The 288,358-nt window shown below is 36.5% G+C and overlaps 1 protein-coding gene across 1 annotated transcript; it reads left to right on the forward strand.

Annotated features, from left to right (window-relative positions):
• Window positions 1-281,368: 281,368 nt before the first annotated feature.
• On the forward strand, window positions 281,369-281,809 carry LOC131063067 (brassinosteroid-responsive RING protein 1). Its single transcript, XM_057996841.2, has one exon. It carries the CDS (start codon window positions 281,369-281,371, stop codon window positions 281,807-281,809), a length of 441 nt encoding a protein of 146 aa, XP_057852824.2.
• Window positions 281,810-288,358: the final 6,549 nt, after the last annotated feature.

Consider the following 288,358-nt stretch of genomic DNA (forward strand, 5'->3'; position numbering starts at 1 on the left):
GGTGTCCTAAGGGGTCATATAGTGTTCTAACACATGTGCGGCCCCTTAGGACCCCATATCATCCCTAGCGACACCATATGAACCCTTAAGACACCATATGATCCCTCACAACAACATATGACCCCTCAAAACACCATATGACCCCTTTTAACATCCTAGTATAGGACATGACCCCTTATGACACCATATGACCTCTTAAGACAATATGATGTCCTAATGGGTCTTATGGTGTCCTAAGGGATCATATGGTGTCCTAAGGGGTCATAGGGTCTCCTAACAAATGTGTGCCCCCTTAGGAACCCATATGACCCATAACGACACCATATGATCCCTTAGGACACCATATGATCTTTCACGACACAATATGACCCTTTAGGACCATATAGAGTCCTAAGGGGTCATATGGTGTTCTAACACATGCATGGCCCCATATAACCCCTTAGGACACCATGATGTCCTAATGCGTCATATGGTGTCCTAAGGGGTCATATGGTGCTCTAACACATGTGTGGCCCCTTAGGACTCCATATGACCCCTTATGACACCATATGACCCCTTAGGACACCATATGACCCCTTTTAACATTCGAGAACACGATTTGACCCCTTATGACACCATATGACCCCTTAGGACAATATGATGTCCTAATGGGTCATATGGTGTCCTAAGAGGTCATATGGTCTTCTAACAAATGTGTGGCCTCTTAGGACCCCATGTGACCCCTAATGATACCATATGACCCCTTAGGACACCATATGACCCCTCACGATACCATATGACCCTTTAGGACCATATGATGTTCATATGGTGTCCTAAGTGGTCATATGGTGTTCTAACAAATGCGTGGTCCCTTAGGACCCCATATGACCCCTAACGACACCATATGACACCTTAGGACACCATATGACCCTTAGGACACCATCATAACATATGTGTGGTCATTTAGGACCCGAATGACCCCTAATGAAACCATATGACATCCTAGGACACCATATGACCCCTTAGGACACCATATGACTCCCCAAGACACCGTATGACCCCTTTTAATATCCTAGTATATGACATGATCCTTGATGACATCGTATGACCCCTTAGGACAATATGATGTCCTAATGGGTGATATGGTGTCCTAATGGGTGATATGGTTTCCTAAGGGGTAATATGGTCTTCTAACACATGTGTGGCCCCTTAGAACTACATATGACCCCTTAGGACACCATATGACTGCTCACGACACTATATGACTCCTAACGACACCATATGACTGCTCATGACACCATATGATCGATCACAACACCTTAGGACCACATGATACTCATATGGTGTCCTAAGGGGTCATATGGTGTTCTAACACATGCATGGCCCCTTAGGACCCCATATGACCCCTAACGACACCATATGACTCCTTAGGGTACCATATGACTGCTCATGACAATAAGATGTCTTAATGGGACATAAGATGTCCTAATGGGTCATATGGTGTTCTAACACGTGTGGCCCCTTAGGACATAATATGACCCCTCAGAACACCATATGACCCCTTTTAACATCCTAGTACACAACATGACCCCTTATGACACCATATGGCCCTTTAGGACAAAATGATGTCCTAATTGGTCATATGGTGTCATAAGGGGTCATATGATCTTCTAACACATGTGGCCCCTTAGGACCCCATATGACCCCTAACGAGACCATATGACCCCTTAGGACACCATATGACTCCTCAAAAGAATATGACCCCTTAGGACACCATATGACTCAAAAGAATATGACCCCTTAGGACCATATGATGTCCATATGGTGTCCTAAGGGGTCATATGGTTTTCTAACACATGTGTGGCCCCTTAGGACCCCGTATGACCCATTATAACACCATATGACCCCTTAGGACAATATGATGTCCTAATGGATCATATTGTGTCTTTGTTGGATATTGTTGGATGTGTGTTGCAAATATGTGCTTATGAGATATCTTTGAGTATTTGAGAAATGTGTTGTCAATGATGTCAACATATTTTCTCTGTCTAGTGCAATGATGTAGTGAAGTTCAGTTAGTTGGTTTGTGCTCAATGTTTGTGGATTAAAGGGTTTGTAGAGTGATATCTCTAGTTGATTCAATACAAGTGTCAGAGGTTCACATGAAGATTTGAGTGAGTTATGAGTATCTGTGTTGCAACCAATTTTTCTATTGTTTAGTATTGCCAGTGTTCAGTATATTGATCTGCATTGCTTCAGATTGTAATATTTTAATTTGTGGATTTGGAATTATGTTTGGGATGTTTATGTGTGTCCTCAATTCAAGTGTTTCAGGGTTTGGAGCTCCGCAAGTGATTTTTCTAGGTTGACAGTTAGTTAAGTTAATGTTCTTAAGGTTCGATATGATGATATCGATGATTTTAGTAATTTGAGTTGATGCAGATGCTGCTGTGGTAATTCATGATGCTTGTAGATGTTTCTAGATCATGTGTTATTCCTGTTGGTGGTCTGGATTGATTGATGAACGCTTTATTGATGATTTTCTTTGGTTCGATGGTGTTCTTCACGTCCTTGGCTGACATGATGCTTATAGCATGTTGCAGATGTTTGAGATATAATTATTGGAGGTGTTTCATATTCGAGGTGGTGATTTAGGCCCATTCTATGTCTTAGCCGACATTGTTTTGGTCCAGCTAGAGACAAGGGAAAGGTAATTGTCTCTTAGTAATACTATGGCTCATCCAAGGATATGAGAACACTATGAGTCTGTTGTGAACTAGGGCATTACTTGTTTGTGACTGTCTGATCTCCATGCAAATGGGTACAATGACTTTCTAGGTTGAACCTATACCTGGATAGTCATAACCTATTTTCCATAATAAAGCTCAATGATGATAAAAGCACAAGAAACTCTTTTCACCTCCATATCTTCTACCTTCTATCCCCCTTTTCTTTCATTTGTCCTTTGTCGTCCCTTCCCAAGTCCATGTAGCTCGTTATCACATGACTGAGTATAATGACATGCCAAAAATATATCAGCATCTCATGTAATGTTCACCTGCATCACCACATGTCAATAAATTTCGCCATATGTATATACAAATCATAATAGTATCACATCTTGCACAGAGGCACTTATTAGTATCTCATTTAATAATTTGCATCCTCATATAAATCATAAAAATAACATAAAAAATAATGCATCTCATCATGTATATAGTGCATCATATAAGTTGTTTCCATGCTTGAAAATCATAAAATTAAATCTGATTAGGGGGTAAAGATGATCACAAATCTTTAACTAATCAAATATAATCAAACATAACACAATAGAATATCAAATATGAAAGAAATGAAAGCTTTAAATGAATTCAAACTCCCTATTTATGATTTGTGCTTCCATTGTTCTTCTCCAAAATTGCGTGGGTGGCTCTTAGGTATTGCACTGAAATTTTGGCATAGATTGGCAATTGCTTTGAAGAGTGTGATCTTGATTAGATTGATTCTTGATTCTAGATTGTTTTGAGAAAGTGATCTTGTTTATATATATTTTAAAGAGAGATGTGGAGGGATTTTGAACTGGAGTGTTGATTGATAGTTCAATTGATTTAGATTGATTAGTAACAGAGTTGATTGATTTGTTAACTAAGATTGATTGACTTGTTAACTCATTTTATTGAGTAGTCAACTAGATTGATTGGATAGTGAATTGAATAGATTAGCTAGTTGATTAGATTGATTGATTAGATGACTAAATGGATTGGAGAGATAAGTGAATTGATTGATTAGAAGACTAATTAGATTGATTAGTCAGAAAAGGTGATTTTGAGTTAAAAGGGGTGATTGAGGAGTTAACTGAGTTAACTAATTAGTCAACTGATTTGATCAATCAGTTAAGATTTTCAACATGTGTTGTAGGAGATTGAGATTGAGGTTCAATTTCATTTTAATTTTAATTTTAATTTTGATTTTCGAACGATGCAATGTAGATGAGATTAATTGAAATTTATTGAAATTCAGATTTGGTGAAATGAAAGTAATTGGAATTAGTTGAAATTTGAATTTGGGGAAATGAAGGAATGAGTTAATTAATTAAATAATTTAAATAAAATTATTTAATCTTTAGACATAGAATTAATTAAATAATAAAGATTATTTAATTAAGGGAATTAATCATAATTAATTAAATAATTAATATTTAATTAATTTTTGAGAAAGGGGTTTGATGATGAATTGATTAATAGATAGAAATTAGATAATTAGTAAGAATAATGAATAATGATGATTAGGCCAGTTGAGAAGAATTAATTAGCTTAATTAAATAATTAAGTAATTATTTAATTAATAAGATGAATAATTAGCAATGATTAGTGAGACATTTTTAGGTGCCTACATTTGCCCCTCTTTGACACAATGTTGAAACGACGTTGTTTCAAAGAAAATAAAAAATGAAAAAAAATTGCCCCAGTATTGCCTCGATGATATTAGGGTATAATGCCCCCTTGAGAGATTGTTTGTGCATTGAAGGCATGAATGATCTCTTGAAAGAAGAAGAATGTTAGATGAAAGATGGAAGAATGGTTAACTTGATGACATGAATGAGTTTGATTGGATAGAATAAATGGTTAGAATGATTTGTAGATTGATTGATTGATCGATTGGATTGATAAGATTGATAAGATTGATAGGATAAATCTATAAAGTTTGGTTTCAGGAAGGACATATCATTTATAAGGCGAAAATGATCAAAACGTCTGGTTTCAGGAAGGATACATCTTGTGTAAGACGAAGATAGATGATCATGTCTGGTTTCAGGAAGGACTAATCCTGTATAAGACAAATGATAGATCAAAATATGATGAAAGTGAAGAATAAATAATTGATAGATAGGATAGTTGATATGAGGAAATGATTTGAGATGGAATTAGAAAGATGTGAGTAGAAATTGAAATTAACTCATTGAGAGTAGATAGAATCAACATGATGAGATGAGAAAATGAAATGATATGATTGGTGATGATACACGAGTCAATCTTGATGGAATTAACTGATATGATTGATGATGATAGTGAATGATGGTGATGAATAATCTTCTTTGCCTTTATTTATAGTGCACCATATTATCATCATTGAACCTTATTATTTAACAATGAAGCTTAGTAGACCAGGTTATAAGGAAACAAGATGTATATATATCTCATTGCAAAGAACAAACATGTAGCAGACAAGGAATGAACCCTCCATTCTAGGAATAACGCTAGTGGTCGAGGTGTGTGCGGTAGTCACAAGCATAGATATCCCTGACTTTTATTTTTGCATAGGATAATTGCCGAACTAGAACTATTGCCCCAAAAATTCATTGGTTCTCACCACAAACAACAATCAAAGAAAATGATCATGCCCATCATGGGTCCTCTAGTCACTTGTGGACATCCTTGAGTAGCACATTAACATGATTGATCACCAATTGATAAAAAAATAAAGACTGACTAGGACAAAAATCCAGTAGCCATACTGATTTGTGCCTTCGTGTGATTTCTTGATGTGATGGTTGATAATGTATGGTTTCAAAAGTTTTGGACCCCGTTTAAGACTAATCTGTCTGGTTTTGAGTGTATACAATTCTATCTAAGAGATGATAAAGATCACGTAGATGTGGATATCAATGATTGATAAGACACTTTGATCAACTTGGTTGCAAATTTTGATTAGATAATTTTATCCTTTGCAAACTTCGTGCGAAATGTTTGTTGGATATTTGCTATGGTATTTGAGTTTTGCGAGACATGTTATTGCAAGTTTTTGATTGTTTGATTTGTTTGATATTTTTGGATTTTGTGGAACATTTTTGAATGTTTTGTTTGATTTTGTTATTTTTTGATATTTTTTTGCTTTTTTCAAGATCATTTTTCAAAGATTTTTGTTTGATTTTATTGGATCTTTTGATGTTTTGGATTTTTGATGTTTTTGATATTTTGTTGGATTTTTTATGTTTTTGGTATTTTTGATGAAACATGACTTGCCATCAATTGATAAAGATAAGACTAACTTGGGCAAAATCTAGCAGCCATACTAATCTATGTCATTGTTTTGATCGCTTGATGATTGATAGGAATGTCTGGCTTCAAAGAGTGAATACCCCATGTAAGACCGATCCGTTTGGTTTTGAGTGTACCCTTCCCTAAATAAGACATGTTAATGTTTGATAGAGCTTGATCGATAGATTGATTAACAAGAGATGTGATCAGTTTGATTGTAGACTTTAAGAGTTTGTCTGTTGTTGATTTGATTTGATGGATGGTCTATGCTTTCTTGCTTTGACTTTCAGTTTTGTTTTTTATTTTTAGGGATTTTTTCAAGACTTTATCTGATTTTTTAAGAATTTTTTCAGGCTCATTTTCTGATTTTTGAGGATTTTTTCATGACTTTTTATGATTTTAGGATTGTTTCATAACATTTTTTAAGGATTTTTAGGATTTTTTCACGACTTTATCTATTTTTTAGGATTTTTTTAGTTGTTTCTCTAGTATGTAGACCTATTATGACATGATAATCTAGGTGATGCATATGGAGACAATGTGTTTTTGACATGAGTTTTGTTAATGCAAGATGCATGATGAAGATGCAATTCCTATTCGAACAAGGATGATTGTGTGTGTCTTGCATTCTGAAATGCACTAATTGAATTAAAGATGGAAAACATTTTAGAGATAGGAGTTCAATCCATTTTCAGAAAACCTTAGACCATCCAACCTAACACATTGTGTGACCAAGATTTATGAATGGAGGCATGAAAAAATTCTCCATCAATTCTTGAAACTTTGATCTTCTTTTGACCACGTGTGTGTACTTGAATTTATTCTGACTCTTATAATCATCAAAGACCCTTGGAATCCCTTGTGACTAGCTATGTGAGTTATTATGACTTCAAAAGAAACCTGGATAGCGCCTCGCTACCAACAAGCTTTAAGGGCTCCAACGAGGTTATACAATGTAATCTCTTGAATATTGCTCCATTGCTAGAAGACGTCCATAACCTTGATGGAATTATTTGCATGTTACCTTAGTCAAGCTTTTATTGCACATTTTTGCATGATATTTTAGTTATATTTCTTTGCTCATTTTTGCCTTGAGATGGATATTGGCATAGCATTTTTCTTTCCTTGACTTGTAAGTAATGAAGCCCACTTGGGTATGACAATTACAACGATGTTGAAGTAGAATTTTGGATTTTTCACTAGCCACATGACCAACTAGGTATCTGTAATGACTTAGAGTATTTGATTAATGTGTGAGATATAGCAATTGACATATTTTGGGTAACAAGGCTCAATAGTGAAACCTCTACACAACCATGGATAAAGCTTAATCACAAGGTGATGTTGAAGATAAATGACTAAAGACCTCCTAAAGACTTCATGAACAAGTATCTAAGAAATGAGACCACATTCTCTCCCTTCAGTGCAGATAGGTGAATGAATTAGAGAATCACCTTGTTTTATTGATGCAACTATATATTGCACAATGGTGATATGCCAACAACTATGATGTACTATGAAATGGAGATATGTGATGCAATGTAGTAAAGAAATATGCAAATACAATATTGAAAATTTAAATGAGCCCAACCCTTTAGATGTAATATCTCTTTAGGTGCATGTTGTTCATAGGGTTGATATAAATTTTATGTAGACAATTCATTGGTATTTGTTTGAAGAGTCTGATAAACCTGTCTTTTCCAATAGGATATTCAGCTAGGTGTATTTCATGTATAGTTTTTGATATGACCTCATTATTTTCAAACCAATCCGATTGTGATAGATCTTCTTGCCCCTAGTCTTTCAAGTGCGGATGTATGAGGCAAAGAGATTCTAGTTCCGAAGTTGTGACATGAGCATGTGTCATATTTTCTTTTATTGATGCACTTGAAGAGGATGATGAAACCAACTAGGTGCTGGTCTCATTAGCTGGTGTTATGCTTGTGCTTGAAGGAGATGATGAAACAATTTGGGTGTTGATTTCATTAGCTGGTGCTATGCTTGATTCCATCACCACATTGGCATGTGAAAATGGCTCACATACAATCATTGATAATTTGTTCTCTGCAGTATGATCTAGATTGGCGATTTCATTGATAAGGGGTTCATGAACAACTTCTGTAGAGGGATTGGGATTATGAGGGGGACTACGAGAAATGGTAAGTTCATTTGAGAGGGAATCTTGTGAGGAACATGGAGGATTATAACATGGAGATGAAGGGATGGAGGGATCTTGATTAGGATCTAGAGAAATAATGGGATCTTTCTTAGGACATGAAGGTGAAGGAATACTTTGATCTTGACTTAGAAAGGGATTATTAGGAAGGATGGAAGGGATGTCTTTATCTTTCTTAGGAGGTGGATGTTGGATGGGATTTGAAAGAACATCTTTATCCTGAGATAAAAGGGTATTATAAAGAATGGAATAAAAAAGAATAAGGGGTCATCATAAGATTCTTGGTCGGTGGGATCTTGGTCAAAAATTGGGTAGGATGGAAGTGTTTGTTCTTGATCCTAATTTGTTTCATGACTGATTTCTTCTGATTTTGGATTATCCTCTTGACACGAGGAAGGATTTTGGATATGAATGGGGTATTTTTGGAAGGTTTCAACACTTTGGCCTAATGAGAAATGACTTTGAATGAGACTGTCTGAATCATGACTTAGATTAGATTGGATTTGTATTATGGATAGCCCTTGGGAGATTATGTTATTGGATAGAGATGGTGTGGAATACTCTTGTGCATCTTCAAGGGATGATGAAATGGTGGGTAGATATGGTTGATTTGGACTTTGGTTGGATGGGATTTGATTTTGGTAGAAAGAGGTTTGAATGCTAGGTTGATGTGATTGATATGTTTGATATGTTGGGTTGAGAGAAAAAGAAGGTTGATCCGACTCTAATGTTGGTTGAAGTGAAGTAGGAATGATTTTGTTGGAGAATGAAGGTTGGCATGTTTGAATGGTCTGACAAGAGAAGGAATGTTGGTGATTCCCTCATGGTTATCACTTCCCTCATCATTTTTTCTAACGTACCAATCCCTATGGTTGTTAGGACTACTCATGTCTCTCATTTGTTGTTGCAAAGTCTTAATTTGTTGAACTAAAATCTCTATGGATGATGATGGGATAGGAATGGAAGAAATGAATTATTCACCTTCCCTACAAAATGCATAACGCTAGTCCGTGATGTTTTCTTGATTGGTTTGGACCTAAGATCACAACATGTAAGATGTTTTCTCCATTTATCTGAAAGTGAAAATTTTGTTTGATTTTGATTTTGATGTTGATGTTGAAACTTGATCTTGTTGTAGGTGTTTGATCCTTTTGAAAATGTTGGAAAGAAATAGTAGCAAAGTAATGAAAAACAACTTGGCATGATCAAAGAGAGAATTGTTTAAAGGATTTTTTCAAACCCTTGTGGATGTTGAGATCTTTTTCTAAACCTCAATTGTTTTCGATAAAATTTTGTTCATTCAATAACACATCAAGAAGAATCTCCTAAGGTCAAAAGGTCATGAATATTACCACAACCCACATCTTGATACTCTGTTAGCTCAAAGAACCCTATCACACCCTAAGGTGCACCCAATTTTTTGCCTTTGTCTGGAAATTAAACTAAAGAGGATTGCTTCTCAATTGGATCGTTATCTTGGGAGATATATGGTGAGTGTCTTGGGGGTGGATTCTTCCCCACCCTTGCATTGTGATAGTATAAGTGTTTGGTTACTGACTCGGTTTGGCTTCTAATTCCTAAAATTCTTAGATAGGGTTTTGTTCGAGTGGTCACAATCAAAAGCATTTTACACTCCGTTAAGGGAGGTCTCCTAGTTTGTAGAGGTTACGGTCTATAGATTTTTACATGCCAAAGACATTGAGGGAGGCATAACGTCATTGTGACAAAATGTAACACTCATCGTATATGATTTTCATCACATACACATTTATTTATAGTGGCTTGGATTACTTGGCTTTAGCCATTGCCACTTAGGTCGTTCCCCTCTCACCGACCTTAATGGTGCCCTAAGGGAAACTTGAGAGGGCAAGCCTTCTAAAGGTTTTAATGCATGAAATTAAAAGAAAACATAAAAGAGGTGGGTCTGGCATTTTGATCACCCAGAAAAGGGGAGAGCATATGCCTATCATCTCACAAACACAAAGAACAACAATTTTTTTAAACCTTCATCGCATAATTTTCTAACTATTGGAGATGTTGCTCCAATATTGCAATGGTGAGATTTGTTTTGTTTTTTTAAAGAGCACCAAAAAGAAATATTTGACTAATCTAAGTCCAATTTCCTGCAAGAAAACATGAAAATGGTTAGCACATGGTGGGATTTCTAGCCTAATCATTTCTCCGATTACAATTTTGATTTCTCTGTCCTGTGAATATAAAACATATTTATGACAGAGAATTACGAAAAACTAGAATAGTTGATACAGGAGCGTCCCCGGTTCATAGCAATATTGCATCAACCAAAAATATTTCCTTTCTGTTTTTCTTTCTATTTGCAGTTTCAACATTTCTTTCTGTGTGTCTTGGATTTGGCTCATTGGAACTTGTGGGGTTGGATTTTTCTTGAAGACTTGATCATCTTCCTTATTCCCAAACCGTGGAGTATTTAGATTGTTTTCTGGCAAGTTATTGCTATTGATTTCCGTGACAATTTCTTGTTACCAGTTGCCTGGACCTATTTGCATTGGTGATCTACTAGATCCCTTATGTAGCTTGCAGAGCCCTAAGAATTGATTCCAATGTTCCTTGGCGTGTGGTCCACCTTTTCCCATCATCTACTCTTCATCCTTTGTATTTTCTGGAGGAATTTCTTTGGCGGAGTCCGACCTTGTTGGTTTTGCATGTTAGGTCTGGTTCTTTGGGTTTTGATCCCTTTTTGGGCCAATCGGATCCTCTTGGATCGTATAAATAATTTTAATTGAGCATTAGAATGTAACCAAGAAGTTAGACTAAGCATGAAAGATATATCTTAAGATTTGAGGTCTTGATTGTGACATGTTCTATATTTTTTAGCATGTTTTAGCAGGCCTGTGAGCTAGTATCTATAACCCGGTTGTTATCGGTTGGTTGTAATCAGTTTTCATGTTATAATACAATCTGTTCTACATTGCCTCCATCATGTCTTTGTGTTTTCATTGTGTTTACTCTTGCTGACCGGTCTGGACTGATCTCTTTGAGGTCCCTCCTTTCATTCTGGAGATTGTATTGTCTTGAGAATTTCGTTGTAGGGTGGCAGACTGTGGATCTGACTTGCAGCTATAGAGGAATGGCGTAAAGATGGCATGAAGAGGAACTAGGAATGATGGAGCACATGGGAATGTAGAGCCTACTGTGATGGAAATGTTGCAAGGAATAGCAACCCAGTTGGAAGCCATGGAAATAGAACAAAGAAGAGGCTGTCACATTGAAGATGTAAGTGAAGATGAAGGAGAAGATGACCCGACAAAACAAGTAAACCCACCAACAGTTGATCCAGATGAGGAAAGGTTTTTAAGGGTTTTGAGTAGGGTGAATACTAAACATCATTTTACCCCATCAAAATATGATGGAAAGTTGGATTCAGATGAATTGATGGATTAGATCTTGAAGATGGAGAAATATTTTGATTTTAAAAACACTGCGGAAGAAAGGAAGGTGAAATATGCATGTACCTGATTGAAATGTCATGCATCTCTTTGGTGGGAGAATTTGTAGGTTGATAGACAAAGAAGAGGTAAAGAGAAGATCAAGACATGGGATCGGATGGGTGCTAAGTTGAAATCAAAATTTATGCCAGCTGATTATCAAGTGAATCTATTCTAGAAGTTGCAGAATTTGAGACAGAAGGAATTTAGTGTGAAGGAATACACCAAAGCATTTTACAAGTTGAATATCAGATTTGGACATGTTGATGATGAAGTTGAACAAGTTGCAAGATATTTGAATGGATTGCATGTGTCTATACAAGATGAACTTAGTTTGATCAAATTACAGAGTGTTGAAGAGGCTTACCAGTATGCCCTCAAGGCAGAAGAAAATCTAAACAAAAGACATGAGCAAAGGAAGAGAGGAAGAGGTGGAAGGTTTTCTGGAGGAAGATTTCAAGGAGGAAGAGGATATACCAGAGGTAGAAGAACCTATACAGATCAGAACAAGGAAAAAGAAGTAAATAATGAAGGTAATTCATATCGGAAAGAGGATAGAAATTTCTACTGAAGGAGAGAACCAGATGGCTACTAGAATGGAAATTTTGGAAGACAATACAAGAGAACATTTAGAGGAACTTGCTTTAAGTGTGGAGGAGAAGGACATCATGCTTTTGAGTGTAAGAAGACAAAGAATACCGGAAGAGAAATAGTGGTGGAAGAAAACCCCACCAGATCAGATAATAAACCAAAAGATGGAGAACTGTTGATGACAAGGAGAGCTTTGTGTCATATTGGGAGAGATGAAGAGCCCTTGTAGAGAAAGAATTTGTTCAAGACCAGATGTAAGGTATCTGACAAGTGCTGCAAAGTTGTTATTGATAGTGATAGTTCAGATAATCTTGTTTCAGAAGAGATGGTGAATAAGTTGAATTTGGAAAGATTGAAATACCCTAAGCCTTATCACATCACATGGATTCAGGATGAACATAAGTTGTTAGTAAGTGAGCATCTTTTGTTGGCTAGACCTTGGCAGTTTGATAGACAAATAATACATGATGGTCAGAAAAATACATACACTATTGTGGCCAATGGGATGAAGCAAACCTTGTAACATGGAGGAACCTTTGAAGAGTGAAGTCTATACAAATGCTAGAGTCTATTTGGTGGATGGAAGGAAATTCCTAGATGGATTGAGACATGAGAATGTGTGTTTTGCCTTAATTCCTAAGAAGACTGAGAATCCATAGCATGAAGAGGAACAACCAGAAGAGATAAAAGATTTGCTGACAGAATATGAAGACATCATTTTAGATAATGTACTAGATGGATTGCCACCTATGAGAAGTATCAGTCATTGTATGGACCTGGTTCCCGGAGCTAGTTTGCCTAACAAAGATGCACACCAGATGACACTAGCGAATAATGAAGAACTAAATAGAGAATGCAGGAGCTGTTGAAGAAAGGTTTGATCAGAGAAAGTTTGAGCCCTTGTGCAATACCAACAGTATTATCACCTAAGAAGAATCAAGAATGGAGAATATGCATAGATTCTAGAGCAATAAACAAGATCACAGTGAAATACCGGTTTCCTTTGCCTAGGATGGGTGAAATAATGGACTGTTTGAGCATAGACAAATACTTTACAAAGATAGATTTAAAGAGTGGATATCATCAGATCAAGATCAGAGAAGGAGATGAGTGGAAGACAACATTCAAAATAAATGGACTGTATGAATGGTTGGTGATGCCTTTTGGGTTTACTAATGCAGCGAGTACTTTCATGAGGTTGATGAATGAGGTATTGAAGAAATTATTGGGTAAGTTTGTTATTGTATATTTGGATGACATTCTAATTTTTAGTAAGACAAAAGAGGAGCATTTGTTTCATTTGAGAAAAGTTTTGTAGAGCTTGAGAGAAGAAAAGTTGCTGATAAATCTTAAGTGTACTTTCATGAAAGATAAGTTAGTCTATTTGGGATTTGTGATATCTAAGGATGGTTTGAAGATGGACCTTGAGAAAGTAAAAGCAATTTTTGAGTGGCCTACACCAGAAAGCATTGGAGAGGTAAGATAATTTCATGGATTGGCCAAATTCTACCAAAAGTTCATCAGAAATTTCAGTTTAGATTGTAACCCTATGACTGAGACCATGAGGGCAGATCAGAAGGAATTCAAGTGGACCACCGGAGAAAACAAAAGTTTTGAACTGTTGAAAAGGAAAGTGACTGAGTAGCCTGTGTTAGCTTTATTAGATTTCAATAAATTATTTCAAGTGGATTGTGATGCAAGTGGAACAACAATAGGAGTAGTCTTGAGTCAGGAAGGGAGAGCAGTAGCTTATTTCGGTGAGAAATTGAATGATGCTCGAAGGAGATATTCAGTGTATGATTAGAAGTTTTATGCCATAGTTGAAGCCTTGAAGAAGTGGAGACATTACCTATTTCCTAAGGAGTTTGTGTTTTATATAGATCATCAAGCTTTGCAGTATTTGAATAGTCAAAGTAAGTTGAATCAGAGACATATGAGGTGAGTAGAATTTTTGCCAAGTTACACCTTTGTGTTGAAGTATAGAAGTGGGAAATCTAACAATGTTGGTGATGCACTAAGTAGGAGAAGGAATTTGCTAACAGAGATGAGAGTGATAGTATTAGGATTTGAGGAATTGAAGACCTTGTATGATGATGACCTGAATTTTGTAGAACCTTAGATAGTATGTAGAGAATTGGTTATGGTAGATAGAAGCAAGTGGTTGGATTACTTCATTTAGGATGGGATGTTATTAAGAGGAGTTTAGTTGTGCATACCTAAGAGTTCTATGAGGGAGAATTTGATAAAGGAGAAACATAGTGGAGGATTAGCCAGACGTTTTGGTATTGACAAAATAGTAGCATTGGTGAGTGAGCATTACTTTTGGCCCCAGATTCAAAAGGATGTTAGGAAATATGTGCAAAGTTGTAGAGTTTGTCAAGTTGCAAAGGGTAGTCATCAGAATGTGGGATTGTACAAACCTTTGACAGTACCGGTAAGACCTTGGGAGGATATAAGCATGGATTTCATATTTGGATTGCCTAAAACACTGAGAGGGAATGATTCTATATTTGTGGTAGTAGATAGATTCTTGAAGATGACTCATTTCATACCTTGTAAGAAGACATCAGATGCATTACATGTAGCATATCTATTTTTCAAGGAAGTAGTGAGATTGCATGGATTACCTAAGAGTATAGTTTCAGACAGAGACACTAAGTTTGTTGGCTATTTTCGGAGAACACTTTGGAAGAAGATGAAGATAGATTTGAAGTTCAGTTCTACTTTTCATCCACACACTGATGGATAGACAAAATTAGTTAATCGGAGCTTGGGAAATTTGTTGAGATGTTTAGTTGGAGATAAAACTGGAAGTTGGGATTTGATTCTTGCACAAGAAGAGTTTGCCTACAATAATTCAGTAAACAGGAGTACCAAAAGAACACCTTTTGAGATTGTTACCGGAACACATCCTAGAGGTATATCAGAATTAAGGGATATTAGCAGTGAAGACTGAAGAAGTTTAGAAGCAGAAGAATTTGCAGATCACATGAAGGATTTACATATTCAAGTTCAGCAACATTTGGAGGAAATGAATAGAAATTATAAGGAGAAGGCAGATGAGAAGAGGAGACATAAGGAGCTTGAAGTTGGTGATGAAGTGATGGTGTATCCGAGAAAATAAATATTCCTGATTGGAACTTATAACAAATTGCAGATGAGAAAACTTGGACCTTGCAAGATTTTGAGGAAGTTCAGTTATGGGAATGCATATGAAGTGGAGTTACCAGATAGTTTGAGTATTTCACCCGTGTTTAACATTGCAGATCTTCATGAGTATCATGCACCAAAATTTAGTGAGGACAATATTGCAGACTTGGAGAACAATTGCCCCGGAAGGAACCAGATCAGATTGAAGACATTTTGGACAGTAGGATTGGACGTAGCACCTAGAGCAGTCAATATAAGGAGTATCTTGTGAAGTGGAAGGACAAGCCAGTTGAAGATTGATCTTGGATTTCTCAGGTAGAGGTAGACCACCTTGGTTTTCCTCTAACCCTGGAAAAGTGAGAGACTCACTTTTTCAACAACCCCAGATGTCTGATGCATGAGCATCCCTGATTCATAGAAATCTTGCATCAACCAAAAATAATTTCTTTCTATTTTTCTTTCTATTTGTAGTTTCAACATTTCTTTCTGTGTGTCCTAAATTTGGCTCACTAGAACTTGTGGAGTTGGATTTTGCTTGAAGACTTGATCATCTTCCTTATTCCCAATTCGTGGAGCATTTGGATCATTTTCTGGCAAGTTATCGCTACTGGTTTCTGTGATAGTTTCTTGTTATCGGTTACCTGGACCTATTTGCATTGGTGATCTACCAGATCCCTTTTGTATCTTGTGGAGCCTTGAGTGTTGATTCCGATGTTCCTTGGCATGTGGCCAACCTTTTTCCATCATCTACTCTTCATCCATTGGATTTTTTGGAGGAATTTCTTTGGTGGAGACTGACCTTGTTGGTTTTGCACATTAGGTCTTGTTCTTTAGGGTTTGATCCCATTTTGGGCCAACTGGATCCTCTTGGATCGTATAAATCATTGTAATAGAGCATTAAAATGTAACCAAGAAGTTAGATTGAGCATGGAAGATAGATCTTAAGATTTGAGGTCTCGGTTGTGACCTGTTCTGTATTTTTGAGCATGTTTTAGTAGGCTTGTGAGCTGGTATCTATAACCCAGTTGCTACTGGTTGGTTGTAATTAGTTTTCATGTTATAATACAATTTGTTCTGCATTGCCTCCATCATGTCTTTGTGTTTTCATTTTGTTTACTCTTGCTGACCAGTCTAAACTGATCTCTTTGAGGTCCCTCCTAACCAATGACTGCTTCAATAGTAATGCTTTGTTGACTCCTAACAATTGCACATCAACCACTGCACAATTGCGAACTAATTCAACTACGATTGCAAACTGATATGGTAACAATTACAAATTTCTATCAACACAATTGTAAATTTTTGACTGAATAATTGTGCATTACTTAAACCTACCAACTTTTAGAAATTATTTAGAAATAGAGGAAAAAGATGAAAGAAAGAAGTCAATCAATTCTGACATGGATCAAATTCATTATCAGGTTTTCCATGATCTCAATGTCATCAGATATGTTAAATTTTTCAAGATACTTATGCACAACGTGATAATACTGGGATAAGGCAGTTATTTCTTCGAGATTTTGAAGTCATTTTTCTACTTCTATCCACTACTGGTGTGCTCTTCTTTGTCTCATGTGTTCCTTCCTTTTTGTGGAACCTAAACTCTTGAAAGTTACCCTTCTTGCCATGGGGTTAGGAACATTTTATGCATAGAAATCAAATTTTCTAAAATTGATAGATTTTTCTTGGTTAGCAACACAAATGTCAGAAACATAGAAACGATATTTTTTTTTTGAAATTTTAACCTGCCCCTATAATTGCGAATTAGAATTAACAATTGTGCATTAAAATAACTACAATTGCACATCAAAATGAACAATTGCGAGTTTATGTCAACATAACTATGCATCATATTTTCCTATTCCGTACAGGACCTACAAATTACGAGAAAAATAGATTAGAAGGTCAGTTCACGTTGGGTTCACCAATATTTCCATGCTTGAAAATCATAAAATTAAATCTGATTAGGGGGTAAGGACGATCACAATTCTTTAACTAATCAATTATAATCAAACATAACGCAATAGAATATCAAATATGAAAGAAATGAAATCTTTAAATGGATTCAAACTCCCTATTTCTGATTTGTGCTTCCATTGTTCTTCTCTAAAATTTCGTGGGTGGCTCTCAAGTATTGCATTGAAATTCCTGTATAGATTGGCAATTTCTTTGAAGAGTGTGATCTTGATTCTTGATTCTAGATTGATTTGAGAAAGTGATCTTGTTTATATAAATTTTCAAGAGAGATGGGGATGGATTTTGAACTAGAGTGTTGATTGATAGTTCAACTGATTTAGATTTATCAAGTAACATAGTTGATTGATTTGTTAACTAAGATTGATTGACTTGTTAACTCATTTGATTGAGTAGTCAACTAGATTGATTGGATAGTGAACTAAATAGATTAGCTAGTTGACTAGATTGATTGATCAGATGACTAAATGGATTGGAGAGATAAGTGAATTGATTTATTAGAAGATTGATTAGATTGATTAGTCAGAAAAGGTGATTTGGAGTAAAAAGGGGTGATTGAGGAGTTAACCGAGTTAACTAATTAGTCAACTGATTTGCTCAATCGGTTAAGATTTTCAACATGTGTTGTAGGAGATTGAGAAATTCAATTTCATTTTAATTTTGATTTTCAAATGATGCAATGCACATGAGATTAACTAAAATTTATTTAAATTCAGATTTGGTGAAATGTGAATTTGATGAAATGAAATTAATTGGAATTAGTTGAAATTTGAATTTGGAGAAATGGAGGAATTAGTTAATTAATTAAATAATTTAAATGAAATTATTTAATCTTTGGACATAGAATTAATTAAATAATAAAAATTATTTAATTAAGGGAATTAATCGTAATTAATTAAATAATTAATATTTAATTACTTTTTGAGAAAGGGGTTTGATGATGAATTGTTTAATAAATAGAAATTAGATAACTAGTAAGAAAAATGAATAATGATGATTAGCTCAGTTGAGAAGAATTAATTAGCTTAATTAATAATTAAAAAATTATTTAATTAGTAAGATGAATAATTAGCAATGATCAGTGAGACAATTTTAGGTGCCTACATAAGTAATCATAGAACATCATTTTCCTTTGCATCATGCATACATAAAAATATAAATGCACAAAAACTAATGTATTACATCATATACATATCTCATGGCATTATATAAGCATCATAGAATCATAATAAAACACACATCACACATAGTCTGCATAATCATATAGAGTCATCACAAAAACACATACATATAATCTTCGCAAGGATGGGTCATCTCATATATATATATATATATATAAAATATTAGTGTCATGATACAATGATGTCAAAATCTCATATAGCTACAAAATCATCCTAAGGTGTCTATGTCATCATACAAAAACTGATATAAAATGGGATCCTAGAGAGCTATGATGAACTCCCTCACTCGGAGCCGACAGGTCTCAAAGGAATCTGAGATCTCAAAGTCCCAAGCCTAGGATCATCTCGTCTATCCCCCTATTGTTGGTGGTGCGGGTGGACCCATCACTACTCCACTAGATGCTCCCCCTCTGTCCCTACCTATAGTAGTAGAGTGGGAAGCTCTCCTATAGTTGCCTGCCCTCAGGTGTGGAGGAACTGCTACATAGTATAAGTTCCTCTAGTATGCTATCTCCTCTGCTACCTAGAGAAAAAATGTAAACCCTGCTCCGAAGTCACCTGATGCTACAACCCATCCTACCTTCAATGCCTCCTTTGCGGTTGTATACCACTATATGGTCTCATCTCTAATTCTATACATCTCGGCCAATTGTCACCTCAATTGAGTAACATCTCTCTCAAGATCATGGATCTCATCAGCCTATCCCTGAGTAAAATCTCAAAGAATGAGAATCTCATACTCCTCCTCATCTCCTCCTTGGGATCCCTCTGCTCGTCTACCCTACTTTGGTGCACCTTGTCCCTCTACCTGTCTTAGTCCAACTTGTACCTATCCATGTGCCTGACCTGGAACCTGTAATGGCTGTCCTCCTCTCCCTCTAGGTGGCCTCTGTAGTCTGCCTCCCTCTCCACCTCTATGTGCTCCCTCTACCCTCCCTCCATCCCTCTGTCTGCCTCTCCCTTAGAAAATCCTCCTCATCCCTCCTCTCCTCAGCCTCCTCTGTTAGCCACCTCCATCCTCATCATCATCGTCATCCTCTGCAGGTATGGGCTCTCCAGGATTTGCCAGTCATAGAAATGGATGTGCCTCAAAATATGCTCTGTACTCATCATCCATCCCTACATCAACTTGTAGCGTCCTAAAATTGCGACACTTGCAATTTCAACTGCATTTTGGTCTTCACGATGGCGACGCAACACAGAACCTGAATGGAGACCCCAAAACTTGTCCACGACACCAAAAACTGTATTTTCAAGCACCCTGGCCTGAACCTCCTTTGCACCCTACTGTCCCGGGAGGTGGGACCAGAGCGCCCAGCGCCCTAGTCCTTTAGGACCAGGGCGCCCAGTGCCCTGGTCCCCCAGGACCATGGCGCCCAGTGCCCTGGTCCCTGGCCCTATTTTGGTCCCGGTCTCCTATGGGACTTCGGGTCTTTTTGTTTGCAAATTGGAAATAATATTTCCTGGTCGGCCTAAGGTCAGAAAAATCAGTCTTTTAACCCTAATTGGCAAGTATATAAACTACATTTTCCTCTCCCATTTAGGTAAGAAGGTCATATGTGTACAAGCGTGGAAACTATACTCAAGCATTCAAGCATTCAAGCATTCCTTCAAGCAATTGATCATTTCAAGTCTCCATTCAAGGCTAAGTGTTGCATTCAAGACAAGGATTCAACCATTGAAGAGGAGATCACTTACAACATACTACTACAACATACAACATCTATACCTTCGCACATAAGGATACAAACATCCTTACAACAAGGTATTAGTACTTGTTTTACATTATAGACATTTACATTTACAGCATTGCTCATTTCTTGGTTAATTCCAAAACTGGGGTTTGACCTAAAGGCAAACCCCTAATCCCTAACCCCCCAATCGTCTTCGCTTTTCTGTGTGTAGGTTGTAGGTACGTGGCTGAAATTGAAGATCTAGAATCCTTGTGCAGAGACGAATAGATCCCCCTTCGTTTCGCGGATTTTTTGGAGGACTGTGGCGCTCGGGCGCCATCGTCCTAGCAACTTTTGCTCAAATTTGCAGGACAGTGCCGTATCGACATTTTACTGCTAATTCCAGGTCCGCAGCTTCATACTGTATTCCTATCTCAGTTTATAAGCGAATCTTTCTCACTTTCTATGCATTCCTAGCTTAATTCTTCTATGCACATTCTTTACAAAAGAGGGTAGCCTTGCTGTCATAACCCTTGAAACTCATTTAGCATCCAATCTTGCATTGCGTGGGATTGGATCTTGTGGGTTTCAACCCTTCTTTTGAATGTAAAGTCTCCCAAGTGAAAACCATCAACCCTAGAGTGAATCTCCCTTCTCTCTCCTTGGAGTTGGAAGAGGGGAGAGCAACTAGGGTTCGATTGCGATTTTCCGCTTTACACAACTATATTTGGCAAAATGTCCCATGGCATAGGTACCATCTCTTGAAACTAGGTAACTACCGCATCATATGAAAAAATAGGTCCCCAGTGAGCCTTATCTTTGATTGTTCAAGCAAAGTCTCTTGATCCCCGTGGCATCTATTGTCTCCTACCAAACTGTCTAGTGACCTTGTCTATCAAATGCCTATCCAAAATATAAGGAGTCCTCCCAATGAGATACCTGTTACATAAACAAAATGGTAGCTCTGTGGCATCCTCCTCTTAGGCCTTGCAATCAATATATGACCACTATATCACACTGTCTATATCATCAATGATGTGCCACCAATATTCTACCTTCCCAATCCATGGCCGAGATGTAATCATACTGTACAAATGGACATATGCCTACCCATGCCCTCTAAATTTGAAATGGATCAGCCTCATCACTGCTATATGCTCATAGGACCATACCTACAACAATGTCACCCCACACCCTAACCCACAACCAGTAAGGCAAACAAACTGATGAAGCTCATGGTATAGGTGTGCTAGTACATAGGGCCCCCATGCAAAACTCCTCCTCTTAGTGAGTAGGATCTCCAGTGTCCTCCCCCATACGATAGCCAATCCTCATGTTTCTCTCTCAAGACAAAGATACCCACTAATCAGCCCTCCTAACGCTACTGCCAATGTCGGTCCACTGGAACACATGACATCCCAACTCAAATGTCCTAGTTTGAGCTCTATATCTGGGTCTCCAAAGACTCGTTGAAGTGCATCCTTGTCTCCCTCCTGGTCATATACTAGTAAATATTCATGGATTGGTATCAGTAGTATCTTGTAAACATCCTCTAATGTGACTGACATCTCGCCAGTCGAAAAATGAAATGTACATGTCTCAGAGTGCCACCTCTCTCCAAGTTCAATCAACAGTCCTGTGTTCATTTGAATCTCTGGCATAAACATCACATGCCTTAATCCCATAACATCAATGACAACATGATCATTGTTGGTCAACTCTGGTGATAATCACTGAGTCAATCATCGAGTCAATGGGAATCTCTCTCACAACTTTAGCTAGGGCAAGTCCTCTTGCATTTAATCAAACCAATCGTGTCAATCCTTGTGGTACTCATGTTAATCACATAGTACTATGTAGCTTATCCTGTTTATCCTAGTGTGTATGTTTATCACATTGCACTATATCCTATTTTTTCTAGAGCACTCATCTGATTTTATAAATTCAATGACTTATCCTATACTAATCTTAGCAAACCTATCTATTTTAGGGCACCTATTGAGTGAATCCTCTCAATAGCTTATGCAATTGGCAACGTATGTCTATCACATAATTGTTAATTCTAGCCTTGTTTTTAGTTTGTCTTCCCTAGGAAACCTGTTTGAGTGAGTTCTCTCAATAGTTTATCCAATTGACAACATATGTTCATCACAAAACTGTCAAATTTTGCCTTTTCTTGATAAATATGCTTTTTTGCCATGCAGAAGCGCCTGTACCAAACACATACATGTTTTTGCATCATAGACGTGCTTTAACAACACAAACGCGACATTGTTATACAAAAATGTAAATTTTCTACATAGATGGGTTTGTTTATCACAATGCAAACATACCTAACATAGACATGATCATATTCGTAAATGCATGCAAAATCAACCTAAACGTGCTTGTTTGTCATAGACATGGTTAAACCTAACCTAGACGTGATTTTGACCTAAATATCGATTCCATGTTTTTGTCAAACTACTACTAGAATGCATTAAATGCACCATAAATGCAAAACATACAAAGCAAGGTTAGGGTACATACTAGCTCACCCATGTCATTTGACTGCTGGAACTGTCAGACGCAATCGAATATGTGGACCCTCTTTGCCATCTCTCTTGTACTGTTGACTTCTCTCTAGGTGCTCTACTCTGTTCTGATCTCTTGAGAGCTATGGATGCCAATGAGGATGTTTTCTATTGAGCCTACATTTATAGGCTGCCTAACCCTAGTCTGCCATTTCAGTTTCTTCCTTCCCAAGTTAGACTTTTTTTCTCATCTGACTTTGTCACCCTTATCCTATCAGTATCGAGAGATTGTTTGGAATTTTCATCCAATATCTCGAGGGGACATATCATTCTCATCTTAGGGAAACTTTGTATTAGTTTATCTTATCTTCTTTGAGCCAACGTGATAGGATACATTGTCTCAAAGAGGGGCAAAATGTAGACATCTAAAATTGTCCTAGCTTAATTAAATAAATAATTTATTTATTTAATTATTTAATCGTAAGTCTTCCATTAATTAATAGTTAATTAATTCATTTAACCTTTTCTAGCCTTTCCTCATTTAAATAATTTATTTAAATTATCTTTCTCTTAAATTAAATAAATATATATTTTATTTAATTGGTCCCACTTCCTCTATTAATTAAATAAATATTTATTTCTTTAATTAATTCATTAGCTTTTTCCTTCATGACACATGTCATTTATCTCTTAATTTTCCTCTACCTACCCCTTTCATTATTTTATTATTTCTTCTACCTATCCTTTAATCGTAGCCGATCATTTATTTCTTTCACCTCTTAATCTTATCCCTCTATTTTTTAAAGTATCTTCAATATAAGAGGATACTCTCATCATTATCAACTCTAAACAGTATTGTATGCAATCAAATCTTCTTGCAATCAAGTGACTTCACAACCACAATCCATTCTTTGTTGAGCTCTTGTGCACATACAAAATCTGAGAGCAAATATATCAAACAAGATCAATGGAGATAGGAGACAATGGAGATTGAAGCCCTACTTAGCATGTGAATGGTATTATTACTTAATTTGTGGATTTGTATGTTATTAGGTATCTTCATTGGTGTATGGTGAATGTTTTATTATATGACCAGGGTTTATTGTGGTTGGATCTTTGTGGTTTTACAATATTTTATCATCATCATTTTTCACCGTATACAGTTAGGTTTGGTGATGACAGAGCTGGTATAATGCATGGTAGAGGTTCTATTTCTCTTGATGGTAAGCACAATACATGATGTCTTGTATGTAGAAGGACTAAAGCATAATCTTCTAAGTATTGGACAGATGGTTGACAAGCAATATGATCTTCGATTCAAGAATGGGATGTGTATAATATTGAGTAGTTTCAAAAATGAGATTGCATCAGGTAGAAAGACAAAAGGTAACATCTTTCACTTGAATGCTGCTGGTAAAAGTTGTTTGATTGTGCAGATTGATGAAAGTTGGTTATGGCATTTAAGGACTTGTTTTGATAGCTTGATTAAGATAAGTTCTACTCAGGTAGTAAGAGATCTTCCTAGATTGATGAAGCCTACTAACTCTATATGCAAAGAATGTGAATTGGGGAAGCAAACCATAGTTTCTTTCAAAAGTAAAATAATGTTTTTCTAATGGATTGTTGGATCTTGTGCATACTGATTTATGTGGTCCCTCTAGAGTCAGAAGTTTGCAAGGAGATAAATATTTCATGTTGCTGATTGATGATTATTCAAGGATGATGTGGGTTACTTTCTTAAGGGAAAAGTCCGAAGCATTATAGAAAATCAAGATTTTCAAAGCTATGGTCGAGATAGGGACAAGATTGAAGCTAAGTATCTAAGTTCTGATAGAGGAGGTGAATTCACTTTTGGTGAATTCAATACATTCTGTGAAGAGCATGGGATAAGAAGATGATTATCTGCTCCAAGAACCCCTCAGCAAAATGGAGTAGTGGAAAGGAAGAACAAAGCCATTCAGGAAACTGCTAGAATAATGATGATTGAAGGAAATGTTCCAAATGTCTATTGGAGAGAAGCTCTGAGTACTATTGTTTACACTCTTAACTGGGTGCATATCAAAGGTGATATTGAGGTTAGATTCCTTATGAATTATGGTTTGGTCATGCTCCCATTGTTAGATATTTCAGGATTTTTGGAGGAAAATCTTATATTAGAAGAGATGAAGATTTAGGGAATTTTTATGCTAGATGTGATGAACGAATATTTCTTGGTTATTCTATTAAAAGCAAGGCCTACTGGTGCTATAATAAGAGATTGAGGAAGACAGTTGAGAGTTCTAATGTAAGAGTTGATGAAGGCATGGAGAGACAACCCAGATCCTCCAGATATGATTCAGATGATTAGAATGATAGCTCTGATAAAGGTAAGCAAGTTCTGACCCAAAACCAAGTTTAGATTGCTTCGGTGAATCCAATGACTCAAGGAGAAGGAAATAGTGCAAGTGCAGAAGGAAGAACACAAGAGTCTAAAAATAAAAAAATCCTAAGACTCCCAGGTATGTGAGATTAAATCATTTAAAAAATCAGATTATAGGAGATAAAAATAAAGGTGTTCAGACTAGGAGAAGAATTGCAGAAGATCAAGTTGAGTAGTATTGTTTGATTTCTAAGATTGAACCTAAGGATGTGGGTGAAGCATGTAAATATGAACATTGGGTGAAAGTTATGGAAGAAGAATTGCATCAAATGTAAAAGAATAATACATAGATTGTTGTTCCCAGACCAAAAGACAAAAATGTAATTAGAACTAAATGGGTTTTCTGGAATAAATTTAATGAGGAAGGTGAAGTTGTTAGGAACAAAGAAAGACTTGTTTGAAAAGGATATTCTTGGATGAAAGGAATTGATTTTGAGGAGACTTTTTCTCCGGTGGCAAGAATTGAAGTTGTAAGATTATTTCTTTCTTATGCTGCTTATAGGGATTTCAAAGTCTATCAGATGGATGTCAAGTCAACATTTCTAAATGGTGAGTTGGAAGAAGAGGTGTACATAGAGAAACTAGATGGATTTCAATTGATAGATCAAGGTGACAAGGTTTGCCTGTTGAGAACAACATTGTATGGATTGAAGCAAGTGCCAAGAGCATGGTATGCCAGATTGGATGAGTATCTGTTGACACTTGGATTGAATAAAGGTACTAATGATAATAATCTATATTCCAAGATTGATCATGATAACATTCTGATTGTTGAAGTTTTTGTTGATGATATCATTTTTGGAGGAAATGATAATTTGTGCAAAGAGTTTGCTAATGAATTGCAGAATAAATTTGAGATGTCTATGATTGGTGAGATAAAATTCTTTTTGGGATTGCAAATTACTCAGTTAGATAAAGGTATCTTCATTTCTTAGTCAAAGTATGTGAAGGAATTGTTGAAGAAGTTTGGATTAGAAGATTCAAAGCCAGTTGGAACCCCTATGGTGACTGGATGTAAATTGACTAAGGATGATGATTCCTCTAAAGAAAATTAGATGAGTTCTAGATCTATGATTGGTGGACTGTTATATTTGACTCAGACTAGACTGGATATCATTAATGTTGTTTGTTTTGCTACTAGATTTCAAGCCGATCTTAAGGAATCTCATGTTGTTGCAGTTAAAAGAATATTTAGATATCTAAAAGGAACTGTTGATTTTGGTTTATGGTACCCTAAAGATGATGATTTTACTTTGAGTACCTTTACTGATGCTGATTGGGCAGTTGATGTTGATGACCAGAAGAGTACTAGTGATGGTATATTTTTTCTTGGGTAAGAGATTGGTTTCATGGTTGATTAAGAAACATAATTCCATTTCTTTATCTACTGTAGAGGCATAATACATTGTTGTTGCTAACAATTATACTCAGGTGGTTTGGATGAAGACGATGTTGAAAGATATTGGAATTGTGTATGATGATCCTATTGCTATTTACTGTGATAATTTAAGTGCTATTAATATTTCCAATAATTTGGTGTTGCATTCAAAGACTATGCATATATCTATCAAGTTTCATTTTTTGAGAGAGAAGGTAAATGAGAAAGAAATCAGATTGGAATATGTATCGACAAAGGAACAGATTGCATATATTTTCACAAAGCCTTTTCCTAAGGATACTTTTGAGTATCTCAAAGAGAAGTTAGGGGTGATTGCCCCTCTTGATTAGAACTAAGGTGCATTGGTATGCATCCATTCGATACATTTCACAACTATATCTTGTGATTCGTATTGATGAGGTGGTTGCTCAATGGGAATAGTTAGATGTTCAGATTTGTGAGATTCTGTGTTTGCAAATTTGTACCTTTGCCATTGATGTCAAAGGGGGAGAGAATTATTTGTATTCTTTGACATTGATTGTTTTTCACATCATATGTTGCCATCAATGCCAAAGCGGGAGATTGTTGGATATTGTTGGATGTGTGCTACAAATATGTGCTTATGAGATATCTTTGAGTATTCAAGAAATGTGTTGTCATTGATGTCAACATTTTCTCTATCTAGTGCAGTGATGTAGTGAGGTTCAGTTAGTTGGTTTGTGCTCAGTGTTTGCAGATTAAAGTGTTTGTGATGTGATACCTCTAGTTTATTCAGCGCAAGTGTCAGAGGTCCACATGAAGATTTGAGTGAGTTATGAGTATTTGTGTTTTGGCCAATTTTTCTGTTATTCAGTATGGCCAATGTTTAATATTTTGATCTGCATTGCTTCACATTGTAATATTTTGATTTGCAGATTTGGAATTATGTTTGGGACATTGATGTGTGTCCTTAATTCAATTGGTTTGTGGTTTGGAGCTCCATAAGTGATTTTCCCAAGTTGACAGTTAGTTCAGTTAATGTTCTTAAGGTCCAGTCTGATGATATCAATGATTCTAGTAATTTGAGTTGATGCAGATTTTGCTATGATAATTCATGATGCTTGTGGATGTTTCTAGATCATGTGTTATTTGTTTTGGTGGTCCACATTGATCGGTGATTGCGTTATTGATGATTTTCTTTGGTTCGATGGTGTTATTCATGTCCTTGGACAACATGATGCTTATAGCATGCTGCGGATGTTTGAGATATAATTCTTGGAGGTGTTTCATATTCGAGGTGGTGATTTAGGTCCATGCTCATATGTCTTAGCCAACATTGTTTTGGTCCGCATTTGATATTGTAGCATGTATGGTTATATTTTTATAATTAGGTGATATGTGTTGAGCTGAACTTGATGATATTGATCCAAGGTTGATGTCATGTATAAATAAATACATAACATATTTGTAATTAAGTGTGTTGTGTCGTGGATGAGTGTATGTGTGAATAATGTATTGATCTTTCAGAGGCAGGGCAAAAGTGTGAGAAGAGGAAGTTATATGTGCTTAACAAGAACTATAACCGGACATGAGGAGATGCTATTCTATTAGTTCGTGATCTTTTAGATCTAATCTAAATGTGTTTGTAAGATAGTGAGTCTTCCCAAGGTTGTTGCCCTTTGTTGTTTTTGAGCAGTGAGCTCTAGGAAGTGTACTTGAATGCATGTGCATTCCCCATTGTAATATTTTATATACTTCTAACAGGGTATCATCATATTGTAGGTAGGTTCCCACCATGGTTTTTCCCTTAACTTGGCTTCCAACAACAAAACTCTTGGTGTTATGTGTGTTCTTGTTATGTTGTTGATTTATGCTTTCACTGTTAATAATTAGATTTGAGATTAAAGTAAGTTGCTCTAAGGTTTGGTGACAATTGATTCACCCCCCTCAGTTGTCTGCCCTATTTTCATCAATCCTAAGGGATCATATGGTGTTTTAATATGTGTGGCCCCTTAGGACCCCATATGACCCCTAACGACACCATATGACCCCTCAAGACACCATATGACCCCTTTTAACATCCTAGTACATGACATGACCCCTTATGACACCATATGACCCCTTAGGACAATATTATGTCCTAATAGGTCATATGGTGTCCTTAGGGGTCATATGGTGTCCCAAGGAGTCATATGATCTTCTAACACATGTGTGGCCCCTTAGGATCCCATATGATCCCTAACGACACCATATGATGCCTAATGACACCATATGATCCCTTAAAACACCATATGACCCCTCACGATATTATATGACCCCTTAGGACCATATGATGTTCATATGGTGTTCTAAGGGGTCATATGGTGTTCTAACACATGTGTGGACCCTTAAGAACCCAAATGACTCCTAATGACACCATATGACCCCTTGGGACACCATATGACCCCTTAGGACAATATGATGTCCGAATGGGTGATATGGTGTCCTAAGGGCTCATATGGTCTTCTAACACATGTGTGGCCCCTTAGGACCCCATATGACCCCTTAGGATACCACATGACCCCTTCTAACATCTTAGTACATGACATGACACAATATAACCCCTTAGGACAATACAATGTCCTAATAGGTCATATGGTGTCCTAACGGGCCATATGGTGTTTTAACATATATGTGGCCCCTTAGGACCCCATATGACCCCTAATGACACCATATGAACTCTTAGGACACCATATGACTCCTTAGGTCACCATTTGACCCCTCAGATCACCATATGATCTCTAAGGACCATATTATGTTCATATGGTGTGCTAAGAGGTCATGTGGTGTTCTAGCACATGCATAGCCCCTTAGGACACCATATGACCCCTTAAGACAATATGATGTCCTAATTGGTGACATGGTGTCCTAAGGGGTCATATGGTGTTCTAACACACGTGTGGTCTCTTAGGACCCATGTGACCACTAATGACACCATATGACCACTTAGGACATAATATGACCCTTAAGGACAACGTCAAACCCCTTAGGACACTGTGATGTCCATATGGTGTCTTAAGGGGTCATACATGGTATTCTAACACATGCATGGCCGCTTAGGAAAATATGGTGTCCTAGTCATATGGTGTCCTAAAGGGTCATATGGTGGAAGAGAGGTTAGAAAAAGAGAGGGTTACTGGGTGGGAGAGAGAGAGAGAGAGAGAGAGAGAGAGAGAGAGAGAGAGAGAGAGAGAGAGAGAGAGAGAGAGAGAGAGAGAGAGAGAGAGAGAGAGAGAGAGAGTTGGGGATGTAAGGTCCCGGAGACAACTGAGAGGGGCAGGGTGAATCAGTTGTCAAATAATTTAAACCAAAAACAATTTAACCAACTTAACGCTTAATACCAGTAAACCAGTTATATATGCCAGTAGACAGTTTTAACAGTTATTTGCTATATATTGGGCTCATATACAAATTTCCATTCTATATGGACCCCTGTTTGTAATCATGCTGGTCTAGTTCATTGGTCGAAAACTTGTTTAAATTTTACTCTTGTTTTTCGGTCCTTGTTAGTTTTCATTGCATTGAACTTGAACTTGAACTTGAACCTTTTTGGTTCAAGCTTCAAAGTTCAACAAGCGTTGTTTTGAGCGTCCTTTCTTCCTGTGCAATTTTAAGCTTTGCTAGTCTTACCGACATTTTGCATTCTTTGAACCTTGAACTTGAACCTTTTTGGTTCAAGGTTCAAGTTCAACATTCGTTGGGTTAATTTTTATTTATTTTTGTGGTGTTCACGCAAGGTTCTGAGTTATATGTTCGAGTTCTTTGGAAGGCGTGTGACTTGCCATGTGGTGATGGTGCGGGTTTTTAGATCTCGATTGACGATCGCTGAAGGAAAGAATATTCTTTTTCCAGTGATTTGAAATCTGCCATTTATGGCAAGTATGTGTAAAAATCAGCAATGTCAGAAGAGAAGTGACTTAACGGTTAAGGCGAACCACAGCGAAATCATTTCAAAGTAACTTCACATGAACAAGGAGTAATAAGGGCAGTTTTAGTAATGATAGGTAAGATTTTCTCTGCTTTAAAACTAAGTAGTTGTCTCATCACAAGTATTTATTTTTCGTGAGAAGATTTTGGGGAAGGAGTTTTCGGAGTGGCAAAATTAGGCAGCGATAAAGGTGTACAAGCAGAGGAAGGTATGTTCAACAATTTTCTAAATTGCTGCAGTTTGTTTTAAAAGATCCAGGTGTTCTTTAGCTGCTTGTTTTGTGTTCAATTTCCTTCTTCACCAGGGGTTAATTTGGGAAAAAACCACAAACCAGAAGATGAGGCCTGTTTTACCCAAATTGGTGAGCTTGTCTTCCCTTGTAAGCTCTTTACCGGAATTGGGAGACACAGCCCTGGTTCAACTAGATTTGGAGGTCTTTCTGGGGAGAATTAAAAATTCAACCACAGACATGATGAAAGATGTGGCTCAGAGCAGTTTATTGGAAGCTGCTGCTTTCCCCACTACTGCTCCTTATCCAGAATTAGTCTTAGAGTGTATGAATCATTATGACAAGGGCAACATGTGCATAAGGAGAAACAATGGTGAAGTTTTGTTGTCTATTGATAGACAGACGGTAATGGTAGCTATGGGTATCCCACACTGGGAACCCTATGAAGACTGCACCATTGGTAAATCATATGGGATCTTATCTAAGAAGAAGCAGTATTATAGAACAGTGATTGCCCAAAATTGGCTAATAAAATTCCAAAAAGGAGGCTCAAGGTTACCGAGACCCTTAACTCGTGAACACTTAATCCCAGTAATCTGAGATGTGGTCATACTACTGAGTAGGGTAAAAGGTAATTCTCATTGTTTGTACTGGGAGGACTAGATGTATTTCTTCATCCAGGTTACTCTGGATAAAAATTGGTTTATTGATTGGGGAACTATTATTGTAGAAAGATTACATGAGGGTCTGAGTAACTATCTTGGAATGTCCAATTTTTATATGTCATCCTATCTGCTATACATGCTTGCCTATGTTAGAGAGTGGTTCGGGTTGTCACATGTAAAATGGGTTCAAGGTATGAGAATTTATGAGTATCATCCTAATTTAACCTTGAAAGGGCATGTTGATGATTACCTCCGTTGGAATGATGTTTTCGCTGGAAGGCTAACCTTTGAGTTAAAAGGAAATTTGCATAGAAGAATGTCCGCGGAAGTGGTTGAACTCGTCAATGTATATGGTAGTTTCTTCATACAGTTCAGCCATTTCACTTATTTAAGAGTCAAAGGATTTAAGGGTGAGCCCTTTAGGCTTCCTAGGTACGTCTCAGACTCTTGCATATTAATTGAGGTATCTAGACAGCTCACTTACATGGCCAAAGATTATGGTGAGGACTCTAACACAAGCGAGATTTTTCCCATTGATTTAGGACATTATAGCTGCAGATCAGTTTCTGATGCATTGAACCTTGAGCTTGACTTTAAAAAGTTTCATTTGAAGTCCTTTGTAAAGAGGGATAACTTTGAGAGTAGGGGTTTCATTCCTCAGTATGTAAAAAAAGTGGTATCTGATCAACATGTCTCTCAGTTGGAAGATTATTGGGAAGGCTGTCGAGATGAATTTGAAGTACGGAGAAGGAGTTGGTCAAGACTAACTTTGAAGCAAATTCATGATATGAAGTTACCCATGGATACTTCAAGTGTCACTAGTGATGATGAGGATACACTTGACTCTAAGTTTATGAGACGGGTTCATAATGAACCTCTTCTGGAAGTAGATTGGAACAATAAGATGAGTGATAGTGTTCAGACGCGCACTTTTGGTGTAATCCGGAGGACAGAAAATTGGTTGAGGGCTCGTCATTCTCACCCAGCGTGAACCACAAGCCCAAGAAGCAAAAGTGGGAAGAGGAATACTGTGAATAAAATTTCTGTTGTGACTAACATTCCGGTTTCTGATGCAGGGAAAGTACAGGGAAGGATTAAGGAGGAGAAACCTAGCATCAAGGTCGAATTGCCTGTTGCTGGTCGGGTAACCAGATCAAGATCCAAGAAGGGTTTCAAACCGTTGACTTCTCACCTCATTCCTCTTTTGGATCTAGAAGAAACACTGAGCAAAATGACATCCCCGGTTTCAGAAGCAGACAAGCTTTCGATTGACATTGACACTATTTTTCAGGATTTAGGAACACTTGAGATCCAGTTTCATGTAGGTCATACCACTCCCCCATCCTCAGTAGGGTTTTCATCCATGTCTTCAAAGGAGCTAACCCTAGCACCAAAATGGCTAAATGACTCCATCTCCAGAAAAAGGAATGTAGTTCCGATTTCAGTATCAATGGAGGATGTTGTAAGCAAATGCCTGGGAAGGTCTGTGAAGCCTAAAAAGTTAAAAACAGAGTCAATGATTGACTTTGATGAAAATACGAAGCACTGGACTACGGATATCGCTAGACCTGGGCTTAACAAAGATGCTTCTATGGCGTCAGAAGTGGATTATGCTGTGGAGTGGATAGATTTGGGAGTCGGAACTAGAGCTGTGGATGTTAAACACCTGGAGACTTCAACCAAATGAATCATCTCCCATACCTAGAAGGATGAAAGGGACAAGGCTGAGTTGAAATAGAGTTTGACACAAATGGCTCAATATATCCATGCATGCCTTGCAGAATAGCCCGTTGCCATTATCATAACATTCAGGACCTTTTAGTCCAAAGTCACCTAGCAATCAGAAATTCTTGGATGAAGTTCATTGAAACAGGATGATCGCCGAGGTTTTCTCAGAATAGCTCACCACAATCATGTGCAAGGCAACCAATTAAATAACCAACTTGGTTCAGATTTTTAAGGATGTGAATGAGGTCACCAAAATCTTAGATACCGACTTGGTCTCATGGCAGAAGGAGAAGTCTAAATGGACTGTGATTTCAAAGCAGATGCGGGATATCCAACATTATGGGCTAGTGAATTTTCTTGCTGAAAACCAAGTGTCAGGCCTGAATGAAGATGTCATGTTCATTTCCAAAGAGAGTATTGAATGGCGCAATCAGATTATTGAGCAGGGTTATAATGAGTCAGCTAGCCTGTGCGGTGAATTAACAGCCTTGAGGACAACCATGCAGAAGGACTTGTGGTGTGTGGATGTTCAATTACTTAAGGAAGACAGTGAAACTATGGAGGACACCATGAAAATGATTAACCAATTCGGCAGTCACATCAGGCAGATTAAGACAGAGAAAACCTTGTCGGTGGAAGATTTCACATGGATATCTAAGGTGGAATCAATGCTCACCGTGTGCCTCAATCATCTGGATTGCCACAGGGATAAAGTACAAATGGTAAAGAGGAAGAAGGAGCTTTGGAAGCAGAGGGTTATTCATATCAGTTTGCCACACGTAATGGTAATCTAGGAGTTTTCAACGATACATCAAGAGTGGAGCATGGCCAAGGCAGTGATGGTGTTTGTCCAAGACTCTAATCTGAGTGATAACGTCGAAACAAAGCAATCTGCATGACTAGCACTACTAGCAGTTGTTTTCCAGCAAGCCTAGTTATTTTCTTTAAAATTCAGTTATTGTAGCTAGGGTTGATTTCCATGAACTCTTATGAGTTAATTTTACTTTGGTTAAAAAAACTATTGGGTCTGGTGAGCTATAAGTATCTAGTGTAATGACTTTGTCGAGGTTCGCAAAGTTTTTGAAAAGACGGGCTTTAAGACTAGTTAAATACATTTTGTGTATGAAGAAAGTGGAGGAACATCTGTGCATGTGAATCTTTTTAACAACTATTTTCAATTTCAAATCTGTGTGTTTGATTTCAGAGTTGATTTCTGTGCAAGTCTATTTTGAGGAAAGTGTTGTTATACTTTTTATATAAGCAGAAGGTTATTGGCTAGATTCATTTTGGAAGCCTTTTCATTTTGTTTTAGTGATCATATGAAGTCTGTCGGCTTTATATATAAAGTTATATATGGATTAGTGCCTGCATTCATTTTGTATTGACTGGTGTATGCAATTGCCTTTATGTTCTTTCTAGTGAAAAGCATTCCATTGATTGTATGTAATTTGGAGCCGAATGAACATTAACTAGAGGGAGCTGTACCTAAATTCAAAGGTTAATCAATTAAATGGTTTTCCAACTATTTGGTATGAGAAATTGTCCATTTTTTTGTGTTTCACACTGATGTTATTTAATTACATAATGAAAGACAAATCTATATACCAACAGATTTTTGGCGACTCTGCTGGGGAAGCGAAGAGAAAAATTGAATTGCAAAACCAAATCGTCTTTATAGTATACTTTGTTTTCTATAAATGGTTTTGCCTCTTGATGGGTTCTTGCCTTTTTTGCAACCAAATTTAAACTGGGTACACGAGGAACAAAGTAAAATTACCTCAAAGTTGGATACTCTAGGCTAGAGGCATAGAGGAAGTCGGGCATAATATGATAGAATCAGTGCTCTTCTTAGTGAAATTGAAAGACAATCGGATCAACCTGAGTTAGTCATTGAAAGAATAGTGGTTCCTAGGGTCTTCTTTATTCATGTCCCTGATAATCAATTCCAAATTCCCAGACGTTTGTTGCTTTGATTGTTCCACATTGGACTCCAGACCATATACCAGATTCCAGAGGAGAGGGGGGGTTTCTGATCCTATCTTTGAAGAGTTACAAAATCTAGGTTTCCAATCCAATTTCTCGCCCCAACGAAGGGCAAGAAGTAGACCTTCATCTCCTTTGCCATCAGCACCCGCTTCCCCCATTTGTCAAGCTTTGGTCTTGCACGACATTCCCATCCCCATTTCATTCAACCCTACTCCTCTTAATATTATACTTCCAATGGCGACCAATAACCCTTGGGGGGTGACTGTAGGCCCGTTGAACCTAGGCTTGAACCTTAATCCTTTGCCCAAGGCTGCTAGAGATCATCTGCCTAAGTTTAGCGGGGATGGGATGGTCACTGTAGATGAACATTTGAACGCTTTCAGTGTAGCCTATGGAGTAATAGTGGTTCAACATGAGGATGTGGCTATTAGGCTGTTTATCCAAACATTGACTGGAGTGGCAGCGAACTAGTTTTATCATTTGCCAAATAGTGTGATAACTACCTGTCAGGATTTGAAGACAAGATTCAAAGCTAGATTCAAGGTAGCTGAAGATGAACACTCACTTCTAGCTCAATTATCTCAGTTGAAAAAGGAACTTCCCGAATCCATGAGAGATTTCGTGGCCAGATTTGATAAGATTCTACACAAGATTCTAGCTAACCAAAAACCCTCAGATGATAATCTCAAATGTTTCTTTATTAACTCAATGCCCTCTGAAATAAGTTTTTTGATTCATAGGCAAAGGGTTGCAGATTTGAGTGCTGCTAAAGCCCTTGCAGTTGAACTAGAAGATGATTTCATCACTACAGGCAAATGGAAACATGAAGTGCAAACATCCAATGCACAATCTACTTCTTCTTCAGATCCTGTCATTCAATGGTTAATGAATGATGTAATCGCCCTGAAGAGACAGACTCCTAAAGTAAGTACTTCCTATTCCTAGCCATTTCAAGACCTTCCCAGGAGATATCCTAACCAATAGGCAGGGGGTGGAGGAAGACAATTACAATTACCCCCTGTCCAGCAAAGACTTGCTATTGAGGCACCACCGCTCAAAACAAATTCTTGTGTGTTCCATTTAACTGATGAACATGATGGATCTTCATGCCCGGAGATGGTTCATTATTCTCAAATGATCAGTAAAGGAGAAACAGTCTTAGAAGCGGATGAAGTAAGCTCTCAAACTATGCCTGGCGACTCTGAAATTCATTATATGGAATATGTCTCTGACTCAGAGAGGGGAGGAAACATGTTGGTATCTTTGGAGGATTCTTCATACGTAATTCTTACAAGAACTCAACAGAATTTGAAATCTCAAGATGTTGCAACACCTGTACACAGTTCGGAGAAGGGGAAAGAAATCTTAACTCATCATGGAGGTATGTAAAAAGTGGTTCCAGATGTTGCTCCTTTAAGTTCTCATTCCTTTACTAACCCTTTTGATATCATTGAGTTCTGTAAAACATCTCGTGTTTAGATTTCTCCAGCTGAGTATTTGAAGTTGAACCCGTGGGAACTTGATAGATTAGTTGAATTTGTTAAAGGGGATGATGCCTATGCCTTAGCTAGCGAAGCCCAGACACCTGTGAATACTGTTCCACCAGCACATGCTGATGTCAGTCTTGCTTAAGTAACCCCTAAGAGCTCATCAAGGTCTTCCCCTTTGCAAGATGACCTCCTTGAACCTAGCCTTGAAAGTAAACCAGAACCTTTCTATGTGTCCTTGTATATTAATGGGCACAAGTTGAGTAATTGCATAATTGACTCGGGAGCGTCTGATAATGTCATGCCTTTGGCTATAGCAAAATCTTTAGGTTTGACCCTAACAAAGACCTTTGGCAAGTGTTATTCCATGGATTCCAAGCAGCTTCCTTTATTAGGACAAATTAAAGATGCGCAGGTCCCCTTAGTTGCACATCCTGCCAAGAGAATTAAGTTGACAATCCTAGTGGTTGACATTCCTACTAGCTATGGTATGTTGTTGAGTCACATGTTTTGTAAAGACATGGGAGGGGAGATTAAGATGGACTAGTCTCAAGTGACCATCTCAGTTGGAAAACAAAGAGTCCTTTTGCACCCTGAAATGAAGGCTAAATACACAGTCTTTCCCTCTGATGATCTGAAAGCTCAAATTTTGTATCAAGATTGTGGCTTTGGAAATTACATGATAACGACTGACCCTCAATATGAAAATATTTTACTAGGTGTAGGTAGGTCAAATGAACTCTGGTCCATGGAATTTGATGGGAGTTGTTCATCTTCAAGACCAGGTGCTAGGGTCATTTTGGTGTCCCCTCGCGGAGAGATTATTCCTTATTCCTTTAAGCTGGAGTTCCAAAACACAAATAATACAACCAAGTATGAGGCCTTGCTATTAGATCTGGATGAAGCAAAGAGGTTACAAATTAAGATGTTGAGGGTGAAAGGTGATGCATAACTTATTGTGAAGCAGGTGAGGGGCTTATTTGCTATCAAAAATGAGAGATTAAGACACTGTAGAAATCGTGTTTGGGATGAGATTGAGGCCTTTGATGATTTTTCAATTAAAGCCATTCCTAGGGAATTTAATTCGAAGGTAGATTCTTTGGCGGTATCTGCAGCCCTGCTGGTTCCACACCCATATTTCACAACAGATACTTACAGGGTTGAACTAGTTTATAGACCTAGTGTGCCAGATAATTCTGAATCCTGGCAGGTGTTTGAAAGCGATAAGTAGATTCAGAGCTTTCTGCAATGTGCTGACATTTTCACATCCATGTTTTATGAAGGGTCGGCGGAGAGTTGTAAGGAGTTTTCTCTTGATATGCAAGAGGAAGTGTATGACAAGCTGTTGTAGTTGAAGGGAAATAAAATTCCAAAAGGTTTAGTTTCTCTTGAACGTCTCTTCGATAGGAAAGATGGGTATGTCAAGCGAAGAGATAAAGAAGCCCCTATGACTCAGAGCTCTGGGGAGTATGAGCAAATTAACATTGGTACTGATGAGGATCCTAAATTGGTTAATTTAGGAAAATGCTATTCAGAAGTGGAAAGAAAGAAGTTCATTGATTTCCCGATAGAGTTTAAAGATGTATTTGCATGGAGCTATGATGATTTGAAGAACTTTAGGGATGGTAAGTTTCAACATCAAATTCCTTTAAAACCATGTGTTAGTCCATTCTGACAGAAGTTAAGAAACTTTAATCCCAAGGTAGCAAAAACAATTTTTCATGAGGTTGACAAAATGTTGAAGGTTCGAATTATCTATCCTATACATCATTCTACCTGGGTTGCGAACATAGTTCCTTTCTAGAAGAAGAATGGCGAGATACGAATTTGTGTTGATTTTAGAAATTTAAATCAAGAAAGTTTGAAAGATAATTATCCCCTACCTGCAATGGATCATATTTTACAAACTATTTTCGGGTCAGAAATGATGTCTATGTTGGACGGTTTTTCTGGATATAATCAGATTAGTGTTGCTAAGTAGGATCAACACAAAATAGCCTTTATAACTCCTTGGGGCACCTTCGCTTATAACAGGATGCGTTTTGGGCTGATTAATGTGGAAGCTACTTTTCAAAGAGCGATGGACCTTTCCTTTGGAAATTTGAAGGACAAGATTATTGTGGTGTATTTGGATGATTTAACTGTATTCTCCAGAAAAAGGAAACATCATGTGCGGGACTTGAGGAAAGTTTTAATGAGATGCAGAGAGCATGAGGTATCCTTAAATCCTAAAAAGTCTATTTTTGGTGTCATGGAGGGAAAACATTTGGGGCACATTGTCTCATAGGAAGGAGTGAAAGTTGATCCTCAGAGAGTAAAGGTGATACAATAGCTTGGCCTTCCCTCTAATAGAAATGGAGTAAGGTCATTCTTTGGATAGGTGAACTTCTTGAGACACTTTATTCCTGACTTTGCTGAGACTACCAAGTACATTGTGAATATGATGAGTGAGAAGGTAGCTTTTAAGTGGAATGAAGCTGGCAGAAAAGCTTTCGAAGAGATTAAACATGCAATTGCACATGCACCCACCCTGGTAAATCCAGACTTTAATAAAGATTTTATTATTTATTGTTATGCATTAGACCATACTATGTCCAAGATTTTGGTACAAAAGGGCGAAGATAATGAGGAAGTGCCGATCTCATTTATGAGTGTTCCCCTAAAGAAGCATGAGCTGAAGTACTCATAGATAGAGAAGCATGCTTATGCAGTGGTTAAGGTTGTTAAGCAGTTTAGGTATTATATACTTCACTCACATGCAATTGCCTTTATTCCTAATACTTTAGTGAAGGCTGTTTTAACTCAACAAGATGTTGGCATCAACAATAGAGCATCTTGGGTTTCCAAGATACAAGAATTCAATTTAGATATCAAGCCCACTAAACTGGTCAGAGGACAAGGCCTCTATAGATTGATGTCTGAAAATGAGTTCAAAGAGGATAGTAATTTACCTTTAACTCTGTTCATCGATCACCAAGATTCGTGGTTCACTAATGTGGCGTATTATCTTACATATGGGGACTATCCAAATTATCTTTCTCCTAGAGAGAAAAGGAATTTGAGGTTGAAAGCAACGAAGTATGTTCTCTTGAATAACATATTGTATAAAAAGGGCTTGGATGGCACTTTTCTCTGATGCATGGATAAGTCGCATCAAGAAGCTTTATTAAAAGCTTTCCATAATGAAGCATGAGGTGGTCATTTTTCTTCTATGATTATTGCATACAAAATCCTGCGAAATTGTTACTATTGGCCAGGGATGTTTTGGGATGCATACTCTTGGGTGGCGAGGTGTGAGAAATGCAAGCTTTTTACTGGTAAACCCCAATTGGCCACCTTGCCTTTAAGGCCTGTGGTGATTGAAGAACCATTTAAGCAATGGGGGCTCAATTTTATTGGTCCTTTGAATCCTAGTTCTAGTGCGGGGCACACCCACATATTAACAATGATGGATTATTTCACCAAATGGGTGGAGGCTATCCCTGTAAGAAAAACTACCTCAGAAATTGTGTGTACATTTCTTAAGGAGAATATTCTTGTCAGGTTTGGAGTTCCTCAGAAAATAGTCACAGATAATGCATCAAATTTCTCTTTGTCAGAGTTGAGCTTGTTTTGCTATGACCATGGAATTCCCTTGGCACACGCTTCTGATTATTATCTATAGGGTAACGGTCAAGCGGAATCAAGTAACAAGAACTTGATTAATATTATGAAAAAGTTGGTCAGTGAAAATTTCAAGGATTGGCATAAGAAGCTACATGAAGCACTATGGGTGGATTGAACTTCACCAAAGTGGGCCATAGGGATGTCACCATTTGAGTTGGTTTATGGAATTGGCACACAAGTCTCTCTTCCTTTAGAATTAGCTGCTTCTAAACTGCAGACGGTGATAGAAGATGCATTTTTTCAGAGTTCTCTCGAAAAGCGGATCATGTATTTAACCAAAATTGAAGAAGAGAGAGAAAAGATAGTTGACAGGATCACATAGCATCAGATGAAGGTTAAAAAGATTTTTGACTAGAAGACAAGGCCCAGGAAGTTCATGAAAGGAGACCTAGTGTTATTATGGGATAAAGGAAGAGAACCGAAAGGTGCTCATGGCAAATTTGAGTCACTGTGGAAAGGACCTTATGTGATCTATGAGGAAGAGGGGCCCAATTCTTTTAAACTTGCATATCAAGATGGTTTTGAGCTTCCCCTATCCTATAATGGGCAAGATTTAAAATTGTATCAATTATAAATAGGCATCCCCTGTTGACTTGTACATATTTATTTTGTTGTGCTAGTTTAGGTATGTTCATTTTGTTATAGGTAGATCCTTAGTCAGTTATGCTGTGAACCAGAGATCCTGTGATTCATTGCTTGGTATCTTATGACACCCAGTCCCCATGCAGAGTCACTGTTGGGCCCATATACAAATTTCCATTCTATATGCACCCCTGTTTGTAATCATGCTAGTCTAGTTCATTGGTCGAAAGGTTGTTTAAATTTTGCTCTTGTTTTTCGGTCCTTGTTAGTTTTCATTGCATTGAACTTGAACTTGAACCTTTTTGGTTCAAGGTTCAAAGTTCAACGAGCGTTTTTTTGAGCATCCTTTCTTCTCGTGTAACTTTAAGCTTTGCTAGTCTTACCAGTGTTTTGCATTCTTTGAACCTTGAACTTGAACCTTTTTGGTTCAAGGTTCAAGTTCAACATTTGTTGGGTTAATTTTTTTTTTTTTGTGGTGCTCGTGCAAGGTTCTGAGTTATATGTTCGGGTTCTTTGGAAGGCGTGTGACTTGCCATGTGGTGATGGTGTGGGTTTTCAGAACTTGATTGACAGCCGCCGAAGGAAAGAATATTCTTTTTCCAGTGATTTGAAATCTGCCATTTATGGCAAGTATGTGTGAAAATCGGCAATGTCAGAAGAGAAGTGACTTAACGGTTAAGGCAAACCACAGCGAAATCATTTCAAAGTAACTTCACACGAACAAGGAGTAATAAGGGCAGTTTTAGTAATGATAGGTAAGATTTTCTCTGCTTTAAAACTGAGTAGTTGTCTCATCACAAGTATTATTTTTTCGTGAGAAGATTTTGGGGAACGAGTTTTAGGAGCGGGAAAATTAGGTAGCGATAAAGGTGTATAAGCAGAGGAAGGTATGTTCAACAATTTTCTAAATTGCTGCAGTTTGTTTTAAAAGATCTAGGTGTTCTTTAGCTGCTTGTTTTGTGTTCAATTTCCTTCTTCACCTGGGGTTAATTTGGGAAAAAAACCACGAACCAAAAGATGAGGCCCATTTAACCCAAATTGGTGAGCCCGTCTTCCCTTGTAAGCTCTTTACCAGAATTGGGAGACATAGCCCTGGTTCAACTAGATTTGGAGGTCTTTCTGGGGAGAATTAAAAATTCAACCATAGACATGATGAAAGATGTGGCTCAGAGAGGTTTATTGGAAGCCACTGCTTTCCCCACTACTACTCCTTGTCTATAATTAGTCTTAGAGTGTATGAATCATGATGACAAGGGCAACAGGTGCATAAGGAGAAACGACGATGAAGTTTTGTTGTCTATTGATAGATAGACGGTAATGGCAGCTATGGGTATCCCACATCAGGAACCCTATGAAGACTGGACAATTGGTAAATCATACAGGATCTTCTCTGAGAAGAAGCAGTATTATAGAACAGTGATTGCCCAAAATTGGCTAATAAAATTCCAAAAGGGAGGCTCGAGGTTACTGAGACCCTTAACACGTGAACACTTAATCCCAGTAATCTGAGATGTGGTCATACTGCTAAGCAAGGTAAAAGTTAATTCTCATTGTTTTTACTGGGAGGACTGGATGTATTTCTTCATCTAGGTTACTCTGGATAAAAATTGGTTTATTGATTGGGGAACTATTATCGCAGAAAGATAACATGAGGGTCTGAGTAGCTATCTTGGAATGTCCAATTTTTATATGTCATCCTATTTGCTATACATGCTTGCCTGTGTCAGAGAGTGGTTCAGGTTGTCACATGTAAAATGGGTTCAAGGTATGAGAATTTATGAGTATCATCCTAATTTAACCTTGAAAGGGCATGTTGATGATTACCTCCGTTGGAATGATGTTTTTGCTAGAAGGCTAACCTTTGAGTTACAGGCAAATTTGCACAGAAGAATGTCCATGGAAGCGGTTGAACTCGTCAATGTATATGGCAGTTTCTTCATACAGTTCAGCCATTTCACTTATTTAAGAGTCGAAGGATTTAAGGGTGAGCCCTTTAGGGTTCCTAGGTACATCTCATACTCTTTCATATTGATTGAGGTATCTCGACAACTCGCTTACGTGGCCAAAGATTATGGTGAGGACTCCGACACAAGCAAAATTTTTCCCATTGATTTAGGACATTATAGTTGCAGATCAGTTTCTGATGCATTGAACCTTGAGCTCAAATTTAAAAAGTTTCATTTGAAGTCCTTTGTAAAGAGTGATAACTTTGATAGTACGGGTTTCATTCCTCAGTATGTAAAAAAAGTGGTGTCTGATCAACATGTCTCTCAGTTGGAAGATTATTGGGAAGGCTGTCGAGATGAATTTGAAGTATGGAGAAGGAGTTGGTCAAGAATAACTTTGAATCAAATTCATGATATGAAGTTACCCATGGATACTTCAGGTGTCACCAATGATGATGAGGATACACTTGACTCTGAGTTTATGAGATGGGTTCATAATGAACCTCTTCCAGAAGTAGATTGGAACAAGAAGATGAGCGACAATGTTCAGATGCGCACTTTTGGTGTAATCTGGAGGACAGAAAATTGGTTGAGGGCTCATCCTTCTCACCCAGCATGAACCACTAGCCCAAGAAGCAAAAGTGGGAAGAGGAATACTGTGAATAAAATTTTTGCTATGACTAACATTCTGGTTTCTGATGCAGGGAAAGTATAGGGACGGATTAAGGAAGAGAAACCTAGCATCGGGGTCGAATTTCCTGTTGCTGGTTGGGTAATCAGATCAAGATCCAAGAAGGGTTTCAAACTGACGACTTCTCACCTCATTCTGGATTTGGATCTAGAAGAAACACCAAGCAAAATGACATCCCTGGTTTCAGAAGCAGACAAGCTTTCGATTGATATTGATACTATTTTTTAGGATTCAGGAACACTTGAGATTCAGTCTCATGTAGATCATACCACTCCCCTGTCCTCAGCAGGGTTTTCATCCATGTCTTCAAAGGAGCTAACCCTAGCACCAAAATGGCTAAATGACTCCATCTCTAGAAAAAAGGAATGTAGTTCTGATTTCAGTATCAATGGAGGACGCTATAAGCAAATGTCTTGGAAGGTCTGTGAAGCCTAAAAAGTTAAAAACAGAGTCAATGATTGACTTTGATGAAAATACGAAGCACTGGACTACAGATATCGCTAGACCTGGGCCTAAGAAAGATGCTTCTACAGCCTCAGAAGTAGATTATGCTATGGAATGGATAGATTTGGGAGTCAGAACCAGAGTTGTGGATGTTAAACACCTGGAGACTTCAACCAAACTAATCATCTCCCATACCTGGAAGGATGAAAGGGACAGGGCTAAGTTGAAATAGAGTTTGACACAAATGGCTCAATATATCCATGCCTTGCAGAATAGCCCATTGGCATTATCACAACATTCAGGACCTTTTAGTCCAAAGTCATCTAGCAATCAGAAATTCCTGGATGAAGTTCAACGGAACAGGATGATCACCGAGGTTTTCTCAGAATGGCTCACCACAATCATGTGCCAGGCAACCAATTACATAACCAACTTGGTTTAGATTTTCAAGGATGCCAATGAGGTCACCAAAACCTTAGATACTGACTTGGTCTCATGGCAGAAGGAGAAGTCTAAATGGACTTTGATTTCAAAGCAGATGTAGGATATCCAACGTTATGGGCTAATGAATTTTCTCGCTGAAAACCAAGTGTCAGGCCTGAATGAAGATGTTATGTTCATTTTTAAAGAGAGTATCGAATGGCACAATCAGATTATTGAGCAGGGTTATAATGAGTCAACCAGCCTGTGCGGTGAATTAACAGCCCTCAGGACAACCATGCAGAAGGACTTGTGGTGTGTGGATGTTCAATTACTTAAGGAAGACAGTGAAACTCTGGAGGACACCATGAAAATGATTAACCAATTCGGCAGTCACATCAGGCAGATTAAGATGGAGAAAACCTTGTTGGTGGAAGATTTCACATAGATATCTAAGGTGGAATCAATGCTCACCGTGTGCCTCGATCATCTGGATTCACACAGGGATAAAGTACAAATGGTAAAGAGGAAGAAGGAGCTTTGGAAGCAGAGGGTTATTCATATCAGTTTTCCACACGTAACGGTAATCCAGGAGTTTTCAAAGGTGCATCGAGAGTGGAGCGCAGCCAAGGCGGTGATGGTGTCTGTCCAAGACACTAATCCGAATGATAACGCCGAAATAGAGTAGTCTGCATGACTAGCACTGCTGGCAGTTGTTTGCCAGCAAGCCTAGTTATTTTCTTTAAAATTTAGTTATTGTAGCTAGGGTTGATTTCCATTAACTCTTATGAGTTAATTTTACTTTGATTAAAAGAACTATTGGGTCTGGTGACCTATAAGTATCTGGTGTAATGACTTTGTCAAGGTTCGCTAAGTTTTTGAAAAGATTGGCTTTAAGACTAGTTAAATACATTTTTTGTATGAAGAAAGTGGAGGAACATCTGTGAATGTGAATCTTTTTAACAGCTATTTTCAATTTCAAATCTGTGTGTTTGATTTCAAAGTTGATTTCAGTGCAAGTCTATTTTGAGGAAAGGGCTGTTATACTTTTTATATATGCAGAAGGTTATTGGCTAGATTCATTTTGGAAGCCTTTTCATTTTGTTTTAGTGATCATATGAAGTCTGTCGGCTTTATATATAAAGTTATATATGGATCAGTGCCTACATTCATTTTGTATTGACTGGTGTATGCAACTTCCTTTAAGTGCTTTCTAGTGAAAAGCATTCCATTGATTGTATGTAATTTGGAGCTGAATGAACATTAACTAGAGGGAGCTATACCTAAATTCAGAGGTTAATCAATTAAATGGTTTTCCAACTGTTTGGTAGGAGAAATTGTTTGTTTTTCTATGTTTCACACTGATGTTATTTAATTACATAACGAAAGACAAATCTGTATACCAACACTATAACGGTAAGGATTAGTGCATGTAACATAAACACAAAGTCATCGACAACAAATAACACCAATATTTGTACGTGGAAACCCTGTAAGGGGAAAAACCACGGTGGGAAACCTTACCCACAATTAGATGATACTACTACAGATAGTAAGTGTACATAAATGGGGTCTGCACATGTAGAAAGGCCAACCACCTAGAGCTCACTGCTCAATCATAAAATGGGAGTCACACTGACTATAGTTGGATGGTTAAATCCAATAAGAGTGTACTGCACAAAATAGCATCTTCATATGTTGGATTCAGTACCGGTGTAATGCTGATATGCTTTTACAAAAACCTAGCTTCACCTTCAAATGATGTCTGCATGTATAGCTCTACTTAATCTTGCATATACCTTCACACAATCCTTTTTTGCATTCCACATTTGATCTTACAAATAAGATCTTACATTTATACCATAACCTAAGACCAATTTTAGTAGGTCGGCTCTACAAGATATTACAAAAAACCTTTTACAAACAATATAATATCCGATGTAATAACCAATTGAACATGTCGACTTAATGCATTTACAACAATAATTAATCATCTCCATAGCATGCCTTGTTGATCTGGAAAAGATAAACTTGCCGGTGTAGCCCTAGACCTATTTGCCGGTAACAACAAATATGCAACTATGAATATACAAATGAACAAAACTCCAGGACAAGATGTCCAAATGATGTCTTTGACATAACCATGTGTTTTCCATATCATTCCAAGTGCCAGTGATCATTATATCCTGCCGGTGTACCAGATACCGGTAACTATGCAATAGTTGCTTGCCGGTGAATGTTGCTGATTCTCTAAAGTGCCAGAGTTGATAAGAGTTTAGTAGGTGTTGACATCAATGACAAAACCATACCAAAATACCAACAATCTTCCCCTTTGGCATTGATGGCAACACAAGATGGAAAAACCATCAAAGTGCCAAAATAGAAATGCCAAATACCAAAAACCAACAATCTCCAAAAAGATCATAACCAGAAATCAGAGAGTAATAATCTCTCCTAAACAACAATCTCCCCCCCTGGGAGCAACATGTGTTTTCCTTGTGTTTTTCAAAGTTTTTCCATACCAATCTCTCCCCCTTTGACATCAAATACCAAAGTTTCAATAAAACCAAGTTCATATACAAAATACTAATCAATTCAATATACCAACTACTCCCCCTGAGAAGTAGCTTCCCATCAAAGATCAGAATAAAAGATTTCTCTGTTAATTCTGCCGGTTGATGTCAATCATCAACTCTCTAAGTCTCTACTAGTAGTGGTATGACTCCAAGCTGATCTTTGAGATATTCAAAAGTATCCTTAGGCAAAGGTTTAGTGAAAATATTTGCAATCTGCTCTTTAGTATTCACATAAACCAGTTTTATCTCCTTTGCTTCAACATTTTCCCTTAGAAAATTTAGTTTGATAGAAACATGTTTGGTTTTAGAATGTAGTATCGCATTCTTGGATATATCAATTGCTGCAATGTTATCACAATAGATAGTAATAGGTTCCTTGCATTTTACCTTTAGGTCTTTCAACATTTTCTTAATCCATAGTACCTGTGTATAGTTAGTTGTTGCTGCAACATATTCTGATTCTGCTGTTGATAAAGATGTACAACTTTGTTTCTTTCTCAACCAAGAAACTAGTCTGTTTCCAAGAAAGAATGCTCCGCTGGTGGTGCTTTTTCTATCATCCACATCTACTGCCCAATTTGCATTTGTGTATGCACATAATTCAAAGTTTTCATCTCTAGGATACCATAATCCAAGATTTATAGTGCCTTGTAAGTACCGGAAAATCCTTTTTACTGCTGATTCATGATTTTCTCTAGGATTACTTTGAAATCTTGAAACAATACATACTGCATTCATAATATCAGGTCTGGTTTGTGTCAAATATAGTAAACCTCCTATCATAGATTTGTATATAGTTGGATTAACAGGTGTAGATTCATCCCTTTGTGATAATTTGTCATTTGTTGTCATAGGTGTGCTTATCGGTTTAGAGTTCTCCATCCCAAATTTCTTTAGTAACTCTTTTAAGTATTTGGATTGACTCAAGAATATACCTTTATCAGTCTATGAAATCTGCAATCCTAAAAAGAATTTTATTTCTCCAATCATAGACATTTCAAATTCTTGCGGCATTTTAATAGAAAATTCCTTACATAATCCATCCTCTCCTCCAAAGATTATATCATCAACAAATACTTCTATAATCAAGATGTCATCATTAGTTACTTTATAATATAAATTGTTGACTGCATTTCCTTTTGTAAAACCAATCTTTAAAAGATACTTATCCAATCTTGCATACCAAGCTCTTGGAGATTGTTTTAGTCCATATAGAGCTTTCCTTAACCTGCAAACCATATCATTGTCATCTGTCAAAGAAAATCCATCAGGTTGTTCAATGAATACTTCCTCTTCAAAATCTCCATTCAAAAATGCACATTTAATATCCATTTGATAAACTTTGTAGTTCTTGTGTGCTGCAAAAGCCAAAAATAATCTGACTGCCTCAATTCTAGCGACCGGTGCAAAAGTTTCATTGTAATCAACTCCTTCTTTCTGGGAATATCCCTTACAAACTAGTCTTGCTTTATTTCTGACAACCTTACCATCTTCATTAAGTTTGTTTCTTAATACCCATTTGGTTCCAATTACATTTTTATCTTTAGGCTGGGGAACTAATGTCCAAGTGTTGTTTTTCTCAATTTGTTCTAATTCTTCTTCCATAGGTTTAATCCAAAATTTATCTTCGCATGCCTCATTAACAGATGATGGTTCAATTTGAGAAATAAGACATACCTCTTAATTTGCCAATCTTCCTCTTGTCATAACTCCTTTAAACTTGTTTCCAATTATCTGATCTTTAGAATGATTCAGTCTTATATACCGGGGTGTTTTGGTTTGCCATTGTTCCTCAATTACTATGGAATCCTCAGATGATACCGGGGTAACTAGATCTTCATTCTATACCGATGGATTCAGTGTAGGTTCATTTGTCAAAATTTCTGTTGCCGGTTCAGAGTCTATATACCTTGAAGTTCCTTTGAATTGTTCATCAATTTTTACATTTGTACTCTCAACAATTTTCTGCAATCTTTTGTTAAAACATCTATATGCCTTGCTCTTAGATGAATAACCAAGAAATATTCCTTCATCACTTCTAGGATCAAATTTGCCAATATACTCATCTCTTCTAATATAACATTTACTTCCAAAAATTCTGAAATACTTAAGAGTAGGAGTATTACCAAACCATAGTTCATGAGGGGTCTTACCGGTTTCACCTTTGATGCAAACTTTGTTGAACGTATAGACCACTGTACTGACTGTTTCTCTCCAATATACATGTGGTAGGTTTTCTTTTGATAACATACTTCTTGCTGCATCCAAGATAATTATGTTTTTCCATTCAACAACTCCATTCTGTTGTGGTGTCCGAGGTGCTGATAGTTGTCTTCTAATTCCATTTACTTCACATAATGTATTAAATTCCTTAGATGTAAATTCACCTCCTTGATCTGATCTTAAACATTTGATTTTCTTACCAGTTTCATTTTCCACCATTGCTTTGAATAGTTTGAACGTTCCAAGTGCTTTTGATTTTTCTTTGAGAAAAGTAACCCAACACATTCTAGAATAGTCATCAATATTTAGCATGAAATATCTATCACCTTGTAAGCTTTTAGTTCTAGTTGGATCACATAAATCAGTGTGAATCAAACCAAGAGCATTATTGGATTTTTCTGGAATACTTTTGAAACTAGATCTAACTTGTTTTCCAAATTGACATTCCTTACATACTGTATTCTGAGGTTTGACAATTCTAGGTAAATCTCTAATTGCCTTAGTAGTACTGATCTTTACCATGCAATCAAAGTTTACATGATAGAGTCTCTTATGCCATAACCAACTTTCATCTATACGTGCAATTAAACATGTCTTTTCATTGTTATTCAAATGAAAGATATTACCTCTAGTCTGATTACCGGTTGCAATTTCCAAACCAGTTCTATTCATGATTTTGCATTTTCCATTTTTGTATTGTAACTAAAATCCTTTCTCAACTAATTGACCAACACTCAAAAGATTATGCTTTAATCCTTCAACATAGTAGACATTGTCAGTGTTATGCTTACCATCAAGAGATATTGTACCCTTACCTTTGATTGAACAAGCTTTGTCATCTCCAAATCTCACTAAGCCTCCATTGTATTCTTGAAAGTTCAAGAATTTACCTTTGTCTCCTGTCATATGATGTGAGCATCCTGAATCAGTGATCCATTCATCCTTTAATTCAACTTTAGCTACCAGGGCATGTACTACCGGTTGAGCAGTAGGTGTCGGTTGATCTTCTGTTATAGCAACAAAAACCCATCCATTGTCTGCCGGATCTTCATCAGAATCATCAGTCACACCTTCATCAACAATGTAACAAGATTTGTCTATATTCTTCTTAAATCTGTATCTCTGATATTCAGGGTTAGGCTTGTATGTTCTTCTAGCTTCTTCTCTTAGTCTAGCATGTCTATCAGGGCATCTTGAAGCCATATGACCAATCTTATTGTATTTAAAAAATTTAAAGGGTGCTTTACCTTCATACTTACTTCCAACTAGACCTTTAGGCATTTTCCTTGCAAATAGTGCTTCAAGTTCTTCAAGTTCTTCATTTTCTTTCCTAATTTCTTCAAATTCTCTTGCATAAAAGGCTTTCCAATCAGATTTGACAAATGATGGAGCAGATGATGTTGATTCTTTAAAGACCAAATCTATCTTTATAGTAGCAACAAGATCAAATTCTTCAATTTCAAAAGCTGAAAGTTTTCCAATCAATGTATCCCTAGTAACTGATGTATTAGGCATTATTCTTAACTCATTTATAGCAGTGACTTTCATTTTATATGTCAGTGGAAATCCTCTTAAAACTTTTGAAACAATTTCATCCTCACTTAAGGTTCCTCCACAATATTTAATACCCAAAACAATTTCATTTACTCTTTCCATAAAAGCAGAAATCCTTTCATCTTCTTCCATTTTCAGATGTTCATACCTGACTTGGAAGCTTTCAAGTTTTGCAATTTTGACTGTGGAATCTCCTTCATTCAATGTTTCCAAATGATCCCAAATAGCTTTAGCAGTAGACCTATCTGATATTCCCATAATTTGTTGATCTGATAATGTGCTCAAAAGTGCTTCTCCTACTTTGCAATAATTTTCCTCATCTTTTGTCAAGTTAGCTGGACTAGGCTGACCTTGTACAGCAGTAGTATAACCATTCTTTGTAACTTTCTAGATGTCTTTTCCAATGCAATTCAGATGTGTCTCCATTCTGATCTTCCATATGCCATAGTTGGTTCCATCAAGTTTAGGACTGTCCTTCTTGAAATAATTAGTAGACATTGGATCTCCTCAAGCTATTAAACTTCTGCAAAAGAGGACTAAGCTCTGATACCAATTGTTAGGTCCCAGAGACTACTGAGAGGGGGGGGGGGGGGTGAATCAGTTGTCAAATAATTTAAACCAAAAACAATTTAACCAACTTAATGCTTAATAGCGGTAAACCAGTTAAATATGCCGGTAGATAGTTTTAATAGTTAATTGCTATACCGGTAAGGATTAGTGCATGTAACATAAACACAAAGTCATCCACAACACATAAAACCAATATTTGTACGTGAAAACCCTGTAAGGGGAAAAACCACAGTGGGAAACCTTACCCACAATTAGATAATACTATTGCAGATAGTAAGTGTACATAAATGGGGTCTGCACATGCAGAAAGGCCAACCGCCTAGAGCTTACTGCTCAATCACAAAATGGGAGTCATATTGAATATAGTTGGATGGTTAAATCCAATAAGAGTGTACTACACAAAATAGCATCTTCATATGCTAGATTCAGTACCGGTGTAATGCTGATATGCTTTCACAAAAACCTAGCTTCACCTTCAAATGATGTCTACATGTATAGCTCTGCTTAATCTTGCATATACCTTCACACAATCCTTGTTCGCATTCCACATTTGATCTTACATTTATACCATAACCTAAGACCAATTTTAGTAGGTCGGCTTTACAAGATATTACAAAAAACATTTTACAAACAATATAATATCCGATGTAATAACCGATTGAACATGTTGGCTTAATGCATTTACAATAATAATTAATCATCTCCATAGCCTGCCTTGTTGATCTGGAAAAGATAAACTTGCTTGTGTAACCCTAGACCTATTTTCCGGTAACAACAAATATGCAACTATGAATATACCAATGAACAAAACTCCAGGACAAGATGTCCAAACAATGTCTTCAACATAACCATGTGTTTTCCATATTAGTCCAAGTGCTGGTGATCATTATATCCTGCCGGTGTACCAGATACCGGTAACTATGCAATAGTTACTTTCTTGCTAGTGAATGTTGCTGATTCTCCAAAGTGCTAGAGTTGATAAGAGTTTAGTAGGTGTTGACATCAATGACAAAACCATACCAAAATACCAATAGGGGATAGTTAGGGGTAGGAAGAGAGGGGAGAGGGGAAAGTATCAACAAAGGGAGTGGCAAAGAGATGTTAGAGAGAGAGAGAGAGAGAGAGAGAGAGAGAGAGAGAGAGAGAGAGAGAGTTGGGGATAACTAGGGGGTAGGAGGAGAGGGGAGAGGGGTAAGTATCAACAAAGGGAGAGAAGGAGAGATGGAGAGAGAGGTCAAGAGAGACAAAGAATAATTAGGGGGAGGGGAGAGGGGAAAGAGGTTTAAGAGAGAGGGTAATTATGGAGAAATAAAATGAGAGAGAGAGTAATTAGGGGGAGTGGTAGAGAGGGGTGAGGAAAATATTGATAAAGGGAGATGGAGAGAGATGTTAAAGAGAGAAAGGGTAATTGGGGGAGGAGAGAGAGAGAGAGAGAGAGAGAGAGAGAGTTGGGGAAATAAAGGGGTAGGAGAGGGGCAAGTATCAATAGAGGGAGAGAAGGAGAGATGAGGATAGAAGTGAAGAGAGAGATAGAGAGGGTAATTATGGGGAGAGAGAGAGGGGGAGAGGGAAGTATCAAGAGAGAGAGAGAGGGGGAGAGGGAAGTATCAAGAGAGAGAGAGATGCATGATAATTAAGGGGTAGGGTGAGAAGGGGAGAATGGGAGAGGGAAGTATCGACAAAGGTCTCAAGGGGGAGAGAGTTGTGAAAGAGAGGGTAATTGGGGGGAAGAGAGAATGAGAGAGAGTTGGGGTAAGTTTAGAGTGGGAGATAGGCGAGAGAGAGAGACGGTAATTGGGGAAGAGAGAATTAGAGAGATATTTGGGGGTAATTAGGGGGTAGGAGGAGAGGGGGAGATGGGAAAGTGTCAACAAAGGAAGAGAGGGACAGATGGGGAGAGCGGTTCAAAGAGAGAGGTCCAGAGATAAGGTAATTAGGGGTAGGGGAGAGGGGGGAGAGGGAAGTATCAACAAAGGGGGAGAGAGAGAGGGGGGGGAGTATCAACAAAGGAAGAGGGTGGAGAGATGGGGAAAGAGCCCCCTAATTATCCTCTCTCTATCTCTTTGCTAATACTTCCCTCTCCCCTCTCCTCCTCCCCCTAATTATCCTCTCTCTATCGCTCTCTTCACCTCTCTCCACATCTCTCCCTCTCTCATTTTTTTCATACTTACCCCTCTTCCTCTCTTTTTATCCACTAATTACACCCAACTCTCTCTCTCTCTCTCTTTCTCATTATTTCTTCCCCTCAATTACCCTCTCTCTCTCTCTCATTCTATTCCTTTATAGATACTTCCCTCTCCCCACCCCCTAATTACTCTCTCTATATATCTCTTAACCTCTCTCCTCATATATCTTCTCTCTTTCTTGATAATTTCCCCTCTCCCCCTCTCCAACTACCTCCTAATAATCCCAAAATCTCCCTCTCACCATCTCTTTACCCCAATCACACCCCCCCCTCTCTCTCTCTCTCTATATTTATATATCCCCTAATTGACCTCTCCTTACCACCTCCCTCCCCCTTTCCTTTTGTTGATACTTTCCTCTATGCCTCTCCTCATCCCCTCTGAATTTTGTTGCTAGAGATGGAAAGGAAATGCAGAGAGACTAGTCTAGATCTTAGGGAAGAGAGAGTGAGATGGAGGAGGAAGTGATTAAGAGGAAGAAATATAAGTGAAGAGCTTGAGAGAAGGAATGAGGGATTTAATGAGAGTTAGAGAGATAGGTCTAGAGAGATGTATAAATATGGACAAAAGAGAGGGAGGAAGAAACAAATAGGTGGAGTGATAGGATTACATCTTAGTAGAGAGAGGTAGATAAAGGGACAAAGAGAGATAATATGGTTTATCAAAATTTATTAAACTCAATAAAATTCCTAAATTTTCTATTATTAATTACTTATTTAGTGTTTCAAGTATTTTGAGATGATTGTTACAAAAAATTCATGAAAGAGAGAATTCATATGAAAAAGTCGTGAGCTTTTGATGTTTTAAAAATCAAGGATAAATTTAAATTAATTATAATTATTTTTTAAAATAAAATATAGAAACAATACCTATTCAATGTCGTATAGCTTTGAATCACCTTTCCAATGCCTACAAAAAATCAAAATTTTGATATGAAACGCAAAAGTTATGCTCAATTTACTAAAATATGTTTTAATTTTTTTTTTCAAAATGGATATCCGATTTGAACGGATATTTGATTTTAAAAAACATAATTTTTCCCTCCATTTTCACTCGGGATTTCTTTGGGATTTGGCTAGGACATGCCAAGCATGGAAAGTCAACACAAAAAATGTGTTTTGAGTTTTCCTTGTTTTTCCAGACTTCGCCTTGGTAGCTAACGACTTTTTTTTAAGCCAAAATTGATAAAATGAAAAGGGTTTTTCAAGGGCATTCTCAGATTTCCAACAATATAATAATTTTCTTATTTTGACTTTAATAAATAATTATTATTCATTTTCTAGTTGAATTCTGACTAAAGTCTTGATTGATAGGTTGATTCATAGGCTGATTGAAAAACATCTATAACTTTCAAATGGTATCACAATTTTTGAATCCAAAAGATGCATCACATTCTATGCTTCGTATACTATAAGATTAAAAAACAAAAAATTTCATAAATTTTTGACTAAGTTAAGGTGGTCAGACACACGATTTTTTTATATTTCCAAAAAGTTGTAGTAAAAAAATTATAATTAATTATTTACTTAAAAAAATTACAAAAAAACATGTATCACATCCAGACATGAGTCTACTACTTATATTTAAAATCTTATAAAAAAATATTATGATTTGATTATGGTTAGGGTGGTTAGACATAGACCTACTTCTTATCTTTTTCCTAAAATTTTAGTACTACTGCATTGAAATTTCAAATTTTCATCAAATAGTTTTTTTTAAAAAAAAATTTCTAGAAAAAAACTAGTAGCTTAGAAATCACATTCAATTTGCTGCAAATTATGTTGTTACATATTTTCAAAATAATGTTCATAAGATATTCAAATTTTCACGTCAAGTTGCATAGGTCTGTTTTTCTGAAATTTCATTGACACTTAAGGGCATGTTTTGGCCCACCATGATCTTGCACATACCCCTAACTTGTAGCCATACCATCCTAAAATTCTGGACACAAAGAAAATCTGCATGCCCATAGGACCTTTGAGTGCTTTGGAAATATCATGCAGGGAAGTGGAAAAACATACTTCACTTAGCACACACTCGCAAGACTTGTGTAGAAATTACAATTTTCATGCGGGGACGCGGGCAATACATGGAAATAGAATCTCACCCTGCATGCCCACAAAATATTTGGGGGTACAATGAAAAATCTACAAAGATGTGGGTATAGTCATAAGTGCTAAAATTGAGCACATACATTAATCCAAAGGGTTTAAAGTCGTTAAGAGGGGCCATCGATGCTAGAAAAAAAAATACAAAAAGAAACCTACGGAAAGACATTTGTACTTGGAAAATAAGAGAAGTCAACCAACTACCCAAAGGCTTTCAAACATGGGTTCGGTTAACATGATGACACATGACATTGGAAAGAACGCAACTTAAATGGCCAACTAACTAAGCAAGTCACTGGGAAGAAATACATAGGCACCCAAAACAAAATTCAAAAATGCTAACAGTGCAGAAATTTGAAAAACTAACCCAACTAGGAAAGGATTTCGCATAGTCCTAACACCTTGGACTATAAAGTTTATGTGGGTTGCACATGGAAAAATATTTAATGTTTGGGAAAACTAGTACCAAAAAGTATGTGGGTTCATTTGTTTTGTGAACTCATGGCTTTGAGTCACATGGCTTTACCTTACTACTTTGTTGTATTTGTGTGAGCTTGATTCTATAAAAGCAAGCATATGGTTAGTGGTTTAAGGTTGGCTTGTTGGGGTTTAGGAATGGTTGTCATTGTATCGAGTCTTCTTCTAAGGAGTGCATAGGTGGAGAGCATGCCACATGATGTGTGGATACATGCTTTGATACATGGAGGATGAATATGAGAAATTTGGTGTTTCAAAAGTGTTCATGAAGGCTCTATAAGCATATTGTAATATTTCATTTCTAAATTATACATTGAGAATGGATGCTTTTAGAGGTTGGATTTTTCCCTCTTGAGGAATTTCCTAGGGTGTATCTTGTGTTTCATTTGATTGTATTTCAAGTCTATTCTTTTGCATATGAATTATGAATACTTGTTAACATAGATTTGTCTATTTAGAATTTGTGAAAATTAGCATAGATGACAATAAATTTCCTAACAATATGGTTGATATTTTGTATATGACCAAGAATATATGAAACTTTGGTCAAATCATTAATAAATTTTTATTAATCATGGTCAAAGGTAATAGGTAAACATGTAAGGGATGCCCTAGATGTTGATGGAAGAAAGAGTGTAGTAAAGGTCAGTCTTTGGATTTGTAGTTGACTAGTCCATTTTAGTCCATTGATTTACAAGCCAATTCACTTGTTGAAGAAAAAAATTATAAATCTTAAATGTCAACATGGGGTTTCCTTCTCAAGGGTGTCCATCATTATTCTTGGGGGTTTAAGTTTTCTAGGTTTTAGAATGTAAAGTTTTAAAGGTAAATAAAGTGTGCTTATTGATTATTGATTTCAACTAGAAATTTAAGTCTATGTTCACTAAGATATTTTTATCATGTAGCTTTTAAAATATAATAATTTTCAATACATTAAACACTAAATTTAAATTAACCCTAAAATGCTAATTTGTACATTAAAAGCCAAATTTACATGTTGAACACTAAATTTGCATCAAATCAAAAATAGTATCAATAAACCATCAATCCACATTTAAAATAGATACATTTAGATAAAAAAATTAGTAAAAATAGTTTTATTTATCTTAAACCCTAAAAACATAAAATAAAATTTGAAAACCTACTTGGACATCTTCAAGAATTAAGAGTATGACTGAAGGAGGTGGTAGGAGGTTAGCGGGCTAGTACCTATTCTTGTTTTCCATCTAAATGCTACTTTCACTATTGTTATAGGAAAAAAATGTGTTTCGTAGTGCATTTCTTAAAAAATAAATACTTAAATTGTGAACTAGGTACCCATTCTAAAATAGGTATGTATTCATAATGGGTACCAATTTAGATCAGGACTTTGAACCATAATGGGTACCCATTTTGATTGTGTGCATGTTTAAGATCAAGTCATATTTGCTAAATAGGTACCCACCTTTTTTTGAAATAGGTACCCATTCTTGTTGGAATTTTTTGCCCAATGCTTTTCCAATATGTAGACCCAACTTCTTGCAAATACCCATATGATACTAATATAGTATACTATCATGCCTTATCATTAATGAATAATTTTCTTCTCTCTGTTGGCAAATGCACACTCCAATGAGAAATTGTAGGTTATTGAAGGTATTGTCATTGATGGAAACCTTGCAATCATGTGATACTGGCAGGCAGGCACCGACAACAGTAGACTCTACACCGGCACACAGAACACTAGTAGCAAAAGGAAGAATACTGGCACCTTGGCCGATAGGAATTTTATGTATTTATACTTTGTAATTAATTGTAAAATCTTTTGTAAGCCGATTGTAAAATGACTCATATATGTATGAGATCATTGTAGATCATTTTGTAGACATGAAATAGAATGCAAACTATACAGACCTAATATGCGAATTATTGGTTAAGGATTTATGTAGTAGCAAAGCTTAAACCAGTACTGAATCTGGCATAGTAGATGCTGATCTGAAGTAGTACAAGACATTGGATTAGTATAATCCATTTTTGTAAGTCAGTGTGACTTCTTTTGTAATTGAGCAGTGAGTGCTAGGCACTTGGCCTTCCTGCATGTGCAGGCCCCTATTGTAAGAGTAATATTCCATTATTGGCCAGTAAGAAAATATTTTGGGTCACAAATCCCATCGAGGTTTTTCCCACACCAAGTTTCCTCGTTAAAATACTGTGTTATGGTGTGCTTATCATGTTGTTTTTATTGTTCTTATTTACTGCATTATTTCTGGTTTACTGGTATTCAGTTTTAATATGCTTTTCATGTTGTAAATCAAGTAATTTGATATACTGGTTAGATACTGATTCACCCCCCCCCTCTTAGTATCTTTGGGAATCCTAACAATTGGTATCAGAGCCTGGTCCTCTATTTTCAAAAGCCTAACAACTTGAGGAAGATCTTGTCACCGGTAGAGATGGAAAACTTGAGAAAGCAATTGGAAACAACTCTTACAGACTATGATGCAGAAAAAGTGAAGAATATCAAACTTGAGGATGATCTGAAGGCTGCTCAGGATATTATTCAAGCACTTCAAGAAAATTTTACTATTGCAAGGAACAAGAGGAGAGAACTTTGTGAAAAGATGCAGAATGAAGAAAATGAAAAGAAAACTCTTAATGATTTGGTAAACAAGCTAAGACAAGAAATCAATACAACAAAAAATGAGATGCAGGATATGACTATGAGATTCTGTAAAGAAATTGAAGACAAAAAGAAGAATGAAGAAGACTTGGTTAGAAGACTAAATGATGCTGGAAATGAAAACACAAGACTCAGTCATGAAAATGATATGTTGAAGACAAATCTGATGCACACACAAAATGACAAAACTGAACTCATGAGACAAAAAGGAATCTCGGAGAATGAACTGAATGCTGCAAATCAACACAAGGAGAAATTCAAGAAAAGTTCAAAAGAACTTGGTGACATACTGAAGAATCAGAAACCTAATGGTGATACAAATGGCCTTGGCTTTGAAGTTGGTGAAAGCTCTGGTGCTGCAAGCAATCATGATCATAGCAAACCGATAAGACAACCTACTGCTTACAAATTTAATGGCAAATGCTTTAACTGTAACAAGTATGGTCATAGAGAAAATCAATGTAGATCTAGAAATTATCAGAATACTAATACACCCACCAGTCAATGTTCTAAATGCAACAAAGTTGGTCATAATTCAAAAAATTGCAGAATGAATGTAAGATGTTATATTTGTGGAAGATTTGGACACTTATCTAATCAATACAGAACATATACTGGTATAGGATATGGGAAATCTATTCAGAAGAACAATGTGACTTGTTATGCCTGTAACAAGATTGGACATATTGCAAAGTTTTGTAGAAGTAAGGTATCACTGGCAAATACCAAAGGTCCTAATTTGAAAGGTAAAGAAAAGGTTGAAGAGGTAAAGCAAGAATTCTCAAAACAATGGATCAGAAAGTCAGATCAGAATGTTGATGGGAATACTCCTCCACTGGTAGAACAGAGTATCACTCCACCAGTAGGACACTCTTCATCTAATTGAAGGAAAATCTTTTGGGGGTTTAGCAACAAAATGAAAAACATGCTATTATTCCCTCGATTGATGGTGAGAAGTTGAAATTACTTCTATACCAGCAGATGAGTTAAGTTAAGACTTAACCGATGAGCATTAAATGTGGTAGTTGGAGAAAATAACATTATAAAGCAAGTGTTTTTGGCTCCTTTTCATTCACCAAGCATTCAAATCTTTGAGAGCACGAAAATTCTTGAGCCAAGGTAGTCTAAGCAAAGAAGTGAAGAAATCCACCAAAGTATTCATCCCTAAGGCAGATTGAGGTATTTATAGCTATGGCATCTTCATCCACTCCTGAATTTATTGCAAACCCTACTGTTGTTGAGGTTATTAAGCGCCCTAGACCCGTTTTCAAACTAGTTCCTGAAATTGCAAAGAAAGATGATAGCACAGGTGCATTTTCTCAAATTCCTAAGGGAGTAGTATATGCTAAAGACCCTAGGATGTATATACATTGTCATATTGAGGAATTAGGTGATGATGAGGTCAAGAATATGTATAAGTCTATGATTTGTTATGAGTCTAGAAATGTCAAGCTAGAACATAAAATAGTGGAAACCCTAGGTTGTATTGAAATCCTTAGTATCTTGGATTTTCCCAAGGATATCATAAGGATTGTGTTAAGCAGAGTACATGGTGAATTTTTCTGGTTAGATTCAATTCATAAAATCACAAAAGAAGCGGTAAAAGTTGTAATAGGGTTACCTTCCACTGGTAACAGACCTGACGAAATGAAGAAGGTCTCAAATGACACAATGATAAACCTAACTGGTGCAACATTTGACAAAAGGTCTCTAAGGGTAAATGATGTAAAAGACATAAATGTCAGATTTATCAGTATGATCTTAGGTTATAAAGCTACACATGCAAATAGGTTGAACTCAATTTCTAGCCTATGTATCAAAAGTGCTTATGATATGGTCAATGATAATGCAAGGATAGATATATGTGAATGGCTCAAAGATGAATTGATAGACAATCTGGGAAAGATTAAAGGAGATAAGAAAGGAACATTCAAATTTGGAAATTTGCTTGTTTGTCTGATGCTGTACATAACAAAACAAGTACCCAGTATTGGTCCAAGAGATTTTGGTTTTGACATTCCGGTAGGAAAACAACTGTTGGATCTATTGAACAATATGGGAGAAAACCGAGAGAAAAACATAAATGAACATTTTCAAGCATTGAAGACTCAAATGAAAACTAGAGTAAGAATGTCACAAGCTAATGTGGATAAATATCAAAAGGAAATTTGTTTTGTGATCAAGAAAGATGAAATCTGGATGGAGGCAGTTGTCCCTAGAACTATCTGGGTAACTAAAATGGGCTATGAAATAGATGACAATATCATTGAAACTTATGCAAAAGCCCTCCTTGAAGCATCCAATGAACCTACTGAGGAAATTTTTGGAAATGTTGAAACAATAGAAAGTGGAATTCAATCAAGGAAAAGGGTTAAGAAAGTTGAACCAACCATAAGGAAAGGAACCTGACAGGCTAAAGCAATCAAGGAAGATGTTCTGAGACAAACTGGTATAAGTGAAAGTGTGTTGGAAGCACCTCAACCGTAAACTCATCTTTCACCAGTTGGAACTTCTTCTGAGAGTGGTATATTGACAGTATTTAAAAGGGTAGAAAGGAAAAGAAAAACCACACCGGTACCCTCTCCTACACCAAAAAGAACCAGACAAAAATAATAGGCAGTAAGGCCTCCAGCAAAGAAAATGACTCCTAAGAAGAAGAAGGTAAAACAAGATATCGCTCCAATAGACAAACTTCTTAGTGAAATTACAGAGGATGGTAAGCTGAAGAACATCAACAAAATATACAATACACTATCAGTTGATGATAAGGAAAGCATACAGAACAATGTAATTTTACACTTAGATATATACAAGAAATTCTTGATGGAAGTTGATGAAATTCCAAATGATCTATATAGGAGATTAGAAGCTAGAAGGCTAGCAATCGTTGAGTTGGACAAGAAAATTAAGACTGAAAAACTACTTGCAGTACATCCAGTGAACTCAAATGATGAAATTGATAAACTTATTAGTGAAGCAAATCGGATAGTATTCTCTACTGCTCACCGACATGTAGCACTGATGGCAAGTAGAGTAAAGGAAGTCTCTGAGGAAAAAGAAAAACAAGAAGAATTACTCTGACCAAAAACTATTAAAGTATATCAAAAGGACAGAGAAAAGGGGAAAGGTAAGGTAGGTGGACCTCCAAGCCTTAAAATAACTAACAATATGCCCCCACCTCTTTCAGATACTCCACCGGTAGATACTACTAACAGTCAACCAACCACAGAGAGTATGAAGACTCCACTAGAGGATACAAATCCTGAGTCTAAAATTTTGTATACTGTGAATGTAGACATCCAGGAAGTAAATGTTGTGGTTGATAGAGAAACCACTGAAGATAAGGAGAAAGATGTGACTACTGAGTCACCAACTACAAAATTTGAGATAAGCATAGAAAAACCTACACAAGCAGAGCAACCGACTGAGGATACCACTGAGAAACCGGTAGAAAAAAATTAAAAACCATCAGAAGAATCGGCAAAAGAGAGTGCAGAGTACAAAATGAGACTACATCTGAGAAACCGGCAGTTGAAAGCTCAGAGAAACCCTCTGAGATATAGATAGAGAAACCAAAATAGGTACATGTTGAAGCACAAGTTCAGACAGAGACAGTACCACCAGCCCAAACTGAAAAGCAAAAGCCCTTGTTTGTATAAATGCAAACACAAACTAACCTACCTGAGGTCAAATCAAGTAAGATGATTACCACAACTAGTAGCTGTTAGGGTTCCCACAGATACTGAGAGGGGGGGGTGAATCAGTATCTGACCGGTAATGAGATTTTCTTAAAACTGAACATGCAGAACATAAAGTAATAGTATACCGATATACAAGAATTAATGTAAATAACAGAATCAAAAACATCCACATCAAAAGAACACCATAACACAAGATGTTTAACGAGGAAACCCGGTGTGGGAAAAACCTCAGTGGGATTTGTGACCCACAATATTCACTTACTGGCCAATAAGAGAATATTACTTACAATAGGGGCCTGCACATGCAGGAAGACCAACTGCCTAGAGCACACTACTCAATAAGAAGTCACACTGACTTACAATGAGGATTATGCAAATCCAATGATCTGTACTACTTTACAATAACATCTTTAATGCCAGATTCAGTACTGGTTCTTGCTCTGTTCTTTACATATACCCTTGACCTACAATTCGCACATTAGGTCTGCCTTATAATTTTTCTTTATGCTTCCTATCCATATCCTACAAATGTCTACAATGATCTCTTTTATATACAAGAGTCATTTTACAATTTGCCAAGTCGGCTTACAATAATAAACAAAATATTACATATCAAAAATCCTGTTGGCCTCTGTGCCGGTATACATATTTTCTTCTGTGCCGGTGCCGGTGTAGAGTGATCTTGCTGATGCCGGTATAATGTCTTGCTTGAATAATGCTTTACCAGTATAATGTCTTGCCGGTGCCATAGGATTGCAAGGTTGCCTGTGTAATGCTTTGCCGGTGCCATAGGATTGCAAGGTTGCCATCAATGACAAAACATTCAATCACATACAATGTCTCATTGGAGTGTCCATATGCCAACAATCTCCCCCTTTGGCATTGATGGCAACACTCATGAGAAATTTCAAAAAGATATCCAAAAATGTGTAGACCAAAAATGTTACCAAAAATGTGAGAACTCCCCCTGAGCATATGATCCCTATGTTGTTTTTGAATTTTCTCATCTTACTACTCCCCCTTTGGCATCAATGACAAAGGTTAGTAGATTTTGTAGTTGTACCAATCCATAACCTCAACCTTGTAGTTGGGTAGTTATTATCTGAAGAAGATCTCCCAAAATTAAGTTTATACCATCCATAAACTTCTTACTGTCTTTTATTGTTGTCTCAATTATGTTTACTGTACCGGTGAGATACTGTAAGTGTTCTGCCGGTGTTTTTCTTCCCCGTGTTAGTGCCTCTGAGATTTCCTTCCACAGAGATACTACATAGTCCAATCTTGGACTTAGTTTAGATCTCAAGAGTTTTGCCTTGTTTATTATTTTCTCTTTTTCTCTTTCCAATTTGAGTACTTCTTCCTCAAAATTTGTTATCTTTTCCTCAAAAACTGATAATGTATCAGGTTAGTTAACAAAATTATCTGCAAGTTTATTGATCTCTTCCTGTACCTTGCTCATCTTTTTGTCTACATCTATGGTCAAAAAGTTTGTCTTATAGGTGTCTTTGTACAGAGTTTTGTATTCTTTCAATAAATTACACAGTTCCGGTAGAAGTGTGTCAAATTCCTTGTTACAGTTCTTTATTCCTTCCTCAAAGAATTTTTGTTTCTCTTTTTCTACAATTTCCTTTACAGATTCTACCTTTGTTTTCTCAAAATTTTCAGAAATATATTTACAAAGTGTATCCAACTGGCCTAAAGAATCTTTATTGTTTATATTACAATTAGGAGCTATTGATTTCAAAAATGGAATTGAATCATCTATTGCTTTATAAGCTAGTGAGCTATAATCAATTATTTTCTTGATAGATTCAAGTAATACCTCAGTCACATTTGATGGTGACCCAACAAACTGAGTACCGGTGGAAGTGACCAAGCTTGTATTGACCTCTGGTAGGTCTGTTTGTGTCTGCATTTCTTTAAGCATTGGTTTTCCTGCTTCATTTCTTACTGGTGGCATCTATTCTGGAGCCTTTAGCTCTATTGGTTCCTCTGCTTGTGTTTCAGATTCCATCTTTTTCTCTGTATTTGCTGCCGATTGCTCTGTGTTTTCTGTTATCAGAGGCTCTTTGGCTATACCTGATTTATCTATTGTATCCTTATCTACCACTATGTTGATCTTCTGAGTATCAACATTCACAATGTATAGGACTTCAGGATTAGGATTATTATCCTCTGTATCCATACTCTCAGCTGCCGGTTGATCTTCAGTAGTTGTTGTTTTTACCGATGGAATTTTTAGAGGAGGTGGGGGTAAGTTGTCTCTAATCTTGATACTTGGTGGTCCACCAACTTTACCTTTCCCTTTGTCCTTCTGATATACCAGAATGGGCTTGGGATTCCTATATTCTTCTTGTTTTTCTTTTTCAACCAAGAATATATCCCAACCATTTTTTGTTTCCTCTGAAACCTCTGTAACTCTACCTGCCATCAGTGAAATTTGCCGGTGTGCAGTGGAAAAAACTGTCCGGTTGGCCTGAGCTATCAGATCATCAATTTCTTTAGGTGAGTTGACCGGGTATACTGCAAGTAGTTTTTCTATTTTAATTTTCTTATCCAATTCAATTATTCCTTGCCTTCTGGCCTCAAGTCTTTTGTATAGTTCATTAGGAATTTCATTTAAGACTTGCATCAAAAACTTTTTATACATGTCCATGTGTAATATAACACTCTCCTCAACTTGTCCTTTCTCATCATCTGATAGGGTGTCATAAATTTTCCCTATGTTCTTTAGTTTACCTTCCTCTATGATCTCATTCAGTAATATGTCAAGAGGGGCCAAGTCTGTGTTTGTCTTTTTCTTCTTTCTGGGTGTCAGCTTCTTTTTAGGTGTGACTTTCTTGACCGGAGATCTCACAACTTGTTGCTTCTACCTTGTCCTTCTAGGTGAAGGAGTGGTTGCCGGTGAGGGGTCTCTTTTCCTAACAACTCTTTTGAAAGTTGCTGGCATATCTCCTTCTGAGGAAGTACCTACCGGTGATAGATGAGCTTCAGGTTGTTGGGCTGCCAACTCATCTTTAGTTATGCCGGTTTTCTTTAATACATCTTCCTTTATGACTTTTTCTTGTCTGGATCCTTTTCTCACAAATGCCTCAATCTTTTGCACTCTCTTCTTAGATTAAATTTGACTTTCTATGGCCTCAGCACTACCAAATACTTCTTCCTTTGGTTCCCTGGGTGCTTCCAGAAGTGCTTTAGCATAAGTTTCAATGATATGATCATCGGTCTCATAACCCATCTCTGTTACCCAAATTGTCCTTGGGATGGCTGCTTCCATCCAGATCTCATCCTTTTTTATTACAAAACATATATCATCCTTGTATTTGTTGACAATTTCCTATGATAGTCTGATTCTTTTGTTCATTCTGACCTTTAATGTTTGAAAATACTCATTGATATTCTTTTCTTTGTTTTCACCCATGTTGTTGAATAAGTCTGATAATTGTTTTCCTACTGGTATGTCAAATCCAAAATCTTTGTTGCCTATACCGGGAACTTGTTTGGTTATGTGTAGCATCAGACATACTAACAGATTTCCAAATCTAAAAGTTCCTTTCTTATCCTTCTTGATTTTGCCTAAGTTATCAATCAACTCATCTTTTAACCATTCATAGATATCAATTTTCACATTTTCTTTTACCATATCATGAGCACTCTTAATGCATAAACTAGAAACTGAGTTAAGCCTATTAGCATGAGTTGCTTTGTACCCTTAAATCATGCTAACAAATCTAACATTTGTATCCGTCACATCATTAACCCTCAGAGACCTTCTATCTGATGTTGCACCAGTTAACTTCATTACTAGGTCATTGGAGACCTTCTTAGTCTTGTCAGGTCTGTTACTGATGGAAGGTAACCCTGTTACTGCTTTCACAACTTCCTTAGTAATTTTGTGAACTGAATCAAGCCAAAAGAATGATCCATGTACCCTACTTAGAACTATCCTAACCACTTCCTTGGGAAATTCAGGAATGCAGAGGATTTCAGTGAATCCTAGGGTTTCAACAACTTTATGTTCAGGTTTCACATTTCTAGAATTGTCACATATAACAGACTTATACATGTTTTTAATTTCTTCATTACCTAATTCCTCTATGTTGCAATGAATATACATTCTAGGGTCTTCTGCATAAACAATACCTTTTGGAATTTGGGAAAAAGCACTTGTATTGTCATCTTTCTTAGCTACCTCGGGAACTAGCTCAAACACGGGCCTAGGGTGTTTTATAACCTCGACTACTATAGGGTTTGCTATGAATTCAGGTGCAGAGGAGGATGCCATGATGATAAATACCTTTTTCTACCTTTGGATGGATTCATTGCTGAAGTGCTTTGCCTCTTTGCTCGAAATGCCTTATCTCGGAAATCTTCGCGCTTTCTAAAAGTTTGAATGCTCGGTGAAGTGAAATGGAGCCAAAACCTTATTTTATAAAGTCTTTTCTACTACCTACCACATTAATTGCTTGCCGGTAATGTATTAGCTTAACTTTATTTGCCGGTAATGAGTGATTTTTCAACTTCTTTTCTCTAACCGAGGGAATAATAGCACATGTGTCATTAGATTGCCAAACCCTGAAGATAATTTTCTTCAATTAGATGAAGAACATCCTACCGGTGGAGCATTGCTCTGTCCTGCTGGTGGAGCATCATATTGTCCTGTCGGTGGAGCATTTGTTGGTTCTACCGGTGGAGGAGTATCCCTAATATTTAGATCACCTTTTTTAATCCATTACTTTGAGAATTCTTGCTTAACCTCTTCAACCTTTTCTTTACCTTTCTTTACCGGGGTACCTTTACTTCTACAAAATTTAGCAATATGACCAATCTTGTTACATGCATAACAAGTTACATTATTTTTCTGAATAGCTTTCCCATAACCTATGCCAGTTTGTGTTCTGCATTGATTTGATAAATGACCAAATCTTCCACAAACATAACATCTTACATTCATTCTACAATTTTTAGAGTTATGACCAATTTTGTTGCATTTGGAGCATTGACCGGTGGGAGGATTGATATTATGATAATTCCTAGATCTACATTCATTTGCCCTATGACCATATTTGTTGCAGTTAAAGCATTTTCCATTGAATTTGTAAGCATTAGAGGGTCTTACCAGTTTGCTGTGATCCTGGGTATTTGCAGTATCGGAGCTTTCTCCAACTTCAAATCCAATTCCAGAAGTGTCACCTTTGGGTTTTTGATTCTTCAATAAGGTACCAAGTTCTTCTGAGCTTTTCTTGAATTTTTCTTTGTGTTGATTTGTAGTTTCCAATTCCCTTTCCAAGATTTCTTTTTGTCTCATTAGTTCATTTGAGTCATTCTGAGTATGCATCATATCTATTTTCAACATGTCATTTTCATACCTAAGTCTTGTGTTCTCATTTGCTGCATCACTTAGTCTCCTGGTCAATTCTTCTTCATTCTTCTTTCTGTCCTCAATCTCTTTGCAAAATCTCATAGTCATATCTTGCATTTCATTTTTTGTTGTCATGATCTCTTGTTTCAATTTGCTTATCATATCATTTAGTGATTCCTTTTCATCATTCTCATTTTGCAATTTTTCACAAAGTTCTCTTCTCTTATTTCTTGTAACAGTAAGATTTTCTTGAAGTGCCTGAATAATATCCTGAGCTACTTTTAAATCATCTTCTAATTTGATATTTTTCAACTTCTCTGCATCATAGTCAGTAAGAGCTCCTTCAAGTTGCTTCATCAAATTTTCCATCTTTATCGGTGTCAAGATCTTCCTCAAGCTGTTAGGCTTCTGAAAATAGAGGACCAGGCTCTGATACCAATTGTTAGGGTTCCCACAGATATTGAGAGGGGGGGGGGTGAATCAGTATCTGACCGGTAATGAGATTTTCTTAAAACTGAACATGCAGAACATAAAGTAACAGTATACCGATATACAAGAATTAATGTAAATAACAGAATCAAAAACATCCACATCAAAAGAACACCATAACACAAGATGTTTAACGAGGAAACCCGATGTGGGAAAAACCTCGGTGGGATTTGTGACCCACAATATTCACTTACTGGCCAATAAGAGAATATTACTTACAATAGGGGCCTGCACATGCAGGAAGGCCAACTGCCTAGAGCACACTGCTCAATAAGAAGTCACACTAACTTACAATGAGGATTATGCAAATCCAATGATCTGTACTACTTTACAATAGCATCTTTAATGCCAGATTCAGTACTGGTTCTTGCTCTGTTCTTTACATATACCCTTGACCTACAATTCGCACATTAGGTCTGCCTTATAATTTTTCTTAATGCTTCCTATCCATATCCTACAAATGTCTAAAATGATCTCTTTTATATACAAGAGTCATTTTACAATTTGCCAAGTCGGCTTACAATAATAAACAAAATATTACAAATCAAAAATCCTGTCAACCTCTGTGCTAGTATAAATCTTTTCTTCTGTGCCAGTGCTGGTGTAGAGTGATCTTGCTGATGTCGGTATAATGTCTTGCTTGAATAATGCTTTACTGGTATAATGTCTTTCTTGAATAATGCTTTACCGGTATAATGTCTTGCCAGTGCCATAGGATTGCAAGGTTGCCTGTGTAATGCTTTGCCGGTGCCATAGGATTGCAAGGTTGCCATCAATGACAAAACCTTCAATCACATACAATGTCTCATTGGAGTGTCCATATGCCAACAGTAGCATGGCTATTGTAAAGACTATTGGACAAACATCTGGTACATCTATGGCAGAATTCAGACCTACAAATGTAACATAGGTCTTATTAGATTCAATAAAGAAGATCACAGAATGTAATGTACAAGCCTATAAGGCTATTGATGATACAATTCCAATTCTTAAATTTATAGCACCAAAGTGCATTGTTGATAACAAAGATTCTTTAGGTCAACTAGACACATTGTCTAAGTTCATCATCGGTAACATATTGACTATTGATCAAATAAATGAGGATACATTTAAGGAAAGAATGATTAAAGAAAAAGAGAAATTCTTTGAAAAAATTGTGAAGAAGAACAAGGAGAAAATGGATACCCTATTACCGAAACTTGAAGAAATAGTTCTTGACTCCAAGAAACTGTACAGGGACACTTGTAAAACAAATGTCTTAACAGAAGACCTTGACAAAGAAATCAGCAAAGCTCAAGATAATATAAACAATATTGCTGACAATCTGATAGGATCATTGGATTCATTTTTGGAGATAGAAAAGAAGATAATAGAGAAAGAAGAGAAAATCAAGAAGTTAGAGAATGATAAATAGAGAATAAAGGGTAAAGCAAACGACTTGAAATGCAGACTTGGTCCAAGACTAGAATACCTCATTTCTTTGAGAAAGGAAATATCTGAGGCTCTAGTTCACGGACTGAAGACACCGAAAGAGAAAATGCACATACTCACTGGTACAGTGTAGAGAACACAAGATGCAATAAAAGATAGCAAAACATTCAGTAATGATATAAATTTGATTTTGACAGATATCTTTCAGATTGTAACCCACCGGTTACAAGAATCTAGCCAAGACTCCATTGACAGCAAATGACAACCTTTGTCATTGATGTCAAAGGGGGAGTAGTATAATGAGAAAAATGGTCAGAAGGAAGTAGAGATTATCTACTCTGGGGGAGCATATATTTTTGACATACATTTTTGGCAAAGTTTTTTGGACTTCAAATTTTTGGATACATTCTTGGATTTTTCTCATGAGTGTTGCTATCAATGCCAAAGGGGGAGATTGTTGGAAATGCACACTCCAATGAGAAATTGTAAGTGATTGAAGGTATTGTCATTGATGACAACCTTGCAATCATGTGATACCGGTAGGCAGGCACCGGCACCGATAGACTCTACACCGGCACACAGAACACCGACAATGAAAGGAACAATACCAACACCCTGGACGATAGGAATTTTATTTATTTATACTTTGTAATTAATTGTAAAATATTTTGTAAGTTGACATGATGGATTGTAAAATGACTCATATATGTATGAGATCATTGTAGATCATTTTGTAGACATGAAATAGAATGCAAAATATATAGACCTAATATGAAAATTATTGGTTAAGGATTTATGTAGTAGTAGAGCTTAAATCGGTATTGAATCTGGCATAACAGATGCTGATCTGAAGCAGTACAAGACATTGGATTAGTATAATCCATTTTTGAAAGTCAGTGTGACTTCTTTTGTAATTGAGCAGTGAGCTCTAGGCACTTGGCCTTCCTGCATGTGTAGGCCCCTATTGTAAGAGTAATATTCCCTTATTGGCCAGTAAGCGAATATTGTGGGTCACAAATCCCACCGAAGTTTTTCCCACACCAGGTTTCCTCATTAAAATACTATGTTATGGTGTTCTTATCATGTTGTTGTTATTGTTCTCATTTACTGCATTATTTCTGGTTTATCGGTACTCAGTTTGAATATGCTTTTCATGTTTTAAATCAAGTAATTTGATATACCAATTAGATACTGATTCACCCCCACCTCTCAGTATCTTTGGGAATCCTAACACTCTCATCTAATTATTTGTATTCTTTATATGCAACCAATTAAACAAGAGAAATATATGTCACTAACATTATTTTTGGTGAGTTATACTTTTTAGTAAGAGATTTATACTAAGTTGCATATCCAAGGGAACTTTAACTTTATTCTTCACTTAGAGTCATTTCACATTTTCCTTAGTCAAATATTTATAACTTCTTTTCATACTGAGTAATATCTCTCACAATTATTTTCAGCCAAGTAGCAGTTAGTGGCTATTTTAAATACATGTCAAATGCTACCCATTGTAGCCTTTTTTCTATTTTGTAGGTTTATGATGGGGCATTCATTATAAGGAGAAATCAAGATTGAATTTTATCTTATAAATATTTAAAAAATTAATTTTCATTGTGTCTTATTTTTTTAACATTCATCTATCTAGTAGTTCACATGAACATCAACATGGAAGAAAAAGTAATACTATAAATTGTATGTACTCATTCCTTCTTTCTTTATATTTTGGGCCCACTTTCATTAGAGTTCCATTATTGTAGTCATTATGTTACAAGTGGCATATTCATGCATGAATGTGTGTCGTTATATCACCCATCCCCAAAGATTGATCTTAGTCCCTATATCCTCCATCAAATCCACTAGATTAGATCTCTAGGTGAAAAAAACACACAAGTCATTTCTACATTTGTAGATTGGAAACTTTAAATTTTTATAGTTCAAATTTAAAATAAATCTCATCAAATTTCACTCTCACTTGTTATTGGATAGTCACCTAATGCATAGTTTTGTTGATTTATCTACTAAATTGTTGTATTATAAGAAGTTCATTTGTTTATTCATTTTCACATTATCTAGGATGCATAGATTATCATAATTGTTAAGAAAATATTTATCATTGAAACATAATAAAGCATTAGATCAAGATAAATCATCCTAGGTCTATTGCATTGTAACTTGTTGTCCTTGATTCTTCCTCTAAAGTAGTTGAATGTATCTAACCAAGAGTCTCATTGAGTAGAAACTAATCCTCATAATTCAACAAAATCTTTAGAGGTGTTTGTATGATTGCAAATTCTCACCAAAATTCAAATATTAGAAGATAAAGGCAGGTAAATTAAAGTAATTAATTTTCAACTTGTTCACTCTCATGAATAGAGGTTATGGTGCAAACCAATTTTGATCATCTTTTACATTAATTTTCTTCTTTTGAAATTAAATTACATATAACATTTAAACTCATTTATTTTTTTACCTTTAATTCAAAATCTATTATTTATAATCTCATTAATTTCATTTGAATTAATTATATTCAATGAAATACATTATTTATTTAACCTAAATATTTAACTTATATTTATTCATAATAGATAAGAACTAATCACCAACCATTTCTACAATACATAACAATTAGTGGTGTAGGAGCACCTCATCAAACCCTTCAAGATGACATGAAAGAATCTGATAAGGGAGGATAAGGCATTAACAATGTCTTTAGTATGTTTTATATAGGTTTTTAATCATGCATTATATGTTTGTAATAATGAATCCCATCTTGTGAACCGAACTCCTATTTTGGCATTTCTATGAGCTAATTAGGACTTTTGGACAATAGGGATCCAATGTGTTGTTTTTGGGTGTTTTAAGATGTTTTAGGAGGGGTTTAACTTGACCCAAGGCATTAGGAGGCAAAAGATGACATTTTGACAACTTTTACAAAAGTTTTCAAAAGTTGTCATGAGCAACTTTTATGGACTTTTGCATTTTGTAATTTGAAACTTCTCCAATGGCTCTAACCTCTTGATTTTTGGTTGAGAGCAGTTTAGGAATGGTTTAAACACCTCAAGGATCCAATTTCTAGAGTGTGTGATTGTATGGGAAAGAGTATTGATGCAAACAAACCAATAAAATTATGAGTTTTCCTGGAATTCTAGAGTTTTGGTCTGTGCTACTGTTCCATACGAATTGGGATCCATTACCAATGATGTGAATTGATTTGAGAGGAGATTTGAATCTGCTTTGATTTTGAGTTGGAGACTTGATTGTGTGTGTTGCTCCTGATATTTAAGTTTTTTTGTAGGTACTCGGAAAACTAGGGTTTACCTTGGGTTTTTCCTCATTCATGGCCATATCTTGCACTTTACCAATCTGAGGCTCATTGGATTTGATGAAAGGAAATTATGGTCAATGTATTTTAGAGTTACAAGATTGTTTTTCAGGAGGAGAAAGGGAGAGAAGTGTTTGAAATGACCCTAGGTAGACATCTTTATGTAGCTACCTAGACCTTGAACAAACAAAATCACCTTGTGTGCAAATGGCGATGCTTCTAGGTGTGTAACCTTGGAATCCCTATTGATTTATGTTTCCCAACATGCCCATGGAATTTTAATCCATTGGCTCATTCATCTGAACATAGCTACTTCATAAAAGAGACCTAATTAGCCCTTCTAGGACAACCAAATTCTTACCAGCAAAGACCTTTATTTTCCAAACCTTGATCCTTTCATTTGGGGACTTGTAAAACTTTCAAAAGGGTGTCTGAATCCATAATTGTTTTACCAAGGTTTTTAGGAAAATCTGAACTTATGGTCCCTTTACTCGCTAAATAGGGCTACAAGCAACTAGGCCTAATTGAGGAAGTTTCTTAAGGAATGGGTATGAACTCTTGTTACCGGTGCTTTGTTTGAATTTGGGGAGTTTTATATGACCCAAAATCGGTGTGAAACTAATTTGTAGCCCTTGGAGGTACCATGGAGTGTGTTGTAGCAAGATAACCCTAATTGAGTAAGAGAGAGTCTTGAAGATGTTGAGCAGATTGTAGTAACGTTGTAGAGCCTTGCCTTAATAGGATCCCATCCATGTGTTGGGGGGTCAATGTCATACATTTGGAGGTGTTTGGGTATGTAACAAGGAGGGCTCTGCATCAAGTGGTATCAGAGCTAGTGACGGTTTTGGTAAGGAGATAGAAAATTGAGAGATGTCAAAGGGACAAGAAGAAGAGGTCCCTAGAGGACCAATCACCAACATGGAATTGGCAAAGATTGTAAGAGAGCAGGCCACTGCTTGTAAGAGAGTAGATGGAAAGGAATATGGAGGCACTGGTAGTTGTGATGAAGGGGATGAGGATGGGATCCCTATGTTGGAGGAAGAGGTGCTTCCTCCTAACCAGAGGAACTTCCTTAATGCCCTCAAATCCATGGAGAGGAGAACCATGGAGCAGAATATTGATTTCCCAACTTTCACTAGGAAGATGGAACCAGATGTTGTGATGGATTGGATAGACTCCCTGTCTAGTTTCTTTGAGTGTGAAGACATTCCAGGACACCAAAAGGTGAAGATTTCTAAGTCCAAGTTGAAGGGAGCAGCCCTAACTTGGTGGAACTTTGTCCAAGAGGAAAGAGAGAAGGACAATAATCCCAAGATTGATTCTTGGAAGAGGATGGTTGCCTTGATCAAAGAGGCCTATGTACCCAAAGACTATGAAATACAACTCCATAAGAGGAGACAAAATCTCAAGCAGAAAGAGATGGATGTCAACTCATATACTGAGGAGTTCCAAAGTATATGCATGTAGTCTAAAACAAAAGAGGAAGAGAGTGAGAAAGTTGCCCAATACCTGAATGGATTAAGTTACAACTGTCAAGAAGAATTGAACCTTCTTAGCCTGGATACCATTGGTAGATGCCATCAAGTTGATATCAAGGTGGAAGAGAAGATCAAAAGGAGACAAGAGAAGAATGATTTTATAAGAGGAAGTCAAAAAAGGGGTGGAAGAAATTTTTTTAGAAGCAAAGGAAATGGCTTTGGAAATCAATGTGAAATCAGTCAAGAAGGTAATAAAGTAGAGAGTAGTTCCAATAACAATGGAGGATACAATCAAAGAGGTAATTTTAGAGGAAGAAGACCACCATTCAGAGGGACATCTCAAGGTAGAGGTCCAATCAGATGTTATAACTGCAATCAAGAAGGACACATGGCTAATAGATGCCCGGAGAAGCCTACTAGTTCCATAGGAGAAAGAAGAAGTAACTTGATTTTAGAGGCTGACTGGAAAAGTGTGGCAAGTGTCAACACATACCTTATTATCAATACCCCTAATAGTTATGGATACCCTTTTTAAGATTCTGACAAATACTAAGAGGGGGGTGAATCAGTATCTAACCAGTTAATAGATTTTCTTAACTTAAAACATGCAGAACATATTAATACGGTGTACCCGTAAGCAGAAAGTAATGCAATAAATAGAGATAACAATAACCACATGAAAAACACACCATAACATAAGGATTTAATGAGGAAAACCGGTGTGGGAAAAACCTCGGTGGGATTTGTGACCCACAATATTCACTTACTGGCCAATAGGAGAATATTACTGCTACAAGAGGGGCCTGCACATGCAGGAAGGCCAACAGCCTAGAGCTCACTGCTCAATGCGAAGTCTCACTGAGTTACAATGATGGATTATACAAATCTAGTATCTTGTACTACTTCAGAATAGCATCTATAATGCCAGATCCAGTACCGATTTCTGCTCTGCTTCTTACATAAACCCTTAACCTATAATTCACATAATAGGTCTGCCTTATTTCGCCTAAATATCATCTTCTTACTTACAAATTTTATACAATGATCTCTCTTATATAAGAGTCATTTTACAATGATGCCAAGTTGGCTTACAAAGATTTTACAATAATAAACAAAATACAATATAACAAAAATCTTGTCAGCCTCTGTGCTGGTATGCTTCCTTTCTCTATCGGTGCCGGTGGTCTGAGTGTTGGTGTAGAGTCTGATCTTGCTAGTGCCTATGTAATGCCTTGCCGGTGACATAATATTGTAAGGTTTCCATCAATGACAAAACCTTCAATCACCTACAATGTCTCATTAGAGTGTGCATATGCCAACAATGTCCCCCTTTGGCATTGATGGCAACACTCATGAGAAAATTCAAAAGTGTATCCAAAACTATAATCCAAAAATGTTTCCCAAAATATGTTACCAAAAATATAAGAGCTCCCCCTGAGCAGATAAGTCTTTTGCCGGTTATTTTCTCATACTACTACTCCCCCTTTGGCATCAATGACAAAGGTTGCCAAGATGTTAGTAGAGTTTTAGTCTCACTCAACCTTGTAACTGGGTAGTTACAATTTGAAAAAGATCTACCAAAATCAATTTTATACTTTCCATAAACTTCTTGCTATCCTTTATTGCTATCTCTATTCTTTTAACTGTACTGGTGAGGTGCTACATATGCTCTTCCGGTGTTCTCTGTCCCTGTACTAGTGCCTCAGATATTTCCTTCCGTAATGATGCTAGATAGTCCAATCTTGGACTTAGTCTTAGTCTCAAATGCTTTGCCTTATTTACTATTCTCTCCTTTTCTCTTTCCAACTTAAGTAATTCTTCCTCAAAACTTGTTATCCTTTGCTCAAAAACTGATAATGTATCAGGTGAGTTAACAAAATTGTCTGCAAGTTTATTGATTTCATCCTGTACCTTGCTCATTTTCTTATCTTTGTCTAATGTCAAAAAGTTTGTCTTGCAAGTATCTTTATACAAAGTTTTAAATTCCTTTAATAAGTTGCATAGTTCCGGTAGAAGTGTGTCAAATTCCCTAGTACACTTCTTTATCTGATCTTCAAAGAATTTTTGCTTTTCAATTTCTAGCTTTTTCTTCAATGTCTCTTCCTTTATTTCCTCAATAGTCACTATGTTCTTAGTGATGTATTTACACAAAGTATCAAGTTGTTTTAAAGAATCTTTATTGTCTATGTTACAGTTAGGAGCTATTACCTTCAAGATTGGGATTGTGTCATCTATAGCTTTATAAGCCTGTGAACTACAATCTGTTATCTTTTTGATGGAGGCCAAAAGTACTTCAGTTACATTTGTTGATTTGTAGCCTGCTGAGGAGGAACCAACATTCTGAATTTTGCCAGTGGAGGAAGTAACCAAGCTTGCAGTGACCTCTGGTAGGTCAGTCTATGTTTCCATTTCTTTAAGCAATGGGTTTTGATCTTCTCTTGTTGCCGGTGGCACTGTTTCCATGTGTACCTGTTCCTGTTCTAGAGCCTGTTGCTCTACTTGTCTCTCTATTTGTTGCTTTGTTTTAGTCTTAGTCTGAGTCTCTACCTGTTGCTCTGTTGTATTGTTAATGTTGTCAGTTTTCGGTGGCTCACTAGCAATATTTGTCTCGCCGGTTGTTTCTTTGTCTATCACAATGTTGACCTTTTGTGTATCAACATCAACTGTGTATAGTACCTCAGGATTAGGATTTGTATCCTCTGTGTCCATACTCTCATCTGCCGGTTGATCTTCAGTAGTTTTTACCGGTGATGCAATTTGAGGTGGTGGGGATAAGTTATCTTTAACTTTGATACTCGGAGGTCCACCAACCTTTCCTTTTCCTTTGTCTCTCTCCTTCTGGTATACCTTTATTGGTTTGGGGTTCCTTTATTCTTCCTGTTTTTCTTTCTCAACAAGAAATATGTCCCATACATTTTCTATTTCCTCTGTTACTTCATTCACTCTTCCAACCATTAATGCAATATGTCAATGTGCAGTAGAGAATACTGACCGATTGGCTTCAGTAATTAAGTCATCTATCTCCTTAGGTGATTTTATTGGATAAACAACAAGTAACTTTTCAATTTTGATTTTCTTATCAAGCTCTACAACAACTTGTCTTCTTGCTTCCAGTCTTTTGAATAATTCATCTAGTAGATCATCTATTACTTCCATTAAGAACTTCTTATAGATGTCCATGTGTAAAATAACACTGTTTTCAACTTGTTCTTTGTCATCTGCTAACAGTGTATCATAGACCTTTCCTATGTTTTTGAGTTTCCTTTCCTCTGTGATTTCATACAACAATTTGTCAAGAGGGGCCAAGTTTTGTTTAGTCTTCTTCTTCTTTGGTGTCAACTTTTTCTTTGGTGTTGTCTTTCTAACCGGTGACCTTACTGCCTATTTTTTTTGTCTAGTCCTTCTAGGCGAAGGCATGGATGCCGGTGAAGGATCCCTTTTCCTTACAACTCTTTCGAAAGCTGCAGGCATGTCACTTTCCAAAGAAGTAGCTACCAGTGATAGGTGAGTCTCAGGCTGTAGAGTTCCTAACTCATCCTGAGTGATACCGGTTTGTTTCAATACATCTTCTTTAACAGCCTTAGCTTGTCTAAAGCCTCTTCTCACAACTGCCTCAACCTTTTTCACTCTCTTCTTAGATTGAATTTGTTTTTCTGTGGTTTCAGCACTACCAAATACTTCTTCCTTTGGTTCATTTGGTGCTTCCAAAAGTGCTTTAGCATAAGTCTCAATTATATGATCATTTGTCTCATAACCCATCTCTGTGTAGCGTCCTAAAATTGCGACACTTGCGATTTCGACTGCATTTGGGTCTTCATGATGGTGGCGCAACGTTGAACCTGAATGGAGACCCTGAAACCTGTTTACGACATCAAAAATTGCATATTTCTGCACCTTGGCCTGATCCTTCCTTGCACCCTGCTGTCCCGGGAGGTGGGACCATGGCGCCTAGTGCCCTGGTCCCCCAGGACCATGGCGCCCAGCGCCTTGGTCCCTGGCCCTATTTTGGGCCCGGTCTCTTGTTGGGCATCGGGTCTTTAAGTTTGCAATTCAGAAAACAATGCTTCTAGGTCGGCCTAAGGTCAGGAAAATCAGTCTCCTAACCCTAATTGACAAGTATATAAACTACTTTTCCTCTCCTAGAAAGGGAGGAAGGAAGTAAGCAAGAACAAGACGCGGAAGCGATATTCAAACATTCAAACATTCAAGCATTCAAGCATTCCTTCAAGCAATTGAGTATTCTAAGTCTCCATTCAAGGCTAGGTGTTGCATTCAAAGACAAGGATTCAACCATTGAAGAGGAGATCATTTACAACATACAACATACAACATCATTACACCTTCGCATGTAAGAATACAAACATTCTTACAACAAGGTATCAGTACTTGTTTACATTACAAACATTTACATTTACAACATTCTCATTTCTTGGTTAATTCCAAAACCAAGGTTTGACCTGAAGGCAAACCCCTAATCCCTAACCCCCCAATCATCCTCTCTTTTCTATGTGTAGGTTGTAGGTACGCGGATGTAATTGAAGATCTGGAATCCTTGTGCAGAGACGAACAGATCCACCTTCATTTTGCGGATTTTTCGGAGGACCGTGTGCACTCTGGGCGCCATCGTCCCATCAAATTTCGCTCAAATTTGTAGAACAGTATCGTCTCAACATTTTACTGCTAATTTCAGGTCCGTAGCTTCATCCTGTGTCCCAATCTCCATCTACAAGCGAATCTTTCTTACTTTTACATACATTCCTAATTCAATCCTAATTCAATCCTTCTATCTACATTCTTTACAAAAGAGGGTATCCTTGCTGTCTCAACCCTTGAAACTCATTTAGAATCTAGTCTTGCATTGTGAGGGATTGGATCTTGTGGGTTTCAACCCCTCTTTTGAATGTAAAGTCTCTCCTAGGCGAAAACCGTCAATCCTAGTGACCTCCTTTCTCTCTCCATGGAGTGGGGGAACACCTAGGGTTCGATTTTCCACTTTACACTCTGTTACCCAGATTGTTCTTGAGATGTCTGCTATCATCCAGATCTCATCCTTTTTGATTACAAAACATATATCATCCTTGTATTTGTTGACAATTTTCTTTGATAGTCTGATTCTTTTGTTCATCCTAACCTTTAGTGCTTGAAAATAGTCATGAATGTTCTTTTCTTTGTTCCCATCCATGTTATTGAATAGGTCTGTTAACTGTTTTCCTATCGGTATATCAAATCCAAGATTCTTATGGCCAATACCAGGAACTTGCTTAGTTATGTGCAGCATCAAGCATACAAGTAGATTTCCAAATCTAAATGTTCCTTTCTTATCCTTCTTGATTTTTCCTAAGTTATCAATCAACTCATCTTTTAACCATTCACATACATCAATTTTCACATTATCTTTAACCATGTCATAAGCACTTTTAATGAATAAACTATAAATTGAGTTAAGTCTGTTTGCATGAGTTGCTTTGTACCCTAAAATCATGCTAACAAATCTCACATTTATATCAGTCACATCATTAACACTCAGAGACCTTCTGTCTGATGTTGCACCAGTTAAGTTCATTACTAGGTCATTGGAGACCTTCTTGGTTTTGTCTGGTCTATTACCGATGGAAGGTAACCCTGTTACTACTTTCATAGCCTCCTTTGTTATTTTGTGTACTGAATCAAGCCAAAAGAATGAACCATGTACGCTGCTTAAAACTATCCTAATCACCTCCTTGGGAAATTCAGGAATGCAGAGGATTTCAGTGAATCCTAGGGTTTCAACAATTTTATGTTCTGGTTTTACATTACTAGAATCATCACAGACAATAGATTTGTACATGTTTTTGATTTCTTCATCTCCTAATTCCTCTATGTTGCAGTGAATATATATTTGGAGATCTTCTGCGAAAACAACTCCCTTTAGAATTTGGGAAAAAGCACCTACATTGTCATCTTTCTTGGCTACCTGAGGAACTGGTTGAAATACGGGCCTAGGGCATTTTATAACCTCGACTAATGTAGGGTTTGCTATGAATTCAGGTGCAAAGGAGGATGCCATGATAAATACCTTTTTCTGCCTTTTGATGGATTGATTTCTAAAGTGCTTTGCCTTTTTTCTTGAAATCCCTTAGCTCTACAAATTTTGCGCTCTTTGAATGTTTGAAATCTCAGTGAAGTGAAATGGAGCCAAAACCACAAATTTATAATGCTTATTTTGCAATCTACCACATTTAATGCATGCTGGTTAAGTAGCCACTTAACATTGTCTACCGGTATAGAAGTAATTTCCAACTTCTCACCATTAACCGAGGGAATTAATATGTCTCATGATTTCCAAACCCTCAAGAAAATTTTCTTCAATTTGATGAAGAGCTTCCTGCCGGTGGAGTATTACTCTGTCTTGCCAGTGAAGCATCACTCTATCTTGTCAGTGAAGCATTGATTGGTTCTACCAGTGGAGGAGTATTCCCAATAGTATTTAGGTCTGACTTTCTAATCCATTGTTTTGAGAATTCTTGCTTAACCTCTTCAACCTTTTCTTTACCTTTCAAGCTAGAACTTTTGTTGTCTGTCGATAATCCTTTACTTCTACAGAATTTTGCAATATGCCCAACCTTGTTACATGCATAACAAGTCACATTATTCTTCTGAATAGCTTTCCCATAACCTATGCCAGTTTGTGTTCTGCATTGATTAGATAGGTGCCCAAATCTTCCACAAACATAACATCTCACATTCATTCTGCAATTTTCAGAGTTGTGACCAACTTTGTTGCATTTTGAACATTGACCGGTGGGTGTGTTGATATTCTGATAATTTCTAGATCTACATTCATTTGCTCTATGACCATACTTATTACAGTTAAAGCATTTTCCATTGAATTTATAAGCATTAGGTTGCCTTACCGGTTTGCTATGATCCTATGTATTTGCAGTACCAGAGCTTTCACCAACTTCAAAGCCAATTCCAGAAGTGTCACCTTTAGGTTTTTGATTCTTTAGCAAGTTACCAAGTTCCTCTGAGCTTTTCTTAAATTTTTCTTTATGTTGATTTGTAGTATCTAGTTCTCTTTCTAAGACTTCTTTCTGCCTCGTTAGTTCATTGGAGTCATTCCGAGTGTGTATCAGATCTGTCTTCAATAAATCATTTTCATAGCTAAGTCTTGTGTTTTCATTTGCAACATCACTTAGTCTTCTAGTCAAATCTTCTTCATTCTTCTTTTTATCTTCAACTTCTTTACAAAATCTCATAGTCATATCCTGCATCTCATTCTTTGTTGTCATGTTCTCTTGTTTCAGCTTGTTTATCATATCATTAAGTGATTCCTTTTCATCATTCTCATTTTGCATCTTTTCACAAAGTTCTCTTCTCTTGTTTCTTGAAATGGTAAGATTTTCTTGAAGTGCCTGAATGATATCCTGGGCTTCTTTTAGATCATCTTCTAGTTTGATATTTTTCAACTTCTTTGCATCATAGTCTGAAAGAGCTGCTTCTAGTTACTTCATTAGATTTTCCATATCTACCAGTGTTAAGATCTTCGTCAGGCTGTTAGGCTTCTAAAAATAGAGGACCAAGCTCTGATACCAATTGTTAGGATTCCCATAGATACTAAGAGGGGGGGGGGGGGGTGAATCAGTATCTAACCGGTTAATAGATTTTCTTAACTTAAAACATGCAGAACATATTAATACTGTGTACTGGTAAGTAGAAAGTAATGCAATAAATAGAGATAAAAATAACCACATGAAAAACACACCATAACACAAGGATTTAACGAGGAAACCTAGTGTGGGAAAAACCTTGGTGGGATTTGTGACCCACAATATTGACTTGCTGGCCAATAAGAGAATATTACTATTACAAGAGGGGCCTGCACATGCAGGAAGGCCAACTGCCTAGAGCTCACTGCTCAATGGGAAGTCTCATTGACTTACAATGATGGATTATACAAATCCAGTATCCTGTATTGCTTTAGAATAGCATCTATAATGCCAGATCTAGTACCGGTTTCTGCTCTGCTTCTTACATAAATCCTTAACCTATAATTCGGATAATAGGTCTACCTTATTTTACCTAAATATCATCTTCTTACTTACTTACAAATGTTCTACAATGATCTCTCTTATATAAGATTCATTTTACAATGATGCCAAGTTGGCTTACAAATCTTTTACAATAATAAACAAAATACAATATAGCAAAAATCTTGTCAGCCTCTGTGCTGGTATGCTTACTTTCTATGTCAGTGCCCGTGTAGAGTCTAATCTTGCTAGTACCGGTGTAATGCCTTCCCGGTGCCATAGGATTGTAAGGTTGCCATCAATGAAAAAACCTTCAATCACCTACAATGTCTCATTGGAGTGTGCATATGCCAACAACCCTAAAAAAGGTGAAGCCTTGATGATCAAAAGAGCAGTAACCACTATGAAGATGTCTGATAGAGAACCCCCACTGAGGAAATCTCTATTAAAGACCACTTGCAAACAAGGTGAAAAAGTCTGCAACATCCTAATAGATTCTGGTTCAACTAAGAACTTTGTGTCTCTAGAGATGGTGGAGAAATTGAAATTAAGGAGACTGCCTCACCCTTGCCCATACAAGGTCTAATGGCTCACACAAGGACAACAAGCTGTTGTGGAAGAGGAGGCTTGGGTAGAATTCTAGATTGGAACCAATAGAGATAAGTTGATGTTTGACATTGCAAAGATGGATTCTTGCCATCCCCTATTTGGGAGACCATGGTAGTTTGATTTGAAGGCACAACATGATGGTGCTAGAAATACATATTCCATTACCAATGATGGTAAGGTAATTGAGTTGCTACTTTTAATGGAGAGTGAGGAGGAAACCAAACAAAAGGAAGCCAAGGTGTTGATATTAGGAGGGAAACAGTTCATGAAGAACATGGCAAATGAAGACATGGTCTATTATGCCCTTATCCCTATTCCACTAGTAACAAAGGTGGAGAGGTTTGAGGATAAGAAAGAAGATAGGTTGAGGTTGATTGACCCTGTAGTGCAACAACTACTAGATAAATACAAGTGTGTCATTTCTGATGGCATGCCAAGGTCACTACCTCCCATGAGGGACATAAGACATTGTATAGACCTTATACTTGGATCCACATTTCCTAATAAAGCAGCATACAAGCTCACACTGGATCAAAATGTTGAGATGGCAAAACAGGTTGAAGAATTGTTGGAATCCAGATTGATTGGAAAAAGTTTGAGCCCATGTGAAGCCCCTGCAGTCTTGGCACCCAAAAAGGAAGGCACTTGGAGGCTTTGCATTGATTCAAGAGCTATCAACAAGATTACTATTAGGTATAGGTTTCCCATGCCTAGGATTGAGGATTTGTTAGATTGTTTGGGGAGTGCTAGATATTTTACAAAAAATGATTTAAAAAGTGGCTATTATCAGAAAAGGATTAGGCCAAGAGATGAATGGAAAACTACCTTTAAAAAAAATGAGGGGTTATATGAGTGGAAAGTCATGCCCTTTGGCTTATCCAATGCACTTAGTACCTTTATGAGGTTAATGAATGAAGTCTTGAGGGATTTCAAAGGGAAATTTTTTATAGTCTATATAGATGACATTCTAGTTTTCAGTCAATCCAAAGGAGAACATGTAAAGCATGTAGACTTGGTCCTAAGGAGATTGTATGAAGAACAATTAAAGATCAAATTGGAAAAGTGTTTCTTTATGCAGGAAGAGATCATTTACTTGGGATTTGTAATCTCATATGGAGAATTAAAAATGGATAAAGAAAAGGTGAGTGCCATATTGTCTTGGCCTACACCTAGGACAATGAATGATGTTAGGAGTTTCCATGGCTTAGCTACCTTCTATAGGAATTTTATAAAAGGCTTTAGTCATATTTGTGCCCCTATGCTTGATACAATAAAGGGAGGACAAAACTGTAGGTTTAGTTGGACAGAAGAAGCAGACAACTCTTTTGAAATGCTGAAGAGAAAAGTTGTAGAGCAGCTGGTCCTTGCCCTACCTGATTTCAATAAGATCTTTTGAGTAGAGTGTGATGCTAGTCACATGGCCATTGAAGCAACACTCAATCAAAAAGGAAGACCAAATTCTTTCTTTAGTGAGAAGTTGAATGAGGTGTATGCTCTAGTCCAATCCTTGAAAAAGTGGAGACACTACTTGCTACTAAAAGAATTCATATTTTTCACAAACAATCAGGCCCTTAGCTTGATAAACAGTCAAGAAAAGTTGAATCACCGACACATGAAATGGGTAGAGACCCTACAAGCTTTCACTTTCATTCTTAAGCATAAGAAAGGAGTCAAAATAAGGTGGCAGATGCTTTGAGTAGATGAGTCCTAACTGCAAATCAAATTCAATTGGAGAGTGTTGGAATAAACTCTTTGAAAACCATGTATGAAGATGATGAAGATTTTAGAGAGGCCTACAAGGTATGTACTTCATTTGATGAATGATTTCATGTTGAGTATTCTGAATTTTTGATTCAAAATGGATTGTTGTTTAAGGGTGCACAACTATGCATACCCAAATGCTCTATTTCACTGAATATCATTAAGGAAAAACATTGTGGAGCAATGGCAGGACATGTTAGGAGATTTGTGGAGACATGTGTGATCTGCCAAAAGGCAAAAGGAAAGTCCACCAATGTAGGTTTATACCAGCATTTACCCATACCTTCAAGACCATGGGAAAGCATAAGTATGGATTTTGTTTTAGGATTAATTCCTAGGACAAAGAAAGGATGTGATAGTGTTTTTGTAGTGGTGGATAGGTTCAGTAAGATGGTACATTTCTGCCATGCAAAACAACTTGTGATGCTTCTTATGTAGCAGATTTGTTCTTTAAGGATATTGTTCGGATACATGGTTTACCTTCGACCATAGTCTCTGATAGGTACATAAAATTTGTTGGTCACTTTTGGAGGACCCTTTGGAAGAAACGGTACAAAGTTATCCTTCTCCTCAGCCTACCATCCCCAAACAAATGGTCAAACTGAAGTTGTAAACAAATCACAGGGAATCTCTTAAGGTGTTTGACTAGACAACACGGAGAAAGGTGGGATAGTATATTGTCTCACGTAGAATTCTCCTATAATGACATAGTGAATAGAGTACTGGTAAGTCACCTTTTCAGATTGTCTATGGCATCCACCCAAGGGGTGTGCTGGAGTTGAGAGAAATACCTCAAGGAGAACCCATTAGTGCAGATGCAGAAACCTTTGCTACTGCTATATAAGAGATCAATGACCAAGTGAAGACTCATCTTCACCAATCTACAGAAAGATATAAAGCCCATGCTGACAAAAAGAAAAGGGATGTTCAGTTTGATGTAGGAGACTTGGTGTGGGTTCACTTGAAGAAGGAAAGACTTCCAAAAGGAAGATACACAAAGTTGATGCAAAGAAAGATTGGCCCCTACCAAATCTTGAAGAAATGTGGTTCAAATGCCTATGAACTTCAACTACCATTTGATCTTGTTTTGTCACCTATTTTTAATGTTTGTGACTTCACTCTTTATAAGTATAGTGTTGATGTAGGCGAAGACACAATGCAGGATATTGCTGATTGTGACATTCCTAAACATGAACCACCAAAGTTGTATAAGGTTATAGATACTAAGGTTGCCAAGAAAACCTGGAATAAATTTTACATGGAGTATTTAGTGGCTTGGAAAGGACAACCTGATTCTGAAGCAGTCTGGATGGCAGAGTAATAGATCAAAGATCATGGTGCAGCCCTGCAAACTCTCATCTCAAGTGGACTTGAGATTTCTTCTTCCAAGGAGTATGGTGCAAGAGCACCTCATCAAACCCTTCAAGATGACATGATAGACTCTAATAAGGGAGGATAAGGAATTAACAATGTCTTTAGGATGTTTTATATAGTTTTTTAATCATGCATTATATGTTTGTAATAATGAGTCCCATCTTGTGAGCCGTACTCCTATTTTGGCATTTCTATGAGCCAATTAGGACTTTTGGATAATAGGGATATAATGTGTTGGTTTTGGGTGTTTTAAGATGTTTTAGGAGGGGTTTAACTTGACCCAAGGCATTAGGAGGCGAAAGATGACATTTTGACAACTTTTGAAAAAGTTGTCAAAAGTTGTCATGAGCAACTTTTATGCACTTTTTGCATTTTGTAATTTGAAACTTCTCCAACAGCTCTAACCTCTTTATTTTTGGTTGAGAGTAGTTGAGGAATGGTTTATACACCTTGAGGATCCAATTTGTAGATTGTGTGATTTTACGGGGAAGAGTATTGATGCAAACAAACCAATAAAATTATGAGTTTTCCTGCAATTCTAGAGTTTTGGTCTGTGCTACGGTTCTGTACGAATTGGGATCCATTCCCAATGATGTGAATTTATTTGAGAGGAGAGTTGAATCTATTTTGATTTTGAGTTGGAGACTTGATTGTGTGTGTTGTTCTTGATATTTAAGTTTTGCTGTAGGTACCCGAAAAACCAGGGTTTACCTTGGGTTTTTCCTCATTCATGGCCATATCTTGGACTTTACCAATCTAAGGCTCATGGGATTTGGTGAAAGGAAATTATGCTAGATTTATTTTAGATTTCCAAGAGTGTTTTGTAGGACTAGCAAGGGAGAGAAGTGTTTGAAGCGACCCTAGGTAGACATCTCTATGTGGCTACCTAGACCTTGAACAAACAAAATCACCTTGTGTGCAAATGGCGATGCTTCTAGGCATGTAACCCTGGACTCCCTGTTGATTTATGTTTCCCAACATTCCCATGGAATTTTAATCCACCAGTTCATTCATCTGAACATAGCTGCTTCATAAAAGAGACCTAATTAGCCCTCCTAGGATAGTCAAATTCCTACTGGAAAAGACCTTTATTTTCTAGACCTTGACCCTTTCTTTTGGGGACTTGTATAACTTCCAAAAGGGTGTCTGAATCCATAATTTTTTTACCAAGGTGTTTGGGAAAATCTGAACTTAAGGGTGTCTGAATCCATAATTTAATTCTTCCAATTTCTTCTAGTTTCAAATACATGTGCATGATTTCAAAAATCAAATTGAATTCCAAAGTCAAGTTCTAAATATATTCAGATAACAAATTGAATTTAAAATAAATTCAATATTTTTATTTTTTTTGATAAAAGTGGTAAACCAATAAATGTAATTAATTTTATAATTTTTTTACAACTTGGTTCAAGGAGCACTGGTAGGAAAGAACCAGGTAAAGAAAACCTCCGGTCTAGCTCATACATAAAAACCAGATAAGAGGCCCACCCAAGATTACATAATTGCCAAAATGGGCAGCAAAAACCTAACCCCCTATAATGAGTACAAAATTTCTCTGACTGAGATAATTACATTATGAATTCAGAAACCATGAGCTAGTGCTTTCCAATGGAGAAGAAGAAGGGGGGATAATATCATGAATGAGAGCTAGAAGAGGCACCATCTGAATAGGCAAAACTGAAGTTGGCGAAGACATTACTGCTTCCATCGAATCTAGGAGAAAGTGAATACCTGAAAATATATTGACAACTATCGCCAAACAATCTGGTGAAACATGATCTAATAGAGCTACCAAGGCAAACAAAGTATCATCATAAAGGTTAGAAATCAAGCCATTTCTTATAATTGAAAGAAGTTCCCCATGCCATCTAGAAGATAGTAATTGAGAACGAGGTAGGAAACCACCATAATCAAAATTGCCAAATTCAAAATGATAGAGAGACAATGCACTATCCAAATCAGCAACATTATAGAAATAGGGATGGAAGTATGCATCAAAATATGCCCTGACCATAGAAGAATCCAGGAGCAAGTCCATACAGATAGTGAAAAAATGAGATGCAACCTCAGCAAGAAAGCAACTTGCATTTTCCACCAGCCATCATTTGCCCAAAACCTTGTGAAAAGCCAGAGAGAAATCCAAAGAATAAATTTGAAATAGACGGCCAAGCTTTTCATCATCAAAATCATGAGAGTCATGCAAAGATTAAATTGAAAATCAAAGTCAAAGTGTATGTACATGCTAAATTAATTGATTCAATTAATTAATTAATTAAATCATTATCCTTTCAATCTCTATTACTATCTTCCACTTGACTTTTTCCAAAAAGCTTTCAACCATTTAACTATTCCATTTATTTTAATTAATTATTTCAATTAATTGATTGATTCCATCATTTCTTTAATTCTCTCCAATCATTCTTTTTACGGGAAGTCATTTTGTTCATAAGGCATAAGTCTAGAAATTGGAACAAAGTTACTAGTAGAGCATAAGATCATGGTGCATATCTTGACTTTGGTGATGTATTTTGGGTTGCGGTGATCAAGGTAGTTGATTCAAGGTTTGAGATAGATTAATTAGTGATCCTGATATCTTCTAGTTATCTTTTTCTAAATAAAGCTTTCTTTGTCATCCTCTTAATTATCTTCCAATCATTCTTTTCATCTTTCAATCAACTTTTTTCTTAATCAGTTAGCTCATTTATCTATTCAATTGATTCTGTTTCACCTCCAAATCAGTAATTCAACTATCAATTAGCATGTGAGCTCACCTAAATTCCACCTCTTGATCAATCTATTCCACCTTTCAATCAATCCTCTCCAATAATCTATAAACCGAGCATTCAATCTCCATTTTCAATCCTCCTCAATCCTAGACAATTACTCTGAATCACAAAGTTTGAATCTTTGTGTCACTTGCAGGTTGCCAGCACAATATCTGAGAGCCATCACACCACAAAGAAGAGAAGAACAGTGGAAGCTATATGCGATCATGGAATAGGGAGTCTTTAATTGAATATTTTACATTTCTATTGATTGTTTGTATTATTTCATTGGTTTATTTAGGATTCTTTAATTAGATAGGGATTCGTGATTTCCCTCTGTTTCTAATTGATTTTGATAGATGAATTTTACATATGACATTTTGGTGAACCTGAAGTGAACAACAACTAATTAACCTCTCTTTTTTCTTGTGTGATTTTTGCAGGTCGTACAATTTTTTTCATTTTTGCAGGTTTTGTATGGATTCCAAAGTGGATCTCATCATCACACAATCATGTTTACAGAATCATGCAATCACATAGACAGATTTATGCATTCATGTAGACACCAATACACATTCATAGTTTTTCAGTTTCTGGTTTGAGTCACGCATTCGCCAATATTTTTACTCAATCACCATAAGTGTCATGCATTCACCTTAAGTGTTACGCATTCGCCAATATCTTCACGTATTCGCCAAAATTTTCACGCATTCATCATAAGTGTCATGCATTCACCAAAAGTGTCACACATTCGTCGTAGGTGTCATGTACTGGTCCTGATAGTATCACATAATTGTCCTATCAATGTCACGCATTTATGCTGACATATTTACACAATCATTTTGTTAGGATCATGTAATTGCTCTGATAGGATCACGCAATCACTCTGACTTAATTACGCAATCGGCCATACAGGATCATGCAATCGCTTAGGTATCATCATGCATTCATACTTACAATAGTTTATTTCTATTTTCTATGGGTTTTATTGGGTTACTGATTATTTTTCTACAACCCATGGTGAATTTACTGAGAGGATCAGATTATAATTAAATCATAAACACTCATGCTCTCACACTTCATTTTTTGGGCTTAAAATAAACAATGGTTAAAATTGGCATGCATGCATTCACATTTCAATTTGGTGTTTTAAAATTGACATGCACATGCGTATCTAACACCTAAATTTGGGTTTTTAAAACAAATGTGAATCAGGCTGCTCAATAGATTAACTCACATTTGATTTTCTTAAGGGGAAGAATCTTTTATCGTGTTTGGGGTGGACCTACTATTGCATTAACTACCTTTCCACCCGCCTTCAAGGCCTTGGGAGAAAGGGAGAAGGTGACAACAATGCCCAATTTTATTTTATTTCAAGTAGTGAGGGACATCTTTGATTGGGGATTTCAACACCCCATAGAGGTACTTCTAATTGGGATGCATTGGGGATATCATCTCTCCCAGCGTACTCTCGAGCAGTGTTTTTGAGCCGCTATATAAATATACTGGTAAGGCAGCTAGAGTGTTGAGTGAATTCGACGTATGTGGGGGCCTTTCCTGCACTGATAAGTTCAACTAAAGTCTTAAGTGGATTTCTCTGAGAATCCGTCGTTGGATCGGGAACCCTCAAAATTTTACAATAAGAACCAACTTAGTAGCCCAAATCCTACATTTAGTGATTCCGGGAGTGCAGATTGTACCCCATAGATTCCCTTCATGTACCTTGCATTGTGAGATAGAAATCCCTTGGTGATAAGATCTTTGGATCTTCAGGGTAAGAGAGACTGGCATGCTCGAGAAGTGTGTGCCGTGGAGTGGAGCCAGTGCTACCACAATCTCTAGTTGTTCATCTTGTTTCGGTATTTTGTAAGGGTCTCATTTGAATGGTTTCCAATTTCCAGCCTAAGATTGTCTTATGTACCTTTATATGTATCGTTGTGTTAGACCAGTATTGAGTTAGTATTGGGCTATTTCATGCCCTACCTTGTGTATCTCTAAATTCTTAGAGTTTATTTGAAAAGAGTCCAATCAGCTATACTTACCTTCAAACAACTATTCTCAGACTTGGAAAACAACAAACTTGTCCCACAGACAGAAATATTGGAAAGAAAGTCCATCTTGAAATGTTAGAAAATCCTGCAAACTCAAAATTTTTACATACTTGTGACCATAGGCAGTCCTTATCATCATCCTCATATAAATCCTTAGAATTTTTATAATTCCTTGCATAGTCCTCATTTACATCTTTATTATCATCCTTAGAACTTGCATAAGTCCTTGCATAGTCCATATTTACATCCTTATCATCATCCTCATATACATCCTTAGAACTTGCATAAGTCCTTGCATAGTCCTCATTTACATCTTTATTATCATCCTTAGAACTTGCATAAGTCCTTGCATAGTCCTCATTTACATCCTCATATATGTCCTTAGAACTTACATAAGTCCTTGCATATTCCTCATTTATGTCCTTATTATCATTCTTAGAAGTTGCATAAGTCCTTGCATAGTCCTCATTTGCGTCGTTATTATCGTCCTCATTTACGTCATTATTATCATCCTCATTTATAGTCCTTGTCTAGACTTCATATATGTATGTCTTAGTCCATCATCATTTGCATAATCATACTAGAAAGTCATACCCCAAATGTCCAAATCACAATCAGAGGATCAATCAAACTCAACCTCAACTCAAACAAGTTTGTCAAGTTCAACAAATCAAACATTGTCACATTAAGAGAAATGGAGAAGACATCTTACATGTTGTGATCCTAGGTCCAAACCAATCAAGCAAACATCATGGATTGGCATTATACATTTTGTAGGGAAGGTGGAGAATTCATCCCTTCCATTCCTATTCCATCATCCTCCATAGAAATTGTAGCTCAACAGATCAAGACTTTGCAACAACAAATGATAGACATGACTATTCCTAACAACCATAGGGGCTGGTTAGAAAAAATAATGGGAGAAGTGATGACCATAGGGGAATCAATATTAGGCCAACCTCCTTCTTCTTGTGAGACCATCCAAACATGCCAACCTTCATTCTTCAACAAAATCGTTCCTACCTCAGCTCAACCAACATTAGAGTCACACAAACCTTCTTTTTCTTTCAACCCACTATATCAATCATACCAATCATATAAACCCAACAATCAAACCCCTTTCAACCAAATTCAAAATCAAAATTCATTCAACCAAAATCAAACCCCATTCAACCAAGGTCCAAATCAAAATTCACACCAACCCAACATTCAAACCTCTTTCAACCAAAACCAAACCTCTTTCACCCAAAATCATACTCCTTTCAATCGAAATCAAATCCCTTTCAACCAAATCCCAAATCAACCATATCTATCCACCATTTCATCATCCCCTGAAGTCACACAATACCAATCCATTCCATCTCTATCCAATAACACAACCTCCCAAGGGCTATCCATCGTACAAATCCAATATAATTCAAGTCATGATTTAGAGGATCTCATTCTCCTCACCAAGCCAATGTGTTGAAACATTCCAAGAATCTCCCATGCATATCCAAACTCCTTCCCTATGTCAAGAGAATGATCCTAAATCAAAAGAAATGAGTCATGAAACAAATAAAGACCAAGAACAAACACTTCTATCCTACCCAATTTTTGATCAATATCCCACCGAACAAGAATCTTATGATGATCCACTCGTTCTTTTCTATTCCATTCATAATGATACCCTTTTGTCTCAATAACAAAGTGTCCTTTCAAGTCCCATCCAACATCCACCTCCTAAGCAAGATCAGGATAGCTCTTCTATCCTTCATAATAATCCCTTTCCAAGCCAAGATCAAAGCATACCTTTTCCTTCATGTCCTAAACAAGATCCCATTATTTCTCCAAATCCTAATCAAGATCCCTCCATCCCTTTGTCTCCATGTCATAATCCTGCATGTTCCTCACAAGATTCCCTCTCAAATGAATTTACCATTTCTCCTAGTGATCCTAATCCCTCTACACAAGTTGTTCACGAACCCTTTATCAATGAAATCACCAATCCAGATCATACTACATAGAGAAACTTGTCAACAATTGTATGTGCGCCATCATCAAATGCCAATGTGGTGACAAAAAAAGCATAGCACCAGCTATTCAAATCAACACCCAAATTATTACATCATCTTCTTCAAGCACAAGCATAACACCAGCTAATGAAATCAACACCCAAATTATTTCATCATGCTCTTCAAGTGCATCAATCAAAACAAGCATAGCGCCCACTCATGTCACAAATTCGCCTCATACACCCACACTTGATAGACTGGGGACAAGAGAATCTACCACAATTGGATTTCTTTGAAAATGGTAAGGCTATAGCTGAATTCATGGGTTCTAGAGCTAGATTTCTCTCTAATGATCCACAAAATCCAAAAACTATGAAAATAAACATTGGAGATGATGAACATGTACACTTAGCTAAGTCCTTATATCCTATTGAAAAAGACATCTTTATACGACTCTTCAAACAAAGACCAATGAACTATCCACACAAAACTCCCTGACCCTATGAACAACATGCACCTTAAACGATATTATATATAAGGGCTGGGTTAGTTTAGGTTTTTTCTTTTTGCATTGCATCTCATTTTCTTCAAAGCATTACATCACATATAATTTCTTTTTAAATTGCATCGCATTTGCAAAAGTTCTACATTTACATATAGCAGCATCAATAAAACAATGCAACTGTCCAAGTTTATCATCTGTTTGCATTTAAGAGAAACAAGGGTCATCTCCTTTCTTAGATATTCAGACATGAAGTCTTTGAGGTCCTAAGGTCATTCATTTTCAACATTATTCGGTGACGACGCTTTACTTATGGTTGGGTAGTGATTTCACTATTTGAGACTTGTCAACCCAAAATCTATCAATTTCTATATCTCAAACACATTAACAAAATCTCTAATTCATTCTAGACACCTAGTTGATCATATGATTAGTGAAAAATCTAAAATTATACTTTAGCGCCACTGTATTTGTCACACCCAAGTAGGTTTCATTACTTGCAAGTCAAGGCAAGAAAAAAGAAAAGAAAAAGTGTTATGCCAAATATTCATCTCAAGGCAAAAGAGAAATGATATATAACTGAAATATCACACACACAAAGTGTGACAAAAATCTTGACTATGGGAACATGCAAGTAACTCCATCAGGGCTATGGACACCTGCTAGCAATGGAGCAATATTTGAGAAATTACAGTCTATAACCTCGTTGGAGCTTAAAAGCTTGCTGGCAGCGAGTCTCTTTTCGGGATGCTTTTGAAGTTAGAATAATCCATGTAGCTAGTCATATAGGATGCTAAGGATCTTTAGTGAACACAAGAGCAAGAATTAACTCATTTGCACACACATGGGAAAATGAAGATCAAATTTTCAAGAACCAATATGAAAGTTTTCTGCGTCTCCATTTGTAAATCCTAGTCACTAAGTGTGTTAATTTGGATGTTCCAAGGGACCTTAAGGATCGATTGACCACTTATCTACTATATGTTTTGTACCTCCAATTCAATTGGTGTATTACAAAATGCTAAACAAACACAATCATCCTTGTTCGAATAGGAAATACATTTTCATCATGCATATTGCATTAACATAGGTCATATCAAAAATTCATTATCTTCGCATGCATTCTACAGATCATTATATCATACAGGTCTGCACACTCGGGGCATAATTGAGAAAAACCCTAGAAATTGAATAAAAATCCTTCAAAAATCAATAAAAAAACATTTGGAAAAATTCCTCCAAAAATTTAAAAAACACTGGGAAAATCTTTCAAAAATTCAAAAATAGTGGAAAACATAAAATCCAAAAACATTCGGAAAAAAAACTAAAAACCCTAAAAAAAAAAAAATCAATCCAAAAACATTCGGAATGAGTTGTGAAAAAATCCAAAAACATTGGGAAAATCTTTCAAAAATTAAAAAACAATGGAAAACATAAAATCCAAAAACATTGAAAAAGCTCTTGGAAAAGAAATACAAATTGGAAGTCAATCAATCAAAAAATTGCAATAAAATGTCTCGCAAGAAACAAATACCCTAGCAGATATCCAGAAAACACTTCGCACAAAGTTAACAAAGGATATGACTATCTAGTCAAACATTTGCAATCAACTGATCAAACTGTCTTATCAATCGTATCATATTCATATCAAGTGATCATAATCTTGTCTTAAACAGAAGAGGATACACTCGAAATCAGATAGGTCAGCCTCAAACGGTGTCCGTAACTCTGAGATCAGACATTATAAACCATCACATCAAGCAATTGAGAATGAAGGTACAAGGTTAGTATAGCTGCTGAATTTTGTCCGGGTCAGTCTTTATCTTTTATCATTTGGCAACAAATCATGTTCCTATGCTACTCAAGGATGTCCACAAGTGACTAGAGGAGCCATGATGTGCATTATCTTTTTCTTTGTTTGTTGTTTGTGGTGTGAACCAAGGAATTTCTAGGGAAATTGCTCTAGTGGGTGTTTGTGATAGGAGCATTTAGCTTGTGAATGCCACACATACCTTGACACCTAGTGTATTTCCCAGAATGGAGGGTTTCACTCCTTGTCTGCTACGTGTTTGTTTCTTCAATGAGATATCTTTACATCTTGGTTCCTTATACCCTGATGTGCTAAGCTCCATTGTTACATAACAAGGCTTAGTGATGAATATATATTGCGCAATAAATAATGACATAGGTTCGTGAATCAATCATTCTCATTTCATCTCATTTGGTTATTGCTAGTTTGTTGATTCTTTTCTCATCATCTCTTTCTAAATCATTTTCTATCATCTAACATTATTCTATTTCATTCTCTCATATTCTATCTCAATATCATCTTCACATCACTTATCTATATCTCTAATTACCTAACTATTCTTCTATCTCACATTTTTCTTCATTTGAGAGATCATTCATACCTTTAATGCACAATCTCGAGGGGGCATTAAACCCTAAGTATTACTGGGGCATACTAGGGCAGAAATTTTTTGTTTTCTTTGAAACAATATCATTCCGACATTGTCTCAAAGAGGGGCAAATGTAGACACCTAAAAATGTCTCATTGATCATGTACTAATTATTCCTCTAATTGATTAAATAATTCTTTAATTCTTTAATTAAGTTAATTAACCTTATTCTTCTATTTCATATTTCCTCATCATCTTATTAATTAATTAATTTTCCAATTCTGTCATCATTTAATCATCAACCCTTTTCTAAAATATTAATTAAATATTTATTATTTAATTAATTATGATTTTAATCCTTCAATTTAAATAATCTTTATTATTTAAATAAATTTCATTTTCAATTTCTATCTTCTAATCATTTAATCATTCAACCTTTTTCTAAGTATTAATTAAATATTTATTATTTAATTAATTGTGATATTAATTCTTTAATTTAAATAATCTTTATTATTTAATTAAATTCAATTTCTAAAAAATTAAATAATTTTTTAAATTGTTTAATTAACTAATTTATTCTTCTAATTCAAATTCAAATTCCAAACCTCCAAATTCTAATTTCGTTTAATTATTTCTTCTAATTCCTTCTAATAATTTTTAATTCTTCCAATTTCTTCTAGTTTCAAATACATGTGCATGACTTCAAAAATCAACTTGAATTCAAAAGTCAAGTTCTAAATATATTCAGATAACAAATTGAATTTAAAATAAATTCAATATTTGAATTAAATCTCATGCAAAGATTAAATTGAAAATCAAAGTCAAAGTGCAAGCACATGCTAAATTAATTAATTCAATTAATTAATTAATTAAATCGTTATCTTTTCAATCTCTATTTCTATCTTCCACTTGGCTTTTTTCCAAAAAGCTTTCAACCAGTTAACTATTCCATCTATTTCAATTGATTATTTTAATTAATTGATTAATTCTATCATTTCTTTAATTCTCTCCAATCATTCTTTTTCTATCTTCTAGTTAGCTTTTTCTAAATAAAGATTTCTTTGTCATCCTCTTAATTATTCTCCAATCATTCTTTTTCATCTTTCCATCAACTTTTTTCTCAATTAGTTAACTCATTTATCTATTCAATCTATTCTATTTCACCTCCAAATCAGTAGTTCAACTATTAATTAGCACGTGAGCTCACCTAAGTTCCACCTCTTGATTAATCTGTTCCACCTTTCAATCAATCCTCTCCAATAATCTATAAACTGAGCATTCAATCTCCATTTTCAATCCTCCTCAATCCTGGATAATTACTCTGAATCACGAAGTTTGAATCTTTGTGTCACTTGCTAGTTGCCAGTGCAATATCTAAGTGCCATCATACCACAAAGAATAGAAGAACAATGGAAGCTATATGCGATCATGGAATAGGGAGTCTTTAATTGATTATTTTACATTCCTATTGATTGTTTGCATTATTTCATTGGTTTATTTAGGATTCTTTAATTAGATAGGGATTTGTGATTTCCCTCTATTTCTAATTGATTTTGATAGATGAATTTTACATAGAACAAACTTTGTACCAAACCCTAACCAATTAAGTCAAGACACTCCACAACTGCCATTCTACTGAGATCCACCATTATAGAGCCATCCTCACGCCTGATGGTCATGGAAGCAAAGTCATAGTTTTTAGATAAGAATCTTAACAAGTCAACCTCCATGAATACATTAGGCACAATCAACTTGGCTTGATTCAAGGTCCAAGGATTGGAGAGAGAGAAACATGGTACATATTCTCATAGAAATAAGAAAATAATTTCCAACTTCTAATGAGGATGAGAACATCACTGCATTGATAAAAAAATTCATTGAATTCACCCCTTTCTCTTGCACTTCCACTCGAATCAAGAAGCACATCTATTATATCCTTTGTCAGTGGCCTCTTTTTTGCTTTGACATCACCTTCTTCCTTTGCCACTACCTTTTCTTCTTCTTGAGCATTAACCACAGGGAAATTCTTTGCGGGGGCTAAAGCTTTCTCCCTTTTTGGTTCATTTGGTTTCCATGGAGAGGGTTTCTTAGGGTCATTTGTTGGTTCTTTCCTCTTCTGAGGAAACCTAGGTCTCACTAGCTTTGTTTGTGCAAACACCTCTTGCTGAGGTGGCAGGACTTGGCCCTCCAATGACAATGACATCTTCTATCTAGAGGAGGGCTCTCCTTTTCTTGGCATGAATCCTCCTAAACCTTAAAACTTAGACCTTTTGCTCACTAACTTATCTCACTTAAGTAATTCTTTGCTCAATTTTCACAGTTTCGTTCAACAAATTGGAAAGCTTTGGAGAAAGAAAAAATAGACTTGAAGGACACATTATTGAATTTTTCAAAACAACTTCTTCTCGCATTGCAATATTCCTTCTCCAATCCGAGCTTCAGGATGCATTTATGATATAATCGGCTAAACTTTTTTTTTTTAAAACTATGCCTGGTAAAATTTTTAACGCTTTTGACTTGGAGCTATGAACCAGTGAGGCCACAAATAGGGGACCTCATCCCCACACTTAACTTTTTCAAATCCACAAGCACAACGACCCATCAAAGGCACAAGGCCTTGCGAGCATAGTGGCCCAACAAGGATTTGAACCTAGGTGGCCACTTCACTAATGAAGTGTTTTAACTATGACACTACATGTCAGAAGACAATCAACTGAACCTGAAAATTGAAATCTTTTCTGCATTAAATTGGCACCAATTGGGTTTCATTCAACACCTAGCCGCATTGCATTTTTCTTTTAAACCTAGGCCATTGATTTCACTTTTAATTTCAATGGATGCTTCAAATGTCCTATAAAATCCATTCTATAATTCCCTCTTAATCCACACATGTGTCGAATCACCATGTAGGGTCTACCCTGCATCAACCTTCCTTATCCTTGCACATGGTTTGCATTCCAAATTGGGTTCCACTAATGATCTTGTGGGGACGCAGGTATAGCAGTCTCCAACACTTGCTTCCTGCATACCCATGGGAATCTTGCTCATTTACTTAACTTTGTGTTGGGGCATGAGTGAAAGCAGGTTTTCTATAAAGAAACCCTGCATGCCCATAGGACCTTTGAGCACTTTGGAAATATCATGCAGGGAAGCGGAAAAACATACTTCACTTAGCATACACTCACAAGAATTGTGTAGAAATTAAAATTTTCATGCGGGGATACGGGCAATACATGGAAATAGAATCCCACCCTGCATGCCCGCAAAATATTTGGGGGTACAATGAAAAATATACAAAGATGCGGGTATAGTCATAAGTGCTAAAATTGAGCACATACATTAATCCGAAGGGTTTAAAGTCATTAAGAGGGGCCATCGATCCTAGAAAAAAATTACAAAAATAAACCTAAGGAAAGACATTTGCACTTGGAAAATAAGGGAAGTCAACCAGCTAATCAAAGGTTTTCAAACATAGGTTCGGTTAACATGATGCCACATGACAATGGAAAGAACACAACTTAAATGGCCAACTGACTAAACAAGTCACCGGGAAGAAATAAATAGGCACCCAAAACAAAATTCAAAAATGCTAACAGTGCAAAAATTTGAAAAACTAACCCAACTAGGAAAGGATTTCGCATAGTCCTAACACCTTGGACTATAAAGTTCATGTGGGTTGTACATGGAAAAATATTCAATTTTTGGGAAAACTAGTACCAAAAAGTATGTGGGTTCATTTGTTTTGTGAACTCATGGCTTTGAGTCACATGGCTTTACCTTACTACTTTGTTGTATTTATGTGAGCTTGATTCTATAAAAGCAAGCATATGGTTAGTGGTTTAAGGTTGGCTTGTTGGGGTTTAGGAATGATTGTCATTGTATCAAGTCTTCTTCTAAGGAGTGTATATGTGGAGAGCATGCCACATGATATGTGGATACATGCTTTGACACATGGAGGATGAATATGAGAAATTTGGTGTTTCAAAAGTGTTCATGAAGGCTCTATAAGTGTATTGTAATATTTCATTTCTAAATTATACATTGAGAATGGATTCTTTTAGAGGTTGGATTTTTCCCTCTTGAGGGTTTTCCTAGGGTGTATCTTGTGTTTCACTTGATTGTATTTCAAGTCTATTCTTTTGCATATGAATTATGAATACTTGTTAGCATAGATTTGTCTATTTAGAATTTGTGAAAATTAGCATAGATGACAACAAATTTCCTAACAATATGGTTGATATTTTGTATATGACCAAGAATATATGAAACTTTGGTCAAACTATTAATAAAGCTTTATTAATCATGGTCAAAGGCAATAGGTAAACATGTAAGGGATGCCCTAGATGTTGATGGAAGAAAGAGTGTAGTAAAGGTTAGTCTTTGGATTTGTAGTTGACTAGTCCATTTTAGTCCATTGATTTACAAGCTAATTCACTTGTTGAAGAAAAAAAATATAAATCTTAAATGTCAACATGGGGTTTCCTTGTCAAGGGTGTCTATCATTATTCTTGGGGGTTTAAGCTTTCTAAGTTTTAGAATGTAAAGTTTTAAAGGTAAATTAAGTGTGTTTATTGATTATTGATTTAAACTAGAAATTTAAGTCTATGTTCACTAAGATATTTTTATCATGTAGCTTTTAAAATATAATATTTTTCAATACATTAAACACTAAATTTAAATTAACCCTAAAATGCTAATTCGTACATTAAAAACCAAATTTACATGTTGAACACTAAATTTGCATCAAACCCAAAATACTATCAATAAACCATCAATCCACATTTGAAATAGATACATTTACATAAAAAAATTAGTAAAAATGGTTTTATTTATCTTAAACCCTAAAAACATAAAATAAATTTTGAAAACCTACTTGGACGTCTTCAAGAATTAAGGGTATGACTGAAGGAGGTGGTAGGAGGTTAGTGGGCTAGTACCTATTCTTGTTTTCCATCTAAATTCTACTTTCACTATTGTTATAGGAAAAAAATGTCTTCGTAGTCCATTTCTTAAAAAATAAATACTTAAATTGTGAACTAGGTACCTATTCTAAAATAGGTATGTATTCATAATGGGTACCAATTTAGATCAGGACTTTGAACCATAATGGGTACCCATTTTGATTGCGTGCATGTTTAAGATCAAGTCATATTTGCTAAATAGGTACCCACCTTTTTTTGAAATAGGTACCCATTCTTGTTGGAATTTTTTGCCCAATGCTTTTCCAATATGTAGACCCAACTTCTTGCAAATACCCATATGATACTAATATAGTATACTATCATGCCTTATCATTAATAAGTAATTTTATTCTCTCATTTAATTATTTGTATTCTTTATATGCAACCAATTAAACAATGGAAATATATTTCACTAACAATATTTTTGGTGAGTTATACTTTTTAGTAAGAGATTTATACTAAGTTGCATATCCAAGGGAACTTTACCTGTTTTCTTCACTTAGAGTCATTTCATATTTTCCTTAGTCAAATATTTATAACTTCTTTTCATACCGATTAATATCTCTCACAATTATTTTCAACCAAGTAGCAGTTAGTGGCTATTTTAAATACATGTCAAATGCTACCCATTGTAGTCTTTTTTCTATTTTGTAGGTTTATGATGGGGCATTCATTATGAGGAGAATTCAAGATTGACTTTTATCTTTTAAGTATTTAAAAAATTAATTTTCATTGTGTCTATTTTTTTTTAACATTCATCTATCTAGTAGTTCACATGAACATCAACATGGAAGAAAAAGTAATAATAGAAATTGTATGTACTCATTCCTTCTTTCTTTATATTTTGGGCCCACTTTCATTAGAGTTCCATTATTGTAGTCATTATGTTACAAGTGGCATATTCATACATGAATGTGTGTCATGATATCACTCTATTCCAATCCCATTATCACCCATCCCCAAAGATTTATCTTAGTCCCTATATCCTCCATCAAATCCACTAGATTAGATCTCTAGGTGAAAAAAACACACAAGTCATTTCTACATTTGTAGATTGGAAACTTTAAATTTTTATAGTTCAAATTTAAAATAAATCTCATCAAATTTCACTCTCACTTGTTATTGGATAGTCACCTAATGCATAGTTTTGTTGATTTATCTACTAAATTGTTGTATTATAAGAAGTTCATTTGTTTATTCATTTTCACATTATCTAGGATGCATAGATTATCATAATTGTTAAGAAAATATTTATCATTGAAACATAATAAAGCATTAGATCAAGATAAATCATCCTAGGTCTATTGCATTGTAACTTGTTGTCCTTGATTCTTCCTCTAAAGTAGTTGAATGTATCTAACCAAGAGTCTCATTGAGTAGAAACTAATCCTCACAATTCAACAAAATCTTTAGAGGTGTTTGCATGAATTGCAACTTCTCACCAAAATTCAAATATTAGAAGATAAATGGAGGTGAATTGAAGTAATTAATTTTCAACTTGTTCACTCTTATGAATAGAGGTTATGGTACAAACCAATTTTGATCATCTTTTACATTAATTTTTTTCTTTTGAAATTAAATTACATATCACATTTAAACTCATTTATTTTTTACCTTTAATTCAACATCTATTATTTATAATCTCATTTTTTTTGATTTGAATTAATTATATTCAATGAAATATATTATTTATTTAACCTAAATATTTAAGACTTATATTCATTCACAATAGATAAGAACTAATAATCAACCATTTCTACAATACATAAAAATTAGTGGTGCAGGAGCACCTCATCAAGCCCTTCAAGATGACACGACAGACTCTGATAAGGGAGGATAAGGAATTAACAATGTCTTTAGGATGTTTTATATAGGTTTTTAATCATGCATTATATGTTTGTAATAATGAATCCCATCTTGTGAGCCAAACTCCTGTTTTGGCATTTCTATGAGCCAATTAGGACATTTGGACAATAGGGATCCAATGTGTTGGTTTTGGGTGCTTTAAGATGTTTTAGGAGGGGTTGAACTTGACCCAAGGCATTAGGAGGCAAAAGATGACATTTTGACAACTTTTGCAAAAGTTATTAATGTTGGTATTTTTTATGTTTATGTTGTGATTGTCATTGATGGACACACACTTGCATTAAGATCCTCTTTATATGTATGAGTTAGAGCACAACCGGTATTTGTTCCAACCAGTATGTTGTAGGTATGTTGTATTATAGTCTTTAGACTATTGATATTTTGCAGAATGTGTTTCCCGGTCTAAAGCAACATGTTGACCCCAAGCAGTTCGTGGATACCAAGCGATACGAGGGAGCAAAGTGGCATAACACATTTTTACCACTCTTCATTTTTGATAAACCGGCAACTGGTATTTTGTATGAACTGGTAATACTCTGTGATGAGTTACCAATCGACATTTTGTGATGAGTTACCAATCCACCGATTGTTTGACGGTGCTGACACACTGGCGATGCTTCTTGTGTTGTGTTATTGAGTATGTCTAGATTCATTGAACCTAGGAAATTGAAATGTAATCCTATTGGACCGACATGAAATAAGATTCCTTTAAAAGGACATCATGTCTAGGGTTTTAGGTTGTTGCTAAAAGGGTTTATGTTGTTGCTAGGGTTTAAGGTGTTTGAGGAGTTGAAAAGAATATGAATGTGTAGAAGACTGAAAATGCATGAGTGCATTAAGAATGAGCTATCAAGGATCTAACCGAGCAGTCTGTGCTATTAGATAGATCAAACACTTTTTGATTACTCATAGCTTTGACAAGTCTCTAGCCCTTAATCGGATAGGCCCAAAAGCCTTTTGTAAAATCCTCTAAATAGGTGGTTCACCTTTGTGAATCTAAAATCCACTAGCAAGGTAGTCCTTGATCGGACTTATCTCCTAACAGAGATTGAGATTCCTAACAGGATCTATTCTGGTGAAGAACATTGTAAGACCTTAACCAGTCTAACCTCAACCGATCTGGTTTCTATTCTGCAGATAGTGACTTCTGAGTTCCAACTCACCGTGGTTTTTCCCATTTGGGTTTCCACGTCAAATATCTTGTGTTATGGTTGTATTGCTTTTGTGGGTGAATGCTTTATTTGCATTTTGGTTTGCATGTGTGATAATCGGTCTGTCTATTAAACTATTTTACCAGTTTATCTTTAGACTGTTTAAGTGTTTAAGTGCAGTGTTTTTTGGTATACTAATTCACCCCCCCTCTTAGTATTCATCAACTGGTATCAGAGCTAACCTTTCTATAAGTTTAACCACTTGGAAATAGATATGGGGGAATACACCTTGAGGGAACTTACTCTATGAATCACTCAGTCTGAGCAAGCCTATGATGAACTTATGGTCAAATACAAGGCATCTCAAGCAAAAAGGAGAGAACATGAAGAAAAGTTGATGGAGCTATTTGAAAATAGTTCTGCAAATGAAGCAGACATGGAAGCCCTAATTGCAGAAGTAAATAAGTTGAATGAATCAAACTCCAACCTGAGAAAGTAGTTGGAAGGACTGACTATCTAGATGTGTCAAAAGCTTGAGAACCAGAGAAAAACTAAAGACCTAGTGAAAGAAAGAGATTGTGAGATCTCCTAGTTGAAACAAGAGATGAGAGCCCTAAATGCTCAACTCCATGCAAGCAAGGTGGAAAAGGAAGACATGCAAGGAGAATTGAACACTACCATCTCTGAGAATGAAAATCTATTGGAAACAAATGCTGCTATTTCCAAAGAACTCTCTGAGTCAAAGAAAATACTTGCTAAGTTCAGCAAAAGTACTGTCAAGCTAGAGCAAAAGCTTGAGTCGGCTAGACCAGTAAAGAATACCAATGGACTTGGTTTCTCTAGACACAAGGAAGGAGAATCCTCAGGAACAAATGCTGAAGCATCAAAGAAGCAACCGACATTCAAAGGAAAAGGTAAGCAAAAATTCAAACCTGTTTGCTTTAACTGTCTTAAAGAAGGACACACTGCTAATGTATGTAGGAGCAAAGCCTACAATAATTTTCCTTTACTAACAATTTACCTAGATCCGATAAGTTCAATGGTCATTGTTATGCATGCAACAAGTATGGGCATAGAGCATTTGAATGCAGGTCTATCATGAATGACACTGGAAGATATCCTCAGAGGACCCAAGGAGTTGGTCCTGAACCTTTTGTGAACCAGAATCACAACCGGTTTAATGTCTTCAATCATCAGCCAAGAAGTGGTGGCTATCAAGCGGAAATCAGATGGAGAGAAATACAGGGGAAGTACCAGCCCTAAGGACTGTTAGCAAAATTGAAATGTCCAAGCTCATCAGTTCAGTGAGTGACTCACGTGGCATGATAGTCAATTCAATCAAGGATGATCTGGTGAAGTATACGTGTATGGTGATTGTATACTGGACATTCTTAGCCAACAGGATTAACTCTGTATCTGCTACAACGGTAAATGCCGCTTACCGGATGATAAAGGAGGATGCATCATTTGACCTATGCACTGGTATGTAGAGGCAACTCCTATTGAACCTAAAATCAATCAAACAAGATAATGCACTAAGGTTCAAGTTTGGACAACTATTGGTTGGGTTGTTCTTTTACTTTCAAGGATACTTCCCAGGAGTGGGAGACATTCAGTGGTCTGCGGACCAACCGGTTACCAAACAGATAAAGGAAAGTTTGCAAGCAGTGGGAACCGATTATCCTGAAGTTTTGAACAAGTATTTTGATGAGTTCAGATGAAAAATGAGCCAAAGGATGAGGATCTTAGGTGATATTGTCAAGAAATATGAAGATGACATCTGTTTCACCATCCAGGTGGACAAATGCATAATGGAGGCTGTTGAGCCTAGAATGGAAGAAGTGGAGCCAATGGGCTATGAGGTGATGTACGACATGCTGGAAGGGTATGCCTCTACCCTTATTGCCTAACCACTTGATCCTAAGGTGAAGAGAATCGACACCTACCTAGAGGGGATAACACTAGCTGAGGAACCACCAGCAGCGAAAGAGAAAGAACTGGCAGTGAAGAAGGCAAAGGCAGAGCCTACAGCATCAGCATCGGTTACTACTGCAACTCCAAGAGTGACCAAGCAGTCACCAGCCAAAAAGAAACCGTAAGTAGCACTGGATAAAGTCTTCGAGAGGAAAAGGAAGACAAAAAGCAACTCTCCAGACTCGGAAGAAACTATGTCTGAGGAGTAGCCCAAGAAGGTGAGACAGACAAGAAAGAAGACAAAGAATGAACCGACATCTTCAACATTGGTAAATATAGATATCTCCTCCTACAAACCTTTGACACATTGTCAAAGAACTATCAAAAACATTAGGAGAAAAGTATTGAATCGTTTAATTGATTATTTTGATGACTTTAATGATGACGAAAAGGAGGCGGTGGAAAAAGAAATAATTCAATATTTATGTGTTAATAACCGGTCCCCTTCAGAAATTAGATCTGAAACACCAGATTTGTTGGTGTAAATAAATATTCATTTTGGATATTATTACACTTTACTTAAGTTAACTTAGGATAATGCATCTCTTCGTAGTTTGGATTTGAGACACTTAGGGAAATGTGCACATAGGGATAGAGCTTGTGGGAGAAATTCCACCTTTTGTGGTCTTATTTTGCTGTTACACTCCACATTTGGTGGGTCATCCACCTCTTGTGGAATATTATATTATTTCTCCTACCTACCCCTAGTATTTCTTACCTACCCTTGTTTCTCATTAAGCCACATGTCATAATTGTCTGCTCGTACATCCATATGGCCTTGCCTATATAAGCAGGCCTATATTCATTGTATTGGTTAATCCAGTTGATCATTTGCATATTGATGAGAATACAATTTTGTTCTTGTCATTCTATTGTCTCTCTTTTTATGCTTTTCATTGTGCCCTTGATCTTGGCAAAATCCTACATGGTATCAGAGCCTATAGGGCTTCACTGATTAGTTTTTTGGAGATTTTTTGGAGGCTTCAATTTTCAGATTTGGGGATCTTCAATTTTTGGGGTTGTCGTACAACGATTTGGACATCACGATTGAATCCGGGAGGTCGTTTCCATGAATTTCGACTATAAAGTCGACCTATTTTGGTGATAAATTGTTTTTGCCCATTTTGGCTATTATTGTACGGATTTCAATTTTTTTTTTAAATTATTTTTTCGAAAAAAAAAAAGAGAAAAGAAATTTTTTTTGAAAAAGGCGATCAAAAATTAAAAAAAATATTGTTTTTTGGGGTCTGCAGACCCCCCCGTGATCTCCACGACTCGCAGGGTTTGCAGGTTCGTGCATCGTACCCTGCAGTTGGGGCACCCACCGCCCGCACCCTCCTAAGCGCTCCAACAACCCCTGCAACCTCGACTTCCTTCTAGCGCTGGTTCCGTGCTCCGGCCGTCCATCTCCCGTGCCTTGGTGACCTCCCCGGTGGCGATTTCCATGGTGACCTCCATGGCTTCTGGCACTCCTCAGCCTCACTGCCAACAAACCGTCCGCCGGCCTGACCCCGCCGCCTGCAAAGCTCCCGCTGACACCCCCTTCCATCGGCACCTCCTATAGCTGCCGGACTTTGGACAGCCGGGCCCCTCCACTTTCGGTATCCATTTCTCTTGCATGGCCCCCACCCCAACTGCCATGTCACCTACCTCATCAACACAGTGCTACATCACCAGACACCTCTACCATGTCAGCGTACAACCAATCAACATATTTGCCACATGTCATCAGTCCGTACAGTACGGACATCGAATGGAAAGGAGGCAATTTTTTTTTTTGACAGGCAGATGGGCATCAAATTTAAGCCTGTGATTTGCTGATGTTAGTGTCACATCAGCAAAATTTTGAAATTTTTTGACCCCCTCTTCATTGAGCTTTTTAGTTTTGCAGTTCAACTTTGAAAGGCCATATCTTGCTCATTTTTGCTCCTTTTTTGGTGCAATTTTTTTTGAAATGGGCTAAAATTTCATGATCTTCATAGTGGTGTGGTTATTTTCTAATTTTGGTGCACAGGGTTTTCAGAATTTTCAGATTCTCTCAGCTATACCTGTCCAATCCTCAATTCTGCAACTTCAAAGGCCTTGTTTGAACTCATATGACCTCCTTTTCAGGTACCTTTTTTTTGAAAGTGCATGTTTTTTTTATCTACTTTCATAATCTATGATAAGATTTCAGAGATTTTGAGTGGAAGTTGTACTTTCAGATATTGGTCTTATTTGGCGTATTAGGTACTTGTAAAGTGCTTGGATCTTAGTTTAGATCTCTTGCATTATTAGTTTGAGTCTTTTTTGGCCTTATTGAGGTAGTTGTAAAATTGTAATCAGAAGCCCACTTTGCCATTTTTTTGCAAGTGGCCCATTGTATACACACTAAGTATAAAGTGCCAAATCATCACTTTTGGGGGGGTTCTTTGATTGAGTGAATTTGGGGGGGTGTCTTGTGTGATTGTGCCTCTCTTTTGTGCTCTTTCATTTTTGTTGCAATGAGTCCTCATAAATTTCCACCTTTAACTCCACATAATTATGCATCATGGAAAATTAAAGTATGGAGTAAATTAATGGAAAAGGGTCTCACACATTACATAGATGGAACAATAGTAGCACCACCTAATCCTAAGGCTGATCCTAATGCTCAATTAGAATGGCTCACTAAGAATTGCATGGCTCTTGGAACTTTGTGCAATTATGTATCAGATGATCTCATCTTTCATATTTAGAAGTGTACAACAATCAAAGATGCTTGGGATATGTTTCAGAAATTGTATGGTCAAGTTGATGAAATTAGAGGTTGCAAAATTGACAATGAGCTCACCAACTTGGATCCCAAGAGTTTTGATACAATCCAAGATTATGTCACCAAAGAAAATGAGCTAAGAGCAAAGCTTAAGGATTGTGGAATTGACAAAAACGATGCTCAGTTGATATTCAACTTGTTGGACAAGCTTGCACCAGAATATGCAGCATTTGTGTCTAGCTTCCAAACTCATCATTTGACAATGGGGAGTTCCTATGTTATGCCTTCATTTGATGCTTTCATAGAAATGTTGATATTGGAACAATCTAAGTTGTTGAACATGGGCCTTCTCAAGTCTTCAAAGTCCAAGGCTTTGGTGGCTAATCAAGGGAATCAAGGAAGTCAAGGCAAAGATTCCAACAAAAAGAAGAAGCACTCTAATTCTAACTGACAACAGGAAAAAGGGCAATCATCCTCTCCATCACAAGGTGATTTTTCATCCTCTTCCAAGAAGGGGACACCACTTAAGAAGGATAAACCAACTTGTGGATATTGCAAGAAGTATGGTCATGATGAGCATCGATGCCACGCAAAGCAAGTTGATGAGTTAACTAATCTTCTTAAGAAAAACAACATCAACTTGCCATCTGCCTACACAAAGAAGGATTCATCTCCTTCCTCTTCCTCACAGTCTAAGGGAAAAGGGCAAGCATTTGTGGCTACAACAGGTTCTTCACAACAATGGATACTTGACTCAGGTGCCTCATATCACATGGGTTATACAAAGGAGCAGTTTTCTTCATTGGAGCCATCTAAGGTACCTCACATTTACATAGGTGATGATACACAAGTAGAGGTTGAAGGGAAAGGTTCAGTTGACATGGATGATGGAACATTTGAGAATGTTCTCTATGTTCCTAACTTGTCTACTAACCTTCTCTCTATCTACCAAATCACTCACTATGGGAATGGGAAAAAGGTTGAGTTTACACCAAATTCAGTTGTGGTAAAGGAACTTGATGATGATGCCTTGGTAGTAGTGGGACAAGTCAATGACAACTCAAGGCTTTATTCATTCTCCCACTTTGTACCAAGTTCACCTTCTAGGGCCTTGCTTACTCATTCAAATTTAGAAAGTAAGCTATGGCATGAGCAGTTTGGTCACCTCAACTACCGCTATCTTCAGCAGCTCAGCACTAAAGACATGGTCATAGGTCTACCTCGAATCAATTTTTCAGAGGGTGTATGTTCAGGTTGTTCCATGGGCAAGCATCCCAAGGAGAAGTTTGATAAGGGGAAAGCTTGGAGAGCTTTGGAAGTTCTTCAACTTGTTCACAGTGATGTAGTAGGTCCATTTCCAACACCTTCATTTAGCAAGGCCCGCTATGTCCTCACCTTCATTGATGACTACTCCTACTTCACTTGGGTCTACTTTCTTATTCATAAGAGTGAAGTATTTGACAGATTTTAGGACTTTAAGACTCATGTGGAGAAGCAATCCGGGAAAGTGGTCAAGATTCTTCGTACAGATAATGGAAGGGAATATGTGAACAAGAGGCTTGAGGATTTTTGTACACTTGAAGGAATTGATCTTCAACATTCTGTTGCATACACTCCACAGTAGAATGGAGTTGTAGAAGGCAAGAATAGAACTCTCAAAGGAATGGCTAGTTGTATGATACATGCACATTCTCTTGATCCCACCTTTTGGGCAGAGGCTATCAGTTGTGCCACACACATCCAGAATCAGGTTCCTCACAAAGCTTTGCAAGGTATTACTCCTTTTGAGGCTTGGGCTGGTAGGAAACCGATTGTGAGACATTTCAGAGTCTTTGGGTGTCCAGCATGGGCTCGCATACATCCACAGAAATGCAAGGCATTGGAACCTCAGAGTCGGCCTTGCATATTTGTTGGATATCCTGAGGGTGTTAAGGCATATAAATTGATGGATCCTGAGACACATGAGGTGTTCATTGAGAGGAGTGTTCACTTTGAGGAAAGCTCTCCTAGCTTAGCCTCTCTAACTCCTCCACCTTACTCCATTGTGGATAGTGATGTTAGTGATTCAGATGATGAGACTCCTTCAACTCTAACTCGTAGGGTTACACCTTTGTAGGGTCCACTTGCAGTTGAGGAGCCTCATTCTCCACCTCCACCTAGACCTCATTGGGCTCTACAGACACTTGAGTCCGTGGGTTCTCTTGTTGGGGATCCTTCAGATACATGGAGTACTTGATCACAACATGAGGATCTACCACTTGCATTCATTGCTATGGCTTCCAATCCATAGACATTTAGGGAAGCATCAGGGGTTCCTGAGTGGGACCAAGCTATGGAGGAAGAATATAGTTCCTTGATGAGGAACAACACATGGGATTTAGTCCATCTCCCTAAGGGGAGAAATATGGTTTGATGTAAGTGGATCTATCGGACCAAGTTTGCAATGGATGGTAGTGTGGATAAGTATAAGGCTCGGCTTGTTGTGAAAGGTTTCTCTCAAGTTGCAAGTGTTGACTATACTAAGACCTTTGCACCCATAGCCAAGATGAACTCCATTCATTTGTTACTTGCTATTGCTGCAGCTCATGGTTGGGCTGTACATTAGATGGATATGAAGAGTGGTTTTCTTCATGGTGATCTTGATGAGGAGATTTATATGGAGCAGCCACAGAGTTTCATCCAGGATACTTCCTTGGTTTGCAGACTAAGGAAATCTCTCTATGGCCTTAAGCAGGCCCCCAAGGCTTGGTACGCCAAGATGGATTCCTTTCTTCTCTCCATAGGGTTCACTAGGTGTCATTCCGATCCAAATGTCTATATTTTGTGATAGGATGACTCTCACTTGATACTTGTGCTCTATGTTGATGACTTGATCATTACAGGGAGTACTACATCCATCATTAGCAGGGTCAAATCTACTTTGCATGACAGATTTGCTATGACTAGCTTGGGTCTTTTGCACTACTTTCTTGGGATAGAGATTTCATAGTCACCTTCTGGGATTACACTATCGCAGCCCAAGTATGCTCTTGATCTACTTGCATGCTTTCATATGGCTGATTGTAAGCCTGCCCCGACTCCCTTTCTTTCAGGAGTCAAGCTTGAGGCTCAGTGTTCTTCTCCACCAGTTGATGCCACTTTGTATCGTCAACTTATGGGTAGTCTCATCTACTTGACCCATACATGCCCTGATATTTCATTTGCAGTTGGCATGGTTTCTTGCTTCATGCAAGAACCAGATGAGCTTCATTGGAAAGGCACCAAATGCATCCTTCATTACATCCAGGGTACACATCACTATGGGATTCACTATGCAGCAGGCACAAGACTTCACTTGGTTGGTTACATAGACTCCGATTGGGCTGGCGATCTTGATGATCGTAAGTCTACTTCTGATTACAGTTTTGACCTTGGTTTTGCCCCCATTTGTTGGTAGAGCAAGAAGCAACATGCTATTGCTCTCTCTTCGACTGAGGCTGAGTATCGAAGCATTGTTAACACAGTGACTGAGACCATTTGGCTCTAGCAGATTCTCACAGAGTTTGGATTCACCACTCCACGGCCGATAGTTCTACATTGCGACAATCAGAGTGGTATTGTGATCTTGAAGAACTCAGTCCAGCACCAACGGACCAAACACATCGAGATTCATATGCACTATATCTGAGAGCTCATTCAGGAGTAGGTCATTGATTTGCAATATTGTCCTACAACAGAGTAGGTTGCTGACATATTCACCAAACCTTTCACCGAGAGCAAGTTCTAGCTGTTGTGAGCTCTCTTGAGGGTGCGGGATGTGTCATTAGGGGGGGTCAGCTAACTTCTCCTTCCTCTCTTATGGGGGGGACTTTTTCCTCTTTGAGGTTTTTTCCTTCTTCTTTGAGAGTCTTTTGTACTTTCATCTCTCTTTTTGGGGGGGAGTTTTTTCCTATTGGGTTTTCTCCCTTTCTCCGTTTGTGAGAGATTGCATTGCATGGTTTTTCTTGCATTTGCATATTGTACATGGGTACCTATCATGGCCTAGTAGTCGGGACTCATCTTGCATTGTTGACTTGAGTCTTCATTCCCCTAAGTTGCACTTAAGGGGGGGTGTTGGTGTAAATAAATATTCATTTTGGATATTATTACACTTTACTTAAGTTAACTTAGGATAATGCATCTCTTTGTAGTTTGTATTTGAGACACTTAGGGAAGTGTGCACATAGGGATAGAGCTTGTAGGAGAAATTCCACCTTTTGTGGTCTTATTTTGTTGTTACACTCCACATTTGGTGGGTCATCCACCTCTTGTGGAATATTATATTATTTCTCCTACCTACCCCTAGTATTTCTTACCTACCCTTGTTTCTCATTGAGCCACATGTCATAATTGTGTGCTCGTACGTCCATATGGCCTTGCCTATATAAGGCCTATATTCATTGTATTGGTTAATCCAGTTGATCATTTGCATATTGATGAGAATACGGTTTTGTTCTTGTCATTCTATTCTCTCTCTTTTTATGCTTTTCATTGTGCCCTTGATCTTGGCAAAATCCTACAGGATTCTTTGCATAAGTCCTTAGACAATAAATGGTGCATTGCCATAGAACAGGAACAAGAAATGAGAGAAAAAGTTTTTGCTGAACACTTTCCTGATGTATCAAATTTAGAACTATTCGATGTAATGAACAAATACAATGGTCTTTTCTTCATGAGAAGAAGAAGACTCCTATTACTAGAAGGAAAAGGTAAGGAAGTGCTCAAGGATACACACACTCATGCTCTAGATGCTCTGAAGATGCATCGACTGGCTGAAGCCAACTCGCAAGTTGAGAAAGAACCAGTTATATCCAAACTAGATGAAGCATTTGATGATGAAGGAAATTTGGTTGATGAACCGGTCGACAATATTGATGTCGATGCCCTAGATGAAGAAAATGTTACTCAGGAAATACCATATGAGGCAACAGGACAAGAGCAACTAGATGAACAAGAGACAAAAGCTGAGGACAGATAGGAAGCGGCAAAGGAAGAGGCAGAGCAGAGGAAAAAGGATGAAGAAGAGAAGCAAAAGAAGCAAGAAGAAGAGAAAAAGAAGAAAGATGAAGAGGAAAAGAAGAAGAAAGATGAAGAGGAGAAAAAGAAAAAAGATGAAGAGGAGAAAAAGAAGAAGGAAGAGGAGAAGAAGAAGAAGAATGAAGAGGAGAAGTACAAGAAGGATGAAGAGGAGAAAAAGAAGCAAGAAGATGAAAAGAAAAAGAAAGAAGAGGAGGATAAGGAATAGGAGAAAAAGAAAGAAGCATAAAAGAAAAAGGCTGAGGAGGACAAGGAAGTAGAGAAGAGGAGAGAAGCGGAGAAGAAGAAAGTGGAAGAAGACAAGGCAGGAGAAGCGGCGAAGAGCACTCAGATGGAGACTCCAAAGGCAACCGGGAGTCAAGCCAAATCGGCTGACCTCTCCAGTCCGATAGATCTCCAGTCTGCAAGTGAATTAGAGATAATGCAAAGCATCAAGGTTTCTCAAGAGCACCTTGAAATCATTTGAAGGAAGAAGGAGCAGGATATAATTCAAGTGCCTGTGGACACACTTACCAGTTTGATACCCGGTACAAATCTTCCAAACACCGATTCATCATTAGCTAGACTAAAGCTCCTATGTATAGTAGTGGATGATCAAGTGCATAGTTTGGAAGAAGCAGCTGAGGCAAATGTCAAGAAAGAGCATCAAAAAGCTCTTAACATTGCTCTGGTAAAGAAGTTGAATGAGCTCCGGTTTGAATTGCAGAAAGACCAAAAGGATATAAGGGACGCTTTGGATGAGGGAAATCTGCTACTTAGCAAAATCTACCAACCTCATCTATTCTATGATGATGTGCTAGCTCAAAAGCAAAAGCTTCAAATAGACTTACAGTCTTACTTGAGCACATTTAAGCCACCTTATGATTCCTTCACAACTTATGGGTGAACCGTTCACCAGTTTCATATCCAGTCAGCCAAAATGGAGCAAGAGATCAGCACACGGTCTAGAGATTTGCAGGAGCTTTAACTGGTTTTACTTCCATGTCTGCAAATTCTTCAGAAGTGTTATCTAAACCTGGATGCCTTGATAGTTACACAAGAGATGAGCACAGTTGATGCCATGGAAGAACAGGTCTCTCAGATGCAAACAGAGAAATAAGTGGCCACCTCCCTACTTGAGTCCTGGTCTCTATCAATGAAGCAATTCTTACAGGACTATAATTCTGTTTTTGATAAGTACTATTCCTTATTGTCATAAACTTTTATTATTTTTATATATCAACTAGAAATAGGGTTGTTTAGCGGTACTTTGTCATTGTTGGCAAAGGGGGAGAAGTATTCTATTTTGGAGAAGTATAGGGGAGAAGTATCTGGTACTTAAAATTTTGCTATATGCTACAATATATGCTATATGCTTTGATATCTCAATGTTTATGCTCTATATGCAAAATTGCTATACATTGTATTAATTAAGGGATAGTGTATATGCTTAGGGGGAGAAATTTTGCTAATGGCATGATTTTGTTGTAAAACACTTAGATGTCAAAATTTTATTTTCCTAAGTGTTGCCATCAATGCCAAAGGGGGAGATTGTTGGCATTTTTGATGTTTATGTTGTGATTGTCATTGATGGACACACACTTGCATTAAGATCCTCTTTATATGTATGAGTTTGAGCACAACCAGTATTTGTTCCAACTGGTATGTTGTAGGTATGTTGTATTATAGTCTTTAGACTATTGATGTTTTGCTGAATGTGTTTCCCGGTCTAAAGTGGCAGGTTGACCCCAAGCGGTTTGTGGATACCAAGTGGTATGAGGGAGCAATGTGGCATAACACATTTTTACTAGTCTTCATTTTTGATAAATTGGCAACCGGTATTTTGTATGAACCAGTAATACTCTATGATAAGTTACCAACCAACATTTTGTGATGAGTTACCAATCCACCGATTGTTTGACTGTGCCGACACACTGGCAGTGCTTCTTGTGTCGTGTTACTGAGTATGTCTAGATTCATTGAACCTAGGAAATTGAAATGTAATCCTATTGGACTGACATGAAATCAGATTCCTTTAAAAGGACATCATGTCTAGGGTTTTAGGTTGTTGCTGAAAGGGTTTATGTTGTTGCTAGGGTTTAAGGTGGTTGAGGAGTTGAAAAGAATATGAATGTGTAGAAGACTGAAGTAATGCAAGAGTGCATTAAGAACGAGCTATCAAGGATCTAACCGAGTAGTCTGTGCTATTAGATAAATCAAACACTTGTTGATTAATCACATCTTTGACAAGTCTGTAGCACTTAACCGGGTAGGCCCAAAATCCTTTTGTAAAATCCTCTAACAAGGTGGTTCACCTCTGTGAATCTAAAATCCTCTAGCAAGGTGGTCCTTGATCGGACTTATCTCCTAATAGAGATTGAGATTCCTAACAGGATCTGTTCTGGTGAAGAACATTGTAAGACCTTAACCAGTCTGACCTCAACCGGTCTGGTTTCTATTCTGCAGATAGTGAATTGTGAGTTCCAACTTACCGTGGTTTTTCCCATTTGGGTTTCCACATCAAATATCTTGTGTTATGATTGTATTGCTTTTGTGGGTGAATGCTTTATTTGCATTTTGGTTTGCATGTGTGATAACAGGTCTGTCTGTTAAACCGTTTTATTGGTTTATCTTTAGACTATTTAAGTGTTTAAGTGTAGTGTTTTTCGGTATACTAATTCACCCCCTCCTCTTAGTATTCATCAGTTAAAAGTTGTCATGAGCAACTTTTATTCACTTTTTACATTTTGTAATTTGAAACTTCTCCAATGGCTCTAACCTCTTGATTTTTAGTTGAGAGAAGTTTAGGAATGGTTTATACACCTTGAAGATCCAATTTCCAGAGTGTTTTATTGTACAGGGAAGAGTATTGATGCAAATAAACCAATAAAATTATGAGTTTTCCTGCAATTCTGGAGTTTTGGTCTGTGGTACAGTTCTGTACAAATTGGGATCCATTCGCAATGATGTGAATTGATTTAAGAGGAGAGTTGAATATGTTTTTATTTTGAGTTGGAGACTTGATTGTGTGTGTTCCTCCTGATATTAAAGTTTTGTTGTAGGTACCCAGAAAACCATGGTTTATCTTGGGGTTTTCCTCATTCATGGCCATATCTTGCACTTTACCAATTTGAGGCTCATGGGATTTGGTGTTAGGAAAGTATGGTCAATGTATTTTAGAGTTACAAGAGTGTTTTGTAGGAGGAGCAAGGGAGAGAAGTGTTTGAAGCGACCCTAGGAAGACATCTCTATGTGGCTACCTAGACCTTGAATAAACAAAATCACCTTGTGTGCAAATGGTGATGCTTCCAGGCATGTAACCCTGGAATCCCTGTTGATTTATGTTTCCCAACATTCCCATGGAATTGTAATCCACTGGTTCATTTATCTAAACATAGCTACTTCATAAAAGAGACCTAATTAGCCCTTCTAGGACAGTCAAATTCCTACTAGAAAAGACCTTAATTTTCCAAACCTTGACCCTTTCTTTTGGGGACTTGTATAACTTCCAATATTATTTGTTGGTATTACAATAAGTTTGTTGGTATGATGATATTGAGAAGGTTTTTGAAGATTAATGGTATAATTGATAAAGGATGATTACTGTCTTAATAATATTATTTTGTCATTGATGTCAAGCAATTAATTTTCTGAATCAGTATGATGTTGCCATGTCTTAAAGAGTATGTTTTGATGAGTATAAAGATGTTGGTAAGTGACACAAAAAGAATGTGAAAATGAAGGGGAGTAATAATTTATTCAATGGGCAACTATTAACGAGTTAGACAGTGATGAGATTATGATATTTTGATTGTTTTGATATCCTATATATGTGTATTCGAAGACTGAATAAGAAGGAGAAAAGATTTCATGCAATAGAATGAGTAAAGGTTTGAAACTATTCTATTTTACCGAGCAGGGAGCCTGTCTGTATACTCCAAGGTTATCGGTGTCAGTTAAAGAAGAAAGAAGTCACCAAGGGTCATCAGCAAGCAAAGCTACCGAGACAGTAACCGAGACAAATATAGAATGTCTACCAAGTAAAGTTCAGAATTAACCAAGTATCAACCGAGCAGTAACAGAATGCATTGGATGAATAAATACATTATTAAATGAAGGATGCCAATGAGCTGGAGATTTATAGAAGATTGGAATGTCATGCAAGAAGTTTGTTTAGGATCAACGGCAATGAAAATTCAAGAGCTAGATCTACAACATAGATTGAATGGTCATAACCGAGCACAAGTACCAAGGAAGGAATACAAGTTTCAAGGCAAGATAAAACATTTTTCAGTTCGAAGGATTCAATGAACCTAGTCAAGTTTAAACATCTGATGGCTAAGATTAATCATGGGAAATGTGATTAAGGAGATTAAGCAGTTAGGAATTGCTTATAAATAAAGAAAATTTGATGAACAAAGATGCAGGCAAATAGAAGAGCAATGGTGCACCAGAGGTGATTACCGAGTATAGAAGATTGAAGAACAGAGTGAGAAGCCCAGCAAGGAGGAAGATAAGTCTTATGAAAAGATTATTTTGAGCACATAGAGTCTGCTATAACATTTCAGATGTGAAGTTGCAGATATATTTTATTACTGTTATTTATTTTTGTAAGTGACAAGAAATCTCTTAACCGAGTGGACCTAATAGTCTTATTTGTAAATCCTCTAGCAAGGTAGCATTCTAATTGAGTGTTTGAAATCCTTTGACAAGGTCACTTCTAACAAAGTGCAAGATTCTGATAGATCTGAGGGAAATCTCTTGACCGAGTCACATCTAGCAATGTGTTTATGTAATCTTTAACAGGATTGGCTTTTAACCGAGCATACTCTAGAAGAGTATATTTTCTTTGTGGGTCCAAAATCCCACAGTGGTTTTTCCCTATTAGGGTTTCCATGTTAAATCTGGTGTTAAATGTGTTTTGATGTTTCAAGTTTATCAGTTTATGAGTTTGAATGATTTACAGTCATAGTTGCATATCAAGTAAGTTCTACTGAGGTTGAATCTGATTAGAACATTGGATTGTGAGTTTATCTGATTCACCCCCCCTCTCATTTAACTAACAATTGGTATCAGAGCTAGAACTCCGAAAGAAAAGTTTAAAGGAACTTGAGGCAAGATCCAAAGATGTATAAAAGGGATGCACCAAAGTTGAACAAGTCAAGTTTCACCACATGGCAGAAAAGAATGAAGCTGCACTTATCAGGAATTGGAGAATATGCAACATATTATCTGGAGAATGATTACACTGCACCTAGCACCTACCCTATGACAATGGAAGAAATAAAGGCAAAACAAGAACATATTCAAGCAATGATTGAAATAACATCAGCATTCACCGACTCAGAGTTTAATGATCTAGAAGGTTGTAATGATGCCAAAGCTAGGTGGAATAAGCTTACATCTGTTTATGGTGGTGATGAACATGTTCAAAGAGAAAAAGTAGACAGTCTAAGAGGACAACTTGAATCCATGAGAATGAATGAAGGTGAGAACATAATCCAATACAGTACAAGGTTAAAGGAAACTGTCAATCAAATCAAAGGAGTAGGAGGAACTATTGAAGAAAAGGATGTAACAAGTAAGTTGCTGAGAACACTTCTACTTGCTTATGCCATTTGAGTCTCTGTAATTAATGAATTAAGGTCTATACCAAACATGTCAGTCTCTCTGGATGCTACTATCGGTAAGCTACATGCTTTTGAGCTAAGTAATTTTGATAATAGTGGGTCTTTGGTAAACAAAGTTGAATCTGCATTTAGTTCTTTTCATTTTGATGAATCTAATGCTTACAATGATAGAATGTATAAGTATGCTGAAGGAAATCATAGTGGAGCAAGTGAGAGATTTCACAAAAACATGGAAGAAGTACACAAACTATATGAGGAAATCAGAAAGCAAGAAGATTTTGAAGCATTATTGGCCAGAAGGTTACCAAGAGGCAAAGGTAAGTATAAAGGAAAGTTACCTTTAAAATGTTTTAATTGTGATAAAATTGGACATATGGCTTCTAACTATCCTGACAAAGAATCTAGTGAAAAGAGAGAATACTGAGATGACAGACAAAAAGACAACCAATACAGAGAGCACTGAGACTTCAAAAGGAGAGATAGAAAGACATGCCTAGTAGCTGATGAGGAATCCAATGATGATAAATCTGATGGGACTGAGACAGAGGAAGTTGTATATGTGGCTATCAAAGATGGATCAGATGAAGAAAGGTATGAAGAAAAAGCCTTAATATCACACATAAATAATAATGATTCTTGTATCATAGATAGTGGATGCTCACATCACATGACTAGTGATAAGCACAAGTTTGTTAAATTAGAAGATTACGATGGAGGTTATGTAAGATTTGGTAATGACGCACCATGTCTTGTGAAAGGTAAAGGATCTATCACACTTCTTGATAATGCTAAATGTGATGATGTATATTGGGTTGAAGGTCTGAAATACAATTTGTTGAGTGTACCATAGCTAAACAATATAGGATACCGAATATAATTTAAGAAAGGAATTGTCAAAGTTCATGACAAACATAGAAAGTTGGCTGCTACCGAGACTCAAACAAGAGGTAATACATTTCATCTTGACTCAACTCTGAACAATTGTCTGTATGCAAAAATAGAAGATACCTAGTTATGGCATAAAAGATTTTGTCATGTAAATTTTGATAACCTGATCAAAATAAGTAAGAAGCACCGAGTAAGAGGTCTACCGAGTTTGGAAAAACCTGAGAATGCAATATGTTGGGGATGCCGGATGGGTAAGATGACAAAATCAATCTTTACAAGTAAGTCTTACACTTCTAAAGGAATTTTAGATCTTGTGCACACTGATCTTTGTGGTCCTATGAAAGTTCAAAGTTATTATGGTGATGACTACTTCATATTTTTTATGGATGATTACTCAAGGATGATGTCAGTTATGTTTTTGAAAGAGAAATCAAAAGCCTTTCAAATGTTCAAATGGTATAAGGCAAGAGTTGAAAAAGAATCAGGAAGACAGTTGAAATGTCTAAGATCTGATAGAGGAGGAGAGTTCATTTCAGATGAATTTAACTTATTTTGCAATGATCATGGTATAAAGAGACAAGTGTCTGCACCAAGAACACCACAACAAAATGGGATAGCTGAAAGAAGAAACAAATCAATTGTAGATTGTGCCAGAACTTTGATGATAGAAAAGAGAGTACCTCAAATATTTTGGAGAGAAGCAATAAGCATTGCAATTTACACCCTGAACCGAGTACAACTGAAGAAAGGAACTATGAAGACACCGTATTAAATCTGATATGACAAGAAACCAAATGTAAGTTATTTTAAAATATTTGGAAGTAGACGTTATGTTCACAAAGATGATAGAAATGGAAAATTTTATCAGAAAAGCGAGGAAGGAACATTTCTTGGTTATTCCTCTAAGAGTAAAGCATTTAAATGTCTAATCAAATCATCTAACAAAATAGTGGAAAGTGCAAATGTGAAAATTGATGAATTTGCAGAAAGGAATGATGAAGGAAATTCCAAAGAACTAGAAGATTATAAAGAGTTTGTATATGTACAACCAAGAAGTCTTATCGAGAAAGATGATGAAGAAAATACTTAGTTACCGAGTGATGAAGAAGATCATACAGAGCCTACCGAGCCTATATTAGCAAAATATGTCAGAAGAAATCATGCATCAAGTCAGATTATAGGAGATAGGGATGCTCCAGTGATGACAAGGAACAAACTGAGACAGAACACATGTCTGATATCTAAGTTTGAACCGAGGATAGTAAAAGATGCATTAAGCAATGAAGATTGGGTAAATGCTATGACAACAATCAAGAGAATTTTTAGATACTTGGCACTGAAGATTATGGTTTACTATATAAAAAGAGGAATGATTTTGACTTGAAAGTCTATACTGATGTTGATTGGGCAGGAAACATTGATGACACGAAAAGCACAAGCAGTGGAGCTTTCATTTTTGGGAGAAAGACTAGTGAGTTAGCTTAGCAAGAAACAAGGATGCATTTGACAGTCAACAGCTGAAGCTGAATATGTCGTTGCAACATTGAATTGTACCAATATAGCATGGATCAAACAACTATTGGAAGGTATGAATGAGAAATTTACTAAGCCAGTAACTGTATTTTGTGATAATACAAGTGCTATTAACATTTCAAAGAATCCGGTAATGCACTCTAAGACAAAGCATATTTCTATAAAGTATCATTATCTAAGAGAAGAAGTTCAAGAAAAGAAAGTTGTGCTGGAGTATGTTAGCACAAAGGAACAAATAGCAGACATCTTCATAAAGCCACTACCAAAGGACACTTTTGAGTATCTCAGAAGTAAGTTAGGGGTCCTACCCCTATCTAGTACTCACTGACAGAGTTCGGTGAAAGCATCAATTCTATGACTCTACAGAATACTATTTGTGAGTTGATGCTGATTTACACACTTTAGGAGGTTGTCTAAAGTTGTGCAGGAAACAGTGAATGAAGACAAGATGCTCTGACCGAGACTGAGATGATACATTTGTATATGTTTTAACAACAAGGAAATTACTTCAAAGGGGAAGTAATCATGGATTATTTTTACTTTCGGCATTGTTGTCAAAGGGGGAGAAGACCAATGACAGGAGGAGAAGATTACAAGAGAAGTTTACAGCTCAAGGATAACAGGAGAAGAATAACAATAGTTTGAATCAATTGGAATAAATCAAGTTGGTATTGCCATCAATGCCAAAGGGGGAGATTGTTGGCATTATAATAAGTTTGTTGGTATGATGATATTGAGAAGGTTGTTGAAGATTGATGGTATAATTGATAAAGGATGATTACTGTCTTAATAATATTATTTTGTCATTGATGTCAAGCAATTGATTTTCTGATTCAGTATGATGTTGCCATATCTTAAAGAGTATGTTTTGATGAGTATAAAGATGTCAATAAGTGACACAGAAAGAATGTGAAAATGAAGGGGAGTAATAAGTTATTCAATGGGCAACTATTACCGAGTTAGACAGTGATGAGTGTCTACCCCAACTATAATGATAATAATATCTCTAATTGAAATCTCAATCTGAAGTTTGGACATTCATATGGTAGAGTTTACTATTTTCATGGGTGGTGTTCATTTAGTTATAAATCCAGGAATGTAAAACTTGAAATGGGTCTACAATACATATGCACTAACCTCCTTAAATGATTATTCTGCATTACTGCAGTAACTAACATTATGCAGAAAGGAAAGGCAAGAATGGAAATCATAAAAGGATACATGAAAGCTTCACAAAACAATGTTGGAATGATCTAATGAAAATAACAAAAATCACACCATTTTGTCTTGGTTGCAGGAACAGTCAGCGGATCTATTTCCAGTGGCTGCAAGAACAATCTAGTCATGAACTTCTACTACAACTAAGTAAAAACTGACTTCAATGATCATAAACATAGTATCACTCACCAAGTGGGCCTGCTTGGATGAGTGATATCAAACTTCTAGCAAAATACTTTTAACAGATCATAACAACATATTCTAAAAGAGAAAATTTAAAATGCTTGTCAAAACTCTGCTCAATTCCTTTCTATCTTGTGTAACTCTAAGAAAGAAGGAAAAACTTATTATAAATAAAATATCAACTACAATGGACAACTCAAATCACACCTAGAAGAAGAGGTGGATGATTGTTAGATGAAGGAGATAACTGAGAGCTTGGCTACATGAACCGTGGATTTGAAACCGAACCACAGTCTTTGCACGCCAAAGCAATATTTTGCAAATTCAATATGCACTAGAGTTAAACTCCTATGGTGAAGTATAACTACTCTGATTATGCCATACATTGCACTTTCTCGTATCCCCTTCAGTTTGATCTCCAGTTATCTGAACGCGATTCTCCAGTCCTTAGGCGTGAAAGAAAATCATCCACTACAACATCAATTATTATCTGCACTAAAACAAAAAAAAAATACAAGGACATGCATATGTATCTTAATTAATACATTCATTAACTCACATATGACATTATCATAAATAATCCGCATATCATAGGGACAAATCATTTGGTTGCAGGAATAAATTGGCATGGCTGCAGGAATTAATCTACAAAGTTCAAACATGATTTCATAAGTTCAGATTTAAAACATGGATTACATATAGTCAATTCACAATACTTTACTATCACAATGCAACCCAAAAGATGCCAAAAACCTAAGATTCATGATAAAAAACATGTCAAAGCATCAACTTATCATGCCCCCCAACTTTAAGGGTTTGCTACTCCTGCAGCAAAAGGAAAATTTCTGATTTCCCTGAAACTCTAAAATCACCAGCAGTGTCCTGCCCTGTTCCCTTGGAAGGCAAATTCCAATAAAATCCTTTCATTTTCTCTAACCTAGACCATCTAGCTGTTTCTTCTACAATTGCATCATAATTCTGTTCTATTGGTTGGCATGCCAAAAGTGTTCACATAAGGATCGGAGGCTGAAAGATCAATGGCAACTAGTTGTTGACTTTCTCCCTACCTAACTGTATGTATCTGGAGGCTCTTTGTATGGCTGCATGAAAATTCTGTAATGAGTAAGGTTCTCCCAGTTTCAAATGATCTGGTAGATTATTCCAGCGTTGAGTTAACCCTTCTAGTGCGGTTGTCCAGTGGGTTTGAACCAAATGCTCATACGCTTGATAGACTTCCTCTCTCATTGGAAGTACTATCTTACTAACATCATCTCTTATTAGCAACTTTTGCCAATCATAATAAAGAACCCTTGGTACTTCTGATTCCCTTCTCAATGGTAATGGACAGTCAAGCTCTAATTTTTCAAACTCCCTAGCCTGTGGCCCTATGATAATCTCATTTTGGATCCATGACATTAAAGCTTTGAGATGGATATCCCCAATATACAATAAAGGATTCCATTCTCTATCTTGGGGTACAACATAGTTATGTAAATATAATTCACATAACAAATTCCTCATAGCATGTGGAGAGGTTTGATAAGCATGATAGAATTCCTCAGGTGTTTCCAAGGATGGCTTAAGGTCCCTAATAATGCGGTTTAGTTTGAAGTTCAGATACCGCTCTTTCAAATGTATTGCATAAACTCTTGGGGGTGCCCTACATTGCATCAACTTAGGAACCATACCATAAATCACTTCTACCTTAGCTTCTAATTCCTCAATTCTATTATCTCTCTTTTCAATCTCTTTTTGTTGCTTATTAATTATCCCCTGCAACCTATCCTTCTATATTTCCCATTGCCTAAAAATGTTAAAGCAATAGATAAACTACTTAGGGATGAAGTAGGTCTAATAGGTCCTACCTTAGACCATGGAATTTCTTCAATAAACTCCTCATTCTGAGTTGACATACCTCCCATATTTTCTTCAGGTTGCTGTAGAACATCATCAACAATCTCTTCACATTGCAATACCACAGAAGCAAGATTTGCTAGCTTATCCATTACAACCTCTTCCTGAATTTCTTCTTGGATTTCTTCTTCTGTAGGGTTTTCTTGAATTTCTTCTTCTACAGGGTGTTCTTGCATTGATTTCTCTGCGGCATCTTCTTGCATTTCTTTCTCTGCAACATCTTTTTCCTCCATAGGGTTTTCTTGAATTACTTTCTCTACAACATCTTCTTCTTCTGAAGTTTCTACTGCAATAACCTCTTCTGGATTACTCACAGGTTGAGTCTTCTGTGTCCTCCTTCTTGTTCTCCTTACATACACTTTTGAAATGGCTGTAGGAGTTTTTGTTTTTGTTCGATGCCTCTTGGCTGCAGGAGGAATCTGAGTTACCTGGGGCCAGATAACAAATTCTTCATCTGATTCATCCTTTTCCAACTCTTTCCCTTCCCTTTGCAAAACGGGTGAATCTCTTTGAAGAGAAGTAGAGGGTTGTTCTTCAATTGGCTCTACTTCAATATTTTCTTCCATAATAATTGTGGCTCCTTCAACAACAAGCAAACCCTCATCTTCACCAGAAGGATCTTTTGCAACAATCTCTTCTTGAGCCAACAGATTATTCACAACAGGGGCATCATCAACCCTAAATTGCAAAATATCCTCAAATACATCCCATTCCTTTTGTGAAACATCTCTGAGGGACCGCTGTACAAGCAACTTAACCAGTCCATGATGGCTAACAAAGTGATTTCCATACTTTCGAGTCTCCTTAGCACTTATAGAAATGAGATGGTATAAGAAATTAGGGACATTAACTCGCTGACCATGACGCAGATGACTAAGTAACTTAAAATGAGGTGAATGTAGATTTGAATACCGCCCTTCACATGTAATATATTTCATAGCATACAAAGCTACCTGAGGCCAATGTGCTGGTAAAGAAACCCTTCTAGTCCCTTGTCTATCCACCATTAAGGGTTTGTCAGTGGAAATTGTGAACTTTGCACTGGCACTCCTTGCGTCTTTTGATTTTGGAAAGAGTTCTCCTTCCTATAGCAACCATGTGACCTCTGCAATTCACTTCTCCATAGCAATTACCCTCAACCCTTTAACTATAGCTTCTCCTTCATCAAAGGAATGCATGAATTCTACAGCAATTTCGTCATTGTAATCCCTGATTTTCAAGAAATAATCCAACCAGCCGTGGTTTCAGAAATAATGCTCATAGACAACATCCTGCAGCAACCCTTCATGAACTGTTGGCTCATGGTAAATTAGATCACCACCCATCTTTTACTCTAATACTTCCGCAACTTCACCAAAATGTTTGACAGTTTTGCAAAAAACTAAAATCTACATACATATCTTAATTTTGGTGGCAGATTTTATTATTCACTTGCATGAAATAATAATCATCATAAGTAATGTCAGTTAGGAAATCAATTCGGGGTATCAAAAAACTGATAATAAATCACATTGGAAAAAGGACCATAAAGTACCCCTCCCAACTTAACCTAGCACGTGTCCACATAGGCTGACGAGATTTCGGATTTGGAGCGGATTTAAACAAGATAAAATCATAATGAACTAATAAATGCATAATTAAAATAAAGTACAATATACATTTACTTGCAATTGGACGAAAATGATAGCAAAATGAAATGAAGTGACATGTAAGAAAGTGGGATGGAATGTAGTGGATGGAACTTTATGTACGAAGAACAATATTCCCATGGAAATATTTTATTATGATACGGTAAATAAGTTCACCGCAGAGGTTGCAGGAACATCACTTTGATCAATCTTCTCAAGTGCAACGGGAAGCTCATGAATTGATACCGCATCATTGGCAGTTGCTGTAGGAACCTTGCCATTTGCTACAAGAACTTTTATTTCACTTTGTGGAGCAAACTGCTGTGGGAACTCTTCTTTAGTAGCGGACTTGTGATAAAGTCATAGGCGGTGTCCATTCATTAAGAGTTTAAATCGAATAGGATCTATTGTGGACAAATGAACTACTCCATTTTGAAAAACTTCTTCTACCTCATAAGGACCTAACCACCTTGTTTGGAGTTTTCCCATAGCATCTTTATATCTGGAATCATACAGGAGTGCCCAATTACCAACTTTGAATTTCTTTTCTCTGATATATTTATCATGCCATCTTGCTCTTTGGTTTTGAATCAATTATGTCTGTTGAACAGATATCTTCCTCCATTCATCAAGAGAATTTAATTGCTGAATGCATTCTTTCTGTGCTTCAGACAATGTCATATTTAGTTGTAGAGTTTTTCTTAAGGTTTTATGCTCAAATTCAATAGGCATCATTGTTGTTTTGCCATAAACCATCTCAAAAGGTGTGAATCGAATTGGTGTTTTCCATGTTGTTTTATATGCCCAAATTTCCTCTGAAAGTCGATGAGACCAATCTTTCTTGTGGATAGACACTTTTTTTGTAAGAATAGCCTCAAGCTCTCTATTGGTAACTTCTACTTGTCCATTAGACTGTGGATGATATGGAGTAGATTTCTTGTGTCTTATATTGTATTCATTGACCAAATCTTTTATCAATGTTGATGTAAATTGAGGTCCCTGATCTGAGACAATTTCCCTTGGTACTCCATACCTTGTAAATATCTCTTCATAGAGAAACTCAGCCACCTTATTATCTCTTGCATGTTGCATAGCTCTAGCTTCTACCCATTTTGTTACATAGTTTGTACATACCGAGATATAAGATTTGCCATTAGAAGGTGGATCAATGGGGCCAACAAAATCTAATCCCCACTTGTCAAATGGTGTAACAGACATTTGAGGATATAGTGGCATCTCATCAGATTTTGTAGGTCTGCCCATTTGCTGACATCTGTCACATTTCCTTGTGTACTGAGTTACATCCTTGTGTAATGTAGGCCAATAGTATCTGGTATTGAGTATTTTCAGTGCTGTCCTTTTGGCAGCAAAATGACCTCCACATGGCTCATCATGACATGCATGCAAGATGACATATGTTTCATCTTCTCTGACACATCTTCGCATGACTTGGTCAGGGCCAGTATAAAATAGACAATCAACAATCCATGAAAAGTTAAAACTTTTCTCAACTAGCAACTTTCTTTCCTTAGGAGAAAAAGAAATTGGCATCTTAGTTGTAGCTAAATAGTTGGCAATATCAGCACACCAAGGAGTATGAGCCTGTATGAGAAACAAATGCTCATCTGGAAAAGTGTCATCTATCATTGTAGAATCTTCTTGCAATCAAAGACGTGAAAGATAATCCGCAACCACATTAGACTTCCCTGGCTTATCAACAACTGTGATATCAAATTCCTGCATCAACAATAACCAGCGAGCTAATCTACCGGTGATTGATGGCTTATTCATGAGATATCTAATTACAGTATGATCTGTATGCACAAATATGGGATACCCTGTAATATAGTGTCTAAACTTGTTAAGGGCATATATTACAGCTAGCATTTCCTTTTCAGTAACTATATAATTCAATTAAGGTCTTTGCAAATTCTTGCTGATATAATATATTGCATTTTCCAACTTGTCAACTTTTTATCCCAGCACTGCTCCTATGGCATAATCAGATGCATCAGTATGGATTTGGAATGGTAGAGACCAATTTGGTCCTTTTAGAACTGGTGCTTAAGTGAAAGCATGCTTAAGCTTTAAAACAACTTCATTGCATGCTAAGGTCCATTTAAATTCTGCATCTTTAGTAAGCAATGAATATAAGGGACTTGCAATTTTGCTGAAATCTTTGATAAACCTTCTATAATATCCATCATGGCCAAGAAAACTTCTCACATCTTTCTGCTTCACAGGGTCATTAATATGCTGAATAACCTCAATCTTTGTTGGATCCACTTGTATGCCTTGTACAGATATATGATGACCAAGGACTATTCCTTCTTCCATCATAATGAAACACTTCTCACTATTTAGAGACAAGTTGTAGTCTTCACACCACTGCAAAAATTTCTTTAAATTACCCAATGCTTGATCAAATTCAGAGCCATAAGTTGTAAAGTCATCCATGTAGATTTCCATAATATCTTGAGAAATATCAGAAAAAATATTGATCACTGCCCTTTGAAAAGTGGCTAGAGCATTACACAACCCAAAAGGAAGAACAAAATATGCATACGTGCCCCATGGGCAAGTAAATGTTGTCTTCTCCTAATCCTCGGGAGCTATTTGTATCTAATTATAGCCACTAAATCCATCCAAGAATGAAAAATATCTCTTACCAGCAAGAGAATCCAATACCTGATCCACAAATGGCAGTGGAAAATGACCCTTCCTTGTGGCTAAGTTCAAGGCTCTATAATCAACACACACTCTCTATTTGCCTCCATTTTTAGGAACTATCACCAAAGGTGATATCCATTGACTGTCAGATATAGGATAGATAAACCCAGCTTTCAACAATTTCTATAATTCTTCTTTAACTATATCCTTCAAGGCAGGGTTGACTCTTCTTTGAGGTTGTCTGAGGGGGAAACACTTATCCTTTATGTAAATACGATGAGTACAAATTGTTGGATCAATTCCATTCATATCCTTGTAATCCCATGGAAAAGCATTTCTATGGAGTTTCAACAAGTCCACTAGGCTATCCTTTTGAGTATCTGATATATTCTTATTTATGTTCAGATATTTATTCAATTCCACCTCTATCTTGATAGTAAGATCAATCTAATTTATATCAAAAAAATGAGAATAAGACAATTCCTGCAGCAACAAGGTATGCAAGATATCAGTGGCTGCAGGAAAGTCTAAACCTGCAATATTCGGAACCAATTCCTGCAATTCTTGATCTTCTATTAATTCATTTATCAGAACCTTATAAAGAATTGATTCTTCATCATATAACTGCACGAGTGGCCCTCGATTAATCATCATAAGGTGATTAATAGAGTCAATTTCTTCAGATTCCTCTCCCAAGATAGGCCAAACAGCCTGCTGTTGCTCAAGCTGAGGTTGTGCTGGGGAATACAAGGCTAATGTTTTTGTAGAACTGCCATCTGAAATATTCATGTCTCCTGATCTACACCCAATATATGCATCAGCTGTGGCAAGTCATGGTCTACCCAAAATGACTAGATATCCCCCCAATGTTTCTTTTGGAGATAAAATCATAAAGTCTACAAGATATTCCCAGAAATCTAGAATAACTACTATATCTTCTATGATACCATTAGGTCTTACTGCAAAGCTATCAACAAGTTGGAGAACTATGGGTGTAGCCCTTAAACTATTGATCTATAGATGTTTCATTACTTCCCTTCTCATTACATTAATGGCTGCCCCTAGATCAACTGAAATATTTTTTATTTGACTGCCATTAATGACTATACTCACAACAGGACTACCTGGATCATAATACTTTGGAATGGCAATTTTTCCTAACATAATATCAGCCAATTGACCCATAACATGAACTGTTTGTGGATCCTTTTTCTTTCTACTAGGTTTCTTTAAGCATGCTTCTTTATTGCTTGCAACAATGAAATTTTAACACAAATGTGCTTTAGTTGATCAAGAATATCAAAGCTTTGTTGTTGTTCAGTGGAAACTTCTTTGTCTTTCAGTCTATGGGAAAATGGTGGTAATATTTGATTATGAGGTATTGTATCTTTAGGATCAGAGATTGGCTGCTCTTCTTGTACCTCAGTAATAATTGGATGAGAGGGATTAGGTAGAGTTGTCCCAGATCAGAGGTGAATATCATCTAGTGATAAAGAATAGGCTGGGTATTGATTAGCATCAGCTGAATAAGCTTGTTGTTGTTGTTGAGATTTGATATTTGGATTAGGCAACAGTTGATTAGGCAACTGTGTTGGCTTAGGAGGTGCAGCTGTAGCTGTAGGAGGAGGCATTAAAGCAAGAGGTTGTGGTTGCTAAGTAGGGGGCTGATATCCAGAAGATTGGGATGGCCATGATGGGTTTCCCCTCCATTAAGAGGTAGGTTGCCAATTCCCTTGAAACTGGTTCCCTTGACCCTAAGGTGGATACCAGTTTTCTTGTGGCTGCTGCCACTAGGGGACTTGATTAGAAAATTGCTGTCCTTGGCCTTGTGACCCATACCAATGTGGATAGTTACCAAAATTTTGAGAATACTATGGTTGCCATTGGTTATTTTGTGCATAAGAATTACCACTATAACCAGAAAAAGGAAGTGGATCAGATGGCATACCTTGTCTTTGAAAATTTGGTCTTCTTTGAGCAACACAAAAGACTTGTTCATCCTCACCTTGAATTGGTTTGAAATCAGGTACTTCAACATTTGCAACCACCTTACATCTGCAATCTTTCTTCCGCTGCTTACAATGAGGATAAAATACTGCAAGAAATGCAGCAGCTTCCTCATGCTTCTTCTTAGCTGCCAATGTATCCAACTGAGTATCCATATTGTTTATAATGTCCTCCTTGAAATCTTTTAATAGGTGGCTCAGTTCCAGTCTAGAAACTCCAGTTCTAGATGTTGATGATGGTGCCCCTGGCTTAAATCTCCTATTCTTCTTAGAAGTAGATCTGGAATACTTCTTGAAAATTTGTCCTATTTCAGCCCAAGTAGATTGTGTAAAGTCACCTCCTCCCATAAGATCTAAGGAATCGGTGCATTCATCACAGATGCCCCTCAAAATATCAATTTGAGGGAATCTTCATTGAGAGTACTATGCTTAGACTTCTTGACACTAAACAGGAACCTTTCCAGATAATCCTCAAGACTCTCATCTTCAGTTTGTGTCATTCTAAAGATATCATCCCCATGACGATCAGTACCTCTACAATAATCTTTGTATTTTGCAAGAAACAACCATTTCATCTCATCCCATGTGTTGATTGTGCTATACCCAAGCTCATAAACCATCTCAAGGATGATTCCTTCAAAGTGGCTGGAAAACTTTTGAGTCTATGGGCATCTGTAGTATAGTCAAAACTCCTACAGAGAACATCAAACTCAAACAGAAATGTATCCAAATCTTTTGTCACCAACCCATAGAATTTAGGAAGTGAAGATGCTGGAATGTTCTTGAGGTTAGCATTATCATGCTGGTCAGAGATGGGAAACTCAAATGTTAGACCTGGTGGTGGTGGATTATTCTCACCAGGAGGAGGATTCCCTTGCATTGGACTTGTGGGGGTTGTTATTATAGGGAACTCTTCTTCTTGTGAACCAAAAAGGAACTGAAGGCTACCTTCTGGAAACTTAGACTCAAGGTGATTCAAATTCTGTGGGGCTTGGTAAAGTTTAGCAAAAGGATTTATATATGGAAAATTATCTTCTACATGAGTAGGATGAGTGGGCAAAAATCTACCTCTGGCATCTCTTCTTCTATTATGCATGTAGATTCATGAAATTTCAAACAATTAACTGTAAACTAGAATAATCATAAAAGGTTCTTAGCTTGACACCATCCCTGGCAACGACGCCAAAAATGTCTACCCCAACTATAATGATAATAATATCTCTAATTGAAATTTTAATCCAAAGTTTGGACATTCATATGGTAGAGTTTACTATTTTCATGGGTGGTGTTCATTTAGTTATCAATCCAGGAATGTAAAACTTGAAATGGGTCTACAATACATATGCACTAAGCTCCTTAAATGATTATTCTGCATTACTGCAGTAACTAACATTATGCAAAAAGGAAAGGCAAGAATGGAAATCATAAAAGGATACATGAAAGCTTCACAAAACAATGTTGGAATGATCTAATGAAAATAACAAAAATCACACCGTTCTGTCTTGGTTGTAGGAACAGTCAGCGGATCTATTTCCAGTGGCTGCAAGAACAATCTAGTCATGAACTTCTACTGCAACTAAGTAAAAACTAACTTCAATGATCATAAACACAGTATCACTCACCAAGTGGGCCTGCTTGGATGAGTGATATCAAACTTCCAGCAAAATACTTTTAACAGATCATAACAACATATTCTAAAAGAGAAAATTCAAAATGCTTGTCAAAACTCTGCTCAATTCCTTTCTATCTTGTGTTTTGATGTTTCAAGTTTATCAGTTTATGAGTTTGAATGATTTACAGTCATAGTTGCATATCAAGTAAGTTCTACCGAGGTTGAATCTGATTAGAACATTGGATTGTGAGTTTATCTGATTCACCCCACCCTCTCATTTAACTAACAAGTTGCTTCATAAAAGAGACCTAATTAGCCCTTCTAGGACAGTCAAATTCCTACCAGAAAAGTCCTTTATTTTCCAGACCTTGACCCTTTCTTTTGGGGACTTGTATAACTTTCAAAAGGGTGTATGAATCCATAATTGTTTTACCAAGGTATTTGGGAAAATATGAACTTAAGTTTCCTTTACCCGCTAAATAGGGCTACAAGCGACTAGGCCTAATTGAGGAAGTTTCTTAAGAAATGGGTATGAACTCTTGTCACCGGTGCTTTGTTTGAACTTGGAGAGTTTTGTATGACTGAAAACTGGTATGAAACTGATTTGTAACCCTTGGAGGTACCATGGAGTGTATTTTAGAAAGATACCCCTAATTGAGTAAGAGAGAGTCTTGGAGATGTTGAGAAGATTGTACTAAAGTTGTAGACCCTTGCCTTGATAGGATCCGATCCATGTGTTAAGGGGCCAATGTCATACGTTTGGAGGTGTTTGGGCAGGTAACAAGGAGGGTTCTGCATCAAGTGGTATCAGAGCTAGTGACGACTTTGGTAAGGAGATAGAAAATTGAGAGATGTCAGAGAGACAAGAAGAAGAGGCCCCTAGAGGACCAATCACCAACATGGAATTGGAAAAGATTGTAAGAGAGAAGGCCACTACTTGCAAGGCAACACAAAGGGAGCTAGAGAGGTTGAGAGGCAGAGTAGATGGAAAGGAAGATGGAGGCACTGGTAGTTGTGATGAAGGGGATGAGAATGAAATCCCTATGCCGGAGGAAGAGGTGATTCCTCTTGACCAGAGGCACTTCCTTAATGCCCTCAAATCCATGGAGTGGAGAACCATGGAGCAGAAGATTGATTCGCCAACTTTCACTGGGAAGATGGAACCAGATGTTGTGATGGATTGGATAGATTCACTATCTAGTTTCTTTGAGTGTGAAGAAATTCGAGGACACCAGAAGGTGAAGATTGCTAAGTCCAAGTTAAAGGGAGCAGTCCTAACTTGGTGGAACTTTGTCCAATAGGAAAGAGAGAAGGACAATAATCCCAAGATTGATTCTTGGAAGAGGATGGTTGCCTTGATCAGAGAGGCCTATGTACCCAAAGACTATGAAATACAACTCCATAAGAGGAGACAAAATCTCAAGAAGAAAGAGATGGATGTGAACTCATATACTGAGGAGTTCCAAAGGCTATGCATGAAGTCTAAAACAAAAGAGGAAGAGAGTGAGAAAGTTTCCCGATACCTGAATGGATTAAGGTACAACATTCAAGAAGAATTGAACCTTCTTAGCCCGGATACCATTGGTAGATTCCATCAACTTGCTATCAAGGTGGAAGAGAAGATCAAAAGGAGACAAGAGAAGAATAATTAAGGAAGAGGAAGACAACAGAGGGGTGGAAGAAATTTTTTCAGAACTAAATGAAATGGCTTTGGCAATCAAAGTGAAATCAGTCAAGAAGGCATTAAAGGAGAGAGCAGTTCCAATAACAATGGAGGATACAATCAGAGAGGTAATTTCAGAGGAAGAATGCCACCATTCAGAGGGATATCTCAAGGTAGAGGTCCAATTAGATGTTATAACTACAATCAAGAAGGACAGATGGCTAATAGATGTCCAGAGAAGCCTACTAGTTCCATAGGAGAAAGAAGAAGTAACTTGATTTTAGAGGCTTAATGCCAAAGTGTGGAAAGTGCCAACACATACCAAATTATCTATACCCCTGACAGTTATGGATACCCTAAAAAAGGTGAAGCCTTGATGATCAAAAGAGCAGTAACCACTACAAAGATGTCTGATAGAGAACCCCCACAGAGGAAATCTCTATTCAAGACTACTTGCAAAGAAGGTGGAAAAGTCTGCAAGGTCCTAATAGATTCTGGTTCAATAGAGAACTTTGTGTCTCTAGAGCTGGTGGAGAAACTAAAATTAAGGAGACTGCCTCACCCTTGCCCCTACAAGGTCTCATAGCTCACACAAGGACAACAAGTTGTTGTGGAAGAGGAGGCTTGGGTAGAATTCCAGATTGGAACCTATAGAGATAAGTTGATGTTTGACATTGCAAAGATGGATGCTTTCCATCTCCTATTTGGGAGACCATGAAAGTTTGATTTGAAGGCACAACATGATGGTGCTAGAAATAAATATTCCATTACCAAGGATGGTAAGGTAATTGAGTTTCTACCTTTAATGGAGAGTGAGGAGGAAACCAAAAAAAAGGAAGCCAAGGTGTTGGTATTAGGAGGGAAGCACTTCATGAAGAACATGGAAAATGAAGGCATGGTCTGTTATGCCCTTATCCCTATTCCAATAGTAACAAAGGTGGAGAGGTCTGAGGATAAGAAAGAAGACAGGTTGAGGTTGATTGACCCTACTGTACAAAAACTACTAGATAAATACAAGGGTATCATCTCTGATGGCATGCCAAGGTCACTACCTCCCACGAGGGACATAAACCATTGTATAGACCTTATATCTAGATCCACATTGCCTAATAAAGTAACATACAAGCTCACACTAGATTAGAATGTTGAGATAGCAAAATAGGTTGAATAATTATTGGAATCCGGATTGATTGGAAAAAGTTTGAGCCCATGTGCAGTCCTTGCAGTCTTGGCACTCAAAAAGGAAGGCACTTGGAGGCTTTGCACTGATTCAAGAGCTATCAATAAGATTACTATCAGGTATAGGTTTCCCATGCCTAGGATTGAGGATTTGTTAGATTGTTTGGGGGGTAATAGATATTTTACAAAAATTGATTTAAAAAGTGGCTATTATCAGATTAGGATTAGGCCAGGAGATGAATGGAAAACCGCCTTTTAAACAAATGAGGGGTTATATGACTGCAAAGTCATGCCCTTTGGCTTATCGAATGCACCTAGTACCTTTATGAGGTTAATGAATGAAGCCTTGAGGGATTTCATAGGGAAATTTGTTATAGTCTACTTAGATGACATTCTAGTTTTTAGTCAAACCAAAGGAGAACATCTAAAGCATGTAGACCTGGTCCTAAGGAGATTGTATGAAGAACAATTAATGATCAACTTGGGAAAGTGTTTCTTTATGCAGGAAGAGATCATTTACTTGGGATTTGTAATCTCATATGGAGAATAAAAAATTTATCAAGAAAAGGTGAGTGCCATATTGTCTTGGCCTACACCTAGGACAATGAATGATGTTAGGAGTTTCCATAGCTTAGCTACCTTTTATAGGAAGTTCATAAGAGGATTTAGTCATATGTGTGCCCCTATGCTTGATACAATAAAGGGAGGACAAAAGTGTAGGTTTAGTTGGACAAAAGAAGTAGATAACTCTTTTGAAACACTACAGAGAAAAGTTGCAAAGTAGCTGGTCCTTGTCCTACCTAATTTCAATAAGATCTTTCAAGTAGAGTGTGATGCTAGTCACATGGCCATTGGAGCAGTACTCAGTCAATAAGGAAGACCAATTGCTTTCTTCAGTGAGAAGTTGAAAGAGGCAAAGAGAAGATATTCATCTTATGAGCTAGAGATGTATTCTCTAGTCCAATCCTTGAAAAAGTGGAGACACTACTTGCTACCAAAAGAATTCATAGTTTTCACAGACAACTAGGCCCTTAGGTTCATAAACAATCAAGAAAATTTGAATCACTGACACATGAAATGGGTAGAGACCCTACAAGATTTCACTTTCATTCTTAAGCATAAGAAAGGAGTCAAGAATAAGGTGGTAGATGCTTTGAGCAGAACAATCCTAACTGCAAATAAAATTCAGTTGGAGAGTGTTGGAATAAACTCTTTGAAAACCATGTATGATGACGATGAAGATTTTGGAGAGGCCTACAAGGTATGCACTTCATTTGATGAATAGTTTCATGTTGAGTATTCTGAATTTTTGATTCAAAATGGATTGTTGTTTAAGGGTGCACAACTATGCATACCCAAATACTCTATGAGACTGAATATCATTAAGGAAAACCATTGTGGAGCAATGGCAGGACATTTTGGTCTTGACAAGACATTAGATTTGGTAAAAAGACACTATTTTTGGCCCAAACTATAGACAGATGTTATGAGATTTGTGGAGACATGTGTGTTCTGCCAAAAGGCAAAAGGAAAGTCCACCAATGTAGGTTTATACCAGCCTTTACCCATAACTTCAAGACCATGAGAAAGCATAAGTATGGATTTTGTTTTAGGATTGCTTAGGACAAAGAAAGGATATGATAGTGGTTTTGTAGTGGTGGATAGGTTCAGTAAGATGGTACATTTCTTGCCATGCAAAACAACTTATGATGCTTCTTATGTAGCAGATTTGTTCTTTAAGGTGATTGTTCATATACATGGCTTACCTTTAACCATAGTCTCTTATAGGGATGTAAAATTTGTTGGTCACGTTTGGAGGACCCTTTGGAAGAAACAATAGAAATTTATTCTTCTCCTCAGCCTACCATCCCCAAACAGATGGTCAAACTAAAGTTGTAAATAGATCACTAGGGAATCTCTTAAGGTGTTTGACTAGACAAAATGGAGAAAGGTGGGATAGTATATTGTCTCAGGAAAAAATTCTCCTATAATGACATAGTGAATAGGAGTACCGGTAAGTCACCTTTTCAGATTGTCTATGGCATCCACCCAAGGGGTGTGTTGGAGTTGAGAGAGATACCTCAAGGAGAACCCATTAGTGCAGACAGAGAAACCTTTTCTATTGCTATATAAGAGATCCATGACCAAGTGAAGACTCATCCTCACCAATCTACAGAAAGATATAAAGCCCATGCTAAAAAAAAGAAGAGGGATGTTTAGTTTGATGTAGGAGACATGGTGTGGGTTCACATGAAGAAGGAAAGACTTCCAAAAGGAAGATACACAAATTTGATGCAAAGAAAGATTGGCCCTTGCCAAATCTTGAAGAAATGTGGTTCAAATGCCTATGAACTTCAACTACCATCTGATCTTGGTTTGTCACCTATTTTTAATGTTTGTGACTTAACTCTTTATAAGTATAGTGTTGATGCAAGAGAAGACACAATGCAGGATATTGCTGATGATGACATTCATAAACATGAACCACCAAAGTTGCATAAGGTTCCAGATGCTAAGGTTGCCAAGCAAGCCAAGAATAAAGTTTACATGGAGTATTTAGTGGCTTGGAAATGACAACCTGATTTTGAACCAGTCTGGATGACAGAGCAACAGATCAAAGATCATGGTGCAGACCTGCAAACTCTCATCTCAAGTGGACTTGAGATTTCTTCTTCCAGGGAGTATGGTGCAGGAGCACCTCATCAAACCCTTCAAGATGACATGACAGACTTTGATAAGGGAGGATAAGGCATTAACAATGTCTTTAGGATGTTTTATATAGGTTTTTAATCATGCATTATATGTTTGTAATAATGAATCCCATCTTGTGAGCCAAACTCCTATTTTGGCATTTCTATGAGCCAATTAGGACTTTTGGACAATAGGGATCCAATGTGTTGGTTTTGGGTATTTTAAGATATTTTAGGAAGGGTTGAAGTTGACCCAAGGCATTAGGAGGTGAAAGATGACATTTTGACAACTTTTGCAAAAGATGTCAAAAGTTGTCATGAGCAACTTTTATGCACTTTTTGGATTTTGTAATTTGAAGCTTTTCCAACACCTCTAACCTCTTGATTTTCAGTTGAGAGAAGTTGAGGAATGGTTTATACACCTCGAGGATCCAATTTCCAGAGTGTGTGATTGTACGGGGAAGAGTATTGATGCAAACAAACCAATAAAATTCTGAGTTTTCCTGCAATTCTGGAGTTTTGGTCCTTGGTACAGTTCTGTACGAATTGGGATCCACTCCCAATGATGTGAATTTATTTGAGAGGAGAGTTGAATTTGTTTTGATTTTGATTTGTAGACTTGATTGTGTGTATTGTTCCTTATATTTAAGTTTTGCCGTAGGTACCCGAAAAACCAAGGTTTAGCTTGGGTGTTTCCTCATTCATGGCCATATCTTGCACTTTACCAATCTGAGGCTCATGGGATTTGGTGAAATGAAAGTATGGCTGATTTATTTTATATTTCCAAGAGTTTTTTGCAGGGGGAGCAAGGGAGAGAACTGTTTGTAGTGACCCTAGGTAGATATCTCTATGTGGCTACCTAGACCTTGAACAAACAAAATCACCTTGTGTGAAAATGGGGATGCTTCCAGGTGTTTAACCTTGGAATTCATGTTGATTTATGTTTCCCAACATTTTCATGGAATTTTAATCCACTGGTTCATTCATCTGAACATAGTTGCTTCATAAAAGAGACCTGATTAGCCCTTCTAGGACAGTCAAATTCCTACCGGAAAAGACCTTTATTTTCCAGGCCTTGACCCTTTCTTTTGGGGACTTGTATAACTTGCAAAATGGTGTCTAAATACATAATTTTTTTACCAAGGTGTTGATATTTCTGATACTTAATATAAGAACAAATCCAATAGCCAACAAGATGAGAGGGGGGGCGGGGGGTGAATCATACAAACTTAATCATCCATAAAAACATCAAATTCAACCTCAGTAATATAACCAAAACTATTAAACATGCAAACTCAAAAGCATATAAACATCATAAACCTCATAACACTAGATTTAACATGGAAACCCAAATAGGGAAAAACCACTGTGGGATTTCGGACCCACTAAGAAATATACTCTTCTAGAGTATGCTCGGTTAAAAGCAAATCTTGTTAAAGATTACAAACACATTGCTAGATGTGACCCGGTTAAAGGATTTCCCTCAGATCTGTTAGGATCTTCACCTTGTTAGAAGTGACCTTGTTAAAGGATTTCAAACACTCAATCAGAATGTCAACTTGCTAGAGGGTTTTACAAATAAGACTCTTAAGTCCACTCGGTTAAGAGATTTTGTGTCACTTTCTCAAAATAATAGTAATAAAAATCTATCTGCAACTTCACATCTAAAATGCTAAAGCAGATTCCTATTTGTTCAATACAATCTAGACATAGAACTAATCTTGTCTATCTGTTGGGATTCTATACTCTATTATTCAAATAGGTCTTCAAGCTTCTATGCTTGGTAATCACTATGTAGCATCCTTGTGCATACACTTGCCCGTATATAATGTTTATCAACAATTTCCTATTTATAAACAATTAGGTAACTGCTTAATCTCCTTGATCACATTTCCCATGATCAATCATAGCCATTAGATCTTCAATCTTGTCCAGGTTCAATGCATCTTTTGATCTGAAAATGTTTTACCCCGTTTAGGAACTTGCATATATTTCTTGGAATTTGTGCCAGGGTATTGTGGTTCAATCTGCACTGTAGATCTTCATGCTGATTTTCCATTGCCTTAGATTCATTAACAAACTTCATCCATGGCTTACCAATCATTAAATCAGTTCCAGCTCATTAGCTTCCTTCATTAAATAACGCATGCAAACATTTAATGCATTTTGTTATAGCTCGGTTACAACTTGGTTATAACTCGGTTATAACTTGGTTATAAGTCAGTGAATACTAAACTTCACTCGGTAGACATTCCGCCTTCATTAACCGATAGCGATAACCTTAGGGGTTACTGACTAGGTTCCTTAGGGTTTACCGACTAGGTTCTTTGCTTGGTAACATAGTATAGTATTATCCTTACAATTTACAACATATGTATGATGTTAAAACAATCTAAACATCATGATCTCATCATTGTCTGACTCGGTAGTAGCTTCCCATTGAATACCTTATTCATCATCTTATTCATCATAATCTTTCCTGTGTCTTTTATCGACATCTGTATACTCTTTTAAATCATACTTCTCAAGATATGGCAACATCATATTGAATTAGAAAATCAATTTCTTGACATCAATGATAAAATAATAATATCAAGACAGTAAACATCTTTAATCAGTTATGTCCATAATCATCATTAACCTTCTCAATATCCTTATGAAATGCCAACAATCTTTCATTGTCTGTTATAATGCAATATTGCCAACAATCTCCCCCTTCGGCATTGATGGCAAAACCAATTGATTTGACCTTAAAAGATTCAGATTGCTGTGATTCTGAAATGCTGAAATGCTCTCCCCCATACATTAGACTTCTCCTCTTTTCTTCAGTCTTCTTTCCAATCTATAGTCTGCTCAATTTTCTTTTAGTCTTCTCCCCCTTTGACAACAATGCCAAAAAGTAAAGTCTAAAACATAATTTCTTCCTGTATGAAGTGGTTTTCCTGCTATGTGTATCAACTGAGTCTCGGTCAAAGCATTTTGTCTTTAATTCCTGTTCCCTGTATTGTTTCTTGTAATAATTCCTGTACACCTTTAGAAAACATCCTAAAGTGTGTAATGTAGTATCAACTCCTAAAAGATATGCAATAGAGTCATCGGATTGATGCTTTCACTGAACTCGGTCAGTGAGTAGAAGATAGGGGTAGGACCCCTAACTTACTTCTGAGATATTCAAAAGTGTCCCTTGGTAGTGGCTTGGTGAAGATATCTGCTATTTGTTCCTTTGTGCTAACATACTCCAACACCACTTTCTTCTCTTGAGCTTCTTCTCTAAGATAATGATATTTGATAGAGCTGTGCTTTGTCTTAGAGTGCATAACAGGATTTTTTGAAATATTAATGGCACTAGTATTGTCACAGAATATAGTTACTAGCTCGGTAACTTTCTCATTTATACCTTCCAACAATTGTTTGATCCATGCAATGTTGGTACAATTCAGTGCTGCAACAACGTATTCAACTTTTGATGTTGATGGTGAAACACATCCTTGTTTCTTGCTAAGCCAACTCACTAGTCTTTCTCCTAAAAAGAAAGCTCCTCCACTTGTGCTTTTTCTATCATAAATGTTGCCTACCCAATCAGCATCAGTATAAACTTTTAAATCAAAATCATTTCCTTTCTGATATACTAAGCCATAATCCTCAGTGCCTTTCAAGTATCTAAAAATTCTTTTGATTGTTGTCATGTGTGTTTCCTTAGGATCTACAGAGAATCTTGCAACTATACCTACTGCATGTGCTATGTCTGGTCTATTGTGAACAACATATTGTAGCTTTTCAATCATGGATCGGTAAAGTGTCTGATCAATAGATGCAGATTCATCATTCTTTGATAATTTACAGTTGGTAGTCATAGGAGTACTTACTGGTTTTGAATCCTCCATTCCAAAGTTCTTCAAGATTTCCTTTATGTACTTGGATTGAGTAATGAAAATCTCATTTTTCATTTGCAATATCTATAAACCTATAAAATACTTTATCTCACCAATTAATGACATCTCAAATTCTTTGCTCATTTCATTTCCAAAGTTCTTGCATAAAGAGTCATTTCCACAAAATATAATATCATCAACAAATATGGCTGAGATCAGTATTCCATTTTCATCATTCTTCATGTACATGTTGCTGTTCTCACTTGTCCCTATAAAACTAATCTTAATCAAATAAGAGTGCAATCTTTCATACCATGCTCTAGGTGCTTGTTTCAGACCATATACAGATTTGTTCAATTTACATACCCGATCTTTATTATTGTCTTCAACAAATCCTTCGGGTTGTTCAATAAAAACTTCTTCTTCTAATATTCTATTCAGAAATGCAGATTTCACATCCATTTGATATACCTTGAAATTTTTGAAAGCAGCATAGGCCAACAATGTTCTTACTCCTTCAAGTCTAGCAACAGGTGCAAAAGTTTCACTATAATCAATTCCTTCTTCTTGAGCATAACCTTTGCAAACTAGTCTTGCTTTGTTTCAAATGACTTCTCCTTTTTCATTCAGCTTGTTTATGAAAATCCACTTTGTACTGATTACATTTTTGTCCTTTGGTCTTGGGATTAGTGTCCATGTGTCATTCTTCTTGATTTGATCAATGTCTTCTATCATAGCATTTATCCAATCTTCATTGTTAAATGCCTCTTTCACTATTCTCGGTTCAAATTCAGATATCAAACATGTGTTCTGTCTCAGTTTGTTCCTTGTCATCACTGGATCATCCTTATCTCCTATAATTTGACTTGGTGCATGATGTCTTCTAACATACTTGGCTAATACAGGCTTGGTAGGCTCTGTATGATCTTCTTCATCACTCGATAACTGAATATTCTCTTCATTTTCTTCAACAGTCTTCTTGGTAAGACTTCTCGGTTGAACATAGACAAATTCATCATAGTCTTCTGGTTCCTTGGAATTTCCTTCATCATTTCTTTCTGCAAATTCATCAACTTTCACATTTGCACTTTCTACTATTTTGTTAGATGATTTGATCAGACATTTAAATGCTTTGCTTCTAGAAGAATAACCTAGAAATGTTCCTTCTTCAGTTTTCTAATCAAACTTGCCATTTCTATCATCTTTGTTAACATAGCATCTACTTCCAAAGATTTTAAAATAACTTACATTAGGTTTCTTATCATACCAGATTTCATATGGTGTCTTCAAAGTACCTTTCTTCAATTGTACTCGGTTCAAGGTGTAAACTGTTGTGCTTATTGCTTCTCTCCAAAATATTTGTGGCACCTTCTTTTCAATCATCAGTGTTCTAGCACAATCCACAATAGATCTATTTCTTTTTTCAGCTATTCCATTTTGCTGTGGAGTTCTCAGTGCAGAGACTTGTCTTTTAATACCATGATCATTGCAGAATAAGTTGAACTCATCAGATGTGAACTCTCCTCCTCTATATGATCTAAGACATTTCAGTTGTCTTCTTGTTTCATTTTCAACTCTTGCCTTGTACCATTTAAACTTTTGAAAAGCTTCTGATTTTTCTTTTAAAAACATTACTGACATCATCCTTGAATAGTTATCCACAAATAATATGAAATATTTATCACCATAATAACTTTGAACTTTCATAGGACCACAAAGGTCAGTGTGCACTAGATCTAAAATTCCCTTAGAAGTGTAAGACTTACTTGTAAAGCTTGATCTTGTCATCTTACCCATCTAGCATCCTTGGCACATAGCATTCTCAGGTTTTTCAAGACTTGGTAGACCTCTTACTCGGTGCTTCTTGCTTATTTTGATCAGATTATCAAAATTTACATGACAAAACCTTTTATGCCATAATAAGGTATCATCTATCTTTGCATACAAACACTTGTTACAAGTTGAGTCGAGGTGAAATGTGTTACCTTTTGTTTGTGTCCCGGTAGTAGCTAACTTTCCATTCTTGTCATGAACTTTGACAATTCCTTTTTTAAATTCTATTCGGTAACCTGTGTTGTTTAGTTGTGCTACACTCAACAAATTGTATTTCAAACCTTCAACCCAATAAACATCATTGCATCTTGCATTGTCAAGAAGTGTTATAGATCCTTTACCTTTTACCCGACATGGTGCATCATTACCAAATCTAACATAGCCTCCATCATAATCTTCTAATATAACAAACTTGTGTTTATCTCCTGTCATATGATGTGAGCATCCACTATCTATAATCCAAGAATCATTAGTGTTTATGTGAGATAGTAGGGCTTTTTCTTCATACCTTTCTTCATCTGATCGTTCTTTGATAGCCATATAAACTACTTCCTCTGTATTTGTATCATCTGATTTATCATCATTGGATTCCTCATCAGCTATTAAGCATGTCTTTCTATCTCTTCTTTTGAAGTCTCGGTGTCCTCTGTAATGATTATCTTTCTGTCTATCATCTCGGTAATCTCTCTTTTCAGTAAAATCTTTGTTAGGATAGTTAGAAGCCATATATCCTATTTTATCACAATTGAAACATTTCAAAAGTAGTTTTCCTTTATACTTACCTTTGCCTCTCGGTAACCTTTTGTCTAGTAGTGCTTCAAACTCTTCTTGCTTTCTGATTTCCTCATACAGTTTGTGGACTTCTTCCATGTTCTTACGAAATCTTTCATTTGCTCCACTGTGATCTCCTTCAGAGTACTTATACTTTCTCTCATTGTAATCATTAGATTCATCAAGATGAAAAGAACTAAATGCAGATTCAACTTTATTTACCGAAGGAACACTATTATCAAAATTACTTAACTCAAATGCATGTAGCTTACCAATATTAGCATCTAAAGAGACTGACATATTAGGTACAAACCTCAATTCATTGATTGCAGAGACTCAGATTGCATAAGATGGTAGAAGGGTTCTTAACAACTTACTTGTTGTATCCTTTTCTTCAATAGTTCCACCTACTCCTTTGATTTGATTGACAATCTCCTTTAGTCTTGTACTGTACTGAGTTATGTTCTCACCTTCATTCATCCTCATAGATTCAATTTGTCCTCTTAGACTATCTACTTTTGCTCTTTGAACATGTTCATCACCTCCATATACTGATATGAGCTTATCCCACATTGCCTTTGCATCATTGCAGCCTTCTAGATCATTAAACTCTGAGTCAGTCAATGCAAAAGTTATTTCAATCATTGCTTGAATATGTTCTTTCTTTGCCTTTATCTCTTCCATAGTCAATGGATAGGTTCTTGGTGTAACAAAATCATTCTCTAGATAGTATACAACATATTCTCCAACTCATGATAGATGTAGCTTCATCCTTTTCTACCATGTAGAGAAACTTGACTTGTTCAGCTTTGGTGCATCCCTCTTATACATCTTTGGATCTTTAACTCAAGTGCCTTTAAACTTTTCTTCCAGAGTCCAAAGCTTTGATACCAATTGATAGTTCTGATACTTAATATAAGTACAGATCCAATAGCCAACAAGATGAGAGGGGGGGGGGGGGGGGGTGAATCATACAAACTTAATCATCCATAAAAACATCAGATTCAACCTTAGTAATATAACCAAAACTATTAAACATGCAAACTCAAAAGCATATAAACATCATAAACCTCATAACACCAGATTTAACGTGGAAACCCAAATAGGGAAAAACCACTATGGGATTTCGGACCCACTAAGAAATATACTCTTCTAGAGTATGCTCGGTTAAAAGCAAATCCTGTTAAAGATTACAAACACATTGCTAGATGTGATCCGGTTAAGGAATTTCCCTCACATCTGTTAGGATCTTCACCTTGTTAGAAGTGACCTTGTTAAAGGATTTCAAACACTCAATCAGAATGTCACCTTGCTAGAGGGTTTTACAAATAAGACTGTTAAGTCCACTCGGTTAAGAGATTTTCTGTCACTTTCTCCAAATAATAGTAATAAAAATCTATCTGCAACTTCACATCTAAAATGCTAAAGCAGATTCCTATTTGTTCAATACAATCTAGACATAGAACTAATCTTGTCTATCTGCTGGGCTTCTATACTTTGTTATTCAAACAGGTCTTCAAGCTTTTGTGCTTGATAATCACTATGTAGCATCCTTGTGCATACACTTGCCCGCATACAATGTTTATCAACAGTTTCCTATTTATAAACATTTAGGTAACCGCTTAATCTCCTTGATCACATTTCCCATGATTAATCATAGCCATCAGATCTTCAATCTTGTCCAGGTTCAATGCATCTTTTGATCTGAAAACGTTTTACCCCGCTTAGGAACTTGCATATATTTCTTGGAACTTGTGCCAGGGTATTACGGTTCAATCTGTGCTGTAGATCTTCATGCTGATTTTCCATTGCCCTAGATTCATTAACAAACTTCATCCATGGCTTACCAATCATTAAATCAGTTCCAGCTCATCAACTTCCTTCATTAAATAACGCATGCAAACCTTTAATGCATTTTGTTATAGCTTAGTTACAACTCGGTTATAACTCGGTTTTAACTTGGTGAATACTAAACTTCACTCGGTAGACATTCCACCTTCATTAACCGATAGCGATAACTTTAGGGTTTACTGACTAGGTTCCTTAGGGTTTATCGACTAGGTTCTTTGCTTGGTAACATAGTATAGTATTATCCTTACAATTTACAACATATGTATGATGTTAAAACAATCTAAACATCATGATCTCATCATTGTCTGACTCGGTAGTTGTTGCCCATTGAATACCTTATTCATCCCCTTATTCATCATAATCTTTCCCGTGTCTTTTACCGACATCTTTATACTCTTTTAAACCATACTTCTCAAGATATGACAACATCATACTGAATTAGAAAATCAATTTCTTGACATCAATGACAAAATAATAATATCAAGACAGTAAACATCTTTAATCAGTTATATCCATAATTATGAACAACCTTCTCAATATCCTTATGAAATGCCAACAATGTTTCATTGTCTGTTATAATGCAATATTGCCAACAAGTGTCTGGGAAATTATGAACTTAAGGTCCCTTTACCTGCTAAATAGGGCTACAAGCGACTAGGCCTAATTGAGGAAGTTTCTTAAGGAATGGGTTTGAACTCTTGTTACCGGTGCTTTGTTTGAACTTGGGGAGTTTTGTATGACTCAAAACCGGTGTGAAACTGATTTGTAACCCTTGGAGGTACCATGGAGTGTGTTGTAGCAAGATACCCCTAATTGAGTAAGAGAGAGTCTTGGAGATGTTGAGAAGATTGTACTAAAGTTGTAGAGCCTTGCCTTGGTAGGATCCCATCCATGTGTTAAGGGGTCAGTGTGATACATTTGGAGGTGTTTGGACAAGTAACAAGGAGGGCTTTGCATCAATTAGATAATAATACTTTACTTTTAGTACATTTAAAATATAATAAAGTAAACTGATTCAAAATGTATTGTCTCTTTTAATTAACCAAAGCTACTTCAAAATATTAATTTGATCATATATTATTTGATTAATTATATCTTTGTGATTGTTGGCATTGGCATGATTTCATGGTTAAGTTGTTCATGTCATCATGGTTCAAACACTTTTGCCGTACTATTGTTGAATGTTTAAATGAAGATGAGGTCCCTTGTTTGTAATCTCACTCTAGTTCATAATTTATTGTTGAATGAGGATGAGGTCCCTTGTTTAAGATCTCACTCTAATTCATAACGCGAAATTAAAAGTGTTTACTCCTTTCTAAAAATGAAAAAAATTATACCTTTTCCATCAATTTTGGAGTCTTTAAGATCTTTATCCAATTGATTATTTAAATTTTTCTTTGTAAAGACACTTCAAAAACTGAATTGACTGTAACTACCCCATAACACCATATCGGGATGCATTATTTTATTAAAAATAGCTATTCTGATAATAAAAAATGCATTAATTCAAAATGGTGAATGTGCATTGGCCCACATCAACTCGGGTGGAAAGAGGAGACAAAGATCTCTTTAATGGTCATCATTGACAAACACGAATGTAGGCAGGACGATGTAAATGCATGCTGTACTTTGCATCCTGCTGACCCATTTAATCTTAAGTACATTTCTATCATGATATTTGTAAGATCAATTACCAGAAGCTCAAACAGAAAGACGCATGTTTATTATCAACATTTGGTGTTTCTCTTTCTACAAACACTATTCCATATTTACAAAGAGCTAAAGCAATGGTCAATTGGAAAAAGAGAAGATCTGCAGAGAGGGCATGTCTTCTGACGGTGATCAATCCACTTATCCAAACAATCCCTGTGAAAAATATGACAACAATTACACAGCTCCCGAATTTCATCATCTTCCTCGAAAGAATTCAGACAAACCGTGCACATAATTTCCTCCTCAATCTCACCCAACTTCTTTGCAACATCTCTAAATGTAGTCACAGCCAATGTCTCTCTTAGGTTATTGTAAGACTTGGAGGGAAAAACGTAGGGAATTTCAGATAACTCCTGCCACTCGAAGAAATAGAGTTCAGGTAGCTCAGACAAAGAAATAACCCAACATATTGCAGAGTCTATAAAATCTAACACAAATTCCCAGTACAACAAGAAATCATAATAGACTGCAAAAAATCCCATAATGTAAGGAACTTGCAGGTAATCAGGAACTTCCAGTATATCGATCAAGAGAGAAAAAATATTGAATATATATTAGGTAATGCAATCGGCCACTACTTTCTGAAATTGTTATCAAGTCCAGCTCACAAGTCAATTAAAGAGACCCCAAATACCAAGTACACTGAACAGTAATCAATGTCGACTATACATCATACGTCAGGAAGAATGATAAATTCGAGAAAAAAGGCTAATTTTCAATGCAAGTTGGCTTTGTGTGGCCTTGGCATAATGTGTTAAAGTTTTTGTCATAGCAAAAACTATGAGCTGCAAAATAGCTGTGGGCGCTATGTTGGCTTGTTGGCCATTAGCCATGTGCTATACATTAAATGGACCTCTGGCACTACCCAAGCTATCCTGGAAAATTTGTATTTATCCTTTAATAAATCTTATCATTCAAATTGAAAGAGACTATTCATTCATTTGTGGTTCTTGCCATGGATACCACAGGCTGATTTCACTTGCAGACATGGGTTTGAAGAGGGGGACTTTCATTTAATTGGGAGGATCTATAGTTAAAACAAAGTCGAATTCTTACTTTTGAGATATGAAAAATCTATTTATAAAATGAGATATACAATATTTTAATAGCACCATTGCTTCGAAGAAAATGGCATGGATCAGCAGGTTATGATATTTTGTAGTATAATATTAACTAGCAATTGCACCTTAGTGTGCAATGGGTACATCAAAATAGTTCAGTTAGAACTTTGCCTATTTTTTGCATACATTTGTGCAATACATGAAGTGAATTGCTTGATTCAATATAAAAAAATACACAAGGTCAATTGGTAGGCCATATAGAAAATGATGTTGTTTGTGCAACAAAGGTCTCAATGGAGAAGTGATAGCTATAAATAAACTATGCATCCACTTATAGGGATACATACATGATTGAAATTAAACCTCTAAATCAAGAAGATATTTAGGCTCTATTACCAACAGACTCATGTCATATTTCCAAAAAGGGGAGAGGGAGATATAGCCATAGAATGACTTAGAGAGAGGGGGGAGAGTGAGTGGGAGAGGTTGGAAGATAGACATAATGAGGAAGATAGAAGTATAAATGGACATGGAGAGAAGGAGAGGGGTAGGTAAAGAGAGAGAGAGGAGAGATGGATATACAAAGATAGAAATAGGAAGTGATAAAGAGAGGTAGAGAGGGAGAGATATCAATTGGGTACAGAGAGAGAGAGAGGAAGAATTAATGAGATAAAAATAGATGGAAGAAGAAATATGGAGAGATAGAGATAGAAAGGCAAAGAGATCTAGATATAGTGTTATAGGAATAGGGGGATAGAGGAAGATAGTGGTAGAGATTAAGATTGGGTAGGAGAGGTTAAGGGAGAAAAAATGATATCTAGAGATAGAGACAGATAGAGAGAAATTGATAGAGAGGAAGAATGATATATAAAGAGATGTAGATGGTGAGATAAAGTGAAAGAGAGATAGATATAAGAAGATATATATATATATATATATATATATAGAGAGAGAGAGAGAGAGAGAGAGAGAGAGAGAGAGAGAGAGAGAGAGGGGGGATAGGTAGGGAGTGAGGGAGGGAGAGAGAGAAAGGGAGAGAGATATGTAGAGGAAGAAGAAAGAGAAGAGGAGGGAGAGAGGGAGAGGGAAAGAGGGGGAGATATCGATAGAGGGTAAGAGATAGAGGGATAGGGAAAGAGATAGGGAGGGAGATAGGGAGAGAGATAGAGAAATAGAGGTACAAAAAGATATGAAGATGGACAGAGAGAGGTCTAGATAGAGAGAGATAATGAGGGAAGGAGAAAGAGTGAGTTAGAGAGGAGAGAGAAATAGAGAGATTGAGATAAAGAGTAGGAAAGATGGAGTGAATAATATAGAAGGATAAATAATGACATAAATAGTTATAAATTTTTAAAAATCTAATTAATTTTAATTAAATATTTATAATTTCATAAAATTACATAAATAATTAAAATAAATTTCAAACTTAAATCTAAATTAATGTCAAATGTAATAAAAAGAAAGAAATAATTCTTAATTTTATGATTTATTTAATTCAACTTATATATTTCTAATTACTTTTAATTATTGGTGTTTTCATTAAAAGACATAAATAATTAAAAAAATTTGAACAAATATAAATTAAAATCAAACCTATTAAGAAGATAAAAAGTCAATTCATAATTTACTTATCCAAACACGACTGAAATAAAACCTAGAGATAGAGATGGAGGAGATGGAGATGGAGATGGATATGGAGAGGAGAGGAGAGGAGAGGGGGAGATTAAGAGAATGAGATGAGAGAGGGAGAGATATAGGGATAAGATGGAGAGATAACAAGATAGAGACAAAGGAAGGGAGAGATGGAGATACAAATGGGGGATAAGGGGGGGGGGGGGGGAGAGAGAGAGAGAGAGAGAGAGAGAGAGAGAGAGAGAGAGAGAGAAGAGTGGGGAATAGCTCAATATATAGAGGGACAGAGAGGGAGAGATAAAGATAGGGAGATAGAGAGGAAGATATAGAGATGTATAGAGAAAGTGGGGGAGAAGGGAACATATAGATGATGAGATAGAGTGATAGAGAGATAGGGATATAAGAAGATATAAAAGAGGGGGAGAGGCAGACATAGACAAATACATAGAAAAAGAGAAGTAGAGACAAAAAAGAGAGAGGAAGAGAGTGAGAGATAGAGATAAATAGAGGGAGGGGTAAAGAGGAAGATAGAGGTAGAGATAGAGAGATAGATGGGGGGATAGGGAGGGATTGAGGGAGGGATCTAGATAGAGAGATAGATGGGGGGATAAGGAGGAAGTGAGGGAGGGAGAAATGATCCTAATCAGCCAATTCTCGAACATGATCACCATCAACATCCTGCATCCTTACTAGAAGCCGCACCAACACCATTTATGCATAATATTAAAATATCTTCAACAAAGCTCTGCCAATGAAACCCTCACCGGATCAACAAACCAAGCTTACCAGCATATAAGATAGCATTTGATCGTCAAATCAAAACCAATTGAATGAACATGAATCTAAGTAGCATGAATAAAAGATCTAAGCCAATTCCATAAGCCAAAGCATACCGGAGTATACTGGATCATCATGATCTAACCAACTAGAAACCATTCAACCTACCGGGACCAAAAAGATACCGGTAAAGCAACCAAAGTAGCTAGTATTGACATCAATGACAAAACATCAATGCAACACATAATCAATTCCTCCAAATGGCCAACAATCTCCCCTTTTGGTATTGATGGTAACACTAGATGTGAAAAACATCCAAGTGCCAAGAAATGCCAAACATATCTCCCATACAAGAATATAACAATGAAGTTCTGATCCACACTATCCCTGTAGATGATATCTCAGTTAGGTTCTGCAAATTTCTCCCCCTAATATATATATCTCCTTAATTTTTTCACATGAATATCTGTCCCCCTTTGACATCAATGCCAGAGATCTGACATAAATATCAAAGCAAAATCATAAAACATTAAATCACAAAACTAACTACTCCCCCTGAGTAGTAGCATCACCGCATCAATCTAGAATAAATAATAACTCTGATAATGCATATCGGACTGATGCCAAATAGTATCAATCAGTTTTCTGCCAGAGGGGCAAAAACCCCTAATCTATCTCTGAGGTACTCAAATGATTTTTTAGGCAAAGTTTTAGTGAAGATGTCTGCAATCTTCTCTTTAGTGTTCACATAAACCAATCTAGCTTCATTTTCTTCCACCTTCTCCTTCAAAAAGTTATATCTGATAGATATGTGCTTTGTCTTAGTGAAATACTGGATTCTTTGATATGTCAATAGTAGCAGAGTTATCACAGTGAATAACTACCGGTCCACTGCAATGCACTTTTAGGTCCTTCAACATTTGCTTCATCCATAGAACTTGTGTATAGTTAGTAGAAGCAACAACATACTCAACTTCATTATTAGATAAAGAAGTACATGATTGTTTCTTGCTGATTTGTTGACTCTTAATTTTACCTTAAACTTGAACAACCTTATGGGAAATTCAGTGATGGGGGACCTATTGTGTGAAACTCACGGAATGACCTCCGGGTTTGAGAAGTCGACTCTTCATATAACTGGGGGAGAAAATGGGAAAGATGAAAATTCAAAGAAAATGATTTACACTACTTAGGTGATACACCATAGCATTTCAGAACAGTATTAATAGAATATAAAACCCAAAGATATGCAGTTTTAAAGCTCATTCAACAATCTACATGCCCAGATTTGTTTGAGAGAATAATTCAACAAGAACTCATTTAACATAAAATGACATTTAACCATTCATCCAGCAGATAAAAGGTCTCATGACATAGTTTAATCCGCAGAGTCTCACAGTAAATATCATAGAAGTTAATGAACTAGAAAACAACACAGAAGTTAATATATTAAGCTTCAAATAAAATCATCACAAAGGTCATAGGCACAATCTTATACAATTATCATTCACCAAATTTCATTAATAGAAAGGCTTCTTAATGAGCCAAAGTTTTGAATAAACTCTCTAAAAGTCTGAACCATCTAAACAAGGAAAACATAAGCATAAATAGAGCCCTCGGTTCGACTAACAGCTCGCGGCATCAACAACCTTCCAGCAACTACTTCTAACAGGAAAACCTATCATGGCACCCCGCGAGATCATACCCAAAAAAATCACCCCCGAAGTTATTATTTCCACTATATTGTGGTGACCCCTGTACCTGCGCAACAAGAAAATCATGATACAAATCATAGCCTGATTCATGAATTATCATGGAGGACACGCAACATCTTGGGGGGGAACCAAAACTGAGCACATAGAGATCATCCGATCACGCAAAGTGGAGACACCAAGTGTATTTACCTTTACACGATGGACAATGGGGCCGAGAGGAGTGGCATTATATAAAAAATTGAGCCACATAGAAAATCCACGTTCTCCCAAACTCTAAACGAGAAAAGCGAGTGATCAAAGACAATGCTGAGATGACACATGGCTTGCACATTTTGTATGGGAAGCATAGCTGGAAAATCAAAAGGAATGGGTGCCACTTGATCAAAATGCCGCCTATGGATGACTCCAATATAATGTTAACATTTCTTGGCGACTAAATGGGGAATTCTGCTTGTGGAATGGAGAACCCAAAATTGTTGGTTCGGAGACTAGACTTCATGCTAGAATAGGGCGGAGTAGATTGAAGACCTGCTGCAATGGAACCAATTCATCCTCAAAGGGAAACACTTACGCTTCCAAATTTTGGTAGTGTTGATCTAAACAAATTATCTCATCGAATGGCAAGCTTGCTGGTTCGTCATTAACCAGTTTGAAGAGCGCATAGAGCCGAGCTAGGGGATGCAAAAGACGCTCGACCTCTTCTACCAAAATAGGATTGTTCAGGCGCTGTAGGAAGGTCCTATCTTGCTATAGCTTCTCTACCTGGTTTAACACTTGCTCAATTCCTAACACATAACCATCTGTAGGAAATATTGAAGGCAGGCCCAATGAAACAAACCTTTCTATGCATTGCTTGATGTCTAGAACTAAAATCTGTAATGGCTCAATTGCTGCTGATACATGCATAATCACTCTGTGCTGGTTGATGAAGACATTAGTCTTCCTGATCAATTTCCTATGGTCTGCAATCCCTTTCTCTTTCAACTCTTCATCTTGAGCCGCATACAACATCTAGATTAAGTCCTGGGCCATGGGGAGCTTGGGACCAATAATAAGCATAAAGTTGTTAATGAGGGAACTCGCGTCAGCACAGGTTGCAACAAAGGGCTATACTTCTTAAATCTTTCTGAATGGGAAACATATAACTCCACCAAAATCAGAGAAAAATCTTGAGAAACCTCCACGGGGGGAGGAATACTTAACAACCGTGAAACTTCCTCTTCCTTTGCTGTTATTTCATGTTGCAACTGCCTGCACTTATTTTGTTCAAGGACCACTTGACTCTCTAGAGCAAGGATTCTGGCACTTCCATCTTGCATAGTTTGTTGGAGTCGCGACATGTGATCTCTCTCTTGAGGCAACAAACTTTCCATATGTAAGAATTTCCTCTCGGCTTGCTCCAGGCTACTCTCTTTTCCATGCAACTCTTCTTCAAAATTTGTTTTCTCTTCCGAAAGCATGACCTGTGCTTCACTAAGTTTTTGAGAATACTCCTCTTTTAGGCAGATTTCCTCATGCAGTTGTGCATGCATTTGGGTGGCATCTCTGGAAGCTACCTTTAGCTGCTGAATTTCTTGGTCCTTCTCCTGCAATTCTTTCAAGGCCACATTTCTTGTTGCTTCTTGGCCTTTCAACTAAGAACTCACATTGTTCAGGGCAGTCTGCAACTTTCCTTTTTCAAAGTTAGCTTGTGTCAACAATCACCACAAGCAGTTGATTTCAACATTCCTAGATTTGTCTTCTTTTCTCTGTTGGGCTAGAGATTCTTGAAGGTTTGCATTCTCCGCTTGCATTTTCTCCAGATGACAGATCTTTTTGATGAAATCTAAAGACATGGCCTTCGAAGTTTCTTCCATCACTTCAACCTTGTCAGATGCTATAGCATTCAGGAGGTTGACCCCGATAACATGCAAAGTGTAGTCGCTGGGTCTCATTTGGGCTTTTGGCTTGTCAACCTTGGGGAACATGGTCGCAAAGAAAAGACTATCCTTCTCCTCACTGAAGTGTGTCTGCAAGTGTAGACGGGCTGGCCTAGCACCATCTTTTTCCTTTCTTTTACCGGTCTTGCCAATACGGGCAGTGTTAGAATAGGTAACATGTTGTTGATAAGAATTCAGGTTGGCATTAGCTTGGCCTGCAAATGCTGCACTAGGAGGAATTGCAAAGGGGAATTGGGAAATAGGGCCACCAAAAGAGGTCTAAATAGGGCATGCAAGCGTGGTTGGAGAAAATAATGGGATGAAAGGAGAGGCCCTTGAAGAAAATGGATCAACGAACATTGCTCCAACATTTGGGGGAGGAGTGGACTCTCCAAAACCAAGCCTACACGAGAGAGTGGCTGCTTCAGGCATCTGCAAGGAAAATGCTGCAGGAATAAAATCAGGGGCTAGGAACAAAATGGAGACCTGCAGAAACACTTCTTGAGGGTCAACTGGTACCCTAGAGGGCGATAATGTGAGGGTGGTGGGAATCTGGGTATGCATAGATACGGAATGGGGAGCAACAAAAGAAACAACTTGAACAAAGGGAAAAGGCAAAGAAGGGCGTACCTAAATTGTGGAAGTCACCAGTCGTTGAGGAACTGAGGGAACCTCTGGGGCTCGAGAAGATAAACATTTCTTTGTAGAGACTAGATATTGCTTCTTGCTGGAAAGGGAGTCACGAGCCAGCTTCCCAGCTTGTCTCTTACCATCTTAGGAATGGGGTCTTCGAACAAAACCGACGAGAGGAATAAGAATATGAGGCTCAATATCTTTCTCTTCTATACTTATAACCTCTATGTCATGTCACTGGGCCACCTTGGGGGACGAGTGTCCATGTGGGGAGCTATCGCTTGTCTCTTCATTAGGCTTGTTGTACCGGTGCCATTCAAACTCAAAATGCTCGTCCAAAGGAGGGTTCCCGATGTTAGCCCTGGGCTGAATCACTTCTTGTTAGTAGATCCAAAAATCCTCCATCTTTTTCCTAGGCCATGAATCCAACGTCATGGCTTCCAGCATACTCTGAGGGATGGGTTTTGTGGGATTGTACTTTTGCATGACAAAGTAAAAATGCAACCATGAGGGTCGCTTTAAAACAGGAAAATCATTGAGACCCACATAGAGATTTGGGTCATCCACTTGTGGGTTAGTGCACCCTTCCCATGAGCTCCGTGGTTCATGTTTCACTACATTCTTTCTTTTAGAAAGGCACCCATATGGGTCATAACTCCACGTATCGTCAATCACTACTAAGCTGACTTGCACCAGCTTAGATGTTAGGACATCTTCTTCAATGTTTCTTCGAACAAGAGTGATAGGGCCAATAGCTTTGTGGTCCTCGGTAATGGAAGTATAATGCTTCCCTGCCCCTATGTCTCTTTCAATTTTCACCAACTACCATGAAATTTTGAGAGCGAGGGTCCTTTTTGTGATATAGGTAGGTAAGAGGAAGGGCTCTTCTGAGAAGCCATGCACTCAGATGAAGGAAAAATCACTACCTAAGAACCAGTCACAAGGGGGGCACTCATTGTACATCCAATTCATCTAAACTTGAGAAAAATAGGCAAGAGGCTCCTCGGGGATTGAACTAAGGTCTCTAAGTATGGGAGCCAATAAACAATCAGAAAATGGATAGGCATCATAAGAAGCCAACAAAATGGGTGTCCAGGCTGACATTGACATCTTTCTCCCTGACTCATCACAAATACACAATCACATATATTGGCTAAAGAAAACCTCATTTTGATGCAGGAACATGTGAACAAGTACTGAGGTGAATCTGAAATGCCTAAATTGCTGAAACTTAGTTAGCTGCTTTACCATTTCTCTGGCTATGAAGATAGAGATGTCAAAATGAAAAGACCCCTTCTGCTTCCGACATTTGAATAAGAAGCCCATCATGGCAATAGTGATCTCTCGATCATTGTCATGACCACATAACCATGCAAGAGTGGATGCAATATCCTTGAGGTCGTCATGTCTCAAGTCACTATAAGACAAGGGGATTCTTGAGAGTCTAACTTACGGACTTTGATTGAGAGCACCATGATAGAAAGAGACAACATCTCTTCTAGTGTTCCAATATTCCTCCATGGCAGTTTCGGTGAACACCTCCGTCCCTTAAAAAATGAGACAACACATCATGTCCCTTATGGCCTCTGGGGTTACCACCACTTTTAGGAAAGAGCCGTTAATTGAACAAGAGATGGGGTCAAACCCATTGGCAAACACAGACATGAACTCTGGACAGTGCGGGACCATGGGGACCACAAATTGAGGGGCACCACTATTCCAGAAATTAGCTCTTGTGGATTGTGGCTCTGCTCTATGATGAATCATCCTATTGCATGTGGCCTCTCTGAGGTTCTTCGACTGCTCATGGAGCTCAGGCTCAATAACACTCTCAAGAGAATCTATCACTGTAGATGTGTTATGAGTAGTCATCTTAGATATAGCTTTAGTTCTTGGATATTTTGGCTTTGGTAGAATGGTGTGAGAAGAATATGAGAGTTTGCTGAAAACATCCACAGATAATTTTCCCTGAACAAAACCTAAAGGATTCGCTTCCGTTTCCTTTTTTTGCAAGAGAACTTTTCTCTCTAACCTTTCTAAGTTTTTTGGGCACTTTAGGTTGAAAATAAACAATAAGATGGACATATGGTGACCTTCCTCCTCTAATGCACTACATGCCTAGATCTTCGTGAAATAAGACATTTAATGATGAGCACCCATTTGCATGTATGCCAATTCATTCTCCAGTCGTAATTAATCCTAAGGAGGATGAGAACTGCCATCTACATTTCCCAAGAGAAAACCTACCTAGTTCGTCATTAATTGGATCCATTTGAGACGATTTGCTTGTCCAAATGGATCTCCCCATAGTGAAGAATATCAGCAACCAACAGGGCCCACACAAGCTAAAATAGTCATGCGGCGATTATGGTTTAAATGCAATGTGCCTAGTCATACGCGTGGCATCTGAGGACATCACCTCTTTCTTCGAGGTACCAGGTAGGACGTTTGCCATCTTCAAACCAGACTTCACTTACTTGAGCGAATTGATGAGGAATGACAGATGCATCGGAAATTGGGAGCGCTGGTCTTTTTATCAATTGTCACCTAGAGCTGAGAATTCATTATAAATATTTCTTTTTAGACATTCCTTTACACAATATAAAATTCAACAACGAAGTTTCTTGAGGAAATGGATACCCTTGTTAGGCTCATCAGCAGTAAGGCGCTTTTCTCAGAAATATTTTAGACTGAAGGCTACAAAGGATGACAAGAGGGAAGAATCCCTTGATCACTATTGCCATTAAATGGGTGCTCGATGAGTACTATATTGACAACATGGACAAATACCATGTAAACACAAACATCTTTTCACATTTCATGGCTTCATTGCTAGATTCTGGGATGACTGGGTTTCTAACTTCATATATTACTAAAACACTCTTCTCCTGGGATTATCTGGGGGGTTTGGAAGATGTCATGGCATACCACATCCCTTTCAAAGGCCTACCTATAGCCTTATATTTGAGGCATTTCATCACTTTTGGTCAGGAGGTGACTTGGCACCCGCTTATCGGTGGTCTGAAAACAATGTTGTTGTCATCTCATCACTTTCGAGCGGAGCTTGCTGCAAAGTTTGTCCTCTGGGTCCATCTAAAAGTGTCTATTCCAGATGGCACGGAATGGTACACTGATTTTAGGGACTACATATTCCCATGGGTCTTGACGCCACACGTCCAACCCAATTTGGTTATCATGTCAATAGCTCAGGGGCCTGTCGATGTTTCCGACCATGAGTGGTCGGAGGGGGAAGATGCTGATGACATTGATTTCCAGATGGAGAATGATGAAGATGAAGAGGATCCTTGAATTAACACCATCTTGTCTTTGAAAACTCCATCTTGCTTCTTTTTCTTAAAAATTAGGTTGTAGGCCTACTAATGAATTGTAACAAATACCCATAATATAATGATTTTATTTTGCTTGGTCATGGCATATCTTGTGATTTCATTTTGCTTCGGGAATGCATGAGGAAAAATAAATAAATAAATAAGGCACATGAAGAAACATTATTTACATTATATGTACATATAGGAAAAAATCCACTAATGGAAAGGCTTAAGGTGGAACTTGTTAACCGGGATTTCGAGAGAAACTACCTGCATATCTTCGAGATCAAAAGCATTGAAACCTTTGCAATTTATAATGTAGAAGGGCCCCTCCCCAAAACCATCAAATTTGGCATGCTGATCGGGCTTAGCTACCCTCACATTGTATTTCAAAACAAGGTTGCCTTGTTTGAAACTTGGGTCAAAACTTTTCTTCTTATCAAACCACCTTTTGACGGTTTGTTGGTCATTCCCCTAGGGGTAATAGTTTGAGGAGGTTTTCAGGTAGATTTCTTTGTCAAGAGCGAATTGGGTGACTTGGGAGCCTATGAATGCTTGTGCATTATTCGATATTATGGTCTTTGGTGGACTATATCAGCACACCAAGTCGTCTAGAAGCATTAATATCTCAACCTCTGATGAATTTCTCAGGGGGATAGCCTCAGACCATCTAGTGAAGTAGTTAGCTGCAGTCAAGATCCACTTGTGTTTGGCTAAACTTGGGGGGTTTATCATCCCTATTAAATTGAGGCCCCACTGAGTGAAGGGCTCTTCTACCATTATAGGCCTGAGTGGCATGACCTCTTTTCTAGTCCTACCACTATAGTACTGGCATTCTTTGCACTCTCTTACTAGAGTGTGCACATTTTTAAACATGGAGGGCCAAAAATACCCAATGTGAGTTACCTTAATGATGGTGGTTTGCGTTGAATAGTGGCCTCTTGATAGACCTTGATGGAATTCATGTAGAATTTTACTGGCTTGGTCTTGGTCCATGCAGTAGAAGAAAACTCCATCAAAATTTCTTTTAAATAACACTCCTTTCGACCACACATAAACCACTATTCTGCATCCTGTATAATCTCCTCTTTTCAGGACGGAGACCTTCTGAAAAAACACCATTCCTCATAAAATGTTTCTGACTTCTAACTAGCATGCCTTTGTCGAATTGGAGGTAACCATTACAACTTCCCTTGTATCAACCTCATCTTCTTGGGGTTCAAACTCCTGGGCTATGTACTCACACAAACCTTTGCCATAGATTACCTTAGTGGGCCTAACATCAATTTCATATTCCAGGATCTTAGTAATCTAGTTTGCCCTCTTCTCTGTAATGTCGCCTTCCATTATATATTCCCTGACTGAAGGGTGAGCGACATATACTGTAGTTTTATTACATGCAATAAAATTCCTGAACTTTTTAAGCCCTTTACCGATGGCTAAAGCTTGATTTTCTATAAAATTGTACTTAGCCTCATATTCCTTCATTTTTTTGGAATGAAAAGCTATGGGGTGTTCACTTCTTTTATCTACATCCTTTTGGGTGAGAACCACAACAATCCGGTAATTAATAGAGAAAACATACATTATAAAGTCCTTCAACAAATCTGGGTTGGAGAGCTGAAGAAATGGTATCTTTGATCTTCTTGAAAGCCTCTTTAGCTTCAGGGGTACATTTAAAATGTGTCTCTTTCTTGAGCATTAGATTGATGGGTCTTGTTGGGAAAAATGGTGTCTCAACCTTGCATTTATGCGAGGTTACTATTTATAGTAAGTTTTTATTTGAGCACGAAATGGTGCGAAACTCTCCCTGAAGCTTCTGGTTGGCTAGATAAGCATTCCGGTAAAGTTTCGTCGCAAGGTCACAGCTAGTTTTGAAGATATTAAAGTTTTCATCTTGGAGGGGTGCAATAAAATGTTTAAACTTAATTTTGGGGACTTTAGAGGCTCCGAAACGCCCTGAAAAGTTGCCGTAACCGGCGAAGCGGGTTACGAGGTGATAGAGCACTTCACGAGCTTTCTGGCGCTTCAAACGGTTCGTCAATCGGACACCCGGTTCTCAAGTTATGGCCTCCGGAAGTTTGTACTCCTGAAATAGGAAAAATAATTTGTATCGAATACATAAATGAGCTGTTAAAGGGAGCGACACGTGTTGATGTGTGCTTTAACATGTCATAGAAGGGAGATAAGGTCGGCTACACCTTATTGGGTGGTTTTAGCCCATGGTTTTGTAATACCGTTTGACGGTTTCTTGTATTGTATCTCCTATTTATGAGGTGTGTGAGATAGAGGTTGTGTGTAAGAGTCTTATGGCTATTGAGTTGCCTTTGAAATCTCTGATTAGTGGTACTCCTGCGAAGAGCTTGCTCTGCAAGTATTTTGTAATCTGTTTTTGATTGCTGAATAAAATATTGAGCTGCTTTTGGAGGGTGGGGTTTTTCTCCCGAAAGGGTTTTCCCCACGTAAATCATTGTGTTGTGGTATGAATGCTATTATATCTATTTCTATTTTCTGTAACTGTTGTAATGATCTGAAAAATTTTTGCATTACCCTCCTCTCAAGGTTAGTGTAGGAAGTTGTTTCCGCTACTTTACTTCCTTACAGGTCTTACCATCCCAGCAAAGTCTGAGATAAAGCGGCTAACAAAGTTAACCTAACCCAGGAAGGACTAAACACCTTTTTTGTTGAAAGGAAGAGGAAGCTCCTTTATTGCTTTCACTAGATCAAGATTGATGGAGAATCCTTCCTTTGACACTACATGCCCTAGTCATTTTCCTTGTGGAACCCCAAAGATGCATTTCTTCGGGTTTAATGAGATGCTAAATTCTAAGCACTTCTGGAACACCAGTTCAAGTTGGTCAAAGTGATCCTCTTTGTATTTTGAAAACATAGTCAAGTCATCCAAATATATGAGGATAAATTTGTTAATGAGCTCCCTAAAATCTAGATCCATAGCTCTCTAAAAAGTTGCACCGGTGTTCGACAACCCAAAAGGCATCTTTTGACCTAAGCAAATGTTCCCCATTTGGTCGTAAAAGTTGTCTTATGCTGATCTCCCGGCTTTACCAATACCTAGTTATAGCTTGAGAAACCATCCAACATTGAGAACATCTCTGACCATACTCAACAAATGTTCCATTGGTGGCAATGGATAATGGTCCTTTAGAGATGCTTGGTTCAGATCTCGAAAGTCTACACAAAGCTGGATATCTCCATTTTTCTTCCTAACTGGCACCAAATTTGACACCCATGTACTATTCTTGATGGGATAGATGATTTTTTATTCTATCAGCTTCTTCAATTCCTGTGCCATGAGGGACTCAATCTTGGGATTGATAGGTCTATACTTCTGCTGGACTAGCTTGGCCCCATCATCAAGATGAATAGTGTGCTGAATGATGCTAGAATTGTAGCCTTTCAAATCCTCATATGACCATGCTATCACACCCATATATTCATCACAGTATCAGGCCAATCTCTCTTTGTCTTTTGATGGAACCTCCTTCCTAACTTTGAGTATTCTCCCATTCCCTAATGAAATTTTGGCATAATCACCCTTATCAACCATAAGTTTTCACTTGTCATTCTTAACATCATCATGGTCAAACAAATTTTCTAGGGTGATCAATCCATTTGGGAGCTTGTTGGATTTTAGTTGAATGATTTGATCTCCATAAGCTTCCTTTACTTTAGGCTGCAATTGGTCAGAAAACTCTCTGAAGTTTTGAATGAACAAAGCGATTTTCTCATCGCTTTCAAAAACCTACCATTGGGTATCATTATCAAGAATAGATGCTCGATCGATCACAACAATCGCTTGGGGATTGACAAGAAGGTCCACAACGGGGTTGAATTGTGATCCAATAGTGGCCATCCAATCAGCGGATGCATTTGTCTTTCGAGGAATCCTCTGGATGTTGAAATCATCAAAGCTTTTGATTAGATCCCATGGCCTATGGCGGTAGGATCTCATACGTACATGTTTGGCACTGGAAATCCCTCAGACCTGATGTACTATTAGCTTAGAGTCACCCAAAACTTTCAATTGCTTTATACCCAACCTTTCTACCAAGCTTAGGCCTTGGATCAACCCTTCATATTATGCTTCATTATTGGAGCAAGCAAACTGCAGGTGAAAAGACTTTAGAATTTGTTCACCCAAAGGTGAAGGCAAATCCCAATGCCTGAACCTATTTTTCATCTTGCACCATCAAAGTGCAAGGTCCAAAGTGCAGAGGACAAATCTTCTTGGGTCAAGGGGTCTTTAACTAGCTTTGAAATAACCTGACCTTCATAAAAAATGCAGTAGGTACCAAGACCTATGGCATGATAATTAGAGTATGGATCAGAATCAATGAATTCATCAAGAAAGACCTCCTGTTCAGTTATCTCTTCATCTTCAAGAAATTCAAGGATTCTTCTCTCTTTATTGGAGATGGAGGTATGAATGGGCTCAAAATTGAGCATGGCCTGATCCGCTACATGTTTAATGTGAAGGTATTCTAAAAGGATTTTGAGTTTGGCACCACGCTAAGTATGAAGGATAAGGTGAGACCAGTCTAAGGACAAGTAACCTCCTATCTTGGTGGTGAAATCCCAAGAAAGACAAAGGCCAAAAATGGGGGAATGTTAATAATTACCACCTCTTGAGACACAGTGACACTAGGACACATGAACAATGTTAGCAGAAGTTGTTTGATAAGACCCACAGTCTGAACCTTATTACCATCTAGTTACATAACACCCTGACTTAAAGGTTCATATTTGATATTCAACACCTCAGCAATTTGCTTAGGCATGACGGTAGTGTTGGCACCAGATTCTATCATAGAGTTGTGTAAAATTTTATCCCCTACTATGAGGGTCAAATAGAAAGGATTGGGCTTAGGCTTACCCTCTACTTGGGATTTTAGAGTTATGGCCTTATTCATCAACACTATCATTGAGCACAGTTTATCTATGGGAAACTGAAATCTTTCTTCGTTGACCTGTAGAGAAGTAGTAGCATTTCCACCAGGAGGTTTACCCACCTTCGACAAAGCTTCTTTCAAAGGATTCTTCTACTCTGGGATACTAAGGAGATCCCATAAAGAAACATTAGCTGAGGATTTCCTCAACTACTCCACCACATCTAATATTGATGACACCGACGCCTTTGTCTCTCTCGACTTATAGGGGATAAATTTCTTCCTTGGATACATAACAATAGTTGTAGGTTGTTTAGGAACTTTATTCACAAAGAGCCTCCCTTGCATGCCTACATTCTCACCCGTGAAGTGCCTCTTTGACCGAGGGTTATAATTTGATTGCACTTGAGGAGCCCCTTAGCTTGATGAGGCTACACCATTGGTCAGCATGACATCTTTGTCTTCCATCCAAGAGAATAGTGCATGGTCAAGATCTATCTCGATTTCCTGCTCCATTGACATGCCTTGCATCTATGCAATGAAAAATACATTATGTGTAAGCTGAATCATCTAAAACCATACCTTGGTTACATTGATCCACAAACTTTTGTTATAAATTTCCTCTTGGACAACTCCTTGGGGCATGGGTGTTACACAGAAAACACCAAGAATTGGTATCATGTGCCAGATTATTTTGTCCCACTATCAACTCTTTACCAGTGTTAGGGTAGACAGTCTATAAAGGATTGGGTACTGGAACTATTTGGCCATTTGGCTGGCTTGGGGAAGTCTAGCTATTTACATATTGGTTTTTCTAATAAGCAGGCCTATTCCCTTGATAATCTATTGGAAAGGGGGTCTACCTAGTGGGATTTGGGACCTTTTCAGATTGACAATTTCATTTGAGAAAGATCTCAATAAATTTTTGATATCACTGACCTCTACAACCAAGGATGAGGGAGGAGGTGGACTTGCTTGTTGGGAGCTGGGATATGCATACATGGATTGGGAAGCGGATGAGCTAGGTGTGGCTAGTTCCAGGACTTGATTTGATAGCTCTGGAAAGACCAACATGAGCAGTCATGTCGAGAGCTTCCCAACATCAATCAGATTATTTTCTATGGAGACTACCAGATCAAACACTTGAGGGAGAGTATTGCCTCATAGACATTGAATCATCACTGATATGTCAGAGCCGAAGGCCTTCAGATAGAAAACAAACGCCATGTTAGTAGGGGGATGGGTGGACAACGCTATTCTTTGCCAAGTCCTCTGAAATCTTAAATTTAATTCCATTACCACTTCCTGAGGGGCTCTCTTTATAGTAATCAATTGATGCATCAAGGATGACCTATTAGTCTTGTCAGAGAATCTATAAAAAAAGTGGTCTCCCACTTGATCCCAATCACTTATAGAATTTAGAGCAAGGGATCTGTACCAGTCTAGGTCTCTCCCTTTGAAAGACGCTACAAGTAATCTCAAAGCTACATTTTGTTCAGTTATACTATGGACCATGCAAACATTGGCTACATCTTGCAGGTGCTCCCCAGGGGTTTTGGGACATTCTTAAGTAAATTTAGGGACAACTTTCAACGCGACAGAGGGAATTGGTCCCCATACTATAGGTAGGAATGGAGGAATGAGAGGGCTTCCATTATTCCATGTCACAAAATTTCTGGGAGGAATCTAAGCTATTATTATTATAGGAACAGTCACAGGGAAGATAGGTGGGTTCTGGGAAGAGGAGGCGACAAGTTGATGGACGTTTACTAGGGGTGGAATATGTTGGCATATGTGTAGAGTTTGATGACATGATAGGGTTGTATGTTGTCATTGATATCAATATGCTAAAGTATGAACCGGTATATTGAAGAAAGCAAATTGGCAACGAAACCAGTATGATGGTATGAAGTGAACCGGTATATGCGAAAAGGTGAACCAGTATGTTGGAATGTGAACCAGTATATGCAAAGTTTGTATCGGAGTTTCATTTGATATGACTACCGGTTGGTAGTCTTGACTTCAAGGTTTTCGGTTGATGCATTCCAAGTCTGTGAGATTTGATCGATGACATCTTGTGATGAGTTAGCATTGAAATGAAGATCAGATCATGTTGCCATGTCAGCCTTGTGTGCATGAAGGATTTCCTTGAGGATCTTGCATCAAGAAGATTGACTCTATCTACCTCGGAAATGTGCAAAATATGTGTAAACGGTGGAGAGCGTGTGATGGGTTATCAAATTCCAGAAGTGACAAAGAACAAACGATGCAGAATGTCTTGAGATTTGTTCAAGATTGTTTTACCCTATATAATGTGTTTAAATGGTCAGGATTGGACCGACTGTATAGTTAACCTAGATGCTTAGGGTTGTAGGTTTTTGCCACCGACCTAATTATTGTCTATAAGGTCGATGATGATTCTCATTTGAAGTTGTTGGCAAATGAATGTGTGTGAAGTGCTTCTTGCCAGACTGGAGCAGTGAGTAGAAATCTACAGAGTGTGATTGTAGATGTAAAGGAATTGAAGTGGATCTACCTGTGCATTGAGTGTTGCTATTAGATCAGTGTATTACCTGTTTACTTCTAACCATTTCAGCAAATGGAAAATCCCTTTACTGGGTAGCTTTAACAGCCTTTTTGTAAATCCTTTAACAAGGTTACTCAAAATCATTGAGTTATTTAAATCCTTTGACAATGCAACCTTTAACAGGGTTTTAACCTCTAACTGGGTATTTAGCCATCCCTTAATCGGGTGATCCCTAGCAGGATCGGTTCCTAGAAGAACCTGTTGTAAAGTCCTTAACTGGACTAGGGTCCTAATAGAGCTGACTTCAGAAGAGTTCAAGAACAACTTGTGGGTATTCATCCCCACCATAGTTTTTCCCAGTTGGGATTCCACGTGAAAAATCAGTGTGTTATGTGTGATGCTTTTTCATGTGATGTTTTAGTATTTTCTGTTAAGCAGTAATACAAGATGATCCAATGATCATTGTATTTCTAATGTTTAACTTGCTTAAGCATATGGGTGAAGTTGAGATGAGATGCTAGGTCTGAAGATGATCTAGATGAACCGGTTTATGTCTTTTATTGTCATACTGTGTGTTACTGGTAGTGCCTTGATTTAGATCAGTGATAGTGTTTACCAGTTAGTGCAGTCTTTACAATTTAAGTTGTTAAAGAAGTTTTTGTCTATACTAATTCAGCCCCCCTCTTAGTATCTATTGGGTATTTATTGTTCATCATTATTCATCAATTGGTATCAGAGTGTCCTCCAGGTCCTTTGTGTTGTAAGTTTAAGCGCTTAAGGAAAAGGTCCTATTCTAATAATGAAGAGGGAAGGTCCTAAGTTCAACAGAGATAACTTTATGATATGGAAGGACAGAATGAAGATATACATTAAAAGCATGGGTGCTCAACAATGGAACTATGTTGAGAATACTTATGTTGTCCCTACCAATACTCTCACCGATGATCAAAGAAGAGAAATTTAGGAGAATGGGCAAGTCATGGAAGCTCTTATCAATAGTCTATCTGATATTGAGTTTATAGATGTTCAGGATAAAGACAATCCCAAATATATATGGGATACTCTAGAGTCTATCTATGGCGGTGATGAGAATGTGAAGCAAGCTAAGGAAGAAAGCCTTAGAGGAAAATTCGAAGACATGCAGATGGTTGAAGGAGAGACCATTCAACAATATGTGATAAGGATTAAAACTGTTATTGGAGACATCAAGAGTGCAGGAGGTACAATGGATGATTCTACCATTGTTAGCAAAGTTTTGAGATTCTTATTACCGGTCTATGCAATAAGGGTTGTTGCTATTTAGGAGTTGAGATCTATTGACAAGACAAAGGTATCCTTAGATTCCATCATTGCTAAGTTGACTGCATATGAGCTAAATAGTTATGATGGAAGTGTTCAGAAGACTGATTCAGCCTTTAGAGCATCTGCTCCACTATCTAGAAAGGGTAAAGAAGCTAGTACTAGCTGTGAACCTAGACAAAGAAGGGATATGGATGATGAGGAGATCCTGATGGAATTTGAAGATCTTCTTGCCAAGAGACTTCCTAAGGGAACTAGAAAATACAGAGGTAAGCTCCCTTTGAAATACTTTTCTTGCAATAGGATAGGACACATTGTTGTCAACTGTCGTAATAGTGATAATAAGGACAAACCAGAGAAGTTTAAAAAGTTCAAAGGAGGAAATAGGAGAAACTATCTTGTTGCAGTTGATGAAGGTGTCACCGATGATGAATCAGAAGATGAAGAAAGCGAAGACATAGTATTTGTAGCTGTTAAGGAAGATGTGTCAGACAAGAAGGCTCTTGTCTCCCACTTTGATAATTCTAATAAGTGGATTATTGATAGTGGATGTTCTCACCACATGATTGGTGACCAGAAAAAGTTTCTCTCTGGAAGAGTATGATGGAGGTGTAGTCGGATTTGGTAATGATGCACCATGTATGGTAAAAGGCAAAGGGTCCATCTCCCTTAATGGAAAAAGCACTGCTGATAATGTGTATTGGGTAGAAGGTCTCAGGCATAACCTTTTGAGTGTTGCCCAGCCGAATGATAAAGGAATCACTCTAGAATTCAAAAGTGGAGTGTGCAAAATAAAAGGAAAGAGTGGTGAACTGATGGTCGTCGGTATGCAGACCAAAGGTAACTTATTTTAGTTAAATACAAATATTAGTCAATGTCTAATGGCTAAGTTTGATGACAGTTAGATATGGCATAGGAGACTCGACCATATAAATTTTGATAATATTGTGAAGGCTAGTAAGATCAAGGCAGTTAGAGGATTGCCTATGCTGAACAAACCAAAGAATCCTTTGTGTAGAGGATGTCAACTGGAGAAAATGTCTTCCTCAACCTTCAAAGGTAAATCTTTCACAATAGATAATTTACTTGATCTTGCGCATATTGATTTATGTGGTCCTATGTGTAGACATCTAAAAATGGTCAACGCTTGCGGAGTCATATTTTGACATTTGCGCATTGCCTTATTTTAGGGTTTTTGCATCACATTAACATTTCTTCTATGTTGCGCACTTGGTCTTTATCATTTGCGAACATCGAGTCCTTCTGCATTCTTCATTTGTCTCGCTTTCGAATTTGGTCTTGTTGATAATAACCTTCAGTCATGATTTTGGTCAATCTTATCCTATCGTATCAATGTGCGTGTTCATTTGTCATCATTCTGGACATCGTCAATCCTAATCGATGATAGAATTAGGGTTTTGTCCTCTTTTCAATCTTGTCATCTTGCGATCGATTCAACATCGATCCTTATCAACTTGTCAATCTTGTCATTTTGTGATCAATTTGTCATCAATCTTGTCATCTTGCGATCGATTCGACATCGATCATTGTCCTCTTATCAATCTTGTCATTTTGGCGATCGATTTGTCATCGATCGTCGTCTTTCTCAGTCATGTCAATTTGGATCAATTTGTCATTGTTCCTCGTCAATTAGCGCATTTATCAATCAAATCATTTATCAGCATTGGTCCTTTGTCAGTCAAAATCATGATCAAATCGAATCGATATCAATTATCTTTTGTCAAGACCTAATTGTCATCCTTGCATTTCTAATTCATCTTCTAGGGTTTCATGATTTATTCATTTAACCTTGTTTGTCTTTTCTCCCTCTAGGTTAAATAAATTATTTATTTATCCTAAGTCTTCTTGTCACAATTAAATATTTATTTAATTGGCTAACTAATTCCTCCTCTTTTTGTGAATTAATTAATAAATGAAAAATTATTAATTAATTTACTTAATTTTCCAGTTTACTAATTTCTCCTAATTCCTAATTTTCTAATTTTCATCAATTTTCAAATTTCCTAATTTCTTATTCATCTAATTTTCTATTTTCTCTAATATTTCTCCTAATTTCATGGGAATGACATAGCAAATTTGTCATGATTTGTCATAATTGTCAATCAATCAATTTTGACATAGCAATTTGTCATAATTATCAATCAATCAATCTTGCATAGAAAGTGTCAATTTGTCATAATTTGTCATATTTGTCATTCTTGATTTGAAATTTCCTTTCAAATCTCTTCATGCTAATCTTGTCTTTTCTCCAATTTATCTATAAATTGGATGAATTTCTTCAATCCCAATTAATCACTTTTTCGAATCGATCCCCGAATCAATCATGCTTCTAGTATTCTTGCGCCACCGTCTTGTCAATCTTGCTTTCACATTATGCTTATGCACTTGAAGGTGAGATCCACAAAACAAAGCAATTTGAAGGAGAAAGAAGGACAATGGAGAATCATGGAGGAGACATTCGCGTTTGTAATGATTTGCATTTGATTTGAATGTCTTATTTTCAATATCTCTATTGAATGTTTTTAGGATTTCTTATCATTGCAATCTGGTTTTTGTGATTGAGCTAGTCTAACTTGTGTATTGCTTTGATGATTTCTGAATTCCTATCTACACTATGAAAACTAGGAGTGTTTAGGGAGATAGGTACTTTATGATTCTTACTGATGATTGGTCAAGAATGATGTGGGTCACATTATTGAAAGACAAGTCTAAAGCTTTTGGAAAGTTCAAAGCCTTAAGAGAATCAAATACCTTAGAACTGACCAAGGAGGTGAGTTCACTTCTGGAGAATTCAATAAGTACTCTGAAGATAATGGCATCAAGAGGCAACTATCTACCCCCCAGACTCCACAATAGAATGGCCTAGTAGAAAGGAACAACTAGACTATAGTTGAAGCAGCCATAACGATACTGATTCAATGGAAGGTTGCTCACACCTTTTGGAGAGAAGTGGTGAGCACTGTAGTCTACACTATGAATTGGGTACTCATCAAGAAAGGTAAGGATAAAAATCCTTATGAGTATTGGACCGGTAAGACTCCTGTAGTAAGCTACTTTAGAGTGTTTGGTAGCAAGTGTTATAATAAGAGAAGTGAATACCAGAGCAAGTTTGATGCAAAATGTGATGAGGGAATATTCCTAGAGTATTCCACCAAGAGCAAAGCTCTCAAGTGTTTTAACAATAGGACTCAGAGAATTATTGAAAGTATCAATGTTAAAGTTGATGAAACCTCTGAGAAACCTGAGGAAACTAGTATTGAGCAAGCGGTAGATGAACCGGGTGTAATCCTCTAGGAACCAGTTGCAAAACAACCAAGTACAAGCAATAGTGCTCCTACACCAGTAGATGTTGATGTAGATGAAGATGAAGATGAGGATGAAGAGGAAAAGTAAGAGGAATTAGCCAAGGTCATTCCTAGGTATGTAAAGCTGCATCATGATCGAAAGCAGATCATAGGAGATAAGGATGTAGGAATTCTTACAAGAAGAAAGGTCAGAGAAAATTCTTGCATGATTTCTGAATTTGAGCCCAAAACATTTAAAGAGGCACACAAAGATGAAGACTGGATTAAGGCTATGGAAGAGGAACTTGACCAGATAGAAAAGAATGGTATATGGTCTTTGGTACCCAGACCTGAGCACAAAAATGTTATTGGCATCAAATGGGTTTTTAGAAACAAGTTGAATGAAGATGGCACGGTGGTAAGAAACAAAGCATTGGTATGTAAGGGGTATGCTCAAGAAGAAGGAGAAGACTATGGAGAAACCTTTTCTCCAGTAGCTAGATTAGAAGTTGTTCGACTGCTACTTGCATATGCAACCTTCAAGGGATTCAAAGTGTATCACATGGATGTGAAATTTGCATTCCTGAATGGAATACTTGAAGAGGAAGTGTATATAGAGCAACCAGAAGGGTTTGCCTTATCAGAAGGTAGTGGTATGGTGTGTAGGCTACATAAAGCCTTGTATGGATTGAAGCAAGCACCTAGAGCATGGTATGAAAATTTACACTCCCATCTCGTAAAGATTGGATTTAAAAGAACAAGTGAAGAAAACAATATCTATCTGAAGTTGGAAGGAGATAAGATTCTAATATGTGAAGTGTTTGTTGATGACATAATTTTTGGTGGAAATGACAAGATGAGCCATGCATTTGCAAATGAGATGAAGAAGGAATTAGAGATGTCACTAATCAGAGAGATTAAGTTCTTCATTGGACTACATATTCAACAAATGAAAGATGGTATCTTTATCACTCAGTCCAAGTATGTCAAAGAGGTGTTGAAAACCTTTGACATGGAAGATAGCAAATCGGTTGGTACACCGATGATGACCGGTTGTAAATTATCAAAAGAAGATGACTTAGCAATGGTACATGAGAAGGAATACCGTTCAATGATTGGTAAGTTGCACTATGTAGTACATAGAAGACCAGACATTGCACATGCAGTGGGCATTGCTGTACGTTTCCAGAAAAAGTCCAAGAGAATCCCACTTGGTAGCAGTCAAGTAGATTCTTAGATATCTGAAGGGAACTATAGATTATGGATTGTGGCATCCATACAATAACGATTTCAATCTCAAAGTATTTACAGATGCAGATTGGGCTGGTAATGTGGACGAACGGAAGAGAACAACCGGTGGTGCATTCTTTCTCGGTGGTAGACTAGTCTCATAGATGAGCAAGAAGAAGAGTTGTATCTCTCAGTCTACAACAAAAGTAGAATATGTAGCAGCATTTATGAACTGCACTCAGATGATTTGGATGAAGTGTGTATTAAGTGGTTTCAAAGTCCATGTATCTGAACCGGTGAGTATATTTTGTGACAACACAAGTGCAATTAATATTTCCAAGAATCTAGTATTACATTCTAGAACCAAGCACTTCAAGATCAAGTATCATTTCTTGAGGGAGAAAGTTCAAAACAAAGAGGTTGTATTGGAACATGTTTCCAGTAAGGAGTAGTTAGTAGATATATTCACCAAGCCTCTACTGAAGGCTACATTTACCTATTTAAGAGGTGAATTAGGGGTGTTGCCCCTTCAAGAGGTGAACTAAAGGTATGTACTCCACATCATTCAGGTATTGCATTGTCAAAAATTTTCAGGATTGATGTGTTGAAGGATGCTACTCCTCAAGGGGAGCAGCATAATGGAACATGGATGTTTGTGCCTCAACTTTGGTATTGTTGTCAAAAAGGGAGAAGATGTGAAGTAGAGAATATATCTGCAGTTTTGAAGACATATTATATGGAAGAAGATGTAGAGATATCTTTGTGTATTGCCATCAATGCCAAAGGGGGAGATTATTGGCATATGTGTAGAGTTTGATGACATGATAGGATTGTATATTGTCATTGATGTCAATATGCTGAAGTATGATCTGGTATATTGAAGAAAGAAAACTCACAATGAAACTGGTATGATGGTATGAAGTGAACTGGTATATGCGAAAAGGTGAATCAGTATGTTGGAATGTGAACTAGTATATGCAAAGTTTGTATTGGGGTTTCATTTGATATGACTACTGGTTGGTAGTCTCAGCTTCAGGGTTTATGGTTGATGCATTCCAAGTTTGTGAGATTCGACCGATGACATCCTGTGATGAGTTAGCATTAAAATGAAGATTAGATCGTGTTGCCAGGTCAGCCTTGTGCGCGTGATGGATTTCCTTGAGGATCTTGCATAAATAAGATTGATTCTATCTACTTCGGGAATATGCAAAATCTAAGTAAATGGTCAAGAGCGCGTGATGGGTTATCAACTTCCAGAAGTGGCAAAGAACGAATGATGCAGAATGTCTTGAGATTTGTTCAAGATTGTTTTACCCTATGTAATGTGTTTAAACGGTTAGGATTGGACCGACTGTATTGTTAACCTATATGCTTAGGGTTTTAGGGTTTTGCCACTGACCTAATTGTTGTCTATAAGGTCGATGATGATTATCATTTGAAGTTGTTGGAAAATGAATGTGTGTGAAGTGATTCTTGCCAGACCGGAGCAGTGAGTAGAGATATGCAGAGTGTGATTGTAGATGTAAAGGAACTGAAGTGGATCTACCTTGGCATTGAGTGTTGTTATCAGATCAGTGTATTACCTATTTACTTGTAACCATTTCAATAGATGGAAAATCCCTTTATCGGGTAGCTTTAACATGATTTTTGTAAATCCTTTAATAGGGTGACTCAAAATCATTGAGTTCTTTAAATCCTCTAACAAGGTAACCTTTAACAGGGTTTTAACCTCTAACTGGGTATTTACCCATCCCTTAATTGGGTGATCCCTAGCAGGATCGGTTCCTAGAAGAACCTGTTGTAAAGTCCTTAACCAGACTAGGCTCCTAATAGAGAGGACTTCAAAAGAGTTCAAGAACAACTTGTGGGTATTCATCCCCACCATGGTTTTTCCTAGTTGGCTTTCCATGTGAAAAATTAGTGTGTTATGTGTGATGCTTTTTCATGTGATGTTTTAGTATTTTCTGTTAAGTGGTAATACAAATTGATCCAATGGTTATTGTATTTCTGATGTTTTACTTTCTTAAGCATATGGGTGAAGTTGAGATGAGATGTTAGGTTTGAAGATGATCTAGATGAACTAGTTTATGTCTTTTACAGTCATACTGTGTGTTACCAGTAGTGCCTTGATTTAGATCGGTGATACTATTTACCGGTTAGTGCAGGCTTTATAGTTTAAGTTGTTAAAGAAGTTTTTGTCTATACTGATTCACCCCCCCTCTTAGTATTTGTTGGGTATTTACTGTTCATCATTATTCACCAGAATAAGCAAATGGGGATTCAAAGCTGTTTGAGTCCTGGTAATGGGTCCGTGACTCATAAACTAGTTTAATCTTAATCAAAATTTGGCTCCCATTGGGCATGCCAGAAAAAGAACTGTTGACTCTTAATTTTACCTTAAACTTGAATAAACTTATGGGAAATTCAATGATGGGATGCCTATTGTGCAAAACACACTGAATGACCTACGAGTTTGAGAAGCCGACTCTTCATATAATTGGGGGAGAAAAGGGGAAAGGAGAAACTTCAAAGAAAATGATGTACACTACTTTGGCGATACTTCAGAGTATTTCAGAAAAGTATTAATAGCATATAAAACCCAAGTATCTGAATTTGTCCTTCTCAAGCAACTAGAAGGGTTTTTGGCCTCTAAAAACAAGGTGTTTAGTAAGGATTTCTGTTAAGCATTACTCCTTGATGTCACGCAAGCGTGATTGAGACATTAAGCCCATCAAGATACCAAACAAATGTAGTCGCGCAAGCACGATTTAGACCAAGAGGCCCTACTTAGATGTTGATATGAGAAAGAGTCCAAGGGTCATCACTTCCCAAGTAACTGCAATTCCCACGTAATACTTCCTTCAAAGCTTTCGCTCATCGGGTATTTTTTTATAGTGAGTTAGAATGCCAAGGAATTCTAGCCGTACTCACTTTGGGTCGTTCCCTTCTCACGATTATCACTTGCTTGCAAAAGCAAAGTGGTCGGGAAGGCAGGCCCTCTAAAGGAGACAAACAATCAAAGACATGAGTATGGTATCGAAGATCTGGAATTCTGATCACCCTAAGAAGGATGAGAGAATACTCTCCTACTCCAATGTTACACTCAACAATCAAAGCACAAACACATTCATTCCAACCTATTTAAAAATTACTAAGTGCCTAATTAAAAAACACAAACACAAAGTTTGGTTGTTTCTCCAAGGCAACCTGCAAAAAATTGAGTTAGAAGTTTGATTTGTTGTCTTTGGCTATCGATTCTGCATAACACATGTTAGTAGTTTGATTCATTGTCTTTACCATGTGTATGCCAAGATTCTGCACAGATAATTAGTACCAAAATCCAAAGTACAGAAAACAGAATGCAAAAACTAAACAAATTTCAAATAAAACACTGCATTTTTACCCCTGTTCTGGACTTTACACAGGCGCAGAACCCATGACACAGGCGCAGAATGTAGGACACAAGCACAGAATGTCTTCAACATAGGCGCAGAATGCTCAACACAGGCGCAGGATGCAGGACACAGGCGTAGAAGTCTCCAGAAAACCCTGCACGACCCTGTTTCTAGGTTTTTTGGCCTGCAAATCAACTTGAGAGCACTCAAAACACCATAAAGAGGTTAGAAGGTTAGTGTTCACGTCGGGTTCACCAATTAATGTATGTTAGGAAATAGGAAATCATCACAAAAAATTCAAAACATAACAGCTCAATCACAAATGCATTCATTGCAATGAATCTATCCTAAGACACACTCAATAGAGACATGAAACAAAAGCATTCAAAAGCAAAGATTATGCAAACCATAGGCAAGATTTGAATGCTCCTTCATGCGGCTCCATTGTTCTTCTTTCCTCTCCAAATAGTTGTGGATCTCACCTACAAGTGCACACACAATTGAAAGCAAGTAGACGGGATTTTTGATCAAGAGTACTAGAAGCATAAATTCGATAGTCTGATTACCAATTATTAGGGGATTATTGAAGAAATTCATCCAATTTATAGACAAATTGGAGAGATGAACAAATTAGCATGATAGTGATTCGAATGGAAATTCAAATCAAGAATAGCAAAATTATGACATGTCTATGACAAATTGCTATGCAAGGATTTATGACAATTTATGACAATTTCTATGTCAAGAATTTATGACAATTTATGACAAATTTCTATGTCAAGAATTGATTAATTGTCAATTATGACAAATTATGACAAATTTCTATGTCATTCCCATGAATTTAGGAGAGAAATAGGAGGAAATTGAAATTAAGAATTAAGAAATTAGAAAAATTAGAAAATAGGAGGAATTAGGAAAATTAGGAATTGATAAATGATGAAATTAGGAATTAGGTAAATTAATTAATAATCTTTCATTTATTAATTAATTCACAAAGAGGAATAATTAGCCAATTAAATGAATATTTAATTGTCACAAGAAGACTTAGGATAAATAAATAATTTATTAATCCTAGAGGAAGAAATGACACACAAGGTTAAATGATTAAATCATGAAACCCTAGAAGATGAATTAGCAATGCGAGAATGACAATTAGGTCTTGATTGAAGATAATTGATTCGATCATGATTTTGATTAAATGATTTGATTGATAAATATGCCAATTGACGAGGAACAATGACAAATTGATCCAAATTGACATAATTGAGACAGACAACGATCGATGACAAATCAATCGCAAAATGACAAGATTGACAAGAGGACAAGGATCTATGACAAAATAGATTGCAAGATGACAAGATTGAAAAATGAACACGATCAATGACAAGATCGAACATGACAACGACCGATGACAAATCGATCGCAAAACAACAAGATTGAAAATGATAAAGATTGATGACAAATCGATAAGATTGATAAGAGGACAACGATCAATGACAAATCAATCGCAAATCGACAAGATTGATAAGAGGACAAAACCCTAATTAGGATTGATGATGTCCAAAATGATGACAAATTAGCACGCATATTGATGCGATAAGATAAAATCGATCAAAATCATGATTGGATAGTGTTGTCGACAAGACCAAATTCGAAAGCGAGACAAATGAAGAATGTAGAAGAATGACTCGATGTTCACAAATGATAAAAACCAAGTGCGTGACATAGGAGAAATGTTAATGCGACGTAAAAACCTAAAATGAGGCAATGCACAAATGTTAAAGTACAATTCCGCAAGCGTTGACCATTTTTAGGTGTACATTTTGCCCCTCTTTGAGACAATGTGATTTTAAGCGTTGTTTCAAAGAACAATAATGAAAATGCCTCAGACGCTGACAATGACATATAAAAATGCCGCAGACAATAACAATGACATATGCATGCCCCCTCGAGGAATTGGCCGGAAACATGCAAAAAAGAGGCCAATTGATCAATAAAAATGATAGGAGCGAATGGACTGACAATCGGAGATCGGATGCACGAAGGACAAGCAATTGAAGACACAAAAGACCATGACCAACATAAGAGGAAGAGGGTGCACATCCATCGATGCACTGACAAAGAGCTATAAATGAGACCAAGAGGTTGAAAATGGCTCATTTGTACTAAACAAAGAGGAGAATTTGTTGATTTGGACAAGGACAGCTGCAGAGAGATGGTGAACATTCCAATGGCGGATCACCTCAGGGAACGTGTACACACATTCAGACGACCGGACGACGCAGGAGCAGCGTTATGGATCTCAAATACCCATGTTTTCAATTTCATGACTTGTGATTGCTTGCGGGACATTGCGGGGCCCACAGGGGATGTCGAAAAGGACTCCTGCGCTTGTGTAGGGCGAATCCTGCGCTTGTGTAGGGTCTTCTATGCTTGTGTAGGGAGACACAGGCGCAGGTTACCTGACACAGGCGCAGGTTACCTCACACAGGCACAATTGTGCAATGCAAACCCTAATTTTGGTCAAAATGACATGCAAATGATCCGGAAAAGGGGGATAAGGGTAGGATAGGTCAGATGAGATGAAAAACACCCTGATTAGACATGAAAATGAGGAAATGCAACCCGTAGGAGCAAACCTTGAAACTGACAAAATTTGCCCCAATTGTGATGCAGAGTCGACAGTATCCGTTGATCACATGGGAAAACCGACCAGATTGCTTTATGCTACGACATAGACTCAGGAGCACAGAGAGAGATACCTTAGCAGGACATGGGATATACTATGTCACATTCATGCCTGAGATTAGGGAAAACATAGGACTGCTGACTGCATTGGCAGAGCGATGGCATTCAGAGACTTCCTCCTTCCATCTGGCGATTGGAGAGGCGACGTTAACACTGGAGGATGTATGGTGTATCCTCCGCATTTCGATTCATGGAGAGATGATAGAGTATGACGTAGTGACAGGGAGAGATGCATTGTGCAGATTGTTTGAGTGCGACACAGATGATCTGGATATCGTTGAGAGGGAGATTGGCTAGGAGACTATGGCATCAGAGTATGATCGACGATACGTGGTGATAGCATGCCTACTAGTAGGAGACAGATGAGGACATGGATTCCCTATTGGATGGGGAAGAGTGCTAGAGTGGATGGCGACAGAGGGGACAGTGTACGCATGGGGACCATGTGTACTGGCTATGCTCTATTTTCAGCTGCATCAGATAGCATATCAGGGAGTGCAGACATTGAGCTGTGGAGTCACATTGCTACAGGTATGGGCATTTGAGCACATAGCCATATGTTGACCGATCACAGATAGACAGGTAGTACCACACCAACCATATGTTTATTGCTATGGGGGAGCATTGAGACAGGGTCCTTTTGGATATATATTGTACTGGCGACACGAGCTAGACAGACTGAGAGAGTTCATATGGAGGCCATATCGTGATTGTTCGGGATGGTCAGATGACAGTGAGGAGTTACCATATTGTAGACAGGAGAGGTACCTGATTGGGCGACCAGTGAATCGTCAGAGAGTAATTGAGTTGTACCTACTAGAGAGAGTCAGACGACAGTTTGGAGAGAGGCAGGATGTACCCAGGAGGACTGCACAATTTGCTCGATCTCATAGAGAGACGAGTCAGTGGGGGAGTATGATTCAGCCACACACAACACATGCAGACTTCTCATAGCTACAACAGAGACAGTGGGATTGGAGATCAGATGTGGCAGATGTCGGGATGACAGATGAGTATGAGAGATGGTTTGCACGACGACGGCCAGTGCCATTGACAGATCCGGATATTCCTGTACCGAGGCGACAGGAGGACTTCCCACTCATAAGAGAGGAGGAGGGAGATGATGAGGATGAGGAGGAGGAGGACGGTGATGAGGATGGGGATGAGGATGGGGAGCAAGAGGCATTACAAGACATACCCATAGAGCTAGAGACAGCTGGGACAGAGGAGATGGAGATATTCAGGGCTACCATAGCGAGTCAGCAGGATCACATTGAGACTTTAGAGAGAGAGCATGATCAGTTCAGAGTGGAGATAGCTAGACTCACAGCGGCTCAAGATGTAGCAATTGCTCAGGCACAGCGAGAGGAATAGAGAGTCACTGAGTATATTGGGTCGATTCGGTATTCCAGTGTATGGGAGCTAGGATAGATGCTGGTAGAGACCGGAGAGGAGATACGCCATTGGAGGTCACTATATGAGAGTGCAATTCCACCAGAGTAGAGAGCTCTGTCATATCGGGCACGATCGAGGACAGAGAGCAGGGCACGCTCTCGGAGGTCATTGAGCAGCATGGGGGTGAGTGGACCAATGAGACCACCACAACCAAGACCAGGAGGGACATCATCCGCAAGACCTTGTAAGGATGAGGAGGACCGAGGGAGCACCCAGTGATAGAGGCACGTGCTCCTTAGACAGATAGTAGACATTATTTAGTTTGACATTTTGTAGTTAGTCTGCGGGCCATACTTAGGACAGACAGTCCAATTTTGTACTCTGATATTATTGTGACATATGATATGATATGCATCGATATGATGGGATGCAATATGTTATGACTGATGTTATTTTTCCATGTATGGATGGCTCATACATTGTTTATGTACCTTTGTGGAATATGTATGGATATGTATATATATATATTTTTTTGCTTATGCATTTTTGGATGCATTTATAATATGAAATGGATAAAATGCTTGATATGGTGCAAATGTAATGCAAATGTACTAACCAAATGGATGCAGGATGCAGCATATGTGTGCGGGGAAATCGGAGCACTAAACTGAACTGACTATCCGAATTGATGGAAGAAATGTTAGTAAGAAAAAAAAATGAGACAGAAGACAGTTAAAGATGAAGAAAACTTGCTTTCAGTAATGCACTTTGTAGGTGAGAACCTTTATTTTTATGTAGCAAAATGGATGCGTAGCATCATGGCATTGAAGGCCAGGGCTGAAATGCAACCCTTTTTGCAAAAGATAGACACATCGCAGACAAACAACAATCACAATCAAGAAAAAGGACCATGATCCATCCCGGTCACTCTAAATCACTCAGTGACATCATCGAGCAACATAGGAACATGATCGAAGCCAAAGATAAACCAATAAAAAGATAAGATGCACAAATTCCAACAAATCAAACAAACATCTAGATCTTCATTGTCAAAAGTTGAAAGTGCGGATAGGACGATCATGTTGTCTGGTTTCAGGACATGTGGTACCCCATCTAAGATAGGACACAGTCTAGTTTCGAGTATATCACACCCTATATAAGGCCCATGATAGTAGAGACAAGGACAAATGATTTTGATGGTAACGTTCGATTGATAAGACAATTGTGATCAGTTTGAATATCTGGTTTAATTGAAAAGGTTCATCTGTTAACGCATGATGTCATTAAAGCACAGTGTGCGATTGCGTGTTGTTGGATGTATGCTCAGTGATTTGTCTATGCACAAAAAGAGATCCTTTATTGCAAAATGCGTGTTTTTGGATTTTAATGTTTTTGAAATGTTTTTGTTCATTTTTTCAGGACTTTTTATGATTTTTTAGGGATTTTCATTTTTTCAATTTTTAGATACTTTTTTAAGGACTTTTTTCAAATTTTTAATGATTTTTTCAGGACATTTTGCAATTTTTATGATCTTTTTCAGGACTTTATTTGATTTTTTTAAGAGATTTTTTTAGGACATTTTTCAATTTTTTTGAATTTTTTCAAGACATTTTTAAATGCAAAAGTTCCAGTGATCGATCATGACAAGGGAACGCACCCAATGTGCATCGGAAAGACATACATAGACCAAGACCAAAACATATGGACAAAGAATCGGGGTATGTAGGACAATGATGTCGACCAATAACGAGCCTGAAATAGGACATCGGGTCAAGACAAAGATAGACATGAGGAACCGGCCGAGAAAAAGCATAGCTTAAAGGTCATGATAGATGACGGAGCAACGATCTCATTTTACACATGGCGCCTGTTTGCCAGGTTTTCACCAAGGTACTTGCCCCAAGCGCCTGTTTGCTAGGTTTTCACTAGAGGGCGAATCATTTTTCTTTGCTCTCTTTTTTTTTTTTGCTCTTTTTCTCTTTTTTCATTTTTTTTGTATTTTTCATTTTTTTTGTATTTTACATTTTTTTCATTTTTTTGTATTTTTTCAGGATCATATTTGAAGAAGTACTGATAGAAAATTATGCCCAGTACTTGCGAAGATGCATGCTGTTTATAGGATCGGACAGAGGTTCACCTTCCGGGGTAGCAAGTTGATATGCCCCCAAGCCATATGTTGCAGTTACTATGAAAGGACCAACCCAATTAGGTTCAAATTTACCTTTGATGATGTTAGTAGACTGTGCATTCTTAGGGTTTGCCTTTAAAACCAGATCTCCCACTTCGAAGTGTCGCCCTTTGACCTTCTTATTATAAGAGCGATGGAGATGGTTTTGATATGCTTGCAAATGTGTCAGAGCTGTCTGACATTTCTCATCTAACATCTCAAGCTGATGCAGCCGAGAGACTCTGTGTGTCTCGTCATCAATCAGATGTTGCAAGGAAACACGCAAGGAAGGAATCTCTACCTCGAAAGGTAAAATAGCTTCGGCACCATACACCAAGGAATAAGGTGTTGCGCTAGTAGGTGTGCGGATAGAAGTGCGATAAGCCCATAGTGTTGGATTCAGCTGTACATGCCAATCTCGACCAACATCATTGACAACCTTTTTCAGGATCTTGATAATGGTTTTATTTGATGCTTCAGCTTGACCATTCCCCTGTGGATAGTATGGACTGGAAAAACGGTGTTGGATATGAAACTTTGTACAAAGCTCTTTAACATCTTTATTCTTGAAAGGATGACCATTATCAGTGACTATGGCAAGGGGAACCCCATATCTGCATATGATATAATTCAGTAGAAACTTTGAAATTTGGACACCCATGATATAGGTCATGGGGATAGCCTCAATCCACTTTGTAAAATACTTTGTGGCTATAATGATGAACTTGTGTCCATTTGCAGAGGTCGGGTGAATCTTGCCAATAAGATCTAATCCCCATTGAGAAAAAGGCCACGGAGATATGACAGAATGAAGCTCTTGGGTTGGTGCATGAATGTAGTTTCCATGAATCTGGCATTTGTAGCACTTCTTAACAAAATCATGAACATCTTTTTCCAGAGTGGGCCAATAATACCCAGCACGAATCAACTTTTTAGCTAAGCTTAGACCATTGAAATGGCCCCCACATATACCATCGTGAACCTCGTGTAAAGCCATTTGTGCTTCGTCAGAATCCAAACACCTGAGGAGGGTATGGTCAAAGGAACGACGGTAAAGGGTGTCGGCGATGATGACATATTTGGCTGTCTGTCGGATAAAGGCTCGGCGTTGGTTAGCGGAAAGGTTGGGTGGTAAGGTTTGGGATTTCAAATATTGATAGACGTCATTGTACCATGGGGAATTGGGACCAACAAGAATGCACATCACATCCACTGTCGGAATGTCAAAAGAAGGAACCAGTAATTGTTCAACTAAAAATTCACATTTGTCCATATTGCTTGGCATATTCAACATGGAAGCAATCGTAGCCATCGCATCTGCCGACTTATTTTGCATTCTTGGAACTTGATTGAAATGGATAGCCGTGAACTTGGTCTTGAAGAAATCTACCATATGCTTATAGGGAATAAGCTTTTCATCTTTTGTTTCGTAGTCATCATTCACTTGTCGGATGACTAATTGAGAATCTCCATAGACTTGCAAATGCTTGACATTCCAGTGGACTACTACTTGGAGTCCTGTAACCAGTGCTTCATACTCTGCAATGTTATTGGTGCAGGGGAAAGTTATTCTGTAAGACTTTGGAATAGCATCACCTTGAGGGGTGACAAACAAGATGCCTGCTCTGGACCCGAACTTGGTATGGGACCCATCAAAATATAACTTCCATTCATTAGATGATGTGAAATCAAAGACTGATTCATCTGGAAAATCAGTCAACATGGGATGATCATTAGAAATAATCTTATAGCTTCAATCCTAGCTACAGGTGCAAAAGTTTCACCATAATCAATTCCTTCCTTTTGAGAATATCCTTTACAAACCAATCTAGCTTTTTTCCTCACAGCTTGTCCATCTTCATTTAATTTATTCCTAAAAACCCATTTAGTTCCAATAACATTCTTATTTTTAGGCTGGGGAATTAAAGTCCACGTGTTATTCTTTTCTATCTGATCTAATCCTTCTTCCATAGATTTCATCCTACATTCTTCTTTACATGGTTCAATTACTGATACCAGTTTAACTTGAGAAATTAAACATACATCATTAGCTACCAATCTTCTTCTTGTCATCACTCCGTTGTTCTTATCCCCAATGATCTAATCTTCTAAAAGATTCAACCTTACATACCTAGGAGTCTTCTAACTCTCTATTCCTCTTCTTGATTCTTCAGTTACTGTTGAATTTAACGATATTACCAGAGTAATTGGTTCAACATTCTATTCCAATAAAGGTGTTACCAGTTCAAATATGATCATTTCCACTGCTGGTTCTTGTTCATAAATCCTTATTTGACTTCTATTTTGCTCATCCACCTTGACATTAGCGCTCTCCATAATTCTCTGCAATCTTTTGTTATAACATCTATATGCTTTGCTTTCATTAGAATACCAAGAAATATTCCTTCATCACATATAGGATCAAATTTGACAATGAAATCATCTCTCTTGATATAACATTTATTACCAAAGATTCTGAGGTACCTAACTATAGGCGTATTGCCAAACCATAACTCATAAGGTGTCTTACTGATTTCTCCTTTGATATGAAATTTGTTAAATGCATAAACTATTGTTCTCACAGCTTCTCTCCAGTAGATATGAGGTATATTAGCTTCCATCATCATGGTTCTAGCAACATCTAAGATAGTTATGTTCTTTCTTTCCACAACTCCATTCTGTTGAGGTGTCTGGGGAGCATAAAATTGTCTCCTTACGCCATGCTTCTCACAAAAGTTACTAAACTCACCGGATGTGAATTCTCCACCATGATTTGACCTTAAGCACTTAATCTTCAATCTTTTCTCAGTTTCAAATTTAGTTTTAAATATTTTAAACTTTTCAAAAGCCTCAGATTTTTCCCTTAGAAAAGTAACCCACGTCATTCTAGAATAATCACCAATAATTAGCATAAAATATCTATCACCTTGAAAACTTTTGATTCTAACAGGGCCACACAAATCCATATGAATAAGATCAAGAACATCATTATATTTATCTTGTATACTCTTAAAAGAGGTTCTGACCTGTTTTCCCATTTGACATTATTTACATATCAGATTAAAGGGCTTCACAATCTTAGGTATATCTCTAACTGCATTAGTTGAACTAATCTTTACCATGCAATCAAAATTCACATGACATAGCCTTTTATGCCATAGCCAACTCTCATCATTTTTTACAATCAAACATGTCTTCTCATCCGAATTCAAATGAAATATATTACCTTTTGCCTGAGTACCGGTTGCAATCTCCAATCCAAATCTATTAATGATTTTGCATTTTCCATCCTTGAATTGTAATTGATCCTTTATCCACCAATTGTCCTACACTCAAAATATTATGCCTTAAACCTTCAACATAATAAACATTATCAGTATTGTGCTTACCATCTAATAATATGGTTCCTCTTCATTTGATCATGCATGCTTTGTGATCTCCAAATCTAACCAGACCGCCATCAAATTCTTGCAAAGATAGAAACTTCCTTTTATCTCCAGTTATATTGTGTGAACATCCACTATCTATTACCCATTCATCCTTATCTTCAATTTTAGCAGCAAGGGCCTTTTCTTCAAGTACATTCTCTTCTAGTGTTGAATCATCTTCCTTGATAGTCAGGAACACCCATTCCTTTCCATTGTCGGAACCACTAGAAGAGTCTTGTGTTGGTTCAACATTAGAATTAGTCGCACCTTCCTCATCCCCAATGTAACATGATTTATCTTTGTTTCTTCTATATTTATGCTTCTTCCGATATCTAGGGTTAGGTTTAGAATATCTTCTAGATCTTTCTTCAAATCTTGAATTCCTTTCAGGACATCTAGATGCAACATGAGCTATCTTATTACATACAAACCATTTAACAGGTGACTTTTCTTTATACTTACTTCCTATCGGTCCTTTTGGTACTCTTCTAGTAAATAGGGCTTCATGCTGCTCAAATTATCCATCTTCTCTCTTCATATCATCCAATTCATTTGCATACAAAGCTTTCCAGTCTTGCTTGTTGCTTGATGATGTAAATGCATGAAAAGTAGGTTTAGACTTCAGAGCTCCAGAAGGTCCAAATTCTTCAAGCTCAAAAGAAGATAATTTCCCAACCAAGGTATCCCTATTGATAGACGTATTAGCCATTATTCTTGATGCTCTATGAAATGGACAACTGTTAGATTAAATCCTGTGGTCGTATAACACACAAAAACACAAGAAACTGTTAGTGTTAATCAACCAAAACCTAATCTAAGTAGGCATATAAAAAGAGACAATAAAAACATGATAAAGGAATTAACTATGGAAGTAAATACTACAAGACATCTCCAAATGCCTTTTAACATGCTCTTATCTCCTTCTCCTTTGTTCCTCTCCTCTCCAAGTTCCAAATTAGTGTAGCTCTTAGCAGCTTTTTGTACTATTGATTCTTATGGAGGTTCAAGATTGAAATGCTTTAACTATGCTATGCAGGTGTAAAACAAACTAATTAGACATATTATGAAATGAACTAAGATTTATTTTAGTCCAAAATGACAATATATGTGAGTTATGCTAAATGCTCTCTCTAAAATTACTATAGATTAAATGCACACAAGTTTTCAGGATCTAGATTATGAAGAAATGGGCTCTATTTATAGGAAAAATGGAGCAATGGATGGCTGAGATTGAGTAATCTCAACAAGGGTTAGGATTGAATGATATTCAATCCATGTGAGGACTTTCAACCCAATCCCAGGATGACAAGTGTCAATGTGAGATAGGTTGAGAGGAGAGGGAATAAGCATTAAATGCTTGACATGGCCTGAAGGTTAACTTCGGAGTTAAGGTCAAGGTTGGGTTGAGTGAATAAGTTCTTTATTCAAAGAATAATGATTTTATCCAATGGATAAACTCTTATGCAAGGGTTAAAGGGATAACCATGGTCAAAGCAATAAATTCTTGAGGAGACACATGAGTCACATGAGGGTTGAGTTAGGGGTTAACCATAAATGGTCATGTAAGAGCCATAAGTGGTTTGTAAGACTTTAGAGGTCAAATTGTTGAACACACAAAGCATTAATTGCTTTTCAAAGACTTTGAAGTCTTTGAGAAGTGAATCCAAGTTGCTTAGGAATGTGACAATAATTAGGGGATGGATTAGGTTAATTAGGAAGGGTTTAGAAGAATCTAGAAGAGGGTTTAGGAGTGCAAGTGGATTTGGTGGGTGAGGGAAAATAGGATTTTAATTAAAATAAAATTAATTTATTTCAATTTGTGGTTGCAACTTGCATTTGTAGGAAAATGCAAGTGGTGGGGGGGGGGGAATAATTTATTTAAAAGAGGAAAGAGGATTAAATTGAATAAATAGAATTTATTCATTTAATTAAGTGTGAATTTGGTTGAATGAATAAATTAATATAAATTGAATAATTTATTTAATTAATAGGATAATGTTTGAAGATGAATTAATTAAATATTAATTTAATTAACTGATGGCTAGTGGATTTTTAATCAAATAAATAACAAATATTCATTTAATTAAAATGGACAGATTTATGTGACTACATTTGCCCCTCTTTGAGACGGTGCGGTTTATCGTGTCATTTCAAAGAAAGAAAAATAGGTTTGAAGAAATGCCCCATAAAATATTAATTTAATGGGTGGTATGCCCCCTCAAGAGATGAGCCAATTTTTTTTGAAAAATCGGGCGATCTCTCGAAAAATAATGAAAATTGGTGAGGTGGTAGAAGAGAAGAATTTAGCAATACTGGTGAAAGAATGGAAGAAAACAAAGTGAATACGGAGAAATGGCAAGTCAATGAGTACCCTTAGGTCATGTAGGAGATATGGTGAAAATGTGGTGGTTGTGCTTTCGAGTGATGCTATACAATTGATCAAAATTGGTTGGACAATCTGGCACAATCGGTTTAATTGCCCTGATCGAGTTAAAGCATGACAGTTGATGTCAGTTGGTCACTTGGATAGGATAAAGTCTAATTAAGTGAATCAAAATGACCTGATGTGACTTAGACAATTGATGTAATTGTCTGATAAAGTTAAGGTATAGGAAGCAAAATACTCGTTGAGACTTAGACAATTGATGTAATTGTCCAATGTGATTGTGTTTGATTAGTTGATCAATCGATAGTGTGTTCATGTGATGGATGGCTGTGGGGAATCAAGGCAGCCTTGTTGAGACTAGGTCATTATGATAAATGCCTGTTGTAGTCTAGGTTTTCCATGATCGATAACCTGTTGAGACCCAAAGATACTTGATCAGAGTATATGTTGATAGTCTAGGTGTGTGTGAGTCAATGTACCTATGTAGATAGAGTAACTTGCTTGGCTTATACGATGACTTAGGATGGGAAACGCAGTCCCTCCTATTTAGAGATGGATGGTGAGGAACATGGCTTGATTGATTTGATGGGAAATGATGAAGGGATTATGATGATGTCCAAGATAGGGAGGGTGAGGGGGGGATTCAATGTTAGATAGAAGATATGGAGGACCTAGGACCGAGTCCTATGGAAGAAGAGGAAAATAGAGTATGCATTGTTATGACTATGTATGCATGATATGCAGCTATTATGAATGTATGGATGGGTGGAATGCAATGGAATGCAATATATACAGATGAAATGAAATGACGATCCATGGTGCTTTATTTTTCATCATTGAGATTTAAAATGTGGTAAGAAAATACAAGCAAGTTGACATAATGATTTAAGATGACCTGAGTATTCCTTACATGAATTTTGATATAGCAAGTTAATACAAGCAACTTGATATAATGGATCAAGTTGACCTGAGTATTGCTTGCGGAATAGACAAGGATTATCTCCTTTCATGCATGACATGGAACATCCTCCTTGATCTTTTGCCGATCATATCCTAAGACAAGTTCATACTGTAATCAGAGATAAACTATTTTAGATGAGGCAATAGGAACCAAGGATGGAGCATGGTACCTGCAAGCAAACAACATAAATAAAGAATAAAGAATATGGACCCTCCTTAATGGTTTATGCTCATATGGTTGAGGTATACGCTGTAGTTAGCAAGCCATAGTGATCTATGACTGTATTTTGCATAAGATCACATAGCTTAGTGAACTTCCCACATAGACACCATTAGTACATGCCCCAGTACTTCATTGGAATAATTCACAGAAGATACACAAACAATGCTGTAGGAACTTGATATATATAAATAAATGAATAACTAACAAATCAACCAAGTACTTGATAGCTTTAAACAAAAATTTCTTGTCAAAGAAAATGTCATTATGTCTTTGTTTTGGTAAGGAAGGATGCATCCTTGTTAAGATAGTTTTGTGTGTCGATGTTGATTGTTTGGTTGATTGGATAAGTGGTCATCGTTGGAGTCTTTCACAATGTTTTGTTTGGTATCTACGTTGAAAAATGTATGTACAGGGCGTTACCATGTTTTTGATTGATTTTTGATGTTTTATCATGTTTTTGGATTTTGTGAGATAGTTTTTTCCAATGTTTTTGGATTTTGTGAGATAGTTTTTTCCATGCTTTTGGTATTTTGATGATTGTTTTGAATGTTTTTTGATTTTGTGAGATAGTTTTGAATGAAGAACCAATAAATTACAAGTAATGTAAAATATACTTCCATCAAATAGGTTAAGGGTATTTCCCCCAGTTTAGGCATGACTTTGAAAAAGCGGGATGCGAGACGCATGCAGTACTATCCTTGATTGCAGATTAATAACAAGCCATGGTTTGGATGGATGGATGAGTGAATGTAGTGAATGTGATCGCAACAATTCTGAAAGAAAATGGAGCCATAGCCTTTACGAGTGGTGCCTGTTTGCCAGGTTTTTACCATTGCACTTACCCAAGGTGCCACCGGAGTGGTTGTTCACCGTTTTGTTGCATGATTTTTCTTTACTATTTTGATGTTTTTGTATTTTCTTCAGGACATTTATCTGAATGTTTTTGATGTTTTTGCCGATATGTATGGGAGCCTGATGCTCTGTGCAGCTTATGTATTAAACTTTTTAAGGTGCATGTTGTTGGTCGGATCTGCTAGCGCTTCTCCTTCTGAAGTAGCCAACTGATATGCCCCGGACCCAAATATAACAGTGATAACATATAGACCTAGCCAGTTTGATTCAAACTTCCCTTGATGTTCTCGGTTTGGTTGGTTACAAGGATTCTCTTGAAGAACAAGATCACCTACCTCGAATGTGCGAGGTCTAACTCGATGATTATAGCTTCTTCTCATACACTATTGATAGGCCTTGAGGTGATTGTATGCAGTTTGTCGTTTGTCATCAAGTAACTCTAAATGTTGGAGACGGGATACTCTATATGCTTCATCATCTATGAGATTGTGTAAGGAAACCTGTAGAGATGGTATCTCGACCTCAATAGGTAAGATAGCTTCTGCGCTATAGACTAGTGAGTAGGGAGTTGTGCCTATAGGGGTTCAAATGCTAGTTTGATATGCCCATAGTGCTAGATTCAATTGAACATGCTAATCATTATCGACATCATTGACTGTCTTCTTGAGGATTCTTAATATGTTCTTGTTTGATGCTTCGGTCTAACCATTGCCTTGTGGGTAATAGGGAGTGGAAAAGTAGTGTTGGATGTGAAACTTCTCACAAAGTTCACGAACATCTTGACTTTTGAAAGGAAGATTGTTATCTATGATGATGGACATGGGTACACCATACCGACAGATGATGTAATTAAGGATGAATGAGGCGATCTGCTTGCCGGTAACTTGGGTAAGTGGAATAGCTTCGATCCACTTTGTGAAGTATTCAGTGGCGGTAATAATTAATTTGTGGCCGTTGGATGAAGATGGATAGATTTTACCCACAAGGTTGAGTCCCCATTGACAAAAGGGCCATGGTGTTGTGATCGGTTGCAATTCCTATGCTGGTGCATATATCAGGTCTCCATGAACTTGACATTTCTTGCACTTTCTGACAAAGTAGTAGGAGTCTTTTTCCATGGATGGCCAATAGTATCCAGTGCACAGGAGTTTCTTAGCTAGTGACAGACCGCTTACGTGAGTTCCACAAATTCCTTCATGTACCTCTTCCAAGGCCTTTGTTATCTCATCCTGTTCTAGACATCAAAGGAGAGTACCATCAAGACTGTGTCGGTATAGGGTTTCAACAGTAATGGTATATCGAGCGGTTTGGCGAATGAAGGTTTTACGTTGGTTATTCGATTGGTTAGGAGGAAGTGTGTGATCGCGTAGGTAGGTGTAGAACTCACTGCACCATGGGGATTCAGAACTGATAAGGCAACATATCATCTCAGATTCGGGGATTTCATAAGTGGGAATCCAAAGTTGTTTGACCAAGAACTCGTAGCGTGTTGAATTCTATGGAAGATCTAGGAGAGATGCAATGGTAGCCATAGCATCAGCAACTCGATTATGATCTCTAGGTATCTTCTCAAAGGTGATAGTAGTGAATGATGCCTTTAATTTGTCCACCATTTATTTGTACGACATGAGTTTATCATCCTTGGTCTAATATTCATTTGTTTCTTGTTGAATGACCAGTTGGGAGTCACCATATACTTGTAGTTCTTGTAACTTCCATTATACATCCAGTTGGAGTCCTGTGATCAAGGCCTCATACTCAACTATGTTGTTGGTGTATGAAAAAGTAAGCCTGTAAGACTTCAGGATGCTGTCTCCTTGAGGTGTGATAAATAGAATGCCTTCCCCCGAGCCATGCCTAGTGTATGAACCATCAAAGTATAGTTTCCATGGTTGTGCTGCTATGATCATGAATATCTCTTCATCTGGAAAATTGGAAATGAGGGGATGATCACCTATGAGTGGTGCTTCAGCCAACTGATCTGCAATAAGTTGTCCTTTGATAGCCTTATGATCCACATACTCGATGTTGAATTCACTTAGAATCATTACCCATTTGGCCAAGCGGTCTGTCAGTGCTGCTTTACTGAGTAAGTATTTGAGTGGATCAATCTTGGCAATTAGCTGTACTTTATGTGTTAACAGATAGTGCCTCAGTTTTGTGGCTGCCAAGATTACTGCTAGGCAAGCTCACTCAATAGGTGTGTAATTGAGTTCATAGCCAACCAATGTGCAAGAGATGTAGTAAACAACACACTCTTTCCCTTCTGCATTATGTTGTGCTAGTAGCACACCCAATGCTGTACTTGTTGCTGATATATAGAGTAGTAGAGGCCTACTCAGATCTGGTGGGATCAACAATGGTGTATTCATGAGATAGTCTTTAAGCATCTGGAATGCTTGCTGACATCTGGTATCCCATTGAAAGTGGATGCTTTTGTGTAGTAGGTGTGTAAATGGGTGAGACTTATCTGCCAATTGTGCAATGAATCTTTGGATGGATTGTAGCTGTCATTGTAATGTCCTTAGCTGACTGATGTTCTTTGGAGGTGGCATGTCCATGATTGCTTTGACCTTTGCAGGATCAACCTCAATGCCTTTTCTTGAGACAATGTATCCTAGGAGTTTCTCTGAGGTTACTCCAAAGAAACATTTCTTTGGGTTGAGTCGAACATGATATTGTTCCAGTCTATCAAAGATTTTCTCTATAATTTCTAGATGACCTTCTCTTGTTAGTGATTTTGCCAGTAATTCATCAACATAATCTTCCATTATGGTATGCATCATGTCATGAAAGATGGTGGTCATTTCTCTTTGATAGGTCGCTCTTGCATTCTTTAGACCAAAAAGCATGACATTCCAATAGTATGTTCCCCATGGACATGTGAAGGTTGTCTTATGTTGATCCTCTGGTGCAATCTTTATCTGGTTGTACCCTGAAAATTCATCCATGAGTGAAAGCATGGCATGTACTGCTGTTAGGTCCACTATGATGTTGATGTTTGGTAGGGGGAAGTCATCTTTAGGACATGCTTTTTTCAGATCTCTGAAGTCAGTACAGATACAGATGCCCCCATTCAATTTGCTGACATGCACAATATTGGATATCCCATCAGCAGAATCAATTGGTCTAATAAAACCAACATCTAGGAGTTTTCTTAAGTTCTTCTTTGACGAGTACTGCAATCTGAGGATGCATCTTGCGAAGCTTCTGCTTGACAGGCTTCGCTCCTTCTGCTACGGTGAGGTGATGCATGACTAAATCAGGATCAAGCCTAGGCATGTCTGCATATGACCATGCAAAGTTGATTTGATGCTTCTGGAAGAACTCTACAAACTTAGGTTGTTCCTCTAGAGTTAAAAGAGATGCCAGATGTATGTGGTGAGGAGGTTTAGGAGTCCCCATGTTGTATTCTTTTGTTTCCTCAATGATAATTGTCGATCGTTCCTGTTATACACTATAAGGAAGGATGTCAAACCTTTCATCCTTAGGCGCCTCAAAGAGGTTTTCACCATTGGATACGCTCATTCTTTTTACTTTTGTGGGATCAAATAGTGCCATAGTGTGGTTTTCACTGGAAGATCCATGTTTTATTGTTATATTTTTGCAACTGAAAGGTTTGCCATCTACCCTAAAGTATGTTGTGCTATTAAGTTCAATGGTGAATCCAACTTTGTGATCCCCGCTTGTTATGTTATCCCGTAGTTCCAAAAAGTCAATGATTGCCTCATCATTTTGGAAATGGTCAAGACATGGTGGATTAGGTTGGTTCCATTCGATGAGTTTAGGATGGATACTGGGCATTACCTCATTGATTAGGTTAAGTTCGTTAGATGTATCAGTGAGGGTTAAGATGTTGTGGTGAAGGTCATTGATGGTACTCTCCCTATCAGAATCAAGCATAGGATGTGACATAGGGTCTGTGGAAGAAGTTTCCAGCTCAAGAACCCAAGAGGTCTTTATCTGTGCTTCTTCATGAACAGGGATGTCTTTGCAAGGTGGAGGTGGTGATGTGTCTTCCTCATCTGAAGTGTTAAGCTGTATGGAATTGAATTCCCACTCATGTGAGTCAGTTTCTGAGTCACTTTCTAGTAACTGGTTATTGTACCATACTGGGATATCCTTTGAGTTAATCACAGCAGGTGTGATCTGTTGATGTACCTTTGTAGATGAAATGATTGGTGCTGCAAGAAGGATTATGGGGATCAACAAATCTGATACAAGGAGTATTGGTAGTGTTGATTCTGCTGCTTCTGTTGGAACTGCTAGTGTCATAGATACTACTGTGGGTTCTGATATAGTTGTTGTTGCTAATGGTGCTATTGATGTTATTGCTGCTATTGATGGAATTGTTGGTTTGATTGGTGGGATGACTTGTGTTGTAGATGGTTTTGCTGGGATTTTTAGCCTTAATGGGGTAGTTGCTATGTTGTTTGATGCTGCTTTTATAATCAAAGGTGACCTCTTTGTAATAGGCTAATATAGAGGTTGGCTAGTTTTTCCTTTGAATATAAGTTTAGGAAGGATCTCCTTTTGAAAGCCTAAGCCTGTATTATCCTTGGGCTTCAATTCTGGCTGTAGCAGTTCACATCTTCCTTGCTTGCAAGGTCCCAAAGCACTCTAACCATCATAACCCATTCTTTGCATAATGAGAAGGCCTTTTCCATACTGATCTGTGGGAAGCTTCGCTTGTGGGATTTCTATGGTGATAGGATCTTTATAGATCCATTCTACTAAGTCCTCATCTCTGGTTTCTTCTTCTTGACTATTTCCAAGGATGAATGGCATCAAAGTACATGTTGGCTTGACAAGTGGCATTTGAAGTAACTATTGAGGTTTTTCGTGAGTTCTAGGAGAAGTAGGCATTTGCCCCACACAAAAGAGTTGGCTCAAATTGTATTCCCCAAGACCTTCCTTTGCTATTTTCATCTTGAGCTTCTCTTGCTTGGGTATAGTGGTCTTTGAATTGGAAAGAGAGGCTAGACTTACATACGATGTGGAGGAGATAGCTTCTCTATTGTTGGGAACGGTAATCTCTAGTTGATGACTGATATTATGACAATATGCAAAGGGGTTTGTATCGCCCAGGATTGTGATTTCTACACCATTATGCAAGAACTTGATACACTGATGGTAGGTGGATGGAATGGCTTGCATGGCATGTATCCAAGGTCTTCCTAATAGTAAATTGTATGGCAGAGGAAGGTCCATAACTTGACAGATGATGTGTTTCACCACAGGGCCCACTCGGATTGGTAGCACCACAACTCCTTTAGATGAACTGTTTGCATCATCATAGGCTTTGATTTTTATCTTCTTGGTGGGATCCACTGATTCAATTGCATATCCCAAAGATGTGACTAATTGTAGTGTACAAATATTTAGGCCTGCTCCATTGTCGATCAAGACTCGCTTGATCTTATGTTGGTTGATAAACCCTTCAATATGGAGTGAGGCGTTATGAGGTTGTTGGAAGGATGAGTTGTCACTTTCAGAGAAAGTGAGACAAGGTGATGACCTTAGATTTCCAACCATGGCTTGGAACCGATCTGTATTTAGGTTTGTAGGGACTGACACCTCTTGGAGAGCTTGATCCAAAATTGTTTTATGGGATGGAGATAGGCGCAATAGCTCTAAGATAGATATCAGTGCAGGCATTTTGTCTAACTATTCCATAAGGTTATACTACTTTGGAATAGATAAGGGGCCTTGTGGAGCTGCTTTTATGGTAATCTTTCCGCGACGTGTAACAAAATTGCAAGTAGAGCTGGGATTTTTTATAGTAATAGTTGCAATCTGTTCACTGGTATCATATAGGTGATTCACAGTGTAATTATACGTGGCTTGCGTATAATCAGTGGTATCTGTGTTTCTCCCTGAAGTGGAAAGACCCCTTTGATCATGTGATGGAAGTGGATTTTTAAACATGAGATGATCATTATTTTTCATCTTTGGGTCATGTCCTTCGATTTTGATTTCACCTCGGTCAATAAAATCCTGAATAAGATCTTTCAATCTGTGACAATTTCTTGTCTTATGTCCTTTCCCTTGATGGAAATCACAATGTTCAGTATCCCTCCACCATGAAGGTTTGACTTGAGGTTCATAATTTGATGTTTTGGGTAAGGTAACCAGATTTTGAGAAACCAACTAACGTAACACTATTTCGATGGGTTCCCCTAAGGGAGTGTATGTTCATTTTGGTTTAAAATTTTGTTGATGTTGTCTGGGTTCCTCTTGAGATGTGTTGCATCCTTGATTTGGAGGAGAAACTATGTTATTCTTGAGTGGGGGGTTCTGTCCTACAAATCAAACCACAGGTTGTGCAGTTTTGATAGTACTTGCATCCACAACCCCATCGTTAATGATGTTTTTGTTTTTGTTCCAAAAGTTAGGCTTGTCACTATTGAAGTGTGGGCAAGGACCATCCTTTGGCTCATTATATATCTTGATAAGCCCTTTTTTGATGAGAGCCCGCTCACATTTTAAGCCTTTAGTGATCATGTCATTGAAAGAGTTTGTGTCTTTTACGTCCAGGTGAAATTCCATTTCGTCATTTAAGTTGGAAATAAATATTTCCACTAGTTCTTGTTCAGGTAACTGAAGAGAACGTCTGCTATACATTTGATGTCATCGTTGCAAAAAGACTGAAAATAGCTCACCTAGTTTTTGTTTAGTGTTACATAGATTAGCCATTGTCATATCACGTTCAATGTTGTGTGAGTAAAGTGCTAGGAACTTCCAGACTAGCTCTTCAAAGGTCCTAATGCCACCTAGTAATCGAGAAAACCATGATGTGGTTGTTCCTCCCAAGCTTTGGGGAAACAGTCACATTAGGTATGTGTCCTTGTATGCCACCTCAAGGCAAGCTTAATGGAATTCTCTAACATGATCACGAGGATCTCCTTTTCCTTGATACTTTTCGAACTTGGGTGTTTCAAACCCTCAAAAAAAAGGTGGCATATGAAGATTCCTATCAAAGGAATAGGGACAAATGTCATTAAGTGAAAATAGATTGGTTTTTACAGCATTATGAAGTTGTTGGGCGAGATTCTTGACTTGTTGCCACAACATGTCTATTTCATTTGGAGGAGGAGGAGGTGGGGGATTACCTTGATGAAGGTTATATCTGATGTGATCTCGACCTCTTTCATCCTCATTACGACTTTAGCATTCTGATGCTTGTCTTAGTTGTGCAATGTCAAAGTCAGAGGGTAGTTTATCCCCCTCTTGAGCAAGTCTTAAAAAGTAAGCATCCGCATTGCTCTTGAGTATTTCATCAAAAAGTCTATTAAAGGGAGGGTTGTGTTGTGCCCTTTCTATTGTTGTAGGAGTAGGAGTACTTGGATTGTCATTATTTACGTTTCCTCCAAGGGCTTCTTGGAATTCATTGATATTTTCCTCCTCTTCATCTTCAATTTCTTGTTGTCTAGACCTGGACTTGGTATGAGCCATTTTGTTTATAAGTTTTTGTTGAAGCTAGGTGAAAATGATGATGAGTTTGTTGATGAAATGAGAGATTTATGTTTGGTGGGGTGCTTTGCATACGGATCCCTAGCACTAAAGGTAGATGATACCAAAGTTCTTTCTTGAATTGCTTGTTGTGTTAGATTGACAAAGTTTGATGTGACAAGGTGTAGAGGAATCTGAGATGTATTACAGATTCAACTACCTAGTAATGAGAAGATTCACTCATAGACTAGTTTTAACCTGCGTAGAAATGTCTCTTAGGATGAGTTTATCCTAGATGTAGAGACACTCTAAAAAGTGATGTGTTTGTGTTTGATTCAAGCAATATCAAAATAGAACTTAGGCCAAAAACCTCTTGATGTTTTGAGAGTTGGAATGGGTTTGATGAGATGTGAATATGATAATGGATGAGATGTGAACTTCAATAGAAACTTTGTGTCACAAAAGGGATAAACTCTTCCTCTTTTTGTTCAGGGGTTGGTGGTTCTTCCCTAGCCGAGTTATATGTGATACAAATATCTAGAAAGAAGTTAGGATTGATTTTGCCTCCTTTGTTCTTGTGATAACTCAAAGATCGATATTGCATAAAAGCTCTGTGGTTTAATGATTCTTGATGAAAATCGTTTGATTTCCCTTGAAGGTAAAGATGCATGTGACGTAAGAAAGTTCTATGAGAGACAAAGATTTGTCTATTAAGATAGAAGAATTTCCTTCTTTTGATAAAAGCATTTGAGCTTAATGGTCTTTTCTTCAAGTTGATGTGTTGATGAAGATTCCTCTTTCTCAAGATGTGAAGAATGGTCATATAGTTTGATACTTTTTTTTGATGCTCTTTGTTTTGGATCTTTTGTGTTTTGAAAATGTTTGTGTTGGATGAATACTTGTTTTGATTTTGGGTTTATGATGTTTCTTTGACAAGAAAACAAAGCAAGCACACAAGCACAAGAATGTTGCCTCAAAGGTACAAGTAAGTATGGGTCTAGATTAACCCAATCTTTTGAACTTTTTATGACCCTTTCCTTCAAATGTATTTTAGGTGTTTCCAAAGCCTCAAGTCGGCTCAATTTGCACTGGTCTTGACTCAAAAATGAAAACACTTCAAACACTTTTTTATCCCTAAGGTCAAATGGCCAGTTGTGATAATTTTAGCCCACATCTTGATATTGCTTCAACTTTGGTACTACATACCTTATGAATCCCACCATGGCAGGTAAGGATGTGATATACTAAGTCTTGCGTGAGAATAACAAATAGATGATCCCTATGATGGGGTAGTCACCACTTTTATCGGGCTACAAGTAACCTTTGAAAAAGCTATGTTTCTACTCAAGGAAATATGTATGGTGAGTATCTTGGGAGCAAAACCAGCTATGCTCTTGCACTGAATTTATCACAAATATCCTCAATCAATAGAATGGGTGGGCTACTACTTAAAGGTGTTTAGTAATTTTCAATGTTTTTGGACATAAGTTCATTCTGCAGTGACTCACTTAAGAGCCTTGTAACTTGTGGTGGGGCCCATTTGTCCTTTCGACAAGTTACACTGTAGGAACAACTATACCCAAGGCTACAACTTTCGCTCTCACCTGATTTCTATAGCGGCTCAAAGGATTTACCACGCAAGGTCATTCCCAAGAGTGATGCGTCTCTTGGCAGGCCTCTCTTAAAAAGATAAAACTTGAGTGTTACTAACACTTTTCTCTTGCACCGAGGATCACGAAAGCCAAGGGAGAGGATAGTGTGTGTTAGAAGTAGGACCACTCGACCAACTTTTTTTTGCACAAGTGTGCCAAACACAAAATACACTTGTTCTTTTTAACTTTTCATTGCAATGATGTTCTATCTAATTGGAGATGTTTCTCCAACAACCATGATGTTCTTTTTAACTTCAAAGGCAATATGTTTAAGTAACTAGGAATTTTGAAAAATCTTGGTCAATTGAAATTGAAACACGTATGCATGAAGTAAATTGTTTTGCAACAAAGAATGACACAAATTGATTGTTCTTTTTACTTGCCCAAAAATTGAAGTGTGGTTTGTTATTTTTAAGTCTAGATTGATGCAAGGAAATCAAATTTGTGTTATTGATTTTAAGCACCAAAAGAAAATGAGTCCTAACTTGCAAGAAATAAAGTTTGTTTTGTGATTTTTAAAGCACCAAAAGAAGTTTGAAGCCTAACTTGCAAGAAATAAAGATTGTTTTTGTGATTTTTAAAGCACCAAAAGGAAATGTTTTTGATTTTTAGTAACAAAAACGGGTTAGTTTAAGACCTACACACGAAACAAATAGTTAGAAAAATCCGAAAACATGGTGGCATTCCACAAGCCTAATTTTTTTTTTTTTTCGGTTACAAGGCCTTTCTTTTACAACGTTCTATTACAATAGTGCTACTCTGTGTGAAAACATAAGCACTACTTAACACAAACATGCTATAGTATAGACAAACGCGCAAAACTAAAATTTTAAACAACAATAACAAGTGCGCTACAACATGGACAAAAGCGCTAGTTAAGACTCAAAAGCGCTAATATACTAACAACAACGCTAAATTTGAGACAATAGTGCTATTGTAAAGACAATAGCGTTGAAATATCAAATTACATTAGCACTAAAATGAGATCAAAAGCGCCAAAGCGCAACTTGTGTGTCAAGCTAAACAATAAAAAAAGTTAGTTTTTGTAAAAAAAAATTATTGTTGGGTCTTGGATTCATCTCGGGTTCACCAAATGACACTCTGCGAAATGGACAAGTGTTAGATTAAATCATGTGATCGTATAACACAAAAACACAAGAAAATGTTAGTGTTAATCAACCAAAAACTAATCTAAGCAGGCATATCAAAAGAGACACTAAAAACATGATAAAGGATTTAACTATGGATAAAATACTACAAGACATCTCCAAATGCCTTTTAACATGCTCTTAGCTCCTTCTCCTTTGTTCCTCTCCTCTTCCAAGTTCCAAATTAGTGTAGCTCTCAACAACTTTTTGCATTATGGATGTTTATGGAGGTTCAAGATTGAAATTCTTTAACTATGCTATGCAAGTGTAAAACAAACTAATTAGACATATTATGAAATGAACTAAGATTTATTTTAGTCCAAATTGATAATATATGTAATTTATTCTAAATGCTCTCTCTAAAATTTAGTATAGATTAAATGCATACAAGTTTTTCAGGATTTGGATTATGAAGAAATGGGCTCTATTTATAGGGAAAATGGAGCAATGGATGGCTGAGATTGATAATCTCAACAAGGGTCAGGATTGAATGATATTCAATCCATGTGAGGACTTTCAACCCAATCCCAGGATGACAAGTGTTAATGTGAGATAGGTTGAGAAGAGAGGGAATAAGCATTAAATTCTTGACATGACTTGAAGGTTAACTTGGGAGTTAAGGTCAAGGTTGGGTTGAGTGAATAAGTTCTTTATTCAAAGAATAATGATTTGATCCAATGGATAAACTCTTGTGTAAGGGTTAAAGGGATAACCATGGTCAAAGCAATAAATGCTTGAGGAGACACATGAGTCACATGAGGGTTGAGTTAGGGGTTAACCCTAAATGGTCATGTAAGAGCCATAAGTGGTTTGGAAGACTTTAGAGGTTAAATTGTTGAACACACAAAGCATTAAATGATTTTCAAAGACTTTGAAGTCTTTGAGAAGTGACTCCAAGTTGCTTAGGAATGTGACAATAATTAGGGGATGGATTAGGTTAATTAGGAAGGGTTTATAAGAATCTAGAAGAGGGTTTAGGAGTGCAAATTAATTTATTTCAATTTGTGGTAGCAACTTGCATTTGTAGGAAAATGCAAGTGGGGGGGGGGGGATAATGATTTAAATAAATGTTTTATTTAATTTATTTAAAAGGGGAAAGATGATTAAATTGAATAAATAGAATTTATTCATTTAATTAAGTGTGAATTTGGTTGAATGAATGAATTAAAATAAATTGAATAATTTATTTAATTAATAGGAGAATGTTTGAAGATGAATTAATTAAATATTGATTTAATTAACTAATGGCTAGTGGGCTTTTAATCAAATAAATAGCAAATATTTATTTAATTAAAATGGACAAATTTATGTGACTACAGTTCTCAATTCATTAATTGCAGTAGCCTTCATCTTATAAGCCAGTGATAAAGCTCTCAGAACTTTAGAAACTATTTCATCTTCACTCAAAGATCCACCACAATATTGAATTCCCATGACAATTTTGTTTACCCTCTCCATAAATGCAGCAATTGTTTCATCTTCTTCCATCTTCAAATTTTCATATCTCACCCGGTAACCATCAAGTTTATCAACCTTAATAGTAGGGTCACCTTCATTTAGTGTCTCCAACTTGTCTCATATAGCTTTTGCTAATTATTTGTCAGTCAATCCCATTATTTGCTAATTAGAAAGTGCACACAAGAAGGCTTCTCTATCTCTACAATCATTCCTAAGCTCCTTATCCAAGTTTTTTGGAGGAGGATTACCAAATGTTGGATGAAAAGGTGTAACACCATTCTTTGTGATCTCCTAGATTTCCTTACCAAGACATCTCAGATGAGTCTCCATCCGAATCTTCCATACTCTGTAATTTGTTCGATCAAGCCTAGGAATTTCTCTCTGGAAGACAGCTGCAAATGAACTAGATGAGTTTGAACTATTAGATGCCATAGGATCTTCCTCAAGTGGTTAAGCTTCTGCAGAGGGGACCAGAGATCTGATACCAATTGTTAGACAATTCAAATATCTAGAAGACAACTGAGAGGAGGATGGGGTGAATTAATTGTTACTAGATTATCAGAACCTTAAGCAATTAAAATATTAATACTAGAACACATAAGATCAATAATGAAATTCATAAACCAACTACCAAAATAGCAGATATACCAATTAAGCACAAGCAACAATTAGAGAATAGATGCCATCCACATGACACCAAGATTTGTACATGGAAAAACCGATAAAGGGAAAAACCACAGTAGGAAGCCTACCCACAATCAGATAATACTTTTGCAGTAAGTATGCGATTACAAATGGACGGGCCTGCACTTGCATGAAGGCCAAAAACCTAGAGCACACTACTCATTATAAAGGGAGTCTCACTGACTACATAAAAATCCAGACTATAATCTGGAAGGAAGAATGAACTACAATGATAACATCTCCTATGCTTGAGTACAGTTCTGGTTAAGCTCAATACCAGAGGATTTAATCCTCTTACATAAGCCCAACTTGATCACCAATGATCAACCAAATCCTCTGCATGAATGATTATTACATTATTTGCTCCTATACATCCTATCATGATCTAGAATGAGATATTACATCATATATACAAACCCTCGACCATAAACAATAAGGTCGACTACCAAATAATAAAACCTATTACATAATTTCAAAATATTTTAGCCTGAGACCAAACAAATAATTTCCAACCCATAAGACATCTCGAAAACCCATTGAGAAGACCAAACAACATGTTACATTAAGCCGGTCCATAACCTAGATACAACTGAACCCAATTTAGGTCCACACATGCTAAAGCAATGATCCCAATCAGCCAAGTCTCAAACACGATCACCATCAGCATCCTGAATCCTTACTAGAAGCCACACCAACACCACTTATACATAATATCAAAATATCTTCAACAAAGCTCTGCCGATGAAACCCTCACCAGATCAACAAACCAGGCTTACCGGCATATAAGATAGCATCTGATCACCAAATCAAAACCAAATGACTGAACATGAATCTGAGTAGCATGAATAGCATATCTAAGACAATTCCATAAGCCAAAGCATACCGGAGTATACCGGATCATCATGATCTAACCAACCAAAAACCAATCAACCTACTAGGACCAAAAGGAAACTGGTAAATAAACCAAAGCAACTAGTATTTACATCAATGATAAAACATCAATGCAACACATAATCAATTCCTCCAAATGGCCAACAATAAAATATTTTACACTATATTTAAAAGGAGGAGAATATTTGAATGTAATCTCAAATTAGGAAAAAGGACATTATGGAGACTTGTTGCAGATTACAAGAAGATGGAATGCTCAATTTATAATATAAATGGATACAAATTTGGAGCAGAGTTAAAAAAAAATTATGGATATATTGTAGCAGATTTATTTTGCATATTACAACAAATTGGAGAGTTAATGTATAACATAAATTTATATTAAGGTTGGTGCCTCCAATGGGCAAGTGCCCACAAATTAGAATAAGAGGTTGGTGCCTCTAGTAGGAAAGGTTCTCACAAATTGAATGAGGGGTTGGTGCCTCTAGTAGGTTGGTGTCTATGAACTTTGTAAATGAAGTACTTATATAAAAGCATTAATTTGGAGTGGTTTTCTCCTATAAGGGTTTCCACGTACATCTTGTGTTATACTTGTGTTATATAGGTAGATTTCATGTGAATGCTATATGAAATGAATATTCTTTTGATTAAGTTGTGTGCTTTTGTTACCATGTTTAAAAAGTAAAAGTTTAACGTTATACTTATTCACCCCCCCTCCTCCCCCTTCTCGGCCAAGAGAAACTCAAAATGCAACCCTCATAACGATTAATAAATGTGGTATGTAGAAATATAATGACTTTAATTTGCTTCCTTGTCAAGAATTCCACATCTCAAGGCATATTTATGTGAGGCCATCTTCTATATTTTCAATAATGAAGACATTATATTTGATGGATTATCATATTGTGGGTGAGGATATTCAAAGGGTCAATCTAGAACTTTTAAAAGTGAATTCCTTAGGAAATATAACCAACAAAGGTAATACTACATGTATACTTAAGGTTCGAAACCTAAAAGAAGTATATAATTGGCGGCCAAAAAAAAAAAAGCTGAATATATAATAAAATAATTGATATAAAAAATAATAAAATACACCTCAAAATATTATTTGAAAAATAAATAAAAAAAAAAAACTTCGTAGAGTCATATTTTTTAATATTAAAAAATCTACTTAAAAATTTAATTTAAAGTTACTTGAACTTTTAGGTTTTTCTTGTTAAAGTTATCTTTAAATGTCTAAAATTTGTGTAAAATTAAAGTACTTTTTATTTCTCCCATGTTGTTTCGATAAAGCATGGCTATTAAAATTATGGCATGGCTAGTACGGAACACTATGATGAAAGTAATTTATACGATTTCCTTTTGACAAAAGTACACATGAGTTAATGGAGCAGTGTAAATGCATTTTACGGATCCATCAATTTTGGCGTGCTTATCAGAAAGAGGCTGGGGAAAGAGTGTGGGCCCAACAAATATGCGTGGATAAAAAGGATAAAAAAATCATTAGAAATTATCGAATGACTCCTGATAATGCAATCATCTTGCATGCCTATCGATAAATGTGAGTCATTGATTTTGAGATTTACCTTGTCCCTTTCCAGTAAGGATTTGGAGTTTTTTTTGTTGTCGTCACAGAAGTGATGGAGTATCTTGGAAAAATGAGTGATTGTTACTCAATAGGTTTGAATTTGTTATTGTGAATGTTGTTCTTTATTATAATGATAAAACAACTATCTTTGTTCCCATCTATAAAATCAACCATTTTAACAGATAGGATTTGAGATTTCTTTTATTATAAGAGCATTTTATGGTTTATCAAATTTGATATATGATCATGTTAATTGATTAATCATTGTGAATTTTTTATATAACTGAATCTCTTAGATATTTTTCAAATTTGTGCTTGTAGGTGTCTTAGGACCTTGTTGAGACTATGAGGGATATTTGTGGTCTTGCTATAAATAAAATGGTACAAGAGCATTAGATATGTATGACCAATCTTGTATTTGCCAAATTTTTTTTAGCTTTTATTTATTTTGTAAATTTATTAATACTATAGCAGTACATGAGACGTTTGAGGCACCTTATATCACTACATTTATATTTCCAAGGTTCAAGACTATATGACTATATTGCATGTAAATGACATAAATTAAATATGCATAAAATATAACTTAAATCAAACCAAATACATGCAAACTGTTGGAATCAAGGAACAATGAGATGGGGGGGGGGGAGGGTGAATTAGTGTTCAACAATTTTTAACCTTATTAACTTGTCCGTTTAACCACTTAATGCAAATGAATGAAAGAAAGATGTAGAAACACAAAATAATCAGAAACAACACCATAACACCAGATTTTATATGTGGAAAACTTGGTTAAGGGAAAAACCACAGTGGGGATGAGACCCACAATATAATTATACTTTGTTAGAAGTATAAGAATACTACATTGGGAATGCACATGTATTCGGGAACACTACTTAGAGCTCACTTCTCAAATACAACAACCCCGAAAGGCTCACTACCTTACAAAATCTTCTACAAAAGATAATTGGAATGTATAAACTGAAAAATAGCATCTACAAATGCCAAGGTACAGTTCCGGTTAACTACAAAACTCTTGATCTCACACTGCTCTACTACACTGCTTTGTTATACTATTCTTCAATATTCTGGAGTAGAAATCCTTCACTTGTGCATGTGAAAATGTGCACAATTGATCACAAAAGCTTTCCACACACACACACACACTGATATGTAAAATGATCATATCAATTGATCTTTTATATCAACAACATGAAATTAGGTCTTCTACATGTCTGCTTCAAGAATACTATCCAAATAATGAAATGTGCATACATTCTCGGCTCAATCCAAACTCCAATGCATAGGTGGACCAAAAATAATTGTCCACATGCTACCCATATGTTGGAAAAACATCCTCGATCATAAAAATAATCACCAAATTAGCTACAAAAATTCCGCACAATGATCTATTATTCAACTTGAAAACTTGTGCATCATATCTTCCAACTCAGTCAAGAATCAACATCAGAGGCTAAGATTCTGGAATAAGGTACTCCAGACATCTAACTAACAGCCTTTAGTTCCGCAACATAAAATATTCAATTGAAATGAAATGCCTACCAAAATACTGTATACTGCAAGATGTTTTATTCTATCTCATCGGACCTATCCAAAACTCAATCTGACTTCCGACAGAAGCAAATCATGGACTGTAGATGGAATTACTGACATGAGTTGCCATCAATGACAACATTGGACCATCTATGTAGTGTCTTTTGTCAACAATCTCCCCCTTTGTCATTGATGGCAATACTTAGTGAAAAATGAGCAAGTGCTGGAACCAAAACCAACACACTTTACACTACAACCAAAAATCTAAAATTACAAAACTCCAAAAGACTCCTCCTAAGCTTATTACAACATTTTTCACTGTCCTACACACCCCCTTTGACATCAATGGAAAAGGTAGGGTTCTAGATGCCAAAATTCAAGCCAAAATTCTATATACAGACTACATATACACACATAAACCTTACTAACTTACAAAAGTTTGTAAATATCTGCAAAAGTGTTCTTCAATGAACCCAAATGGCTATCCCAGTCCTTCTTGAGACTCTCTAAGATAGATATGAGACCATAGAACACATACGCTTGCGTCTTTGCCAACTTGAGATTTGAAGGTTCACTGGTGGCCTCAGCATCCCGAGCATCTTTCAATGCACTTAACATAATGTCCAACTTCTAGGAGTGAAGAGACTTTGAAGTTAACCAACTCTACCAATGATTCTTTCCTTTTCATGGCTTCGGCTCCTGATCTTTTCAATTAGGGATATTACTTGATCTTCTTGACTGCTCATAGAAATTGACAAAGGATCAAGAGACTGAGATATCTAGGCTAATTGATCTTCATGCTCTTGGGAATTCTTCTCAATATCCTTAGTGAACTTGGACAATGATAAACATGATTTTTAAATATTTCCACCTTTGGATAATCCATCTTGCATACTTTTCATTCAAGTATCCAATGTAGCTCTATCATCAACAATCATTCTCTTCAATTTCCTGAGTCTCTTGGCATTAAACTCATTGCAGACCTTTACTTACGCTGATTTCTCTAATGAATCAAAATAAGTATCCACCAAATTTATCAGACTCTTTAGTTGTTTGGATGGAGTATTAGATGCGTTCTTTTCAAATGTGGGCATTAATTTTCCAAGAACACGGGATGCTAGGGTAAGCAACTCAATGTATTGAGTGTGAGATTTCAGAAAATCCTCACTTGCCTTAGCTTGAGAAAATGAAGCTAATTGAAGCTTCTAAATAGGGGACAAAGTGGCAAGGTTGATTGGGCCTTGCAAAAATTCCCTATCATCAATAATCTTTTTACCTTTCACTATCCCTGCAGTGTTTATTGCTTCAGTGCATTTGCCCTCAATATCAACTTCAACTTTAACCTTAACCTTCTCCACCTTTTCCTTCTCTTCTATATTCTCTGCATAAATCTTCTCAGTTGCCTTAGAAGGATTATCAGTGTCAGTCAAAGGATTTTGTGTATCCTCAACCTCATTTCCTTTTCTTGCTTATTCTTCACCCTTATCTGCCACATCCTCATCTCTAACATCTTCTAGATCATTCATCTATATCTGATCAACTGTCTGCACTTCGAGAAAAGGAGTATCAACCTTTGTTTGATCACCTTGGGATACCATGCTCTGAGTTTTTAGACTAGATTTAGGAGCATAATCCCAAGTTTTCTCAGGGATAACCTCATACTGATTCTGAACCAATACTCTCCTCAAGATTCTTTTTGTATCCTTAATAACTTCTTTAGTCTTGCCAATCATGATATTATTTACTCTATTCTTGCTCCTAAACTCATTCTTGGCCTCCTTGAGAATTCTTGCAATCTCCTCATTTGTAAAACACCGTGTGGTACCACTGAAAAATGTACTCTTCGGATCATCTTCCATGGATATAAATGGATGTTTCTTAAAGTCTAGCCGAGCTCTTTCAATGATATCTACAACTAGCAAGGTTGTAGTTCCAGAGGAAACCATTTTAGAAATTCAAACTTCAAACTTGAAAGGTTTCACTGGTAAATACCTTGACCACCAGATTAGGAAATTTGTGCATTAAATATTCTTCACGCTTCGGTCTCTTGGGTGATCTTATCGCAAAGCACTCTCTTCTTCTTCTCTTGAATGTAAAGTGATTAAGTAACATTTTTTTATCTTTGGCATACCTAACTTTTAGGTGTAATAAATGCACTTTGCCCTAATACTTCCAGATACCCTGCATACACAGACTTGCTCTGCCAAAAATCTTCTATAGACTTCAAGCACTTTCAAAAATCCTTTCAATGGATTAGTAATCATCAAATACAACTTCTGCAACCTACCAGAATCAAGCACAAATTTCAAACATGGGGGTTTATAAGGTTTTCATGAAAACTCCCCCAAGGCTGAATGCCTTAGCTTAGTTACTGGATGAAGTTTCAGCACTAGAATCAGGTGCGGACCCATTTCCAGTATTTGAGTCACTCTTCTTAACCCATGTCTTCTTCATCTAATTTTTGATCTCCTCAACTTTCATTTTTCCTTTCTCATTTGGCTGCACATTCTTTTTCTTGTCTACCAGACCATTCCTATTCACATTTATGTTTCTGCAGTATCTTGCAATGTGACCGGATTTGTTACAATTGTAGCATACCACATTTCCTTGTCTAGGCCTAAAATTCCCTTGATTTCCTCTTGATCTGAAATGATTAGCAACATGTGCAAACCTACCATATGCATAACATCAGACATTCCTTCTATTTGGAAATTTATTCATCATACTTCTGCATTCATTTGACTTATGATCATACTTGTTGCATTTAAAACATTGATCGAAGAAAAGTGGATCATTTTGATTCATTCCATTTCTACATTGACTAGCCATATGACCAAATTTATTGCAAACAAAATAGTTACCATTGAACTTATGAGCATTAGGTTGCCTTACTGGAGGCCTTTTAGCTTTGTTCTTCTGATGTTGAGACTTATGATTGCTTTGACCAGATCCAGAGCTTTCACCTTTGTCAAATCTAAGACCTCTTCTATCATTAGCATCCTTATGGATTTCAAGCATCTCATTAATCTTGGCTGAACTGATCTTGAACTTCTCCTTGTACTCATTTGTAGTTTCAAGATCATATCTAAGAAGAAGAGTCTTCTTTCTAAGTTCTTCTTTGGTTTCATGCAAATCATGCTCTAGTTGACCATTCTCACAACCAAGTTTGCTTCATTCTTAAGATCTTTCTTTCAAGGAATGATGAAGATCCTCTTCATTCTTATTTCTTTCCTCAATCTCCTTGGTCAATTTCCTCACTATAGATTCCATTTCATGTTTTAGGTCTGCATTCTCTAGCAAGTTTCTCACATTCTTATGTCTTCTGTTTCAAGGCTTGATCATACATTCTTTGGCTTTCTTTCTCCTTTAGCTTATCAACAAGTTCTTTTCTTTTCTCTCTTGACTTGGTCAACCAATCTTTTAATGACTAGATTAATTTTTTAACATCTCTAAGATTCACTTTCATCCACTAGACCTTAGCTTGGGATTGATCAAGATTATTAAGTACCACAGTAAGTTGATGTTGAATATTACTAGAATCCATTAATTCACCTTCTCAGATCCTCCTCAAGCTATTAGGATTCTTTCGAGGGACTAGGCTTTGATACCAATTATTGGAATCAAGGAACACTAAGAGGGGGGATGAATCATTGCTTTCCAATTTTTACCTTTATTAACTTCTCCTTTTAACCACTTAATGAAAATGAATGAAAGAAAGATGTAGAAACACAAAGAAATCAACAAGAACAACATAACACCATCTTTTATATGTGGAAAACCCAGTTAAGGTAAAAACCACGATGGGGATCAGATGACACCCATAGTATAATTTACTCTGTTAGAAGTATAATAATATTATATTGGGAATGCACATGCATTTAGGCACACTACCTAGAGCTCAATGCTCAAAGAAAGAAGGGAAACAACCCCAGAAGTCTCACTGCCTTACAAAATCTTTTATAAAAGATAATTGGAATGTTTGAACTAAAAATTAACTTCTACAAATTCCAAAAAACAGTTGTTAGAATCAAGGAACACTGAGAGGGGGGGAGGGTGAATCAATGTTCTGCTAGAAATCAAATTCATAGACTTATTCTTTATCCACCGGTTAGCAATGTATAATAGTAAAGAATATAAGCAAGTAGTAAATAAACTACAGACGCACAACACCAGAATTTTTACGTGGAAAACTGGAAAGGGAAAAACCACGGTGGGGCTGGAACCCACAACATTCATATACTATGGCCAGGAGTACATAAATATTACATAGATAGGGAATGCACTTACATTTAGGCTCACTGCTTAATTATAATAAGGGAAACAACCTGAAGGAAGGTTCACTACCTTGTAGAGATTTACAATGAGGAAATACAATAAAATAACTATGGAATAACATCTAATAATGCAAGAATGAGTTCCAGTTAAGTGCAAGTTCTCTAACTGTAATCGCTTTGCAACATGCTCTATTTATGTCTCAGTTAGCTACTAGATCAAATGCGCATGTGAAACTATGCTCAATCACATCAAAACAAATAACCACACCTATTATGTCAAAAACCAATCACCAATTCAATCTTATATATCCCAGTCATATAAAAATTAATCTCCTACAAGTCGACTTCCAGAAATGTAACGTGTAGCTGCAAGTTAGCTTCAATTACTATCAAAACATAGCACCAGACCAAAAAGTATCCCCAAAAGCTTCAACAATGTCAGCCTTCATCATTTCCACCTCAAACTTAGTCACCACAAATCACCGCAATCACCAGAAATCTTCCGGACCAAAACTCTACAGAAATAACCCTGAATTACTGGTTAACACTTGCTTCCGGATAAGAAGAATTACGACCGCCAGATCAAATCTCCAAGAAGATTTGCCATCAATGACAACCCTAAACCATAAATCAAGCATCAAAAATCACCGAATGAGTGTCAATTGCCAACAATAATTCCGGTTAAGCACATAACTCTTGATCTCACACTGCTCTGTTACATTGCTTTGTTCTGTTGTTCTTCAATATTCCATAGCAGAAATCCTTCACTTGTGCATGTGAAACTATGCACAATCAATCACAAACAATTTCCATGCACACACAAACATCCAAAATGATCATATCCATTGGTCTTTTATATCTGTAACATGAAATTAGGTCTTCTACATGTTGGCTTCAAGAATACTATCCAAATAATGAAACGTGCATACATTGTCAACTCAATTTGAAATCCAATACATATGCAGACCAAAAAGAATTGTCCACATGCTACCCATATGTCATAAAAATATCCTCGATCACAGAAACAATCACCAAAATAGCTACAACAATTCCACACGATGATCTACTATGCAAGTTGGCTATACAAACTATTCAACCTAAAAAACCTGTGCACCGGATCTTCCAACTCACTTAACAGTCAACAAAAGAGGCTAAGATTCTAGAATAAGGTACTACAGACATCTAATTAACAACCTTTAGCTCCAGAACACAAAATATTCAATCGAAATGAAATGCCAACCAAAATACTATATATTGTCGGATGTTTTGTTCTATCTCACCGGACATGTCCAAAACTCAATCCGACTTTCGGTAGAAGCAAATCATGAACAGTAAATGGAATTATTGACATGAGTTGCCATCAATGAAAATATTGGATCATCAATGCAATGTCTCTTGCCAACACAAACCTCATACAATTCCTTCTCTAGATCGGTCCTATCGAGCTCTATCCAAGTCTATAGTTTATCCTTTCCCTCTTGTAGGGGAGAAGATTCTCCCCCTCCAAGATGATTAATATTAGAAGGAAAATATATCTGACTCTACTTCTTCAAACATGTGCTAAGATGAGCCAGGGGATAACAAACAAATAAACTAACTACACTACACAAGAGATAAATAACAGAATTACAATGTAGAAACAATGAATATACAAAACTAAATTTACAAAACAATGTAGTGTTAAAAGCATATTATACCTACGAACTGGGGAGCTCTTGTGTTCTGGATGCTAGCGTAGGGCGTAGACACCAGCGCGATGTGTTGTAGTCCGTATGACCCACAAATAGGGAAAAGTCCAGAAAGGAACCTGCAAATGGCCTCTTGTGCGCGAAACTTGTTCGTCATGTGCACACATTGAGATGGGGAAACTATTGGGGTTGTATAGGGGCATGCCTCAATTAGACCCCCATTTAGGTGTTTCCACCACCATGGAAAACAAGATAGATAGATTGGAAAAATAAATTGGAACTTGGAAAATTGGAAAGTAAATGCAGATAGAAAATAAACTTTGTCCAAAAGAAGCTAACTTCTATTGCATACAATGAATATTGGAATGTTGGAAACAAATATTTAACAATGCAAAGGACCCATTGCATGTAAAAGAGATTGGTAAAATAGAGAGAGATAATGAGCATGAATTAAAACCCCTCGCATTTGGAATCATGAGCATGACGAAGCCCACTTGATTACTTTGTTGGTAAGAAGCCACCACAAGAAGGCTGTAACTTGATATTGGTAGAATGTATGTCCAAGAGCATAAAGAGAGCAGAAAAATATTGAGAGCACAATGAAAGCCAAGAGAAAAGATTCCAAGTTTGGGAACCCTTCTAAATGAGAAAGGAATGGTTCTTAAACCCAAAAGGGGCACGAAGAGTTATTATGGCGAAACGCGAGCCAAAGGACACGCATCGGCCAATGTCTAACTCTCTGCTAGATTTGAGATTCGGCCAACTTTTTGGGACATTAGTGTGGCGCGTGGACATCCCCATGTCGCGCTTCCATCCATCAAAAAGTAGGTCCAAAGGGGCTTTTGAGGCATTTCAAGGAAATTTATCCTTCAATCTCATGATGCTAAAATAACATACTTTTGATCATGGACTCGTCATAATTGCACTAGGCATAAGTGTCATAAATGCATCGAGTGCAATTTAGGACACTACACCTCTCTCCCTCTCTCTCTTTCTCTCTATCTCTCCCTTGACTTAAGTCTTTTTTAAAGCTCAAGTTCTTTCTCTCTCTACCATTCTCTAGATAGGTCCCCTCTTTGTCTAGATCCTCTCTCTCTCTCTCTCTTGACTTAAGTCTTTTTAAAGATCTTTCTTTCCATCTATATATCCTTCTCTAGATAGCTCCTCTCTCTCTAGATCCAAGTCTAGAGGTCTTCTCTATCCCCCTCTCTCTCTTTTTCTCTCTCTCCCTTGACTTAAGTCTTTCTAAAGATATTTCTTTCTATATCTCTATCCTTCTCTAAATAGGTCCCCTCACTCTAGATCCAAGTCTATAGGTCCTCTCCCTCTCTCCCTCTTAAGGTGATCACATAATACTAGGTTACACTTTTTGGCCAAACTTGACACTGAACTCAACATTTTGCACCAGATCTTTACTTCTAACACTTTAGTAGCTCAACCATTAAGGATTTGAAGATGAAGTAAAATACCGATTTGTGAGATTTTTCATACATATTCTAAATATACTTTTTTTAAAAATAATTAGAAATGAATTATCCATATTATTATGTAACTTTTTTAATAACTTAATTTTTACAGTAATCAACATTTTTTCAAAAGTGACATTTGTTATGTAATGTATAAAATTGCTTATAGCAAGAAGGAAATTATAATTTTTAAAAGATAGATTTGTCACACCAATATCTAGTGGATGGATATTTTTTCATAATTTTTTGTTACATATTTTTTTTAGTTAATTTTTGAAGTAAGAGTAACTTTAATTTGGACAGAGGTGTATTCCATAATGCACAACTTTTTTTCCATGCATTTGAATTAAATTCTTCTTTTTGTGTTAAAATGAGAATATCAATACCTAGAGAAAAGATATTTTTTACAATTTTTTACTCTATTTTTCAAAATTTCTACATGTATGAAATATTATCCTTAATGTTTAATGAAAACCCTACATTCATAAGAAATAAAACATAGATATATTAATAGAATTAAGCTTATTAAAAACTATACTATTTGGAAATCTTATAATAAGGCCTACATACTTAAAAAAACAAAACTTTTAAATGAATTCATTGGACCCCCCCAAAAGCTAATGTAAAACTTGTTTTTTATTAGCATTTTGATAGGTGTGAAAGAGACTACAATGTAGGCATGATTCAAGAGTAGAGAGGTTCTATTTGAGGGATTTTTATCTAAGAGACTTTGATCTAACTCTCTTCAATTAATTACTTCAAATGGGACCTATCAAGGCTTAAATAATTATAATTTTTAAAAAATGTATGATTTCAACAAAAAATAGGATATACTGAAAAGTGTAAGCTAGTATTGTGGGATCACCCCTCTCTCTTTCCCTCTCTCCCATTTGACTTAAGTCTATAAAAAACTATCGAATGCTGGGGGAGGCATGAATCAACATATACAAAGACTTGATCACATTAAAGTACTTGAACAATAACATTCATGCAAATACATATGTATGAAAGAAAGAACTAAAATAGAGAATACTAAGATTTTTATGTGGAAAACCTAAAATGGGAAAAACCATGATGTGAATCAAACTCACAATATATATATTATTTATTTACAATATTTGAGGCCACTAGCTAGAGAGCTCACTTCTCTAGACTTGTAGGCTAAGACGCACAACCTTAGGTAAGATACAAGATAAAAACTTGCACAATAGAAGATCGCCTCTTTGGGGAAAGGTACAAAAACAACTGTCCAAATTCAACAAGAATAATACACTGAATTGTACATAGAAAAAAATCTATCAAAATGTGGATAAAAGTTTACATCTAAATATATCCATTTATCTGCATTGCAATACTTCTAGACCTAGATTAATTCACTTCAACTTAGCATCATATTTGCACTACACATCTCACCACATACTTCCTATTCATGTCATACCATCACATCTATATAAAACACGTACAACTAGTTTGCTTGTTATATATCAATTAGATCAACAACTAGGTTAGGCAAAAGGAAAATGTAATGTGTACATAATATTGACCCAAAAAAATACCATCCAAAAAGTAAAAAAATATGTGTAAGGGATCACACCAAGTCAACACTCCTTCCAAATATCACCAAAAGACCTTACTCACAGCCACTCAAACTAAAATGCACAAGTTGGTAAAAAAAGATCTGTTAAGCCCAAAACAACTTAATCTGAACCCAAAAATAGAATAAGTGGCCACTAGAAAAGGACAACACCCTAGGAATAATAACAATTGATCTACAACATCCTTAAGACAATATAATGATGTGGAAAGCAATGTATTCCTCCACATACTCCTAGAATCAAAACTAGAGCTTGATAGACAACAATGTTTCTCATGAATCAACCATTCAAACAATTGGAAAACTAAAATCTATTGGCTATTTGGAGGAATTGATTATGTGTTGCATTGATGTTTTGTAATTAATGTCAACACTAGTTGTTTTGGTTGTTTACTTGTATCCTTTTTGTCTCGGTAAGTTGTTTGGTTTCTGGTTGGTGAGATCATGATGATCCGGTATACTCCGGTATGCTTTGGCTTATGGAATTGGCTTGGATCTTCTATTCATGCTACTTAGATTCATGTTCAGTTAGTTGGTTTTGATTTGGTGATTGGATGCTATCTTATATGCTGGTAAGCATGGTTTATTGATTCGGTGAGGGTTTCCTCGGTAGAGCTTTGATGGAGATATTTTGATGTTATGTATAAGTGGTGTTGGTGAAGATTCTAGTAGAGATTTAGGATGTTGATAGTAATCATGTTCAAGACTTGGTTGATTAAGATCATTGCTTTAGCATGTGTGGACCTAAATTGGGTCCGGTACTATCTAGGTTTCAGACTGACTTAATATAACGTGTTGGGACTTGTCGATGTGTTTCCAAGATGTCTTATGGGTTGGATATTATTTGTTTGGCCTTTGGCTGACATGTTTTATAATTATGTAATTGCTTTATTGTTTGGTGGTTGAACTTATTGTTTATGGTCGAGGGTTTGTATATATGTATATATGTGTATGATCTCATTGTAGATCATGTAAGGGATAATGGTAAGGATGTATAGGAGCAAATAATGTAATAATCATTCATGCCAAGGATTTAGTCGAGCATTGGTGATCGAGTTGGGTTTACGTAAGAGGATTATGTCCTCTGGTATTGAGCTTAACCAGAACTCTACTCATGCATAGTAGATGCTATCATTGTAGTCCATTCTTCCTTCCGAATTGTAGTCTGTATTTTTATGTAGTCAGTGAGACTCCTTTTGTGATGAGTAGTGTGCTCTATGTTGTTGGCCTTCCTGAAAGTGCAGGCCCCTCAATTTGTAATCACATACTTACTGCAAAAGTATTATTTGACTATGGGTAGGCTTCCGACTGTGGTTTTTCCCTTTACCGTGTTTTCCACATACAAATCTTGGTGTCATGTGGATGGTATCTATTCTCTAACTGTTCATTGTGCTTAATTGGTATATCTTCTATTTCGGTAATTGGTTTATGCTTTCCGTTACTGATCTTATGTGTTTCAGTATTAAAGTTTTAATTGCTTAAGATTCCAATAATCTGCTGACAACTGATTCCCCCTCCCCTCTCAGTTGTCTTCTAGTTATTTGAATTGTCTAACAATTGGTATTAGAGAACCAGTAATCTCTGCTAGAAGAGTACCTAAAGGACCAAAAGGAAGTAAGTATGAATGAAAATCACCTTTTAAATGTTTTTCATGTAATAAGATATGTCATTTTGCACCTAGACTTCCTGAAATGAATTCAAAATTTGAAGAAAGAGCTAGAAGATCTTTTAAGCCTAACCCTAGATATCAGAACAAGCATAAGTACAAGAAATACATAGATAAATCATGTTAATTTATGGATGAGGAAGGTGTGACTAATTTTGATGATGAACCGACACAAGACCCTGTTGGTTCCAACAATGGAAAGGAATGGTGTTCTTGGCTATCAAGGAAGATGATCCGACACTGGAAGAGAATGTACCTAAAGAGAAGGCCCTTGCTACTAAAATTGAAGATCAGGATGAATGGGTAATTGATAGTGGATGTTCACATCATATTGATTGGAGATAAAAATAAGTTTCTATGTTTGCAATAATTTTATGGCAGTCTGGTTAGATTTGGTGATGACAAAGCATGCATGATAAAAGGAAGATGAACTATATAATTAGATGGTAAGCACAATACTGATAATGTTTATTATGTTGAAGGTTTAAGGAATAATATTTTGAGTGTAGGAAAATTGGTGGACAAGGGATTTCAATTACAATTAAAGGATGGAAAATGCAAAATCATTAATAGATCTAGATTGGAGATTGTAACCGGTACTCAGACAAAAGGTAATATATTTTGTTTGAATTCCGGTGAGAAGACATGTTTGATTGAACAAATTGATGAGAGTTGGCTTTGGCATAAAAGGCTATGTCATGCGAATTTTGATTGCATGGTAAAGATCAGTTCAACTAAGGCAGTTAGAGATATACCTAAGATTTTGAAGCCCTATAATCTGGTATGTAAAGAATGTCAAATGGGAAAATAGGTCAGAACCTTTTTTAAGAGTATACAAGACAAATCTAATGATGTTCTTGATCTTATTCATACTTATTTGTGTGGCCTTTCTAGAATCAAAAGTTTTCAAGGTGATAGATATTTTATACTAATCATTGATGATTATTCTAGAATGATGTGGGTTGCTTTTCTAAGGGAGAAATCTGAGGATTTTGAAAAGTTTAAAATCTTTAAAGCTAAGGTTGAAACTGAGATAGGATCCAAGATTAAGTTCTTAAAGTCAAATCATGATGGAGAATTCACATCCAGTGAGTTTAATAACTTTTGTGAGAAACATAGCATAAGGTGACAAATTTATGCTCCCAGACACGTCAGCAGAATGGAGTTGTGGAACGAAAGAACATAACTATCTTGGATGCTACTAGAACCATGATGATGGAAGCTAATCTACCTCATATCTATTGGAGAGAAGCAGTGAGGACAACAATCTATAGATTCACTAGAGTTCATATAAAAGGATAAAATGGTAAGACACCTTATGAATTATGGTTTCGCAATACACCTACAGTTGAGTATTTTAGAATCTTTGGTAGTAAATGTTATATAAAGAGAGATGATTTAATTGGAAAATTTGATCCTAGATGTGATGAAGGAATGTTTCTTGGTTATTCTAATGAAAGCAAAGCATATAGATGTTATAACAAGAGATTGTAGAGAATTGTGGAGAGCGCTAATGTCAAGGTGGATGAGAAAAATAGAATGTGAAATCAGAATTTATGAGCAAGAACTGGCAGTGGAAATGATCATAGCTGAACCAGTAACACCTTTACTAGAACATAATGTTGAGCCACTTACTCCGGCAGTATCATAAAATTCAATAGTAATTGAAGAATAGGAAAGAGGAACAAAGAATCAGAAGACTCCTTGGTATTTAATGTTGAATCATTTCGAAGATCAAATTATTGGGGATAAGAACAATGGATTGATGACAAGAAGAAGATTGATAGCTAATGATGTATGTTTAGTTTCTCAAGTTGAACCGGTATTAGTAACTAAAGAATGTAAAGATGAATGTTGGATGAAAGCTATGGAAGAAGAATTAGATCAGATAGAAAAGAATAACACATGGATTTTAGTTCCCTAGCCTAAAAATAAGAAAGTTATTGGAACTAAATGGGTATTTAGGAATAAATTAAATGAAGATGGACAAGTTGTAAGAAATAAAGCTAGATTGGTTTGTAAAGGATATTCTCAGAAGGAAGGAATTGATTATGGTGAAACGTTTGCACATGTAGCTAGGATTGAAGCTGTAAGACTATTTTCTTGCCTATGCTACACATAAAAAATACAAGGTTTATCAGATGAATGTTAAGTGTTCTTTTTTTAATGGTGATCTTGATGAGGAAGTTTATATTGAGCAACCTGAAGGCTTTTCACTTTCAGATGATAAAAACATGGTTTGCAGGTTAAAGAAAGCCTTATATGGATTGAAATAGGCACCTAGAGCTTGGTATGAAAGGTTGGACAAATATCTTTTAAAACTTGGTTTTACTAAAGGTAATACTGACAGTGATCTATATTATAAAGTCACTAATTATAATATACTGATTATTGAGGTCTTTGTTGATGACATCATTTTTGGAGGTGAGGATAAGTTGTGCATGGAATTTTCTAACAATATGAAGAATGAATTTGAGATGTATATGATTGGGGAAATGAATTTTTTCTTAGGTTTGTAAATTACTCATACTAATAAAGGTATTTTCATCTATCAAACTAAGTATGCTAGTGAGTTGTTGAAGAAATTTGGTCTTGAAAATACTAAACCGGTTGGTGCTCCTATGGTTACAAGTGAGAAATTAACAAAGAAAGATGAATCAGCACCAGTAAATCCTAAAAGATACGAGTCTATGATTGGAGGTCTACTATATTTGACTCAGACTAGATTGGATATAATGAATGCAGTTTGCATTGCATCAAGATATCAAAGTAATCCTAGAGAAAATCATGAGAGTGCGGTGACAAGGATTTTTAGGTACTTACAAGGAACATCTAAATATGGTTTGTTTTATCCTAAAGATGATGACTTTAATTTATGTGCATATATGGATGTAGATTGGGAAGGTGATGTTGATGATCAGAAGAGCATTTCCGGTGGATCTTTCTTTCTTGGAAATAAAGTTATTTCATGGATTAGCAAGAGACAATCATGTACTTCCTTATCTACTACTGAAGCTGAGTATGTTGTTGTTGCTACTAACTATACACAAGTTCTATGGATGAAGCAAATGTTAAAGGACATAAAAGTGCATTGCAATGAACTGGTAGTTATTCATTGTGATAACTCTGCTGCTATAGACATATCAAAGAATCCGATATTCCACTCTAAGACAAAGCACATATCTATCAAATACAACTTCATGAAAGAAAAGGTGGAATAAAATGAAGTTAGATTGGTTTATGTGAACACTAAAGAGAAGATTGCAAACATCTTCACTAAACCTTCGCCTAAAGAATCATCTGAGTACCTCAAAGACAGATTAAGGATTTCTGCCCCTCCATTAGAAAACTGATTGATTCCATTTGGCATCAGTCTGGTATGCATTATCAGATATTATTCATTTCGGATTGATGCGGTGATTCTACTACTCAAGGGGAGTAGTTAGTCTTGTGATTCAGTTGTTTATGATTTCTGTTCGATGTTTATATCAGATCTTTGGCATTGATGTCAAAGGAGGAGAGATATTCATGTGAAAAATTTAAGGATTTATATACATTAGGGGGAGAAATTTGTAGAATGTAACTACGATATCATCTACAGGGAGAGTATGAGTCAAAATTTCATTGCTATATTCTTGTGTGGGAGATTTGTTTGGTATTTCTTGGCACTTGGATGTTTTTCATATCTAGTGTTGCCATCAATGCTAAAGGGGGAGATTGTTGATCGTTTGATGGAATTAGTTATGCATTGCATTGATGTTTTGTCATTGATGTCAACATTAGCCGTTGTATCTGTTTACTGGTATTCGGTTGGTTTGGGTAGGATGAGTGGTTTCTGGTTGGTAAGATCATGTTGATCTGATATACTCTAGTATGCTTTGGCTTATGGAATTAGCTTATATATTCTATTCATGCTATTTAGATATATGTTCAGTCAGTTGGTATTGATTTTGTAATCGGATGCTATCTTATATGCTGGTAAGCCTGGTTTATTGATCCGGTGAGGGTTTCACCGATAGAGATTTGTTGAAGATATTTTAATATTATACATAAGTAGTATTGGTGAAACTTTTGGAAGGGATTCGGGATGCTGATGGTGATTATGTTAGAGACTTGACTGATTGGGATAATTTCTTTAGCACGTGTGGACCTAAATTGGGTATGATGCTATCTAGGTTATGGACCGACTTAATGTAACGTGTTGTTGGAACTTATCGATGTGTTTCTAGGATGACTTATGGGTTGGATGATATTTGTTTGGCCTCAAGACAACATGTTTTATAATTATTTAATAGGTTTTATTGTCTGGGTGGCCGACCTAATTGTTTAAGGTATAGGGTTTGTATAAATGTGTATGATCTCATTGTAGATCATGGTATGCAAGTGAATAATGCAATAATCATTCATGCAGAGGATTTGGTCGATTATAGGTGATCAAGTTGGCTTTATGCAAGAGATTTAAGATCTCTGGTATTGAGCTTAATCAAAACTATACTCAGGCATAGGAGATTCTATTATTGCAGTTCATTCTTCCTTTCAGATTGTAGTATAGATTTCTTATGTAGTCAGTGAGACTCCTTTTGTAATGAGAAGTGTGCTCTAGGCTGTTGGCCTTCCTACAAGTGCAGGCCCCTCAATTTGTAATCACATACTTACTGCAAATGTATTATCTGACTGTGGACAGGCTTCCCAACATTGTTTTTCCCTTTACCAGGTTTTCCACATATAAATATCAGTGTCATGTGGATGGTAACTATTCTCTAATTGTTGCTTGTGCTTAATTGGTATATCTATTATTTTAGTGATTGGTTTATGTATTCCGGTATTGATCTTATGTATTCCGGTAATAAAGTTTTAAATGCTTAAAGTTTCGGTAATCTGGTGACAACTGACTCATCCCTCCCTCTCACTTGTCCTCTGGATATTTGAACTATCTAACAATTGGTATTCAAGCTCTGGTCCTCTTTGTAGAAGCTTAACCACTTGAGGAAGATCCTATGGCATCTAACAGTTCAAATTCATCTACAACTATCTTCCAAAGATAAATTCCTAGGCTTGATGGAACAAATTATAGAGTATGGAAGACTCGGATGTGGACTCATCTAAGATGTCTTGGTAAGGAAATCTAGGAGATCATTGAGAATGGTGTAACCCCTTTTAATCTGGCATCTGGCAATCCTCCTCTGACAAACTTGGATAAGGAGCTTGAGAATGATTTTAGAGCTAGTGAAGCCCTCTTGTGTGCACTTTTTGATCAATAAATAATGGGATTGACTGACAAATCAACAACAAAGGCTATATGGGACAAGTTGGAGACTCTAAATGAAGGTGACCCTACTATTAAGATTGATAAAATTGATGGTTACTGTAGACGTATAAAATGGACCATATTCCTAAATGAATATTTTATGTTAATTTCTCTATTTGATTAAATCCAATTTAATTAAATTATCCACATTCTTCTATTTAATTAAATAAATTATTCAATTTATTTAAATTAAATTCACTATACCATTTAATGAATAAATCATTTTATTCAATTAAATCCCCCTATCCACTTTTAATTAAATTCAAATTTAATTAAATAGTTATCCCAAATTGAATAAATCAAATTTATTTAATTACAACCAAATTGAATGAAAATCATTTAATTCAATTAAATCCTATTATCCCTCCATCCACTTGCAAAATTGCAAACCCCTTTCTAATCCCTTCTAGAATCTTCTAAACACTTCTAATTAACCTAACCCTCTAAATTTTGTCACATCCCTAAGCAAAGGGAAGTCACTTCTCAAATGGCTCAAAGTCTTTGATAACCATTAAAGGTTTTCAACCTTCAACCACCAAAACCCTTAAAGTCTTTGAAAACCATTGAAGGCTTCCAACCTTCAACCACTTAATCCCCAAAGTCTCCAATAACCATTAATGGTTAATTCAAACCCTCCCACATGGTTAAAACATTTGTTTTGACTCAACCTCTATCCAACCCAAGGGTCTCATCAGGCCATTAATGCTTTGACCATGATTATCTCTTAATCATTTGCACAAAGGTTTATCCTTGGATTAGCTCTTAATCCAGTGGGTAATCCTAACTTAGACTTGACCCTTAGCCTTTAGCTAACCATGAGGTCCTCTCAGGCCTTTAATGCCTACAACCCCTTCTCTCAACCCAATCCTATATTGACACTTGTCACCATTTCATTGGTGCCAATTGTGCACATGGATCCCTAACTTTCAAACTCAACCCTTGATTAAACCATTCAATCCTGACCATCCATTGCCCTGTTTGTGCTATAAATAGAGCTCTCATTCCTCCATTTTAAAACAATCATCTTTCAAATTTGAAGCATCACACTTATGCTCAAATATATTCAAGCTTTCTCATTTCATATATGCTCATCATTTAGCCTCTCTTTAAATCAGGAATTAGACTAAATATGCATGTTTAGAATAATTTCTTTATCATTTTAGCTCAATCATAGATTAAATATATCATGCTAGGATAGTATTCATACTAATATCGTCATCTTATCATTTAGTTTATTGCATTTCTAGAATCATATATAGCTTACAACACATCTCATACTAAAATCAATCAAAGCATCCCTCGTTCTTGCATTTGCCATCCCTGAACCATTTTGCTCAGTGATCTGAGAGCAAAACATTGGTTTGAGGGACATTGTGAGATAGAGAACCATGGGACCCTCCTTGGGAAGCTGAGTAATACTACGTTACTCCATAGCTTGCACCAAGAAGTCCTGTGTGTGTGTGTGGACTAGTATTCTAACATATTTTCACATATTGAGTTTTATCAGCCCACTTTTCCCGCATACAGTTACTAGGTGAGATATAAGAATTTGAATATGGAAGAATATGAAAGGATTACTGCATTTATGGAAAGGGTAAATGAAATTGTCATGGGAAGAATTTAGAGCTTCTGTTCTGTGAAGTTTGAACCTTGTTTTCATGCATTTACATCATCAACTAGAAAGAAAGATTGGAAAGATTTTTTATGCAAAGGAATTGAAAGATATGAAGAGGGAAGATGAAGAATTTGAGCAACTTGGAGCCCTATTTGCAAGAAGAGTACCTAAAGGACCGATAGGAAGTAAATATGAAGGAAAATGACTCTTTAAATGTTTTGCATGTAATAAGATAGATCATTTTGCATCTAGATGTCCTAAAAGGAATTAAAGATTTGAAGAAAGAGCTATAAGATCTTTTAAGCCTAACACTGAATATCAGAACAAGCATAAGTATAGGAGAAACAAAGACAAATTATGTTACTTTGTAGATGAGGAAGGTGTGATTGATTCTGATGGTGAATCGATAGAAGACTCCACTAGTGGTTCTACCAATGGAAAGGAATGGGTGTTCCTGGCTATCAAGGAAGATGATCAGGTAATGGAAGAGAATATACCTAAAGAAAAGGCCCTTGCTGCTAATATTAAAGATAAGAATGAATGGGTAATAGACAGTGGATGTTCACATCATATGACTGGAGATAAAAGGAATTTTTTATCTTTGCAAGAATTTGATGGCGGTCTGGTTAGATTTGGAGATGACAAAGTATGCATGATCAAAGGAAGAGGAAACATATCATTAGATGGTAACAACAATACTGATAATGTTTATTATGTTGAAGGTTTAAGGCATAATCTTTTGATTGTAGGACAGTTGGTGGATAAGGGATTTCAATTACAATTCAAGGATGGAAAATGCAAGATCATTAATAGATATGTATTGGATATTGCTACCGGTACTCAGACAAATGGGAATATATTTCATTTGAATTCCGGTGAGAAGGCATGTTTGATTTCATAAATTGTTGAGAGTTGGCTTTGGCATAAATGGCTATGTTGTGTGAATTTTGATTACATGGTAAAGATCAGTTCAACTAAGGCAGTTAGAGATATCCCTAAGATTGTGAATCCCTATAATCCTATATGTAAAGAATGTCAAATGGGAAAAAAAGTCAGAACCTCTTTTAAGAGTATACAAGACAAATCTAATGATGTTATTGATATTATTCATACTGATTTGTGTGGTCCTTCTAGAATCAAAAGTTTTCAAGGTGATAGGTATTTTATGCTTATCATTGATGATTATTCTAGAATGATGTGGGTTACTTTTCTAAGAGAGAAATTTGATGCTTTTGAAAATTTCAAAATCTTTAAAGCTAAGGTTGAAATTGAGACAGGATTAAAGATTAAGTGCTTAAGGTCAGATCATGGTGGAGAATTCAAATCTAGTGAGTTTAATAACTTTTGTGAGAAGCATAGCATAAGGAGACAATTTATTGCTCCTTGGACACCTCAACAAAATGGAGTTGTGGAAAGAAAGAACAAAACTATCTTGGATGTTGCAAGAACCGTGATGATGGAAGCTAATCTACCTCATATCTACTAGAGAGAAATAGTGAGCACAATAATTTACACATTCAACAGAGTTCATATGAAAGGAGAAACCGGTAAGACACCTTATGAGTTATGGTTTGGAAATACACCTATAGTTAAGTACTTCAAAATCTTTGGTAGTAAATGTTATATCAAAAGAGACAATTTCATTGGCAAGTTTGATCCTAGTTGTGATGAAGGAATATTTCTTGGTTATTCTAATGAAAGAAAAGCATATAGATGTTATGACAAAAGATTGGAGAGAATTATGGAGAGCACTAATGTCAAGGTGGATGAGTTGAATAGAAGTCAAAATAAAATTTATGAGCTAAAATCGGTAGTGGAAATGATCATAACTGAACCGGTAACACCTTTACCAGAACAAAATGCTAAACCATTTACTCCGACAATATCAGAAAATTCAACAGTAATTGAAGATTAGGAAGAGGAACAAAGAATAAGAGGACTCATAGGTATGTAAGGCTGAATCATTTAGAGGATCAGATCATTGGGGATAAGAACAAATGAGTGATGACAAGATGGAGATTGGCAGATGATGAGGTATGTTTATTCTCTCAAGTTGAAATGGTATCTGTAACTGAAGCATGTAAAGATGAATGCTGGATGAAAGCTATGGAAGAAAAATTCAATCAGATAGAAAAGAATAACACATGGATTTTATTTCCTCGACCTAAAAATAAGAATGTTATTGGAACTAAATGGGTTTTTAGGAATAAGCTAAATGAAGTTGGACAAGTTGTGAGGAATAAAGCTAGAATGGTTTGTAAAGGATATTCTCAGAAGGAAGGAATTGATTATGATGAAACCTTTGCACCAGTAGCTAGGATTTAAGATGTAAGATTATTTCTTGCCTATGTCGCACATAAAAACTACAAGGTTTATTGGATGGATGTTAAGTGTGCTTTTCTAAATGGGGATCTTGATGAGGAAGTTTATATTGAGAAACCTAATGGCTTTACACTTTCAGATGATAAAAACATGGTTTGTAGGTTAAAGAAAGCCTTATATGGATTGAAACAGGCACCTAGAAATTGGTATGCAAGGTTGGACAAATATCTTTTAAAACTTGGTTTCACTAATGGTAATGTTGACAAAGATCTATATTATAAAGTCACTGATGATGATATACTAATTATTGAGGTATTTGTTGATGACACCATTTTTGGAGGTGAGGATAAGTTGTGCATGAAATTTTGTAACAATATGAGGAATGAATTTGAGATGTATATGATTGGGGAAATGAAATTTTTCTTAGGTTTGTAGATTACTCAAGTTGATAAAGGTATTTTCATCTATCAAACTAAGTATTCTAGGGAGTTGTTGAAGAAATTTGGTCTTGAAAATTCTAAACCGGTTGGTACTCCTATGGTTACAAGTGAGAAATTAACAAAGAAAGATGAATCAACACTGGTAAATCCTACAAGATACAAGTCTATGATTAGAGGTGTGCTATAATTGACTCAGACTAGACTAGATATAATGCATGCAGTTTGCATTGTATCAAGATATCAAAGTGATCCTACAAAAAATTATGAGTGTGGTGAAAAGGATTTTTAGGTACTTACAAGGAACATTCGAATATGGTTTATGGTATCCTAAAGATGATGACTTTAATTTGTGTGCATATACAGATGCAGATTGGGCAGGTGATTTTAATGATTGGAAGAGTGCTTTTGGTGTAGCTTTATATCTTGGAAATAAACTTATTTCATGGATCAGAAAGAAACACATCTACTACTGAAGCTGAGTATGTTGCTACTGCTATTAACTATACACAAGTTCTATGGATGAAGCAAATGTTAAAGGAAATAAAAGTGCATTGCAATGAACTAGTAGTTATTCACTGTGATAACTCTACTGCTATAGACATATCAAATAATCTAGTATTCCACTCTAAGACAAACCAGATGTCTATCAAATACAACTTCTTGAAAGAAAAGGTGGAAGAAAATGAAGTTAGATTGGTTTATGTGAACACTAAAGAGAAGATTGCAGACATCTTCACTTACCTTTGCCTAAAGAATCATTTGAGTACCTCAGAGATAGATAAGGGGTTTCTGCCCCTCCAATAGAAAACTGATTGATTCTATTTGGCATCAGATCGGTATGCATTATTAGAGCTATTATTCATTCCGGATTGATGTGGTGGTGCTACTACTCAGGGAGGGTAGTTAGTCTTCAAATTTAGTGGTTTATGATTTTTCTTTGATATTTATGTCAAATATTTGTCATTGATGTCAAATTGGGAGAGATATTCATGTGAAAAACTTAAGGAGTTATATACATTAGGGGGAGAAATTTGCAGAACGTAACTGTGATATCATCTACAGGGAGAGTATGAATCAGAACTTCATTGCTATATTCTTGTGTGGGAGATTTGTTTGGCATTTCTTGGCACTTGGATGGTTTTCACATCTAATGTTGCTATCAATGCCAAAGGGAGAGACTGTTCAAATTTTGATGGAATTAATTATGTGTTGCATTGATGTTTTGTCATTGATGTCAACACTAGCTGCTTTGGCTGTTTACCGATATTTGGTTGGTATCAAAAGGATGATTGGTTTTTGGTTGGTAAGATCATGTTGATCCAGTATACTCCAGTATGCTCTGGCTTATGGAATAGGCTTAGATCTGCTATTCATGCTATTCAAATATATGTTTAGTCAATTGGTATTGATTTGGTGATCGGATGCTATCTTATATGCTGGTAAGCCTAGTTTATTGATCGAGTGAGGGTTTCATCAGTAGAGATTTGTTGAAGATCTTTTGATATTATGCATAAGTTGTGTTGGTGCAACTTCTAGAAGTGATTCATGATGCTAATGGTGATCGTGTTTGAGCCTTGACTGATTGGGATTATTGCTTTAGCATGTGTGGACCTAAATTGGGTCCGATGCTATCTAGGTTATGGATTGGCTTAATGTAACGTGTTGTTGTAACTTCTTGATGTGTTTCAAGGATGACTTATGGGTTGGATGATATTTGTTGTGCCTCAGACCAACATGTTTTATAATTATGTAATAGGTTTTATTGTCTAGGTGGCCGACCTAATTGTTTAAGGTCTAGGGTTTGTATATATATGTGTATGATCTCATTGTAGATCATGGTATGCAAGAAAATAATGTAATAATCATTCATGCAGAGGATTTGGTCAATCATAGGTGACCAAGTTGGGTTTATGCAAGAGGTTTAAGACCTCTGGTATTGAGCTTAATCAAAACTATACTCAGGCATAGGAGATGCTATTATTGCAGTTCATTCTTCCTTCCAGATTGTAGTCTGGATTTCTTATGTATTCAGTGAGACTCCTTTTGTAATGAGCAGTGTGCTCTAGGCTGTTAACCTTCCTACAAGTGCAAGCCCCTTAATTTATAATCACATACTTATTGCAAAAGTATTATCTGACTGTGGGTAGGCTTCCCACCATGGTTTTTCCCTTCACTAGGTTTTCCACATCTAAATCTTGGTGTCATGTGGATGGTAACTATTCTCTAATTGTTGCTTGTGATTAATTGGTATATATGTTATTTTGGTGATTGGTTTATGTATTCTGGTATTGATCTTATGTATTTTGGTAATAAATTTTTAAATGCATAAAGTTTCGGTAATCTGGTGATAACTGATTCACCCCCCCTCTCAATTGTCCTCTGGTTATTTGAACTGTCTAACACTCTCCCCACCTAAGTTAGGTCTCTTTAAGTCTCTCTCTCTCTCTCTCTCTCTCTCTCTCTCTCTCTCTCTCTCTCTCTCTCAGATTAAGAATTTTTAAATCTCTTTCTTTCTATCTCTTCACTTAAGTACTCTCTCTATCAAGTTCTCTATCCCTCTCTCTAGATAGGTCCTCTCTAGATATAGGTTCTCTCTCTCTATCTTTCTCTATAGATTTTGACAAGATTTTTTAAATCTCTTTCTTTCTATCTCTTGACTTATTCCTCCCTCTCTATCATTCTCTAGATAGGTCCTCTCTCTCTAGATCCAAGTTTATGGGTCCTCTTCTCTCGCCCTTGACTCAAGTATTTTTAAAGCTCCCTATTTCTCTCTTTATCATTCTCTCTAATGTCCTCTCTTTGTCTAAGGTCCTCCCTCTTTCTAAGGTCCTATTGCCCTCTCTCTCTCCCTTGGCTTAAGTCTTTTTTAGGCTCTTTGTTTCTCTCTCTACCCTTCTCTAGATAGGTCCTCTCTCTCTCTTTCAATTTAAGTATTTTTAAATCTCTTTCTTTCTCTCCTTGCCCTTCTCTAGATAGGTTCTCTCTTTGTCTCTATCTCTCTTGATCTCTCTATACTTATCTCTAAGGTCCTCTCTCTCTCTCTCTTAAGTTGGGCCTTTTTATATCTCTTTTTCTCTTTCTCTTGACTTAAGTCTTTTTAAATATATTTCTTTATATATCTTAAGTCCTCTCTCTATCAAATTCTCTCTCTCTCTCTCTCTCACACACACACACACACAATAGGTTCTCTCTAGATATAGGCCCTCTCAGCTCTCTAACTCTCTTGAGTTAAGTAAGTATTTTTTAAAGTTATTTCTTTCTCTCTATAAAAACCTTAGATCTCTTAGAAGGTCCTCTATCTCTATCCCTCTCTCTCTCTCTCTCTCTCTCTCTCTCTCTCTCTTGAATTAAGTCTTTTTAAATCTCTTTCTTTATATCTCTCTCTTAATATTTAAGTCTTTTTAAATATATTTCTCTCTCTCTTGACTTAAACCATCCTAATTCTAGATCCCCTTAAGCCATCCTAATGAGATGTCCCTTTAAGCCATCCTAATTAGATTCCCTTAAGCCATTCTAATTAAGTGTCCCCTTAAGCCATCCTAATTAGAGATGTTCTTAAGCCATCCTAATTAGATGTCCTCTGCAACCATCCTAATTATAGATCCCCTTAAGCCATCCTAATTAGATCCCCTTAAGCCATCCTAATGAGATGTCCCCTTAAGCCATCCTGATTAAATATCTCCTTCAACCATCCTAATTCTATATCCCCTTAAACCATCCTAATTAGATACCTTTAAGCCATCCTAATTATATGGCTTAATGGGATCTAGAATTAGGATAACTTAAGGGGATCTAGAATTAGGATGGCTTAAGGGGACATCTCATTAGGGTGGCTTAAGGCGATTTGTTGGAATTTGCATGAAGATTGCATTAATGATATGTTATGTTGTCATTGATGTCAATTGAACCAGTAATGGTATTTATGATATTGCTGATATTGTTATTATTGATATTGTCTTGTAACCGGTAGGAAGAGCTTTGTGAAAGATGTTGTAAATCGATATGTAAGTTTGTGAGTTGAACCAGTAACTAGTGTATAAGGTTAAACCCTTTCTATGTTATGTAACTGGTAAACCCTACTAGTTGTTTTTTTGTTAAAATGTAACCGATTAAGTTTGATGAAATGGTTATGTTGGTTTATTATCTGATGAGCGGTAATGATGCAGACACATGTGATCATTGTAAGAAGATAAGTTCAGATTGTTTTGGTGCGTTTGTTTGATTGTCTAGGGAATGAGAAAAGTGGATTGCATCTAATGCAAAGCATGTGATGAGTTACAAGTCCGATGAAGTGGTGATCATAGAGCAGTTGGAATTTTCTTGAAGAATGTGTATAGATTTCTATGTAAATCCAATGGTCACACTTGAACCGATTTATTTGTAATCTCTATGAGAGAATTAGGTTTTTGTTTGTTACCGACCTAATTGATTTATATTTAAGGTCGATGAAGTTGTTTTGTTAACTGTTGGCATAAATCAGTTGAGTGTGTGGTTGCCTAACTGGAGAATGGATCTACAGTTTGAGTAAAGGAATATTGAAGCTTAAAAGGATCTAATCAAGCAAATGTAGTGCTATTCAGACAGATCAAGAAAAACCTGTTGTCTTCTAACAATTACATCAAAATTGAAATCCCCTAACCGGGTAAGCTCTATCAAGCTTGGTTACTTCTTAAATCCTCTAACAATGTGGTCCATTAGCTTGGATTTTGAAATCGTCTACCGAGGTTACTCCTAATAGGGCATTTGCTTTTTATCAAGGCATTTTGTGAATCCCTTAACCAAGTGATTCCTAACAGGATCAATTCTTAACAAGACTTATTGTAAAATCTTTAATAGGTTTGGCTCCTAATAGGGTGAACTTTAGAAGAGTTCAGATAGCTATCTTGTGAGTCTCATCTCATCGTGGTTTTTACCTATTTGGTTTTTCTACGTATAAACATTTGTGTCATGTGGTGAATACTTTTGTGGTTATGATCTTATTTGTTGATTTGATTAACTTTTGATAATGCATGATAGCTGGAAGCATTAAGAGATGGAGGGTGTTGATATATGGTTAAGCATTTGGATGTTTACAAGATTAAAGTTGTTTACTATTAAGTTTCTATAACAACTAACCGGTTGATGTTGAGTATTCTTATGAGTATTGATCTTGACAGTGATATTTTATTGATAAGTTTACTTTGTGAGTTTGAGTTTGATATTGGGAAGTTTGTTTCATTTTTTCAGTTTAATGATTCAACCCTCCTCTCTTAGTAATCTACCAGATACTTATTCTTTCATTATACCATCAATTGGTATTAGAGCATCGCAGGTCCTCTTAAATCTAAAGCCTAACAAATTGAGGAAAACATCTTGTAGATCATGATGAAGAAGGAAGGCCTAAAGTTTAACAAGGATAACTATAGGATATGGAGTGATAGAATGAAGATTTACATTAAGTCTGGGAAGTCAATATTGGGATCATGTAGAAACCCAATATGTTACACCTATTGGAACTTTAATTGATGATCAAAAGAAAGAACAACAAGAAAATCATCAAGCATTGGAGGCTATTATCAGTTCCCTGTCTGATGCTGAATATGTAGATGTTCATGGTCTTGAAACTGCATATGAAGTATGGAAAAAACTTGAAGAGATTTATAGAGGTGATGAACATGTTAAGATTTCTAAAGAGGAGAGCCTAAGAGGAAAGTTTGATGACATGAGAATGTCTGAAGGTGAGAATATCCAACAGTATGGTCAAAGGATAAAAGAGATAGTTGGTGAAATAAAGAGTGCAAGAGGGAAAGTGGAAGATGCCACAGTGATCAGTAAGGTACTGAGAACCCTGCTACTGGTCTATGCTATCCGAGTTACAACTATTCAGGAGCTAAAGTCCATCGACAAAACTAAGGTAACTCTTGACTCTATCATTGGCAAACTTACTGCTTTTGAATTAAATGACTATGATGGTAGTGTACATAAATCAGAATCTGCATTTAGAGCTTTTGTCTCTAACCCATCTGTGAGAAAAATTAGAGATACTTGTCATGGTTATGAATCTAGATCGAACAGAGATGCTGATGATAAAGACAACTTAGTGGAGCTTAAAGAATTGTTGGCAAAATGACTACCTAGAGGCACTGGGAAATACAGAGGCAAACTACCTTTAAAATGTTTTGCATGCAACAAGGTTGGTCATATAGCAGCTAATTGTCCTAATGGTGGAAATGAACACAAGAGAGACAAATTCAAGAAGTATAAGGGTAAAGGCAAGATAGATTGTCTTATTGCTATTGATAGTGGTATCACTAATGAAGAATCTGATGATGAAGCTAGTGAAGATATTGTGTTTGTAGCTATTAAGGAAGAGATATCAGATCAGAAGGCACTAGTGTCCAGGATGGATAACTCTGATGATTGGATCATTGATAGTGGTTGTTCACATCACATGACCGATGATCGGAGAAAATTTATTTCCTTGAAGGAATTTGATGGTGGTGTTGTTAGATTTGGCAATGACTCACCATATATGGTTAAAGGTAAGGGATTTATTTCTCTCAATGGGAAGAGCAGTGCTGACGATGTCTATTGGGTTGAAGGTCCAAAGCACAATCTTATGAGTGTGGCACAACTTAATGACAGAGGATACCCACTAGAGTTTAGAAATGGTATGTGCAAAATCTTTGACAACAAAGGTGAATTGATTGCAATCGAGAAACAAACCAGAGGTAATCTATTTCATCTTAATCCTAAAGTTAGCAACTATTTGATTGCAAAGATAGATGATAGCTGGCTTTGGCATAGAAGATTTTGTCATATAAACTTTGATAACATTGTTAAAGTGAGAAAGTCCAAGATAGTAAGAGGTCTGCCTCAACTGGACAAACCGGTTAATGGTCTTTGCAAAGAATGTCAGTTATGAAAGATGACTTCTTCAAATTTCAAGAGAAAGTCCTTCTCAGTAGAGAACTTATTAGATTTGGTTCATATTGATCTATGTGGACCAATAAGAACAAGAAGCATTCAAGGTGATAGTTCAATTCATTCAAGGCCTTAGTTGAGAAAGAGAGTGGCAAAAAGATAAAATGTCTAAGAACAAATCAAGGCGGTGAATTTACTTATGAGGAATTCACTAAGTACTATGATGAGAATGGTATCAAATGACAACTTTCTACACCAAGGACACCACAGTAGAATGACATCGCAGAGAGGAACAATTGATCAGTGGTTGAAGCTGCTATGACAATGTTGATGCAAGGAGGTGTAGTGAAAACATTTTGGAAAGAAGCTATAAGTACAATTGTCTACACAATGAACTGAGTTCTAGTGAAAAGAGGTAAGGACAAGACCCCTTATGAATATTGGTATGGAAGTGTAGCGTCCTAAAATTGTGACACTTGCAATTTTGACTGCATTTCGGTCTTCATGATGGCGACGCAACACGCAACCTGAATGGAGACCCCGAAACCTGATTATGACACTGAAAACTGCATTTTCTTGCACCCTGGCTTGAACCTCCTTTGCACCCTGCTGTCCCGGGAGGTGGGACCAGAGCGCCCAGCGCCCTGGTCCTTCGGGACTAGGGCACCCAGCGCCCTGGTCCCCCAGGACCATGGCGCCCAGCGCCCTGGTCCCTGGGTCCTATTTTGGGCCCGGTCTCTTTTGGACTTCGGGTCTTTATGTTTGCAAATTGGAAAATTATCTTTCCTGGTCGGCCTAAGGTCGGGAAAATCAGTCTATCAGCCCTAAATGACAAGTATATAAACTACATTTTCCTCTCTCATTTGGGGAGATACATACATGACGGAAAAAGCGTGGAAACTATACTCAAGCATTCAAGCATTCAAGCATTCCTTCAAGCAATTGATCATTTCAAGTCTCCATTCAAGGCTAAGTGTTGCATTCAAGACAAGGATTCAACCATTGAAGAGGAGATCACTTACAACATACTACTACAACATACAACATACAACATCTATACCTTCGCACATAAGGATACAAACATCCTTACAACAAGGTATTAGTACTTGTTTTACATTACAGACATTTACATTTACAACATTGCTCATTTCTTGGTTAATTCCAAAACCGGGGTTTGACCTAAAGGCAAACCCCTAATCCCTAACCCCCCAATCGTCTTCGCTTTTCTATGTGTAGGTTGCAGGTACGCAGCTGAAATTGAAGATCTGGAATCCTTGTGTAGAGACGAACAGATCCCCCTTCGTTTTGCGGATTTTTCGGAGGACCGTGGCGCTCGGGCGCCATCGTCCCGACAACTTTCGCTCAAATTTGCAGGACAGCACCGTATCGACATTTTACTGCTAATTCCAGGTCCGCAGCTTCATACTGTATTCCTATCTCAGTTTATAAGAGAATCTTTCTCACTTTCTATGCATTCCTAGCTAAGTTCTTCTATGCACATTCTTTACAAAAGAGGGTAGCCTTGCTGTCATAACCCTTGAAACTCATTTAGCATCCAATCTTGCATTGCGTGGGATTGGATCTTGTGGGTTTCAACCCCTCTTTTGAATGTAAAGTCTCTCCCCTAAGTGAAAACCATCAACCCTAGAGTGAATCTCCCTTCTCTCTCCTTGGAGTTGGAAGAGGGGAGAGCAACTAGGGTTCGATCGCGATTTTCCGCTTTACAGGAAGATCACCCGCTGTTAGCTATTTTAAGATATTTGGTAGCAAATATTTTATTAAAAGAGGTGATTACATTAGCAAGTTTGAAGCTAAGAGTGATGAAGGCATATTTATTGGCTATTCCACCAAGAGTAAGGCCTATAAATGCTTTAATAACGGGACACAGAGAATTGTTGAGAGCATTGATGTTTGAGTAGATGAATGTTCTAAAGTCTCAGAGGGAATCAGTTCAGAGAAAAAGGATGAAGATCCTTGCATTTTTCTTTTGGAACTTGAAACTATTAAAATAGAAACTAGTAAAGCAAATTCTGATACACCTGTTCAACTAGAACAAATAAATTTAGAAGCTGAACTTGAAGAGAATGATCATGTTATTCATAGGTATGTGAGACTGAACCATAGTCTTGAACAAATTATTGGGGATACGGATGCTAGAGTACTAACTAGAAGAAGAATAAGAGAGAATTCTTGCATGATCTCCACCATTGAACCTAGAAGTGCTAAGGAGGAATTTGGTGATGATTATTGGGTTAAAGCTATGGAGAAGGAATTAGATCAAATTGAGCAGAACAAAACTTGGACCCTAGTACCCCGACCGGTAAATAAGAATGTTATAGGTACTAAATGGGTATTCAGAAAAAAGTTAAATGAAATGGTGTTGTAGTTCACAACAAGGAAAGATTAGTCTGCAAGGGTTATGCACAAGAAGAAGGAGAAGATTATGGTGAAACTTTTGTACCAATAGCAAGAATGGAAGGTGTCAGAACTTTAATTACATTTGCAGCCCATAACAAATTCAAGGTATACCAGATGGATGTTAAGTCTGCATTTTTGAATGGGATATTGCATGAAGAGGTATACATAGAGCAACCAAATGGTTATGCTTTGACAGATGAGAAAGACATGGCATGCAGATTGCATAAAGCTTTGTATGGATTAAAGTAGGCACCCAAAGCATGGTATGAATGAATTCATGCACATCTGATGAAGATAGGATTTGCAAGAACCAGTGATGATAGTAATATTTATCTCAAGTCTGAAGGAGATGAATTACTGGTCAGTGTAGTATTTGTTGATGATATTATTTTTGGAGGTAATTATGTCATGAGAAATAGTTTTGCAGATGAAATGAAAAATGAGTTTGAAATATCTTTAGTAGGGGAAATAATTTTTTTCATAGGCTTGCAGATGCAACAAATGAAGAATGGTATTTTCATTACTCAATCTAAGTATGTGAAAGAGGTTTTGAAGAATTTTGGCATGAGTGACTGTAAACTAGTTGGAACACGAATGGTTATAGGTTGTAAGTTATCCAAGGAAGATGAATCTAAGTCTATTGATGAAAAGGAATACAGGTCAATGATTGGAAAATTACACTATGTTGTTCAGAGCAGACCGGATATTGCCCATGCTATTGGTATAGTTGCAAGATGCCAGAAGAATCCAAAGGAGACACACCTGATAGCAACCAAGATAATTTTTAGGTATCTGAAAGGTATTGTTGACTATGGATCATGGTATCCATATGGAGGAAACTTTGATTTGAAGGCATACACAGATGCTGATTGGGCAAGAAATGTTGATGACCGGAAAAGCACTACCGGTGGAGCATTCTTTCTAGGAGGAAGGCTTGTTTGATGGAGTAATAAGAAGCATAGTTGTACTTCAAAATCTACTACTGAAGGTGAGTATGTTGTAGCTTATATGAATTGCACACAGGCTATTTGGATGAGGCACATTTTGGAAGGTTTTAAGATGAAAATCTCAGAACCTATAAAGATTTTATGTGATAATATAAGTGCCATTAATATTTCTAAGAATCCTGTTTTGCACGTACGAACCAAGCACATTGAATTGAAGTATCACTTTTTGAGGGAAAAAGTTCAAAGTAAAGATGTTATCTTAGAGCATGTTTCTACCAAGGAACAACTTGTAGATATTTTTACCAAACCTCTGCCTAAGACCACTTTTGAGTATCTTAGAAGTCAATTGGGGTTTGTCCCTCTTCATGAAGTTAGTTGAGCATGATGTTGATTGCATCACTCCCTAAATTACTTACAAATCTTAGAAGGATTGATGTAAAAGTGGATGTATTCCATAGGGGGAGCATAAAGTTGTAGTATGTTGTTGATGCACAATGAAATTTTAATATTACATGTTTTACTTTTAGTTTGGTATTATTGTCAAAGGGGGAGAAGAATTATGTGATTAGGAGAAGAATCATGTGATTATGGAAAAGGGAAACCAATGATAGGATGAAGACAAACAAAGCATGATGAATATTTGGTAATGTAAACCACAATTCCTATTCACCAATTCACAACAACAATCAGAGGTGTTGATATTTGTATTGCCATCAATGCCAAAAGGGGCGATTGTTGGCATCTGCATGAATATTGCATTAATGATATGTTATGTTGTCATTGATGTCAAATTGAACCAGTAATGGTATTTATGATATTACTGATATTGTTATTATTTATATTGTCTTATAACTGGTAGGAAGATCTTTGTGGAAGATGTTGTAAATTGATATGTAAGTTTGTGAGTTGAACTGGTAACCGGTGTATAAGGTTAAACCTTTTCTATGTTATGTAATTGGTAAACCTTACTAGTTGTTTTTTTGTTAAACCCTAACCGATTAAGTTTTCTGAAATGGTTATGTTGGTTTATTATCTAATGAGCAGTAATGATGGAGACATGTGAGATCATTGTAAGAAGATAAGTTCAGATTGTTTTCGCGTGCTTTTTTGATTGTCTAGGTAATGAGAAAAGTGGATTGCATCTAATGCAAAGCGTGTGATGAGTTACAAGTTCGATGAAGTGGTGATCATGGAGCAGTTGGAATTTTCTTAAAGAATGTGTATAGATTGCTATGTAAATCCAATGGTCACACTTGAACCAATTTTTTTGTAATCTCTATGAGAGAATTAGGTTTTTGTTTGTTACCGACCTAATTGATTTGTATTTAAGGTTGATGAAGTTGTTTTCTTAAGTGTTGGCAGAAATCAGTTGAGTGTGTGGTTGCCTAACTGGAGAATGGATTTGCAGTTTGAGTAAAGGCAAATTGAAGCTTAAAAGGGTCTGATCAAGCAAATGTAGTGCTATTTAGACAGATCAAGAAAAACCTGTTGTCTTCTAACAATTACAGTAGAATTAAAATACCCTAACCGGGTAAGCTCTAACAATCTTGGTTACTTCTTAAATCCTCAAACAAGGTGGTCAATTAGCTTGGATTATCAAATCCTCTACCGAAGTCACTCCTAACAGGGTCTTTTATTTTTATCAAGGCATTTTGTAAATCTCTTAACTGGGTGATTCCTAATAGGATTAGTTCTTAACACGACTTATTGTAAAATCTTTAACAGGATTGGCTCCTAATAGGGCAAACTTCAGAAGAGTTCAGATAGCTATCTTGTGAGTCTCATCTCACCGTGGTTTTTACCTATTTGGGTTTTCCATGTATAAACATTTGTGTCATGTGGTGAATGTTTTTGTGGTTATGATCTTATTTGTTGATTTGATTAACTTTTGATAAGGCATGATAACTGGAAGCATTGAGAGATGGAGTGTGTTAATATATGATCAAGCATTTGGATGTTTACAAGATTAAAGTTGTTTATTGTTAAGTTGCTATAATAGTTAACCAGTTGATGTTGAGTATTCGTATGAGTATTGATCTTGACAGTGATAATTTATTGATAAGTTTACTTTGTGAGTTTGAGTTTGATATTGGGAAGTTTGTTTCAGTTTTTCAATTTATTGATTCACCCCACCCTCTCAGTAATCTACCAGATACTTATTCTTTCATCATACCATCGGGATCTCGAATTAGGATGTCTTAAGGGGATCTCTAATTGGGATGGCTTAAGGGGATCTAATTAGGATGGCTTGAGGGGACATCACATTGGGATGGCTTAAGGGGATATAAAATTAGGATGTCTTAAAGGGATCTAGAATTAAGATGGCTTAAGGGAATGTCTAATTGGGATAGATTAAGGGGATCTAATTAGGATGGCATAATGGAATTTAATTAGAATGGATTAAGGGGACATCTAATTAGGATGGCTTATGTGGACCTAGAATTAGGATGGCTTAAGGGGATCTCTAATTGGGTTGGCTTAAGGGGATCTAATTGGGGTGGCTTAAGGTGATCTAATTAGGGTGGCTTAAGGGGATCTAGAATTAGGATAGATTAAGGGGATCTAGAATTAGGATGGCTTAAAGGGATATCTAATTAGGATGGATTAATGTCTCTCTTTATCCTTCACACTCTCTCTATCTCTTTTTCTCTCTCTCTATCCTTCTCTAGATAGGTCCTCTCTCTCTATCCTTCTCTCTAAGGTCCTCTTGCTTTCTTTCTCTCTATCCTTCTCTAGATAGGTCCTCTCTCTTGAGATAAGTCTTTTTAAATCTCCTTCTCTCTCTCTTGACTTAAGTATGTCTTTTTTTAAAGCTCTTTCTTTTTGTCTGTCAAGGTTAGATCTCTAAGGTCCTCTCTTTCTCTTGAATAGTTTAAAAAATATATTTTTCTCTCTATTAAATTTTGGGCGTAGAAGGGGCTCAACAAGGAGAAAGTCTTAAGTAGGAGTCAATCAAAATTTACATATTAGAGAAAAGTGTTCGAATAAAGGAACATTGAGAGGGGGGGGGGGGGGGTGAATCAGTGTTCTACAATTTTTAACATTCTTCACTTGTTCTTTCAACCACTTAATGCAACTGAACAAAAGAGAGATCCAGAAACACAAAGTAATAAGAAACAACACTATAACACCAATATTTATACGTGGAAAACACGGTTAAGGGAAAAACCACGATGGGGATGAGACCCACAATATAAATATACTCTGTTAGAAGAATATGAATATTACATTGGGAATGGACATGCATTCAGGCACACTGCCTAGAGCTCACCGCTCAAAAGAAAGAAGGGAAACAACCCCATAAGGCTCACTGCCTTACAAAATATTTTACAAAAGACAATTGGAATGTCTGAACTAAAAAAAGAGAATCTATAAATGCCAAGGTATAGTTCCAGTTAAGTACAAAACTCTTGATCTCACATTCCTCTATTTTGTTGTTCTTCAATATTCTGGAGCAGAAATCCTTCACTTGCACATGTGAAACTACACACAATCGATCACTAACACTTTCCACACATCAACCAATACATAAAATGATCATATCCATCTATCTTTTATATCCGCAACATCAAATTAGATCTTCTACATATTGACTTCTAGAATACTATATAAATGATGAAACATGCATACAAAGTTGGCTTAATCCGAACTCTAATGCATATGTAGAGCAAAAGGAATTGTCCACACACTTCCCAGATGTCAGCTAAATATCATCGAACACAAAAAAATCACCAAAATAGCTACAACAATTGTATACAATGATCCACTATGCAAGTCGACCATACAACATTGTTCAACCTGAGAACTTGTACATCAGATCTTCCAAATCACTCAAGAATCAACATTGGAGGCTAATATTTAGGAATAAGGTACTCTAGGCATCTAACTAACATAATTTAGCTCCACAACACGAAATATTCAACAAAAATGAAACGCCAACCAAAATATTGTACTCTATCGGATGTCCTATTCTAGTTCACCGGACTAGGACCAATCTACAATCTGACTTCCGATATAATAAAATTGATCACTGTGGATGGGACCACGGAATTGGGTTTCCATCAATGACAAAACTAAATCATCTATGCAGTGTCACTTGCCAACACAAACATGGCTAGAGAACACATAGTTGAAGATATGGAGGAGGCCCAAGTTCAAACAATGCATGTTGAAGAGGGGTTAGGTTCTCTTCCTTCTATACCAATGGATGAGCATATGAATCTAGATAAAGAGTTGAACAAAATATTTTCTTATAGAGATTTAGATGATTTGCTTGAAATAAATTTGGGGAAATTGAGATGTTATGCCGAACAACCTAGAAATACTAGTAGGAGGTCAATGACTAAATTTGTAAAGGAAATAATCAATTCTCATGTCAATCATCTTGGTACACTTGATCAAACCCAAATTTAATCACTTTTACTTCTTTGTAATGAGTTGAAAGAGCCATTACAATTGTTGGGTGTATATTCAACATTGAAAAAGAAGAAAGCTTCATGCCCAGAAAAAGATATTGTTGAAATGTTAAAAAAGGTTTAGATTCCATTGGCAAAGGATCCTGACTAGTGCATAAGACTATTTAAAGAAGTGTGATGTTGACATTTTGTTTAAGTGAAAATCCCAAGAAAAAGACAAATATCTTCACTTTCGACTACAATTGGTTTCAATAGAAAGATACTAACAAAATATGTGAAAAGGAGAAAGGTTTTGGATGACAGTTCAGAAGGCAATCAAGCAATTTTGTGTAGAGCTCCCTGTTCTAAAAAAATTGAAGATGTTTTTGGGAAGTTGATCTCAAACTTTTGGAATGATCAATATCCATCCATCATCAAATAGTAGATATGCTATTAGACACAAGATTGGACCATGACCATCATACAAAATAATGGCTAGGCACAACAATGAGATGCATGTGAACTTTTGTAATTTGAATCCTCATATAAATATTCGGCAGACAATGTTTGAAAGGTTAAATCCATATTATGTGAAGATAAACAATGTTTTTGAAACATTTTGTTGTCATTATAATATCGAATTTGATCTCTACTATTAGGTGCTTCAAAAGATGAGAGAAGAAAGTGATGGTTTTCAAAATGCACCTCCTAAATGTGTAAGTCAATTCATAGAATCCATCTTATGTGATAAATATGATGATGATAATGCAATTAGTCAAATAAACTACATAAAAAGACTTTGTAAAAAATATCAAAATTTGGCTAAAATGTCTTTAATAAATGAAGATACTGATCCAACAAAGACAATAAATTACAATAGTTACAAGTATGTAAAGTGTCAAACAAATTTTGGGAAGGAATCCACAAGGTTAAACTATGTAGAAGAGGAGATAACTATTGGAACATTTATGACATTGTTTCAAAAATTGATACAATCATACATACATCACATGCCTTTTTTTCTACATGGCAAGCACAATAGTTTCAAACATTAAGAGATACTTTCCCGACTAGAACAGTTCTATCAATAGTTGACTTTGCATAAAATCACTCTTGTGTACATCAAAAAGAGACTCAATCAGAATATTACTTTTACAAGTAGATCACTATTATGGTGCATGTATGTATGTGCAATTTTATTTGGATGGTGTTGACAATACATATGATGAACAAATCATTAAGAAATAATATCACTTTTATATTAGTGATGATAAAGAGTATGACACACTTTTTGTACAACATTGCTTTGCGATTTTGTTTGAGATTTTGGCAAGTAGGGGTATAAAAATTGAAAAGCATTTTCTATGGTTAGATGGATGTGCAACAAAATTCAAATCATCGTGAAAATTTTATGCACTATGCAGATATCATCAAAATTGGAAAATACCACATGCTTGGAGTTTCTTTAAGAGTGGGCATCGAAAGGATGAACATGATGGTGCATGAGCTTACATCAAATGTGCTCTAGGAACATATCAAATGAGTTATTTGGGATATCATATAGATGATGCACATGATGTTATTGAATGGTGTAAGAAACACTTTGCATCAAATGAGGTCAGCACATCTTTAGGAATAAACTGATACATTCCACATAGAGTGTTTTGGGAGATATCAAGTATGTATAAATTACATTTGAATTTTATTCACTTTAAATTTTAAATGAATATCAAGTTTTATATTATTTTTTAATTTTAAATGAATTTTAAATTTTAAATTTTTAATTATATATATGTAATATAATTTTTACATCTCTAGGTGTGGATAAAAGATCAATGCATGGATGCAAGAGGGTAGAGAAAACAAGATCTTTGCATTATGTCATGATTTCAGATAATTGCCCTTGATGGATATTGTACAGAAGGGATTACTCTTGTTTTTGTGATGAGTGAATTGTGGAAAAATCTTACGCATGGAACAACCAACAACGTGGATATGTTAGTGGATGGAATTTGGTGTCACTAGTCATTTCTGACACATACGATGAAGATGTGGATGAAAGCCTTGAATACATTCTTTTTATTTCAGTTGATTATGACCGTATTTCAAGATTGATTAGAAAAAGGTACACATGTACATACTCAATAAATTTAACACAATGTAGTTATTTAAAGTTTTGTAAATTCTGATGAGTTTTGTTTTACAGGGCTTTCTCCGATTTGTGAGAGACTTCATTTTATTGCATTGAATTTGTATTGTACATGGGTACTTAAAATGGCTTTGTTGTTGGGACCCAAATTGTATCTTGTCATCACATTGCATAATTTTTTTTTCCCTAAGTTGCACTCAAGGGGGGGTGTTGGAGTAAATGATGTCTTACCCATTTAGATATGCTTAAGCTTGACTTAGGCAGCCAACATAATAGTTTATTAGATATTAATTGTATTTAGGTGCATATTATTTAATAATGTTTAGGGTGCATTTAATATTTGTTGCTAGTAGTTGGATGCCAGTTATCTTTACTTGGTCTCTAATTACCTTTGTAAGCAAGGCATATGTACATATTTCATTATGTCAATTTCAATTCCTCTATCTCATTGGTGAAATAGTATCACGCTTCTCTCATGTGTGTGAAGGTGTGTTTATTGTTTGTTCTCTTGGGTTTGATGGTCATCACCAATAATTAGGTCTTAATACATATACAAATGAACATGTAAACTACAAAAATATAATGATAAAAAAATAGAAATCTACAAAGCTCAAAATTGGTGGTTAGATTTTCTAGGTGCCATAGTCTTGGCTAGTGTCTAGGTGAAATGAGTGTCAGATGTAGTCTCATGAGCCTTCAAACTACTTTCCCTCCAAAATTTAGGTCAAATTACTAAGACTATGGCAATAGGCACCATAGACCAGACATTTTTTTGCTGAAATTTTTGTGGCAATCCCTATCTTAGTCTGCTTTATCTTCTGGTACCTGTAAGTTGGGTCTAAAACCTACATTTAATTACAAATGCACAAAAGGGAAGGAAAGTGGTGTTGTGGTCATATAGGGGCTTTCATCAATCAAGCCCTCGTTTTGGTGATTTCCACCTCCAAGATAGCTAAGTTGGATCTAAAACAAAAGTGTGTGCTTTCAACCTTAAGTTTATCTAAGATTGTCATAAACATATATACATAAACACGCATTAGCCCTTTGATTGTATTGCTGAAGTCTTTGGACTGGATAAATTTTAACCCCTTCGATTATAAATAAAATAGTATAATTAAAGAATATTCAATGAAAAAATTCTACAATTATAATCAATTATTTTAGAATTCAATAGAAAAAACATAAATCCAGGTAAAAATATAGATTGAAATCGATGTATATTAATATGTAATTATATAATTGATAGACTAGAAAAAATGATACTATCATATAGACATTTAATAGTTTTTATATAGATAACATTCATCTATAATATTGAAAGTTTTGTTAATATAATAAGAAAGTAATAAAAATATTATATTTTATTTATATTAGACATGACTTATACAATAATGATATGAAATTTTATGAATAAAATACATTTATATTTTGAAACCAAAGTCATATAGATTTTATATATTTATTTTATTAAATTTATATTAAAAAAGTCAAGTGAGAAAATATAATTTAAAAAAACTATTTATTAAGTCATTACAATTTCTTAATAACTAAATAGTAACATAATATTTTATAATTGTAAAATTGTCAAATCATCACTATGGAAAATGAAGGGGAGAAAGCCAACATCCGCGTATAAGGGAAATACCAAAATGGTTCGCAACTTCCCCCACCCACGTGCTCCCCATCTTCCTCGTTTTCAATGCTATTTTTAGGTATTTAGAATGGTTGCTAGATCATATTTAGAAGGATCAAAATTAAATAAAAAAAAATTGAGTTGCTCTTAGGCTTGGAATTAATTAAAAAATAAATAAAAGTATATATGTGAAGGTTCATAGTTGTAATGAAGTGTTTTTCTTATAATTTTATTTCTAATAAATAGTTTTTGGAGCTGGAGTTGACAAGAAATAATGTTATTTTTTTAAAATAAATATAGAATTTAAAATAAATAGAGTATCTGATTTGAATTTTGATAATAGATTGATTTATTTCAAAGATATTGATAATTGATCCATTAATGTATTGAAATTAGGTTTTTTGTTTAGATTAATATTTTTTAAATTTATGATTGTATTTTTTTAGACTAGATCTATATTAATTGAATTGAAATCTATGCCTACATTTATAGAAGTAAATTGGTGTGCATGATTGAACCTAGACTTACATAATATTAATTGATAGGAAATTGATGATTATAGGATAGATCCACCTTAACTCATAGTTGTGTTTGAAGTACGCTGGTGCCCATAGACATTACTTGTTAACTTACTAATTAAGGGTCATATTATCCTTAGTTAGGATCCTAAGTAGTCTAAAATAAAAAAATAAACTATGTTAAAGAGAGCTAACAAGAGTTTAATATTCTTAAGATCATGACACAAGAAGATGATGTTGTTATAATGTTGTATACTACTATAATAATTCTTGGATGATAAATCATAAATAATGTAAATGAACTAGAGTTAGTCCTTAAATTAACCCATCTCATGTTATTTGAAATAAGTTTCTCTTTAGGTAGCTCACAATCACTCTTAAGGGAGGGAATATTTGGTTGAAATTAAGAAATTAAAAATTGAAAGTGCAAGGTTCAAATCCACATACACAAAAATTTAGAATTGTGTCTAAATTATATAGGTGAGTGATAATGATGATAGACTAAAATAATTATATTTGCCAAGTTCCATGCAAAATACACAACTACCACACTATAAATTTAGAAATGATAACCTAGTCAAAGTTGGCCCTAAACATATGTGAAAAAGAAAAGAGATATGATTTTCACTTTGCAACAATAAAAAATATTTTGTATAAAGAACCTACAGAATATAAATTTAAATCATATAAATTGAATAAGAACCTTTAATGCAATAAACATAAGATGATACACCCAAAGGATGATTTGGTGGATTGTCCCAAGGATGAGAATTAGCCCCCTCAAATGGATTTCCTATTGTAATATTAAGAACCATACAAAAAAGTACAAAAGGCATAATGGTACTAATTTCATGACCACACTAAGCTAAATAGGTCCACATAAAATGACCAAAAAACTTACCACATAGTAAGAGTGTCAAATAATCTTGGAGGATTCATTGAGCTAAGTGCTTATAATAAAACCCAAATCACCCTCATTGATTATAGAAACTATGAGGGTAATTCTCAAGTATATATGACACTATAGCACCTCCAAAATGATGTAAGAGACACAAATTTCTATATTGTCTTTGGTATATGCCACATATATGCTCTAACTGATTGTACCATAATTTGTAAAGAAAAACTATTTTTCGCAAGAATCCCTCACACAATATTTTGTACTTCCTACCATATATTTTTTAGGGTTCACCACACCTAAAGTAATCATCTATATTTCATCACCCAACTCATTGCATCATCATAAATGAGGTTCTATAGTTTAGGTTATAACTATTAACAAAACAACCAAGTTTGGGGTGACGAAGGGTAATCCAGGTCCGATAGGTTGTGGGGGAGTGCTGAGGAATGATAATGGTGCATTTATTTTAGTGGTGGTGTCTATCTTTGGGAAGTCAGACTAATCACCTTGCCGAAGTTGTTTCTTCCTACCATGGTTTGAGCCTGGCCTCTCAGTTGAATTACAAAAATGTTTGGCTCGAAGGGGATTCTAAGAATATAATTCAATGTCTTAAGGGGTCCCAATATCCTTCATGGACTACCCAAAATTGGATAAGGGAAGCCTTCAATATTATTGAGTCATTTGCTAATTATATCATTTCCAATGATTTTAGGGAGGTCAATTGTGTTGCTGATTATTTTGCTAACGTGGGTATCCTAAGCAATGCCAAATAATTGTGGACCAAGGAAGATATTTTTCCATCAAATGTTATGGATTTGATGGTGTATGATAGACTACATGCTTGGGTGATGGTACGGATTTGTGTCGCACTTCAAGCTAACAATACCTGTTCCAACATGACCGATTTGGTGGCCATGCGGCTCTTGTGTGGCAACAGATTTCTGGCTGGAATGTTTCCAGTCGAAAATCCGTTGCGCTATAGACTACATGCTTGGGTGATCGTACAGATCTGATGGTGTATGATAGACTACATGCTTGGGTGATTGTATGGATCTATGTCGCACTTCAGGCTAACAGTACCTGTTCCGACAGGATCGATTTGGTGGCCACGTAGTGCTCATGTGGCAATGGATTTCTGACTGGAACGTTTACGACTAGAAATTCGTTGCGCTATATAAACCTGGAAATATGCCCAAGCCCCTTATTTTGTATTGAGTGACTTGGAGTTAAGCGGGAGGGCGAGAAGAACTACAACGATCCGACCCGAAGTGTTTTGGTGCTAAGTCCATTTTTTAAATGTATTTACTGTATCATATTAATTTATGTTGTTTTTCTTTAAATAGTTTTTGATAGAAAATTAGTTTTTGGATAGCAAATTAGTTTTTTTAAATAGTTAAATATATATATATATATATATATAATTTTTCGTATTTATTATATCATATTAGTTTAGAAAATTAGAAAATACACACATACATATTGATGGTATGATGAAAGAATAAGGATCTGATCAACTACTAAGCGGGGGGGGGTGAATCAGTAGATGAAAAAACTGATATAAACTTTCACCAATCTCAAAAATAACCTCTTAATGCAAACTCTAAACTGACAAGTTAAACACTGAACTTCAAATGCAATAAGTAAACTGGTTGACTGTTATAACAGACTAACAGTAAAATATCTCTGAAACTCTCAAACCATTTAACTGAATCATTCTAATACTCTACTAACATAAGTAAAAGCTCATTTTAGATTGCTAACCGGTTAACATAATATATCAAAGTGGATTTAGTAGTTAAGTAATTCAACCATAGTAAACATAACCACAAAAACATTCACCACTTGACACAATATTTTTGATGTGGAAACCCAAATGGGAAAAATTATGGTGGGGATGAATACCCACAAGTATCCTGAACTCTTCTGAAGTTAGCCTTGTTAGGAGCCAAGCTTCTTAAAGCTTTACAATAAGTCATGTTAAGAACAGATCCTGTTAGGGACCACTATAATGCCCTATTAGAAGCAATATCATGTAAGGAGTAACCTCAGTAGAGGATTTGAAATCCAAGCTAATGGGTCACCTGGTTAGAGGATTTGAATAACACTAAGCTTGTTAGAGCTTACTCGATTAGGGGATTTGACTACTGTAATTGTTAGAAAACAATAGGGGTTTGCTGATCTATTTGAATAGCACTACACTTGCTTGTTCAGATCCTTTTCATGCTCCTATCTACCTTTACACATACTACAGATACATCATCTAGTTTGGCAACCACACTCTCACTCTCAACTACAAGTTGCCAACTCTTCAACAAAACAACTCATCGACCTTATAAACAAAAAAATAGGTCGGTAACACATCATAAACCTAATTCTCTCATAGAGATTACAAAAAAATCAGTTCAAGTATGACCTTTGGATTACATAGCAATCACTACACATCATTCAAGATAACCTCAACCGCTCCTTGATCACTGCTTCATTGAACTCTGTAACTCATCACGTGGGTTACATTACATGCAATAAACTTGCTCATTCCCAAGATAAAAATTGTTATCTCTATGCGCCAAAAACTATTTGAAACTCTTCTCATACAACATGCATACATGTCATAATCTTTGCCGCTCATCATCAGATCATAAACCAATACAACCGATTCACCAAACTTCACCGGTTAGGGTTTATCATATGAACGGGTAGGGTTTACCGGTTCACCTCTCCATTACATAGTAATATTGGTTTCCTCCATAAACTCACCTATCGGTTACAGTTCCTTTCACTAGCTCTACCTACCGGTTGCAAAACAACATTATAACAACATCATTGCCAGTTAATTGACATCAATGACAAAATAAAATTTCATTAATGCAATCTTCATGCAAATGCCAACAATCTGCCCCTTTAGCATTGATGGCAATACAATATCAATACCCTTGATTACTATGATTGTGAATAGGAATCTTGGTTGACATTTTATCATGTACTCACCTTGTCTTCAACTAGTAGGTGGCTATAGACCTCTCTGTCAATCATACAATTCTTCTTCCCCATAATCACATAGTTCTTCTCCCCCTTTGACAACAATGCCAAAGTGAAAGTAAAACATGCAATGTCAAACTTCACTGTTAAGCATCATCAATCTGCAACTTGATGCTCCCCCTGTGGAATAACTCCACTCTTACCAATCTTGCTGTAAAATTCTGCAAGTAGCTCTGGAACTGATGTAATCTACATCATGCTCAATTGACCTCATGAAGGGGTACAACCCCTACCTGACTTCTAAGATAATCAAAAGTAGTCTTAGGCAGAGGTTTAGTAAAGATATCTACAAGCTTCTACTTGGTAGAAACATGCTCCAATATCACATCTTTACTCATTAATTTTTCCCTCAAGAAATGATACTTCAATTCAATATGCTTGGTTCGTGCATGCAAAATAGGGTTATTTGAAATATTTATGGCACTGGTATTGTCACATAAGATCTTTACCAGTTTTGAAATTTTTAACTTGAATCCTTCTAGAATGTGCCTCATCGAGATAGTCTGAGCACAATTCATATAAGCTGCAACATACTCAGCTTCAGCAGTAGACTGTGATATACAACTCTTCTTCTTGCTACTCCATGAAACAAGTCTTCCTCCAAGAAAGAATGCTCCACCGATTGTGCTCTTTCTATCATCATTACCTACCCAGTCTACATCTGTATACACCTTCAAATCGAAGTTACTTGCATATGGATACCATAATCCATAGTCAATAGTGCCTTTCAAATATTTGAATATCCTCTTGGTTGTTATCAAATGTGTTTCCTTAGGATTCTTATGAAATCTAGCAACTAGACCAACTACATGAGCTATATCTGGTCTGCTATGAACAACATAGTGCAATTTCCCAATCATTGACCTGTACTCCTTTTCATCAACAATTGTGGCTTCATCTTCTTTAGATAATTTATAACCTATAGCCATTGGTGTCCCAACTAGTTTATAGTCACTCATTCCAAATGTGTTCAATACCTCTTTTACATATTTAGACTATGTGATGAAAATACCACTCTTCATTTGCTGTATTTGCAAGCCTATGAAATTTTTTATCTCTCCCACTAGAGACATTTCAAACTCATTTTTCATCTCATTTGTAAAGTCATTGCTCATGTCATCATTGCCTCCAAATATGATATCATCCACAAATACTTCACTAACTAGTATCTTATCTCCTTCAGATTTGAGATATATGTTGATGTCTTCACTGGTTCTCTGAAAACCTATCTTCATTAGGTGTGAATGAAGCCTGTCATACCATGCTCTTGGTGCTTACTTTAACCCATATAGTGACCTGTGCAATTTTCATACCATGTATTTGTTGGCATTTTTGATGATGATGTTGTGATTGTCATTGATGGACACAGACTTGCTTTGAGATCACTTTTTGTATGTATGAGTTATGATCAACCTATATTTGTTCCAACCGGTATTATGTATTATAGTCTTTAGACTATCGGTGTTTTGCAGAAAGTGTTTACCAATCTCAAGTGGTATGAAGACCCAAGTGGTATGAAGCCTCAAGTGGTTCGACGATCCCAAAGTGGTACGAAGGAACAAAGCGGTTGTTATCATTTTTCCTAGTATTCATTTTGACAAACCAGTAATTTGTAAAATGTGTGAACCGATAATCGGTAAATGTATGAACCGGTATTACTCTGCGATGAGTTACCAACCGGTATTTTTGTGATGAGTTATCATCCACTGACACTTTGGCAGTGATTTTGTTTCGTGTTACCAAATGTGTCTAGATGCACTGAACCTAGGAACTTGCAATGTAATCCTATTGGACCGACATGAAATCAAATTCCTTTATAAGGAAATCCTGTCTAGGGTTTTAGTGGTTGTTAGGGTTTTAGGTGGTTGATGAGGTTTTTGTATGTGTGATCATAGAAGAAGATTAGGTTTGTGCGAAGAAATAGAGTGTGGAGATTTTGAAGACTGAAGTAATGCTAAAATGCATTAACAATGAGCTATCAAGGATCTAACTAAGCATACTATGCTAGTATTTAGATCACCCGCTTGTTGATTACTCACATCTTCGACAAGTCCGAAACCCTTAACCGGGTAGGCCTGGAAAAGCCTTTGTAAATCCTCTAACAAGGTGGTTCACAACTGTGGATCTGAAATCCTCTCACAAGGTAGTCTTTAATCAGACTTATCTCCTAATAGAGATTGAGATTCCTAACAGGATCTGTTCTGGTGAAGAACATTGTATGACCTTAACCGATCTGACCTTAACTGGTTTGGTTACTATTTTGCAGATAGTTACTTGTGAGTTTCATCTCACTGTGGTTTTTCCCATTTGGGTTTCCACGTCAAAATCTCTTGGCTTATGGTGATTGTGGTCCTGTGGGTGAATGACTTATTTGCTGTTTGGTTTGGATTTGTCTTAACCGGTTTGTTAGTAAAATTGTTATACCGGTTTACTGCTAAACTATTTAAGTGTTTAAGTTCAGTATTTTTTGGTATACTAATTCACCCCCCCTCTTAGTATTCATCAATTGGTATTAGAGCCAACCTTTCTATAAGTTTAACCACTTGGAAGGAGATATGGGGGAATACACTTTGAGGGAGCTTACTCATCATCTCACTCGGACTGAGAAAGCCTTTGATGAACTCAGTCAAATATAAAGCCTCTCTAGCAAAGAGAAGAGAGCATGCTAAGAAACTAATGGAGTTTACTGAAAATATTTCTTCTGATGAAGCAGACATGGAAGCCCTAGTTGAAGAAGTTGAATAACTAAATGAATCTAATGCTAACCTAAGAAGGGAACTGGAAGGACTGACTATCAGAATGTGTCAAGAGCTTGAGAACCAGAGGAAAGCTGAAGATTTGGTAAAAGACAAAGATCATGAGATCTCCAAGCTGAAGCAAGAAATCAGTGCACTTACCGCTCATCTCCAAGAGAGTAAAGTGGAAAAAGAAGAAATGCAAGGTGAACTAAACATGGCTATTTCTTAGAATACAACCTTGAAGGAATCCAATGCTACTATTTCCAAAGAACTCACCGAGTCAAAGGAAATACGTGCCAAATTCAATAAGAGTACTGTTAAGCTAGAACAAAATCTTGAATCAGCGGAATACCACTGGACTTGGTTTTTCTGGCTATGAGGAAGGTGAGACCTCTGGAACAAAAGATGGAGCATCAAAGAAGAAACTGGCACCAAAGGATAAAGGTAAGCAAAACTTCAAACCTGTTTACTTTAATTGTCTCAAGGAAGGACACACTACCAATGTATGTAGAAGTAAGGCTTACAATAATTTTCCCTACTTTCTAAACAATAAGCCTAGATCCAATAGATATAATGGTAACTGTTATGCATGCAACAAGTTTGGGCACAGAACATTTGAATGCTGGTTTGTTATACACAACGTTGGAAGATATCCTCAAAGGAGTCAAGGAGTTTTTCTGAATCCTCTGCGAACCAGAATCCAAACTGGTATAATGCCTATGACCATTAGTCAGGTGGTGGTGGCTATCAAGCGGCAACCAGTTGGAGAGCAACCTGTTTGATTTGCCATGGTAGTGGTCACATTGTTGCAACATGCAGGAGGAAGAATGGTAGAATGAAAAATGGACCATGGAGAACATCTGGAGTGGTATGCTATCATTGCAACAAACCGGGACACCCTGCCAGAACCTGCAAAATGAGAAAGAACATATCAGATGATATACCAGTTACTCCAGAAGGAAAGATTGATGTTGAAACTGTTCAAGCAGATATGAAGACAACATGGAAGAAGAAACCTGAAGAAGTTTCACAAGAAGAATCGGTTTCTGCACCTAGTGTGGAAGTCACTGAACCAACAAACTAAGCTTTAGAAAAGCTTAGGGGGAACAAATCGGTGAAATGTTTTGAACCCCCAGTTTACACCGGTAAAAGACCTTAACCGGTATGTGTTACCTATCAATCAGCAGAAGACCAAAAATAGTAAAAAGAAAAATTAGGGTTTATAACCTAATAGTGAAGCATTTATTATGGTAGGTGAAGAATTTGTTTAAAAGGGATTTTCAAGTCATTTTCACTTATCAATTTGCGAGCGAAGAAATTCTCAAGTGCAGAGCGACCAAAGGTGATTTATTTTACGATTTAGAGAGATTTCAAAAACTTTGAAGTAGAATCAAGAGATAGTATCAATCAGTCAAGTGAAGAACACTAAGCAGTGTTCCAAGTGACCGAAGTGGTGTGTTGCAAGCTACAACATCAAAGCCCTAAATCTTGATTTGTGAAGGTATTTTTCGAGTTTCTTTGTTTATCATGGCTTCTGCATCGCACTCAGGTTCAAGTGCACCTAGTGATTCAGCAGATTTCATACAAAGGAAGATGAAATACAATGCCCTATCCCAGATACCCACTGGTGTTATAGTTGAGGAAGCTATTTCAGATTATATTGATTGCAAAATAGAAGACCTAGGACCTCTAGTGATCCATTCTCAGTTAAGTTTATTCAGCAAGAATGAATAGAAGATCAAATTGGAATACAACATCCTAGAAAGAAAGAAACTTCACAATACGGTTTATTTTCTTGAAGAATGTACAAAAGATCACATCCGCATCATTCTAAGTAGAGTGCAAAGTGAAAAAATGTATCTTGAGCAGACACATGACATCACACTGGAAGTGATTCATGTCGTCACCGGTTTCTGTAATGTTGGAGAAGTGCCAGCCCTAAGGAAAGTCATTAAGACGAAAATGACCAAGCTCACCAGTTCTGTGAGCGACCAACAGGGAATGACCGTTAACACCATCAAGGATGATTTGGTCAAATATGCCTACATGGTGATCGGATACCGGACATTCTATGCTAGTAGAATAAACTCTATCTCTACAATAGCGGTGAATGCCACCTACATAATGATCATGGAAGATGCATCATTTGATCTATGCACCTATATGTAGAGGCAACTTCTAGTAAACCTGAAATCTATCAAACAGGACAATTCCTTAAGATTTAAATTTGGACAACTGTTATTAGGTTTGTTTTTCTATTTTTAAGGCTATTTTCTAGGAGTCGGTGATATACAATGGTCTGCTGACCAACCGATTACCAAGCAAATCAGAGAGAGTCATCAAGTGGTAGGAACTGGTTATCCTGAAGTCCTGAACAAATACTTTGATGAATTCAGATGCAAGATGAACCAGAGGATGAGAATATCTGGCGATATTGTCAAGAAGTATGAAGAGGACATTTGCTTTATCATCAGAGTAGATGAGTGCATAATGGAGGTAGTTGAGCCTAGAAAGGAAGAAGTGGAGCCCATGGGATATGAGGTGATGTATGACATGCTTGATGGGTATGCCTCTACCCTACTTGCCTTGCCTCTTGATCTAAAGAAGAAGAGAACTAACACCTACTTGGAGAGGATAACACCGGTTGAAGAACCTTTAGTGAAGAAAGGAAAGGCAGTGCCATCAGTATCGGCACTGGTTACTTCAACAAGTTCTAAAGTGACCAAGTGGTCATCGGCCAAGAAGAAACTGGAAGTTTCACCTGCCAAGGTCTTTGAAAGAAAGAGGAAAAATAAGAACACCTCACCAAATTCTAAGGATACAGAACCTGAGGTACAACCTAAAAAGACTAGGCGAACGAGGAAGAAGACAAAGACAACTAGCAATGAACTGGCATCATCAACATTGGTAAATATAGATATTTCCTCTTACAAACCATTGACACATTGTTAAAGAACTATCAAGAATATTAGGAAAAAAGTGCTGAGTGATTTAATAGGTCATTTTGATGATTTTAATGACAATGAAAAGGAGGAAGTTGAATAGAAAGTTATTCAATATTTATGTATTAATGATCGGTTGCCATCATAAATTAGATCTGTGACACCGAATTCTTTATATAATTATTTAGATAACAAATGGCCCATTGCTATAAAAAAGGAACAAGAGATAAGAGAAGAAATTTTTGCACAATATTTTCCTGATGTGTAAAATTCAGAGCTATATGAAGTTATGGATAAATATAAAGGCCTCTTCTTCATGAGAAGAAGAAGACTCTTGTTACTGGAAGGGAAAGTTCTTGAAGTGGTAAAATATACACACTCACATGTCAAAGCCACTCTGAGGTTGCACCAAGTGTCTAAAGCCAACAAGAAGGCTGAGCAAGAACCGGTAACTAGAAAACCGGATGAGGTATATGACAGTGAAGGAGAACCAGTCACTGGATAGATGGACACAATTGATGTTGATGCTTTGGATGGTGAAAATGTCACTCTGGATGTAGCAAAGGAAAAGGCTGATAAAGAGAGAGTGGACAAAGAAAAACAGGACAAAGAAAAGGCTGATAAAGTGCAAGTGGAGAAAGAGAAAAAAAATCAAGAGGAAGAGAAGAGGAAACAAGTAGAAGAGGAGAAAAAGAAATAGGAAGAGGAGAAGAATAAAAAGGAAGAGGAGAAGAAGAAAAAGGAAGAGGAGAAGAAGAAAAAAGAAGAGGAGAAAAAGAAATAGGAAGAGGAGGAGAAGAGAAAAGAAGAAGAGAAAAGGAAACATGAAGAGGAGAAGAGGAAACAGGAAGAGGAGAGGAAGAAAAAGGAAGAGGAGAAGAGGAAATGGGAAGAGGAGAAGAAGAAAGAAGAAGAGAAGCAAAAGGAAGAAGAAAGGAAGAAGAAAGGAAGAAGGATGAAGAGAAGAAAAAGAAAGAAGCAGAGGAACAAAAGAAGGCATAAGAGGAAAAGAAAAAAGTTAAAGTGGAAAGGGAGGCGACAAAGAGCACACATGTTGAGACACCAAAGGCAACTGGTAGTCAAGCCAAACCGGCTGCCATTACTAGTCCCATTGACCTTGAATCTGCAAATGAAACAGAGCTGCTCCAAAGCATTAAGCTTGCACAAGAGCGTCTAGAAGCTTTAAGGAGGAAAAAGGAGCAAGACATTATTCAAACTGTGGTGGACACACTTACCAGTTTGATTCCTGGTACCAACCTCCCTAGTACCAATTCCTCTTTGGCCTAGCTAAAACTTTTATGCATAGTTGTGGAGGACCAAGTACAAAGCCTGGAAGAGGTTGCTGAAGCTAACACACAGAAGAAGCATTAAAAGGCACTAAACACTGCCTTAGTGAAGAAATTGAACGAGCTCTGGTGTGAACTTTAAAAAGAGCAGAAAGACATAAGAGATACTATGGATGAGGGGAAATTACTACTTAGTAAGATAAGCCAACCCAATCTATTCTATGATGATGTGCTTGCATAGAAAGACAAACTGCAATCTGATTTGCAGGCATTTATAAGCACCTTCAAGATGCCCTATGATTCCTTTACTACATATGGGCAAACTATTCACTGATTTTAGCTCCAATCTACTAGAATAGAGTTGGAGATCACCAACCGGACCAGATATTTGCAGGAACTTCAACTGGTTCTACTACCAAGACTACAAATACTTTGGAAATGCTATCTTAATTTGGATGCCTTAATGGTCACTCAAGAGATGAGCACCATTGATGCCATGGAAGAATAGGTATCCTAGATGCAAATAGAAAGTGAGGTGGCTACCTCATTACTTGAATCATGGTCCTTATTAATGAAGACCTTCATGTAGGATTTTAAATCGGTTTTTGATAAGTTTCACTCATTATTGTCATAAACATTTATTATATTAATGATAATGAGAAACAAGGGTTATTCTGCAATACTTTGTCATTGTTGGCAAAGGGGGAGTAGTATTTTTGTATTTAAAATTTTGGTGAATGCTATGTATACTTTCATGGTATCTCTTTAAGGGAGTAGTATACATTGTATTTTCTACAAAAGGGATAGTGTATATGCTTAGGGGGAGTAATTTTGATTATGGCATATTTTTGTTGTAAAACACTTAGATGTCAAAATTTTTCCTAAGTGTTGCCATCAATGCCAAAGGGGGAGATTGTTGGCATTTTTGATGATGATGTTGTGATTGTCATTGATGGACACACACTTGCTTTGAGATCACTTTATGTATGTATGAGTTATGCTCAACCGGTATTTGTTCCAACTGGTATTATGTATTATAGTCTTTAGACTATTGGTGTTTTGTAGAAAGTGTTTATTGATCTCAAGTGGTATGAAGACCCAAGCAGTATGAAGACTCAAGCGCTTCGAGGATCCCAAAGCGGTATGATGGAACAAAGCAGTTGTTATCATTTTTCTCAGTCTTCATTTTGACAAACCGGTAATTGGTAAAATGTGTGATCCAATAATCGGTAAATGTATTAACCGATATTACTTTGCGATGAGTTACCAACCGGTATTTTTGTGATGAGTTATCATCCACCAACACTTTGGTGGTGATTCTGTGTCGTGTTACCATATGTGTCCAAATGCACTGAACCTAGGAACTTGCAATGTAATCCTATTGGACTGACATGAAATCAGATTCCTTTATAAGGACATCATGTCTAGGGTTTTAGGTGGTTGATGAGGTTTTTGTATGTGTGATCACAAAAGAAGATTAGGTCTATGTGAAGAAACAAAGTGTGGAGATTTTGAAGACTAAAGTAATGTTGAAATGCATTAACAATGAGATATCAAGGATCTAACCAAGCATACTGTGCTAGTATTTAGATCACTCGCTTGTTGATTACTCACATCTTCGACAAGTCTGAAACCCTTAACCGGGTAGGCCTGGCAAAGCCTTTGTAAATCCTCTAATAGGGTGGTTCACAACTGTGGATCTAAAATCCTCTCACAAGGTAGTCTTTAATTGGACTTATCTCCTAACAGAGATTAAGATTCCTAACAGGATCTGTTCTAGTGAAGAACATTGTATGACCTTAACCGGTCTGGTTACTATTCTGCAGATAGTTACTTGTGAGTTTCATCTCACCATGGTTTTTTCCATTTGGGTTTCTATGTCAAAATTTGTTGTGTTATGGTGATTGTGCTCCTATGGGTGAATGCCTTATTTGTTGTTTGGTTTGCATTTGTCTTAACCAGTTTACTGCTAAACTATTTAAGTGTTTAAGTTTAGTATTTTTTGGTATACTAATTCACCCCCCCTCTTAATATTCATCATTATTTTTCATCAGTCAAAGCATAACCATCTGGCTTCTCAATGGATACTTCCTCTTCTAGTATTCCATTCAAAAATGCTGACTTCACATCCATCTAATATACTTTGAATCCCTTATATGGTGCAAATGCAAGTAAAGTTCTGACACCTTCTAATCTAGCAACCGGTGCAAAATTATCACCATAGTCTTCTCCTTCTTCTTCTTGTGCATAACCTTTGCAAACCAATCTAGCTTTGTTTCGAACTACTAAACCATCTTCATTCAATTTGTTCCTGAATACCCACTTAGTACCTATCACATTTTTATTCACCGGTCTAGGTACTAGGGTCCATGTGTTGTTCTTCTCAATTTGATCAAGCTCCTCCTCCATAGCTTTGACCCAATGATCATTTCCAAATGCTTCCTTAGCAGTTCTAGGCTCAATGGTGGAGATCATGCAAGAATCCTCTCTAATTCTTCTTCTAGTTAATACTCTAGTATTCATATCTCTAATAATCTATTCAGGATTGTGATTGAGTCTAACATATCTCAGAATAACATGATCATTATCTTTAGGTTCTTCTTCTTCATTATCATCATCTTCTTCTGAATCTACCTGTTATGGTTGAACTGGTACAACATCATTCTCTTTACCAGTTTCAGGTTTCACCAGTTCTGGTTCCAAAATCAAAATGCATAGATCTTCATCCTTTTTCTCCAAACTGGTTTCCCTTGAGACTTCAGGATACTCATCCATTTGAACATAAACACTCTCATTAATTCTATGTGTATGGTTGTTATAACATATGTAGGCCTTACTCTTGGTGGAGTAACCAAGAAATATACCTTCATCACTTTTAGCCTCAAATTTGCTAACATAGTCACCTCTCTTAATAAAACATTTACTGCCAAATATCTTAAAATAAATAACATTAGGTGATCTACCATACTAGTATTTATAAGGAGTCCTATCCTTACCTCTTTTTACCAATATCCGGTTCATAGTGTAGACAACTGTGCTGACAAATTCTCTCCAAAAAGTTTTTTCTACACCTCCTTGTATCAACATCATTCTAGCCGCTTCAACAACTGACCAATTGTTCCTCTCTGCAATACCATTCTACTGTGGTGTCCTTGATGCAGAAAGCTTCCATTTGATACCATTTTCTTCATAATATCTAGTGAATTCCACATAAGTGAATTCACCACCTTGATTAGTCCTCAGACACTTTATCTTCTTGCCACTTTCCTTTTTAGCTAAGGCCTTGAATGGCTTGAACTTACTAAATTCTTTTGTTTTATCCTTCAAGAATGTGACCCACATAATTTTTGAGGAATCATCAATGAAGATCATAAAATATCTATCACCTTGAATATTCTTATTGGTCCACAAAGGTTTGTATGAGCCAAATCTAACAGATGTTCCGGTGAAAAAGATTTTCTCTTAAAAGTTGAGGATGTCATCTTTCCCAACTAACATTCCTTACATAGAGCATTAACCAGTTTATCCAACTGAGGCAAACCTCTAACTATCTTGGAATTTCTCACTTTAACATTGTTATCAAAATTTATATGACAAAATCTCCTATGCCAAAGCCAACTATAATCTATTTTAGCAATTAAATAGTTGTTGACTTTAGGATTCATGTGAAACGGGTTACCTTTAGTCTGCTTTCCGATTGCAATTAGTTTACCTTTGCTCCCATAGATTTTGCACATTCCATTCTTAAACTCCAATGGATATCCTCTGTCATTGAGTTGTGCAACACTCAAAAGATTGTGCTTTAGTTCTTCAACCAAGTAGACATCATCAACACTACTCTTTCTATTAAGATAAATAGTTCCTTTACCTTTTACCATGTAAGGTGAGTCATTACCAAATCTCAAAACTCCACCATCAAATTCCTTCAAGGAAATAAATTTGCTTCGGTCACCAGTCATGTGATGTGAACAACCACTATCAATGATCCAATCATCAAAATTATCCATGCGAGAAAATAATGCTTTCTGATCAGATGTCTGTTCTTTAATGGCTACAAAAAAATGTCTTCATTAGCATCTCCCTCAGATTCCTCATCAGTGATACCACCATCAACTGAAATGAGACAATCTCTTTTTCCTTTTCCCTTGTACTTCTTAAACTTCTCATGCTTGAGCTCATTGTCCCCATTAGAATAGTTAGCTGCAATGTGTCCAATCTTGTTGCATGCAAAACATTTCAAAAGTAATTTACCTCTGTACTTACCAGTACCTCTAGGCAATCGCTTGGCCAACAATGCTTCAAGCTCAACCAAAGTGTCTTCATCATCAGTTTCTCTGCTGGATCTAGATTCATAGCCGTGATTCACATCTCTATTTTTCCTCATAGATGGGTTAGAAACTGAAGCTCTAAATACAGATTCAAATTTTTGAACACTACCATCATAACCATTTAATTCAAAAGCAGTAAGCTTACCAATGACGAAGTCAAGGATTACCTTAGTTTTATCAATTGACTTTAGCTCCTAAATGGTTGAAACTTGGATAGCGTAGACCAGGAGAAGGGTTCTTAACACCTTGCTAATCACTGTGGAATCTTCCACTTTACCACCAATATTCTTGATCTCACCAACTATCTCTTTGATCCTCTGACCATAATGTTGCATAATCTTACCTTCAACCATTTGCATGTCATCAAATTTTCCTCTTAGATTCTCTTCTTTGGCAATATTCACATGCGCATCACCGCTATAGATCTCTTAAAGTTTCTTCCATACCTCATATGCAGTCTCTAGACCATGGACATATATATACTCTACATTAGATAAAGAATTGATAATAGCCTCTAATGCTTGATTGTTTTCTTGTTGCTCTTTCTTCTGATCATCAATCATAATCCCACTAGGTGCAACATATTGAGTACCAACATGTTCCCAGTATTGACTTCCTAGACTCTTGATATAAATTTGCATTATATCACTCCATATCATGTAGTTCTTTCTATTAAACTTCAAACCTTCCTTCTTCTTCATGTTCTACAAGATCTTTACCTCAAGCTGTTAGGCTTAGACCTTAGAGGACTTGAAAAGCTCTGATAGCAATTGATGGTATGATGAATGAATAAGGATCCGGTCAACTACTGAGAGCGGGGGGGGGGGGGGAATTAGTAGATGGAAAACTAATAGAAACTTTCACCAAGCTCAAAAACAACCTCTCAATGCAAACTCTAAACTGACAAGTTAAACACTGAACTGCAAATAAAATAAGTAAACTGGTTGACTATTATAACAAACTAATAATAAAAGATCTATGAAACTCTCAAACCATTTAACTGAATCATTCAAATACTTTACTGACATAAGTAAAATCTCATTTCAGATTGCTGTCGGTTAACATAATATATCAAAGTGGATTTAGTAGTTAAGCAATTCAACCATAGTAAACATAACCACAAAAATATATTCACCACTTGACACAATATTTTTGATGTGGAAAACCAAATCAAAAAAAACATGGTGGGGATGAATACCCACAAGTATTTTGAACTCTTCTAAAGTTCGCCCTGTTAGGAGCCAAGCCTGTTAAAGCTTTACAATAAGTCCTGTTAGGGACCACTCAGTTAAGGGATTGACTATAATGCCCTATTAGAAGCAATACCCTGTAAGGAGTAACCTCGGTACAAGATTTGAAATCCAAGCTAATGGATCACCTGGTTAGAGGATTTGAATAACACTAATCTTGTTAGAGCTTACTCGATTAGGGGATTTGACTACTATAATTGTTAGAAAAGAACAGGGGTTTGCTGATCTGTTTAAATAGCACTACACTTGCTTGTTCAAATCCTTTTCATGATCCTATATGCCTTTACACATACTGTAGGTACATCATCTGGTTCGACAATCACACTCTCACTCTCAACTACAAATGGCCAACTCTTCAAAAAATAACTCATCGACCTTATAAACAAAATAATAAGTCAGTAACACATCACAAACCTAATTCTCTCATAGAGATTACAAACAAATCGAGTCAAGTATGACCATTGGATTACATAACAATCACTGCACATCATTCAAGATGACCTTGGCTGCTTCTTGATGACCGCTTCATCAAACTCTATGACTCATCAAGCAGTTTACATTACATGCAATGAACTCTCTTATTCCCAAGATAAAAACCGTTGTCAGTATGCACCAAAAACCATTTGAAACTCTTCTCATACAACATGCATACGTGTCATAATCATTACCGCTCATGATTAGATCATACACCAATACAACTGATTCACCAAACTTCATAAGTTAGGGTTTATCATATCAACATGTAGGGTTTATCAGTTCACCTCTCTATTACATAGCAATACCGATTTCCTCCACAAACTCACCTACCTGTTACAGTTCCCTTCACTAGTTCTACCTACCGGTTGCAAAACAACATTATAACATCATTACTGGTTAATTGACATCAGTGACAACATAACATTTCATTAATGCAATCTTCATGTAAATACCAACACATACAAATACATACACAAACATACACATACATACACATACATACCTAAATACATACATACGCATACATACATACCTACATACATAGATACACATACATACACATACATACATACATATCTACCTACCTACATACATACATACATACACATAAAATAATTATATTTACACCTTAAGACATACACATACACATAAATAAATATACATACACATACATACATACATACATAAACATACATACATAGTTCTACATACATACACACACACACATACATGAACATACCTACATGTACATACATACATATACATAAATACATACACATTCATACATACACATAAAATAATTATTTACACCTTAGGACATACATACACATACATACATACACCCGAGGACATGAACACGTGTGTGACCCCTTAGGACCACACACGACCCCTGATAGCATGTCCTTAGGTGTATGTATGTATGTGTATGTATACATCCTAAGGTGTATATAATTATTTTATGTGTATGTACGTATTTATGTATGTATTTATGTATGTGTATATGTATATATGTAGGTATGTACATGTATGTGTATGCACCCCTTATGACCCAATTGAACGTAATGATCACATATGTATGTGTATGTATGTGCATGCACCCCTTAGGACCTAATTGGACCACATAAGACCAAATGGTGTCACAAGGGGTCTTATGTGGTCCTAAGGGGTCACACATGTGTTATAACATATGCGTGACCCCTTAGGACCACATAAGGCCCATTACAACACATGTGCACCCCTTAGGACCTAATTGGACCACATAAGACCAAATGGTGTCATAAGGGGTCTTATGTGGTCCTAAGGGGTCACACATATGTTCTAACACATAGGTGACCACTTAGGACCACATAAGGTCCCTTATGACACATGTTCACCCTTTAGGACCTAATTGGACCACATAAGACCAAATGGTGTCGCAAGGGGTCTTATGTCGCCCTAAGGGATCACACGTGTTCTAACACATGGGTGACCCCTTAGGACTACATAAGGCTCCTTACGACACATGTGTACCCCTTAGGACCTAATTGGACCACATAAGACCAAATGGTGTCACAAAGGGGTCTTATGTGGTCCTAAGTGGTCACACATGTGTTCTAACACATGGGTGACCGCTTAGGACCACATAAGACCTCTTAGGACCTAATTGGACCACATAAGACCAAATGGTGTCGGAAGGGGTCTTGTGTGGTCCTAAGGGATCACCCATGTGTTCTAACACATGGGTGACCCCTTAGGACCACAAAAGACCCCTTACGACACATGTGCTCCCCTTAGGACCTAATTGGACCACATAAGACCAAATGGCATCGCAAGGGGTCTTATGTGGTCCTAAGGGGTCACTCATGTGTTCTAACACATGGATGACCCCTTAGGACCACATAAGACCCCTTATGACACATGTGCACCCCTTAGGACCTAATTTGACTTAGTTTGACTATTTTGACTTAATTTGATTCATTTGAGTTAATTTGACTCATTTGACTTAATTTGACTAATTTGAATTAATTGGACTTAATTTGACTAATTTTCAACTTAATTATTATATATGAAAATATATGTAATTGTAAATTAGACATATATTGATATTTAAAATTAAATTTGTAGTTGTTGTTTAAATTTCTTTTGTGCATAGATCTAGAAATTTATCTTAAATTTGTCTTTATATAGATAATTTTAGTGTATGCATTTATGACATTTTAATTTCTTTTTTGTATATCTATTTTTTTAATTTACATGTTTAAATATGTTTAAAATAATAAAAATGTATGTATACTTTTATATTTATTGTAATGTGTACTACATACATGCACATGTGCATATATATATGTATATATATACACATATATATATAGACACACACACACACACACACACACACACAGATATATGTGTGTGTGTGTGTGTGTGTACATATACATATACATATATATACATATATATATATATATATATATATGTATGTATGTATATATATATGTATATATATATATATCTATATATGTATATATATACATATATATATATATACACATATATAGATATATATATGTATATATATATATGTATATGTATATCTATATGTATGTATATGTATATGTATATATATATATATATATCTACATTACCCACTATCATCATGTCTGATGAGCCTGGATCCCATAACATTAGTAGTTCTGAGCCTAGTGTTCATCCTCTTGGGAGTGAGCAGACATCACATAGGTCTGCCACAACTCCACAGAAGAGCCAATGACTCTATAATCAGACAAAAGAAGCCCTCCAACATGCCCTAAATCATTTAAATATCAGATTGGGAAACATGCATGATCAAAGAAATAAACAAAGGGGTGAGATAATTAAATAGGGGCTACTTCATATGATTGACCTCGTTGACAATTATAATCCATATGACGAGGTCAACATAGAGGAGTTCTATAGATCCCTTTCACGCAGTGTATGTGGTACAGTGAAATGGGACATAGTGAATGATAAGGTTTCCACAGTTGATGTGAAAACCATGTTTCCTCATTATCAAGCCTTTGGTAGGGTGAAGGGTTATATACCTAGTAGGTGTATAGATGCATTAGTAGCACCTTTTATCTATCCTAGATGGTTGGCCACTCATAATAGGTGGCCTCAAAAGGATGAGTTGCCCCTTTATTTATGCAAACAATTGTTTGCAGAGTTTCATTTGTTGGATGATGTTGACTACAACAATTTTCTGAAACATGTTGGGCAAGGGAAGGGAAGATTTTTAGATAAATTGAGATGACTAGGTGCACCCCCACTCATTAATAAGTGGGCATTGATTGATCCAAGCCTTGTGGTTCTTCCCAAGAGTGCGGACCTAGCACATGCTACAAATAGTGTACCAGATGACACTTGGTAGTCCATCTTTTCTGACCATGCAACCTACAATGTTTCTTAGTTGTTTTGATTAGAAGTCTTATAGTCTTTAACCCATTACAAATTTTGTAGGGATAATAACATTTTCCATCACCTTTTATTTTCAATTTAGACCACAATCTAGAAATTGTCTCCTTATTTTGTTGTTCGCTGATATTGTTTGACATGGTCTTTCTTCGTAGGCAAAAAAATTGGGCTATAAAACTAGTTATATAGAAGTTGAAATGTTAGAACTTATGAAATCATGTTTTAGTATAATATACCAAATTCAATTACTTGAACATAGAAATAATGCAAATTAAACCAAAACCATTTAACTCTTCTTTTTCATCTCAAAACATATCTAATAGCTTTGTGGTGATTTAGAGCTTTATGAGAATCCTAGGAACAATATATTCTGTATAGATCAAGATCTTTTTTAGGTCAACATGTACACCATCTTCATAAAAAATGTACTTGAAGTACTATATCCTCTCCATGATAAAGGAGCATTTCTCTATATTGGCATAAAGCTTAAGCTGATGCAAGTTGGAAAGCACTTGTCACATGTTATTCCCATATCTTTTTGAACATAAGAATTACAACCAAGTAGACAACCACAAACAACCTATGAAGAATCTAGGTACATCATTCATCATCCGAATGAATGTTGTTGGTGTAGTGATTATGCCAAAGGGAATAAATAACCACTCAAACAATCCCTTCTTGGACTCAAAGAAAGTCTTCCAAATGTTAATTAGCTCAACAAGGAATTGATGGTTCCCTGATTTCAATCACCATGTCCCATCTTCTTCTTGGAAAGTACAAAATGGGCTTCCACAATGCAAAAGTAGTTGGCCAATATGACCCTTTTGAGTAAACTTCTCAAGTTGTTGTTAAGTATTGATTTAGTCTTAAGACATCTCATGAATCCATTACATGCCCACACTTGGGTTTATAAACACAACTTTGTCAAAACAAAAATAATATCACTAGTAAAAGTATGACTGTGACAGTTAATACCCTTAGGACAGTCATAAAAATTTAATCTATTTCCTTTGTTTTTGATCCACAAACCCTTCTGAAGGTTGCATAGGGTCCCTCACCCCTCTCTCTATCATTAACCACTTCAAAATATTAATCGCTTGATCTTCCCACCAAGTTCTTCACTCTTACTACCTTTTACTATCTGATACATAGAGATATCAGACTGTTCTCATGCCCAAACATGTACCAAATCTAATTTGGAGCCCTAAACACAACATAATATGATACATAGCATGAACACAGGTCTTCCCACACATTTAGGTGAATTTATATGCATGGGAGACCGAACTATACATTATTTACTCCTCTCGCTAAAACCCTAGGCAGGGTTTTGACAATTTTTGGAAAAACTATGATATCTTCTTTAAAACACAATAAAATTCAATGCCACAAAAAGAAAGAAAGAAGTGAAATCACTTCTCTACCACATCCAATTGACTTCCCATCAAATTATGATGATTTTCATAATAAAAAATTAAGAGAATCAAATCGAAATATCCAAAAATGCACAGAAAACCCCAATTTCATTAAGCAAAACTGTTGGATGGAATGCCAAAGGCCTACTTATTCCCATCCAAGTGGGTTGCAACCTCAAACTACCATTGATTATCTTTCCAACCATAACTTTAAGAAGTTCCTACAAGAAATGCAAAAGTTGTCATGGCAAAATGACAACTTTTTGCCCAATGGACCTCAAACTTTCACAATTAGGTCCCAATACATCAAAATGGCCTCAAATGGCCTTATTTTCAAAAAAGAACATAAAATAAACAAGAAAATCAAATTTTGACCTTATTGGCCAAACCTAGGCCCCTAGGGTGCTCCTGCACCATAGACGAAGTTGAGTATGATATGGAAGGAAGAAGTTTTAGGCATATGCAATAATTACTCAAAAATTACAAGACTTGAAAGAGAACACTATTAATCATAAACAATGTGGTGATTTTCAAAATAAAGATTAAAATATTAGGTTGGGAAATTGGTATTTACATATGTATAAATGTAATAATTCTAAGAGGGAACCTCTCACATATTAAAATAACCTCTACATATTAAAACATAAGTTAATAACATATTAAAACATAAGGTGATAGAACTATGTAGGGTTTTTATAAGGGGATTTATAATAGATGTTCATGAGATATAACACTGAGACAATATAAGGAGAAAAAAATGTACAAGAAAATAAATATTTGAATGGTATGGAAGCTTCCAAAGAGGGTAAAGAATGAGGTATGAATAATGAGGATAATGAAGACTTGAGATGTTTTCTACATTGTAACACCACTTCCACTTTAAGCTATGGTATTTCAAGCTTCATGGTAAAGAGAAATTCAAAATAGTGAAAGAGTTTTTCTTCATGGCATATAATGGTGAGTAAATTGAGAGCATGATATGCAATGACCACTAGTTTCAAACAACAAATTGATAGTGTTAACATCCCTTTGACAATCATATAAAGCAAGTTAAAGCATCAAATAGTAGTTTAAGGCCAAAAAGGATAGAGCATTCAAGATCAAACCAAGTCCAATAGAGAATATTAGAAACAATTCACAGAATGGCAGAGTGATTGTCAATACATTGAAATTTAAACAGTCAATAGTAAAGTATATAAACATCTATCTACATATTCAAATGTGATAAGACAATGTGCTTGGGATCACCCATACAGAAAATTGAAAGAGAACAATCATTTCATTCATCATGAAATCAACAATAAGGAGTAGTATTTTCAAATTTTTACTGTCCAAGCATGGACATTATAGCATCCATGTGCAAGTTTAGAGTTTGTATATGCATTAAGGTGCAGGTGCAGGGTCAAGAGTGAAGGTCTGAAAAAGAGTAGCTATTGGATAGTGATTTTGTAAGAAAAGAGTAGTCATGTTAAGAAGGCATAAGTCACATTGCATGGTATCAAGAACATCCATGATTAAAGGCATTATAACTACACCTAAGACAATGCAGTTGTGACAAAATTTTGATTGCTTTGAAGCCAACAATAGTTAGGGATATAGTGGTAAGTATAGTGTAGCCCTTGGAGATTTACAATAGATGACAGCCTGAACCATGGGCAAAAGTATACAAACAAATCCAAATATTGTACATGTAGTATTTGGTATCTTAATAATCTTTATGCAAGGTTTATGAATAGTGTTGCATCCATGTGTAACTTGATCAAAATATCTTAAAAGGTGCTAATAAAAGATCTTCACCACGTGTTGTAATTTTATGATTTTTATTATGAAGAGTGTTTTTGTAGAAAAATAGTTGAAACTCCCTTTGTGGGTTGCTTGTTATTGTTTGAGTAGAGCCAACAACAATTCCTGTAGTCAACCCAATGATCTCTTGACTATATTTCTTTGTGATCTTCTATGGTTTGTCTAGGTATAGGAATTTATCATATAGGTGGCTTAGAAATAGGTAGACTCACTCATGTTCTTGGGTGAAGTCCAATAAATACTTAAAGACATCAAGCTTCTTCTCTGCAACCCTTGCATATTCTAGTTTATACTCATTATTTCTCTTCAAGAGCTCTCCTCGGAGTGGCTCAAAGGTATTGTGGTTGATTTCCTCCAATGGTGCATGTATACATCTCTTGATATTTTTGTGTAGATCAAATCAAGTCTAGCCACAATCCCACAACTGGAGCCATTTAATAGAGAGGCCTATGAAGAAGAATATGCAGATGACTTAGATTTTGGGAAAAAAATACAAACAACTCCAAGGACAAGGGGTTGCAAAAGAAGGTGAAGGTTTTACCTTTAATGGTGAGTGTCGTTTAATCTGAAACATGCAGAAGTATCTCTATGGTGAGTGTCATTTGATCTTACCAGAGGTTGCTAGAGGTCGACGCAGCCTGTGCGGGATTGATTGCGCAAATGACTTGCCCTCTTTTTTTTTTTTTTTAAGTAATACCCGTTGTTGTCAGAATTTCAACGAACATGGGCATATTTTAAAAAAAAAAAAAATTCATTACTAATGCCTTCTTCATCGAAACCAAATGTGAAATTATTGTTGGAATTCCAACGAATTCGGGCATTTTTTCAAAAAAAAAATCAAATTTGGTCACAATATACCTTCTCCGTCGGAAACCTCCGTTGGAATTCTAGACCAAATCTATTAGTGAGGAAAGAGATTTAGTAATCTTACCTTATTACTCTTTCTAATGGTAGGATCTTATTAAAACTAGTGGAGGATCTTTACCCATCTATAATTCTGTCTGCATTTGAAATCTTCTACACTTGTTTGTATACAAGTGAGAGCCTATAGTCCTTGGGTTTCATAGACATTTTATTTACATTATTAAATATATTATTTCATTCTACTAGTACCCCTTAAGACTCATGAAATATGTGCCTTGACCTTTCTTTTTATATATTTTAAAACTTGTATAAGAGAGAGATAAGTATTCAATATGTTTGTTATGTTAGTATGCAAATCCTATGAAAATCTTTCTTAGAAATTGGCATTTCACTTGTAAACTCGATGGTATAAAACCATCACAACAACAACATGAAATATTTTGATAATTAGCTGTACTTTACCAAATCAGACCTAGTCCTTACTCTTTAATTGAAATGGTTAATTCTTTAAGATAAAACAATTCCTAAAACCCAACTCTACTTGGTAAAAATTAAGAATGATTTATAATTGATAATAATAATAAAATAATTATTGAATATTGTAAAGCGGAAAATCGCGGTCGAACCCTAGTTGGTCTCCCCTCTTCTAACTCCGAGGAGAGAGAAGGGAGGTTCGCTAGGATTCAATGGGTTTTCACTTAGGCGGAAGACTTTACATTCAAAAGAGGGGTTGAAACTCATAAGATTCAATCCCACACAATGTAAGATTGGATGCTAAATGAATTTCAAGGGTTTGGAAAGCAAAGCTACCCTCTTTTGTAAAGAATGTTGATTAAGGAAATTAAGCTAAGGATGCATAGAAAGTCATAAAGATTCGCTTATAAACTGAGTTTAGGTTATAGGATGAAGCTGCGGACTTGGAATTAGCAGTAGAATGTCGATACGGCGCTGTCCTGCAAATTTGAGAAAAAGTTGTCGGGACGATGGCGCCCGGCGCCACAGTCCTCCGAAAAATCCGTGAAACGAAGGGGGGATCTGTTCGTCTCTGCACAAGGATTCCAGATCTTCAATCTCAGCCGCATACCTACAACCTACACACAGAAAAGCGAAGACGATTGGGGGGTTAGGGATTAGGGGTTTGCCTTTAGGTCAAACCCCGGTTTTGGAATTAACCAAGAAATGAGCAAGTGCTGTAAATGTAAATGACTGTAATGTAAAACAAGTACTAATACCTTGTTCTAAGGATGTTTGTATCCTTATGTGCAAAGGTTTAGATGTTGTATGTTGTAGTATGTAGCATGTAATAAGTGATCTCCTCTTCAATGGTTGAATCCTTGACTTGAATGCAACACTTAGCCTTGAATGGAGACTTGGAATGATCAATTGCTTGAATGCTGGAATGCTTGAGTATAGTTTCCACGCTTTTTTCCGTCATGTATGTCTTCTATTCTCTTATCCCAAATGAGAGAGAAAAATGTAGTTTATATACTTGTCAATTAGGGCTGATAGACTGATTTTCCCGACCTTAGGCCGACCAGGGAAGTATATTTCCAAATTGCAATAAAAAAGACCCGATATCACTTAGGAAACTGGGCCCAAAATAGGACCTAGGGACCAGGGCGCTGGGCGCTCTGGTCCCACCTCCGGGACAGCGGGGTGCAAGGAGGTTCAGGCCAATGGTGCTTGAAAAATGCAGTTTTCAGTGTCGTGAGCAAGTTTTGGGGTCTCCATTCAGGTTACGTGTTGCATCGCCATCGTGAAGACCGAAATACAGTCGAAATTGCAAGTGTCGCAATTTTAGGACGCTACATTTAGCCCCCACTTTAGCGGGAGTATGTATGCTCATACTTCTGGTAAAGTACAAGGAAACAACGTTGAAAGACTTTCACCACGTAAAGGAGGCAAGATACACCAAGCCCCCAGTGGACTAAGGATCTTACAACTTCGATTGACAAAGTAAAAGGGAAGATCATGAGGAAGAACCATGACTGTCAGTAGTAAGGTTCCCTCACTATGAGTCATGCAAAAGAAATACCAAAAATCTTCAAGACAAAGCTAAGTTTGCCAAGAAATTTTCAAGTATCTTTGAAAGGATAGACAGGGTGTATGCCCCCCTACGTTAAAGCGATCGCACACGCCTCAACGGGGGTGATTGTTTTAACGTAGTGATACACATAATAAATGAGAAAGGAAAAGGAGCACGTTATCGCAAAGATTTAGCCCCCAAGTGTGAGATAAACCCAAGGATAATAGACACAAAACACAAAGCACGAGGTGACTTTGCTTTCTTCGGGGTCAGTATGCTGTATGATAAATCATGTATATATATCATATGTATGTATGCATAATTGTTCTTCATTCCCCAATCAAGGAAGGTCACCTAGAAGAAGGGAACACATGTGTCTTTTGAGTCAACATGAGAGAGACCAAAGAGATCTCAATGCTTTGCATCATCCTCAAGTAGACAACACTAAGGACGACAAATAGAAGAATGAGAATAACATATAGAAGAAGTAACAAAAGGGAGGGGGAGAGAATCTGCCATGCTAATGTAACTAGTCTAGCACGTCATCTACCCCTCGATCTTGCTGATCAATGTTTCGGGAAGGCAGGGAACACGCTAGAGGAGGAACATCCAACACAGCAGATGGAGCTATCACAAGATCCAAACAAGGGCTATGTTCATGTTCCAAGCCACATTGTTCTTGTCTAGGAGCTAGGATAAGTGCTTTAGAAAATTCATTAGATAAATGGTTATCAACATCAACAAGTTCATATTCTCTATCAGAAGCAAGAGGAGTAACATTTTCATCATGCATAACATTTTCATTTATATCATCATCAAGATTTGTAAAAATAGGATCTTTAACTCGCACAGGATCAAGACCATCATGCATCTTATGTTTAGGAGATTTAGGCTCAATATCCGGCTGAGGAGAAAATGGAATAATGCTTGTTGAAGGTGTTTTTGGAGATTGTAAAGTTTGAGAAGCAGCTGCTTGAGCCCTAAGACGACGCTTTCGTCAGCGTTCCCGTGCAGAACGATTACGTCTAGTCTTAGTAGGAAGTGTAGAAGATAGAGGAGGAGGAATGTTCTCATCCTTATCACTTGGATGTTTAGGTTGTGGTCTCTTAGGCTGGATAATAGGAGAAGAAGAAGGTCTCTTCTCTCTCTAAAAAGAAGGAGGAGGAACTGCTCCATATAAGGGAAGAATATTTGGTTTAGGAAGAAGACCAAGTCCATCATGACGAGGAGATATAGGTCTATTTTTAGAAGATTTATTAGGCATAGACATAGTCACATCCATGGGGACGGGTTGGGAATCTTCTTGGGGAAAGACATTAGTTTTGTCTTTCAAAGGAAGAATTTCCTTCTCAAGAATGATAGGAATGTCAAGTTTAGGTGTTCTAGGTTCACTTAGAGATAGGATCATATCTGTTTTCCACTTTTGATAAGATTTAAAAAGATGATCACTTCGCGGAGGAAGAGATTGGAATTGTTTGGGCCAAAAGTAATCAATAGGAACACTAGAGGTTCTTTCGGCTGGTTTAAAGAGACTATGATTGACAGTAACAACTTCACCATTATGGGGAAATTTTAAACACTTATGAATAGGAGAAGCAATAGCTTTCATGGAAGATAGCCAAGGATAGCCAAGCTTCACACGAAATTGTTCGGAAGAAGGAATAATAGCAAAGTTCACATCAAGAGATTTATTATGGACCTCAATAGGCAATGCAATAGAACCAATTGCAGGAGAAGAAAATGCATCAAATAGTTTCACAATCACATCTGTTTTGTCATAGATCACTTGATTCAATTGCAAAGTAAAAAGAAATTCTTCAGTAATAACATTAACCATGCACGAAGGATCAATAAGCACTCCACGGCAAGGTGTATTTTTGACTTTTGCAACTATGTATAAAGGACCATCAGGTGCTCTAATGGTTTCACTAGAATCAAATGTGATGGAAGGTTCTTTAGGGTTTTCTTGCTGCTCTACAAAGTTAATCACATTCGGAGTCATAGACACAAGACCATCAGATGAGAAAGAGGAATCATTAGCCTCAATCGCATTAGAGGTATGATGAGAAGGTAATGGATCAGTAAAAATCTAAAGATTTTGGTTAGGAGGAGCTACAGATGTGTTGCCTTTATCATTCACTCCAGAAACAGAAATAGTATTATTATCAATCAAATCTTGAATTTTACCCTTTAAAGAAAAACATTTTTCAGTATCATGCCCAGGCTGACGATGAAAGTGACAAAAAGATTTGTGATCAAAATAAGGTGAAGTAATCTTTGCAAGATCAATTTGTCTTATAGGAGGAAGAGTAAGCACATTTTGTTCCAATAACTTATTCATAATATCATGCAATGATTCATTCAAAGGAGTATACTTTCTTTCTTTCTTGAAAAATTTAGAAATAGGAGGCACACCTGATGCTGCATTCACATTGTTGTTGATGATGTTTTCATTGAATTTGATGGAATCTCTGTTCGGTTTAAACTTCCCAAATGGTTGTTGACTGCTATCACCCTTATCACTCAGAGCCATAGGATGTCATTGTTCCATTTGACTCACAGTCAGTTGATAATTGTGAAGAGTGGCACACAACTGTTGGAAAGAAGTAAACTCAGAAAACAGAAGTTTGTCTCGAATATCTTTTTGCAAATTAGAAATAAAGATTCTTTGAATATCATTATCAGGCACTGGAAAAGAAATTTGAGCATACAAATGCTTATATCTACCAATGAAATCAGTCACTTTTTCTTTAACACCTTGTTTACAATGCATTAAATCAATCAAAGTAACTTTAGGACTTATATTGTTTTGAAATTGTTGAATGAAAGCATTTGCAAGTTGTTCGAAAGAAGTAATAGAATAAGAAGGCAACGAGCAATACCATTGTAGGGCTTTGTCTCTTAATGTTCTGGTGAATAGTTTTGCAAGCAACCTTTGGTCATAAGCAAAATCAGTACATATTGTTTGAAAAGTCTTAACATGTGTTAGAGGATCTCCTTTACCATTATAAAGCTCCAAATGCGGGATTTCAACATGCTTAGGAGGAATAGCTCGAACAACGTCAAGAGAAAGTGGGCTCGCAACATCAAATGTGGGCACACTAAACTTAGATTGATTCATAGAGGCAATTTGTTGCTGTAAAGAAGAGACAGTTTGTGCAAGATTATTAATGGTAGCTTCAGTCGAAGAGTTCATAGTAGGTGTGTTAGATTGAGATGGAGGTGTGATGTTATTGAAAGAAGGTAAAGAGTAAGGTGTGGGACCCTATGATAGTCAACCATAGGGGATGATTGGATAGGAGGAACACTACAAGGAGGAATGGAATGGTTAAATGAATTGCCCCCTTGCGTCATGTTCATTTGTGAAGATGTAATAGGAACACTTATTGAAGGAATGAATGAAGAAGTCGGATTGAATGAAGGAATAGGGTTAATTAAAGAAGGAGGATTGCCCCCATGACTAGTGATCACAGGAGGAATGTCTTGTATAGAGGTAGCCATGATGTTTGATGTAAAGGTAGGTAAACTAGCAATAGAAGTGGTCAAAGGAATAGAATGATTGACTTGTGTAGGAGGTTGTGTATAACCTAAAGATTCTGCACAACTCTTCATAGGCATCACATTCGAATCCACAATGTGTGCGATACCACGTAAAACATCAATTCCATTCTTATCACTTTGAAGCATACATTTTAGACCCTCAATTAAAGGAAGAGCTTGACTATCGGGATACTCATGAGACATCCATTGGTGAAAATCGTCAAATTGGTTATCCAATTTGGAAAGTTGTTCAACGGAAACTTCATGGAGAGCTTCTTCATCATTCGGAGGATTAGAGGAATTACCCATGTCCTCGTTAAAAAGGCTACTCAAATTAGGTTCCATCTCCTCGGTAGTTAAACCTCGGAAGGACTTAATTCTACGACTTCGTCTAACGGGAATAGTGTAAGTAGGGCTTACTGTTGTAAAACTCATGCACTAGAGAGAGAGAGAAGATTTTGATTTTAGAGGTAGCAATTTTTAGTAAAACCAGCCAATCTTCCAGATTTAAGCTGTTAAATGCAATCACAACAGTCTCCCGAAATTTTGGAAAAAATGTTCGGGACCGTGGCGCTCGGAGTGCAACACCGTCCTTGCAACTTTTTTCGAAATTTGCAGGGATGAAAGGTATGATGATTTTAGAGCTAATCTGAAAAAATTGAGGGATTTTACGATCTGTAGATAGGCCAAATTAAAGTTGCAATCTCAAAATTGAACCCTATCAAGATTGTCGAAAAATGCAAAATTTGAATTTTGAAAAAGAGAGGGAAACTGAAATTTTGAATTTTATGATTTTAGAGGGAATGTCAAAAGTAGTGCAAGTTTTGAAATTTAAAAATTGACTCAATTTCACGCTAAATTCAATTTTGAAAGCGGAAATCAAAATTGTTGTAATTAGGCACTTAATTTCAAAAGTCACAAAATGCAAGAATTTGAATAAAGCACTGAAATTTTGAATGAATGCAAACACAATTTTCAGATTTAGGACAGTAAGAACACAATTTTGACACAAAATTTCAATTTCAACAATTTTTGAATGATTAGGAGCCTTAAACCAAGCAATCACAAGACCAACTTTGACCGTAATTTTGAAAGTGTTATAATTGACAAAATCAGCCAAAATTCTGGATTTTAGCAGGAAAATATAGCAAGATCTCGCTACCGAAATTTTGAAAAAAATGTCGGGGACGATGGCGCTCGGAGTGCAACACGGTCCTCGCAACTTTTTTCCAAATTTTCAAGGATGAAAGATATTGTGATTTTATTGCAGAATCCAAAGTTACAGCTGATTTGGAGATGTTTTGATCGGTCAAATTGTCAAACAAAGGTTGAATTAAGAGGGTTTCAAAAATTAGGGTTTTGACATTTAACCACTTAATTTTCAAAATTAAAGTACATATATGAATTGATAATTTATAATAGAAAAGCAGATCTGAAGCAAGCATTAATAATTAAACATTTCGCAAGTTCAATGTTCAAAAAAAAAAAGAAAATTTAGGGTTTTTATGCAATCACCTCTAAAATTTTGCAAAAGATCAAACATGGAAATGTAATCAAGGAATGAATTTTCAGATCTAATCATGAATAATCAGAAAGGATGTTCACGTCGGGTTCACCAAAATGTAAAGCGGAAAATCGCGGTCGAACCCTAGTTGGTCTCCCCTCTTCTAACTCCGAGGAGAGAGAAGGGAGGTTCGCTAGGATTCGATGGGTTTTCACTTAGGGGGAAGAATTTACATTCAAAAGAGGGGTTGAAACTCATAAGATTCAATCCCACACAATGTAAGATTGGGTGCTAAATGAATTTCAAGGGTTTGGAAAGCAAAGCTACCCTCTTTTGTAAAGAATGTTGATTAAGGAAATTAAGCTAAGGATGCATAGAAAGTCATAAAGATTCGCTTATAAACTGAGTTTAGGTTATAGGATGAAGCTGCGGACCTGGAATTAGCAGTAGAATGTCGATACGGCGTTGTTCTGCAAATTTGAGAAAAAGTTGTCGGGACGATGGCGCCCGACGCCACGGTCCTCCGAAAAATCCGCGAAACGAAGGGGGGATCTGTTCGTCTCTGCACAAGGATTCCAGATCTTCAATCTCAGCCGCGTACCTGCAACCTACACATAGAAAAGCGAAGACGATTGGGGGGTTAGGGATTAGGGGTTTGCCTTTAGGTCAAACCCCGGTTTTGGAATTAACCAAGAAATGAGCAAGTGCTGTAAATGTAAATGACTGTAATGTAAAACAAGTACTAATACCTTGTTCTAAGGATGTTTGTATCCTTATGTGCAAAGGTTTAGATGTTGTATGTTGTAGTATGTAGCATGTAATAAGTGATCTCCTCTTCAATGGTTGAATCCTTGACTTGAATGCAACACTTAGCCTTGAATGGAGACTTGGAATGATCAATTGCTTGAATGCTTGAATACTTGAGTATAGTTTCCACGCTTTTTTTCGTCATGTATGTCTTCTATTCTCTTATCCCAAATGAGAGAGAAAAATGTAGTTTATATACTTGTCAATTAGGGCTGATAGACTGATTTTCCCGACCTTAGGCCGACCAGGGAAGTATATTTCCAAATTGCAATAAAAAAGACCCGATATCACTTAGGAAACCGGGCCCAAAATAGGACCCAGGGACCAGGGCGCCCTGGTCCCTCAGGACCAGGGCGCTGGGCGCTCTGGTCCCACCTCCGGGACAGCGGGGTGCAAGGAGGTTCAGGCCAATGGTGCTTGAAAAATGCAGTTTTCAGTGTCGTGAGCAAGTTTTGGGGTCTCCATTCAGGTTGCGTGTTGCGTCGCCATCGTGAAGACCGAAATGCAGTCGAAATTGCAAGTGTCGCAATTTTAGGACGCTACAAATATATATTCATTAGACTAATTTATACAACCCATCATTAACCACAAGAATGAACTAACACTTAGAAAGAGCATAAAAGAAACCAATCTATGCATGCAGGTCTATTATCAACTACCTAAGGAAGCAAAACAACCAAATCCATAATGTAGACTAAATTGGTTGTTGGATTTTACTCTCAATCAATGTAGTCCAAATTGGGTATGAAATGATCAACTACTCCTACCCTCCACTTTTCATGTAGGAAGGCTTGCTAGGATGAGTTCATCGTTACTTAGAATTATAGGAAACTTCAGGCTAGAGACGATCCAAGATTAAACCTCTGGTATTGCTGGAATAGTGACAAGTAATCATTGGATAGTGCCAATGATCGATGCTTTGACTACAAGTAGGGATTACCTAGACTTCACTTGGTTCATGGAGGTGAAGATTAGCTAAGAGCTACCTTGGATATGATATTGGAATGGTTACATTGGTAGTTACATTACCATGGGGTTAGTGGTAAGTAGAGCTAATTGTTGTATCAGAGAGTACACTAGTAATCACCCATGACACGAGGGTAGCCAATGCCATGTGCTATTTGGGTTGAGAACAAGATAACTTTGACTATATCACCAAGGTTGCAAAGTGATATGTTCGAGTTACTTCTTCCTCGATGGACAAAATCTTATTTGGTGGCCTATAGGGGATGACCATTGGAACCCACGAGACTAGTAGGTTCACTAACTTTGGGGATTATCTCTTAAGCTCATATGGGTATTGAGTTGGAGGACATACCCTTAGTGTAGTATGGGATACACTAAATATTGTACCTAGATGACCAATGCATATTGACCCAAACTTGCCACTATCTCTGCTAGTGCAAAAGATTGAGAAGTGGATGGAACCCACGGTGTATTGTGTAATACACCAACATTCTTTTTCTATTTGGACGCACTAGAATAGGATGTGAGTGAGTCATCCTTTACCTACATATATATCACACACTTAAGCTGTATATGACCTTGCTATGATGAGGACAGACCCACAATGTAGTATGGGATCCATCATAGCCTCTTTGTTGTTGAGCTTTTATCAAGTCAATCACCTTTCAAGCCTATATCTACTGCCGCTTACAAGTTGTTGTCAAAATAGATTTTCAGGTTCAATTGGATGGAGTGGACATGGTAGCGGTTCACATGGATGCAATTTTTGCTTCCCATGAGGATGCAAAAAGGGAACTTGGGTAATTAGGATGATCAACATGACCTTTCTAGATTATCTTCTTGGCTAGGTATCTCTATTAATGATCTTGTATTTTATTTTTTTATTACATGGTTGTATGATGGTATGAATTTAATCTTCAGTATCTACTCAAAATTGGTTTTGTTACTCTTATATATGTTGATTTTATGTGCAAAAAAATACTTGTTCTCATGGCTAGGTTTTACAATTAATTAATGATATTTGAGATAGATAATAAATTATTTGTAACAATTAAGTTAAGAAAGGAAATACTAAAGAAGGGGTGCTTAGCTATGACCAAAGCATGTGCACTGTAATAAAAATTCTGGAATTAAATTAATGTATGGTGAAACAAATTCTTTTCCATCATAAGAATGTCTTGGATTTTGTGTTCATCCTTTTTTTATCAAGGATCAAGTTTGGCAATATAGGTTAGACATATGATCACATAGTCTTTAGATTTGACCTTTCACAAAATAAGAAATTGTTCTATTTCCTTCTTGATAAATCTTTGTTTCCTTTGTTGCTTCTATTAATTTCAGGGTTGATACTATTTAAAAATATCTTAAAAGAAATATCATTTCACCATAAAGAAATATGTATTGGTAGATTAGAAAGATTCAAAATTCTACATGAAGACCCTCAAACAATGTGTACACATTCTTTACTTCTTTTAAAATACCTAGTAATAGAAAGTACTTGGAAATTGATAAACGATTAAATGAACACATTTAAATATTTTAAGACAGCATTGAATTTCACAAAACACGTGTTTCGCCACTCAAAAAAGCGAGTAAAGTAAGGCGAACCTGCCAAAATTTACATTTTAAAATAACAAATAAAAAAGTATACAAGGGAAGAGGTCAAGCTTTGAAGGTTCGACAAAAATATTTAGAGGGTAGTTGGAAAATATAAAATATATGAACTCTTATCCATTCGAAATTTGCATGTTTCGCGTTGCGTTTTGAAAAAAACAAGACCGGTGGGTATTTGTCCAAAACAGCCTACAAATATACGCTTTGCAGCAAAACTCACAACATACCAGACCATCTCACATTTGTGTGTATTCTTTAAGAGCCCTAATTCCTCATATTTTCCTCTGCCATGGGATTTCCAATGGGTTTCCGTAATATCGATATACCCAGATCGCTGCTGTACACAGCATCAGCCATGGCCTATATAAACAACCTCATATATTTCTTTCTTTCACTTCTCACACTCAGCAGGCTGCCACAAGATGACAGCTATTTGTGGCCAGAATTTCAAGAAATTCATTCTCCCATTTCCCCCACATCAGGTGAGATGATAAAGAACAGTTTGCCTGTCATTACATTCCGAATCGTTGCAGAGAAGCTGACTGACAGCGAGGAGGATTTTGGGTGCGCAGTTTGCTTGAGCTCTCTCAAAGAAGATGACGAAATCCGAGAGCTGTGTAATTGCAATCACATATTTCATAGAAATTGTTTGGATAAATGGATTGATAACTATCAGGACACCTGTCCTTTCTGCAGATGTCCTCTTCTTCCCCCACCTGAACAGTCTTGATGGAGATGAACATTCTTGATAGATATGGCACAGGATCGACCCTCTGAACCTCCTGGCTATAATTTCCTAAAGGTTAGACTGTTATGTTTGATGGGCATTTTACATAATAAATTTTTGTTTTCGTAGGCACTAAAACCAGGTGTGGAAATTTGAAAACCGTTGGTTGATCGGGTCATCATTCAACTTAATCTTATTGACATGGTGTATTCGACATTTACTGTAAATATTTTTTATCTTCTATCAGATTATTAATTAAATCTCAATAGTATATTGTAAGTTAGATACAGATAATTAAATGTTAATGCTTTGATTATGGTAAATAATTTTGATGTAAATTATCAATGGAGAGGACTTTTTGATTATGATTGAAGAGAATTTTGAAAAGATTCCAAAGGAAAGATTGATAATTGTAAAACTAAACTTTATTGATTACATTAAAAATTACTGACATAAAATTTCCCCTAGAAGGTTTCCTTGCCAAATTTAGAAGTGTTTCTTACCAATCTTCCATTCCGTTTTTTTCATCGGTGTCTACAATTAAGGCTTTCTTTGCTGAAAGCGAGAACTTTTGTCTGAACAAATCATAGCATCCTTAGTGAAAAAGAAATAATTTTTCCTGAATACATCGCTTTCGAATAACGCTGTCTTGATTATAAAATATGCTGTCATTTTGAAAGGGAATAAATGCACATTCATATATAAAATGATAGAAAATTAATCAGGAATAGTTTTCGCTGTACCATCACCCTTTCATGTAGTCGTTTCTTAATAGGAATAGTTTTCGCTGTACCATCACCCTTTCATGTAGTCGTTTCTTAATGGTACTTTGAGGTTACACAAGAAAGAATGGTTTGCCACTTTGTAAGGGTATATATATATATATATATCAGATTTGTTTGAGAGGATCGAATAACTTTTATATTAAATAATATCTAGGTTATTTTCAAATATCAAATGATTCAATCAGTAATAGTATTTTTTTTTAATATTTTAATGGTTTAATAGTTAGAAGTAATTTTTTATTAATAAAAATAAGAGAAAACAAATGAAAAGTGTCATGAAAAAGGGGGAAGGAATAGAGTGACTCCCCTCCTAGGAGATTTGAAAGGTCATAAGTAGGGACACATTCCATACAACCAAAACAAGGGAAATGTAGCTGGTCTAGAAAGGGCACTTCTTAATACAACTCCACAAAAAGATCTTATTGAAGAAAAAACATCATAAGCTCAATTATAAAAGAGTGCATATAAAAAAGTAAAAATTGAGAATGGATAAAGCATAAAGAAAAGTTTCCCTTCAAATAGTGGAAATGAGATAGAAGAGGAAGAAGGTATAGAGGATACCTCAACACTAGGAAAAATCATAGCCTCGAAAGTCTTTCCCTTGTCTGATGAGGACCAGCTATATAGTGGATTGTTTAGGAAAGATATTTTAGAAAGAATAATTCTACACTACATAGGCATGACATCTACCAATAAAATGCTAACAAAGAAAAGAAATAATTGTTGGTGTTGGAAATAAGCCACACCCGGACCAACAATGGAATGGTCCAAGAGGGGCCTGTAGCTCAGTGGTAGAGCACTCCAACATCGAATGGAAGGTCCTAGGTTTGAGTCCTAGCTGGTCCATGTCTCAACATGGCATTAGAGCTAAGTCCAGGCTTGGAGCCCCAAGCACACGAGAGGTGTGGCTTAAGGGGGGGTGTTGGTGTTGGAAATAAGCCACACCCGGACCAATGATGGACTAGTCCAAGAGGGGTTAGTAGCTCAGTGGTAGAGCACTCCAGCAGCGCATGGAAGGTCCTAGGTTCGAGTCCTAGCTGGTCCATGTCTCAACAATAATTAGGTATATGGTTCCTTCAAATAAAACAACAAAAGATTTAGTGAACCAATTCTTCAACTCTGTAACCATCACAATTAAGCTACAAAGGGAGAAAGTAGTCAAGGAGGAAGCGAGGTTAAAAGCACTAGGAATTGAAAGAGTTGGCCCCTAATATCATCATCACAAAAGAAGAGGTTGATGGAAATAGAAACAAGAGAGCTCTGGTCTAAGAAAAGATTAGATAAGTTGGTGTTTGAGAAGCAATAGGTCTTAAAAATAACTATACAATACATATAAAGGAGGCCACTCCAAAAGCCTATCATAAATTACATGAGAAAGGAGAAAAATATAAAGCCACATCGTTTCAGAAGTCTTCTCAGCCTGCACATTTAGATACATCATCATCCCCTACAACATCCCCTATGTAGTCCATTAAGGACTTCTTGAACAAGTAGAAGTAGATCCTATTAGTGGTCTTTTCACAATAATTCTAATTGCTTGTAGTTGTATCCCAAGTGGATTTTGGAAGCATGGAGATATCTTGCATCACAACCGAGGAAGAAATATTGAAGCAACATATACATAGATTAGACGAGCTAGAAAGATTTGGTTGAGGAGATATAAAAAAGTTCCCTCAACTATAATGGAAATCATCACAACCTTTGCCAATCCAATTGAGAATTTTGAGAGATGAAATGGTAAAAGATATCGTATCATAGAAGGATACCATAAGACAACACAACAATACATAACTTCAAAATGTTAAAATGTATGAAGAAGGGTGTTCTCACTCACTCTATATTACAAAATAATATCAGTATAATAAAGGATATATAAAGGGATATGAATAGTATATATGAGTTTTATTTGCAATGATTGAATTTGTTTGCACAAATATAGGCTTATATGAACAATTTGGAGCTTTAGATAATTAATATATCAACTAACTATGATGCGCTAAAGGATCTAGATAGAAAAGACTGATTGGACATAAATATTTTGCGTGTCCACTATGAACAATTGCAAGATCAAAAGGATAAGACCTAGTACAAATTTCATTAGTTGAGATAAGTTCTTCATTTTAGGTTGGATCACATTATTGACATCCTTCAAGAGGCAAAACAATCCACCACAATTTCGGAAGTAGAAAAATGGCTATTATGACTCCAAGTCCACATAAAATAACTATAGTTGGTAGAGAATAAAAATGGCAACAATTTTGAGATTCTTAAGAGGATATACAAGGATATATTTCTAAATTTGATCTTACTTGAGGACAAGTCAAGATTTTGAAGGGGGATGGTGTTGGCAAGGAAATAGACTTTTGGTGAACACTTTGCTTCATAATGCATCAAGCTTGTGAAGCTTAGGAGTTGGAACATAACATGCATAATAGGGACAGTAAGTATGGGTCATGTCTCATCTTATAGATAGAAATATATTGTAAGATATGATCACTAATGGTGAGGATATAAGAATGATGTAAGGATAGAATAATAGAATATAGAGAACAACATTTAATAGAAGATACTTGATATGAATGTATAGAAGAATATAAGGAGTTTTAAGGGAATATATGGTATATTGAATGAATACTAATATATTTTGGGTCTCAATATGATGTGTTATTTCTGTTCTTAATATTTTATAAAATAGATAATCTTCTGTCTAATTGTAATTTCATGTTCCTTTATTTAGGCCAAGTCCGAGGTATAAGACTACAACTATAGAAAATCATTGGGGTTCATAACTCTAGTCTATGTCCCTAGATTTATTTCTAATAGGGACAAAATGGTTCCAACAATGGATTCAAAAGGCTTGATAAACAAATATTGGCATAATAGCTGACCTATCTTAGCCACTAAGGCTTGAAGGTGAAAAAATATCATGTCCCTTTCCTTCTCATACATCTAGATGATTGCATAACTACATAAAGAGATAATATTAAACTTACAAGTATAATATAATTCTTGCGTAATTTATATATTTTATTTAAAATATAATAATTAAATATGGGGTTTGTGGTTAATAGACCCACATAATTCCTAGTATTGTTGACAAAACAAGTAGACACTGAAAAAGTTGGTGCAAGGTTTCAACCCCATTGCTAAATGTTTTCTCTTGATTGGTATAAATAATGCTCAACAACCTAGTGTACCACATTCTTAGCTCACTTTAAGGTGGATCCTTGAACTCAAGTTGAGTGGGGTTTTTCATATTTTGAAAATGATAATAAAATCATGTAGAAATCATTCTATGATATCTAACAACCAATTACCTATATAGCACCATATATCCCATTGCAATTCATCAACTATCAGTTTGGTTGTGCAACCACTATTCATCCATTATCATTCTCAATGGTACCAAATCCTATGTACTGATGATGTCATGCTAATGTTAAGAATGCATACATCCACTTTAGTCCACCTTTATGTTGGAATCCAATAACACTGAGAGGGGGGGGGGGTGAATCAGTGTTATACCGGATCTATTAATTTTAGGCTTATTAAAACATGCATACACCAACCGGTATACCGATACATACAAAATTGAAGGAAGTAAAGAAACCTATAAGCCAATCACATAAATGAGAACCATAACACATAGATTTATACGTGGAAAACCTCAAAGAGGAAAAACCACGGTGCGATTTGTGACCCACAATATCAATCCACTGGCCATATGAAGAGATATTACAAATATGAGGGGCCCGCACTTGCAGGAAGGCTTACAGCCTAGAGCACATTGATCAATCACAAAAGGAGCCTCACTAACTACATAAAATTCCAGACTACAATCCGGAGAAGTGTGAACTACTAAGATAGCATCTTCTATGCCAACATACAGTTCTATTTTAAGCTCTGTCTGTTCCGGTTCAAAACCCTAAACCCTTTACCGGAATAACCCTTACATGAATTTACTAACATACATGATCTCTTTGATACATTTCACATAATATTACATTTGCATATCCATAATCTCCTATCATATATCTATATAAAAATGATCTATCAAATTGACTTATATACCCTATACAAATTTTCATGCCTCATGTAGGCTTACAAAAGATATATACAATATCAAATATCATGTCGGCCTAATAACATAAATGCATAAATATTAAAACCAATTGCTGATACTAGATCCAAGATACGTTGGCCTCCAATACCGATAACCTTTACTATACCATGTCGGCCTGCATTTTTGGTTACCAAAGAAATCCTCCTGTCCTTCTAGTGCCAGTACCGATGCCAGTGTAATTTCTGTGAAGTGCCTGCTGGTACACGACTGAACCAAAGCATGAAGCTAGAACACAATACCATGTTGCCATCAATGACAACATAGTGAAACCAACCAATTGAGTTTCAATTGCCAACACTTTATGCCTAATAGAGCATTTTTCTTTCAAGGTTCATGAATTAGGGAGTTTCAATGTGGCTTGGTGTATCTTAAAGGATAAATACCATTCCTTACTTTCAGTCTAATCAGTGGATAATCTTCTAATAGTTATTACCCATCTTGTTTTCAAATAAATTTATTTTTAGTTTTAGCTTCTCATGGATATGGAACTTTAGCTATTATTCTTCCTTTTTGAGGGTTCATTTGAGGACTGATTTGTATGTTTTGGCATTCTTTATGATGGTTTTAGGAGTTGTCATTGGTCCTATTAATATTTTTGGGAATAGATTTGACATCTATTTTTCTTTGTTTGAGAATATTATTCCATCCATGATTTGTTATATGAGATATGTATGTTTTTTTGACCTAGGTGAATGAATGGTTGGATGTAATTAAGTATTTTCAATTTGATTGTGAAGGAAATATTGCATATCAAACTTAACACTTTTAATATTTTATATTAGGACATGTTATGTGAGATGATTTATAGGTTCTCTCTCTTTGTTCTATGTTCACTTCCTAAAGGTTCATATTCAAATGTTTTTGTGTGTTGGACATGCAAAAGTTATGGTGACTTATTGTATGAGAGTATGAAATAATTTTTATTACATATGTAGATCATCGTAAGTGTTATTTGTTACTAGAGGATATTGATTACAACCCACACCTTAGTGTGATTGTTTATTGGTAGAATTTATTTTCCTTACCTATTCTCATATTCTACATTACCTATGTAGTGGGAATTTCTAAATGTGTATATTTTTCATTGATTTTTTATACATGTATCTTTTGATTGTAGTATACGGGCTGGATATGTTGTTGGAATAAGTTATAGTGATCTTGTATACCTTTATAGGCTTGAATTATTGGATGTATTCACAATTTTTTTCTTTTTATTTCCATTTGTGTGGGTTTTGCATTTGGCATTAGATTAGAGGCTTCAATATTACTTGAATTTGATGCTTGTGTGTTTAGATTGGTGCATCTTCATCTTTAATTGTTTATTTTTTTACGTTGGTGGCATGTTGGAGGATGAGATAATTTATTTCTTAATATGGTTGTATCTTGATGGAGAATAAGAACATTTTGGAGGTTCATGTGTTTTTATATGATGATGTGCTTCATCAATTGACCCTTATGTAAGGTATTGCAAGTAGTGAGAGAATGTAAACTATTTAATTCCTTGCACAAGAAAAAATAATTTCAACAATGTAAAATAAATATTTAATTGTGTTGTATATTTAGAAGTTGTGTTTAGCGACAATAACTATTTATCTAGGTCCACTTGTAATGTTTTTGATTAAGATAAACGAATTTTATAAGGAC

Source organism: Cryptomeria japonica, chromosome 11, assembly GCF_030272615.1.
Source record: "Cryptomeria japonica chromosome 11, Sugi_1.0, whole genome shotgun sequence".
In the NCBI taxonomy this organism is placed as follows: Eukaryota; Viridiplantae; Streptophyta; class Pinopsida; order Cupressales; family Cupressaceae; genus Cryptomeria; species Cryptomeria japonica.

Coding starts and splice junctions, on each gene's coding strand:
- LOC131063067 (XM_057996841.2), top strand. CDS start 281,369: ATGGGATTTCCAATGGGTTTCCGTAATATCGATATACCCAGATCGCTG.